Source organism: Nilaparvata lugens, chromosome 7, assembly GCF_014356525.2.
Source record: "Nilaparvata lugens isolate BPH chromosome 7, ASM1435652v1, whole genome shotgun sequence".
Classification (NCBI taxonomy): Eukaryota; Metazoa; Arthropoda; class Insecta; order Hemiptera; family Delphacidae; genus Nilaparvata; species Nilaparvata lugens.
The window spans coordinates 37,993,106-38,281,463 of NC_052510.1; the positions used below are offsets into that span (position 1 = coordinate 37,993,106).

At 34.4% G+C, this 288,358-nt stretch overlaps 3 protein-coding genes and 2 long non-coding RNA genes across 33 annotated transcripts; 3 read left to right on the forward strand and 2 right to left on the reverse strand.

Moving 5' to 3' along the window:
* The first annotated feature begins 16,025 nt into the window (after positions 1–16,025).
* Positions 16,026–21,039, forward strand: LOC111057972 (transient receptor potential channel pyrexia). Its single transcript, XM_022345460.2, has one exon. It carries the CDS (start codon positions 16,308–16,310, stop codon positions 19,062–19,064), a length of 2,757 nt encoding a protein of 918 aa, XP_022201152.2. The 5' UTR covers positions 16,026–16,307; the 3' UTR covers positions 19,065–21,039.
* A 187-nt stretch (positions 21,040–21,226) lies between these two features.
* LOC111059297 (protein unc-80 homolog) lies at positions 21,227–198,380 on the reverse strand. Of its 29 annotated transcripts, none has more exons than XM_039432677.1 (66): positions 198,070–198,380; positions 197,504–197,616; positions 196,713–196,761; positions 194,192–194,218; positions 192,769–192,789; positions 191,926–192,071; positions 190,887–191,052; positions 188,969–189,194; positions 185,011–185,162; positions 180,251–180,334; positions 179,356–179,415; positions 177,250–177,416; positions 174,512–174,682; positions 172,685–172,857; positions 168,836–169,017; positions 163,679–163,818; positions 155,888–155,920; positions 155,006–155,026; positions 151,532–151,637; positions 150,653–150,844; positions 149,473–149,666; positions 145,473–145,714; positions 141,313–141,506; positions 139,896–140,044; positions 139,418–139,532; positions 137,114–137,285; positions 135,691–135,838; positions 135,252–135,364; positions 134,773–134,963; positions 122,299–122,520; positions 121,503–121,638; positions 120,113–120,379; positions 118,595–118,729; positions 113,691–113,779; positions 111,172–111,442; positions 109,274–109,470; positions 90,115–90,234; positions 89,673–89,830; positions 89,092–89,257; positions 88,473–88,720; positions 76,758–76,965; positions 75,820–76,012; positions 74,787–74,965; positions 70,379–70,627; positions 69,611–69,743; positions 69,215–69,355; positions 68,512–68,705; positions 63,760–63,870; positions 58,851–59,080; positions 57,889–58,084; positions 56,375–56,593; positions 55,116–55,270; positions 54,397–54,571; positions 54,135–54,287; positions 52,893–53,096; positions 52,335–52,451; positions 47,221–47,370; positions 46,321–46,444; positions 44,899–45,093; positions 44,079–44,263; positions 43,163–43,325; positions 39,672–39,818; positions 35,010–35,123; positions 31,859–31,986; positions 30,510–30,802; positions 21,227–24,743 (listed from the first exon to the last, which is right to left on the reverse strand). In XM_039432677.1, exons 1-66 carry the CDS (start codon positions 198,076–198,078, stop codon positions 24,539–24,541), a joined length of 10,326 nt encoding a protein of 3,441 aa, XP_039288611.1. In that variant the 5' UTR covers positions 198,079–198,380; the 3' UTR covers positions 21,227–24,538. The 29 variants fall into 29 exon arrangements, with proteins under 29 accessions (XP_039288611.1, XP_039288616.1, XP_039288606.1 ...); XM_039432682.1 differs by having other exon boundaries at positions 172,751–172,857; positions 177,250–177,404; positions 197,830–198,380; XM_039432672.1 differs by having other exon boundaries at positions 177,250–177,404; positions 197,830–198,380.
* On the forward strand, positions 130,057–136,209 carry LOC120352400. The gene is made up of 2 exons (XR_005571822.1): positions 130,057–130,523; positions 134,767–136,209. It is a non-coding gene; the product is annotated as an uncharacterized LOC120352400 (long non-coding RNA).
* Positions 198,381–200,135: 1,755 nt separating the features above from the next.
* Positions 200,136–201,368, reverse strand: LOC111053941 (serine/arginine repetitive matrix protein 5-like). The gene has a single exon (XM_022340885.2). The coding sequence runs from the start codon at positions 201,366–201,368 to the stop codon at positions 200,136–200,138; it is 1,233 nt and encodes a 410-aa protein (XP_022196577.2).
* A 53,832-nt stretch (positions 201,369–255,200) lies between these two features.
* On the forward strand, positions 255,201–257,961 carry LOC120352401. The gene is made up of 3 exons (XR_005571823.1): positions 255,201–255,573; positions 256,234–256,347; positions 257,260–257,961. It is a non-coding gene; the product is annotated as an uncharacterized LOC120352401 (long non-coding RNA).
* The last annotated feature ends 30,397 nt before the right edge of the window (positions 257,962–288,358 follow it).

Sequence of the window (288,358 nt, forward strand, 5' to 3'; positions counted from 1 at the left end):
TCCATTGGTTGGTTCTGTGGCTCGTAACTCACCTAAAAATATTGGTACTTTAGCCATCCTATCTCATTGCTGTTGAGTGCTGATCGTTGATGGGGGGGGGGGCATCCTCTTCCTTGAGGAATTTATACAATTTGTGGAGATGGAGCATACAGCACTCGACCACTTTATTATATTATCATAATTGTCATCATCAACAAATATATTTCCATCTGCACTTTGTTCAATAATGCACAATAATTCAGACAGTTCATACAATGTAAACTTCAATAGTTTGAAATATTGCTCACTAGTAATTAACGAACAGATATTGTAAGTCACCATAAATATGTTTTAAAAATCTAACAAAACTACAAAACTAATCTAATCTATTCTTTGTCCAGCTCTTCCCCCACGAAGCGAAAATGAAAATGGAGATAATGATTATTACTTGTTGATTTATAATCAAATCCCATATAAATAAAAAAATAATTGACTGGTAGAATAAATAGCTTGATTTATCAATCAGATTTATCAAAAAGATTTATCAACAACATTTGGGGAAACAATGATTGATTTATCAAGTCGAAAAGCCAAAGCTAGTGCATAGTTCTTAGCAACTCTTTCAACGTCTCATGTTAGTAACACAAACATTTCCAAAAATAGAACAGATTACATAGTCTACTCTTGCCGTCTCATTTGTAAACGAATTGAGCAATTGAGCTTTGTTGGCTTGAACAAACATTTATGTTCCCTATATTGCGTTATCCAACAATGTATTGATTTATTCCTCCAGATATTTTACAGATTTTCATTGTGAAGCACATATCTGGCTGTCTTAGAATCTTCAATTTGGTCTTATTTGTTTATCTATCCAAAATATTATAAAGATGAATTCGCTTATACATGTACATGTACGGGATAGGAAATACACGATCATCACTCATTAACTAATGAACTGATTAATTTGCAATTTTATATTAAGATTATGAATTTACCTTGGATGGTTATAGGCCTATTTTCATTCTTATTAATCAATTAATATCAATTCAATAATTAGAACAAATTTATTCAATTTGTGATTCAAAGTCTATGCAATGATAAAAACCCAACGAAACAGAGCAGAGCTTCCTCCAAGTGATTCTGTGACATAATTGGTAGCACGCGTGACTGATGAATGAAAGGTTGTGGGTTCGTGACCGATCAAACTCATTTTTTCTTTGCTGAAAATTTTCTACTCTGATGAAGATTATCAAAGTAATTTCGATAAAATGAAAAAATGAATATTTCCTGGACATAAGGAGATTGCATTTCACAAGAAATTCTCACCAGTGCAAAGCACGGGTTGCTTGCTAGTCACTGATAATTTTAGTGTTAGATCTCATTCAAAGTATGTAATATTATTTCTATTAAGATCACAGATCACATTCGTGAATGATTTATATAATTAAATAATACTTTTTATAAATTTCAATTCAGCTCTTTAATAAAAACGAATAAATTATGATTTATGTAAATTATAAAAGATTTTTCAAAATAATATTCATTGAGTACTTATCCATGGGATTTCAAAGTGGATGTTGTTTTTTAGCCCATTTTAACCCATGCCCATAACTATTTTGATGTGTTTTTATTTCATTTTTTCAAGTTCAAACATGAGATAGACCTGTTTGTAGCCATCCAATCTCATTGAACATTGATTTTGTTGTATAATCAATGTGTGACATTATTTTTGGTGTCGCATGTGCCCTGCTGACAGCAGTCGGTAGAGCAAAAGATTTTTGAATAATATTATTATTTTTATGACTCCTGAAAGAGAAATACCACAAATTTCTTACCAGCTCTTCAAGGAGCTCAAATAATTATCTGCTTTCAACGGCTGCAAACGGTGGCTGCTTTATCAGTTTACAGCTCTTATGACTGATCTGGTCGACTCCACAAATATAGATGCAGAAGATGTAGATAGATATAAGGGTTCTGATTTTTGTACTAGACAATATGGTATCGACACAAATGCTACTTGCCACCATCTGACAAAGGGGTCAGCAGTGTGAGATGATACCGAGCGGAATCAAAGGTGATACTCTATCAGAATACCTTATGAATTCTATTAATTTATAGTGCTGCTGCAACTTAATACTATGACACTTGTATTCTTCCAAATCAGATGCGATGATTCTGAATAATTTAAGTAAATCTTTAGAACGTGATATTTCCAAAGATTCAATAATCAATGCTGTATATCGCCGATTTATCCAACTTATTCAGTGAAGAATATTGTTGGTTGATAATTTAAATAATTTGTCAATACTGGTAATAAAATAGACTATAACAAGATTGGTCATGCATGAAGATAGGATCATAAATAAAGGGTACACCATTCAACAAATAAAATATGTAATTACATGAAAATATCAATGAGCAATAATAAAAGACAGAACGATAAATAAAAAATAATATGAGAAAATATATAGTAGAAAATATCACAGATAGCTCACAAAAAGATTTTACTTTGCTTATTAGCATCAATTAATATCATGTGCTTCTTCAATCAGCATATATTCTTCCTATTTATATAGCTCAGTTGTTGACTTGCTGTTGCTTGTCGAATAAAATTTATGAATCTTGCTTCCAACAATATGAAAAATAAAATATTAAAAATATCTCAGGGCTTGGGTTTGGCCTCTGGTGGAAATCAGATAAAATAATTCATCTTATGAACATGAGCTTCATAAAAATTCTTATAATTACTAATAAAAATTATAATTATATAATTTATTATAATTACTGATAAATAGATGAATAAGTGAGCATATATAATAAATCAAATATTAATAAATAGTTAATCTGTGCATACTTAAATAATAAATTCTCATAAATTGTTCTTAATAAGACTCCCTTTACGTTTTGAATATTTGTGCAAATTTCAATATTAAGTTTGATCTTTAAATAAACCTTCGACAAGCTAGCTTTATTTGATTGTGATTTATTCATAGCACTGAGGGCCCTCTTTAATAACTTTTTTAATTGAACTCACGTGTTAATTTTTCACAATTATTGATGGCGGTCTGGATTTGTCTTGGTGTCCTAAACCTTTTCTGGTGGGCTGCTGTCGTCCTCTCCAGTGGGAATATTTAAATTTAACGACTCATGTCATACTACAACATCACTGAGTCTTATGAAATTTATTTTTTAATTACTGAATCAAACTTGAACTTTAACAAAAATTATTTAAAAGGGATTTAGTCTAGTGCTCTCATAATTGGTGGGTGTCCCTGGTGACCTCTGGCAAGCAAGTGGCTTTTGGGTCTTCCCCTATTCTTTCTCAATGATACTTCCGTATTTTTAATTTACATAAAATTTAAATTTAATATCCTCTCCCATTGGAGGATTTTAAATACTCCGCTATGACATAATTTAGTACTGTCAAATAGTCCATGACAAAACATCATATTACTATCCATTGAGTGAATATTTTAATCTTAAACTCTTATTTTACATTGATTACATATTTCCATACATTCTATAACGATTACAAATTTTTATGATTTTTATAAATACCACATGGAGATTTTGAATTAAATCGTTTTTAGCGCTGGTCAAATACTGCATTGTGATTGGTACATCCCAAGACTGTATCATGTATTATTGCGCTGAATAAAGTTGAATCCCATTTCCTTTATCTTTTTGTTTTGTTTTTTATATTTTGTTCATGCTCATTTGATATAATAAATATTTTTGTGCTTTCTTAATCGCTTCTTTGTTTACATTTATTTGGCATGCTTTGCTTACTAAACCCTCTGATCCTAGCCTTAGTGAATGCTGTTTAGACACAATTAATTTGCCACGAGGTGTCTGGCTAATTCTCAAATATACGGCTCGACCGATTACTAAGGTCGCCGACTAGCTAATGTCAAAGAACCTAACCTCAAATATTATATTATATTATTAAATAATTGCAACCAGACTTTCATTTTCATTTGGCTGTTAATAGACATAGCCTTGAGAGCCATTATTATCTAATCTCTAGACCATTGACACCGTAACTGGTGATAACAATTTCCAGCTTCTTGTGCTGAGACCTATCAATTTCTTTCAATAATAGTTTTTTGGGGAATACCCAAATTATATTGTTACAAATGAGAATATTCATTATTAACTATTTCATTATTGGACGAGCGTTAGCGAGTTCTCACTTTTCACTTACTGAAGGCCAAAGTTGTTGTCCGTCTGTTTGTATGTTCGACAGTAACTTTAGAAAGAATTGATCAATCAGCTTCAAATTTTGAACACGTATTCTTTGATCCTTTTTCAGGATATAAAACTAACATTGAAAGTGCATGAGAAAAATGGTTATGATTTATCATTTGAAGAACTCATTGCATGAAATAAATACTACAATTTTCCCATTCATTCACAACATCAGCTGAGGCTGTTTGGGAGCTATCACACACATGTAGTCAGCTGGTTAATATACAACATATTCTACAACTTTTACATGAAAAAATGATACGGGTAGGGATCAATCACACACAGAGTTAGTCCAGGCAATGAATTCTCAAACAAAGGTATAGAGGGAAATGTTTGGAAGACAATTTTTGACCCCACAGTTCTGTTTAGGGTAGTAAGGAGGTAGCCTAAACATATCAAAAGTCCCCACCCCTACCCCCTGTGCTAAGGGGGTACCATTTTTTGGTTTCTCGCATATAACTCGTAAACTATGTATCTTACAGACATAATTGTTACATACAAAATTGAAGCTTACATAATTTCTTACAATATTCATTTCTCAACTTTTTCTATATCTTCTATAGTTTTTGAGATATCCGCTCTTGAAGGTGTGACATTTTTGAAAAAAACACGTTTGCTTCTATATTTTTTTTCAATTTTTGCTCTCATAACTTTTTAAAATTCGATGGAAAAAAATCCATGCTGAATATGAGCTTATAGAGCATTGAATTCTCTCCAATTTGATGTATAATTTCACACTTACGAATTTCCTTACACCTTTTACAGCAGCTTTAGTGTTGATTGTGAAATCTCCATTTTTGCAACAATAGACCAATTGACAAAGGAATTTGGAGGGAATGTTTTAACACAATTTTTGACTTTGTAGCTTTGTTAAGACTAGTTAGGAGAAGAACATATCAAAAGTCCCCATTAGTGAAATAATAAATCATCTCAAAGAGAATATTCAATGCTCTATAAACCTACGATAAGAATCAATTTTTACGATGCATTGTTGGAGAGTTATAATCCCTGAAAGAGCAAAACATTGGATAGAAACCTGTCATTTTAACAATTACACACCTTCAAGAGCGAATATATCGGGAACTGTTGGGAATATAACAAAATTCCACAAAACAAAAAGTGTAGAGAATTTATCAAGCTTCATTTTTGAATAGTTAATTATGTCATTTGAACGCATTGTTCTCAAGATATGAGCGTGGGAGCAAAACGCTGGAAAATGCAACTTCTAAACCACCCTCATCCCCTTAGCACATGAGTTAGGAATGGGGACTTTTGATATGTTCTTCTCCTAACTAGTCTTAACAAACCTGCAAAGTTAAAAATTGTGTTAAAAACATTCCCTCCAAATTCCTTTGTCAATTGGTCTATTGTTGCAAAAATGGATGGAAACATCTCGATTTGAAATTGCTTGTAGACAATGCAGAACTATAATAAACTACCAGATATGTGTGGTTTATGCCTTTTAATTTCTCTTGGTACTCTGTATCGAAATCATGTATCACATGACCACCTTCTCATAAAAAGAAAATGAATTTGGATTAATATGAGGGTCAAAGATGTTGAAGCGACAGAGTAATTTTTCATTTCAAATAGGATCCCCAATTAAACCTACTGTCAAATTATTCTTGTAAAAAAATATTTAGCTGTTTCCATAATTCCCACCAACTCTGTATACATAATAAGAAGTTTTGTAAATTGCATGTACTGTATTTCTTATGTTTTCTTAGTAACTTGCTTAATACGATTGTAAATTGTAGTGAAGACAGTGAAGATTGTTTCGGGCTTAATGCCTGTAGTCTTCCTTGTTTTGTAATAAATAATCTCAGCTCTTTGTAAATCCACCTTGATCCTGTTTTCAAAATAAGATTAGGCAGAATGGTTGCAGGTCAACTTATTTGATCATCTCAAATTGACCATACAATTGTTTGTTCATTTTGACTGAAAATAGATTTCTGGCGGTAATCTGCAGATAAGTGTAGAATTGATTGGCTTTATCACTGGGATTTCCTGTCACAATAATTCGATTTTTCTCTTGTTAGATTTTGATTAACTACCAGAATAACTTATGATTCATTCTTCTGATTGCAAACGGCAATTCTTCTGTACGCTTGCAGGCTTCATATATTATCTATTTAGGCCTACTATTCTGCTCGATTACAACTGTACTTGTATGTTTATAAATGAAAGGAGGAGTCATATGAAAGGAGACAGTATAGATGACTGGTCAGAATAAATTGAAACAAAATTGTATAAGAGAATGTATCCTTCATTATATGGCTAGTCACACACAAGGATAGTATATAGTTATTATATACTATTAATATATAGCTACTATATACACTATTCTTTAGTCACACACACATCGATTTTTGTACGTCCAATTTTTTCGTCCTTATAAATTCTACTACCAGATTGAACAGAACTTGGCAAAAACATGATGTGTGCAGATACAGAGAAACGCATTCCAATGTGTTTCCAAAGTTATGCTCAATCTAATAGAATTTATAAGGACAGCAACCTAACAGTGTAACTAACCTAACACTTGAATAAGCCGTGACTAATATTAGGCTATTTTCTAATCGGCTCACATCAAGACATTCACATTATTAATTAATACCATGCAAATCGCAAATGAAATAAATAAGTAGCCTACATTGAAAATCTTAGTGAATATCTTCGAAATTGTTCGAGATATCGATCTGCGGTTTTCGTCATTCGTTTTTGTCTTGAAATTCCGTATCGAAATAATAATATCGCATGAACTTTTAAAAAAAAGTTACATTCAAAATGGCGAACCAGATTTTTAAAGTCATAGTGAAGTAGTATTTTCAATTTGAGTAGGATCCCCAAGCACACCCACCATCATATTACCATGGTGTATGAGATATTAAGCCGATCTCGGACATTTCACCCATCCTGTATAATTAATTCGAAAAAATAGTGCAAAATGATGATATTAGTGCTATGAACTGTTATATAATTATCATTTAGAAAACGTTTACATTTCAATGTTTACATGATTTATTGCCGGTGGCACAAAAGCTGGTTAAATTTTAATCGTGATTGAAGACTTTATCGAAAAGAAATTTTGGTTTTCGTGAAATTAATCACGTTTAAAATTCAATCGGCTTTCGTGCAACCGGGCCTAAGTGTCGTACTCAATTGGGAGTTTCCATAATGGTTATATGGTAGGCTACTTCATATTTCAATGAATGAAGTTTTTCAAATTGCAAACTTCTAATCATAAAACAGAAATTGGTTCTCATGTAAAATGGGTTAATATTCTTTGATCTGATTCTATGTCAAATTTAAAACGATGTTGATGCGAAAAATATTCCCTTTGAATACACACTGTAAGTGATGAAGTTGGGAGTAATCAATTTATCCTTGTTTCTAGCAAAATAATAGCTACCAATTGTTTCGTATTGCTTCAACCAAGCAACAACAGATCTGATGTCTATTTATCATCAGAGGGCCTCCCAATCTCATCACAGATTGCGAAATTGATTACACGCCGTATAATGTAATAATTATTACAATGTATTATATCACGTGAGCAGGGCGCGCAGTTCTCAGCCGATTATATTCAAGGCCATTGCACGGCAGGTCGGCAAACAAAGCAAGGAAAATTCCAGGCCTGTTTGTTGTTCTGGTCTTCCCCACTTGATTGCTCCAGTCCGTTTTTTAATGCAACACCTTTCTTCTAGCAGACTAGCACTACTCTTCCTCTCTCCTTCAATTCAGCTCATTCTTATTATTTTAGTTATCTGCCTTCTCTCTTCCACTTACTCTCGTCTTGTCTATTTATGACTCAAGTGATAATGTCCGCTTCCTGTGTGTGTGGTGGGGTGGGGTGAGGGATGTCACAAACACAAGTAGGTAGTAATCTTCTAAGATTTTTGTCACTCATTCCATCTGCCGGCTTTTATTATTTTCATTTTACACAGAGTAGTATAGAATAGAGTGATATAGAAGAGTATGTACAGAGTGTTTACCAACTGCCTACCAATATTCTAGGGCATCGTTCCAAGCTAACAAACATATCTTTATTTTCCAAAATATTTACTTTTGAACTTCATTTCCAAAAAAATATATATCTTAAATATAATATTTAAATTATTTAAATTGTCCGGAAGTCTTCAGTTACTCACACAGCGGCCATTTTGCTTTTTTCATGTATTATGTTTTTCTAAATAATGGTTGAACATGCGAAATTGAAACTTTGCACAATCATAATATAACAACTAGACAGAGCTAAAAAAAATTATTATAACTTTTCAAATTCATAAAACAAAATGGCGGTCATTTAAAATGTTGTTTCTTGAATAACTTAGAAAGCGTTGGCTTTACAAAAAAATACAAGAATAACTTTTTTTAGTAAATTTAATTACCTATCGACTGGTACCAAATTTTGGGTGTCAATGTTGGGTGTGAAATTTTCAACTCTGCAACAAGTGTCAACTTAGCGTTTCCACACCTTCAATAGACGGGCTAGAGATGCGTATTTTTGCTATGTTTACCTCACAACTGGTCTTCATTAAACTACAGAGTCAAAAATTGTGTACCAGATGTTCCAGACTTAAATTTCATTGTCAAGTGATCAATTTTTACAAAATTGAAATTTCACCCCCCACCTAGAATTTGCTATAACAATAGAAGGAAAACAGTAACTAGTAAAATAATACATCAAATTGAAGAGAAAACAAAGCTCTACAAATCTACGGTGAGCATTCATTTTTACGATGCATTGTTGAGGAGTTGTAGGCCCTGAAACATCAAAAAATAGGATTAAAAGCTGTTATTTTAATAATTTTACTCATTTAAGAGCGTATATCTCGAAAACTGTTGTAGATATCACAAATCACCACATAACAAACGTTGTAGAGAATTTATCATGTTTTATTTTTGATTAGTTAGTCATGTCGGTTGAACGCATTTTCCTCAAGATATGAGCGTGTGAGCAAAACATTGAAAAATTCAACTTTTAAACCACCCTCATCCCTTTAGAACAAGTGGTAGGGGTGGGTACTTTTGATATGTTTACCTCCTCACTACCCTAAACAGAACTGCGGGGTCAAAAATTGTCTTGCAAACTTTTGCCTCTTTACCCTTTTTTGAGCATTGATTGCCTGGACTTGTTGGAAAAGGACGAATATCCGTAGATATGTTTGAAAGTAGTCTCTGTTCTTTGGTATTAGAATATCACCACAGAATTGTCGATCAACAAACACAACATGTGATATATGATGATTTTTGTGCATTATGTCTAGAGCTCAAAATCGTCCATTGAAAAAAGTGCTTTCAGCATCTCTCTCTCGTCATATCATCAAATAGAATTTGTCTCGTTAGTATGATCGTTTAGTCTACTCTACTGTCTCCGTCGCAGATAGTGACTGGATTTGTTTTGGCTTGCTTGGCGTCTAAAATAACAATTTCCCTCAAAATCCTTCCAAGCAGCATCCTTCCTAGAATCGATACTAAAATCCTTATTTTGCTATGAATAGCATTATTTGTTTACATTTCTAATTTTTACGAGCAATAAAATATTGCGTCATATAGTTAAGCGATTGGCCCTGCGGTTAGCGTCCTGTCTAATCCAATCCGATCTGAAAACTGAAAAGCGATGGGCGCACATTATGCGGATGAGCGATTGAGGCAACTCCGCTAATTATTTCAATTGTAAGTTTTATGGTATGTAAAGAAATATCGGTAGTTTACAGATAAAAGGTCAGCTAAAATTTTAAAACGTGTACAACCCATGTATGGTTTCAAAATTACATAGTTCAAACCAAAAAATCACGGATTCAAAGAGGTTCTTATTTCCTAATCGTATGCGCACCTCAGTCTCTTGGCTCATGGTACGTGCTTTGAATGCTAATCCGAGAAGATATTTGAAGATTGCATTATAAGTATGATCAGAATGCTTGATCTTGCGTTCATTGGGAGAATCAAGACTTAAATCGTCAGTAATCGTGTCCACAGAGTCCCACTTTCCTTTGATTTCTTTCATTTTTACCACCCATTTTTATTTATCTTGATAATTGTTTAGAATACCTTTGCCCAATTAAGATCTGGACAACTGCTGAACCTTTTATTTGAGGAAACGTTATTGGTTTCATTCGATACAGCGATTAAGCCAATAATAAATAATTGAAAGGTTTGATGAAGAAAATGAGTAGCATAATCACTGTTATTAGCATGCATATAGTATGACTAACTATTAATTTTCATGATTCATGATTGAGCATTATGAATTTGGAAGAACAATAATTATATTGTAGCTCATACAACAGCAGCCATTCGCTACTGTTTGATCAACCCGTTTCATGAGTCATCGTTACAAATTTCTTATTCAGTTTTTTTAACTAACATCTCTATATCCGGATCAAATGTTACAGAATATCTGCCAATACTATCGTGTAGTCAATATCATTTATCACCCCAATATTGTATCATACATAATTTTCAAGAGATGTTTGAGACTAAGAAACGAGTTGACTACACTAAATCCTTAATGTAGTCATTTTGACTCTTTGTAGTATATTTTGAAAGAATATTGAGAAACATTATTCCATTCTTCAGTCAATCAATCAATAACTAGAGCTATAATCAGATTTTATTACACAAATTACCAGAATAATTTAAAGTTGATTCTTTAAAATCATCACATTCCATGTAAGAACATTATTCATGAAGAATTCAATTTATTTTAAATTCAGCAATGGAAATTGAGAGAAGATTTAGATAAATTTAGAAGATTCGGTGTTTCCAATTTAACAAATATGCACATGCATATTCTTTTTTTCAAATTAATGTTACATAATCTAGTTAGCTCCAAATATTGAGATAATATTATATTGATATCATTAGATAATTATACATTCAGGCTACTATATTATCATTATTTATTATCAAAGACTTTCAACATGTCTTGCCGTTATATTCAATAATATTGATGTTGCATCATTACATAATATCTATAGAAATGTATTTTTCCCCAATAGTTGCTAGCTTAAATTTTGTTACGTAATGGCCCACCAAACCTATTTTATCCCTCCAATTCAATACCACCTATCTTTGCAAATAAAAATGGCAACCTACATTACATAACTCACTATAAACCCTACCTGGTAGAGTTTCAATTGATAACTTAGATATCTCAAAGCTTTTTCAAACGTAGAATAAGCTACTATGTAGACTGGATTAAAATAAAATAAAGCGCAGTTTGAGCTAATTGGCAGCCTGTTCGGATTCAGCCAATCTCCACATCTTGCACGTTGGAATATGTTGCCTAACAATTGTTTTGGTTTAGATTCAAGGTTGTAGATTAGAGCTGAAAAAATTGTTGTTTCCGTTTTCTAATCCACTGAAGTTCACGAACGGGTGAGATGTTCCATGTCAATTACTAGTTTTAGAAAACTTCCTTATCGTTCTATCAATCCACACAATGCAAACTGGCTCGGTTGGTGAATTCTGATTGTTTCGCACAATTATTTATTAATATTTTCCCATCATGTCCTAATGATGAGTGCGGCGAAATCTAGGCGGTTGAACAATAATTGAAGGTGAAATTATTAGTAATTAGTGGTAGCATATGTTTCTAATGTTCCCGCAGGTTAATCTAGGCTCACTAAAGCGGAAAATCCGCCTCAAAAATGAAGCTTGGAACATTTCCAAACGAATTATTGTGGAAAACTCACTGAGTGTTGTGGAATACCAAACCATTCTCTCATGTAGAAGTAAAACCAAATTTATGCGAGTTGAACTGACGATGTTATGATACAGTAGACAGTAGGTATTTTGTTTTTTCTGCTGTTCTCTTCCAGATTCATTCTTTTCTTCTTCAATCTCCTTCATTTTGTGATGTGTCGTATTTGTATTTGTGAACGGTGTGAGATTCAGCGATGCTCTCTATTCAGATAGTCTCAGATAATATCATCTCGACATGAGCTAGAACAAGACTTATTGCATCAATTACAGAAAAACATGTCTCCTATTCTCTGTGAGGAGTAAACTAATAGAAATCCTAATAGAATTCTCGAAACAAGTCTCTGGATCATGAGAAAATAAGAAAAAAGAGCTGCTGAAAAATATTTTCATACTTCAATATTCAATTTCAACTACCAACCTTCTACTTCAATGTAAAAGTAATGAAGTAGATTTTCAATGAAGTAGTTTCATCCAACTATTCAAAAATGAAATTAATTTATTTAACCTGGCATATACATTTGCTCATTCATTCTCCCGTGTTTCGGATAGACACGTTAAGTCGTCGGTCCCGGCTGTCTAAAAAGCAGTCGTTAGGTCATGTCAGATGCCCTGAAATTGATCAGTTGCGACCTGAAATCTAGAGCCTGAGCCAGCCAGGTCACTCGATATTATTATTATTATTAATTAAAAAAAAATTACTTGTGTTGAACTGCCATTGACCTGCTTATCTCAAATGAAACTAGGTCTAGATTGTAAATTGTCTATTGATCTTTGAATTAAGGATTCACGGAAGAAATACCTGTTATTCACTATCGTACACAAGTGTAACCTTCAATGAATTTTAACCTCAGCTGATCAAAGCCACAAATGCCATATGCCCCGAAGTCATTCACGAATCCTGTATCAAACTGGGAGGATCCAGGTTCGAATCCTTTGATAGGCGGCTGAAAACTGGAAGGCTATCTATATGCCCGAAATGGCTCCATAATACGCGGTACCGTTGCCGTTGCCTTTTCATGGCAAATGATGCAGCATCACAGCAAACATTGAGCGACGGTAGTTTACATGTCGTGATGGTGATGCTCAGCATTCCAACACTCTTTCATTGTACCGAATTTCCGCCTGTCGACTAAATACAGTAATCTGTCCGTTACGTGTGAATGTGCAACTGAACATAGTATCTCATCAAGTTGAATTCCGTTACTTTTGAGTGATGAATCATCTCCACAAACAATGATCTATTGAGAGAAACGGAAATGGGGCAGTGGTTCTCTTCCTCCAATTTATTGCAAGATAACTTAGAACGAGGAGTTTTCCTCTAACTCGGAATTTCATTGTTAGTTGGGTTACAATTTTATCCATTTCAGGGTAATTTCATTATGATTTTCATGAATCTTGTAAAAATTAAAGTGTTGGCATACTTTTTTAATTGTTTTACAATATAATTATAACATGTAACAGTTTCTATAAAACCTAAAATTTTATAAAAAAATATAAATATTTTTATAATTAATTATTACATTTGAATATACCTCTTTCACGATTCTTATTCAGGATCCAAGTTGAAGTGATTTTCTTCAAGAATAGCCTTTGTGGTTCTGTTGGAACTGTTTCTTGTGAGATAATTCTAATACTTTTCGTTTTCGAGTTACTTCTTATAACAGAAAATGGCAAATTATTAGTGTTGAGCAAAAATAGATCATGTTCTTCCCAAGTAGAAAATTTTTATTCCAAGTATAAGGGATCTGTAATAAAATTGGAAAAATTTATAAATTGGAGACATTCTAGCCACATGTTATATTGATGTTCTTAGTAGTGTTCTATTCTGACTTGAGGTTCTCATCATAATTTCTACAAAATTAAACCCAGATTGAATAGTTTTTTTAATGATAAGTCCAGGATTAATGTGGTATTATCATGCTAATAGATAAACTAAAACAAAGCTCAGTTTTGGCAGTTGTCATTCAACAATTCACACTTTTCTGCATGCGTCATTATTATCATCATCATCATCATCATAATCATCATCATCATCGATATTTCTATTTCATTCCAAATACCAGCATTTGGAGAATATTTTTTCATCTTAATTGTTGAAATTAATTGTCATTAAAATTACAATTATCATGATCAATCCTTCCTTTTTGAATCAAGTGAATTTTAATCCTTCTTTTCAATTAATCAGAGCCGGTCTAAATATTGAAAACTACCTACTTTAGAAGATTATATAAGAGTTTTTCAAATTTTGTTCAAAATGGACAAGTACAAGGCCATGCTTTGTTTTGGTCGGCTTTAAAGTGGTTACAGTTTATACCTGATTAGTTATGATGTGAACGGTTTTTATACTGCTACGGTTCTAATATAATTAAATGACAACAGGATTTCATGGTTAAAAATCATGCTTATCTGCCATATTCATATCATTATTGAAGTAATGTCGTAGTACTGTAGTATGGTATTATCCGTAATAGAAGCAATCTATATTGGCATTATTGGCTTACAATAGTTCTAAAATAAATTCTCATCGATAGTTTATACTAAGTCAAAGACTTGTTCTATCCTGATTCTATTATAATTACTATATTACTATAAATATTTTAAGTAAATTATAATAAATCAATTAATCGTCTAAACCCAACACTGTATTGAAAAATAGCCTATTAATATTGTGTTTCCACACATGAAACTTGACTGAAATAAAAGTCGATTTGTTACTGAAAAAAATTCAACCTTTGATAAATATATTAAAATAAACGCGATAATAATTCAGAACTCGAAGGTAGCAACAATATTGTAGCCCAGCCCACTATTTAGTTTTTTCTTTTATAATCAGTCTTACTATTAAGTCCAAATAATATTTTTCTTCCTTTTTTTTATTATTAAAAAAATCATACTGTAGTCTATCCCTTCACTAACTTTCCTGAATCTAACCAAAATACCGTTCTCTTCTAATCTATACTGAATCGTTGTGGATATTTAATGAAGTACGATATCATATTTCTTTTGTTTTCCTTTTTTATTGTAATATTATGCTATAAGATGTGTCATTAAGGCTCGTACTGGAATTTTTCTGTGAGCTTTTCTATGTTTGTATCGAATAAATAAATACCAACTAGTTCATAATGAAACTATTTTAAGATACCGTACAGTATCTTTGAAAAAACTGGTCTAGAATTGAATGTTCAAATAAATTGAAATAGTCGAATAATTGGTTCTATTGCTTATTTTCCATCTTTAACTTGTCTCTCTAACGTTCAGTGATTAAATAATATTTCGAAATAAAACAGGAGTAAAAATCAAGAACTAATTTTTTGTCGCATGTAGACCTATAATTACTTTTATATAATATTTCAGATGAAAGTAAATGAGATATATACATTTTCAAGTGTAGGTCTAATATGAAATTAATGTTCTGTATCAGACAGAATTTTTATTCAATAAATTAGTTTCTTTCCCCCTCCACCTTAAACTCGGAACCCAAAAATAAGTAGTCAGCAGCTATTATTTTGAACACTGCTGAAACACATTACACATTACTCTTAAACACATTTCTCTTCCCCCCCCCTTTGTGGGTACTTCTATATTATTATTATTATTAAAAGCCTATTATTTTTAATCCAGTGTGATGTACGAGGAAGGGTTTAGACACTCCTTTCAGCTGCTGTAAAACCGTTAACACCAATGACTATAACGTAATCATCTTTGGAAGTATTATTTTTTGATCCATTATACTGATATAATAAAATCAAATTATAACTGATTATCGTAGATACGATATAATATGGTAGGTGGTTTCCTCGAGAAAAAATACAATACAGCCTGAGCGCACCTGACTAAAAAGTATTTATGCTCACTTCATTTTTTCTCTCACGTCTTACCTTCTTGGGGAAGTCCGTTAACTTTCTCCCGGTAATCGAGAAGTGGCTGAGATAGAGAAATGAAAGAGATTGTCAGAGAGAAAGACTGGTGAAAGGAGAAGAGAAGATAGGATGTCAAACGTTCGTTGAACTTGATGGTGCACGCTAGAAGAGATAGATTGTTGAAGTGCGATGCGATTTCTAGTTGAGAGGCTTCGAGAGGAAAGCCGTCTTGATACGGATGAACACAAATTTTGATACGCTGTGATGATCAAACCCGTTGGATATTTCTATCAGATTAGACAGTGTTGTATTCTGTGTATCAAACTGAAGCGTTCTCTATGCAGAGAAAGAGGAGCGACCTTGGAACATAGCTTGTTGCGGCTGAGTTGAATTTTTGTTTTCTTCCACTTTGGTTAGTTTCGCCAGTCGCGAGCTGGCAGTGGTGTCGTAAACAAGTGCTTAGTATGTGTTTGTGTGGGAGGCGTGCGTTGCTGTGACACACGTGTTGCGATGTCGGTGTCGGGTGCGACACTGCGGTCCACACACCGGCCGCAACTGGACCGTGCAGTCAGCATGAACATCGACGACCGCTCCTACAAGTCAAAATCGGCCAACCCGAGTCTGATCGGTCGCTGGAGGAGTTTCCGCATCAAGCAGCCTCACAACGGAATGGCGACCAGCATCCTGAACGGACGTCTCAACCTCGGAGACTCCCCGCCCGCTGAAGATGATGTCGGATTTTTTGAGAGCCTCGACGACAACAGCATCCCCGACGAACTCAGCGTCAAAATCTGCAAGGATTCCATTCGTCAAAGCATTCTCGATCAGATGAAGATCTCCTCAGGTGATGTCAAACTTCTTCTTGACATTGAAAGTGGAAAAGCTACGCCTGAAACCTTAGAATCAAGCATTGCTCATTGTTCATCCCTTGAGAGAAACTTTGCATTTTTGTGGTGCACATTCATGAAGAAACACGAAATGCTTGAAATTCTTAACCGTTATGGAATAGATCTGAACTATACACTAATCACTGAAGGATTAAGTGCCATTCACTTGAGTTCGTTTAGTGGATGTTTGAAATGTGTGCGTTGGTTGATAACTAGAGGGTGTAACGTAAATCACATGCCTGATGCACACACACCACTTCACTGTGCTGTATGGGGCAACTCACCAGAAACCGTACGTCTTCTCATATCGAATGGTGCAATAATACGTGAAACTGTGATGCATTACGCTGTGCGCGCCAACGCTCACGAGTGTTTACAAATGTTACTGGATGAGGGAGCAGAGGTGAACTGGTTGGATGTGGGTGGGAGTGCCCCGTTGCACATTGCAGCCGATCGCCGTATGTCGTTGTGCATGAAAATGCTTCTCAATTACGGCAAACTAGATGTCAACATCGCCTCCAGAGAGAAAGCAATGACCGCTCTACACTATGCAGCTGAAGGCGGCTACTTGGACTGCATTCAAATGTTACTCTCCAAGAATGCCGACTACAACAAGAAAAACAAGAAAGGTCAAACACCCCTGCATCTAGCTGCTCGGTCTCAGAGTGTTGAGTGTATTGAAGCCCTACTGAAGGCCGGGTCCAACATTAATGAAAAAGACTATGAAAATCGTACACCTCTCCATTCAGCTGTTGGAAAAGCGCTTCTAGCTTTCAATTCAGTCGAATCTCTTCTAAGGTGGGGTGCTGATGTGAATGTGAAAGACAAGTACGGGTATACTGCTCTACATATAGCAGCCCTCAACGAACTTGTCCAGTGTGTTGATATCCTGATAATGTACGGGGCAGATGTGAGCTCTCGCACCAAAGGTGGTGTGACCGCATTGAGTATCGTAGCGCGAAAAACACCGGCTTGTTTAGAGACAATTTGTAAAAAATTGGACTCGTCCATCTCATTACATGATCCTGAGGCGTCTAATAGAGAAGTGGAATTGAAGTTAGATTTCCGATACCTACTGCAGCATTCTTCAGGTGGTGAAGTAGGTTTATTAAAAACTCTAATAGATGAAGGACAGAAAAGTATGTTAGAACATCCTCTATGCGGAGCGTTTCTGTATATCAAATGGTTGAAAATCAGACGTTTTTATTTTTGCCGACTATTTCTCACAGCGATATTTGTGATTCTCTTAACAACTTACATTCTGACAGCACTAGCTCATTACTGTTATAATTCAGCAGCCAACCGAACAATCACCGATCTAGAACTATGTCGAAATAATTCCGTTTTCGGATTTGTGCTAACTGAGAACCCCGAATCAATGGAAGTGATATGGTACATATTAGTGATTTTTAGCATTTGTGAAATAACTAGAAAACTGATGTCAATAGCTGGTTACTCAACTTTGAAATACTATTTTTTCCATTTAGGTAATGTTTTTGAATGGTTCACTTTGATCAGTGTGTTTGTGATATCTTTCGAGTTCACCGGTGAAACCTACACTTGGCAAAACCATATCAGTGCATTTGCGATATTGTTTGGATGGGCGAATTTGATGTTAATGGTTGGTCAACTACCAGTATTTGGAACTTATGTAGCAATGTTCACCAAAGTGCAACAAGAATTTCTTAAATTACTTATAGCTTACCTCTGTCTATTAATCGGTTTCACAATAAGTTTTTGTGTAGTATTTCCCACCTCAGAAGTATTCAGAAACCCATTGGTCGGAATGATAAAGGTTCTAGTTATGATGACTGGTGAATTAGATATAGATATGCTAATGCAGAAAGGTAGCAATCAGAAAGCTTCCCCATTGTCGGTGAGTGCACATATAATTTATGCTTTATTTGTATTACTTGTAGCTGTAGTTCTCATGAATTTAGTTGTAGGTATTGCTGTACACGATATACAGGGCCTACACAAAACAGCTGGACTATCAAAGTTAGTGAGACAAACAGAACTGATATCATTTTTAGAACTAGCTCTTTTTCAAGGTTATCTCCCTAAAAAAGTAGTCAACATGCTGAAATGGTCTGCGTTGATTGCTCCAGCTGTATACAGAGTGGTGCTGCATGTAAAACCCTTGAATCCTAGAGAAAAGCGCCTTCCACGCCATATATTAGCGGCTGCTCATAATATCGCCAGAGATTGCACTAAAAATTGTCACGGCGGCTCAATGTCCGCAGCAACCATGCACCGATATGCTTTATCTAAGAATAATAAATCTCTAACTGAGGAATTGAAAGCACTCAGGGAACAAGTCCAAGAGCAACAATTATTGTTGAATGATATTCTCAACTTATTGAAGTCGAAAAATTTATGATATTGGAAAATTTTACCAAACTAATAATTTCAGGTTTACAATAATTGGAATGAGGACTATCAGAAGTGTTTGTTGACAGAGCAGAGTTTTATTAGTGTTAGGATTAATTTTACGCAAGGAATAATAATTTTAAATTATGACTTTCCAAAAAATACTCTGAATACTTCGATTTAATCCTTCAAGAAGAAAGAAGCTTCTTTTTAAAACTTGAAAGACATTTATGAAGATTTTATTCAACTTAGGTCAGTAATCATGAATAATTGAAACAAGAGATTTTCAGATCTCGTTACATATTCATATTTTCATTCTTGTATATTTCCCAGTTCATTTAACAAAACGCACAACGCAAGTACCTAGTCTGTTTGGAATTTATTATTATCTCAAACATAAATAATCCTTTCATTAGATCAGTACGGTACATGAAATGATTTATTTATTGTAGTGATGAAAAATCAATAAAATCTATATATTTCTCACAATGAATGGCCGCCATTCTCATATATCTCAACATGGTCATCGACAATAAATTTCAATAGTTTTTTTCTGATATTTTTGAAGAGGTATTTCTAGTAGCCTGTAGTAAAAATATCCGCCAAAAAAAGCATAAATCCAGAGCTTCTCAGACGCTTCCAGGTAACAACTTTAAAACAGAAATTTATTTGCGATCATAAATTCCATTCAGATTCTTTTCGTGCTGATGAATTTCTCCCCCGAATTCACTCAGCTATTTGTCAAATAATTTATCGCTTTTTGTGATAGCTTCGGCATGGCATTCGTTCAAGATTAAGAATAACTCAGTCTCATTTCTTGTTTTCCACTTTTACTTCTTTCACACTTTCTATCTGGAATGTCACTGATGTCACCAGAACCATATCAAAATGATAAATTGAAAGTAATCCTCATCAGGAACCTGTTAAGTAATTTACATCTCCTCTTATAAACTTTCAATCATTCAAATTCGAGTGGAGAAGTTTTTAGCGGTATATTTACTTAGACATCCATGAATCTTGTTAGTTTTTTGTTTGAATGACAGGCAACCGTTACTCTTTTCACTCTATAATTTTTGTTACAAATAGCGCAGAGCTTTGGAACAAATTAGCTTTTGTAAGTAAATGCTGTTCGACATTACATTGTGTTGAACGTACGATGTTTTTTTTTGTAATTGCACTGTATTTACATTTACATTTCATTGGACGTTGACCCTTCCTATTTTCCATCTTTGTTGGTTGTTGAATGCTGATGGTGAATTTTCAAAATGAGAACAATGTTCTAACAAAATGTTTCACCTGATAGATAGTCTTGCAGTCTTCCAGTTTTTACATATTGGATTTAGTCCAGCTAGTCCTACATTTCGTAGAACCAACAAAATATACCTTTTCTATTAATTTATTTGCCAATATTACGTCTGCTCATGCTATCAATGACAGAATAAATAATTCTAAAAACTTGCAAAGTTGATAATACCTTGATTATACATGTATTTTACCAGCACTCCAAATATTTTTGAATATTCTGTGTTTGTCATGAAATAATCTTGATAATTGAGAACGGTCTTGACCAAGTGAGGTTTATTGCCTAGCAATCAGCTACTATGATTCAGCTAGTCAACCAATGATTGCTTCCTAAAAACATCCATGATAGTATTTTACAAACACAAATCTTCAATAAATTCCTAAAAAAATAAAAATTTAAAGAAATATTTCATCTTGCAAGCCGCTGGCATTTTATTAATTAACTTACAATTCTTCCCCAAGTTCCCAATATAAGGGAACTCAACCAACAATAGGGAACTGATTTACATAACACTGAATAACTGGCATTGACAACTCATGCATCCATTAGGTTTATGAAATATTCAACTCAACTAATAAACATAGCCTACTGCCTGTAGAAAGATTTCAATTGTCCTATTACATTTTCAACATATTCATAGAGAATAATCATTATGTAAACTAGACTCTGCTCTGTTCAATGTCAGATAATAATGGTGCATTTATTTTTTACACAAAATGCTAGAATATATTTGTCTGTCAGAACCATATAGCAATGTGAAGCAATAAAAAAGGGAACAAATAAGATAGTGCGACCCTCTTTTTATCTAGTCAATCGATTTAAATAATTTTAAGAAAATTTCAATTCTATCGTAGTTATAGGCTACTGTGTTTTTTAAGCTACTTGTAATCGGTGAAGAAGTAAGAATATTCTCAAACGAATTTTTTTCTCATGACACAAATATTTTTCAACAAATAGTGATTGCTTTGATGTCTATCGTCAATAATAATTATTGTAATATCAAGCTAAAAACGAATGCCGCAATATTTTTGTATAAAATGATGTTTTATAAATGGAGAATTTGTTATTAAATATTTTATTTATTATTCGAATGTTTTGATATCATAGCAACCTTGGAGCTTATTGATACTCAACAATGGATTAATGCTGACAATCATTTTCATATATACATATCCTAGTAGGTTTTGATCTAGAGAGCAAATAAGGTCGAGGTAATCTGAAGTAATGGTTTGAGAAATGCTAGATCATCTTTGAACAGAATCTTGGTTCTGTTTTTCCGAACAATTTGTGAATCCTGGTTAGTCAAAACTGATAACATTTATCAAGATTATAGCGGTACACAGGTTATTGTTCAACCTGGCTCAGATTACATTAAAATCTACTGGATCGTCATTATGATCAACTTTTGAAGTTCTACAGAAATTTATCAACATTCATTCTCCTCTTGACATTTTTTAAAATTCTATCGATAATTACATTGAATAAGCTCTAAAGTTTTATAATTATTCACTTCTTCACTGACATTAAAATTAACCAACTTCATGAAAAACTGTCTCCAGGTTCAAGGTTCAAATTAATCGTTGGGCAATTGAATTAATTAATATTTAGTATTTAATGTACAATAATAACATAACTATCCAAATATTCTTCTAAAGTAGATGCAAGAAAGAAGATGATGAGAAATACATTAGTGTGTTCTAAAATTGTCAGTATGCCAGAGCTCATTGCGTTGATTAATTCTCTTTTATGATTTGATATAATTTCCAATTTAATCTGCAATATTCCCATCCTTGTTTGATTCTGAATCAGTTTCATTAGCAAGTGTGATCCTGAATAGATTAAAATATGAATCAATTCAAATCACTAAAATGTAGGACCCCTCTGATAATAATACTATTTCTATTGATTGTCTCAATTATTATCGAAGATCATTTGAATTAATCACTGATAAAATTTTGTGATAATTCTGTAATGAGACAACATAAGCGATTTAGCTTATGAGCTAATATTGGTTCAATATGGAATTTGAAAAAGGAACATACTAGAAAACTCTCAGTTATGTGATGGACAAACATTTAATTATTATTTCTGTTTGGAACAATAATTCACTTGAATTGGCATGTATTGTAAACATCTAAATTTATCTAACAATCAACAACATAGAACATTATTTCATCTAACTAGACCTAAAAAATAAGGTATAATGATCAATATCAGTGTGAATAAGTTGATATTAATTTATATCAATTCATTGACAGGTACCAAAAATCATCGCTGTATGTTCTTGTAAAAATAAAATTATCACTATCCATGAATAACAAACAATATCTATCAACAACATTTCCACAATTAATAGGATAACGATAACAATAAAATTTGCAAATAAAACATTCATAATAAATTATGTATCGTGTAATGAATAATTATAAATAAATAGCATTTTTAGATAAAATTATGCCGAATCAACTATAGACTATTCAATAGAAATAATGAGTATAACCAATAACAACAGAAAACTCAATCGAACTGATCTAAATGATGAATAGTATAGTGCTGTGATAAATAGGCCTACAATAATTTATTTTAAACTATCAGTACGATAAATAATATGGACTAGTGCCTGACTAGGCTAGAGTATCCAATGCACAATTAATAACAACAAATTGGCTATCAATCTAAAAATATATTCACAAAATTCGTATGTTATTAAATATTATAATCAATTCAGCTATAAGACTTATTACTACGACAATTTTATCAGTCTAAATGGTTGGTAACCAATACTAATAAATAATACTGACTAGTATGATAAATAATATAACAAATGTGAATACATTTTATTTTATACTGATGATGAATACACTTAAAAATTGTACAAAATTGTATTGAACTGCAGCCTATAGTATAACTTGTCAAAATTGTAAGTATCAATTTTTATACTTCAAGAGAATAATATTTTAATAATGCATGATAATGAAATAATTATACAAAATTAAAATGTAGTGACTAATTCAACTTTTTAGCTACTATGAAGAATATGAATCCAATTGACTTTTGAAATTAATAATAGTGACCAATGCGATTAAAAATTAAAATCAGACTTTATGAATTGAAATAAACTAGTAATAATTAGCTTGTATGTAATACTTGCAATATACAATTACATAGATGATAGACTAATAACTAGATCTTTTATCTGTGAATAAAATTGAATTATTTGATTTGTGACTGTAAACATCAATCTGAAGGGATTTTGAAATAAATAACAGTGACTAGTCTAACCACTGAAAAGAGACATTACACTAAATAAAATGAAATAAAAAAGTATGTAAAAGTATTCAAAAATGATTTTTGAAATGAACAAGCGTGAACAATTAATAACTAGTGATAACAAATATCAGTCTACTGATTCAGGACAATATTAAAGCCGTTTTTAGAGTTAAGCTCTTCCTGCGTACGACACTAAAACCCAAACATATTTGTATCAACTAACAATTACAATAAAATAAGAGCTATTAACAATCCAAATTACTTTTTTGAAACTAAGGGCCGGTTTCCGAGCTTGGCATTTATCTAAGTTCTTACTTAAAACAGCTGCAGTCAGAAAATTGGCTTTCCAAAACGGGGCGTTGTCGCAGTGTTCATGACAGTAATCTCATTTCTATAATTGGAATCGTTTTTCCTTGACGAAAATCGTTTTTCCTAAATAATTGAAAATAGCTGAAACTTTACACTATTTTCTCTTTATTTTATTTTGTGTTCAATTTTCTAGTTTTTTGAAATTTAATCCAAACGTGACTATGACAATGACTGCGACTATGCCCCGTTTCGGAAAGCCAATTTTCTGACTCTAGCTGTTCAAAGTCTAGAACTTAGCCAAATCCAGAGTTCGGAAACCGTCCCTAATTGAATTTGTGGGAACAAAATAAAGACTTTTGTAATGTCTTCTAAAGACTATTAATTTTAGAGTTGAAATTTTCCTGCGTTGGTGTGCGTACGTTTCAAATATCCAAACATATTTGTATCAAATACAATAAAATAAGAGCTACTCAACAATCTTAATTACTTTTTAAAACTAATTGAACTTGTGAGAACAAAATAAAAACGTTTATAATGACTTGTAAAGACTATGGTTATTGGTTATTATAACGTCATTATGATAATAGATGAGTGAGACGAGTCTAGATGAGGGTGTCTTCGTCCTGTGCTTCGTAGACCATGAGTGTGGAGTGGTGGTGTGGGTCAGGGGAGGGTGAGGGGGAGCTGGACGGGGGGGTGCTGCCAGAGGGGGGAGGCACGACGGTGCTGCTGCTGGTGGAGCACATGTGATGCATGTCTGGCGGACTCTCAAGGGCCATCATCAGCAGACTGCAGTTCTCGCGGTACCTGCAACAACAAACATTACAAAATAATCATTTTCTGTCCTTATGATTTGTGAAAAACCAGTGTATGAAAAATTGTCGAATTGATATAACTCATATTTTCATATGTTGATAGAAATCAAGTAGGTACTCTTGATAAGCATGGTTTTCAGGGAATCAAGGGATAAACATTAATATCGGGGCACCGAGCTTCGCTCGTTATTTTTATTTATTGAAAAAAGGGCCCTGTTTCATAAAACTTACAAGTCACATAATACAGGTGAATCACCATTCCAATCGCATGCTCAATATAGCCGATGAAATCAGCTGTTCCTGTAATACAGGACTTTCAAGTTTTTATGGAACAGGGGCCAGAAAACAATTCTCTAAAATGATCGTGTTTATATTTTACAGCTGGCTATACGTCAGCTTATGAATTTCGGGGATGCAATATTTTGATTTTCCACAGAATCACTCGCTCACTTTTTACTATCCACAGACGACGAAAAAGTCTCAGCTGTTTCAGCCGAGGATAAATTATCCTTTTAATGTCGTTCAGCGAGTTTTCCCGGGGATGAGACCTAGTGCAATCGAATTTTTATATAATAAACCTACTATGTTCCAAATTTCATGAAAATCGTTAGAGCCGTTTTCGAGATCCGTTGAACATGAATATATATACCCACATAACCATATAAATACATACAGAAATTGCTCGCTTAATATAATAGGATTAATTGTTTCCAGGAACAGTTTGAAAATAGTGTCGCTATGAGACACCAATAGACTAACATTAAAAAATATTCCCAAACATGCCCAGATTGTTTGAAATAACATGTTTGTCAATCATTTGCCAAGTTTGGAGCTAGCTTAATATCATCTAACAGTCCAATTTGCTATCTTATTTCATCACTATCAGTCTAAAAGAGATCCGTGATATGATCATAGGTGCTATGTAATTTGAGGAAATTTGAACGTCAACTTGAAACGCTCACATTCTGCGAGAAACACAGAAAACATTGGTCAAACTATCACAATAAATAATAGGTTACAGTATTTGTATCTTTGAAAGTTGAGTTTTAAAAACAGTGCAGTAGAATGCAGCATTTTAAAATGTTCGGGGATATTAATGAAAAGTGGCAACTTTAATAAAAGAATAAAGATTTTTGTTATCCCCATTTATTTTTTGTAGCATGATATGAACAGAAAGAATAATTAGAACTTAGATAATCAAGTTGTGATATAAATGATATTTTAAAAATATCATGGCTTGAATTTTGAATAATGAATGTTTGAGTGATCACTTGTAATAACGCAGTGAATCATCACATTTCTCTGACGCAATGATTGCAATGCTTAATAACCTTTGATTAAAATACTGTACATAAATAATTGAACTCTCGTTCCCCTATCAAGTTACCAGCTCTCCTTATCTAGCAGTTCTCATTTTCAAGATTTTTATGTGGTGGGATGTTCTCGACAACAACTCTCACTTTCAATCCTATCCACGCAATCATTTTATGGAGAATCGTGTCAACCCAAAAACTCGATTTACGATAATACCATGAATTATTTATCGAAACTTTAGCTGATACAATAGTAGGTACCTACCTAATATTATTTCGTGTTATTACTTCGTGGAGAAAGCAACGAAATGAGAAATCAGAACCGTTCGATGACTAAAGAGATTGAGACAACCAAAATTTTAGGATTTTATAAATTGACTCGTGCTACCAAAGCAAAATAATTCATTAATTCATCGACAATACAGAACTCCTTATGAAACACTATACACTATCTACATAGCTCTCTCTGGATAGTCTCATCACAATATCTATTCATTTGTATCAAATGAATTCATTTGTATCATTTGTCAAATGATCTTGATATTCATCAACACATACTTTTATCTATCTAATAATCCAGGAATCATAAGAATGATTGGAATTTGATATTAGAGTGAAAGGTCCTGTTCAAAACTGTTCCATTATCGACTTTCATGTAATATAAATGTTAATGTTATTTTCAATCCTATCATCGAATTAATTTTATTGAGTCAAACCAAAAACTCGATTAACGATAATAGTAAGAATTTGATTTATCGAAGCTTTAGCTGAAACCTTAGTTTAGTGAAATTGTGTTTTTATCGATTTCAGGCCGATTTTCAGTACAAAAACTTTGAATTGAGGCGGAATATAAAACTATATCCAAGCGCACTGTGATCTTTGAGCGTCTTTGTCACATTCTAATAATCTAAGTCTAATTTAATAATCCAATCAACTGATCGAAAAGATAATCAACCAATCAATTGTAAAAGTAGAAAATGACTTGATTTTATTGAATTAATTATTATTCTTAGAAATTCGATGAGCGCTACTATTCAAAAATTATTTGTCAGCGCGGGAATCGAACCCAGTACCTCCTAATTGCCGGTCAGGAATGCTTACCCTTTCGATCTAGTTTTCGAATGCTTACCATCGAATTTCCATCTAGCTGTTTACCCTGTTGTCGATATTTGCAGTAGCAGAAGTCTTTGGGGTGAATTACAGCATTTAATTAGGATTTTCGTTTAATAATAATAATAATTCATTAGCATTTAAATAATTGCAATATCTCAGTAATGTCCATCTGTTGATTTTATTATTAATGAATGGTAAGAAACTAATATTAAAATTTAGAGAAAAAAATTGCATGCGAAAAATTCTAGAATGCTGTCAACGTTAAAAAGCTATAATAGATACAGAATGTAAAGTAACAGGAATAGATTCCAAGAGGAAAGTAAACACAAATTTAGATAAATTTATTGATCTTGTCTATGGGAAGCGACGATGGATATGAGATTATGAATGAAAATTGCTTATTGCTACCTTTACAATGCTTACTGTTTTGAAAGAAAATTTTATTCCAATCTTATTTTCTAAATAGATTGATAGAAGCGTTTGAAGGCAAAGGTCTTCAGACCAAAGCCATCATTAAACTGGGACCTCTTCAGCGTACAGAGAGTGCCTTGATACGTTTTTTGAAGTACTTTAAAAAGGTAGGCTGGTGATGAAACCCAAGCCATTCAAAAAACATGATAGTCAAAAATGTTTCAATCAATAGAATTTTGCTAATCAATATTCCAAGAAAACATTGGGAGAAAATGTTATTAATAATAACGTAAAAGTTAGAAATGTTTCTCTTTCTGAAAAAAACCTGTAATTATATCATCTCATACTAAGCATATAGTCCAGTCAATATAGACATAAAAAAGGGGTTGTGCTTGCAATTTATATTGTAGTTCTGATTTTCCAATATATTTTTTGGGTACATAAGAGAAGTTCAGAACCAATTTCTTCATGCAAAATTTCCTTGTGCTAGATACAGAGTGGCCCAAAAACCTCGTATTTTCGGCTCATTTTCCAGGTTTCAGCTATATCTGCCAAATCTCGTGATCGGACAGAAAAAGTTGCTCTCGCCTTTTTTCTAGATCATGAAATTCTGAGTAAAATGAGATTATTCGAAACTCTCTATCTTCAATGAGTACTGAGTTATGATTTTTCAAAAATGAGTGAAGTTTGAAGATAAAATAAATTTTGATGAATTTTAGTTTTTGATCAACAATATCTTCCGATTGTTAACATATAGATGTATAATTCAAAATCCCTCTGGGCGTATTTTTGTGCTCTACAATCTGAGATCAGGGAGAGCGCTCTATCTCGAATAGATTTTCAGGTACACCTGACAACAATGCTCCTTGTATTGTGAAAAACACCTAATTTTCAGCTTCAACCATCATCACCAACTACATTGTCTTCACATTAATATTTCGCACAAGGACATGAGAATTGATGCACTCCATTTCAGTATTTCCTAGTGGAGAGGCCCGCTTAAGAACACCTCAAGGATCAAAATTTCAAACACCTATAACTTTTGACACAATGCTCAGATTTCATCGTACTACACTTCATTATTTTCGGCTCGTCAAGGCGGTCCAGAATCATGCAGCATATGTCAAATTCGGTCGAAAAACGGAAAATTTAATGGTTAGTGTACTTAAGCCCATATTCCAATACACAAAAAATGGCCGATTTCTTTATTCAAAGCTATGTATCTCTCCAACCCCTCATTATAAAAATCAATACTTGATCTTGAAAGGTGCAATAGCATTTTTTTTTCATCTGCTGTAAACGATTCATGGAAAAATATGTTTGTAAAGTGAGATTTGATTGTTGAAAAAAAGCCGGAAATTGTAGATATTTTTCTCATATCAACAGTTTTGGCAGTTCTATAGTATGCCAGAGTGATCCAAGATGGATTTTAGGCAGCTGAGCTCGTAGAGGATGAATTTGTCTACAATTTGGAAACAATCGTGAGTTTCTATGATTTATCAGACTCGTTTTAGAAACTCTTGATCAACAGTAAAATCACGAAAAAAAATGTAAAAACTGAAATCGCCATTTTTAAAATCTTCTGTAACTTTCGAATTATATTGGAATCGAAAGTATTATTTACTGTAGTGGGTAGAGGGGAACAATTTTCACATCCTCACTCGATTTGGAAATTTTATCAGAAGTATTTCACAAGACATGCAGATTTGAATATAGAAATTGGCCATTTTTTGTGTATTGGAATATGGGCTTAAGTACACTCAACAATATTTTTTTCATTTTTCGACCGAATTTGACTTATGATGCATGATTTTGGACCGCCTTGACGAGCCGAGAAGAATGAAGTGTATTACGATGAAATCTGAGCATTGTGTAAAAAGTTATGAGTGTTTGAAATTTTGATCCTTCAGATGTCCTTAATCGTGCCTCTCCACTAGGAAATACTGAAATGAAGTGCATCTTGCGGGTGATTCTCATAGAACATGATCTCATGAACTCATGTCATTGCGCGAAATATCGATGTGAAGACACTGTAGTTGGTGATGATGGTTGAAGCTGAAAATTAGGTGTTTTTCACAATACAAGGAGCATTGTTGTAAGGTGTACCTGGAAATCTACTTGAGATAGAGCGCTCTCCCTGATCTCAGATTGTAGAGCACAAAAATACGCCCAGAGGGATTTTGAATAATACATCTAAATGTTAACAATCGGAAGATATTGTTGGTCAAAAACAAAAATCCATCAAAATTTATTTTTCCCTCAAATTTCAGAGTTCCGAATGATCTCATTTTATTGAGAATTTTATGATCTAAAAAAAAGGCGTAGCAAATTTTTCTGTCCGATCACAAGATTTGGCAGAAATAGCTGAAAACTGGAAAATGAGCCGAAAATACGAGGTTTTTGGGCCACTCTGTATCTAGCACAAGGAAATTTTGCATGAAGAAATTGGTTCTAAACTTCTCTTATGTACCCAAATGATATATTGAAAAATCAGAACTACAATATAAATTGCATGCACCAGGATTAGTGACTGGACTAATAGTTGTATTGCATTTTGCATACGAGTATTATACTCGTATCATAAATAAACGAATAAATACATATTGTGGTGTATGGTTCAAAAGCTACTTGAATTTCGTTAACTCTGTAGTTTACTATTATTTCAGTTTATTGTTCTTCAATGGTTTAATCTTGGGTTTAGTTTCCCTTTGGTATTGCTCTCAAAGACTATTGTCTTGTAACTCTGTGCCTTCGGACTCTCAACTCCTAAACTAAATAAATAACCAAATATTAAAAAAAAAAATGAATAGAAAAGTGGTTGCAGTAGTTTAAATTGTAGAAATTGATGAAGTTAAGAGTTGAGGAATGGAAAGTTCAAAGAGAAAAGAAGAAACGGTAGGTAGGTAGAATAGTGTAGGTACTTGGTGTCTGAGTGGTAGTACCCAGAAGTGCTGGATGTCTGCGAGAGAGCGCTGTCATCCTCCCAGGAGGTGTCGGTGCGGAGCTGAGGGGGGTGCATGCGGGTGGTGACCCCCCTGCCAGCCTGCTGTGGTGGCTGAGGTGTCGGAATGGGTGCAGCCGCCGTGATCACCGTGGTGGGAGGGGTCACCACTGTTGGACTCTGAACCATAGGCGTGCTACTCTCTGATTTGCTCTCACCCTTATCCTTGTCTGAGTCTTTGGGGACACCGTGGCCCGTATGGTGACCGTGAGACTACAAAAAAATAAATTTAATTTATTAGTTACACTAGAAATTTTAAAAATACAATATTTCAACATGAAAATATAATTAAACTATTTGATATGTATTTATTTTTTGCTAAACGAAGCTCAAAGCTTGTGCAAGTGTAATGAGAAGAATTATTCTTTCCTTTTTTATTACTATCCATATACTACTTTAATAAAAATCAAATGATGATAAGGGATTAATGGAGCTACAGCTCAAGTTTAGTTCCAAACTTGATTGAACCGTGTTAGAACGACGAAATTAACAATATAAGTAAGTATTATACAACCAATCAATTTCTTCAACCATGACATAGAATATTTGTAAATTGATGTGTTTAATGAATGCGTTTGTACATGAATAATTATATTGAAAGATTAGTCAAGACATAACGCTATTTGACTAAAATACTGAAATGTCAGATTCTGGTTAATAGGTTAGGCCAGATACAAGATAGGATAAAAAAGCAAATACTTCTCGAAGAAATGTGGCATTTGAAAAACATTGTTTTATTTTTGTCACATCCATATTTATTAGATTTGTACATAGGACTGCAGTAGCAGTCGGTTTGCAGTAGCAAAAGCAGATTTTTTTATGAAATTTATTATTCTGGAGAATGCTAATTCAATAATAAAATATTCTTCATTCATATCATCATTAAAAAATATGAAAATATTGCAAAATAAGTTTTAGTAATACAAAATTATTTTGACATTCACGAAATTTGAACACAAATTCCCAATTTCCTAATTACTCATACTCTCGTTTTTTAATATTCATAAGATTTTTTCAATTTTTAGAATTAATAATTTCTATTTGACGATGATTCTTGTCATCATTAATTTCAACATTATAAAACAGCATCACATGATATATTGTGGATAAACTGATGAGTTTCAAAATTTGAAGTAATTTATATTACTATATTTAATATAGTAGGAAAAATATTATCTAGACTATTGGATCATAACTCAATAATAATTTATCTGACATACACACGTATTCTCTGAAATGAATATGTAACTTGAGAGATAGATATAACACCTCAATTCTGCTCTTGCGGAGACGGAACGTCTTACGACTCTGGGCCTTCGACCGCTGCAGCCTGGGCTTATTGGGCTTTGATCCATGCTCACCAGCACTGTCATCTGTGGCACTCAGAGCTTCCGCTGCTCAAACATTATCACAAAAATACTCTATTATTTACACAAAAACTTATCAACTTTTTGACAACAAGAAAGTAGAATTATATTCAATATCAGATGGAGCTTTCAAAAATGACTGGAGTTATTGTTAACAAATAATATGAATGAGTCGTTCAATGAAATAAATTTATCAATAAATTATGAGGAACTTATAGTTGAGTGTTGATTTCTCCATGTAACGATAGTAATGTTTGATACGATAACTCAAACGAAAATCATGAGAATATTGGAAGACTCACAATTGCTTTCTAATACAAGTACCGTACGCCAAAAATACTATAGAAGAGCAGAATAACCTACTACATCAAGTTTCGTTCAACAGAAATACTCTAATAGTTCAAGACAGGTAGTTGAAGAGTTGAATGAGGATTCATTCATGGTTGTATGTGCAACTAAACAAATAACTTACTGATAAAAAACTAACAGAGAATATACAATCAATGTAAGGGTAACATACAGAACAATATTCACCTGCAAACCTATGTTCTTCAACTAAGAGGTAGATTATTCTAAGATAAGTTTTCCTAGCAACAATCAGCAGGCAGACAGACGGACAAGTTTTCTAAGGACAGGTTTCTAAATGCAAGGTGGCCACATTCAACGTAATATACCATGGCATTAATACCATAACAAACATTGAATTCTATAATTTAGAAGCTAACTAAAATTCAACGTTTTTATGAACCTATATAAGTTCGGTTATTTTAACTGGATTTCTATTGATACATATTTGTGATTATGGGGTTCGATAATTAGGATTTGTAATTCTCTAGGTAAAACATTACAGTCAATGTAGGCACATTATTAGAGAGAAAATTACATTGGAACATTGCATCACCAAAGTACCTATTCTCTTTTATAATGTATCCATATAGGTACTTTAAAAAAACATTTTTGAGCAACATATATCATTAAAGCTTACTGTTAATATTCTCTAATTCAAAATTAATATAGTAATTTAATCAAAGAAGTTTGAATCAGCTGAAATTCATATAATATTTTATACAATTTCAACATAATTGAATTTGGACATTTGAATCTTTATTCGTTTAGATTAAATGATTCGGCTCTTATTACATTATAATATTTATGACAGGATAATAGCGATTACAGCCTATAAGCTGGTAATTACTTTCTCCAAACCTCTTCTGTAAGGGTTTATTGGAGAGCTTCTACACAAGCGAGGAAATATTAGGATGTTGGCATTCCTCACTAAAGTTGCAACAGAGTATCATGCATAAAAGAGGAAAAACCTGTTGGGTTTGGCACTAGGGTGTAAATGAGTGGGGTTTATGAAGGATAATTACGAGTATTACATTAACTCATCAATTTAAGCGATTCTTAGAATTTGTTTCTATAGTGACCTCTATGCCTACCAGTATTTTCAAGATTTGAATTTTTTCTTTAAATATGAGGCAGCTTTATAATAAAAGTTCAAAATGATTAAAATTATCAACATGAGAAAAGTGAATTACAAAATTCTGTTTGAGGAATAATGATACTGAGTTGAACTGCAAATAAATTATCAACTTGGATAAAACTCCAGCGTGAAAATTCCCCAGACTAGACTCTTTGGACTAGACCATTATATGCCTGTATTTTCAAATGGAAATAACATTTCCTTGGGAAAATGGAAGAAGGCCTTTTGTGAGATAGATATACGTTTCAAAGTAGCACTTGATAAAAATTGGTTTGCTATCATTTCCTGTCATTAGATAAAGCAGATACCTCTATATTTTTCCATCTCCGTATTGTTGGTAAATTGTCTTTAGGCTATCAAGAAATATGAACTACCATAATATTTTATCTCAATTATTAAAATGTATTCTTAAATCATGAAAAGATAAATGTATTGTATGTTCTCATGATCTAATATATTTGCGATAGAATTGATAATTAGAAACAAGAATCAAGATAAACAAGAAACAATAAATTATATAAGATATAGAGATATTACTTGAATCACAGCTATCTACTATAAAAGACGGTGAAAAAAGAAACGTGACAACTATGCCTCTCTATCATTTCCTATGACGTGAATATTAAACTGTGAAAAATAGGCTATAATCAATTTAATTGTGTGGAGGCAAGAAATTTACGGCTCTGTCCTACAATTTTGATACAATATAGAAAGCCATAATAATTCACTCGTACAACTAACTATATAAAATTGGCTGCATTGTGACTGCATACGACTCTTTTGATTGTGTGAAGTTTTGGATGGCTAAAGTGAAACGTGCAGTTTACATAAATATATTTTACTCGTATGTAGTGTGCTAGGTTTATTATCAACAAACAGACAAATATAGATGGTTCAGTCACAAGGAAAAACTCAGCTACAGTGACGTCCACGTTATAATGTCAGCATTTGATTAACATTGGTGTTGCTATCCTTGTCTATCATTCGACAAAACAGGTAGCGCTATCCTTTTATAGTTCTTCAACGCTGCCAGGTCGGTTTTCAACAATGTGGAAATATAATTAATCAACAAAAGATTCTATCTCAATTATGAAAATTTACTATCAAATCATTGACAAATATACGGTATTTTCTTGACGAATGAAATATATTTCATTATTTTAACAAGAGTGAATAGTTAATATCACATCAGATATACCGGTATCAGCTATCTTCTATAGAAGGCAGTAGCAAGGCAAATTTGAAACGGCAACGCTGTTGTCCTATAATATTATAACGCGGACCTCCCTTTAGTGAAGAGAACGTCAAAGTCAGGTTGGCTGCATTGCGGCCAAATGGCAGAGCGCATGCGCAGTACTCAATGCACCTCACGTGGCTGCGACTTGAACCTTTTTCTCTTGACTGAACCATATTATTTATTTGCATCAATTATTGCCGATCTTTGTCCTAGTCTTGTTGTGTTGGGGTGTGCAGGTTTTTGGACAACTATTGAGTGTTTGATAGGATAGATTGTGGCCACCCCGCAAACAACTAAAACACCGAACACATATTGTTGTAAAGCGTGAATTACATGTTCCTTTTCCCTGTCCGTAAGACGCGATACTGTGCTGCGAGGAGTGCTGGCTACAGCTGCCCCCGGCACTGCATGTTGGGCCTACTGGCCCCGGAGAGCTAGATACTGATTCTACACAGAACAGAACAGAAAGCACATAGCCAATCATCTTCCTTGCTTGCTTCTCCTCATCCTCTAAAACCATATCTTATAAAATATACAAAAATTATATTTCATATCAAATAAATAAATATCTTGATTGCAAATGAATAATACTAAAGTAAATATCAACTACTTATACAGAGCTGGAATATTGAAATTATTATTGCAAATGAATAAAAATAATGAACTAAAAATATTAATTAAAATATTAGATCACATTGCAGATTGATCATAATTATCAATGAATGTTGTAGGCTACTTCAGCTGAAAATGCTCATTGCAAATTTGGTGGCATTGATATATTATAATATTAGCAACTTATTTTGTATCTGTATTATGATTATTAAGTTTATATATCTGTTAATAAACTCCTCTGGTTGCAATTCATTGGCAATCAAAGAAATGATTTATTATTGATTATTGAAAAATTTGAGCTGATACAAGGCTCGAACCCATTAAAAATTTGGTGACATTCAAGTATTAAAATTACTGCAAAATTCAAATGAATACTAAAAACTTGAAATTATTCAGAATCGGAATTGATTAGAACGTAGCATTGAAACCCGAGAAAATACAATTTCACTTGTTGAAACTGAATCTCAACATGTAACAATGTTATGCAACATATGAAAGTGCCTCTCATTCAAAAATCGGTATGGTTAAACAAGTGTTGTTGTAACTATTGCTAATAAATATAATACATTGGTACTTATTGTGAATGTCAATTAGAAAAAATATTAAAACCGAAGCAAATAAGGGTTCGAGTCTGATAGAATCAATCTGAGATTGTGATTGATTCCATTTTTGGGACTGTATATTAATACGAAAATATTATAAACAATTCATATTATTTTAGAAATTGCCTGTTTAAATATCAAAAACAATTCTACTGGGGAGTGAAATTGATTTATGAATACTGAAAATGTTCCAAAATATAATAAATGAAGGTGAGGATATTCAGTACAAACGACACAACCATTTTTGCAAATTCAAAGTAGCACAACCATTCAAAGATGAGAAATGAATTAAATTTCAAGAATTTAAAAAAATAAAATTTCAAATGACTAATTTGAACAGAATGTGGGCATATGAATCAGATTTTTAGAGACTGAAAAATTTGCCATCAACTAAATAAAATGCAAAATTATTATTACCACCTAAGGTGATTTGAAGCGTTACAAAAATTCTAATTGATTACTCTATCGAAAAATAAATTGTTCTAATTGAGCTCTTGATTGGCTATATTTACAAATCTTATTCCATAACAATTGTAATAACTTAATAATAACAATACACGATTAAGTCATGAATAAATTGAAATTTACTTTTTTGCGCAAGCAAATCCTCATGAAAATTGAATAAAATGAAAATGCAAGAGAGTAAACCCTATTAACGAGAGAAATAGATTGATCTACATAATATTGATTCCAGAACCGTGAAAAATGTAAGTTATATAGAATTTAGATTATTGGTAGGTAACAAACATTGTGATTAATAGTGTACAAATACCAGTACTGAGAATGTTATTAAAGATTACAGCGAATGTTATTAAAGATTACTACATTTAATAGGGTAGTCACTATAAATTGACAAATTTAATAGCCAATGACAATAAGAAAAAGAAAAAGAAAAAGAAATAGAACATTTTTATTATTGACACTTTGAACTTATAGGACATTATAATAAATGATTGACCATAAATTTTGTTCAATTTCAGGTCTGAGGATTCTGAAAATTGTGATTTGAATAATACAGAGTGACCACGAGTTACATTTTAGAAATAAAAGTAAGTAATAGTAAATGAATAATGAGTAAGTATCGCCGCTTTCAAGTCATCTAAAGTGATTTTATTTTTATGGGAATTTGAAAGAACAAGTTTATCGACATAAACGCCAGACTTGAGATGACTTGAAAGGGGCGACGATACGTACTGAGGTGGCGTTCATCACTGAGGATACACTAGAACGAGTGTGCAAGAGCTACCAGCTAACAGAATGGAAAATTTCTTCAGGGAAAAAGCATCGCCTTCCTGAAATAATTTTTTCTCCGTAAAATAAATGACATAAACTCGCAACTATTTTCTTCTTCTTCTTCTTTATCTATCCCAATGTGCCGTTTTCACAGCGTTGGGTGGTCGCCTCGGATCCATCTTCTCCACTTCTCTCTGTCCGTAGCCATTCTCTTCAACTGATTCACGGTCTTGTCTCTTTCTGCTGCTATCCGTGAAAAAGTTGCCTCCCATGTCACCCGTGGTCTTCCTATCGGTCGTCTGCCTTGTGCCCTGGCCTCCATGTATTGGCGAGGCTTTATGTTTTCGTCCATTCTCAGGTGATGTCCATACCAGGAGAGTATCCGTTCATCGATTGTTGTTTCAACCGCTTTAATGTGTAATTCTTCCCTTCTGCGGTCATTTCTCACTCTGTCTCGTCTTGTTTTCCCAACTATTCTTCGGAGACATTTCATTCAGACCGCATTTATTTGGCTTTTCTCTTTTTTACTGACTGTCCAACTTTCACTTCCATACAATAGGAAGGGCTCAATTATTGAAACAAACTTTTGATTTTACTCTCCTACTCACCTCAGCCTTTCCAAAAATGCTTCTATTGAGTGAATAGTATGCCTGCATAGCTTTTTGAGTCCTTTGTCTAACTTCTTCTTGCAGCTTGGCAGTGCAGTTCATGTTTGTGCCTAAGTACTGGTAGTTGTCAGTCTGCTTTAATGGTTGGCCATCGCACTCAATTTCGATTTCCTCCACCTGTTGTTCAGTTCTCCTTACCATCATGACCTGGCTCTTCACTTTATTAACATGCATGCCTCTTTCCTTGAGTGTTTCATTCCATTCTGTAACCGCCGTTTGCATGTTTTCAGCCGAGTCTGTTATGAGGACTATGTCATCAGCGTATGTCAAAGCCTGACACTGAACTGGCCTGAGGTTTCTCATGCCTACGGTTGACCTCCCTGTTCTTCTTCTGCATATTTTTATCACTTCATCCATGAATATTATAAACAGGAGTGGGGATAAGCTGTCTCCTTGCCTCACTCCCTTTTCCATGAGGAATGGAGCCGACGTCTTACCATTGATTCTCACAACTCCTTGTATTTCTTCGAACATAGATTTGATGCCCTGCATAAGTTTCTGGGGCGTTCCTTTACACTCAAGAGCCCTCCATATTTGTACTCTTGGTACTTGTTCGAAAGCTGCCTGTAAATCGAGGAAAGCCAGGTATGCTGTCTTGCCTCTACTTATCCACTTCTCCAATATTGTCCTCAGTGAGAAAATCAGGTCTTGTGTGTTTGCCTGTCTGGTCGGAAACCGGCTTGCTCCTCATCTAATTCATTCTCAACATGAGTTATGAGTCTACTTTCCAGGACAGATGAATATAACTTGGCATTCACATTAATCAAACAAATAGCTCTGTAATTCTCACATTGTGAAGAGTCTCCTTTTTTGTAAATTGGGATCAGGATATTTCTTTTCCAATCGGATGGAATCCTCTCTAGCTGCCACACAACTTGGAAGAGCTTGGTTATTTCACATATTAGTGTTCAACCTCCTGCTTTCACCATTTCAGGTACTATAGCATCCTCTCCTGCAGCCTTTCTATTTCTCATCTTTCTGACGGCCATCTCTACCTCTTCAAAAAGTATACTTCCCATTGCTCCATCCTGTTCCCTTTCTACGAACTCTCTCTGTGCCTGTCTGTCTTCCTCTTCCTTAAATTTATTTTCATAGAACTCTCTCCACACCTCTAAAACTTCATCTACGTTCACTTTCAGATTATTCTGGCTATCTTTAATGCTCCTCACTCTCCTTCCATATTTACCTCTCAGGTGACGAATAAGTTTCCAGAAATTTCTGTTTCCCCCAAACTCAATTTTTCCCCCAAACTCTTCCCAGCTCGATTTCTTTGCTTTTGCTACCAGAATTTTACAAGAATTTCTTTTCCGCTCATAGACTGCTCTGTCATCGAGATCTTTTGTACTTTTCCATTTTTCCAGGCCATTTTCTTCTCAGCTCTTTGATCTCTTGGCTCCACCACTTTTTACACCCTCCTTGATTGTTTTTACTCCAGATTAAAACGGATTCAAAGTAATATAAAAATCGCAACTATTTTACTCAAGTTAAATAAATAGTATCTTTAAAAATTAATAATGTTTTTTTAATTTTCAAAATGTAAATGTTTCTCGTTGTTACTCTGTATATTGACCCAATTTGATTGATGGCCAATGAAGTATTGAATATGGAGTAGAATAATGTATCATGATTATTGTATTTCTAAAACAGTTTTAATGTGCTAAAGGTAATATCACCGACTGTGAATATTGAATTAAACAAAAAAGAAAAAAAAATGTGAATCACACAGTACCTATTCGATCTATTTTCAGCTATTCATTCGCCTGTTTGAAACGACATAGCGACAGTAAGCTTGTACGCTTTTTTGAAACTATTCAGGCTAATAAAAGCTTGTTGCTTGAGCATCTAAAAGTCTAGTTGTATTGAGTGTAGCGATTTGATACCTCGATGTCCGGCTGCTGACTGCAGAGCGCTCTGAAGGTTGCTGCTTCCGTCTCTCAGCAGATCTATGATGGAGGGTCGATGGTGTCTCTGATGCATGGGTGGGGGGTCGGCGTCGTTACACGGTTTCTTACTACTGGCTTGCTCGTCTGAAACAAATCATAGCTAATTAAATTGGAAACTTGAATAAAACATGTTTAGCAACCTATTTATAGGCAGATACTGGTATAAACACAAACCATGATATGATTAAAATAATGAAATAAAATAATAATGCCAATTAGTATTATATGTCACTACATCATCAATTTATGATCAATTCCGTTATTAAACAACAGGTTTAAACCTAAACAATAACTTCTATTTTGAATTTACAAAAATATATAATGCATTTAAATAGTAAAGAATCCTTTTATAATTAGTGGTTGGATATTCTGGAGACATACAACATATAAGGAGAGGTATTACGTATTTTAAATAAATGTAAAACGTAATGAATGATTAAATTTCTAATTTATTATTTTTCAATGTTGCTAATTACTTCTAATTGAATTGTATACAAATATTTTTGTGTCCGGGTTTATTGATGAAATGGGTAAATGGGTTTACTGCTTCTGATCTGAATAAATTCAACTTTTATTGAATATTTTCAGCTCTTGTTTCTATTTAACACTGAGCACACTGTTTTTTTTTTGATAATTTTGATCTTATTATTTCTTATAATATAGTTTCTACAACACTTTCTAATGTATTCTGTATATAAGATAGGTAGGCTAAGGTTCAATAAAAATATTAATGATCACATTAAGATGTGGAATAATAGAGAATCTTTTCTAGTGCTCATGAAACAAACAGTGAACCTAGACAATAATCTAACATGAGTGCTATTGTGCCCTATGTACGCTAAATTTCTGTAAAAGTACAATGCTCAAATAATAAAAATCGTAGAGTTGATTTTCAGTGACAACTTGTTACGGTACCCAGTTCAATCCAGAAATAACAATATTTTCCAACATGCAAATTGAGAATAAATAAAAAACAACACTTGCTAGTAAAGTGGAAGAAGGGTAGGCCTATATACAGTTGTAGGTAGTGAACATCTTCCTATGTACGCTGTACGGCATCCTCGAGTTATGTAATTTCAAAATAATAATAATAAGGGGGAATAGGAATAGAGTCAATAATTTCAAGAATAAAAACATCTTGATTGTTCTGAACTAAAAGCTGTCATCATTTCTGCAAACTGACTTCCTGTAGACTTTTTGTAGAACTTAACTAGAACGATAATCGTGATAGATGTTGGTTTGAGAAAGTACGGTACATATTATGCTTTTTGGGACGGCTAGTTACTGATGAGTTTCAAAGGGATGCATGCACTTTATTACTAATTGAATGCTGAATTATTCAATCAAAAAAATTCCTCTAGATGATTCTATTTATAGACTATACTTAATGACTGAGAATTGTTTTTTCCATGTTAGGATTTTTACAGAAAAGTAAATGACAGGGGGTTAAGATGAAGATCATAATACAAGATTCCAACACACCAAGCAGAAGAGAAAGAGCGTTTGGAAGACAGTCGAGAGAAGGAGGAGAATTTATAGAACAATAAATAAATCTTTAGGCTTTTTATTATTTACAAGTTAGATGAAAGATGCTATGAATATGGAAATACCATTAGCTGCTTTAATTATTTTTCCTTTTCAAATATGAATATTATAAAGCAATGAAGCAAGCTCATATTAATTGATAAGGGCAAAAACTAATCTGATTGACATTCAAAGAACTGAATTATTCCAGTTCATTGAAAATAATCAATTTCAATGAAACCACGGAAGTTTTTCAATTATTCTTCTGAATTTTATTTTCAAATAATTCACAATGTTACTATGTTTATTTCTGAATCAACATGAATGTTGAAAGATTCTGAATGATTTTTTGCCCACTTATCAGTTATCAAGGATTAAGATTGAAATACTGCAATGATAAATTTTACATTAGTTGAAATTATGATGTTGGGCATCCGAAACTTATTGAAATAAATTATTAATTAAAATCTTCAATTCTGAAAAGAAATGTTAATTTTCTGTTTATATGGCACAATAGGCTGCAATCAAATAAAAAAAAATGTTTCAATTTGAGGATATTAAAATAAATTTCACATATAGAATAAAGGGAGCATTTCAAGAGTTTTGTCAGGGGATTTCTCAAGTGCAAACAATTGTAACACACCACAACATCTTGCAAGATTCATTTTTGGATGTGAGTGCTTGCATTTGGGTGATCAAATATCAAATAACAATCAGGTAGCAGAAGGTTGGGCTCTCACAATAACCAATTTGGGAGAAAAGGAACACTGTTTCCACAAATATTAATTACAAAAACTCCAACAACTATTCGTAGTTCATAGCACCAGTTTGTGGATTAATAAGGTCTTTTTGGATGCTAGGTCCGAGAATACATGCCACTGATGCTAGTGTGATTTGACACAAACCAAGGCTAGACAGAACGTCGTTTGCGAAATGAGGGAATACTGCTCTTCAAGCTCGGTTCTCTAGTCTGGCTAGCGGAGGACTGTGTTGAACGGCTTTGTAGAACAGCATCGCAAGCAACTGGAACATTTTTGTCCAGAACTTAACTTAGTAATAGCCATAGAAATGTCAAATTGACTCAATTTATTTTTCTATGGCGTCATTCAATATTGTACAAGTAATTAAAACATATTTTTATATCTTGAAACAATTGTTATAAACCAAAACGTTATACAACAAAGAAAAACTAGCAAGAATGAATAAAAAAGTTCTTCACTCATTCAGAAATGTGTTTCTGAAATTATTTTGAAATCTGCAAACGTAGGTACTGTGAAATGAATACATTATGATACATTCAATCAAATAAAAATAAGCTATTATTGAATAATGAGACATGAAATAACTTAAAATCCGAATAAAGGTATCAATCGAAGGCATTTTTGATCAATCAGGTTCGAGGAAAACAAATCTGATCTGATTATTCAAGTTGGAATGTCAATATTAGCCCTACTGTTCACTCTTTCTCAAACCATTAACTTTCGAGTACATCAACTTTTCTCTAGGACTTCATTAGTCCCAGAGTAACTTATGATTTCTTGTAGTTACACACATTACGACTAATAATGATAACACTTAATATCCAAATAAATAATTGACTAATCCAGTATTAATTATTTTTCTAAGAGCTCTCATGGATCACGATTTCTGTTGAACAATATTAGGATATTACGTCTTCTGAAACTCATTGTACTGTAAATATATTCATTATAGCGTGTAAACTTATCTCAAATTTTCCAGGTTTCAAGTGGTACAATGGATATGAGGAAGTGCGACAGGATGTGCTAATATTGAACCAGACATAGTTCTGCATCATTGCCCTTGGTGACGGATGTTTATCTATAAATCTACTAAATCACGTTCATAATTTTGAGGGAATAGACCTAAGAGAAAATAGAACTCACCACTACGGAATTCCAATTCTGCTTTGAGAGTTTTCATTTGCTGCATGAGCTCAGTTAACAAAGCGCCTCTGCATTTCGGGATAGAGGGACTGAGGCCTGTCAATTTCTCTCTCAAAACAAAGTGATAGTGTCTCTCCTGATCTGTTAGTGCTGGTTGACTCAACTGCAAACCAAGTAAATAACGTTTATCCAATGAAATTTAAAATAACTTTTTGTAATCAATCACGACGCTTATCTAATAATTTGCTTGAACTTATGCAATATCACAGAGAACAAGTGCTTGAGAAGAACATGCTTTCCCTTTTCTGTGGCAATATATACATGAAAAACTAATTACAATTTTAATTGTAATCATAGCCTGTTTTATTACCACTTTATTTTAAATAATACGTGAATTAAGTAATAAAATGAATAGATAATTGGATATCATACTTGAATATCAACTATAAACATTAATTTTAATGATATTGATTATTACATAATTTTCTATTACTATCCTATAATAAAACTGAGACGGGGATTAAGTCAAGCCTTAAATTTAAAGCCATCCTAAAAGAGACTTTAAACACACAAGTGAGTTCACAAAATGTCGATAATATTCTTGAATTAAGCGTCAAAAGATATAAATATTTTACTCAATAATTTTTTTAATATAATTCTTAGGACTGTTATCAGACTTGTCAGATCATAAAATTCGTGTAGTCGCTCAGCATCAGTTTGTAAAATAAAGGAATAATGGTACTGAATGTATTCCTATTCAATTATCATGATAATTTTATTTCGACGACTGATTTAATTATTTTTTCGGCCTTAATATCTAATTGAAGAACCCAATTATTCGTCTCGGTACCTAATCATTTTTCTACAATATTATGACTAGGCATTATGTAGTGTATCATGAATTCAAGAAGCTAACCTTCTGCCTGATGAAAGACTGAAGGATCACGAACAATGGACAGCGTTGCGATACAATAAAGTCGATGAAATTCCAGAACATTGGACGGGCTTCAGCTACCTTCGATAGCTCTCTCACGGTTCTGCCGATTTTTGGCCAGTCTGAGACGAGTTCGTCCTCGAAACAGGTCAGCATTACCTTTAGAGCTGAATCAATCAATTATTCATAGCGACATTATTTCCAGAAATCAAATACATTACCTATTGACATCAATTTATTTTTATTTTTTATGAACCGTAACAGAAATAACTATAAAATCGTATTGATAATTTACTTCATCAACAACTTTAATGTTATAGATTTTTTTTAACTTGGTTAAAATGAATATATCTAAAAATTAATAAATATAAATATTGAAATAGCCTTGTGTACTTCTAATATCCTAGCGTATATTTCAATTTAGTGTGCACAGTTTTACTTCTCATGATTGATAGATTGTGTCTAAATATTTAAGGCATCAATAATTGATAGAGTAACATTGGAAAAATCATTAAAATTTCAAATACCGCTGACTGTGCTTATTTCACACTGATTAGAAAGGTTGAGCACCAGAATTTCGAATAGATTTACAACTATAGAATTGTATGATACAGTTATACAAACCACTATTTCACTTAACTTACTGATAATTATTAATGTTATATTATAACCATAAAACAATAAAATATAATGTGAAACTTTAACCTAAATAGATGAAAAACTCATCGTGGAACCAATATTTAAAATATATATATATATTATGCGCATTAATAATTAGTAATAGCATATGTATGAATCATACCTAGAAATGCGACCTGATATAGAGACTTTGGAATAACGACATTAGCTTTAGAATCGCGAGCTCCAGAAAAGGAGCCCGTTCTTAGTTCACTTCCAATCTTCAAACTTTGCGCTGCCTTGCTTGTTGGAGGATACATGGCATGTAGAACTACATTCAGAGTGAAGCGTACATCTCCCTCACGCATGCAGTGGATATCTACAAGAATACAGAAAAAATTATAATAATTTTGTTAGTAGTATTTTTGGAGTATATGGAATATAATATTGAGTGATATTTAGTAGTAGGTTACTTACTAAGATAGTTGCCCCCTGTGGGTTAGGGGAGCTTTGAGTCGAACATCGTATTCAAGAATGTGTTGAAAACCAGAACTAACCCAAACTATCCCTGCTTGTCGTAGGAGGCGACTAAAAGGGACCCCCTTTCCAAAGCCCTTCTTCTCCTTCTTAATATGCTTTGGAAATTTTCATTTCTAGAATGGCACTTTTCCCTTTGACTTAGCTTTGTGCCATTCTTTATTTATTTTTCTATCTGTCGGCCTTCCTTGGCCATATTCTTACTTCATCTTAGGCTAACCCAAGGTGTTATGTGGACCATGCTGTTGGGTGGAACTTTTATATGGTGTCTCTAACGGTGCCTGCAGGATATCAGGCGCCCTCCTGTAGTATTTTAGTCTGGCCGGGCGCCCTAGAGGTAGTTTGTCGTACCCTCCCTCAGCGGAAGGACCTAAAAAAGGCCAGGAGTGGAACTCACGTAGGTCACGAGGACCAATCAGTCTGAAGAGACTGCCAAGCATATCACACTGGATAGCGGCAGGCAACCATGTGATGAATGGGATTTCAGCATAGGGAAATACTCCTGGTTCTTGTAAAGGACACAGGTATTGGTTTGCCTAACTAACATACTACTTGGGAACACAAGAAGCTTCGGTTGATGTGTGGGGTTCTTTGAACCTTTTTTGGATCCTTAAATACTAAGATAAATACTTAGACAGTTGTGAGTTGTCAGTTAGATAGTAAGTGACTTAAATAGTTACTTACTATCAATAATAGATAATTGTTGGTCATGAAAAGTATTAAAGCTACGGGTAGCTAATCGGTAGTAATGATGAATGTATAGGCCAAGTTCCAGGCATGTTCAATGTTCCTTATTTGTTTTTTCTTTGGTTAAATTGGGTCAAATAGAAAGAAAGGCCATGAAGTGAAATTTGAAGACACTATTAATAATGAGATAAAATTGGAAGAAAGACCTCTTCATAAGTTTAACAATTTTGATGTAGCCTGTAGAATAAAGAAATTCGAGTGATTAAGATGTTAAATCTTCAGTGTCTTTACAAAACTGAACTTTTGAACACTCAATATAAAAAGCTAAACAATCATTCTTAAAAGTTTCATAGATAGGAGGAATAAATATAAAAAGCTTTACCTTTTCGACCACTGCCAACTCTCAAACAAAGTGGCATCAATAAATTCATTAGTAAGCTTTCAGTCTTTTCTTGAGTTGGCAGAATTGACGATCCACCGCATACATGCTCCAAAGTGTAAGACTCCTTTGAAAGAGAATAAATCAAAATCAATTAATAAGATAATAATATTAAACAATAAATATAATTGACCGAAAACATGATTGCATATCTAGCGCATGATCCAAGCAAGTGTTTTTTAGATTGAAAATTATTATCATGAACTAACAGAGTTATATCATAAATGATGTATTGAACAATAAAAAAGCTATCGTGCTACTGAACTTATACTAAAAAAGTGCACGTTGCTCTGAGATACTCTGCGCTTTGATGAACTTCAGAGCATCAGTCAATTCAGAATTAAAAATGTTAGCACTAGAAATAATAATGCTCTTTTCTATCATGGAGTTCTTCTCAATGTGTTTACATTGTTTCTATGCTTCCCTTCCAATCATTGGACGCCAAAAACAATCATATCACATCTTATCAACAAATAATATTATCAAGTCATCCCAGCTACAGCTACAGCTAATTTTCAGCTACAAGCCAAATATTTTCATATATTTTTTGTTACTTATTATTGTTATTTACCGTATTTAATTTTTTCCAGTTATCACTTGATAGTTTGACACCTTGTGAGACCGGACTATCACTCTTGTCATCAATATACAGCTACATTATAAGCCTACTTCAGATTATAATCCTCCATTTTTCATTTGTCTTGAAAATAACAAACTATCAGAACTTAGCAATATTGAAATTCAGCCTTGAAATCTCCAATTTTTTTTAGGATATTTCCAAGCTATACTTTAGAAAATGTGAAATAAATGGAACTTATTTCCAACAAGTAAGTGTCTACTTACTCCAACAGCCAAAATTTGAAGAGCAATGAGTCGTACCACAGTTGAGGGGAAAGGAGGAGGAGGCACCTGGCTCATGAGGGCGTTGGTAGCCGACGACAGACTCTCACCAGCAGTCACCGTCGACGAATTCGCTTCACCAATCACAAGAGACTGGAAACAAGATATAAGCTGCTAAGAAATTGCACCAATTGAAAATGAATTGCTGTAGAGCAATTGAGGTGTAAACAATGTTTAGAATTATGTTAAATTATATTTAGGAATAGAATGGAGTAGCAGAGCAGTCTGCCGTGATAGGTCGTGCTTGAATGCTCTGTGATTTTTTAAAAATATTGTGAGGATATTGATATCTTTTTCGAGTTTTGAATAGTGCGTTTTGAAGAGTTAGTGTCCGTCTACTACGAGAACTATTCCAATTCTTTTAGCATTGTATATGTTTTTGAATAATTTTGTTTTTAATGTACTTTTTGCCTTGAAATGCAGTGATTAGTTGTTCGAGTTTGCTGTTTAGCTCAGTTCTCCGATATCTTATCGTTGGCTACGGATAGCAGCAATTCTGTTTCTTGTTCCTTTTCTGTGTGTTTAGCGGCGTTCTTTTTGTTCCTAACTGAACTGTGATGAAAACTCTTGCTGTTATCTTTTCCTCCGTCCATTCCTTTCTTTGTCTCCTTCCTTTCTTCTTACCAGGAGCTTCCCAACTCTCCCGCCTTGCACGCTCTCTTGGCAATCTTATTTTTCCTTTTATCTTTCTCATCCATACTTTATTTAATCGGTACAACTGTGTTATCATTCGGACTCTACGTTCTGATCGCTGTAATTCTTCTGTTATGTCAACCTATAAATGTTTTCTATCTTTTGACGGCGTGCCAGTCTAAGGCACCACTTATGTTATGGATTATTAACTGTTTATTTCATCTCAAAATTATAAATTAGCCTATATGTAATATTATCTTCTCAAATATATAATACGTGTGGAGTAAAGTAACGATTGATAATAACAGTAATAAAATATATAATATGGCGCCAAGTAAAGAAAAATGTAACTTATGCAATAAATCAATGTATGGTCGGCAAGAGACTATTCAATGTGAGATTTGTGCATTGAAACAACATGTTTTATGTTTGGAGATCAGTGATGATGAGCTGAATTTATTTAAAGACTCAGGCTTTGAATGTCAAGCCTGTATGAGTAAAAAGTCGTTAATAGTGAACGATAATACACCAGTTCGGCCACTTCCAGCTGGGCAAGCTGTGACAAATCGGAGTCTCATCTCTGACACCAATCTCAATGTCAATGAGCTAGTAGTCACTAAGGCCGATAATTTAATTGTGAGTATGCTTAGGGAATTGGAGAATACTTTCACTAATAAATTTCTGAGAATGGAGAAAGAAAATGCTTCACTCTTTGCTAATCTCTCATCGGAAGTAGCTGCATTGAAAAAGGAGCTCATTACATTGAATGAGGAGAATTCTAGGTTGAGAAGTATCCTTCTTAAAAAGCTGGAGATATCGAATGTGACCTCTTGTCCTAAAAGTGTTGAGAGAACAGAGTGTAATCGTGTTATTTCTGCTAATAAGGTAACAGCGGCTACTCTCAAGACTGTTTATTTGGAAATTAAGGGAGCAGTTCAACAGGCCAATGAGATTGCAGTGGGTGTGAAGTCGAAAGAAACTTGGGCTGAGGTTGCTGGGAAGCCAAGGAGAATAAACCGTGGAGTACACACTACTGATAACAACAGAACTGCCAGCAATATTACATCTGTATTCAAGAAAAAACTAAACTCAGTTGAACAAAAGAAAAATAGAAGGACTGTTGAAGTCGGGTTAAGGAAGAATACAAACATTGCAATAACGTCTAAGAATAAGACGCTGTTTGCTAGCCGTTTCTCTCCTGACACTTCAACAAAAGACATAGAACACCTGATTAGGAGCACCATCTCAACTGGGTTTGTTTCCTGCACAAAACTTCGTTCAAAATTTCCTGAATCATACAGCTCCTTCCATGTATTGTTGTCGGAAAACATATTCAAGGAAGTATGCAAACCTGAGGCCTGGCCTGAAGGAGCAATTATATCCCCTTTTTATGGTAAACTATCCAGTTCCACAACTCACGCAGCTAAAACTACGAGTAAAGCGGTCCCTATTGCCAACTTGAATCCCGTGGAAGGCTGTAGTAGAGATACTCTTGAATGAAAGATTTGCATCTGTTCTACCAAAATGTCCGAGGACTACGGACAAAATCAGTTGAATTCTTTACTTCTGTTGTAAGTAATGACTTTGATTTATTATTGCTCTAACTGGAACATGGTTGGGTGATCAACACTGTAGCTCAAACTTTTTTCCTCCAAGTTATAATGTTTTTAGAGCAAATAGGCAATATGATACAGTTGGGCAGACTAGAGGAGGAGGATCATTGCTTGCTGTGAAGAAGTCTCTACCTGCATTTAGAAGATTCGACCTAGAACTATTACCTGAGGTTGTATGGATTGATATTAAACTACCAGGACACCATCTTTTAGTTTCCTGTCATTATATTTCTCCTTCTTCAGATTTACAATCCTTCAGCAGATACCTTGAGAAGCTGATCAATAGCTCCTTGAATCTAGTAATTTTAGGTGATTTCAACGCTGATGCAGTTCATTGGATTGATTATTCCCTTGTACCTAATGCTCATTATCAAGCACTGCGAAAGCAGAAGTCATACTGCAATTTATCGATGAGAACTGTCTTGATCAATATAATAGAGGTTGTAATGATGATAGAGTCCTTGACCTAGTGTTGTGCAGAATGAAGAATGTTGATATTTCTCATTCAGCTACGCCATTTGTAACACCTGACGTCTATCATCCCCCTTTTTCAGTGAAGATAAGGGGTGTCTCTCCAAGTGTACCTACTGCTCCAACCAATGCAGTTTACAACTTCAAGAATGGTGATTACTATAAACTGTATCATGAAATCCAAGATACCAGTTGGTGTACTGTTATGAATTATAGTAACCCTGATGAGGCTCCTAAAACACTGTCTGCAGTGATCAAAAGATCAATGGATAATTGCATCTCGAAAATAACACCTAAGGAGTTACCATATCCCAAATGGTTCTCTTTCAGATTGATACGGCTGATTAAGGCAAAAAAGGAAGCACATAAGTTATATAAGAGAAGTCTCCTCAACAGGGATTATGTCAAATTCGCCACCCTGCGTTCTCAAGTGAAGAGTCAACTGAAATAGGACAGACAAGTTATGATAGAAAACACAGAAACTCACTTGCAAGCTGAACCAAGAAGCTTTTGGAGATATGTGAGGCAGAACCGAACAGAAGCCAACAATTGTCCATCCTCCATTATCGTTGATGATGCTATAATATCTCAACCAGATGAAATTCGTGAGCATTTCGGTCATTACTTCTCCTCACTGTATCAGATGAACATTGCTCCAATAGATGTGGATGATGACACCAATGGGAATCTATCATTTGGCATACCTGATGTCAATGAAGAAGTTATTAGGGAGATTGACTTTTTGAATGATTCATCTTCAGGACCAGATGGAATACCTGTCTTCATAATAAAAGGGATAAGCCGAGTCATTGCTCCAGTATTGACACCAATCATCAGGAACAGTTTTCTAATGGGAATATTCCCTAGTGTCTAGAAACACTCCATTGTTGTTCCAATCCCCAAGAAGTCTAGACCCAACAATATACAAGATTTCAGACCTATTTCGATTCTAAACCCATTTGCAAAGATAATTGAAAGAGTGGTTCACAGACAGATCTTCAGGAATGTAAAAAACACCATCACAGAATGTCAACATGAATTCATTCCGGGTAAATCCACTGCAACCAATCCGTCAAACTTTCTTTCTGTAGTTGAACCTTGTGTAGAGAATCAGGAACAGATTGATGTGATCTACTCGGATTTTGAAAAAGCTTTCGATAAGATGCCTCACTCCATTCTACTCAAGAAGCACTCCAACATCGGCTTCAATCAACTGTTAGTCAACTGGATAACATCGTTATCTCTCCAATAGAACATTCCAAGTCCGATTCAGAGGAGCTACTTCTAAGAGCTTTCTAGCAACATCTGGCGTTCCTCAGGGCTCTAATCTTGGACCGTTACTATTCAGTATATTCATGAATGACATTGTAGAGAATCTTGATTGTCATGTGCTGATGTACGCTGATGATCTGAAGATATTCATGAAAATCAGCTCTAAAGAAGACTCAATGTCATTGCAGAGAAATCTTAATCAAGCTTTGAATTGGTCTATGAAAAATGGCATGCCTATCAACGTAAGCAAAACATTTTTGTAATGAGCTTTTCAAGAAAAACGAATACCTTGAGATTTCAGTATAACATTGCTGACAGACAAATTCAACGTGTGGCCTGTGTGAAGGATTTGGGTGTCATATTTGATAGTAAACTACTTTTTAACGCGCATATTGATGATATAGTAGCTAAAGCGAGAAGACAGCTTGGTGTAATAAGGTGGATTGTCAGAAACTTCAAAAATCCTCAAACATTGAAGACACTCTTTTGTTCCATAGTTCGATGTCACTTGGAGTACGCGTCTACCGTTTGGAATAGAGAGAATATGCACAACAAAGAAAATAGAATCTGTGCAAAGAAGGTTTGTACGTCTGGTGTTGAAGAGGATCATGCCGGATTTGGAGCAGCTTTCTTATAAACAGTTTTGCAACGAGGTGAAAATTGAATCATTGGAATGGCGAAGAATGAAGTTTGATGCAATATTTTTGCAAGACTGTCTGTTTACATGGACGTATAGAAGTTGGCAACCGAGGAGTTAGTGTCGTTGTACCGGCGCGGAACTTGAGACAGTACCAACAATTTCATGCCGTTCTTAGAAGCTGCACTGCTCCGTTAGAAAGATGTGTCGCAATTGGTAATAAACTGTCAAATTAAATCGATTTTTTTGAAGTGTCGAGAATTTTTAAAAGGAGAACAAGATCCTTCCAGGAACCTATCCAACAGTTATGAGTTTCAAAACACATTTTTTTATGACAGTTGCAATAAATAAAGGCCACCTGTGCCGTTCTATTGCACGCAAATTATTCTAAAAAAAAGAATGTTGGCATCAATCAACAACGATTGACTTACCTGACAAGTGTTGACAAGCGTCTTTAAGTGTTGCATGTGCACTATGTAGGGATACCTTGATAATGTTTCATAAACACCTCTTATCAGTCCACTAGCTGCATCCCAATCAGTGTGCCTCTGTTGGAAAAATATCGTTGGTTATTTTTTTCAAAATATATAAAATTTACATAGAATTGTTATTCTTAAAAAAATATATATCTCATGAGATGAACAATATATTGGAAAATGTATCCTCGAAATTCCATAAATTCATTTGTTACTAATTCGGAAATGAATCTTCCCCAAGATTTCAACTTTGGACGCTCATAATATCTCAAAAATTTAAATGATAATTATCCTCAGAAATTTGTCCCATTTTAGTAACTTGATAATATTCAAATTTATTTATTTGTCATAAAAATGTATACAAATTTATTGAATATATATCCTTATTACAATATGGCATTACCTGTGAAGAACAACTAATATCCAAATCGAAATCGAAAATGTCATTAGTAAAACCTTTCCTAAAGCGAGTTGTGCACAACCTTAATAGAACCAATTTCATTTGCCACTTACCCTAATTGATGGCTTCTTAGAAATCTTGCTGAATGTCTTATCGAGCCGCCTGAGAATGGTGATGAGCGAAGGCCTGAGTGCCTCGTTGGACCAATCAGTGGCGGGCAGCAGTTGCGTCATGTAGCGCTGCAGTCCCTTGCAGGACATTGTGTCTGGGTCGTAGGCGGATACCTTCAATAGGCTATGTGCTACGTCTGCTAACCTCTGCAAGCGAGACAAAAACAAATGCATATCATGTATTCATATAAAACATTATAAGAATCAAAGAATTGGCAATTGGGTTTATGCAAAATAACACATTAGGCTACAGTACCTTTTGAAAATTACTTGAATCTTACTAAATTCTTATTATTTATTTAATACTGTATCATTTTTTTCAAATTTAATACAGCCAGGTCACTGTATATAATTTTCTTTTATTCAATAATTCCCTACAGTATATTCAAAAATATTTCTTACTGTCTTTATAAATATAATGGAAAAAGAATATTCTGCTTATAAACAGAAATCATGTTATATTCTATTATAAAAGCAACTATGTTATTATTCGATTAATATAGCTAATATCATTATATATAATTATCCAAAAATTATACCTCAAATCGATAAGAAAATAGTAATAATGATTATTGAACTCAATTAAAAATGAATCAATATTACAGATTGAAAAAAAACTTCACTTATATTGCTCACATTGCTAGTTATACTACCATTTTTTGAATGTGAATGTAATAAAGTATAATCCATTATACTGGATGGATACTACTGGATACTAATGGATTATACTGGATCCATTATGAATGGATTATACTTTATTACACTTTATACGTTTCCGATCACTTCATTTTGAAGTCTAACTCTTCAAAATTGATCATTGTGATTACGAGTTTATGAGTAGGTGTTCAGAGGTGTTCAGAAAAATGAAAACTCGTTCATAGATTTTAGTGAAGAAGAAGAGAAGCTAGAACCTAGAAGAAGTATATAAGTACAGTATATTCATAATATACATGGCACATACAAAATATATATCTGTAAACTTCTCAGTATATATTAGGTAACCGTCTTAAGTGATAATTGAATTTTGTATGTAATGTTTCAAAAAGTATGTGCATTTGAGCTGTCATCTGGAGAAAAAAGGATGGATCAATTAAAATTTAACTCTAATTAGAAATAAGAAAATCTGAACATTCACTGAATAAATAAATGGTTCGAGATAAGAAGTATAGTTAAACTATTACTCACAATATGTGCTCTCAGGTCAAGCAATTCTATCTGTCGGCTGTCTTGTGGAAATTTTTTATTCAGCTCGATAAGTCTGGCTGTAGTTTTAGTCATGAAATCAGCAACCAACGAAAGAAGGATATCTCGAGGCCTTCTAAATTCGTTTCTCAAAACCTGGAAAGTGAAAAATCTCATGTATTAATAAACCTGAGGTTTAATGAGTATATTATATGAGAAAAAGCGAATTTCAAGAATTATGGAATCTTCTGATATGCAGGCCTACCTCAGAATCTTCCATGTCTCGCTCATAATGAATCTTGGTCCGGCTTCTTTCACTTAGAAACTTTGAGTGAGACTCGTCCTCAAAATCCAATCCAGGAGAGAAGGGTTCGCGATTGTAGTTCCTCTGACTTGAGCCCTTATGCTCAGGGCTCGCCTTTTGGGGCCCGTTGTAGTTCCTGAAAAAGATAAAAACCGTTATTGTAACTCAAGTGAGTTCGAATGTAATGTCACTTTTACAGAATACAAATTCAACTTTATTAAAGCTTGTTCATTTACTACTATTATTATTATCATCCTTGTTGTTTATTATTCATGCTCCACGAATGAATTAGCTATAACTTTGTAATAGCCAACTATTCATTCCAAATGTAAGTTCAAAATTTACTTTATAATAGCCTACTATTCATTCATTCCAAATATAAGTTAAAAATTGACCCATCAGTTGGTACCAAACAATAATGTATGTTTATAATTGTAGAAATGAATGAGAAAGAAAACTCATCTGAGCCACGACCAAATAATCATGTCACTCACAAACTATAGCTTAGTATTGATTATTTTTATGATTCCTAGACTATACTACGATTATTTAGATGATTGATGAAAAAGTTTCACGCTACCTCTCGGAGGTTCGAGCCTACGAACCAAAAATAAAAAAGTTTCAAAACCAACTTTCAAAAATAATATGAACAAGAATAAGAGAGAACCTACGGCACTCACTTTGATAGAGCTTCACAGTTGTTGACAAGAGTTTTGATGGCTACTGCCAATTGGGCAATAATATCCCTTTCAGAACGTCCCTCCTGTAACTGTTTTCTGTAGCTCGGTAACTGTATCTGTTGCAGGTAACATGGCACGATCGCTTCAAGAATTATCTGAGGAAAGAATCGTTGAATAATATTACATAGCTCCATCGAATCACATTTGGATTAAATTTTATGACTGATTTCAATAATTATGGAATGGAATGTGACTCAATAATATAAAATATTATAATTTTTATGAGGAATATGATTCATTATCCTCACTTCTAGTAAGGAAGCAAAATATATTTGCGCTTAAAATTACTTATAACTTTCTATGTTCATAGATCTACTTAATTTACCATGTGTAGCGATGGAGCATCATCGTTAATCATTTTGACATTCTAAATCACTATGAATAAGAAGTGTATTTTGGCAACAATAATATTTTTAAAGCGGTAATAAACCAATAAAATCGTTTGTTTTGGCAAAAACCTTTCGTTTTATTCAATTAAAAATAATTGAACTCAAAGAGGTCTGTAGCCTTTATAATTTATTTTTCATTGATTGATTTTAAACACATAAATAAAGACTCACATAAAACTCGATCCATGAAGAGCCTTATTGACATAGTTAATAAAAGATTACAATTCATCTCATAATGTACAATAATTGGAAGATGACAAAATCTACTGAAGGAAGAACGAAACAGTAATAATGAAAGAACTGTACAGAGAGAGATTCAGCCAGAGCTCATACACAATTTATCATTCTAACGAGGACAAGACAAGATTAATTCTCAATTATGTATCACATTATGAACCATTTTGAAAAAAAAAACTATCTAGGATCAAAAGTGAGTCATAAGCTTAATGGTAAAAGCTAAGTGAATTCCGTATTTGAGAACAATTATCATGGATTTAAGTAAAACTAGCAGGTAGCCCGTGCTCTGCAAGGGTCTAATATTAAAAACTTGACAAACTGAAAACTTGGCCTACTGAAATTTTGAAGAATTAAAAATATTCCTATAACTATCCTCGACCTAAATAATAAGTATGCAAAATTTGCAGAATCAATATGCAAAATTTCAAGATAATCAGTCCAGTAGTTCAGACGTTCATGATGCGTCATTCGATAATCTTCCTATCCCGTACATGTATAAGCCAATTCCTTCCTCTATTATATTATATAGATAAGTGAATTCCTAGATGAAAAGCAATAATATTGTTATTGTACCAGCATCTGATGTCCTCTGACAGAGTCGGCAGCATAGGCTACAACCATGACACATAGTGAGATGCAATCCAAGACTCCGACCATCTCACTCTCGTCGTGGTAGCAGAAGTCGATTGCTTGCAGTGGCTTCTCCTCCTTGACCAGTTCGCCGATGTTGAGTGGGTCGGGTGATGGCGTTTCCAGGCTCATTAGCAGCCGAAACAGGCAGCTGGATGGCACCTGTACCAATACATTCATTATTCATCTATTGGATGAGGCAACAGATACTGTAAAGTATTACCCAAAAGCTCTCCTACGTGTTACCATATAGGGAATAGATAGCATAAGTAGATATCCCACGGTATAGGTTGGTTACTGTTACAAACTTCAAGCTATTTTCAATGTCTATTATTACTGTTTTGGCCAGGTGAGGGTGTATAGTGACACAGTATGAGAGACTACCACAGCGTAAAATAGCTTCACGAAATAGAACTACTAGGACTATCGGCTTGAGTTGATAATAAACGCCCTATACTGCGGGATATCTTCTTATGCTATCTTTCCTCCATAAAGTTACTTTGTTTTGTCTCATAAATAGTACAGATATTTAGGTTATCTCCACATGTAATCATCCAATCTGAATCATTCATCTGGAGAATAAAAAATTGGGATAAAGCTTTCAACTTTTAATTTGGATGAGTTGATTAAAGGTACTCGAAAAGGTATTTCATCTCATAAATAGTACAAATGTCCAAATTATAAATTAAAAATGTTAAATTTTTGTATGTCCAAATGTATATTCACACCAAATCAAATAAAATTTATTCACCAATTTTAACAACAGAGTTACAAGAAAATCATTCATCTGGAAAATGAAAAATTGGGATAAAACTTCCAATTTTTAATAGGGATGGGTCAGGACTCTGACCTGGCGGGTGGCAACGAGGATGGTCGTCCGACCCCCCCCCCCGGACTTCTTAAAATAATGAAAAAAATCATTTAAGAGATTTATTATCTAATATGAATGAGATTTTGGGATTTGTTCATTCAAATGCCAAGGTCAGGCATACCCTTAACATTTTCTGCAGCATTAACATTTTTTTTTCAAACACTCCGATCAGCAGGGAGGTGCTGATCCGCGCCTGGGATGGGCTAATATAAGATATTACTTGAGAAAGCATAAAACAAATTTATTTATATATTTATGAAAACAAAGTTTTTAATTAAAACAAATTTAAAACTAAAAATTCTAACATAAAGAGAATACTTGGAACAGTATTAATTGGAGAGACAATATTTTCATAGATAAATTGCTGTACCATATATGAATTTAGACATTTTTTCAAGAGCTCAGGGATAGGGTATTATTAAATACACTGGAATTGAAACAAACTTGGTACTGCTAAATGATTCTTTGATTCTTCTAAAATTATTGTATTTACTATAAATTAATGAATTGATGAAATATCTGTCAAATATAACGAAAAGTATAATTTTAAATTGTAGAGCTTGAGCAATTGAATGGTGTAGCCCACCTTGTGCGCATCTCCCAATTGAGCCGTGTCGTCAATATCTAGAATAGCTGAAACGCTGCCAAACATCTGCAGAATGAACGGCTTTCTATTCATCAGATACAACTGCTTGACGACGTACTCCACAGTGCGTGTGACTAGTTTATTTGTCTGATGACTGGCATACAGTTGCAAAAGAGTAGGAATTATCAAAAGATATCTGCAACCAAAAGAACATGATTTTATGTAGCAGAAATTTAGAGATATATAAAATAAAACTTGATACGGTAAATAAATATAGCGAACAGGGTGTGAAGGAAATTATAGAATTATGAATTATGTGGATTTTTATTATCATCTTTACTGGTCAAAACTCATAACTGATTGAATTCTGGTTGGAAGAAGATGAATATTAGTCTTTTCAAATCATACTTATTATCTTCCATCATTATCAATATCTTTTTAATAATTCAATTTTTTCACTTTAAAAAGTATTTTCCGAAGAAGTAAACTATCAATGCAGGTATCAAGGTTTGCATTTCTTGCACCATAGGTCTAAAAGCAGTGCAAAACTATATTTTCAATCATAAACACTATGAAAAAATTATATTGATTTTTAACATACAAAATAGGAAAGTTTTCAATTCTGTTATGATTCAACTATTGGAGATAAGATGGATTATAAATTATAAAAATAAGTCTTTTTGATAGTACGACAAGAAGAAATGTTGAAAATAATTGAGACTGTAATGGAAGTTACTTGAGACTTCCTTGAATCGAATAAACTGACAAGAAGGCCCTCTTGCTAGTATTATCACATACCAGAAGATTGAAATGAATTCAAGAGTGAGAATACGAATACAACATTCAGAATGAAATAGCTATGTGAATTTATATTTAAATATGATAGTCCATCATCTTCAAATATTCTGAAAATGAATGATAAGCCTACTAAGAGCTAAAAATGATAAATTTTCAACACTCACCCATTAGTCGAAAAGATGTTTTTGAAATTATGTGCCGCATTGATGTAGGTGGCCATTACATAACGGAGAATACAAGCGTCTTCACTGTGCAGAATGACAGCACCATTGAGCACATTGAGGAACAAGTGGATGTCACCTGAGTAGGCAAAGTTGCCAGCCATTGCTTCGAACATACGAGCTATCAGGCGAACCCACATGAACTTGTGCAACACGTCCAAACCAAGCAGCTCCTATTACAAACAATTATCAATCATGATAATTGCTCCTCCTAATAATAAACTCCTAATAACTTAACTCCTTAACTCCTAATAATAAATCATTATAATTTGAAAATATTTTATCATTATGAGAAAAATGATGAATTCTCCTATCTTATCTACAAGGTATATTTAGTACGCTAGTTGATGAGGATTATTGACACGATTATCTCTGTTGCTACTACTTTCTGAATCTCAAGAATTGAAGGCCTTTAATATTGATAAAATAATACTTGGATTGAAAATAGATTTCCTGTTTATCATTATCCGATTAATAAGCATTGATAAAAATCAAGATAATGCATTTTTGAAACAATTTTGGTTAGCAAAATCATTTTAAAAATCTTTCGCATGGCAATCCGTATATTAAGTATGTAGGCCTGAATCTGAAAAAAATCTGATCATTCAGGAAATATTTTCTAACAATTGATTCAATTAAATTAATGCTGATTTCCACTGCTCTGTTTGTCCTTATCATCTCAGTAATATTATTTTATTTTATTCAAATGGAATTGATCACAGGTTTCTGTGCATGAACTAAATTGGTAGTTTTCAAGTCGATGTACATACATTCATTTTGTCTGGACCGGTGGGCTGGCCATGTCTTGATTCTCTCTGATTTTTATTTTTTTTCTTTTCATCGGAAAACCGATACTTTTTTCTCTCTATTTTTTCATTTTACTTTAATTTCTTAACCACTTTGAAATTTTATTTTACAAAATATACGTTTATTCACTTTTCTTACGTTTATGTCTGATTGGGATATTGACGACCTTATAGGTTTTCACGATACAATCGAAGTAAATGATGTTTTCAGTTTTTTACCTCAACAGTCTGAGAGTGTTGGCGTGGAATTAAATATTCTACACACCAACATCAGAAGCATTAATAAAAATTTTGAGGAATTGGTGCACTACATAGGTAATATAAAGTTTCGCTTCAATGTGATTGCATTAACCGAGACTTGGATCACAGACGATGCTTGCTTCAATTATAACTTAGATGGTTACAATGTTTTTCATGCTATTAGTAAACACTCGAAATGTGATGGATTATGCTTGTTCATTGAAAATAATATCAAAACTGAGCTTATTAATGTCCATATTGAAGAAGCTAACTGTATTGGTATGGCTTGCTGGATTAATGACGTGAAATATTTAATAATTACAATATATCGTTCTCCATCCCTCAACTTAAAAACTTTTATCGAAAGTCTAGACGAATTTCTGAAGAGTATGAAAGATATTTACAACATAATAGTATTGGGTGATATGAATTTAAATATTCTTGCTAATAATAGCCTTTCAAATGAATATTTGAGCACAATGCATATTAATGGTTTCAAATCTTTTATCAATAAACCAACTAGGTCTGTAAATGGCATCAGTACTTGTATCGATCACATATTTTACAAGGGAGGAGAGAATAATAATAATAATAATGTTGTTAGAGGGACTATTCTGAAAACAAATATTACGGACCATTTTATAGTGTTTCGCTGCATTTCAATAGGAATATTAATGAGGAACCAGCACATATTGATGTAGGATCAAAAAGCATAATTGATTATGTAAATCTAATCTCTGATTTACAAAAAGAATCATGGAAAGAGATATATGATTCAATGGATATTGACGAGATGGTGGACTACTTTGTTAAAAAACTAACAGACCTAACTCATGCTAGAACTAAAACCATAAAAATAAGTAACAAGAAAAAACCTATAAAAAATGGATTACTCCAGCCTTAGTCGCGTCAATACGGGAGAGAGATAAATTACATAGAAAATTATTAAAAAACCCCAATAACTTAGAATTGATAAATCAATATAAGAGATACAGAAATACACTCAATACTCTGATAAAAAAAGCAAGATTGATTATTTTAACTGTAAATTCGAGGAACACAAAAACGATTCTAAAAAAACCTGGAAATACATTAATGAACTACTCGACTTGAAAAAAAATTCAAAATCAATAAATCTAGATGCTACTACTCTTAATAAATATTTCGCTGGTGTTGGAGAATCGTTCGCTAAAAAGATAACCGATAATACAGACAATATAGAGATTCCCAAGTCAATAGCAAATCCTAATGTAAAAAGTATCTTCCTCATTCCCACAAACGATTATGAAATAGAGTTATTAATAGATCAACTCAAGAATAAATTTACACCAGGTGTTGATAAGTTTACAGGACCTTTCCTCAAAAAAATATCACCCTCTATAACCTCACCTTTAGTTCATATATTTAGCAAATGTTTAAGCGAAGGATATTTCCCTAAAAAATTCAAAGAAGCTAAAATTATACCATTACCAAAAACTGGAGACCTTGGAAACCCGGATAGTTACAGACCGATTAGTTTAATGAGTAATATTTCTAAAATACTAGAAAAAATTCTGAAAATCAGATTAATGAGTTTCCTAGATAAACATAAAATCATTGACAACAATCAATATGGTTTCCAAGCAAATAGTTCAACCAAAGATGCGGTAATCCATCTCAACAATATAATTTTTGATAACTTTAATAGAAACAAAAAAACACTGGCTATTTTTATGGACTTATCCAAGGCCTTTGATACAGTTCCTCACAACATACTCCTCTATAAACTGGACAGGGTGGGTGTAAGAGGTTCTGTGAATAAGTTATTCTCAAGTTACTTGTCGAATAGGAAACAGTATCTCACTTTAAATGGACAGACAGACATCAGTTACACCTCTCAGTTCGGTACTCCTCAAGGGACAGTACTATCCCCGATTTTGTTTCTCATCTATGTAAACGACCTGTTAAAATTAAAACTTGGAAATTGTACTATTTTATCTTTCGCCGACGATACAACTTTGATTTTTAGCGGAGACACATGGGAAGAAACGTTCAAAGTTGCAAATAATGGTTTGAAAATAGTTCAACAATGGCTTGAAGATCATATACTAACCCTAAATGCAAAGAAAACTAAATATATAACTTTCTCACCCACCGTTATTGGTCAACCATCAATAGATCTTGAACTTTCTATAAAAAAATCAAAGAAAAATAACAATGGCACCCAAATAATGAATGAGGTCGCCCACGAAAATATACCTTTGGAAAGAGTGCAATCTATAAAATATCTTGGTATTTTTGTAGATCGCCATATCAAATGGAACATTCACCTAGAGTACCTCTGCTCAAAATTGAAATATCTCATCTATATTTTCTATAAAATAAATAAAATTAAAAACAGGGAGATAATAAGAAAAGAAAAATCTATTTTGCATATGCACATTCCTTATTCCAATATATCATTGACGTGTGGGGTGGAGCTTTTGATACGCACTTGAGAAAACTGTTTGTCCTCCAAAAACATATTATAAGAGCAGCTCTAGGGAGACCACGTTTGTACCCAAGCCGAGATATTTTTACTGAACTTGATGTACCAACATTGAGGCAAACGTTCATGAAAACCGTGATACTCTACATAAACAAGAATCACTCTCTATTTTCAGCTCGCACTACCCCTTACAATATGCGAGTAAATCATTTCAATAGATACAATATGCATTTGATCAAGCTCACTACATGTAGGCATCAATTCTTTTATTACTGTAATCTTTTCATCAACTTAGTTCCGTCAAATTTCATTATAGAAAAACCAACTGGTAATATCACAAAACTGTGGAAGAGTGGATAAACAAGAATTTCTTTTTTAAATTAACGCTACAATAGATTTAGTTACTCTTAAGTATTCTTTAGTTATTCGTAAGTTTTTGATGATGTTCAATCATATATATATATATATATAATTATTTAAAAAGCCAAATAGAATCAGTATTCTACAAATTTTAGTTAAGCGCTAAACTTGTTAAATCTAATAATGTAAACTCACTGCTGGCTCTCAAGTTCTTACTTATGCCAGCAGTCGCCAAAATAAAGATAAATTAAGTTTTGATCTAATAATTAAGTTTAAGTTTTGCTTATTTGTTTGCTATTTTGCTTATGAAATAAAGCAAACAATTGGCTCAACTAATTAACTTGGAATTTTGCATATTGATTCTTAATTTATCGAGGATGGTTATTTATGCCTATTTTCAATCCTTAAAGATTTCAGTAGGTCAAGTTTTCAATCAGACCCTTGCGGATCACTGCTGGTTACCTGCTGAAAAAAATAAATATACATAAAGTATTGTATTATTCATTCATTGAATTTCTCATGATTGTTTATTTTTGAATTCATGTAAGATAGAATATTTTTATTGGGTAAAAAGTAATTTGTTGTTTTTCTTGGATTATATCCATAAATTGAATCAACTCTTGAAAAATAAATATCATGAATTGTGTTTTAAAAATTACACGGTATGAATGTAAAGCGTTAACTGTGTCTAAACACAATTGATTATTCGTCAAAAATTACATCAAACTTGAAATTTCAATTAAATTTTGCTGAATTGAGGAACTATGATAAGTTACAAGCATAATTATTATGATATTCTTGTAAAAAGGAAGCTCTTGGAAAACAGAAATGTTTGCTTTTTTCAAAGAAAAACCTGAATATTGTATAAATTAGCAGTCTAGTATAAGCAGTCTAGAAATAGACTGTTAGTCGATTTATAAAATATCAAGTGAATATAATTGCAGTTTGTAACGGAAAATTGATGAAAAAAGTGGATTACCTTTCCCATCTCTCCGCCTTTATAAAGGTCCAAATCTGCTTCCAAAGCTTTCCTTGGGAACGATGGCAACTTCATAAGCTCTTCGTGCAGAAATACAACTCTTTGCACAACCTGAAAATGCAATTTTCTAGCTCAAATTGAATATGAATTTTTAACAAGTCTATCATGACAATTAATTCGATTAGCAGAAACTAATAGACATACTGTATAAGTTAGTTTCACGAAGTATAAAATAATTGTCAAGTATTACCTTCATTTAAATCATAAATTGAGTGAAAACGCTGAGGAAAATTGGAAACTATTGTTCTAGATCATTGAAGTTTCACATGAGTTCACTCTTTAACTCGTGTTAAGTTTTGTGTCATTCAGTAAGTATGAGAAATATAGTATAAGAGTAAGAAATATTCACTCTTATTTCAAGGGCTAGGCTACTGATTGTTAAAACACAATAAAATGATCAAGTATCCTTTATTTATAAAAATAAATAATAAACTTTATTGCCAAAAACAATGCATACAAAATAATATTCAATCATCTAGAGCATAAAAAATAATAAATCTAATAATAAAAAAATACAATTATGAATATTATATACATTTAATTCTCTTGACAATGAAAAATACTCTCATGCAAGGGAAGCTTCCCTGTACGCATGGAGGAGTTGCTGTAGACCCTAGAAACTCACTTATAGTAAAAAAATCAATTTGTTTATAGAATTCCTTACATGAAGTATCCAGTAATTAGAACTAGGAAATGAATTACAAGGCTTTGAGAAACAAAAAATTAAAGTCATACAACAAATAAAGAATATAAGATGAAGGCTATCAACAGAAAAAATAGTAAGTAAAATAACTTTTAGAATTTGAGAAATGTGATCTCTTACTGAACAACAAAAAACATAGCTTCGACCGCCTCTGGAAGAAGACTGAATAGCCACTCTCTGAACAAGGGGTACGATTGGCAAGATCTTACATTGTCAGGCAAATTATTGAAGAATTTTGGACCTAAGAACAAGAAAGATTTTTGGAACATGGTGGATCTTGGTGTTGGCATTTCAGCTCTATTACCATGTCGTGATGATGATCGAATAGTATCCACAACTGCGCCAGCATTGCCACTCCTATTAAAGAACATCTGCGTAACTCTAAAAATGTACATATATCTAAGTGGCAGAATATTTAAATTCAAAAAGAGAGGAAAGGATTCATGCAATCTTGTTTTTTCATCATTATTATTACAAAAGACTTCTGTAATCCAGATAGCGGCTTCACATGAGTATGATAAGTACTACCCCAGCAAGTAATAGCATAGTTTAGTCTGGAGTGCACAAATGCAAAATAAATCTGCCTCATGACACTCAATGAGCACAGAGACCTCAAAAATATAATTTGCGCATGAACATGTATAAATAGTTTCTAAGAGATAGGATGTGCTGCTTAAAACTGAGCTTTTCATCGACCAATAAACCTAAATATCTCACAACATCCGTTTGTGGAAAACTGCTACAAGGAAAATCATTTAGCCGCCCCTGACAATCAATTGAATGATATTTAATGGGAGTGAGCATTTCAAAATCTTGAGACAGTGAAAAATTAACAATAACAGACTTTTCAATATTCAGACTCAGCTTATTACACGTGAACTACAATGACAGCATTTCAACATCGTGAGTAGCACTCTCCATCAGCAAATGGGTTGTTTTTTCACCGTAGGTTAGGGCCGTATCATCCGCAAATTCTGTAAACTCTCCTTTGAATGATGACGAGTACAGATCATTAATGAAGATAAGAAACAATATTGGTCCAAGGACCGAACCTTGTGGTACTCCACTATTAATTTTCCTCACTGAACTTTTTTGACCATTTTGACCACATATTGATGCCTTTCTTCCAGATACGATGCAAACCACTTATGTTCCAGTCCTCTTATTCCAACCCTTTCCATCTTCCTTAGGAGAATATCATGATTAACCGTGTCAAATGCCTTTCTTATATCAAGAAAGACACCTGTGACTCGGTTTTTATCATTAGAATTCAAACTATTATGAACCAGCATCATGAACCTCCGAAGTGCCATCTCAGTGCTCAGACCTTCCCTAAAACCAAATTGGACATCAGAAATCACATTCAGCTTATCCATGAAATTAATCAATCTAAATTTTACAATTTTTTCAAACATCTTTGAAAAAACTGACAACAAAGATATTGGTCGGTAATTGCCAATCGATGTAGCTTGTCCCTTCTTGAAGATGGGAATAACTCTAGCGATTTTCATATTGAATGATTTGTTGAAAATGTAAGCCAGCACAGGAGAAACAACATGTGAAATTGTCTTGACCAGAGTTGTAGAAATACCATCATCACCAGTCGCTGTACCTCCTTTCAGTCTTGAGATAAATAATTCTACTTCTTCACAAGATACTGGAGACCAAAAGAAAGAATTTTAAACGTGATTTGCATTAAAAACTCTATAGGTGCGTACAGATATACGCGCCTCCAACCCGCTCCGCGCACACTCCGCCCTCGTTCCGCCATCGCTCCGCCCTCGCACCGATCATGAACGTTACGGGAGATGTTAGTTCTTCTCGCGTTCCACTCTTGCTCCCCGGTCGATCATGCTCGAGTGACGTTCGATTGCGGAGCAGAGCGAAAGTCTGTACGCACCTTATTATATGCTTCCTTTTGATCTGTATTTGGAGACAATGAATTAGGCACATTAACAAAATATTCATTGAATTGTTCAGCAATAACTTTTGGGTCGTCAACAGTTTAACCATCAATCTGGAGACTCTTTACACCCATTTTCGCCTTATTATTGCCAGCTAAAGAGTTAATGACCCTCCACTGAGCTCTGGAATTATCCTTGACCTTCTCAAACAGCCTACTGTAGTATCTCTCCTTTGTTTCCTTAACCCAAAGATAAATTTTGCGCTTGAAATTATTATATTGAAGCCGAAGTCGAGCATCGTTAGGCGACCTTGATACTTTTTTCCTTAGTTTATCTCTATTCAATATTGCCAGACAGAGCCCATCCGTCATCCAAGGTTTCAGTTTCCTCAAGCGGCGATCACTAGGACGAGCAAGAGTTACTTTACTATCAGCAATCGAATCAGTATTTCAATAAAAGAGTGAAATGATTTATTACCTACAACAATCAGCCGAGTACACGGACGACCACGACTCCCCAGTAAGGATATTTAACAATATATTGTAATCAGCTATTACTCTCTCATCACTGACATTGTGGGTAGTATGCTCATAAGTGCATGCCAATAAACAACCAATGCTTCGATGGTCAGTTATTTGAGAATCAATTGAAAGGCCTCATTCATAAGTGGCTTATTACTTCTAACTAATAAGTGATCAATACAACTGGAAGTGGTGTCTGTCACTCTCGTATTTGAGTTAATCATATTCTCAAAACCGTTGCCACTAAAAATACTCTTATATCTTTCAACTATCTCATTATCCAAGTTCAAATCAATATTGAAATCACCTACGCATATTGCAGTACGATTAGTACCTATTCCAGCTATTACGCTCGAAAAACTATTGAGGAAGTCAGCAACAGGTTGACTATGCCACCTGTAGATACCGTAGCCAGAATAGTACAGTAAACAGACTCTCCCAACAGCATGTCGAACATTAAAGAGTCAGCTCCTTCGATAAGTACATTTGTTTGTTAACAAGTGAGAGGCTGCTTATCTTTAGAATAAACGATGCCACCAGCCCGTGTGCGGCCAGCCACCGTTGACAATTGATAGCCATCCAACTGATAAAGACTATCATCGCCCTCCTTTAACCAAGCCTCAGTCAGAACTATCACATCAGGCTTAGTATACAATGTGCTTACAAATGATATCAACGAATCAACATTCCTAATGATACTCCTAATATTCTAGCGCATTGAAAATAGCAATGGATAAGGAAAGCAGACAGATAGAACAGTTATATCATTTATCGGCAATAGACTAATCAGAAATAAAATAACTCTAATTGAATCAATGATTTTTAGTAAGCTCATATAATGAAAGTTAATATTTTCCTTGGTCTTGCCTATAGTCCTGTAAATAGTGAAAGATTTTGAAATATACATTTGCATTGACCTTTGAATTGTTAACATCATGAATCGTAAATGAGCTTTGAGATAGTAGCGTATCTAATTGTTCACTTGATTTGAGTTCAATCACTGGGCTTTTTTCCTGCTTCCTTATTAGAATTTTACAGTCTCTCACCCAAAGAAATTTAAAACGGTGTTCCTTGTGCGCTGATTTAGCCAATAAGAAAAGTTTCCTTCTTGACAGCGACAAACACTCATTGATATAGATAGGTTGATCAGTATTACAGCCAATCGCGCTTCACTCGCCTCTTCTGTAGCAGCGTGTTTTTGTCGGTTCTCCTAATGAACTTGACGACAATCGGAGCAGGCCCCTCTGACACACGTCGATGGCATCCTCCCTGATCTGGCAGTAACTCCCAGACTGGCAGTTATTTTATTGCAACATTACTAGTTTCAACTCTTCAAGAGCCATTTTCAAGTGTAAAAATTGTATTTTTGCAATAAAATAAAAATCACTCATTTCATTGTGTTTTATTAAATTAGTAAGTATGTTAAAGATGAACTAACGTTCCAGTCTTGGTAAAATAATTTTCAATTATTGTACTAGAAATAAATGAAGTTAGATTTTAACTAATCTATCAGAGACATATAGTATCATTAGTAATTTTTGAATTAAGAAAAACATGCACCTACCATGTCAACATTCTTCAAAATAGCCCAAGTAAGAAGCACTTTTCCAATCTCGACAAACTTGTGCATCAATTCTTGCCTCTGAAGAGCATTGAATGCTTCGTCTGGCTTCATGTGAACCAATTGCAGTTGAGGATATTGAGATCGCTTGAAGAAATAGTAGTCACGCACATATGAGTTCGGGTTGTGAATTTGATCTGGAAGAATTTAGAGAGTATATTAATAATTGGAATTCTCACTACTACTTGGATCTACTATGAGCTGATAAGTTGATTATAAGTTGAGTAATGGGATGAGATAGAATATGAATGAAATTGCAAGAGAAAGCTAAATGATTCCTATGTAACTCGATCATGAAATATGAACTAATAGTCTATAATCCAATAATTATTGTATGACACATCAAAGGAAATGAATTAGTTCAAACTAAAAATGGATTTTCACTTAATGAACGATTCGAAACACAGATAAAACTGGATAGAACACTTTGATAGGAACTTATGAATATCCTAAAATGCCCTATTTTCAACTTTTTAACTGCCCGATTCCAGGCACTTCAATCTTACCATTATTTTTCTTCTACAAGGTCAACTATTCACAAATCATACAAAAATAATTTGTAGAACAATTTATTGTAAACAATTCATTTCACAAAATAGTTCTCATCAAAAGATGTTGTTGCTACCGGAAAATAACTGATTCTCACGTGTTTTGTGATCGACCAAAAAGAATTCTTTGTGCTGTGACTCATCAATTGTGAAGAAGTCCAAACTTTCTCTCAAAATTTGAAGAAACTGAGTGTCTTCTTGTACAGGAAACTGAGAAGGAATACCTCCATCATCCTGATCTGTAATGGAAAACAAAGCATTGAATGAAGAAACTCATAATATTCAGAAACAAAAATCTAAGAAAATTATTAGTTGATGATTGTAAAATTGTAAATTATGAGAGTGAGTGAGCTTTGTGTAATAAAATAGTATTAGCGTAGGTATAATTCAATAACGCAACCTGCAAATAATGCTGTTTGAAACAAAACTACCTTCTTGCAAGACAACTTCTTAAAATCTTAAAATAAATTAACAAACGTAGCATATTAGCCTACCTTGTGGTCCATGAACAATAATCTTCTTTGTCGATGGCACATTAGCAGTGAGAAGAATCGATGCATCACATTGTTCTTTTCTCAATATCTGTTTCAAGTCCTTGAACATTATCCCATGCACACTGTGTACAACCTGTAAATATTATAATACAGGATCAGTGATGAAATACATTTGTCCAGATTCAACCGCTCTTCACTTGACAAACTCTATTGATAGAATACTATAGTTGTTACAATAAGAAATGCCAAAATATCTTAAAGCTCTAATTTAAAAATGATTGATTCGATTCTTCACAACAACAAAAAAGAATCATCTTCAAATTTTAAAAATAGATGAATGTGACAAAATAAAGAGATGTAACACAAAAAAGTGATAACAAAATTGTTGTTGCTTGATTGCGCTACTGTGGAATTTCAGAGAAGAATAAAATTCATTCCCATTCTAAGGCACTGATGCAATGGAAAATGTGAAGTGATATTGTAATATATAAGAGAATTCAATATATTCAGGCCAATTTAATTTAGAGCAGTTCTCAATGAAGTTTTACCATTTACTGGGTTTTTGTTAGACTAGCATTTCTTATAAGATATGCGTAAATAAACCCCAATTCCACTTTATGAAGAAATAAGGTCGGCTAATTATTGAGTAAGTCTATATTCCCTGGGAGGATGGAAATTTAATAGAATGAGAGAAAATCAAGAGACTATTGACAATGAGTAGAAGCATGAATAAAGATCAATATATATAACGAGGGATTCAACACTGACCATCCAAAGGATAGACAAAGCTGAGCCAATAAGTTGCTGGCTTCCCTCTTGTGGAGACCTGACGTAAAACATGACGTAGCCGATGATGTAGTTGTAGAGTGTGAATGCCGCCTGCTGTGGTAGCCTCGGCACGAATCTGATCAGGTGGCGTAGAATTTTGAACATTATGTCCTGTTTCTCCCGCGTCAGTCTCTCAAGAACATAACGCAAAAACAGCGCACTGTCCTCAACAAGGCAAGTCCATATTACCTGTATAAAAAGGAAATTATATTAGACAAGAGTATTACCAATACAATACTCAAAACTAAATAACACTACCATACTCTGAAGCCAGCAGAAAGAAGATATAATTATTATATCGGAATTCTAATTAAGTGTCAAATTAACTTATATCTTTCCTCTGTTGAAACATATAGTATTGTTTTTAAAATTTTGAGAATGGTTGCTAGGCGTACTGTTCATTGTAGGTGGATACGCGAGTTGTGTGCCAGTCTTGTGCTGCACTCTGATAGTGAATTGTAGCATTACTATTATTGCGATTAGATCAAATTTGTTGTTCAATTAGAAGTCAGTCGTGGTTGAGACTGGATCGGAAAAGGGTTGAATCGGGGCATATGGCGCATTGGGTATGTTTGTGGGGTTGAATCGGGGCATATGGCGCAACGGGTATGTTTGTGGGGTTGAATTGGGGCATATGGCGCATTGGGTATGTTTGTGTGGTTGAATCGGGGCATATGGCGCATTGGGTATGTTTGTGGGGTTGAATCGGGGCATATGGCGCATTGGGTATGTTTTTGGGGTTGAATCGGGGCATATGGCGCATTGGGTATGTTTGTGGGGTTGAATCGGGGCATTGGGTATGTTTGTGCAAGTCTGATAGAATAAATGTGCTTATTCAAATTCAACCAATTCTATTTGTATATGCGAACGATTGTTGAAATTGAAATTGAAATTCTTTATTCTCCAAAATTTACAATACAATAAATAGTACATATGGTAAACAATTTTGGAGGCTTCTCTTATGGGCACATGCCTGTGATAGAGAAGCGAGTTGTGAAAAATCTTATTTTAAACCAACTTAAAGAAAAGTATAAAACCGAATAAAAAGTAAAATAATACAAGTTAATTTCACATGAATAAGTAAATCTAAGTGGAAAATGAAAACTAAAAATTATATACGTATGAGAAAAGAAAAATATATTATGGGCAGCATAATGAGATTGATAAGGATGAACGATGGCTAATCATGTAAAAAAAGGCAATAAACTAACAGGCTACTAGACTGTGGTAGAAAAAACTATCCATTCCAACACTCACACGCGCGCACACACACACACAAAAGAATATCTTCATTTGTGCAGAATGTCATGAATAATAATATGTGACTCAGATTTCAATGAGAGTAAGGTGACACTAGGATTCTTTCCTGTTCTTCAATGTTCAGAGAAGACACCCAATTGTTGACCATCTTTTTATAATGGCTTATTCTCCTGTTGCCAGGTGTTTTCAAGTGCACTGGTAATTTTTGGAAGAGGAAATGCATTTTATAAAATGTGGAAGTGGAAGAGAAAGTTGAAGTGAGTCTAGGGTTACCAATACCTACGTTTGATGCTGTTCGTGTATTATAATTGTGTTGAATATATGGAAATAAAGCTGGATCTTGTTTAAAGATGTACAGGATTAGAGTTCTTATATATAATTGTTGAACGTTGAATACCTTAAATTCTTCAAATAGTGCGTCTGATGGGAATGTTCTTGGCTTGCATAGGGCACTTTTCATTATAAGTTTCTGTACTATAGATAGAGGAGATAAAATAGTTTTAAACGCACCTCCCCATGCTATGATACCGTACTGTAAGATTGATTGGATGTAGGCAAAGTATACTTGTTTTATTATATTCTGTGTGAGTATCCCACTCAAGGAAGAGAACACATAAATAAATTTTCTGAGCTTGTTTCTCGTATAATTTACATGGTTTATCCACTTTAGTCGACTATCAAATATTACACCCAGGTATTTGTACTCCTGCACCCGCTCAATATGCTCACATTGGCATTGCATTGTCCTACTAACATTCGGTGCGCCACAGGTGTGTAACCTCAGCTCTAGACCAATTGGGTCACCATTGGCTCTGATAGAAATAGGGAGGTATTTTGTTTTACTGATATTGATAGTAAGTCGGTTGAAGTCGAACCAATCCTTTACAACACCCAAACCGAGCTCAGCCGAACGGAACACGTCATCCCAGCTCTTCCCCTCTAACAACAAAGCTGTATCGTCTGCATATAGATATAGACGACCATTTTCAATATCCACCCTGCTTAGATTATTTATATAAATTAAAAACAGTATTGGGCCCAGAGTGCTTCCCTGAATCACGCCAAAGTGGTTACACCGTGGTACACTCTCCTTATCCAAGATAGAGACAACTTGGTACCTTCCACAGAAATAGTTCTCAAACCACTTCAGGGCAGTACCCCTAATACCAATATATTCCAGTTTTTTCAAAAGCAGTCCTCTGTCAAACGAGTCAAAAGCTTTGGATAAATCTATGAATGAGAGAAGTACTTTTCTGTTATCAGAAATAGAACTATGTATTTGATTAGTGAGAAGAAAGAGGTTGTCATTAAGGTTTTTGTCTTTTCTGAAGCCAAATTGGTTTTCGAACAGTATGCTATTGTTTATTAAATATTTTTCTAACTGAATTCTAACTGCTTTTTCAATAATCTTAGATATGGTACTGACTAAATTTATGGGTCTGTAACTAACGAATTCATTTTTGGGGCCAGCCTTGTATATGGGGATAACTTTTCCTACTTTTAAGGTATCAGGGAATACTCCTTGCAAAAAGCTGCAGTTGATAATATGTAGTAATGGTACTTTCAATGAATCAATATTTTCTTTTATTAGAAGAGCTGGAATTTTATCAATTCCAGGCGCGGATCCTCCCTTAAGGTCACCTGTGATACTAGTTAATTCAGCATCAGTAATTGGCAGCAGTTCAAAGTGTGAGTCCACACTGAAATCTGCATCATTAACTGGTCCTTCAGTAATATTTGGTAAAGCCCCAGCAAGGTTAGCACCTACACTCACATAATATTGATTAAATTTATCAGCCACATCCTCTACACCATCCGGCTCATGTTGAGCTTATTAAAGAAAATTAATATTTTCAATTTAGGGAATATTAAGTTATTACTGTTTAGTTAACAACCTGCAAGATACTAGATAGCTGCGTACTCGATAGTTGGGGGTACGAGTTCTGGCTACTTGTGTTAACTGGAATATCTCAGAAGTGTACAGTATATATTTAGTGATTGGATTGGAAATAATCATTTCAATTTATAATTATTCCAGATTGAGGAAATTATAAATAATTTATTTTTCCTACAGCTACATCGGAAAGTTGCTGTTTCTGTACTGATTACAATACCCAAAGATTCACTTTTCCGCTCTAGTGCGGGTTTTTTTTTTCTGCACTCCAGATTTGCAACATGGCAACACAAAATAGTTGGTGGGTTATATGGAGGATTATTGCACGAAAACAAAAATTAAGTTGGTAACAATGACTGTGGTTAGATTTAGATAGGAATCATTTCAATGGCTACCCTACATTTATGATAAAATCCAAATCTAGAAATCCAAAACAAGAATAATGTTCATCTAAATCATAATTAAATAATCACCATTTACGATTTCTCATCATTTAATAATAAATAATAGTTCTTTTCTATTGATAATAATTATTATTTCAACTGCAAGAAATGAGAAAAGTAACAAATATACATTATAAAATTCGAATTTTGAGGTTAAATGATTACCGTTCAATATTCATATAAATAAAAATAATAGAAAACATAACAATACTACAATAAATATTCTCTGTTGTCTATGTTATTTTTCAGTTTACTTTGAGCATTTTTCTCGGTAATTTGAGCAAAAGTCTAAATTTCTGAATCCTGTTTCTGTAGTTTTAAGCTGGATGAAACAAACTTAGGTACGATTCTTCCCACTAGGTCGCGCGCTTGTCGGTTCAGCCATCTTGCAGCCATCTTTAATCAGCTGTTGGCGTGTATTTTGAATGTGAATTTTTTGTTCTATCTGTATTTTTTTTTATTCTTGAATGAGTAAAAATGAGAACTTTGGCTGAGAATTTTCAACTTAAATTGGATTATTAATTCTTAAATGAATTAATTAAGGTTGTTATTAATAACAGCATCACACACACACACATTTGATGGATTTCAGGGAATTTTACCCATAATTACCCACTTTTCATATTCAATGGTAACTGTAGGAAAAATTTAATGTGGAATACTTGCGCAAAGTTCTTCTGCTGCACTCAAGAAGCCATTCCGCCCTCGCCTATGGCTGAAAAACATGGAACAAATAAGACAGCCTACTAACCTTATAGGCGACTTCATATACAGCACAGCCATCAGGGGAAACAGCAGCGTCATCCAATAGATTTATAATCTGAATGACTGCTGAACAGAGACAAGAGGGGAACAGAGAGTGAGCCGAGTGGATATGATGCGATGCATTCCTTTGAGGAGGTTCTACTTGCTCTTCATCGCCTGCTGCAACTAGCCCACAAAAATATATGAATTATCAAGTGTATAATAATATAAGCTAAATTACACTACAATCATTTAACATACGTTGAAAAACAATACCGGTGAAATCATAATCTATTCTCACGATAGAACACAACAATTTCTCATAATGCGATTTTGATATAGATTATTATTGTCAATGAAGTTGCAATTCATATAGAAATGCTTTGCAGAACACGATATTTTAAAATAATTCAATGGTATCAAGTGCAATAAGTTTCACACAAACATACTTGAGAAAACAGTCCAAGTGCTGAGTGTAAAACTACTAGCCTAACGGTAGTTGAATGTAGGTAGTGCTACATCTATTCTCTTTTCACTCGAATTAAGAGAAACATGGGAGAGAATAAAATATCATTCACATCCATTTTAATGTATGGAGAAACTCGAATTCTCGCCAGAGAAACACGGGAGAATAAAATATCATTCACATCCATTTTAATGTATGGAGAAACTCGAATTACATGTAATTACGTGATTGGATAGGTTCCATTTTGTAGAGCTATTCCATTAATGATACATTTGTATCATACTTTTGATGTAAATGAGATTTGTTTTGGCGTTAAGCTGTAAACTTCTGAGTTGTAATATTATTTTCATGAAATGTATTCTCAATAATGGATAATTGTGGATTCGCACCTTATTCATAACATTATGAGATTTTATCATTGCTTCATACCATACGCATAATAATAATATGATATGTTGTATTCTATCAAGCCAACTCAAAACTCACGGACCACTCTAACAAATGTCTTGGAAAACTATAAGTTACGAGAGAATAATACAATGGAAATAATCAAGGAGTTCATATGAATGAATACCTTCTTCATGGTCATCGCCAGCAGTAGCATGGTGAAGGCTCGGCTCATAAGCAGCTTGAACAGTGATTGGAATTGTTGTGACCAGGAAATTTTCTCTTTCGGTTCGCTTTTTATCCTCACGCTGCTGCAGTGCCAACTTGATCAATTCTGTTTGCTGTTTCTTACGTGTTTTTGTAGCTGTCACTAGAGATCTCTATAGAGCAAAAAAGGGATGCAACCGACATTATGATTAATTTTAAAATCTCATAAGAACAAAGAGATGAACTTTAGTAGCTCTGTACATGGATATTATTCAAACTGAATGATTAGAGGGTGGTGCCCTGATTGAGTTGAGCGAGTAACATTGAATAATTTAATGAAACTTTATTGAGATGAACCCACCTTGAACAATGCATTCAAATGAATGGAATTTATGGTTGGAAAATTTCGTTCTAGACAACGAGACATTGTTTTTTTACAGTCTGGTATTCAAAATATATAAATATAGAACAAACAGAATATTACTATTGATTCTAGTATTTCCTCCATTTTATCATTGATTCAATTTTGAATATTAAAATTGTTGAGTTCAGACAGAGCATAAAATTTTACTATTGAAGATTTTCTTCAAAATCTTTATGAAAAAGTACCGTAACTAAAGTAAGTAACATTACATAATAGATAACTGAACCTTTGAACACTATATTATATGGACATGTAGGATAGCATACACTACCTACACTAAAAAAGCGAGCGGGGTGTGTTTGAATGAACTTAAAATTCTACAAACTTAGTAAATTATGTTTTTGGATCTCAACTTAAGATTTCTGTGAATGTGCATAATAATGAGGATGAAAGAGACTTTTTCAATGTAGGAATAAACTACAAATTTTATAACAAAATTAATTGAAATAGTGAGTCGAGTTTATTGACGGACAAGGAAGTGGATAACTACTCACATGACTCTCCTGACTGATGGTGACTTCCTCGACTTTGGTTTTGACTTGCGGCATCCAGGGTGGATCGACGACCGGAAGCGATTCGATGCCGATCTTCGGAGAGGGCAGAGTGAACTCGATGCCAGGCGGTGGCACTTTGAACGTCACCTGAGCCCCTTCTTCCATTCGAGCCCACACCTGGTATCTCTGCTTCCACAGTACTTGAAACCTGCAATCACAATCATGTACAACATTCAACACTAGAAAACCTGACCACATTAGGTAAGTTTGATTTGTTCATATAGTACATCCAGTGGTTCTACTAGCTCATTTTGATTGCCTCTCAGCCAGGAGGTACATCCAATAATCTAATTATACACCGATTGAATTACAAACGGGCCTGTTTTACTCAGCTGGGTGATATTCTATATTCTATTATTGGGCTTGTTGATTTTTGATTAAGAATTGATTTTGTGTGTTTATTTATACATATTTTTGGTTTTTGGTTTACTATCTTTTAGTTTGTATTTTAGAATATTATCACGGCAAATGTACCAATAATTTGAAGAATATTTTCGAACTCGTGGCTGGAGCTCAAGGCTTCTTTTTCCAGCCACACCAATGTATATTAGTTGATAAGTGTTATTTTGTAAATTTCTAGTGAATTGGTAAATAAATAAAAAAAATATATATATATATATTTTCAACTACTTAATTCTTATAAACACCAGGAGCCCTAAGGCCCATATTATACGAGAGCTAATGCCGCGGCGTTAACGCGGCGTTGGCAGCGCTGAACCAAGTCATACACAGCGTTGTTAGTGCGTACTACTATGGAAGTACTATAGCCCAGTTAACGCGACGCTAAAAACGCCGATTTATGAAGTTACATCACATTATTATACTATCGTTATTCTAATTGCATTTCTATATTTATTCTCATTAATTAATTATTTATACTTTGTGAAATTCGTTGAATAACTAGCATTATTGTCATTTAATGTAAATTAGTGAATAAGCCAGTAAATATTGTAACATACATAAATAAAGAAATCTAATCTAATCTATAATTAAAGATGTTCTCTCTATAAGAAAAATATAATTTATGTTTCAAAACAGCTGATCGTCGAATCATAACTTGAAATGTGAAAATTTTCAACTCACCGATCCCTATGTTAAAGCAATGGCAAAATTGAAACTTTGATCATTCATTCCACATGTCCAGGATGCCTTTTTTTCAAAATGTAAGGAGGTGTTGTCATTACAAATAACCATGTTTGCCTATTTTATATTCTTCTTCTTTTCTTCTTCATCTTCTTTTTCTCCTTCTTCTTCCACTTCTTTTTCTTCTACCGTACTATCTTTTATTTCTCTTCATCATCTTATTTTCTTCTTCATCTTATTTTTCTTCTTGTGTGCCCTTTCTGCTGTTCCCCTTCTTCTTCTTCTTCTTCTTCTTCTTCTTCTTCTTCTTCTTCTTCTTCTTCTTCTTCTTCTTCTCTTCTTCTTCTTCTTCTTCTTCTTCTTCTTCTTCTTCTCTTCTTCTTCTTCTTCTTTTTCTCTATTTCATTCTCTTTCTCTTCTCTTTTTGTTTCTGATTCTAGTTTTCTTGTTTTCTATCTTTTTTCTCTTTTTTTTCTCTTTTTTCTTGCAAAGTGCCTGCGGCCTAGTTTTGAAAACCTCCAATGCTCCTATCGTTTTGCCTTACTTCATAATATGGTAAGCCGAGCAAATTTTCAAATTGTACACATCAGCTGTTTGAAATTGATGGAATTCGACAATGATGTTACAGCAAAGTTTAGGTTGGGTGTGTGGAATGGACGAATTATTAAATAATAATTGGATCTTACATAAACCATAAATTTTAATGCATTTGTACAAACTTACTCATAATCCCCTTTAATTTGTAATATTACATTTTTTCTCGATTGGAATCGAATCTTCAATTCGAGATCTATAAAACTTTATAGTAAATATCAGAGTCATCGATATACGGACAACTTTTTGACTGAGAATTTATCGTAAATGATTGTGTTGCATGTTCCATGGTGTCACCGAGGCTGAGTTGACAGAATTAACAGATAAATGGTTTATTTAAATAGAGATGATATATAAAATTTAAAATAAAGTTTTATTGAGAACAAATATAAAATGTGAATTCTAAACTTGTAATTTATAATTTTTTTTGGTGACGTGTCCATGACATCGACACTGTTTGAAGTTGGTTTGCTCTGTACCTTTGTGCCTGCCAGGCTTCCGTCTCTCTAAAAAATAATGGCTGGCAGCATGTGTTCTGATTTTGTGCTCTCTGAATATTTTTCTGTTTAAGTGGATTATTAATGTTTTAAATTGAGTTTTGAACAGTTTTATGGTGTTCTAAGTTTGTGTATTTTGATTTGTGTGTATACAAGCCTATAGCCATTGTTTTCAACTATATAAATTGGATAAGTATTTAGCTTGTAGTGACTTCAGATGCTTAAGCGTGTAAGATATTGTTCTTTGTGTATTTGTGTAGTATATTGCCAAAATTCTTCTGAAGATTATAAGTTGATTTGCTCTGAAAACTGGATTTCTCATTCATAGGCGATAGATCCATTCATAGTTTATCAAGAATCTATTACGTTGGAGCCGATAACTATCCTTAGGTTAATAGGTGTGAAATGCTATCCAACCGATTTAGGAGAAATTGGTAGCACGGCAAATGTTACTCCTGTGGTGGGACTGAATTACAAAATAAATATGTCCCAAATGGTACACCATGAAATCCCTGGTTATGAAAAATTATTAGTAGGATAGATATCTTGATGGGTTATGAATGGTATACTGCTGAATGGGAAATCGGTTCAAGAGAGATCAAGTCCTAATGAATATATTATCTGTACAGACTAGCAAAATGGCAAACATTAAAAATGATCTGAATCTTATAGCATTCTTAACACAAAAGTTTGATCAGCAAAATGCTAGGTTTGATGAGCTAAATGCTAGATTTGATGAGCAAAATGCTAAGTTTGATGATTTGAAACAATATCAAAGTGCTAGGTTTGATGATATGAAGCAAGAATGTACTAGTATAAGACTAGAGCAGGTTAGTATAAACCTTCTATTAAAAGATGCACATGAAACATTGAGTGATAATCATGAAGATGAAAACAAATTGAAGCAGGATAATAGTAGTGTTGAGATTCAAGATCAATTAGTTCAAGTTTCAGATAATGTAGGCCTAGTTAATGTTATTGAAAAAGTAAATCCTAGTGAGATAGTAAAATTGAGTAATGTAGTAGGTAGGGAGTTGTCTTTATTGAAAGTCAACAGTAAAGAAAGTAGTATTGCCAAATTGATAGTTAGGAAAACAGTAAGTAAAGTGAATGTTTACATGAGACAGGTTTCTGTAGAGGTTAGGAACAATGTCAACAAAATGAATCTTGCTTTGAATCAAGTTGATGAATTCAACTTTCAACTAAAAATTGAAAAGGTGTATGCAAAGCATTATCTAGTGAACATGACTGACTTTTGTGAGCAAAATGGCTTTGTTGAAACAAATGAACCCATAAATAAAATCATGTTCTTGAAGAAAACAAAGCACAAAGTCTCCATTGATGTGTTAGTATTCAAAGGTTGTTTCAAGTTACTTACTTACAAGATGATGACTGTGAATCACATGATGAAAGGGTATTCCCCAGCACACAATGATTAGGAATCCTGTGTTATGCCGGGATTCAGAATAGCATAATCGCTACACAGTGTATGGTAAGAGTCCATAATTGTGTCTTTTTTCTTTCCTGTAGCCTATTTTTCTTGGCCCTTAATCTTTTCAAATTTCGATTCTTTCCTGTCTTTGTGTAATGTTCAGTAAAATTCTTCTATGATGCATATCTTAACCAATCTTGTCCATAGTCATTTAAATTTGTATTCTTCTGAAATAATATTAGAAGTTAAAATAGTAGTTTATTTTTCTAATCTTTAAATTGTTGATAAAACTTAACTTTTCTAAAATCTATCCATTGTAGTGTAAATAATTGTTTGCTTGCGGTATATTTTTTCATCATGTATTACATATTTTAATTATGTCTATTTTTTTTCAGGTATCATATTAGGTAATTAGGTTTTTCAGAGCAAAATTATGTCCCATGTTCTTATCTTTCATTGCATATTGTGCCATAAGCCATATGTAATTAGGTTATAGTTTTCTTCTGGGCTTTTAACCCATCTTGCATTTTATTTTTTTTTGCTGTCCAATACTTTGGATTTTTGGTAGACAAGTAGGTGTGATTCTTTTAGAGGTGTGGGCGTGAACCACATATGGCTGGACTCGATTATCTGACCTACTTGTTTGCGATATAAAAACTTTAAGACTGCAACATCAAATGTTTGTAAAAACTTTTGCATACTTTTGTTTTTGTGGTCCGATACTAGAGTCTGCTATCACATTGCCTTACAGACATCTAGGAACTCTCCACCCAGTCACAATAGTCAACATTTTTTTCCCTTCACCAGTTGTTTTTGTGGGAGTGATAGCTCACAATTATAACAAATTAGAGTCATACTTGGAATTTACAAAATTCCATAGTAGTATATTTTATTAAATATACTTCCTTATGAAAGTTCAGTACTGACATGTAGGATAGGCTCTAATTAATCTTTCTCTTCTTTGTATTATTTAGGAAATTTATTTACCCAATTTTCTTTTTCTCTTGTTTGTATTTTTTAGGGAACTTATTTACCCATTATCCATCTTGATCATCTTTGTATTGTAATCTTGAAATGTTTGTATTTATTATACAGTCTTTAAATTATGAAATTATTTAAAAAATAAATGGTTCAATTTAGAACATGCTGAAATCTATTCTTATGTATAAATTCTTTTGTTATAATAAATAAACATTAAAATTTGAAAGTATTAATGAATTGTGTAGCTATATATATGAGATGTATTAATGAAAGTTAACTTGAATAATGTTTTCATTGAATAAAAACGTCTTGTTATATTATTAATTGAAATGAGTTAAAGGTTAAAATTTCTCTAAAGTTTTTGTAATTGATGTCTTTTTCTAAATTTTAAAACTGTTTATTATATAAATTTTGATATGATTGATTATCGTTTGAAATGGATGCTGGAGTGTATGTAGAAATTTTAGTGGGGTTTGTTGATTAGAATTTTGCTGGTATGTGATTGTTTTTTGAGATGGAAACCCATTATTGCCTAAAGAAGGAATAACAGAGGTTATGACTTAGAGAGGCAGTAATGAGATAATATTTTTTGTGTTGATTAATAATGTTGATTGCCATAGATGCAGATTACTTATGAATATTGATTGCCTTTGAAGCAAAATATTATTGATGTTTTGAATGATTTCTTGTTTAATGATTGATAGTAAAGTTTTGTCATGAAATGTAGTTTGTGTTTAGAACATTGAAAAGTCGAAATAAACTATAGTATCCAACAAACGATGATTAATAATATTGAATAATTTGCTTTTTATAAAATATTTGAACAATGAATAAATGGAAATGAAATTATTTTTTTTTTAGTGAAATTTTGTAATTGATGTCTCCAAATTTCACAATTTATGTATTGCTGACTGTATAATAAGATGTTAACAAATTTCAATTTTACATTGATTATATACTTCAAAATAATTTTCATGTGTATTAGATTGTATTGATAGCCTAATCAAAATTTTCCTTTTAGTTTATAAGCATTTTAAGATAACAGGTACAGCGTGGACATTAACATTGAAATAATTATCACGTGAATCTCGAAATCGACAACAAGTGAACGCCATGAAGAGTGTTAAGAACATTTGGGTGATTTTCGAACTAGTGTGACTCATCAATTGAATAACAACACCAATAACTACACCACTATCTACGCTGATGCCTACACCAATAACTACGCCAATATCTGCTCTGATGTCAATATCTACGCCAATAACTACGCCGATGCCTGTGCTGATGCCAATGCCAATATCTACGCCGATGCCTGCGCCGATGCCAATGCCTGCGCCAATGCTGATGCCAATGCCAATATCTACACTAATATCTACATCAATAACTACGCCAATATCTGCTCTGATGTCAATATCTACGCCAATAACTACACCGATGCCTGTGCTGATGCCAATGCCAATATTTACGCCGATGCCTGTGCCGATGCCAATGCCTGCGCCAATGCTGATGCCAATGCCAATATCAACGCCGATGCCAATGCCGACACCAAAGCATACGCCAATGACATGTTCACGTTCGCAACTTTGAATTCAGAATAACAGTCACAGTATCATGAAAGAATTGATTCAAAAAATCCTCTCCTAAATTATTCCTGTATGCAGAACTCTAAACCTTGAAAGCTGAAAATATCAAAAAACCAAACCTTACCTGAATTAATCCTCACCTAAATTAATCCTGTATGCAGCGTCTATCTCTTTTCCGAAAAACAAATTACATTGTCATTACAAGCCTGAAATGTACATTGTATAATTACAAATATGATACAAAATTTACATACTCTGTATCGAGTTTGGTATGCAGCCGTCTACTACAAGCATGAGGCAATGCTAATTGAGATGTCACCTGTATCGAGTTTGGTATGCAGCCGTCTACTACAAGCATGAGGCAATGCTAACTGAGATGTCACCTGTATCGAGTTTGATATGCATCAGTCGACTACAAGTATCAGCCCAACACTACGTGCATCCAGATCAGCCCAACACTACGAGTATTCGGATCAGCCCAACACTAACGTCATCACACTGGAGTCACACTTAACTGAAAATCATACTGAGTGCCTTAATGGACTGTTTTCCAAAATGTGCATCGATAAAATCAACCGCGTCAATAGTGAAAGAAATGAACATTTTTTGATTTATTGAAATTTTATGTGAAAATTAAATGTAACAATTCATCAATTCATTTAAAAAAAAAAAATAATAATAATAATAATTTTTTTATTCAACATACTAAATTTCTTTTATGCAATAAAAAATTGAATTTTTCTATCTATTAAATTTATGTGCAATTTCAAAAAACTATTCTTTATATATTAAACTTTCTGTTGAGATATTTTCCTTTAAATTATAAAGCTAAATCAAAAGTAATTTTGATATTCTATACTTTGAAATATTGTTTGGAAACCTATAACAAATGCTATTGATGAATTTTTATAATAATTTTCAATATTATAGGAAAAAATGTAATGTTTTTATAGAAAAATTGTTACTGTTCTCGAATTTACAATTCAAAAATTTCCATTTGGGTCAATGTAATTTTTTTTTCTTTAAATTTTCAAACAGTAAAATTTTTTATGTCAAGAGGGGGGTATTTGTAATATTACATTTTTTCTCGATTGGAATCGAATCTTCAATTTGAGATCTATAAAACTTTATAGTAAATATCAGAGTCATCGATATACGGACAACTTTTTGACTGAGAATTTATCGTAAATGATTGTGTTGCATGTTCCATGGTGTCACCGAGGCTGAGTTGACAGAATTAACAGATAAATGGTTTATTTAAATAGAGATGATATATAAAATTTAAAATAACAATTTCAAAATAAAGTTTTATTGAGAACAAATATAAAATGTGAATTCTAAACTTGTAATTTATAATTTTTTTTGGTGACGTGTCCATGACATCGACACTGTTTGAAGTTGGTTTGCTCTGTACCTTTGTGCCTGCCAGGCTTCCGTCTCTCTAAAAAATAATGGCTGGCAGCGTGTGTTCTGATTTTGTGCTCTCTGAATATTTTTCTGTTTAAGTGGATTATTAATGTTTTAAATTGAGTTTTGAACAGTTTTATGGTGTTCTAAGTTTGTGTATTTTGATTTGTGTGTATACAAGCCTATAGCCATTGTTTTCAACTATATAAATTGGATAAGTATTTAGCTTGTAGTGACTTTAGATGCTTAAGCGTGTAAGATATTGTTCTTTGTGTATTTGTGTAGTATATTGCCAAAATTCTTCTGAAGATTATAAGTTGATTTGCTCTGAAAACTGGATTTCTCATTCATAGGCGATAGATCCATTCATAGTTTATCAAGAATCTATTACGTTGGAGCCGATAACTATCCTTAGGTTAATAGGTGTGAAATGCTATCCAACCGATTTAGGAGAAATTGGTAGCACGGCAAATTTGAACGTATTAAACTTGAAGATTGGTTCAGTGGTGACTGAGATCTCAGGGTTGAACTGTGCATTCAATAAGTTATATAGATTTATAAGTTTATAGATTTTTTTTATTCTGACAGTTGATTATCTCAAAACAGAAGAAAATGTAATCGTAAACTTGAAATATGAGTGAGATTTACCAATAAATCTAATAAAATTCATAAGGAGTTTGTATCTTCAACGAGATTGAAAATATATATTTCACGAGATACTTCTTCCAACGAAGTTGAAAGGGGTGATGAAATTAAATTCAAAAATCTTTATTTAGTGAAGTTAGAAGTTTTTAGTCCTCTCTACCACTCAACCTCGGTGATCTTGATTAGAATATATGATTATTGAGAATAATTCATGATGCCATTCAGAATTCACACCGTCAGAAACAAAATGGCAGTGATTAATTTTACAACTTTATCACCAGTACCTACACAAATCAAATAATTTTATCGCACAAAAAACATAATATAATATTCCTATCCTTTGTTCAATGATATATTCCAATATCTATTTATTAATTTTAAATACATTATCATTAAAATTATATTGGAAAAGGGAAAACAGCCGAATCCATCAATATTCATTTTTAGATTAATATCAGTCAGGAATAAGGAACAGAGTTGAAACAATTCAAGTAACTAAAATATTGCAACTTGTCTATCTTCGTAGATCTATAAAATTATCTCACAAAAAAATTGCAATCTGAAGCTTGGATTTGGAAGTTATTGTAGAAGAGCAAGCCCGAACTGTTACTCTTTCATTTTTCACTTGTTTTGTATATTTTTACGCGCACAGAGATAAAGTCAAATCTATTACTATACTCTTCAATGTTTTTTTCCATTACGAACTGCTTATTGTTAATGATAATTTTTAAATATAGGGTGATTACTGGGAAATGAATATGTTTTTGACTTGCGTAGTATACAAGGAATGTCGATTGGCGGCGGCGGGAAGTTGTAGTGCTGTGGAGGGGGAAGCGTGCAGTTTCAGTTTCAGTTGTAGCCGAGATGTGGAACCTTGAGCATCGTACGTTCATCATGCGACGGTTTTACGCAAATGGTGAATCAGTTACTCAGACTCAGCGAGACTTTTATGCACATTTTAACGTTGCACGGCATGGTGCTATCCTTGATCATAACACGATATTGCGTTGGATAGACTACATAATGTTAACACAACTGGATCTTTTTTTTAAGAAGAAACCTCCTGGAGCTGCCAGGATATTTAGTACCCCTGAGGCTGTTGAAAGAGTGCGCCTTGCAACAGTTCAGAGTCCTAGCCGCTCCGGAAGCGGGCATCTGCACTCGGACTTCGCCCATCAACAGTGAGAAAGATTTTGGTCACAGATCTTAAATTCCAAAATTCCGAAAGATTTTGGTCACAGATCTTAAATTCCAAAATTCCATCCTTCGAAGCTGGCAGTATGTCATCAATTGAGTCAAGCAGATAAGAGACAGTGTGTCAATTTAGTAACAGAATGAGTGAAATTTTGGAAGAAAATGACAATGCAGTTATCCTTATGAAGCGCATTTCCACTTGGACAGAGCAGTAAATAAACAGAATTTACGATTTTGGTGTGCAGACAATCCTCAAATACTGGCAGAGAGCTTCATCATAGCTTACGTGTGACTGTGTGGTGAGCAGTTTGTGAAAAGGGGATCATTGGTCCTTATTTTTTTGAAGAAAACGATGGCAGAACAGTCACAGTGAATGCACAACGGTACCTGGATATGTTGGAAGAATATTTCTTGCCAGATCTGCGCCGTCAACTTATAGAGATAGATACGTAGTGTATGGTTCCAACAAGGCGGGGCAACAGCACATATGGCTTGCATAAGTTATCACGTACACCCTGAGTAGCTTCAGAGGTGGGTGATTGATACCCAGGTGTTGCTCCTGGATGACTTAGCTCGGTCGTAATGTGGGCGGGGAAAGGAGGCAAGTCGAAGTTCCTCTTCTTTCTTCTTTGTGCCTCAGCTGGCGTGGACAGTACCTCCTGGTGCTTCTGACAGCGTGAAGGTCGCTCTCTTCTCTGATGACACCACTTCGAGGTAATTTTGTATTGGTCTTACGGCCTCGGTTCCGCTCCAGTATAGTAGGAAGAGATAGGATAGACAGGAGGGACGGCAGCCAATGTGCCGCTGTACCCGGAGAGGATAGAAGAATAGGGACGGCAACCAACGGGCCGCTGTGCCCTGGGAGGATGGGAGGATAGGGACGGCAGCCAACAGGCCGCTGTGCCCTGGGAGAATGGAAGGTTAGGGACGGCAGCCAACGGGCCGCTGTGCCCTGGGAGAATGGAAGGTTAGGGACGGCAGCCAACGGGCCGCTGTGCCCTGGGGAGATGGAAGGATGGGGACGGCAGCCAACGGGCTGCTGTGCCCTTGGAGGATGGGAGGATAGGGACGGCAGCCAACGGGCCGCTGTGCCCTGGAGAGATGGAAGGATAGGGACGGCAGCCAACGGGCCGCTGTACCCTGGGAGAATGGAAGTCTAGGGACGGCAGCCAACGGGCCGCTGTGCCCTGGGAAAATGGGAGAATAGGGACGGCAGCCAACGGGCCGCTGTGCCTTGGGAGAATGGAAGGTTGGGGACAGCAGCCAACGGGCCGCTGTGCCCTGGGGAGATGAAAGGATAGGGACGGCAGCCAACGGGCCACTGTGCCCTAGGAGGATGAGAGGAGAGGGACGTACGGCAGCCAACGGGGCGCTGTACAAGGACAGGAGGTCAGGGACGTACGGCAGCAAACGGGCCGCTGTACAAGGAGCAGGAAGGTTGGGAGCGGAATGCTGTGGTCTGGGGCTCGTCCGGCGTTTATATACTCTCCCAAAGTAGAGGGGATGGAGCTGCGCCGCCGCCAGAGGCGGTAAGAATCCTCTCGATGCTCGAAAGATGGTGCGCCATCGGTACCCTCCTTATCTCCGTGGTCAGCTAGCTTGCTGATAGCCGAGCGTCTTTTAATAATATTAATATTTATTTAGCAACATTTTACCGTCACAATTTTACTTTGTGACAAAGTATGGAATTCCTTCGGTGAACATTCCCAACAAGAGTGATCTCGCGTTTTGGTGATGTCACTTGGCCTTCTCGCTCCAGCCTTCTAACAATTCCAGATTTCTTTCTGTGGGGATTTTTGAAAGCTAGAGTGTACATAAACAAACCACAAACAAGACAGGAACTTAAAGAAGCTATTCGCCAGGAAATCAATGGCATCCCTAGAGACATTTTTAGCAAAATACATAGCAAGTTTCAAAGAACGCCTTCAACAATGTATCCAAGCAGCAGGCGACCACCTTAGAAATGTAATTTTCAAATAATAAATTGTAAGTAATTTTATTTTGAAATTGCATATTGTGTACACTGTATAAATGCATTTATAATAAATATACACTATAATAAATGTTTTTTTTTCTCTGATTTGCAACAGTTCTCGTTATTTGAAAAGCATGCGTTTCCCGGTAATCACCCTAATTTAAGATTAGAAGCTAATAGCTTTCAATCATAAAAATCAGACTGCTATGTTGTAATTTAATTATTTTAAAGTGAAATTTATTATATTATTATTATTATTATTACCTGAGAATAGCGTTGATTCTATGCGCGGGCTCCTGGTGGTGGAGAGCGTGCTGCATGATGTCAGTGGCTTGTGCGGGCGCACGTACCGCCCCCACTATGAAGAGAGCAGCCGCCCCCGCCGCCACCTCCTGGTTATGCTCGAGCAGCAACTCCCACGCCACCGCCAGCGAGTCCACGAACTGGTCCTCTCCCAGCACCACCGCGCCTTTCACCAGCGTCGCGATCGGCGCGTGGAAACAATCTCTCACCTACACAAGCATTTCCTATATTCATCACTATCAATCTATCAATTGCTTTCAGATTCAGCAATTAATCTAGAAAAACTAGGCTGATCCTGTACCATTTATCTCCCAAATTTTGATAGAAAGTTAATGTTGTTCAAAATATTATTAGGTTATGAAATCACACATCACAACTTCACTAGGTACTTAATTTTCGGTCCAAGAATACTGTGATTATTTGCAAATTTTCAAGGTTGACGTGAGGATAAAATAAATGTATGTATCAAAGATTTTCGAATAATTTAAAGACAAAGGTCACAAACCATGAAATAAAATTGTTGATTAAATTAAAAGATTGTCAAAGAATACTTTTTTAATATGAAATTACTATAGCTTACTTGTGTCTTGATGTACTTTAGAATTGGAGGCGGATCTTTTTTTTCTTTTTCTTTCTTTTTAGTTGACGAGGGGTTTTGATTCTGGCCCTTGTCTGTGTCTGCCTCGGTCACATCTTTCGATGAGTCTTTGTGTCCCAATTTACTTCCAATTTGCGAATTGTCAATTCTGAAAAATAATAATGAACTCACTCCTACATCTATATTCACTCATTCTCCTTACGTGTATTAGCAATAAATTCACATTTGTCCATCCAATTTATGTCTATAAATTACAATTACCTTTTTAACTGCAGTACAACATTATTCTTCTTTTGAAGTTTTCCTTCTTTTTCTGATGTAAATAGACTCTACATTACTATCAGGCTGGATATTAGAAAGCATACTAATACAAGACCCGTGATTATTTACTGAATCCATAAAAATAATTTTATAATATTAGCCGGTAATTGACTGGCATTCTTTGTAAAACTCGTTCTATTAATTAATGCGTTGCAATGAAATTTCAACAATATGGCATTATTGAACCACAAAGTAGAAATTATTGTGTTAAGATGGTGGAGAATGAGAATAGTGGAACTTACTTATCCTTCTTGGATACACTGTCCTTCCTCTTCACTGGTGAAGCCTGGGTGCTCGCTTGTTCTGAGACCTTCCGGCTACGGAACTTTGTGTCTTTTTTCGGATCTTCCGGTTGAGATTTTTCTTCAAAATTTGGTAACCCAAATTCTTCTCCATAAACCTAAAAATAAACAGTAAAATAGAACTTGAATTTTATGTAATTTCGTACGTTACTAATAATCCAATACAAGGCTGATAAAGAAGGAATGAGGGTATTTTCGATTAGGTGCAGTAAATTATTAATAATTAACAATATTAGAAATCATTAAACCTTATAAAAATTTGACTTATACTAATACTATCAGTTCTAATATAATTAATTGAGCAGTTGTTATACATTGGATCTCATTATTTCTCCCTATTCATTTGAATTTTGTAATTATAGAAATGGATGACATTCATCACCTTTCGGACGGCCTTGATGAGACGTGACGCAGCTCTCATGTGACGCCTGTAGCAAAATGGATGGCAGAAAGTTTGGTGAGAACAATAGAAGTTGAAGGAGTTCATCACTTGCACCATGACCTGTAAAAGATTAAGTGATTAATTGAAACATTATTATGAACTATAAGTATTAACTTGCATTTAATTAAATATTAAATGGATTTCTAGCATTTAATGATGACTGAGGACATATAGCATTTACTGATGCGATATTTTTTCCCATTCATTTAACAACAATCATGTACAATCTACAAGTAATACTCAACGGAAGTTACGAAAGGTTTTTACCCAAATCAGTTTTTTTTACCAATTTATTAAAATATAAAAACAGATTTTTTGTAAAAAAAAATGTTATAACAATTATTTTACTCGAAAACAAAAACATCCAGGATAGGAATTTTGGAAATGCTGATATAAAAGTTAACTAGAAGTAGAATAATTATTAAAGCAATATAAAAGTATAAAACTATCACAATCATCTTGACAAAATCAATCGCAAGCAATCCACTTTTTCATTCTTATAATAGGAATTCTTATGAATCTGATGTCCAGTGATGTATTTACTATGAAGATGCATTAAAAGAGTCTCAGTATGAGGATTGCACAAAATACAAGTAGTATAAGAATTACGAATTTCTGTTTTTCGAATTTTAAAGGCAAAGTGAAAACAAGAAACAAAACATGAGAGTAACTCAATAGAGAACCCACAAATCTACTTCCTCATCCTTGATTCTGGAGAATTGGAATAGATGACTTGAGCATCAGTTACACTTCATCAGAGAAAGTTCTTTGACATGACTATCATGTTTATTGAAAATTTGAGTTACTATGATGCATGATATTGTATTACTTCACTATATAATATTCTGTAATTATTGATTTGATTTACTATGACATTATAGTTGATTGCTTCCAGACTAGATTAATTGATAGCTTACTCTTACTGTACGTTTGACTCTCACAGTGTTCAACTGTACTAGAATACACGTACATTTCACTGCCCCCCCCCCACCTAGCCCAATGGCGATTTGAGCATTACACATCGTTTGTGCACGCAAACTGAACAAATTATTAAAAAATTCGATTAGCGGGGCTGGGGAAACGATAGCCCCCCTACTTAGTGTAATTGCGATTTGAGCATTACACATCGTTTGTGCATCGTTTGTGCACGAATGTGCACGACCACTCTGCGTTTGTGCACGCAAACTTTTTTTTATTGTCAATACTATAGCTATCTAGTCTGGAGACTAATGAGCTAATTTTTTTACCCTAACATACTACTTGAAAATGTTAACAGCGAATATCTCATTAGATATTCTTACTGATATTGATTGTTTAATTATTATGTACACTTATGACTGTACTATAGAAGCTAGATTCACTCAATCACTGCTCTGCTCTTTCACTGGACACTAATTGAACAAGCACTACACTAGCTCATACGGTTTCCTCCTTTTGAGCCTCCGCACCAACCCTCCATTGTCTAGCAGCTGGATCGCCTCAACGTTGTCGTGTTGATGCAGTCGCCCCTCGTGCCTCTCCGCATGCCTCTGGATCTCGGTGGACACCAGGTCAACGTGCAGGTCTCTATGAAGATCGCTGTTCCTGACATACCAAGGAGCATCCACAATGTTCCTCAGCACCTTGTTCTGGAACCGTTGTATGACATTGATGTTGCTGTCTTTGGTACACCCCCAAAGTTGTATACCATATGTCCATACTGGCTTTAGTATCTGTTTGTACAGAAGTACTTTGTTTTGGATTTGTAGGTTGGAGTTTTTACCGATCAGCCAATACAGCTTCTTATATTTGATTTCAAGTTCCTCTCTCTTCTTCTTGACATGGACCTTCCAGCGAAGCTTTGCGTCCAAGGTCATACCTAGATACTTGGCATCATTGGCATATGGTACAACTTGGTTGTTAATTGTTAATGGTATGGGCAGGTCCTTCTTATTGGTGAAGTTGATGTGAATCGACTATGCTTCATTTAGTTTCATCCTCCACTTTCTAGTCCAATCTTGAATTTTGTTGATGGATATCTGTAGTTTTTCTGTTGCAATATGAATATTACTGTCTACTGATAATATGGCTGTATCGTCTGCAAATGTTGCTGTAGTATTCTCATCAAGGCTGGGAATATCGCTGGTATAGAGTAGGTAGAGAAATGGTCCTGGAACACTTCCTTGAGGAACTCCTGCTTTTATTTCCTTCAAATCAGAATATGAATTTTCATGCCTGACTCTAAAGTATCTGTCAGTCAGATAGGATTTTAATATATCTGTAAATTGTTTTGGTAGCACTTTTTTCAGTTTGAAAAGAAGACCTTCATGCCACACTATATCGAAAGCTTGCCCTATATCAAGGAAAGCTGCTGAACAAACTTTTTTCTCTTCTAGGCTTTTCTCTATTACATTCACAATCCTATGCACTTGGTCTATTGTTGAGTGTTTCACTCTGAAGCCAAATTGGTGATTTGGAATTTTGTGCTGTCCCTCAATTATTGGTGTTAGCCTACTCAGTAAAATCCTTTCAAACAACTTGGCAAGCACAGGTAGCAATGATATTGGCCTATATGATAATACTTCATGTGGCTCTTTACCTGGCTTGAGTAGCATTATAACCTCTGCTACTTTCCATATTCCTGGTACAAATTTGAGTCTGAAAGAGGCATTCAAAATGTGTGTTAATTTTACTACTGCTTTTCTTGGTAGGTGCTTGAGGACTAAGGCAGTTATCATTTCGAATCCAGGGGTCTTTTTGTTATTCAGATTTCTTATTTCTCTTTTCACCTCTTCTACTGTGACACACATTATTTCTTGATTTGGTTGTAAGATGTTCTCCTCTGCTTCTAAAGTGTCATCTTCAGTTGTGTTGTTTGGTTGAAAAACTTTCACAAGATGATCTGCAAAGGTCTGTGCCTTTTCATCACTACTCCTTGCCCATTGTCTGTTCTGCTTCCTGAGAGGAGGAGATTGATGAATGGGTTTTTTATTTTTTTTAGCTGCCTTCCAGAGTGAGTAGTCTGTACTGCGTTCTGCTGTTAAGTTTATCAAGTAATTATTGATTGATTCATTCTTGATACATTGAATCTCTCTCCTTAGTTCTTGAGTTAGATTGTTTTAAACTCTTTTGTCTTGAGGGGGACGTGATTGCTGCCATCTCCTTCTTGCTCTTCGTTTTTCCACAATCATTTCTCTGATTTCCGCAGGGTAATTATTTCCAGTGGTTCTTCTTCTGAATTGTGGAGTATTACACCATGCTGCCTGTTGGATATCAGTCACAAACTTCTCTAACTCCCGATCAATCTGTTCTTCGTTTCTTAATGGCGAGTTCAGCTCTATTCTTTCATCCAGCATATTTTGGAAACCATTCCAATCCGTGTGGCTGTTGACTAGCGCAGGACAAGCATCCTTCTGTAGAATTGAATCACTCAGAGTCAAAATGATGGGTGAGTGGTCCGAATTTAGATCGAAACTATCCTCTAAATGCAAATAATTTACCGATATATTCTTTGTCAGAAGAAAATCTAAAAGATCTGGGATTTTCCTCGTATCGGTGGGCCAGTAGGTTGGTTTACCAGTTGAAAGAGCTTCGCACCTCATCTCTCTCATTGCTTCATAGAGCTGTCTTCCCTTGTGTGTTGTTAAGCGCGATCCCCAATGCACGTGCTTTGCATTGAAATCTCCACCAAGAATGAATTTGTCTCCTAACATATCAAGCAATGATGAATATTCATCTTTTCTGATGGAATATCTGGGAGGACAGTAAATAGCTGCAACAACAAAATGATAATTGACTGCTTTCATTGCTACACTTGTCAATTGTATTCTATCACTTTCGAGTTTCACTTGTTCATGATGTTGTATATTGTTTCTGATGATGATGGCACTCCCACCCCTTGCGACATTGCTGGGATGTAAAGCATGATAGATCCTATAGACTTTGAATTTTATAAACGACTGCTTTGTAAAATGAGTCTCAGATATAAGATATATATCTATTTTTTCTATGTTTAGAACTGCTTCCAACTCCTGTTGCCGTTGTAACAATCTATTTGCGTTCCATTCCATTATTTTTAGTGAATGAATCATTTGAATTGCAGTAGTTTACTTTGTTCTAACTTCTGAAATTTAGACTGCAGTGAGGTGATTATTTGTTCTTGTCTATCCAGTTTTGCCAAGATGAGCTGCAAAATATTATTGTTATCTCCTACTTCACTTTTTGGCTCTCCCAATTTTGGTTTATTTTCTTTCGAGACAATCTGGGCGAAAGTTAATTTCTTAACCGCGCTTTCATTGTTTGGATTGTTGGTTTGTGTATTTTCTGTGATTTTTGGTGGAATATTCTTCACTGTGTTCTTCCGTAAATCTGGAATATCTTTTGTTTTATTGGAGTTACTAATCTTTTGCAATTCGATTGCGACAGTGCAGCCTCGATAGCTGGCTGGATGTGCTTCCCCGCAATGAATACATTTTGGTAAAGCATCACTGGGTTTTGTACAGTCCTTTGTTTGATGTTTACCTGCACACTTTACACACCTAGGCTCCTCGTTACAGTATTTTTGTGTGTGACCGTATGCTTGGCATCGTTTGCATTGCGGTATCAGGTTGGCCTTCTTCAGTGCTTCCACTTCCACTTTGCAACCAAGTATATTTTTAAGTTCAAAAACTTTTTTATATTTTCTTCCGCGCTGAATGAGACTATGAACATATCTAATGGCTCTCTTGTCTTCCACTTTAGCTTATTCACAACTTCTAGAACTTTCAATCCTCGTATTTTCAAATCTTTCAGTATCATGTCCATACTACAAGAGTGATGAAGTTTTTTAATCATTACTCTTATTGGTCTCGACTGCTTATCTTCATAGGAATGCCAGTTAAATCCGTCATTAATCAGTTCTCTGGTAACATTCCGATAAGTTTCGGAGTCGACTGCATTTAGTTTGAACGTTTCTCAACTCAAGAGTTTTATTCTAAATTTGCCAGCTGGATTCCATCTAGATTCTTGATACCATCCACTATGATTGGGGGTGGTGGCATTTCTTTCTTCTCTCTCTTCCCCACGTCAGTGGTTTTAGAATTCAAGTTCTATTGAATTCTTTTTGCAGACACACTTTTGACTTCTGGCGATGGAGTACTAAGCTTCCTCTTCTTGATAGCCCGCTTAGTACGAGTCCTGATCCATTCCGTTTCTTTGGCCAATTCTTCCTCATTTGTTGAGTAGTTCTCGGCTGCTGAGCTGGTAGGCTGTGAGCTGTGAATCTTCTTCTCAATATTCAGAAATCTTGCTTCCAAATCCTGCACTTTTTTTAACAGTTTCAAGTTGCTCTTCTCCAATTCCTTCCTCTTCTCATCGGTCTCTTTCCAGGCGATGAAAAGTACCTGCTCGGTTGAAGTTTCGAGTTTATTCAATTTGATATATTTATCCGGTGAACACTGGATTTCTGATGTATTTAGAATGGTGTTGGTGTCCATACTGTCGTTAGTGGCTTCCTGTTCTCCTTGCTCTTCTGTAGGAATACTAGGTGGCTTCACTAAGTTAGACATATTTCGAAAACATACCTTTCAAACAGCCCTCGTATCAACACTCACGCACACGGAAACGCGAACGCGAGCTTTAGAACGGCCGCGAAAAGCAGGTCGCTTTGCTTGCATGAATTCCGCGGTCGACGACCGATATTTGATGTAATATTTTTGTTCCACTTTTGATCGCGAACAAACTGCTGACTCACTACTTCTACACTACACTATTACTACTCCACTATACGTCCGTTCTCTACGAGTTCTAACGCAATACTATCACGCAAACTGAACAAATTATTTGAATATTCGATTAGGGGGGCTGGGGAAACGATAGCCTCCCCACTTAGTGTAATTGCGATTTGAGTATTACACATCGTTTGTGCATCGTTTGTGCACGAATGTGCACGTACATGCAACGTTTGTGCACACTTTTTAAGCAAGGTAATGGGTTATCACAGGAGTGAGGTATAGTAGAGTGGGCAAGGAAGGCTGGGGAAATGCTATCCCCCAAACAGTCAGAACACTCCAATTTTCGGCTCAATCATTTGTGCACGAATGTGCACGTACATGTAACATTCGTGCACACTTTTAAAGCAAGGAAATGGGTCATCACAGGAGTAAGGTATAGAAGAGTGGGCAAGGGGGCTGGGGAAATGCTATCCCCAAACAGTCAGAACACTCCAATTTTCGGCTCAATCGTTTGTGCACGAATGTGCACGTACATGTAACATTCGTGCAAGTAAACCTCGTCAAGCTTATACTAAAGTACTCTTTTTCAAAGAAATTACTTAACCTTATTTATACTTAACTAATATAATATTACATTATACTTTTTCCTTTACATGGTTATTGTCAATAATTTCGAAGAGGAACTTTCCAGAGAGTGTTATGATACTATTTTAGTTGAGGATATTACTACTTTCGATCCTCACGGACAAGCATGCATAAGAACTTTGAATGACTCAAATATAATACAGATGATTATTCGCAGTTTGAACAAGAATTTCGATCAATTTATTTACATGATTCAAAATTGTAAGACCATTTTTCATATAATTGTACTAATGGAGACATGGATAACAGATAATGATTTTTTTAATGGATATTCAGCTATCAATAAGCCTAGTAATTTGAATAAATGCGACGGAATTTGTATATTCGTTAGAGAGTCACTAAATGTGAATATAATCAATTATAACATATCAGAATCAAATAGTTTAATACTAAATATCTCACAGCCCTTTAAAAATGTAGATATAACTGTATTTGCAATATACAGATCCCCATCATCGGACCTAGAACTGTTCCTAACTGATCTTAATCATTCCTTAGAATATTTCAGAGAACATAAAAACTCTATATTTCTCGGAGACCTAGATATAAATTTGAACTTAAATGGGTTCAAATCTTTCATTAACAAAGATACCAGAGTACAGCTCAATTCAAGCACATGTATTGATCACATCTTCCTGAAAACCTGCGAATTGAATGATAATGTTATTCAAGGCATCATTTTCAAGACAAATGTTACCGATCACAACTCCACTTGCTTACATATGCGCTCACCTAAGCCAACACCCAATAATACAGTCCCAAATCACCGACTTGTAATAAATTTTGAAAATTATCCAAGAAGTTGGACTCAGAACTCTGGATGGATATAAATAACCCCACTACGGATGCAAACAAAGCCACCGATATTTTCATAGAAAAATTGCAAAACTTGATTGAAAACTCTTCTAGTAAACGGGCCAAACCTCACAAGCTGAAGCCATTGAAAAATTGGATCACAAAGGGTTTGATAAATTCCATTCGCCATAGAGACAAATTGCATAAAATGCTCTTAAAACAACCGTTTAATACTGAATTAAAAATAGAATATAAAAATTACAGGAACCTACTAAATAAACTCATAAAACAATGTAAGTTCAGGTACTATGAAAATAAAATTATCGATGCTAAAGGTAATAGCAAGAAAACGTGGAACTGCATCAATGAGATGATAGGCAACAATCAGAAATCACCAGCCCAAAAAATTGATCCAGACATTCTCAATAATCATTTTGCCAACGTGGGTAGAGTATATGCTGAAAAGCTGAGGTCCACAAACAGTAACAATCATGCGCCAACTTTACCCAGGCAAACCACAGACACCCTTATTAACTCACCACACTCATTCTTCCTCTATCCAACAGATGAGAATGAAATTTCAAACTGTATTGCTGCTCTAAAGAATAGTGCAGCCCCAGGTATAGATAAAATAGCAAACCAAACTATTAAAAGAATTTCTCACTCAATTTCTAAGCCTTTAGCTGTAATTATAAACAAGTGCTTCACTGAAGGTGTATTCCCAAACCACTTCAAGATATCTTCTATTGTATCATTATTCAAATCAATTTATTTTTCCACATTGCATTACAAAAAAAAATGTAAAATTCATAAAGCCAATTATAAATAGAATACATCGAATGAAATAGAAAATGATACATTATTACATTGATATGTACTAGATAGATGGCGTGGAATTCCCCCAAGAAGACTATACGTCTGTGAATGGGGGAGAGTTCTTGCATGAAAATAGAGTAACAGATGCAATTAAATAGAGAATGCATTTATTCAAATGCTAATTAATATATAATTTTAATCGAACGAAAATCCTAAATAAATGCTGAAAATCACCTCGAAGACCTCTGCTACTGCAGACATTGACAACAGGGCTAACAGCTAGATGGAAATTCGATGAGAACTACTATCCAAAGATTGTCAGTTTGGTGTAAGGGCAAGCATTCTGACTGGCAATTGGGAGGTACCGGGTTCGATTCCCGGGCTGGCAACTAATTTTTGGATAGTAGTTCTCATCGAATTTCCATCTAGCTGTTAGCCCTGTTGTCAATGTCTGCAGTAGCAGAAGTCTTCGGGGTGATTTTCAGCATTTATTTAGGATTTTCGTTCGATTAAAATTATAAAATAGAGTAACATGTATCTTTATCTGTGCTATGAACTATTAACTTCATGTTCTATACAACCTATTCAAGTAAATGTAACTGCTGTTTATAGTTTATTTAAAAAAATACGTGATCAATAGCAGAGCAGAGTTGATTATAAATTTACAAGTGGGAGAGCAAGGGAACCTAAGACCAGCAATGAAGCGAAAAAGTTATATTTTAATTAAATTGAGCTGGTGAGTTATACTACATGTTGTACGGTGAATGGAGCAGTTCCTCAGTTCCAATCCAGCCTATGCCAAAAAGCCACCCGACTAACCTACTTTTATACACCACGTCGCTGCAATTCTCAGCCTCCCTGATGACGTCCGGCAAATTCCTATAGATAATTTGAGCTAGGTAGTATGGTGATTTGAGTTCTATTCCATGCATTAATCTAGGTGTTGAATATCCATGGTTGTTCCTGAGTCGTGTTTGATAACTGTGTTGAATATTAGCAAATAGGTTTATTTTATTTTTCCTTATATATGTGTTTTTATAAATAGCTGTCTTAGATTGAGCACAGGGAAGTCCGAGAATAGCAGCAACGTGGGGTACCTGGATTCTTTTTTCAGGATAGTTTTCATTATTGTGCGTTGAGTGACGGCCAGCGGCTCCAGGCAAGCAGATGAAACACCTCCCCAAACTATTATTCCATACTGCAATATTGATTGGGCATAAATGCATGGTAGATCCTCCTACACAATCTAATGTCTAGTACCTGGCTGAGCTGAGAGAGTCCATACGACATCCTTCTAAGCCTCTGTTTGACACATTGAATATGGGGAACCCAACTCAAGTGATGGTCAAAAATAACCCCAAAATATTTGTATTGGACAACTCTCATGATTGATCCACATGTACAGACTGAGGATTCTAAATCTGTACATGTATGCATTTCCACCTGTCTTGAGCCTGGATCTGATTGGTTCCTTGTTACAATCGGCATATACTTTGTTTTAGTTATATTTACTGTTAAGCTGTTATGGTCGAACCAGTTTTTTATTTTTGATAGGTCTATAGTGGCATTTTTATATATACATCTTCCCAATCCTTGCCAACAGAAACAACAACCGTGTCATCAGCAAATAGGAATATCTTGCTTGTCGTGTTGAGCTTTGAAATGTTATTGATATATATAAGGAACAATATTGGACCCAGGGTGCTTCCCTGAATCACCCCATAGTCAACACTGTCCCTCTCACCACATTTATCATCAATTTGAACAAACTGAAGGCGTTCATAAAAGTAACTTCTGAACCACTGCAAGGCATTATTTTTTAATTCCAATAGATTCAAGCTTCTTGAAGAGCTTGCCTCTATCTATAGAGTCGAAAGCCTTGGCCAGGTCCCGGAACGTCATTAAAACTTTATTTCTAAATTTAACTGACTCAATTATATATTTGGTTACATCGAATAGAGCATCATTGGTATTTTTTGATTTTTGAAATCCATATTGGGTTTTTGCAAGTATGTTATTATTTGTCAAATATTCTGTTAACTGTAATTTGACACATTTTTCAATAATTTTAGACAATGTTGTTAGAAGAGATATGGGTCTGTAGTTTGATAATTGATTCTTAGGTCCTGATTTGTAGATTGGGATGATTTTTGCTATTTTTAGATTTTCCGGAAACTGTCCTTCACGAATGCTTAAATTTATTAAATGATGGATAGGATCAATTAGTGACTCAAGATTTTCTTTGATTAATTTAGTTGGAATGAGATCGTACCCCGGAGCACTCCTACCTTTAAGACCATGTATCACTTTCATTAGTTCATCTTTTGTGACCTCTTTAAACTCAAATACTGCATCAACTCCATACTCAGAATCATTAATTTCTGGTTCTCCAACAGGGTTCAACGATTGGGATAGGGAAGATCCAACGGACGTGAAATATTGATTAAAACTGTTGCAGATATATTTGATATTTTGGGTTTGGTTGGGGTCTCCATTTTTAAAAAATGAATTGAATGGGAATGATTGATGGCATTTTGATTTACCAGCAATCTCTTTCACTACGGTCCAAAACTTTTGAGGGTTATATGAAACCTCATCAATTTTATCCTTATAATAATTATGTGTGGCTCGTTTAATGGTTGAGTGTAATAAGTTTCTGAATCGGATGAATTCGTTTCTAAAGCAATGCAGTAGGGCTGTCTATTAAGTTTCTTCTTAAGTCTATCGCGGTAACGTATTGAATTTATTAAGCCTCTGGTAATCCATGGTTTGATTTTTGTATTTTTTGAAGTTATTTTTATTTTAGATGTCTTCTCAAGTATAATATTATGAATAGTATCTATAAATAGATTAGTTGATAGGTTGATATTATTTTCTTCGATTACACGGTCCCAACCCTGTACAGACAAGGAATTCTGAACACCATTCCAATCAATTTTAAAATAGTATTCATCTTTTTCAGGAAGTTTGTCTATTTTATGAGTTGATAAATTAAGACATATGGCATAATGATCGGTGATCGCGGTTTGTACTACAGTTGTTGAAACTTGGAAAGTGTGCGGTAATCTGACAAAGTAGTGATCGATGCAGGTGTTGCTGACCGGTCTAGTCACCTTATCTACACATGAAATAAAGCCTGCCTCGTTCATTACATCCAAGTACTTTTCTTCCAGAGTATGTGGATTAGCAGTAAAGAGGTAGCAGTTTATATCACCACTGAAGATTTTTATACATTTAGCGTCATTTCTCTGTTGGTTAGAGTAAGATTCAATGGATTCAATCAAAATGTCAAGACTTGAGTTGGGGCTACGATAGATTGCAAGCTGTTCAAAAGGAACACCGACCCAATCAAAAGTGAGGGAGAGACATGTAGCAATATTCCCTAATTGAATCTCGCGACATGAAGCAGTTATCTCATTGTCTATGTAAACAACAACTCCATCGCTTTGATTAATATTGTTATATGACCTGAATAAATTGTAGCCAGGAATCTCCATCAAATCGCTCTCATCTTTCAGCCAAGCCTCCGTTAAAATAATGCATGTGAAATGACAACCCAGGCTTTGTAATACTACAATAAATTCATCAATATTTTTTTTGTAGCTCCTAATATTTTGCTGGATTACAGTAGAGTTATGTTGATTTACAACATCGCGACTCCCAAGCTCCCCGCTCTCCAAAAATGTACTACAAAAATTCTTAATATCTGAACACTCTGCACAATTAATTGGTGAGATATCTAATAAGTCTACAGCATTCCTTATCATGAGAAGAAAGGAGAAAATGAAATAAAAAACAACGGCAAGCCGTCCGACCAGTAATGAGATGGAAATATAACAAATTAAAGAATAATGCAATTCAGTATCTGAAGGAAATTCTAATAAATGAGAGTGCCTGTAAAAATTATGAATACATAAGAAAATAGAAATGTTCAAGAGAAAAGAGGAAATTGATAAGAAAAGAATTTCACTTTTCACTGGTTAAGCTATAGACGATAACCATGACTAGTATGGAATTATCAAATTCCACCGATAAGGATTTGGTCACCTTTTAAAGGCCCCTCTCTCAGTGAAATATTTCTTCGGACAGATTAGGATACTAGTGAGATATCTTATCAAGTTGTTTTTGTACTGAAACTAACTGTAAAGAATCATATTCGACTATCACACAACACAGTTGCATGAGAAAATAATCTATCTGTAATGAAATTAATAGGCTGGAATAGAGTATATAGCAACAATCGCTTGACGTGACAATCTGCATGATTAATATCAATTAATGTTATGGCACACTTATTATCATATTGTCTCATCTTTGAAAATTTCCTTATAATATTATTTACATTATGTGAGTTCGCATATAAAATAAAATAAATTTAAAATAGTAATTGGAAATAAATCAAGAAAAACGATGCACTTGTGTTAGTTCGAAATAAAAAAGATAAGTTCACAGAAAAAAGTTAATGGAGTAACCAGGCAATAGCAAGTCCACTGCATCAAATGATTTGAATTATCTTTGAAAGTTTTAAACAAAATAAATATAGTACTCAATGTTTCTGCAAATAAAGAGTTGAGAGAATATAATATAGTCCAAATATTTTCTTACTCTCGATCATACTAACAAAAAATCACATTTCTCAAGACACTGTTATGCGGTTACTTGACTGGCGGGCGGATTATTTAGCTGTGCTGCCTTGGCTGCTGGTTGGCGGCGTTTGCATCGACGTTGCATCGCGTTGGCCACGGCTGGCAATGCTCTCCACATGTGCGAGGTCTCGCACGCGAAACGGACGCTGATCCGCTGACACCTTCACCATGATTTTGCAATCTGATGTCCATACAGCCGATAACTTATTGTTTTCCATCAGGTTTCTGGCCGCGTTGAAAATCATTCTCGTTTCAGGAGTAAGATGCTCGTTGATGAAAATTGGGTTGTCAGGAAATGTTGCTCTATGGTCCTTTGCAGTGAGTTTTCCTTTATCCCTCCTTGCTGCCAACCACACTTCTTTTGTTATTCGGGATGTGAAGTTTACGACAATGGTCGGAGGTCTATTATCTGTTTTCTTACCACCTAGCCTATGCGCAGCTGATATATCAGAGTGGTGAAAATTCAATTGTAGAACGCGAGCTATGTCCTCTAAAATCAGCGAGCTATGTCCTGATTCAAATCAGGTGATCACAATGATCCCTTAAATTACCGCCCAATAAGTCTTCTAGGTGTTTTTTTCTAAAATCATGGAAAGAGTAATAAAGAGTCGCCTTATAAATTACCTGAATCTCCATAAAATTCTTCACGATAATCAATATGGTTTCCAAGAAGGGAAATGTACAGAGGATGCAATTTTATAATTAATTAATATAATTATTTATAAAAATTTCAATACTAGAAAGAAACCTTGGCTGTATTTATTGATCTGATTAAAGCTTTCGACCCCATACCGCATAAAAGATTGCTTGCGAAATCACAGTATCTGGGCATAAGAGGTATTCCTCTGAAATTGTTCACTGATTACCTGAATGATCGTACTCAACACCTAACCCTGGATAATAGAACAAGTACTGTCATGTTATCTAATTATGGTTTGCCACAAGGCACAGTACTATCTCCAATTCTATTTCTTCTGTACATAAATGATATGCTGAAAATGGATATTGAAAATAGTGATATTATTTCCTATGCGGATGACACCACTTTAATATTTACTGCTGATACGTGGGGAGACATGAAAAGCATCAGTGAAAAAGGCCTCAAGAAACTAAAATCATACTTACATGACCATACCCTGACCCTTAATTCGAAAAAAGTATTACATTCTCTCCAAATAAGACAGGTCTCCTAAATAATTTGAATGAGCTGAGAATTCACTCATGCGGGGGCAGTTCTGTCTGTGATTGTCCAATAATAAAATCGGTTACAAACACTAGATTTCTGGGGGTCCTTCTGGATTGTCATTTAAGATGGGATGTACAAATTATGAGCTATGCCGTAGGTCAAGATGCCTCATTCACAAATTCTATAATATTGGTATGCTAAAAAATAAGGGAATCGCTCGTCTGGTATACTTTGCCTATGGACAATCAGTATTGCAATATGGACAAGTGCCAGAAACCTTCATTTCAATAAATTATTCGTTGTTCAAAAGTTTTTAATTAGGGCTATTTCATCCAAACCTAGACGTTACCCCAGTAACGATCTTTTTATTGATTTAAATGTTTTAACGTTGAGACAGTTGTACACCAAAAGCCTTCTTCACTTTATACTGAAAAATAAGAATAATTTCAACCTGCGTGAGCCCATATACCACTTAAGATGTTCTAGCATAATCTACGATAATGATCGGACCGTGCTTGATGTATGTCGTCGACAATATTCATCTATGTATCGAATAAATTGATGAACAGTCTTCCTCGAGACTTCCTGAATATTGGAAAAGGGAAAAATTTGGTTAAATATGTACTTGAATATAAGCTTAGTGAACTCCTGTTTCAATAGTCCTACTTTTGAATCAAAAGATCTTGAGTTACTTGCTCACGATTTAAAACAGTTTGAACCTATTTGATTGCTTCAGTAACTTAACATCAATTGTTTTGTTTGTTCTGTTGGTTTAGTTTCATAGTACTCCTTTTCTTTTCTCTTTTTTTCAGTTAACTTGTTCATAGTATCATAGTAGTACCGTAGTGTAAATAAATATAATTACAGTCATCGATGGTAATTGCAAAACCATTAGGTTCCTTAAGCACAACTATTAAATAGTTATGTGAGCTTTGTTGTTCAACTAGTCTAATGCTTGTTTTATTCATAATATTGCTTCTTCTTTATATACTCTCTTTCACCTAATCTCTGGAAAGTTTCCACTTTTATTTTCTTAGGTACCTACGTTAGTTATAATTATCAACTCGTTTGTAATTTTCTTTGTGTCTTTGTTTGATCTTTTTGAACCTTCCTGCGCACAGGTATCATTTTCCCTCAAATATTACCCGTAATTATTTATAATAAACATAGTAATTATTCTAGCAGCAATGTTACTTTCTTTTTAATAAACTTTGAATATATAGCTACATTTAGCATCAACTTGTAATATGCATGCTAATGCAATAAGTAAGTTCCCTTATTGTTTTTCGTTTTCTTTGTTTGTGATGTTTTTTGGAAAATAAAGTTCAAAAGATCAAAGTTCAAAGTTATTTATTAGAAGTCCAGAACCAAATTCTTCATGCAAAATTTCCTTGTGCTATATACAGAGTGGCCCAAAAACCTCGTATTTTTTGTTCATTTTCCAGTTTTCAGCTATTTCTGCAAAATCCAGTGATCGGACAGAAAAATTTACTCTCGCCTTTTTTCAAGATTATAAAATTATGAATGAAATGAGATCATTCGGAACTCTCTATCCCCAATAAGTACTGAGTTATGATTTTTCAAAAATGAGTGGAATTTAGGAAAAAACCAATTTTGATGATATTTAGTATTTGATCAACAATATATCCCGATTGTTACATTCTAGATTTGAAATTCAAAATCCCCCTGGGCGTAATTTTGTGCTCTACAACCTGAGACTAGATAGAGCGCTCTATCTCATACAGATTCCCAGGTACACCTGACAACAATGCCCCATGTATTTTGAAAAACACCAAATTTTAACCTTCAACTATTATCACCATCTATATTGTCCTCACAGTGATATTTTGCACAATGATATAAGTTGGAATGATATAAATGGAAATATTATTGTTGACTGTGCTTAAGCCCATATTTCCACACACAAAAAAAGGTCAATCTCTATATTCAAAGCTGCATATCTTGTAAAATGCTTCAGTCTAATACATCTTCGAGTCTAATACATCATAGAAACTCACGATTGATTCCAAATTGTATATAATATTATCCTCTACAAGCTCAGTTGCCTAAAATTCATCTTGAATAACGTTTTCCTATTATAGAACTGCCAAAACCGTGAATATGAGGAAAATATCTTAAATATAAAATCGCAAATACGAACATATTTTTTCATGAATCATTTACAGTAAATGAAAGAGAAGATTCTATTGTACTTTTCATGATCGAGTAATAATTTTCATAATAACTGGTTACCGAGATATATAGCTTTGAATATAGAAATATTATTTATTATTATTTATTATAATAATAGATTTATTATCTGGAAGAAAGGTGTGAATGAGTTTTGGCGGAAAAGGAACAAAGGAATCAAGGTTTTTAAGCACATGCAAGGAAATTGCAAATTAAAAAAATCGAGCCAAGCACGGTGGTCCCAACTCACTCGATTCTCACGTAACGGAGTTCTCTGCATTATTATTAAGGCTGTGAAAAGGCTAAAAATAAACTTTCTACTATTGATATTTTTCGAAGTTTTTCGATTTGTATACTATTAAGCTATCAAAATGAAGAAGTTTTCTTAGGAAAACATTTTTTCCGATCATTACTTTCTGAGATATGAGCGCCTAAAGTTTAAATTTTTGGGACAGAACATTTTAAGTTCGGTAAGAGATAAATCCATGAGATTTAGAGGATAGATATAGTAAAACGAAACTTTTCTGAAGATATCAATTTTTGAGAAAGATATAATTTACTAAAAATTAACAAAGAAAACTTTTAGTTGGGTTATTTTCGGTAATTTTGGTAAATTGAATAACTTTCTCAAAAATTGATATTTTCAGAAAAGTTTTGTTCCACTAGATCAACAATAATACCATGAAGAATCTATCCTCTAAATCTCATGGATTTATCTCTTACCGAACTTGAAATGTTCTGTCCCAAAGATTTAAACTTTAGGCGCTCATATATCAACAACTAATGATCGGAAAAAAGTTTTCCTGAGAAAACTTTTTTATTTTGATAGCTTGATAGTATACAAATCGAAAAACTTTGAAAAATATCACCAGTAGAAAGTTTATTTTTATCCTTTGCACAGCCTTAATATCGGGGCACCGGGGAGCTTCGCTCGTTATTTTTATTATTGATAAACATAACACAATTCTCTAAAATGATCGTGTTTATATTTCTCAGCTAGCTATGAATTTCGAGGATGCGATACTTTGATTTTTCACATACTCACTCGCTCACTCACTTTTTTTCTATCCACAGCTGTTTCAGCCAAGGATGAATTATCCTTTCAATGTCGTTCAGCGAGTTTTCCCAAAGACGAGACCTAGTGCAATCAAATTTTTATATCATAAACCTACTATGTTCCAAATTTCGTGAAAATTGTTAGAGCTGTTTCCGAGATCCATTGAACAAAAATAACCACTTATAAATATGAATATTAAAATATAAAAATATAATAATATAAAAATAAAAAATAAAGAAATATAGCAATATAAAAATAAAAAATATAAAAGTATAAAAATACAGAAATTGCTCACTTAATATAATAGGATTATATAATGTGACCAACGCTGTCACTGCCTCACAAAGGCATATTTTTCCACAATTCAAAATACCATTTCTGTTCATATACAGAGTGGGTGAAAAGTCCGAGAACGGCTTAATTTATCTCATAGACACAGGTAATTTGACTGTGGGTGTAATTGGGGATCCTACTCAAATTTGAAATATCACTTTAAAAATCTTTTCTGCCATCTTGGATCCACCATTTTGAATGCAACCTTATTTTTTTAAATAGGAAGGTGGTCATGCGATACATGATTTTGAAACGGAATTTCAAGAAAAAGTGAATGCCAAAAACCACATATCGATTTAGTTTTGAAAATATTCAAATTATTAATCAAAGCAGAAAGGAGAGAAGAAAGTATGAGAACGGCTTAGTATCTCATAAAAAATGTGATTCCAAGGTGGGTGTGACTGGGAATCCTTCTCAAATTGAACATACTACTTTACTATGACTTTGAAAATCTGGTCTGCCATCTTGGATCACCATTTTGAAGATATACACATTATTAATCAATACCACTCTTATGTGATTTCATTTCAGTTTTCCATGGTATTGATTAAAAATGTGAATATTTTCTTAATGGTTTGAGATATTGATGTGCGGTTTTGGTCATTCATTTTGTCTTGAAATTATGTATTGAAATCAAGTATCGCATGACAGCCTTCCTATTTAAAAAAATGAAGTTGCATTCAATATGGTGGACCAGATTTTTAAAGTAATAAAAAAGTAGTATTTTAGATTTGAGTAGGATCCCCAATTACATTTACCATCTAATTACCTTTGTGAATGAGATATTGAGCCGTTCTCGGACTTTTCACCCATTCTGTATGCATCTCTCTTACATAAAAGTTGGGTCAGTTTTTTATATTACATTCAATCAACAGATTACCAAATCAACAAACATTTTGATAAACAGATTTAAATTAATTTCTAAGCATTTTGGATGAGTATCAGAGAATCGATATTTAAAAATAGTGATAGTTTTCCATCGATATTTATAGGATTTCAATACCTATATCTGAAGCAAAAAATATCAGTAACCAATATCAGTAGAGTCAAGGAAGGGTTAAAGAGGAAAAAAATAGAAAAAAAGTTTTTAACTCACAGTTCTGTTTCGGGAAGTGAGGAGGTAAACATATCAAAAACTCACTGTCTATGAGAAAATATCTCATGATTGATAATTAACTATTATTATTGCTATTGTAGTCCTATTTTCTCATTCCTTATATATTTCTAGACATACATAGTACAATATAATGGAAGTATGACATTGCATGATAATTTTCGTGGCTGATCCAGCCACATTCGTGCACAAACGTTTGAGCCGAAAATTGAAGTGTTTTGACGGGTTGGGGGATAGCATTTCCCCAACCCCCCTTGTCCACTCTACTATACCTTACTCCTGTGATAACCCATTTCCTTGCTTGAAAAGTGTGCACAAACGTTACATGTACGTGCACAATCGTGCACAAACGATGTGTAATGTTCAAATCGCAATTACACTAAGTGGGGGGGGGGGGGCTATCGTTTCCCCAGCCTCCCTAATCGAATTTTCAAATAATTTGTTCAGTTTGCGTGCTCAAACGCAGAGTGGTCGTGCACATTTGTGCACAAACGATGCACAGACGATGAGTAATGCTCAAATCGCCATTTGGCTAGGTGGGGGGGAGGGCAGCGAAATGAACGTCTAGAATACAGTAGTAATAATTATAATTGATAGGCCTTGCTTATTGAGGGAGCCAGTTAGTACCTTGAGCCAGGGCAGGTGACTGGACGTGTCATCTGTGTCGTTGCTATCACTGGGACTTTCTGGAGGCTGATCATCGCTCAGAATTCCTGGAGATTCTTCTCCGCTCACTTCTCCAGGACCACCCTGTTCTGAGTTATCACTCCGATCCGATATAGAACTCACTTTCCTTTTCGACTGGATCGAATCGACCCGCTTAACTGGAGAAAGCAGAACATTTTTCATTCACTATTCCTATGTCCAAAAGCTGATTTTCATTATCAATATCAGTGCATTATTATCAGTGTATTTTCATGATCAATAATGGAAATTTATGAGTGATTAGAATAATAACAATAGCTGGAAATATCATGACATTAAAATTAAGAATTGTCGAATACAAGTTGATTGAGTTATGTTTCATACGGTACCTCATAAAGGATTAGGTATATTAAGTTTCACATTATGAAAATCAACAGAATCATCATACAAAAACGATTTGTAAGATGGATGCATAGAATTAAAAGAAGATCAAGTTATTTGAAGGAAATTTTCATGCAAGCATACATGGCCTACTCAACTTTTCAGTGCAACGCTTTTCTTATTATAGCTTCAAGAACATCTGTACGTCAATTCATGCAATTTGAAGAGGCAGGTAGTTTGTTTCTCACTCCATGTTAGGAAATAATGCAGGGATTGTTTTTGAATTAAAGATTGCTTCACCAGTCGATGAATGCTGCTTCTAAGTGAATAACTTATAAGTCGTGAGGTAAAAGCGACAAAAAGCGAACAACTCTCTGGATTCTTGATAACTACTTACTTATTAAAGCTTCTTGTTCAACATGCATGTTTTTATATGCTTATAGAAACATTTGAGTTGTGCTTCTACTCCATTTTGAATCATGAACAAAAAATATTGTTCACTCAGCCTGATCAATTCATTTTGTTCCGTTGTTTATTAGATTGAATCTAGATCGATGTTGCAATATTGTCAAATTGCTTGGTAACCATTGAAAAAAGTTTGCGTTTATTTAATATGTTTCATGATGAATTGTGAAGACTCAATAACACATAAAGTTTCCTCAATAGTAACTTACCAATCATTAAATAAAATAGATGTAGGCTAGGTTTTTAATGAGCATCATTGTATTATAATGTCTAGCCTATAAACGACCGTTGTCGTAATGATTCTTCAATACTTGGTATAATATATCATTAATTATAATTACTTAGTATTATACCCAACACATGTTACAAACTTGTATTCAATCATTAGGCCTAATAATAATTCTCCTGAAAGTGACGAATTATCATGTTTGTCATTATTTAACAAGTTTTGATCCATATTATACAATATCAGTTTTATGTTTTTTTAAGTTATCCAGTATGATATGTCAAGAAATTTTCAAGTTGACGTAGTTGCTACAGTACATGAATAAGTAATATGATGTAAACATACTTAGTGCCGTTTGCACAGTTTCAGTTTCAACTAAAATTCATTTTAAACTTGATTAAATCCATAACAAGTCTCGTTTGTTATAATGTGGTTCATAATGAGTTTGAGCCACCAGCTGAATTCAGTTCAAGCTTTGACTGTTCAAACGGCCTTAAATGTAGTACATGCATAAGTATGTTGCCAAGGAATAAATAAAGTTTTTCTATGCATTATAACTCAGATGATACACTTGAAAAATGAGTATTGTGTATGATGTCATCAGGCTATGAATGAAAGAGGGGATGATAAGTATGGAACTGAGATAAGAAATGACTTATGACTGGTTAACAAGCTCAAGTTTATACAACTATCGATCCAATAAAACTATACAGTAGTAAATTAATCGATTGGACAATTTTCTCACCCCTGCAGGACAATGTTAGTTTTGGACAGATTGTGGCAATGTGCGCATGCGCAATGTACTTACAGTCTGCGGCGGCCTCAGCAGTGCCGTCAAGCGCCTTCTGACCGTCTTTGGTGCCTCGGCGCAATTTCAAGCTGCGTCTTTTGAACGAACCTGTTGCATTAGCTGCGGTGGTGCCACGTCGCAGCAGGAACGGTCTGCCGCCTCCCTGTGCCGCCCCCTGGGCTGCTGCCCCAACGGCCACCGGCCTGCCTCCTCCGCGGCCTCCCTTCTTGCCACTCCCGTCTTCGCCGCCGGTTATCGCCGTCACTGCGCCTCCCTGGCCTTCTTCGCCCTAAACATAATAACAAACTGATGACAACAATATTCAAATTAACAGGCAAATTGAAGATGAGCATCCTTTTAATTCATCGTCAGCAAAATTCGAATTCAAATAGAATTGTAAGCATTCTTATTCAAGTATCATAATTAACACTATACATTTATTATTAGCAGCCTCTATGTGTATTATAATTTTATATATGTATTTTGCAATAGAATCATCTGGATACAAATCATTGGTATTCAGAGATTATTATTATGTGTGTTTGTCTCTATTTCACTGGGGAAGAAGATGGCATTGGCTATTAATCAGAATGACAACTCTATTTCTATTGTGTAATATTTAAAAAGCTTCTATCTATTGATGTTGTGGAAAGCACGATTGATTTTTGCATTATATTTTTGCATTCAACACACATGCTGACAATCCCCAACTTTTTCAATTTCTCAGCCAGATCCTTGGGTACCATCTCTGTTGCTGACATCAATAATGGCACAATTGTAACGTTTTCCTACCTTCACAGCTGCTTCATCTCATCTGTCAAACGAGGGTATTTGACAACTTCTCTCCAATTGAGAGAAATGTTTCTGATTGTGTGTATTGGAAACTCTATGTGGCAGGTGGTCTGTTTTTGCTTATGAGTATGATGTTCGGTCTATTTTGTTGGCTATTGTTTGTGAGAACTGACCGATCCCAGTACAGTTTGTGAGTAGCATTATCCAAAACTGCACTAGAAGTATATTGATAATATGGCACTGAGCTTGGCAACAGGTTGTGCAGGCATAGTAAGCTCTGATGTATGATCTTTGCCACCTTGTTGTGAGGGCGAAGATAGTCTGACAACCAAAGCCTGACATGCACTTTTCAAATGCTGACAATATATAATATTACTATTATTATTTATAATATAAGGTTAATCTATATTACCATTATAGAGAATACTTTCATTAAGTAATTATAATTTATACAAAGCATTGGTGTCACGGATGGAAACATGGGTGCTTACTGCTGGAGATATGCAAAGACTGAGAGTTTTTGAAAGAAAGGTGGTGAGAAGAATCGTGGGCCCTCTTTTTGAGAATGGTCTCTGGAGAGGAAGAAAAAATTTTGAGATAGGGGAGTTCTTAAACAATGAAGACATTGTGCGGTCGATAAAAGCAGAATAAGGTGGATGGGGCATATGTTGAGAATGGGAGATGGAAGAGTGGTGAAATGCATATAGAAGGAGAAAAAATATAACAGAAGAAGAAAAGGTCGACCGAGAAAAAGGTGGACGGATGATGTGGAATGCGATCTGTAACTGGAGGAGGCAGGCCGAGGATCGAGACAGATGGAGAGGCTATGTGAGGGAGGCCAAGGGTTGTAAAGACCTGTAGAGCTGAGGAGTAAATAAGTAATTATAATTTAAGAAAATTACTTGAGTGCCAGGTTTGATCTCCAATAGCAGGTTTTATTTGAATTCTGAAGAGCTCAACGTTAAATGGGTCAAGAATGAGTGAAAATTCTGGCTAAGACTGGCCACTAACGATAGGGCAAGTCCGAACAGAATATCTTTGAACGTAAAGACATTTAGGCAAAAGGCTTCAAACGGAGACAGCTGTTTGACAGCTGTCTCCAAACAAAGAATAAACAATCAATACCCACAGAAAAATGGAAAATTATAATGATACAAAAATAATTTAACATTAAATAGAGCAGCAAAGAAAAAAAATACAAAAACCTACCCTGGTTTAGGTTTGATTTCTAATAGCAGGTTTTATTTGAATTCTGAAGAGCTCAACGTTAAATGGGTCAAGAATGAGTGAAAATTCTGGCTAAGACTGGCCACTAACGATAGGGCAAGTCCGAACAGAATATCTTTGAACGAAAAGACATTTAGGCAAAAGGCTTCAAACGGAGACAGCTGTTTGAGAGCTGTCTCCAAACAAAGAATAAACAATCAATAAACCACAGAAAAATGGAAAATTATAATGATACAAAAATAATTTAACATTAAATAGAGCAGCAAAGAAAAAATCAAATACAAAAACCTACCCTCAAAAAATTTGTTGGAAGGCTTTTGCCGATGACACAACTTGTCTGTCAGACATGTTCGAAAGACTTGACCTGTCGTTAGTGGCCAGTCCAATCTATCCCGAGGTTTTTCAGATTTGATTGCTAGTGATGAAGTATTGTGTGAGGCGGCGACAAAAATATGGGTGCTAAGGTAATTTGATGAAACATTATTCAATTGAATGATGAATAAATATGTTGGACTTACTTGCATTGTGACCGTAGTATTGCTGCTCCCTTCAGATTCATTATCCGGCTCATGAAGTACGAAACTGATCTTCCTCTCGGACGGCAAACCTACAATTGAAGCACACTATAAATTAAATGGGCAATTTTTATTGATAGTTATTATCGATAGCTACAAGTAGTGCTATCAACTATTAAAACATTTTACAACTTCATATCCTGTAACATTTGGTATTGCATAGTGAAAAGAAGATATTAATTCGATTTTGAATGAAAATTAAAATTAAGATTTGTATATTATTATTGTTGAGCCTCTTAACTTGAGAAAATTTTTCCTTATTTCCAACTGAAATTTCCAATCACAAAAATATTTATTTTAAAGTAGGTATTTTTAATTGCTACTCAATTTATATCTTACTTAATCAAACACTGGACATTAACATTAGACTATTATGAGAATAATGTTTTTGTGAAAAAATTAAAAAGGTACCTATACAAAAAGTTTTTTATTTTATAATTTATTATATACCAGTATTTGGAAAGTGGTAATATGCTTAATCTTAAAATAAAGAAAAACTTTTTGTTTTTGTCAGTATAATACTGTTTAGTATCTAACTTGTTTTACTGTGATTGTCAAATTCTTGGTAGAGTTTGGGGAGTTGCTCTTATTAAAATCACAGTTAAATCATCAAATACACAATCACAACAATACTAATATTGTAAATCACCCTTCTAAAATGTTTTGTTCAGATCTTCAGAAACATTGGTAACTAATGCCACAATACAGTTCAAACTTTTTGATATTTGACCTCAGAATGATGTTCAGTTATCTTCAAAACTGCATGACTTATTATTCCTTATTAAGATTGACTTGAAATTTACAGGAAATCTCTATCATATCTAAATAATAAATAAAAAAATACATAATAAGAGAAAGTTATAAAAAATCCAATGCATTTACTAGAAATCACAAAACTCTATGTTTGAAAGAAATCTATATTTATAATAATTGGAAACCACAGTGGAAGAAGTGCTGTAGATGCAATCATACAATTTTAAAATACATTAGAAAAATTCCTAATTTTTTGCCGAACTATTTAGCAGAAAAATAATCGAGTTTTTGAGACTGTGCAATGTTTAAGCTGAGATAGAGCATTTTTATTCGAAGCAAATTATCCAGCAATTGCAACATTCTGTAGCTAAATTGAGAATTGATTTTTATCCAAAGCAATGTGCACTACTCGATTTTCAAAAATTAGGTCGTTTCAAGAAAAAACTTTATATGCAGTATTTGTGAATACTATCTATGAGAACAAACAACAAACTATATTACTTTATTTATTTTTATATTCTTATTTTACACCCTATCACATATTCAGTAAACTATTTAGCATCTCTCATAATACTTATTGTCGGCATGAACGCTTCAATAAGTGATGTAAGGAATGTAATGGAAAATCAATATTTAAATTCATTAAGTTCTAGTTTTTTAATCAGCATTTACTTACAAATTCATATGAATTACGTTCAAACGTTCGATAAAATTGTATTTAAGTATAGTCCAAATGGATGCAGTATTAGGCTATTGTGTTGAATGAAAAATTGTTGAAAAATGTTACTGATCATTAATCAAACTCTCTGAGCTAATGTCAAAAACGAGTCTAATAATTTAATCTATCTGTAGTTAGTTAGTATCCGTATCTATAGTAGCTGCAGTATTTACTATCTGTATCCATCTGTAGTCAGTTGTTATGTCATAAAAAATGTAATTCTAATGATTTCCTATGAATTTATAATTCTACATGCCTAATTATGTTGTATCATTTTTTTTCGAAATGTCGAAAGCTGAAAGAAAAATAGGAAATAAGAGTATATAGATCTCCTCAAGAGATAAACAAGTAGAATCCAAAGAATATGAAAAGAGATGTCAGTGTCAAAGAGTAAAATTGAGCACAAAAATAACCGATTAAAAAAGAGAGACCCTTTTACTTTTGAAATTCAGAAATTAGGAGGTAACACTATCAATGTATAATTATGAAAAATGTTGAAGTTTGGTCACCGATATTTAACAGTTTTTTTTTTTTTTTTAATTTTTATACAGCACTTCTAACAAGCCTCAAGTAGATAAGCTTTCTCGAAGTTGATTGAATGTAAGAAAAACCAGATAGCTAAGAGTCTGAAGATTCGTGCTGAAATCTCATTTACATGCAGTTGAATTTGGAAAAAAATGTCATGATAAACCTATCAAAGCAATCTCATTCCCATAGTTAAGCATTTGTACAAGATCTCGCAAGCAGAAATTATTGCTATTATTCAAACTTTATATTAGATTGGCTATATATAGAAAGATATTTTTCATAATATTTTGAATGCTGTTCCGGGTTGGGCAACTTCATTTGTGTTTTTTTCAATCTTCTAAAGACGAATTTATAGTACAAAAGATCACCGATGAATATTGTCTAAATAATACAACTGTACTGTTATCTTGCGAAATTTTTAAAAGTAAATTTAAAAAAATATATATAATGGATGTTGTAAAATGTTGCACATCATGATCCATGCACAAACAGAGATTCAGACTGTGGAACTTAACAGAAAAAACGTCAAACAGCTAATCATCATTTATGAATGATAAACTCTCCTTCGACCAGCTATGGAACTGGGATGGAGAAATTCTTCAAATTTCGACTCTAAAACTTCTGGTAATTATTGAAAAACGTGAGTTGAACATGGAAGATAAACCAATCTTAAATATAGCAAATAGCACTGGTCCTAGCCATTGTCAATCTAAGCTTACAATATATTTCTTGTTAATAGGACTGGATCTAGTACCAGGGATTATTTACAACACAAATATATAATAAGGAAAATCATGCAAGTGTAGAACAAGAGTAGTGACCACCAATTTAATTTGTAAATTAAATCAAAGGTAGTAATTGTGTCTCGAATTAATCCACTAAAATAAGTCTGAAAACAGATGTCTGGTGATGAGGTGCGTTACACACAAGTGTGCTGGAAATACTGAATACAGACTCAATTGGGACCTCATATTATAAAAGATCTACAGGGGATTTTGGTTGATGGAGTTCTAAAGGGGTGACCCAACATAGAAGGCAATTTTTGCTCATAATCATGTTATCATAACATCACGCTACTGGTATTCTGGCAATGCATACAAAACTCAATTCGATGATTTTTCTACGCATGCTCAGGTGTAATAACGTTATGATATTTTGACCATATGCAGAAACTTCCTCGACTCAATAATTATTTACTCTCTAACGGTGGGGCAGGGCATTGTTTGCATTGACAACTTGGATTACATATAAATTAATGTGACATGAGGGATCAACACATAACAATCAACAATGTAACACACTAAAATGACACACATTACAATAATGTTTGCACTGTTTTTTAACCAATAACAGTTCGATCATGAGTTATAATCAAATGTATAAATAAAAATATAAATCTACGTACCCTTTTTTAAATAAATTTGAATTTATTGATTTATATTTTTATTTATATTTAAGAGTAGCCCTAAAGAAAAAAGACAATATAATCAACTGATACGGTAAAAATGAGTGAACATTACTGATAAATTATTACTAATGGTGAGAGTAAGTTCATATTGTGATGGAATGATCTGGAGCTTTAAGATGCCATATTACAAATCTGTAAACAAATTATTCCAAGTAGGATAGGTAGTTTACTACAAATTATGACTATTGTGAGATTCCTGAAAATTTTAGCAAGTGTGTAAAATTCTTCACAATAAGATGTTTTTAAGATTCGTTGACAGATTAAATAAAAAAGAACATTTTATTTTCAATTTTAACCTGTAATAGGCCTATCCAGTAGTAAGTTTGTTTAAGAAATAAGTGTTTATCTCCTTGAATTTGATTATGAATAATGTTTTCTAGGATGATCTGCGCACAGCAATAAAATTCAATAGTCTATAAATTCTGGCTGTTTAAATATTATACCTTCCAGTGAGTAATACAGTGCTGGTGTGAAATGCAAAGCTAATTGATATGAGAAAATAATATAGAAAATATATTAAATTCATAATAATAATTTTTTTATATTTTATTTTTGATTTTTTATCATAATTTTGAAGTGTTTTCCCTCTAGGAACTGAAAATGAAAAATTATTTTTGAAAAATGTTCAATAATTAAGTTTTAAATAGGACTTTTTGTGCAGTTGAGAAGTTGATATTGTGCTAATTATTCATATGAAAAAAGACCAAGAAATTGTCAAAAACCACAGATTATTTTTAATTTTAAATAGGAGTCAAAAAATTGTATAATAATGTTTTGAATTGAGATTGCACCAACTCGTTTGTTTATGTAAGCTAAATCTTGGAAGACCCGAGTAAGATGATTTTATGAAGACATCAGGCCTACTGTAATAGAATAGATTAAATAATCTAGATTATAATAAAGCTAAAAATATTGTGTTCTTATGTATATTTTATACACTGTGTACAAAAATGTGAATCATGTTTTGGTTTTTGATAAGTATATAATATTATGTAAAATTTAGTACGTCTAATACAATAACACATGTAAATTAATTTCAGTTTTATCCATCTACGTCAGCTACTGAAAATTGGTTCGTATTAATTATTGCTTCGCATAAAATTTACACAGCTAGTATATTGGCATCCTAATACATCATGCAATAACATACCAATATGGTGCGCTTTCGACAGTGTATTTTATATAAGAAAATATTTATAGCATTTTATTGACATACATTTATGATTATATATAACAGAGGTGGATTATTACAACAGGTGAGGGTGGAATATTAATATTTTATACTTATATATATATATATAATAGTTGTAAAAATGCCAAGATGCTACTTGTAAGGAGTGAGGAATGATGATGCGACGTTGATGACAATTGATTACCAACCCGACATTGAAGGTCGGGGTGAGATGGAGGTGGAGGGGGGCAAGAGAACACTGTTCGTTCTGAGGCGTTGCTCTCTTTCGCCTGGAAGCTGCAGGAATCTACATGGCATCTGTAATGACCTGACGCTCATCAAGTCTTGGCGTCACACAACACAATACGTCAGAACACAACATAACCAGGTTAACACAAATCAATAAAATAATCCAAATGCGTTATTATTTCATGAATTTGAATACAAGGAAGTTTCAACAATAAATTAATAAGGAAACAATGAACACCGATACATAGAGTACGTACATAAAGTTCTGGGTTCATGAATAAGTGTAGGAAATCGAGTACTCAATACAATATTGTAAACAAAAATTGTAAAACATTGGTTTAGGAAAATCAATGATTCAACTACCTATTGTGATGGAATAAATTATATAAGGCTTTAGTAGGTTTATTGTACACGCTGATAATAAAGATTCATTTCATTTCACGACCTGGATTCCATTTTGTCAACAGTGATATTGAAAGACAGGATGAAAACGGTTTTTTAACAAGATTCAAATCCATAATGAAACCCTCTTTCAACAGTTAATGTGATGTATACTTCTGAGATGACTGTCACATAAATGAAGTGTGTGTGCATAACAATGATTGTGAATATGAGAAATCGCTTTCTCATTATAAATTCATTATGAAGTCAATTTCTTGAGAAAATAATAGTTGACAATACAATAAACAAGTAAATTGAATCAAGATGAATGAATAATTTTTATCTCAATGTACTCTACCACTATCAAATTGTGAGGATAAAACTTATTTTCTTCTCTTCAACTCAATATTTAAAATATAAAAACATCTTCATCAATCTGTCACCAGCCAACCCAATAAAATTGAGTTTAGTATAGTTACTAAACCAACTTGTGGTAGGCCTACGTTGTTTTTTCGGATTGGTTTCTACGGGTTCGCAGATTTGACGACTAGTGAGATCGCACTCTCCAAAGTTCTGTATTCAAACAACCACATATTCTAGAATATTCTCAATTATTAAGATTCTGGTTGAAATTATTTGAATAATGCAAAATAATGTTTTATTCTAATGAGGCAGTATACAGTTTAGGAACTCATTCTACTTCAAAACCTTATTCTTGTATTCATAATCCTCCTTTTGTAGATATATGATCTTCAGAAATTGGATAAACATTTATGTGACCATCAAAACTACAGTAATAATGAACAAAATACTTGCTATTCAGTATTGGAAATGATATTGTGTTTGTGTTACATTTGAGATATAAGCCTTCAAGTGTCACAGTCACTTATTCAAGGTAGCGAATTGTGACAATTACAAGTATTTTCATTGTAGTTTAATATCTACCACAATATTATTCTCACTAGAACACAGAAAACATGTTGTTCATTATGCTCTGCCTTAAAGAGTTGAGATGATTCTACTCTTCCCTTGAATGAACATATATTATTATGAATAATTTGCGGATAATTGAGAAGAGTTATTATGGATCGACTGACCTGGATCTCGATCGCCAGTGATTGACTGGAGGCTCTGCGCGGATGTCTGAGAATGACCCATGGAAGACAGCGCCATACTCCACCTTCGGTTGGCGTCGCGGCTGTAGATTCGCTCCCAGGGCGCGGGCCGGTCGCGGGCGGAAGTGCGGCATGACTTGGGCAGCGTTTGGTATGTCTCACGCAGGAACGATGTGATCTCCAACAGCAGCATGCAGGCGAGCAGACGTAGAGCTATCGGACACTCTGATCCGTATAAGTTCACTGTAGCTATTATAAAACAAAGTGAATTGAATAATTTCCTCTATTTATTTATTTATTTATGCAACAAACACTGATGTGAAAACATTGATGGATAAAATACTAAGGCAAATCTTGTGTTACTTTTTCTTCCAAATTCAGCTGATGACACAGTTAGAAAAGTAAGGCTTACAAAAGTAGGGTTTCTACACTTGTCCAATCTCCCATGTAAACACATATAAACATAAAATTTTGAATCTATGTAGATTAAAAACCAGATCGAATAACGACAACGCACTCAATGAGCACTAAAAAACTGTAAAATATTGAGCTTCTATGAAAATTCTTGATCCAAAAATTAAAATAAACTTATTAGGGCGGAGTTAGGACGTAGGTCCTATCTCCCATGTGAACCTAAATTTAATTTGGAAATAATTTATTTACAATGCAAATGACACTAATGTAATAACATTGGTAGATAAAATAATACGGCAGTCCTTGTGCTATTTCTCTTCCAAATTTATTGGTGACAAAGTCCAAGATAAGGTTAGAATTTCACGTGTACAATTTTTATAAAGTTTTAGTCCAAAATAAACATGAAAACTATAAATTTTGAATTTAGATGGCTTGAATTAATAAATTGATTAGAAATATTCCACTCAATTATCACTTGTAACGAATAATATTGAGTTATTTAAGAAAAATTTGAACCATTCAAGAAATGATAGATAGATGAATAAATAAATAAATGAAAAACAAGAAATAAATGTTATGATAAAAAGTGTCTATAATTTAATATTTTTGTATTGACTTTTTGAAACATAATAAATTAACTTTAAACTCATTCTCTAAATAGTGATGGTGAGGCTGTGATGCTGCTTTATGACATATAGTTATAGAATAACTATACTAAGCTATAAAATTCAAAGTACCCAATAATTAATTGAGATTTGGATTTACTATCCCTGTTTCACGAACTCAACCTTATATTAAATCTTGAATATTCGCTTCAACTTCTTTTTTAATTATTTTGAATACTCTTGTACTTTATCGTTGCAATAGAATAATTCGAGTGAAGTAACTGATTAGGATAAGAATGAAAATTGCTATATTCATATTGCTATAAAAGTATGACGATATTATGGCAAATTACATTCATCCAAGAAATCCTCTTCTTCATCCTCCATGATTAGCTCTCTCTGCTTGGACTCGTCCGACAGCATTGCTATAACCGAGGCAACGTGTGTCTTGTCTTCCAGCAGCATTTCTTCCAAACGACCTGCCAATGCCTGAAAAATGAATGGACAATTTCTCATGAAAAATATATATAGAAAGAACTAGAGGTTGATTTCAAGAAGAAGAAGAAGACAATGTAGGTTAAGGAAAAACTGGCTTCATAGCGTTACCGAAGAAATTAAATAATTCTTTATTATCTATTAATAATATAATTCTGAAATAATTGTTTGGCGAAGTTAAGACTTTCAAGTCCTCTCTGCCACTCATCCTCGGAGGAGAAAGAGAGCGAGAGAAAGATAGAGAAGAGGGAGAGAGAGGATGGAAAGCAGGGGTGGAGGATAGTGTTGATTTGTTGAAGGCCACAGTTTGTGATGGACTCTAGTGCCGGACAGTAGCCTATTATTAGTACGAATAATGTGAGTTCTTATACTTTATCATTCCAATTTGTATTATTTTATAGCATTTTCAGTCAATGATAATTATTAGAAAAGAATAATTCATTCAAAAGTGTGCAATTTTATCCTGCACTTCATGAAATTCCAATTCACCATAATTTAGACTATTGCATGAATGAATGGTCAATTATTTCTGGCACTCATATTTCCTACTGACAACTAAGTATTTACTCAAAAATTTTCAAGTCTTTAGTGGCCAGAATTATTTAGCAGTTAGAATAATTGCTGCATGAGTGAATAAAGGAAAATGTGACTTACCTCTCCCCACTGGTAGAACATTTTTCCGGCGGCGCGCTGCAGACTGTGCGTCTTGCGGGGCGGGACGGGGGGTACGCCGCGAGGGGGGAGGGGTCCCGATGGCCGGAACATGGGGAAAGTGGATGGCTTCACCCAGGCCGCCCATTGACCCTTGTTGCAGCAGTGCACCAAGTAGGTGCACTCCATTATGAAGCAAGCTCTGGCCACCACTGGTGTGTGTGGCTGCCAACACAATCAATTTATTTCCTCCCAAATTACATAATTATATAAGTAGAATTGAATAGTATATTTGGAAACTTTACTGATCTATTCAATAGAAAAGAAAATATAGGTTTTCTCTCAGCTTGGTATACTCACAATCTATGAACAATATATTTTTGATATAATAATGCAAGTTAGGAGCCACCCTGGAAAAGAGGAAATAAATTAGACTCATAGCTGTGGTACTAGATTTCGGAGGATTACAGAGAGACACAGGTTGTAGTTTTTCAAGAAAAAAACATATTACATGGGAAGAAAATACTTTCTAATGCGTCCCATAGAACTTCAATCAATGGAAAATGTTACAACAATGAGATTAAAACTCAAGGAATATTTAGTTGCATTATCCCAATACTCCATTCAAGAGTTTACAGATCTGACTGTCTAAAGTTTTATAACTATTCTCAATTATTGTATTTTTTCTATGTTTTGTTAGTCTTGATGAATATTGCAATACTATTCCTATGTATATGTACATTATTGTGAATAAATATGTTATGAATTCAATTCGTCAGTTTAATAGACTGGAATAGAGTAGGCTCTATTGTCATCCAGATGACAATATTAATTCAAATGATTACGTACCGTATTTAATTATTTTAGCAATTTTGTAGATTAATTCTATATTAATTAATGTGGATTCCAAAGCATAACCTTATTTTTTGGAGACTCTTATGTATCAAAATTTGGGTGAAAAACAGTTTTGGACTCGATCGGTTACCCCTCCAGATCATCTTGTATAGGCCTACTATGATTTGTAGGGTAGTCTAGTGACAAAGAAGTTAAAAAAGCCGTTTGGGGAATCAAGTTAATTCTGAATAAGCTGAATTTTTGTGCAATGATACTGGAGTATTGGACATCTTATATACAAAAAGTTGACCTTGTATCCTTGGAACTTTTTACAGAAAGTGAAACCGCTCTCCTGGTGACAAATGATTTTGTCGGAGAAGGCTTAGTTGTTGAAATTGTGCTAGGCCCTGAGGTCCGCCGATTTGAATCTGGTCAATAATGCGATCCTAATTCTAGTGGTTTGAGGGTCTTGGAAATAAGAACATAGATATGCGGTTGACTGACTGCTCTTATAATAATGAAAATAATATAGAAAATATTACAAAATACATATTTACATGAATAATCAAATAATCAATCTGTCTTTAAGAGACCAACACAACATGTCTTTAAGAGACCAGATACTCATGTCTTTAAGATACCAAATTTACGGGGGCACATCTGATATTGTAGTGGGGGGTATCAAGTACTTATCTAAGATCTGTCGTCCTCGAGTCCGGTGTCCAAAGATTGATGGATGAGGATGAAGGGTGATGGCTTCCAGGCATCGGGCTAGTGGCGTCAGATCGAAGATCGTCTTTCAGCCCCGCACGGCAAGGTCAGATGTGCGATATCACCGGCCATCTCGGTCGGCGAATTCGCCAGCCCTCGTTCGACAGCAAGGCATATTTACAGCTCGATCCTCCAATGAGTATTCAAGAATACAAACACACACAAAAAACCTGCAACACAAGTCACAACTAGTTAGTAATGCTAGAATAAATAACATACTTAATATTGTATTCAATGAATGATTTCTCATGAAATCATCTAATGAATACATATATACAATTTAGATAAAAAATAAAATGACAAACGAAAGAACTATTATAGGTTTTAATTGTAGAACTTGAAATCTATAATGAATGGGATTATAAATAGAAATTACAAGTTAAAAAAATGATGAACAATATAAAATCATCATGATACAATATAAGATAGAAGTTACAGAGTTGCAGTTGATGTACAACCAGTGAGTATTTCAAAGTTTACTCACAATTTTACAAAATGCCAGAGATATAAATGGCTGTACCAATAAAATAGAGAGTAGGAAGATACTCCATTTAGTATCACTTTCTTGTACATTAGGATATCGTCATACATCTCAGATGTAAGACTACAAAATTGAGTAAAATTCGATCATAAAATAATTTATTAATCCATTAAACAATAAAATAAAACGAAAAATCGTTAAATCAGGGGTTGTTACCTGATACATACAAGTAAAATTATCAAAATAAAGACAATACAAAATACTATAAAATATTCATTACTCACCCTTAAATCGGTTTTCGACTGTTACTAATTCATGTAGCCTAAGATTAATAAACTGCAGCAGTCAACCGCTCTGAATGAAGTTAAGTAAAGTATGTCATTGATGAGTGATTACAAAATTTGATGGAATACATGATTCCCAATAATAATAAATAACTTTAGTCTCCAGGAGAGTACGAAAAACTGTCTGGAAAAGACATGATTCAATCAGACAATCAAATAATATAGCTCAGAAAACATGTCTGTAGGTAGGCCTACCTACCTACGATTTTCTCTAAAATGGCTCCAACTATTCAGATCAAATTCATACCCAAAATAGTCATCGATAAGCTCTATCAACTGGCACAAGTCCCATATCTGTGAAAATTCCGGGAGCTCCGCCCCATCTATGCAAAGTTTGATTTTAGATTCCCAATTATCAGGCTTCAGATACAATTTAAACAAAAAAAAATTTAGTGGAAAACATTAAGCATGAGAATCTCTACAATTAATGTTCAGTAACATTTTCACCTAAAATTTAAAATAAGCTCGAAATTCAAGAAAATATTATTTCAATTGCAAACTGTTGGCAACTGTTGATTCTATTAAATCATTCACTATGAAGAGATAGCAGACCTCGTGTGTCTCCAGCGTTATAGTCCTGTCACCAGCTGGCTTAGATCTTTGAATAGTAGACTTTAGATGCGCGGGAACACTAGCGTCAGGTGATAAATTTTCATGACGGCAAGGAAAGTTGTGTGAGTGCGCCACACCAGATTTTTTATGATGATTTTGCGTGTACAACAATTCTAAGTACTCAAGGAAAACGTTGGAAAACAATAGAGGAAATATTGGAATTGAATTACGTAATGTGCTGAATTACATCATAAAACTACTCCAATACCGTGAGAATCACAACGTTAATCCAGCACTCTAATAAAATTTTATCTTGGAAAAGTTATAATTTTGAAAAAAAAATTTCGGCACAAATGCACAAAAAACTCTAATTTTCAGTTCTTTGCGATTTTCGCCAAATCGAGCAATTAATGAGAAAATCTCACTTCTGCCTCATTTTAGATAATAAAATGAAATAATTCGAAGTTCTTCATCTTAATTGAGTGCTGAATCACAAATTAATTTTTTTTTTAATCTGAATCTAGGGAAAATTTTGTTTTTAATACCGTTATAGACTTCAATTATATCTTGTGCTTTTTACTAATTAAATTTATGATTCAAAATCCCTCTGGACGCAATTTTTACTCTACAACCTGAGACCAGGTTAGACTATTCTATCTCAAATAGATTTCTCGGGTAAACCTATACCCAGGAATAACAATATTGTCTTGCATTTGAAGAGTTGGCTTCCACTATAAAATACTGAAACTAAAAGTGCATTCAAGGGGTGGTTCTGACCGAACATGATCTAAGAAACCTTTATTATTGTGAGAAAAATGAAATTGATGGCGATGGTTAAAGCTAATAATTGGAGGTTTTTTGGAATACATCTTAATTTGGTTACAAAGAACATTGTTATCAGGACTGGTGTAGGCCTACCTGGAAATAAATCTAAAATAAACGGTCTACGGTGTACGGTTGGGCTGTACAGCACAGAATTTCACCCAGAGGGATTTTGAATAATGCATTTTAATAGTAAATATCGGAAAATATAGTCGATTAAAAACGGGAATTCCTCTAAATTTCGTATTTTCCGAGAATTTGACAAGTAGTCTATTGGAAAAAATGTAACTCAGGACTCAATAAAGATTGAGAGCTTCAAATTATTTCAATTCATTTCTAATCTGAAAAAAGGCGATAGTGATTTTTCTGTCCGATGGCTCAATCATGAATTGGTAACACCTAATGTAAGGCTCAATAAGTTTATACATATATTTGTTTATCGTTAATCTATATATACCTAACTATATATAAGAGCGAAATGGCACTCACTGACTGACTGACTGACTGACTGACTCACTCACTCGCAGAACTAAAAATCTACCGGACCAAAAACGTTCAAATTTGGTAGGTATGTTCAGTTGGCCCTTTAGAGGCGCATAAGAACGGATTTGGAAAAATTTCCAAAGATACGCCCAAAATCTGCGTTTTTTAGCGTTTTATCAGCTTTATCGAGAACAAATGAACAGAAAATGTTCAAACTTTGTAGGCTACAGAAGCTCAGCTGGGGTGTAATAATGTTGTGTTAGAAGGAATTTGAAATAACGCCAAAGATACGCCCAAAATTAGCGGTTTATTACGTTTTCTCAGTACTTTCATCAACTAATAGACAGAAAATGTTCAAATTTGGTACAGAGGTTTAGCTAGGGTCTAAAAATTTTGTGATGAGGTGACTTTAATATTTCATCAAAGATACGCCCAAAATTAGCGTTTTTCCAACATTTTTTTCAGCTTTTCTGCGTTTTCTCACCTTTTTTAATAATTGTTGGAAATATATTAAAAAATTCAGTACACAGGTTTAGCTGAGGTGGAAGAATTTTGTTCGCCGAAGATACGCCAATATAGTAACAGGAGTTTTTACCAGCGTCTTTTAACGTTTTCCAAATTTTCGAGATCAAATTGACATAAAACGTTCAAATTCGGTACAGAGGTTCCGCTGAGATCTACAAATTTCAATATTTGAAATGAGACCTTCAATATTTCGCCTATGATAAGTTTTGATGCTAAAAACTAGCGTTTTTCAACGTTCTTCTAGATTATTAGCTTTCTCATTATCTTATCAACCCAAATTGTTAAAATTTGTTACAAAAATCCGTCTGATTTTTCAGGTTTGGAGTAAGTAATGGCGGTGAAAAATTGGATGGTTTCTTTTCTCCAGTTTTTAATTGAGTTTTCAATGCATATTTCTTCATTTCTCAGGAAAATTTCAGACTCGAGAGCGTTGAAGAATGAATGATTTGTAAGTTCTCCACTTCATTCCTATCTCAAATTTAAAAGGCTAGACTAGAGTATAATGATTCTCAAAATATCCCAACTAAGTCTAACCATAAAGTAAGGATAGTACTTTGTTCTAAATTCTCCACGTCATTCCTATCTCTAATTTTAAATGCTAGACTGGAGTACAATAATTCTCATAATATCTTAACGAAGTTTTCCACCCTGCACTAAATAGTTGAAATTAATCGGTGATTGATTCGAGCGAGGAAGTACTTTCTGATGGAATGAAACATGCTCAAATAAAAAATGCAGGCGAGCGAAGCGAGCCCACTGATCTCATTTTTGGACAATCCAGTTGGGAATCCAGCGAAGCGAGCCTGACGGCTAGTGTAGGCTATATGTGTGTCACTTATGACTTATTGAAGTATTTGTATTCAATAATCAGGCATATATTTATTTATGGTTTCATTTAATTGTAAATAAAGATCTTGTATTCTTTTAAATTTGACGAAAATTGCAGAGAAGAAAAAATGATTAAAAAATCCGTGGTTTTTGGTGCACTCTGTGAAAAGCTTCAGGGCTAGGAAGGCTAAGGGCTAGGACTATTGTGAGATCCACGTTATAATGACAGTATTTGATCATTTTTGGTTTTGCTAACCTTGTTTATCATTCGACAAAGACGGTGGTACTATCCTTTTATAGGTTCACAACGATGCCAAATATGTTTTTGACAGTGTAGAAATATAATTAATTAATGGAAAGAATCGGCATCGCTATTCTTCTATCTCTATCCACTGCCATTATAACGTGGACCTCACTATAGGAGGGCTTTTTGTACCGTATTTAATCATTTGTACGTGAATAGTACCGGTATGTTCAGAGTTTTTCCAGCAAAAAGTACCTGGTGACTGATTTAAAAGCCACAATTTTACAATCAATGAATAACTTTTTGTGTAGTTGAGAAGTTGATATTGTGGTAATTAATCATATTGAATGAAAAAGACTAAGAAATTGTCAAAAACCACTGATTTATTGATACTTAGAAATATCAATATTTCTAAGTACTTTATTTCGAAATATCAATATTTCTAAGTAGGTAATTTATTTCTAAGTATCAATAAATCTGTGGTTTTTGACAATTTCTTAGTCTCTTTCATTCAATATGAATAAATAAAGTTAGCCTATAGGTTACGATATTTCATGACTGAAGATGATAGAGTATAATGAGAAATAAAAATGAGAATACAGTAAGTTAAACGAAAAGAAATTAAAAAATTGGAGTATATATAAGGTAAGGGAGAAAATAGAAAAATTTAAACAATATTGAACAATAGAGGAACAGAGTACGCTTAGTATTAGTTGAAAATAAAAAGAAATATTTGCATTTACATGTTAACCTCGTCGACATTCTAAAAATAATACAACGCTGAAACACAACTCAAAATGCCGAAATACAAAATCAAAAAGTCAACTATTATAAAACAGTACAAGACATTATTTACAAACATAAACATGGTGAACATAACCAAGCATGATACAGAATTATTATAGCGTTCTGGGAACACGGTAAACTGAATTATTATTGAGCACGTTTTGGGAAGACGGTGAGTGGTAAATTTTTCGGGTCGTATGAATTGGGAATATCTGGAGCTCAAAATATCTTGCAGCTAGCCGGAATTGGAAATATATGGAACTCCGAATATGTTGACAGGCGGAACTCCGAATATCGTGCAGGCCGGCGGAGCTCAAAATATCTTGTCAGCTGGTGGAATTGGAAGTATGTGGAATTGGAAATATATCGAACTCACAATATCGATCGTTATTAGCAAGACTTTGTAAATGTGTGATGAAACAAATTTATCGCAAAACAAATATGAAGTATTATATATAGTTAACCTAAAATAAATTCATCAACAGTCGTCAGTCTTGTTTGAAACAGATAACAGAGTTTTGAAAACTTACATAATATGTACATGACTATTCCAATATTTCCGTCCAAAAGTAATATATAATGAGCTATGAATATTATGCTAAGTCAGCTAATTAGTCCATATCATTCCAGAAAATAAGTCAGACTTTAACCATTTCTCAATCACAAACACATTACTAGTACTCCCACTTTGACACCGATATTTTGAGTTCCAGATATTTCCAATTCCGCCATCTGACAAACAAATAATTTGAGTTCCAGATACTCCCAATTCCGCCTAGCAATATATTTGGAGTTGCAGATATTTCCAATTCCGCTGTCTGACAAATATTCGGAGTTCCACCCAGCAACAGTTTTCAAGCATAGGACATTTAACATTGATATTTTGAGCTCCAGATATTTCCAATTTTTCCAGTTTGGTGCAACATCGAAAGCATGATCCTCCTTCTTTGTATTGGCACTCACTGTGGGTAACATTCCTAACGCCGGTTACATATTGGGCGGTTTCTGCCGCGGCGGTAATTTCGCCATCGCCGCCGTTCGAGCAGTAGTCTATAGACTTGAATGGAAGCTTACACACTGGGCTGCAGATACGCCGCGCTGCCATATTGCCGTTGGCGGCAGCTGTGCAGCTGTCCACTGCCACTGCGGCTGGCGGTGTTTTTGCCGCTCTTGTCTACGCAGTGGCGTACATGACCAAATGGGCGTTTACACATTTGGCGGTTGTCTACCGTCGCCGCTGATCAGTTGTCTTTCCCAGTTGCTCCAAGTCAGAGGTCTTTGAGGATCAGCCTTTTAATTTGGGTCTTGTTGTACAGTTTGCGAGTTGTTTATAACATTTATTTATTGTTTTAAGTATTTGTGGCTGACGAGTGTGAAAAATGAGTGAGTTAATAGACAATGAGTTGTTGATATCATTTGTAGAACAGAGGCCAGTTTTGTGGGACAAAACCCTCGACATATTCAAGGATCGAGATGCAACAAGGAATGCGTGGTAGGAAGTGTGTATGGAGATTAGGGGGGATTTTGAAACTCTGGATTACAAGGAAAATTGCATTTGGTAAGTAAAAAACTGTAACATGTTGTATATTGCTATCGATTAAAAATGAGAACGTTCATTCCAATGTACAAAACAATTCCTTTTCTAAAAGTGATTTTAAATTCATCAGACAATTTTTCCTATACTTGAATAAAGAATAACCTAAAAGTTACAGCAAGCATTTCTACAGGTTGCACACAATTCCTCAGTTGTGAATTTTTCCTTTGGATTTTGTCTTTAATGTGTTCTTTAATTGAAGAATTTTTCCTCGTCATTTCTCAAGTCTTCAAACAACGTACAAAATGCTCCAACTTCTTTTCTTCTCAGGTTTATGGGATGAATCCAAACAAGGTGACTTCTCAGTTGTCTTCTTTTCCTTTGACGGTACAACAAAAGTGCTAAAAGTTGTTGCTTTTCCATTTTGAGTTGAACACTTAATAATTTATACTTTTTAAAAATGTGTAAAATACAATGAATTAACTGAACACTCATGAAACAGACGAGGTCACAACACATTTGCGATGAAGAACTACAAGAATTATTTTGGCTACTGATCATACGTGGCGGTAATTTTGCCGCTCGATGTTTGGCAGTATTTTTGCCACTGAATGTGTAAGCTCGACTTTTTTCGAGGTGACGACGGCAGTTTCGCCACCGCGGCAGAAACCGCCAAGTGTGTAACCAGTAGCCTAAGTGCTCAAATGTGCGACTATTTCAACTTTTCGTTGATTGACTCAAATTATCAACACATTTCTAATAACCTGAACATATTATTGCTACCGTATTTTAAAGCCAAACCCTAACCTCCATCCATAAAAATTCCCCTCACCTTTAATCAAACAGAGGCTCTTATGCTTTTAGAGCCGCTTTTCGAGCTCAGGATTTAGGCCCGCCGCAAAGTAGACCCACGCTAATCCACGGAAAGCATCCCACGCCGTGGGACGTTTTGTGAACCATTCCTATGGAATTATTCATAATCAATCAGCTTACAAGTGAGTTACTGCACAAAGTAGAAGAAATTTCTTCTCTGTGGTTACTGTCAACGCTAAGTGAACCCACGGTAGCGTGGAAATGGCTACCTCGACAAAAGCCGAGTATAGCCGAAAAAACTGTATTAAAGTTTATAAAAATCTTGTATGACCCTTTATTTTTTAAAAGATTTATAAGATTTTTATATTGTTTTTATTAATTAGATTTATACCTATACTAGTAGTTCTGTGAACAGTAGACCTCACGCAGTATTCTCTTCTACAAGTACCCGAAGACCTTAAAGAGATACCTTGAAGAGACCTTGCATCTTTAAGGTCTTTGCAAGTACCTGATTGAAACTACAGAGCTTATGGAAATACATCAATTAAGAGCTTCACCACACATCTGTGTAATCACTTGTCAGCTGATTTATGATGAATAATAATTCCATAGTCTGATTTTTACTCTAATATTGGCGTATGAAGGAGGCTCCTTTTTCCTCCTTGAAGAGATACCTTGAAGAGACCTTGCATCTTTAAGGTCTTTGCAAGTACCTGATTGAAACTACAGAGCTTATGGAAATACATCAATTAAGAGCTTCACCACACATCTGTGTAATCACTTGTCAGCTGATTTATGATGAATAATAATTCCATAGTCTGATTTTTACTCTAATATTGGCGTATGAGGGAGGCTCCTTTTCCTTCTATATTACTGTATCCTTGTATCCTGGAAATGCAAAAATTCCAAAAACCTTGTATATAAGTCGACGCGCAATTAAAAAAGGAATATACCTGTCAAATTTAATGAAAATCTATTACCGCGTTTCGCCGTAAATGCGCAACATATAAACATATGAACATTCAAACATTAAGAGAAAAGAGTATAAATTTATATCTTTATTTGCAATAAAGTTCATAAAACGAACTTTCATGACGGGAGTTGATTCTATCAATAATTGATCCTATTCTATCAAGACTAATTATTTTGTTTGTATATCCGACAGACAGCATCAATGCTATCCATTCAAACAATGCTGACACATTGATGTGGATCTTACTATAATTTGGTTACTTTAGATCAGATGAAGATAATAATGCTGATGATCGCTGACATTTTTGGATTTGATGCAAGCTGTTATTATTATGTGAAATAAGCTCTCATTGAATTCTATCCAATTATATTAAGCGAGCAATTTCTGTGTATATATCTGGCTATTTTTATAGCTGGTTATTTTTATATCTGGTTATCTGGATATTTATATGGTTATTTATGTTCAACGAATCTCGAAAACGGCTCTAAAGATTTTCACGAAATTTGGAACATAGTAGGTTTATGATATAAAAACTCGATTGCACTAGGTCTCATCCCTGGGAAAACTTGCTGAAGGACATGAAAAGGATAATTCATCCTTGGAAAAATAGCTGAGACTTTCGTCGTCTGTGGATAATAAAAAAGTGAGTGAGACGCACTCGGTCTGTAGAAAATCAAAATATCTCATCCCCGAAATTCATAAGCTGACATATAGTCAGCTGTAAAATATAAACACGATCATTTCAAAGAATTGTGTTTTGTTTATCAATAAATGAAAATAACGAGCGAAGCTCGGTGCCCCGATATTGAAAACATAATCATTGAAGTCAATTATACTAAGAAAGCAATTTCTGTTTGAATATGTGTGTTTGTGGATATGTATGTATGTCGGTCGGACCTCGAACGATTTTAAATAAATCAGAAATATAGTGGATTTGCGACAAAAAACATTATTCTGGAACAGGTCTCAACTCGGAAAAATTCGCTGAAGTTCCTTGAGAAAGGATTATTGGTCCCTCAAGTAGCAGCTGATCAGAAAAAAGTTTTCCATAGTCTGTTGAAAATTTAAGAGATTGTGAGCAAATGAAAAAGATTATGATAGCTGTAGTTGAGTTACCAAATTGACCGACCTTATTTTAAAGTATCCATGGAACATCTGGAAGAATAGGTTCAGAAAGTGCCCGGATGATAGCAAAATAAATTTAAAATCGATCTCTCCAATAGTTGAATGTGATATTCATTGTAAGGTGCGTGACAGAAATGCGACTAATTTCTTCAGGTTCTGTTGTATTGGTTCCTCTATCTGTTGCTCTATGTACGCAGCCATGGCCTTGAGAGAGCCAGTTGCACTGTCTGTTAATTCTTAGTCCAGACTAAATACCACGAGAACCAATCAGAGAAGCCTTCCATTAAAAAAAACCCTGCTCTGATCAATTCTCATGAAATATAATCCTGATTGAAATTGGACAGGCTTTTGTGCTACTGGGCCTGATATTTTTATGTTTCAAAATCAGCTAAAAACTAAATCGAAAAAAAAAACATTATATTCCATCAGCTGCTCCTATTTCCTTCCATGATGTCATTACATGACACAAGACAAACCTATTGATATTGATAGATCACAAGTAAAAATACTAAAGTTGTCAATTTAGATAGAAATTAAATTGAATTACATGTTAGTTAACATCCAAATTTCTATCCCTAAGCTTTTGGTTACAAGCTAAGATCAATGAGCGAAATCCTATAATGGTAGTCAATTATCAAAGTGATTGAATAAACTCTATTCAGATTTATGCAAATTCACATTAAAATGATTGTACTTTAATCTCTATGATAGTAAAGTTTAGGACATGAGAAATCAGCCACAATAAATGTTTACTAACTATTATGAATGGACTCTTGGACTCCATGGAAAAAAGAATCAGTGGATTGGCTGCTTTTACAGCCAAAAAGTAAGCGACATGCTATGCCAAAAATTCCAGAACAAGCAAGAGATCCATGGATACCAAAGTCATCGAATTCCAAATAGACTTAATTTGGAATTTAATCTTCAATTGCATCAAGCAAAAACAAAAATAGCATGATCACTGCTAATTTGATCACTGTCAACGGGAAATATTGATTGCCAATGAATAAAGTCTAGGTCGACCCTTAGGCCCCGCCCAATATTCTACAAAATTCGCTGCAATTAGACTACTATTATACACATCACTTCCAACACATCAATTAATTATTCGAATGATTTGACTCAATAATTTTCATGCCAAGTTGTTGCCTAATCTCAAAAACGATTATAACAATTTTGGTAGGATTTAGATCATAAATGTTTCACAAAAATAATTTCGTCACCTTTCAATCCCGTAGCGAAGCACGGGTGCCCTGCTAGTCTAGTATATACAAATAAAGTCATGCAGATTAATCTATAGATTTTCAATGTTACTCTCATGCTACTTTTTAATCTATTTATTATCTTCTTCATCAGGCGTACCAGATCAAGAGAGGCAGCTAGTAGGTAAGGGTCAGGAATAGACCCAGGAGAGCAGACTTCCAATAGGAACGACAGGCGACACATTCCATTCCAAACTTTCTGAGTGTCGACCAGTTTACGCTCTTTCAGCACAACAAACTCAGATTCTCGTCCGTGATCTCCCATTTCAAGCGAATTTCTCCTACTGAAATCTGGGAACACTTATGAAATTACTGACAATATATTTTATTTAAACTTAGGCCAATAGATTTAGTGTACAAATGTATGATAGAAATATATTTAGAATTCAATATGGACGAAAAATTCTGTGAATTCATGAAATTTATATTAAACGGAATGAACTAAGAGCCATTGGTAGCCATAAATTTTAATTGGTTATATCTTTATTAAAAATATGTGCTCATTCAATAATATGAGCGTTAGAGAAGTAGAATTTGCTTCATGTGAGAATTGAATTCTAATAACTTTTGAGAACTCACAACTGCCTTGAGTATCTTCGATGCTGCCGTCTTTCTTCTTTCCCCTACCGAATCCCAATTTATTGATTTGATCTTCAACGCGCCTCCTGGCTTTCTGGAGGGTATTTCCCACACTGCAAAAAACGAAAACAACTTGGAATCAATCACCTTCATAGTACAAATCATCTCATATTATGGTAATTTGAATAATATAATAATAATTTGAATCAGCTCAACAAACACATCTCATACAACAAACTTTAAACTGTGTTCTTCAGAACAAACTATCTTGTTCCAACTCCAAATCATTAAATTTGAGCTGTAACACAGTAGTTAGCAATATTGAATAAATTCCTTCAAAATGTTTCAAATACAATATGAACATTTTTGAGGGGATTGATTTAATTTTCAATACAATATTATAAAACATTATGACGATGGTTAAGGAGGAAGAAATTACCTTCCGGTACTTTTTTGAGAGGTTCTGCTGTAAGACTGATGCAGCTGGGCAGCTTGATGGATGAGTGCCCCTCCCTCCACTGGTGAATCGCTGCCATCGTGACTCTCCAGTGAATCAGATCTTCCATATTCCTTTCGGAACCAGTTCACTAAACAAATATATATATATATATAAACATCATTGTTCAAATACTCTTTCTCACCAAAAATAGTAAATGGTATCATTGAAAACGAAATTCATCACACGTTCCCAAAGATTTAAAAGTGTATTGAATAAGAATCACAGTATTCAATCTTTTTCAAGGGTGAAAAAGTATAATATGAAGTGAGAGTTATCCATAGAAATCTAATAAAATCAACTAGGATAATATAAAGATAAAGATAGAATACAAATATTAGTATAGATCAGTTTTTAGTTCAATAATCAATAATGTTTTGTTATTAATCAACAACATAATTTATTCAAGTAATGAAATTATTTAGTACTAGTATAATTAAAGTAAACTCTATTCAAAGTTAATTTTCAAAGATATCGACATTTTATTTGAAAGGGTACTGAGATTTATATTTTTATTTATATCGAAATTTGTATAGGCTAATTGATATTGCAATTAAGAAATACAAATTACCAACCACAGTAGCCTATATATTATTTTCCATCGAGAAATCTTTTTTATGGAGAAGGAAGAAATTATATAATTATTTGTAAAGACTATCATAAAAATGACGTTGTTTGTAACATTATTATGTTCCTTGACAATAGAAGATCGATTGATTGATATATGTAAGGAGAAACACCGATTGCAACAATATAGATTACAGTAATAAAGATTACTATAGTTTTTGTTAATCGAATATTTCATGGTCCGTCATCTACTTTTATAATAAAAGTGAGCTTTTAATAATTTTCAAGGATTGAAAACTGAGCTTCAGAAATTACATTAACCATTGCTCATCTCAAAAAGGCTCTTTTTGAAGTTCTGTGTGCCAATCCTTTCTACTCACTGGAGGTTTTTTTTTTGCTAACGAATTTTGAATATATTTTATAACGATCATTATAATATTCTTTTGTGTTTCTTGCCTATAACTGTAGCGAAAAATTATATCTAATGAAGTCTAATTGAGAACTCAGATGTTTGATGTTGGATTTTACGACGTGAATATAGGCCTACCTCATGCTTTGGAAGTGAATGGACTTGAATAGCTTTGACTTTTGACTAAACTAAACTTTTTAATTTCAAGATTAAACTGTTAATATAGATATAATATCGAGTAACGTGAAGTCTAGTAACATTATGTGTTTAGTGATGGAGATTTACATGAATAGGACCATTTTCAAAGCCAAAGTGATCTCAGTTCGGATAATTAAGAATATGAATTTGTATATAATTTCATGCTTACTGAATTATTTGGGGTTGAGCTACCTATTTGAAATTTGGAGGTGGCGATTGGTTTGTGAGGAGGTTGCATTGCTCCAAACACCGCTCCCAAGTTCCTCTCGCTCTGCCTCGGAGTCAAAACCGGATGCTTCTTTTTGAAGTTGGTCAATGGGCTTTGAATCACCTTGCCTTCTTCCAATTCGGTCTCTAGTAGACTCTGTGAAAGGAATTTGTATATTTGAATTACAAACAGAATATTATTTTCAACCCTTCGTAGGAAAAATTAATTTTCAATGAAAAATTGACATGTCATTTGAATCACAAAACACATTTATCTATTGAATCAACATTATAGCAAAATAACGAATTGTGAGGTTTGCAATAATTTCTCTAAAATGGATGGATTCTGTTATATCCCACAGATTCATGGTAAAATACACTGTGAATCATTTACTTGAAGCAAGAGAAAAGAGACGAAGGCCAATTTGCAGAAATTGACCCATACTTAACCCGTATGTTGCAGTTAAATTGAAAGTGACAAAATTCCAAAATACGTATGTAAAAAGTGGAATGCATGTAAATGATACTAAAATGAGACATTCAAACGCCGAAAAATATGAAGACCTACTCATAGGCCGACTTATGGATACTCTGAAAAGAAGAGGTGTGGAATGGGAGGAGAGGAGACTAATCAGGAACCTGTATGTCAACCAGACCAGCAGAGTGAGAATAGAGGGCGGAATTGGAGAAGAGAGTAGAATGGGAAGAGGAGTGAGACAGGGATGTTGTATGTCACCAATCCTTTTCAACGTTTACCTAGAGGATATATTGCAGGAGTGTTTGGATGGCAAAAGAGGAGTCAGCATTGGAGGAAGACACATAGAGTGCATAAGATTTGCAGATGATATGGCGATCCTGGCTGATAGCTGGACAATGATGAATGGAATGTTGAGAGATGTGAATGAGGCTTGTGAGAGGTATGGAATGAGGATAAACGTCAGGAAGACAAAGTGCATGAGAATTGGTGCAGGGAGAGAAAGAATGGGGAATGCTGTACTGGAGGGTGAACAGTTGGAACAGGTATCATCTTTCAAGTATTTAGGAAGCATAATGGAAGAGGATATAAAATGCAACAAAGAAATCAAAGTAAGAATTGCTATGGCAAAAACAGCATTCAATAAGAGAAAGAGAATTCTTTGTAGTCAACTGGACAAGACACTAAGGAAAAGGCTAATAAAGTGCTATGTTTGGAGTGTGGCACTGTATGGTGCAGAAACTTGGACGCTGAGAAAGGAGAATAAGAGGAGGCTTGAGGCATTGGAAATGTGGATATGGAGAAGGATGGAGGGGATCAGTTGGAGGGATAAAGTTACAAACGAGGAGGTGTTGAGGAGGGTTGGGGAGGGAAGGAGTCTGCTGGATGTAATAAAGGGAAGAAAGAGGAGATGGCTGGGACATTGGATGAGACGGCAATGCTTGTTGGTGGATGCCATGGAGGGGACCATTCAGGGAAGAAGAGGAAGAGGGAGAAGAAGATACAAAATGTTGGACGACATCAAGGAGGGGATGAGCTACTATGCAACGAAGCGACTGGCAGAGAATAGAAGAGAGTGGAGGGCTGCTGCCATATAGAAGGACCTGCTTACGAGCAGAAAACTACAGGCAGACAGACTCATAGGCCAAGGCACCGCACTTCACTCTTCACAAGGGAATCATCATTATTGGGTATGTATACCGTATGGGACGCCAATTCTCAATGATCTGCCCAGGGAGTTTAGGTTTTTTGTTTTGTTAAATAACTCAGAAACCTTTGGTTTGAAAACAATTTACTAAGAATAACTTTTCTTAGTAAATTAAATTACCTATCGATTGGTACCTGATTTTCAAGATTGGACCAATATTAAATGAAATATGGCAGCTTTAGTGATAGGATACCGTTTATGTAACATTATACATTACAATTCTTCTTAAATGCACTTTCAATGTTATTTTTATATCCTGACAAAGGACGAAGTATTGAGTCAATTGTGTCCAATTTTGTTGTCCGAGGAGCTTGACCTGTAAAAAGGTTCGAAGAATATATGTTCGAAATTAGAAGCTGATTGATCAATTCTTTCTCAAGTTACTGTCGAACATACAAACAACTTGCGCCTTCGGTAAGTCAAAAGTGAGAACTCGCCAACGCTCGTTCAAATAAAGATTGTAACAATCTGACTTGATACATGAATAACCAATCAAGAAAATAAATTAGTGGATCAAATTATTCCCGATTGAATCTAGATAAAGAAAAATTATATATGAAAGAATAGTTTGTAGAAAAATTCATTATTTGAAATGATTGTGACTTACAGCACAGGTAGATGACGTGCTTCGTTTCTTGAATAAGATTTTACGAGAATCACGGTCATCCAAGATGTAAGAGCCAGGTTCCATGTGGTCATCTTGTTCAGTGTGAGGGAAATGTCTGAAATAGAGGAATATGTTTTTGTAAAACAATTCAGTGAGTAAGCGATTGGAGCAATATAGAACATAACCAAATATTGGGTGGCATGCTCCAATTCTACTACTACCGTACTCTTTCAAATGCTATCAATAATTTGCAACCAACAAGTACTATTCGAACGGAAAGAGTTTTCAGAGAGGGATTGTGTTTTATTTTTTTGATACCTAAAGGTTATAGTCTACTTCTTTCCTGGTTAAAATGCTGAAAATAAATCAATAATAGCAAATTCTTTAGTTATGATTCATAAGTGATTGTAGAGGCTGCTCCATAGAGATATTTCGGGAAAAGTTAATGAAGAATGAGCCATAAATGACTAGAATTTACCTTATGACTCGTGTAGTTTGCACTGCAGGCTCTTTCCTGTGTGGTCTCATGGCTGTATCCAGTAGACCACTGAGAGCCACTCTGCGAAATACTCCTCCATGAGCCTCTTTCACATAGGTCATCAGTGAGCGGACATCACAATACAAACCCTACCAACAAATCAATTCATTAGAAAAAAAATTTACAGCTCCAGTTGAAATAATGACGAATTAGTTTGAATAGACATTGGAAATGATTATTAAACAGCAATAATTCTATAGGAGAACAATAATAATTGTGAATACAAGACAACGCTTTTGTGTTGAAGTTTAGAACTTAGTTGAATAATAAAAAACTCAAGACAATTCTTTAGTCATTGAAATTTTAATCACTTGAAGTAGAGACTCCAGTCGAGATTATTGAGTACACAACTCTCAGGACCTCGATCACGACAGATATAACATTTACACTATTCTCAATATTCCCTGATCCAACATACAGTTGCAACAGAGTAATCAAATAAGAGACGATAACACACTAAGAAATTCGAAATTCATCATTATAGTGCCAACTATCTATATATACTAGCTATAAAAACACTTCATTCACATGGGCTACTTTTAAAATTAATAAAACAATATAAAATCTTATAGCACTCTTTATTTAAAAAAAAAACTTTAAAACAACTAGTTGTTTAACTATTTAATTTTTTTTTAAATAAAGAGTGCTATAAGATTTCATATTGTTTTATTAATACTAACTATAGTATACTAACTATACTTAGTATATATAGATAGTTGTAAATACTAATGTTAGTATATAGATCGTTGTATAGTGCATACAAACTTTTGACTTGGAGGGATATGCAGAGCAGAGAAAAGTAGGGATAGCTGAGGCGATGTTGCCGTGCTGTAAAGCGGCCAGCGTAGTGAGTATCCAATCTCATGATACGCAAACTTGCTTTCGGAAAGCACTGAGTCGACTGAGCTAATCATAGACAGATAAATAGGTACTAAACAGTATCTTTACTCTATGGTCCAATCGAAAAATATTGGTAATTGCACTTCTTTCTATGACTATTCATCACTGTAATTGGCTGATATCCCTCCATTTCTCTGCTCCGCATATCCCTCCAAGTCAGAACTAATTTTGTAAGGACTATAAAACCCTTCCATAGCTAATATTAAAGTATAATTCCCTTTAAAATTCAAAAACTTTATCTTGTATAATTTTTTAGAGTAATGAACCCGTGATGAACTCGAACTATATCAAGGTTACTAAGAAATAAGGACATACAGTAAGCATAATATTATACTGCACATGAGAAACACTCATGTAGACAAATATAAATTCAAGATATTGTCTTCACTGTGATGACGTTAAAGCCAGGAACATATCAAGAGCTAAACGTTATCTACATTAGTGTGTGATCACTTGCCTGATTTTCTGGTGTCTTCAGATCTTTGCTAATCTTGACAAGACGAGAGACGAGAGTTTTGAAAATACTTGTCATGAGATGGCCTTCAACATTGCGACTTCCAAATCCGCTGCCGTATCCCCCTCCACCAAAGTTGGTTGAGTAGCCTCCTTGCGATATAATGTCAGGTGATTTGCTTGAGCTTCTCTTCTGGTCTGAAATTGGGAGAAATGTAAAAATAACTATAAGGGACCAAACAAAATTATGATTTCATCAGCAACAAACAACCAATCAGATTTTATCAAACTATCACCCGTTTTCTTTCTTGAATGGAAGATACATCAGAAATTGCATGTTTCTATACTATAAATTTTGATTAACATGTTGGAATAATTCAGTAGTGCAGATTTAATGCAGTAGCGCTTACTCCTCACCCTTTTTATCGACTACGTTACTCCAATAAGCCAATCTCTCTACACTTAATACTTTTCAGTAGGCTATGCAAGCCCTTCTCGAAAAATGTGAGGTCAGTTTGTGTCCTGACCTCCCTTGTAGCACTCTGTTTAATGGATTGAAGGGGATTTTCTGATTAATTATCAAGCCTTTAATCAATAGAGAGAGGGAAAGAAATGGAAATCACCTCAGAAATGTAGTTTTTATCAGAAGATAATGCTGCATCATTAACATGTTTCCATATTATTATAGAACTTTGGAATAGGATTATTTCATATGTTATATTTTTTTTTGGTGAATAAATAAATAAATTTGTTTTATTGACCAATAAATACATTTGTACAGTACATTTCAGGCCTCGTCAAAAGTTCAAGATTAAATGATGTAAGTCACTAGCAAAAGGAAAGGCCCAAGGACCGATCCTTGAGGTACACCTGTATTTATGTTCAATACATCAGAGCATTTACCTGCACACTTTACCATTTGTTTTCTGCCAACCAAATAACCTTTCAATAGCTTTAACTCTCTATCTACTATACCATAATGTTCCAGTTTTTTGAAGAGAATCACATGTGAAACTCTCTCAAATGCTCTGCTAAGGTCTAATAGGGTTGCCCCTACTGCACATTTATTTTCAAAACATTGATGTACAAAGTCTACAATTTTCTCAACAGCGTCTATTGTAGAGTGACCTGGTCTAAAGCCATATTGATGGGGATATAATAAGCCATTGAAAATGAAATATTCATAGAGTTGCATTAGCAGACAAAATTCTATTATTTTACTGATGATAGGCACAAGAGCAATTGGTCTGTAATTTTCAGGATTTTTTGGATCTCCTTTTTTCAAAACAGGTGTAACACTGGACACTTTCAAACAATCCGGAAAGTAGCCCATGACAATAATAAGATTTATAATTATATGTTAGAGGAAGCAAGGTTGAGTCAATTATTTCTTTGATCAAGTAATTAGACATTCCAAACACATCCTCACTACGAGAATTACTCATTCTATTAACGATGGATTTAACGGTTAACTTATCAATTGTCTTAAGTTTAAAATTGTGTGAAGGCTTTGGAGCATTAATCAGAAAATTTTGAAATGGCGTATCAATTTGGTCCTGTCTATCATCCAACCTTCTGGTTGGTACATTAACAAAGAGCTCATTCAATACATTCGGAGAGATTGGTATTGGTTTTTTACAAGCAGGCATGAGATTAGATTCTCTCTTGACTATTGACCAAGCAGCCTTACACCTATTATTAGCATTTGCAATAAATTCACTATTTACCTTTATTTTCGCTTGTTTCAACTTGAATCGGTAGTGCTTTCTTATATTTTTATAGACTTCTTTATCATATTCACTAAGTGTATTCTTGAATCTACTGTAAGAAATCAATAATAGAATGTGTAATTTTTCCAGTTCAGGTGAGAGCCATTTTGAAGAGGATTGTTTTTTACTTTTATTTTTTACCAAAACTCTAGGGCAGGAGCGATTTAAGGATTCAACTATGATATTTAAGAAACTATTAACTGCCATATCAACATTATTGTCAGTTTTATAAATTTTCTCCCAACAAATATTCATAAGAGACTTTCTCAAATGTAGCAATCTTTTCTTGGTAAGAAGTCTTATAGTCATGTCTCTATTTAATTCATTACATTCATTAGAGATTTTTGAAGATGACTTTCTTTCTAGATCAAACGAAACACAAACACCAGAATGGTCAGATATTAAACCTTGTTCTAAAAGCGTTACTCTAAAATAATCCGCAGATATATTTGTAATTACATTATCAAGACATGACTCATACCTAGTTGGAGAGTAATTCGTACAGTAAAGGTTGAAAGATCTCAATAAATTCAAAAATTCTTGTGTGTCTGGTTCAAAATTTTTAAGAATGTCTACGTTTAGATCACCTGCTAGTATCAAGAATTTAAAGCCATTTACCTTACTTGTTACATATTCCAGTAATTGTTCCAAATTAACCATAAAATCTCTGAAACGGGAGCCAGGAGTGCGGTAAATACTAATTACTAGAGTATTTAATCTACCAATCCTAACAGCTGTTGCCTCACAAGAACCCTCATAACAGTAAGAGGTAATGTCAATAATATTAAAATCAATTCCTTCTCTCACAAATATTAAAGAACCACCATATGGAGTCGGTCGACAGTAAAAACCAGCTAGTTTGAAGTTTTGAGGGACATAAAAATTAATCTCTTCCTCACGTAACCAGTGCTCACTCAAGCAAATGACATCAAACTCATTACGACTCAAAATAGTCTCAAGTTCAAGTAACTTATTTCTCAGAGATTGAATATTTAGAGCGCAAACCTTCAAATCAGAGCTACGGTCCTGTTTTCTAGTATATTCTAGGATCGTTGTGTTTCTACCTATATGAACAGGACCACTAATTAGTTTCCCCGATGACTCAGGTCATATTGAAGCTCTATAACTGTATTATTACCCTTTTCATCTAATATTGTTTTGATTTATCAGTCATCCTCTTCTTGCCTCTCCAGTTCAGGTGTAGCCCATGCCTAGTAAAATGCTCTCTTTTAAGATCAGTAAGATCTATTACCTTAACATTTTGCATCCTTCCACAATACTGTTTTATTCTACTGTTAGTTTTTCTAATCTCTTCGTTAACACATGACCACTCCGGTAAATCATATCTTATTGGTATTGTAGAAATTAATACATTTGTAAAATTTAGCACCTGAAGTAGAGAAAGCATGCTTTTTAGAAAACTACTAGCTTGATTACAGTATACATCATTCGCTCCTCCAACAATGACCACATGATCATTATTGGATAGATCTCTAGTACCACTCTTAATATTATTTACTATGGGGTTGAATTTGGCACTTGGCATGATAAAACCACTAGTTGTCTTTTCAAGTTCAGATCTATTCAAATTATCTACTAAATCACGACCATGACTGTCGCCAAAGATTCTGACTACGTTTTTTAATGGTTTCATGCTAGCTGACTTTTTAAGTTTAGTTCCCAGAGAAATATCACTAGTCTTGGAAATCGTTATCTGTTTAGAGCTAGGATATGATATGTTCTTACTGCATGGAGAATCATTAGAGACTAACAAATCACAAGATTTGGGTTTCAGAAAATTACAAACTTTACACAGAATCTTCCACCTATATACCGTAGCATCAAAGTTTGTATTAAGAGAGAGACCATCCTCGAGACAGGTTGAACTACTCATTTTCCTATATTTAAATACTTCTTCCAAAAAATACATTGAAAAAACACCGCAATCGTAGTTATTAGTCTGTTGAGGACATGGAAGGGTAATTATCTTCTTGTAGGTTAGGATTGAGCTAACTCTTCTTATCAGAGACATGGAAAATCTCTCATTACATTTGTTCATTGAGTCCAGAATATAAAATTTACAGTATAAAGAATCATGTATTATATATTTTACCACCACAGAAAGGTAAGTTTATTATGAGTATTAAAATATATTTGTAATAAAATGTAGAGATCAAGAAACAGACTGTGAAAGCCCAAAGCTTCTTTTGACAAGAAGCTTCTCTTCTACTAACTCAAATAATCACCCTGCCATGGAAAGCCTAGCTACGCAGAATCTGGAAGATCTGATATGTGTAGAGCAATTGAGAAAATAAAGTCGAAGGCTTTTGAAGTAACACCAATAAATAAATTGTCCATGGTGCAGAAAAATTATACTGTATTAGTAGGTACTCACTAAGAGGTGAGAGAAGTGTACTTGGATCAATGCAAAATCCAAGATAAGCATGGAAGAATTCCATCAGTTCAGTGATGGTCTGTTGCGATACGATTTGCCGCATCACTTTTGAGAAATAGGATGAGTTGGCACGCTGCAGTTTGCCGAGGATTGTTTGCCCCTGCGATCTCAGAAAGTCAGGGGGAGGATTTCTCTGTCCATCATTAGCCATGCAATGGGGACATCCAAGGTGTCGAATAACCCTGGAATTAATAATAATTATTTCATTTAATTTATTTAAATTCATAATATAATAATATTTCATTTTGCTGATTCGATATTTCAGTTTTTAAAAATACAATTTTCTTTATTCTACTGCACTCAAAATTATGCAACGTTAAATCAAATAATGAATGTTAGGTAGAGTATTCGGAAGTTGCTGCAAAGATTCAATGTGAAATTGAATAATGTAGATTTAATTGCGCTCAACTTTAATCCAGGAGACTCAAATATGTGTTAGATCGATGCTTCACTATACTGATTGAATAAGACTTTTCCAATGAGTAGTTTAGGCTACTTATTTGATCCTCTTGCTTTATTCTATTCTCATTTTTCTTTCATCGATATCTCATTAACAGATAAATATGATGATACTAACTCATTATGATTCTCAATGTGTTAGATTTCGTCTGCCGTCCATTCTTCACTTAAGTTTCTTTGTAGTAGTCGCGCTGGCAGTGTTTGAATCTTGGCGCGCTTCCGCTGCCAACTTTACTTTAATCAGCTGATTTGTCGGTCATTCTTGTTTTTCGTCATTCTTTCCTCATTTATAGCTCTAGAATACATTGCATATTTTTTAAAGATTTTCGTCGATTGTCCTAATTAGGTTGTTTTCAGGTCTAAACTTTTTTAGCTTTTTTTTTTTTTTTGGTTCTGCGTTGTACAACACAGCGTTACCCCCTGCTTCGTCTCTCGTAAACTTACTTCGTTTGGTTGCTCCAATTCGCTTTTGTTTAGAGATGATGTAGCTCTGCATTCTTCAAGTTTTGAAACCATTCTTTTGCACTCAATCTCAATCTTCAGATCACTTTTCAAATGTTATAAAGTGTCTACAATCAAGTCATCAATCAATCATAAGTTTTTAATTTTGAAGTCTTAAATTTTCACAATCTTCAATTCAGTGCATTGCAACCACACGTTCCATGTATACTCAAGTGTTTTTCCAAGTTACTTTAGACTCAGGTTTTAATGAATTTCAATCAAATTGCATCTCTCAAACATTCGTTCTGCAATTCTAACTCACTTTTTACAAATTTGAGTTGTGCTCCAAGTTCTTCACATAAGATTGTCTCGCTGTTGCATCACGTTGCACTGTGACTTTACTGCGTCGTAGCTGTTAACCACTAATAGCCACATTGTTGCCGCTTTTCTTCCCTTGGAAAGACTTTATCATTTTGGATCCTTGCTCAACTCCATGTTTCTCTTGATTCGTGAGAATATTTGCTCCTCCAGTGTCCTGCCTCTGCTGCAGCTCCCCATCGACATGTCCGGGCCTGGACATGTCCTATCTCTTGGCACTTTGAAGCTGCTAACCTTACATTGAGCTAAGTATTTTGTATTAATTTACCTTTTCTTTTACATATACATACTATCTACTGTTTTTGATTTTCAAAATAGTTAACCAAAAAATCAGATTTTATTGACCATTTATTCATTAGACCATTTTCATTGTCATTTTGAAATTTAGCAACTTGTTTCATATTGCCATTCACTGGCTCAAGCCTGAATTAACATGTATTTTGTACACCAAATTTTTGTGAATCTTTTCAATTATCTTTCACTCTAGTCAAAGTTATTACAATTTGACCTTTGATTACAATTATCAGCTTCAATTATTTTGGTTCTTAGTTCCATTCCCTCGCTTGGATTTGTAAGAATCTTTTTTTACAATTGAGGGCATTGCAGCAAGAAGGATTCAGCTCCAAATTTCTAGTTTTTGAGATAATCAATAAAAACTTTATGAAAAAAAACTCTTTGTCTATCAGTTATGAGCTACCATTATGTTATTCTATATGTCTCCACACAAATTCTAAATGAGTTTAAAGATGTTTCTATTTGTTCTTTGAAATTTAGCAACTTGTTTCATATTGCCACCAATTTCAGGTATATCAAGGGTATCTTTGCAATAAATTATAGATGGTTTTCATTGAGAAAAGTTTTTTATTTGCATATACTATAGCACAAAAAATATATTGAGGTTAGAAACGCGCCAAACTGATTTAACCAGCTGTTCACAGCCGCCAGTATTTTCAGCACTGCCTCTTGAATATGAATATTCGGTTGGGCCAAAAACGATTCAGCTCCAGGAGCTGGATCTTTTTTCCGCCAACCCAAAGAAGACACCCATGCTATCTCTGTTGTTTTTGAATGGATTTGAATCCTGATTGCATCAATCGATGCAGCTATTTTTTTGGAATCAGAAAATGTCTTAACCTGAAATTGGTCAAAAAGTGGAGCTGGATCCTTTTTGTTGCAAGGCCCTCAATTATTATCAACTTCAATTATTTTGGTTCTTAGTTCCATTCCCTTGCTTGGATTTGTAAGAATCTTTTTTACAATTTTCAGCTTCAATTATTGTGATTCTTAGTTCCATTCCCTTGTTTGGTTTTGTAAGAATTTTTATCATGAATGTTAACGTTTGGCAATTCCAAGCCTTTTTTACAAACTCTAGTTAATCAATTCAATTTTAACAGCCTCAATCAATTTGTTCTTAAGTTTATTCTCCAATCTGGGGTCACAAGAATCTTTGTAACATTACATATTATCTTTAGTATCTCAGTATTCAAATATTACATCTAATTTTGAAGATTAATTCATGTTTTACGATTAAATTTGATTCAATTATACTTTTATTAACTGCATTATAAGTCATAACTGCATTATAAGTCATTTTCAAGATTGTATTATCAGTAGGCTATTGTATTTCTCGTTGAAATTGCATTCCAGTAACATCACTTATATCAATTTTTATTAGAAGGTTTTCACAGTCAATCTTTTTTAATATTTTCTAATACTATAGTTTTCATCTATTTTATTTGAAATTTTGCTTACTTGTAACTACAACTCAGAAGTATTAAGAAACTTTAGCAACACATTGATTGTTGATTGCTCACATGTAAAAAACATCACATTTTAAAGTGTACATATTAATCTTTTGAATTTCATCAATTGAATTATTATTGTCATTCATTCTTGACTCAATATTTATTTTTACTTGCACTTCTAGAACTTTTGTATGTTCAAGTTTTATCTTGCACCAATCTTTGATTTATCAAAATATAATCTTGTATGATTATAAACCTATTGTTTTCATTTGGCATTGACCTTTCCTAGTATTCATATATTAATTAATTCTCCCTAAGATATCTAGCTACCAGTAACTTTAATGATCGTTTTGCATTCAATTTCTGATCAATTTTGAATGTACAACAATCATTTAAAACTTTATGTATGATTGGGTTAGATTCAGAAATAACACTCTTAATTGTTTCATTAATTTATTACCAAAGTCCACTGCTCTTTTCATCCAGATCATACACAATGGAATCAAAATATCGATATACATTTCAAAAATTACAATTCCATTGAAAAATGATATATTATAAAATGAATGTTATGTTCTTTTCAAAAACCTCAGAGCCCTTGGGGACGTTGATGCTGTCAATACCACTTTTTGTTCAAAATTAATTTAAAAACTAACTAATGTGGTTTGTTACAACAACATAACAGACAGCATTAGTTCAGTTGAAGATGTGGTAAGTGTTACCATGAAACCTGGTTCTGTAATGTAAATTAATTTTGAAAAAAATATATGACAACATCAACATCTTTTTCTTTCAATTACGGAGAAATACCACAACATCTTTTACCATAAAATCAGATTAATAATTTTATATAATTGCAAGTAGATAAATGGATGGAAATGACAAGGCTTTTCCACGTTTCAAGTGCCGGTACTCACCTTACTATACAGCTTATCAATAGTGCATGAGGAGAGATCATTATTTCTTCTAAGGTCTTCTTCTTCATCTCGTTTCTATTTGCATACTGTTTCAATATTCCCATTTCGACTAGCAGATCAGCAACGTTCAACAGAACTTCACAAACGCGTAGAGTGCAACTCATATTATCTCTTTGGGCCACTGAATGGATTGCCTGTTGTCAAAATTAAATTTGTCAATTTTATTCAAAATTTTAAGAATGATCATATTGAATAGAATGAATCATAGAGAAAATAAGTTTGAAATGTTTGAACTGTTTCTATCTGTATTATTCATCTTCATCAGGAACTATTATTGAACTAAGATAACAGAAAACATTTTCTCCTAATTCCAATAATTCTAAATTTATGTAACTGTCATTGATAGAATTGATTACGGTAACTTATATATTTGGAAGATGGGAATCATCTACGATGTAATTAATCTGAAAATTGGAGTGATCCGTGGTCTAGTAGATGCGTAGATGCGATTTGCGTGGCAGTTTAGAGATCCCGGGTTCAAACCCGCTCATCACCAAACGTTTTTGACCAGATCACTTCCGTGTTATCGGATGGGCACGTTAAACTGTCAATCCCGGCTGAAGTATGACAGTTGTAAGGCCCATTGACGACTGAATTATATATTCAGGAGAGGTGGAACCTTCCCACAAAGGGACTCCCCACCATCAAAAGCCTTACGAATTTAATTTTTATCCGAAAATTGTTCTCTCATACGTATATTATTATTATATATGGAGTCTAGAGAGGGAATTATTTTCAGAAAATATTTTCTAAGAACCAAGAATTCAGAATACCCACTTATTCCACAATGAGTTCCATATCACATGACAGATATTGATGCCCTTTTTATTATCAGAAAATATTTCTAAGAACCAATAATTTAGAATACTCACTTATTCCACAATGAGTTCCATATCGCATGAAAGATATTGATGCACATAAGGACCTTAATAAATACCTGGTATTCATTATGTGTTATCAACGTAGGGTTGAAGATAGAATAGAATAAAATGTCCGCCTTCATTTTTTCTAGAGAGTGAAGTTTGGGCGCAGTCGGCCCTCTCTCACGCTCACTCTTTGTTACATATGGTAACAATAAAAAAATAAAAGTACTGAAATGCAAATGATCATTTTCGCCTACCTTCAATACAACTTGCAAATCGATATCGCCTTCATTTGTTATATAGAATGTGGAACCGGGAACTTCCGGGTTGTCTCCATCCGGATAAGAAATGTTGGAGTCAGTCTGAGAGCGTGTGAGTCCGGGTTTCTTTGCTTTCTGACTTTGACCAGAGTTTGATGTTCCCAAACCCATTTGACTTTCAAGAGAACCCTGCAAAATAGAAATTAAGGCACATCAATAAAAATGAAATTCATTGTTCGAGCAAATAGAATTTCTCAATATAGAGAATTTATACCCCTAATATTGAGGAATCATCCAATTGATGATACTAAGGGTGATGCAGTTTGAATTCATTATTCTCAGACTCTGGGTGGCAGTTCCAATGAACAATATTGGTAATATCAATGTGTCAACATAATAGCTATGTTTTATTAGTAGGTACAACACGATGCTAGTAAATAGGACACCTATACGCTACCTATATGCTGTACAACATTGTGATATTGTGTAGATGCTTTTGCAGATACCAACTCTAAAACTGTTCTATTGGATACACCAGCTATTTTATCCACATCATTAGCATTTCCATACATTCAAATCAAATCCATTTATTGTCCACGACAAGTATTTCACAAGTATACATCACGTCATAAAAATCACATTGATACCTCAAACTAATAAAGCAACTACAAAATCATTGAAATCATTAAGTTGAAAAATTGAATAATAATTTGCAATTGTTTGGTAACTTGGCTTCGATGACAAATTAATATTTCCGGATCCATGTTTATAAGATCTCTATTTAAGGGGTGATGAAGCATCAAGACAGCAACATTGACGATGGGAAAAAATAAGATTTATGAGAATAGAAATGGAAAAGCAAAAAGAATAAGTGACCTTATGGTGCGCGAAATCTGGAGATGGTATTGGTGTATGCTCGGTGACGGTGATGATGGGATTCGGAGAGACGTCGGTCTGCTCTCGGCGAGTCTCCCCAATGTACCTGAACACAGCACACCAATTTCCCACTTATATCACTTCAAAACACAATACAACATTCCATTATCGTATAAATGATAGAGCATTCAAGGAAATCAGATTAGAATTTATTAACAAAAATTCAGAAATTTTCATGATTCTAATTCTTAAAAATGACAGAAGCTTGCCTCTTAGTTATAGATTATCGGAAATTGGTATAGAAACTTCACTGTATATTTTATAATAATCTAGAATTAGAAATTTAATTAAATTTATAAATATTCGAATTAAAATGTTGAGATTTGAATGGAATACTGTGATAAAGTCACCCCCTCCTGGTATTCAAAATAAGAAAATAATGAAACAAAAACCCAACAGAAATGGATCTAAGCTTCTCTGATATCTATCGTTGAATTGTATATGGACTATATTAAAATAATAAATTATACCAATATGACTTATCGGTAAAACTATGTAGTTATTTTCATGAGATTTAAATTATTTTTTCATGAATTTAATTATGTTTACGGATAATTTGGACTGCAAATAGAATCATTCAAGCCGCACTGAAAATAATAATAATAATTTTTAAATTAAATACTGTACTGCCTACCGCGAAAATTATAATACAATTTATCCAGTTAACTTATTAGTATTAAGAAATTTTATCCATATTATGAAGTAACTTATATAATACTCTTGAAATCTTACATAATTATGGAAATCTCCACAAATCATAATTTAGTATGAGATATTTTCTCCAATAGCTCATTAGAGATACCGGTCAGTGGAGTGTCACAGATTATTATTTGCAGATTAGAATATCATTCACTAATCAATTCAATTCAGTGCATATCCAGCTTTTACTCAAATATAACTTCATTCTTTATTGATTCATACAATAAGTACATCATCAAAATGATAGGGAGAGAAAAAATAAGGTACCTAACCTTGTGCTATTCCTCTCTCAAATTTAGATATATGACTACACATATAGTCCGAAATAGTTCAAGTCTTGTAGATGTTCACTTCACTAAGTTTTCAGTTCTTAATTATTATCACAAAGTGGTTTTTCAAACTCAGATGCTTCAAAACCAAGCAAAGAAGAAGTATTTCACATTATTATCACCAAAAAATAGGAAATATTCACATATTAAAGACATTTTACTGGACCAAAAAACAAAATAAACTGAAAGTCTTCTATGCACCTTTGAAAAATACTATCTGGGTGGTACTATTGAATTATGATGTGTAGAATATGTGTAATGTATGTGTGCTGCTCATATAACATGAATGTCTGTGAACCATTGTGAAGAATACGGTATAATGATGTTCAACTTTAACACAACATTGACAGTTCTACTCTATTTACACAGCTATTTCTCAATTTGCAGGGAATGAAATTCACGATGGGAGAAAGCTTGTTTGCAGGGGAATGCTGCTTTGTTCGACTTCATGCACTTAATTTGCAACACAATGAATACTGAAAGCCCTTTCAAGTTCATTACATATACCGACTCAAATTACTGTTTTCTAACTACAACACATTATGCCAAGGTGAATCTTCACAATAAGGACGGTACAAAATTAATAATTATTCCAGTTACGTTACCAAATCAATCAACTCATGATGAATAAATGCACAAGAGAGTTCTAGGTTGTAGCGGATTAAAATTGAAATAACTATGATTACGAGTAATCAATATTGTTGAAATATATTCTCATTATTGCTCAGCAGGTGTCACATAAACACCCACAAGAGTAACCTCTAAGTTACCGTACGTTGGTAATCGCATTGGACTACTAAATAAATTACCGTATCGATGAAATATGAAAAAATGAAACCAATGGAAAACATTATCATAATAATCAATTGGATGAATTCAATGAATCATGGTAATTTACAGGTGAGTATTATACAGGGAAAATGAAAATGCATATTTGAAAGAAAAACTGAAATTGAAAAATGAAAATGAAAACGCATATTTGAAAGAAAAATTGAAATCTAAATAAAATTATATTCAAAAATAAAAAAAAATCGTTCATTTATCCTTAATAATAATAACAAAAGATGAAAACTTAGAAATTAGGAATACATAATAATAATACACAGTATTGAACTAAATAATACAATAAAAATAAGGAAGGTCCCCGCAAGGTTAAAAAACCTGTGCGCAGAGGCCGGGGGAGTGTTTGAAAAATCTAGATATTTAAAATTTTCCGGAAAAAAGATGAAATAAATTAATTCATTGAAAGGAAACAACAAAAAAACTGAAAGAAAAATCACTAAATTTGAAAAGAAACTTACTAAACTTAAAAAGAAACTAAAAACCAATAAGAAAGAGTAAGAAGGAAAAGGGAGTAAGAAAGGATAGGGGAGAAGGCAGAGGGAGACCTAATAGAATTAAGTTTTGTTTCTCAAGATGAATATTGGAGAGAATAAGAGAAAATTTGCTTGGCTTTGGCAGCCACTATTTAAATTATTATGTCATTCTAAGCCAACCACTCATTTATATCTCTTACCAGCTTTTTACTCAACTTATTGGTGATGAAGTGAAGAGGGATTTTATTTATGATTTTTGATACAATGTATGAGAACTGTCTTCTGCAGATAGATAAATTAGTGTCAGCAACCTGAAAAGTGATGGATGAGGGACGAAGATTATGTAGATTCACGCAAATTGAATGGTTCTTTATGTTTGTTCATATAGGTTATGAGAATTTTAATATACAACTGCCTTACAGTTAGAACCATGAATTCAAAAAAAAAAGATTTTCACTCGGATAGCGTCTAGGCTTCCCTAGTATAGCTTTGATTAGGGGTTTTTGAATGAAAAAAATGTTATCTATATGATTGGAATAAGATCCACCCCAAATTCTAATCCCATATCCCTGATAAGATTGTATATAGGCAAAATATAAAAGCTTTGAAACCTCTTTGTCACTAAGAAAATATTGAAACAATACTTTGTTGTTTTTTTTTTTTTTCATTAATTAACCATAATTTCTTAGATTCAAGGTTATTCATCCGAAGGAGTTCTTGTTTACTAAAATATGCCAAGGCTAACATCATCTTTTTGAATTTTAAAAGGAGTTTGAGATCAAAATTACGCTCATTGCTTAAGTCTCTATAAGAAGCGACCGGCAACCAAGGAATCAATATTGATGCTTATACAAAATCGTGTCGCTTCTTATGTTCATCGTGCTATAATTAGTCATCCTTTCAGACCAATTTGAATTTTCTGTGGATTCAAAAGTCAAAATTTGCAATTTTCTGGATTATGATACTAATTACCAAATACACAATACCAAACAATAACACAAACCGTACATGACACACAACATACAGACAGAGCACACAGACCATTATCATGCAATTACATAATCACTTACCTTCTCGACAAATAATGCGTGCTACAAAATATATTTACATTAAAGAATGAATTAATACAAATAAATAAGACCCTCTTATAATAAAATTTCTTTATTTTATTTGTTTGCACATTATTATTGAAATAAAGCTATGAAATAAATAAATAAACAAATAAGAACCTCCTACAATAAAATTTCTTTATTTCATTTGTTTGCACATTATTGTTGGAATAAGCTATGAAATCATGTTCTACACACCTCCTGAGATGAGTCCAACAACATTTTATAAATAGTTACTGTTATGTAAATTATTATCGTTTTCATCTGGTGATGGATGAGATAACCGGATTGATAAATTAAAATAATTATGCAATAATTATAATAATAATGTATTTTAAAGTTAATAATTATGTCCGAATAAAATTGTGCACAGACTTATCTGTTCTTACTATACATATATGTGCTTATACTCCTAATAATATAATGATTATACGAGTACTGTATATATTATAGTTAGGACTTTCAGAATAATTATGATTTCAAATTATTTATTTGAATTTCTCCAGAGATGATTTTAAATCTTCAAAGAAAGCCAAGCAATGATGTAAAGTTTTTGGTGTAATAATTGAATGCATATAAATACTCAAAATATGATATTGAAATATTATAAATCGGTTATTTTTCAAGAGAAGAGTCTGATTTCCTATACAAAATGTGATGACGAGGAAGATTTCTTCCTGGTGTTATTTGATATCAAAAGTTATATCACATAAACTGTCTATGGGTAGACTATATTTTCAGCCCAATACCTATGACAATTACATTGCTTAATATTGTATGCGCTTTAACAAGAACTCTATCATCATTCAACTAAATCTTACACAACAGCAACATGAAACTTACCCCATGCCATTTGTCAACTCATCTAGCAAACAGCTGGTCAGAGAAAGACAGAGAAATATGAAAATGTATGTAATGAAAAGAGAAACAAACAGGAGTGTACCTGTGTTAAGAAATTCGATACAACAATAACAGTGATGCAGTTTCTAATAAAAAATGCACTTTTGAAGGTAAAAATACACAGACAGACATACACCTAGTCACACATAAAGTCACACACACATTTATGCAATGGATGTTGATGTTGAATTGAGTCTAAGATTGACTATGTTTCATACAATAGAAGGTGATCATTTACGTCAGACAATGCTAAAAGATGAAGGTACAGAAAGATGGTAAAGGATGATTGAAAAATAGGTAAGGAAGCACACACATATATCAATATGAAACAATAATTTTCACTACTAGAACATTATCTGGTCTACATTCAGCATTAAGAATTGAAAGGAGATGAAGGTGTTGAAGTTTTTAGTATGTGAAGAGTAAGAACAGAGTCATTTTTTCAGTGATTGTTGTCCTGGAAATGACACACTATTTTGAAAAGATTTACTGATAATGGTAACTATCATTGTAAATCGATAGGAAATGTCGTTTTTCAAAAACTTGGGAACTACATAACCAGTGAAATATATTATTGTATTAACCTAAATATTCACACAAAATCGAGATTTGGCTTAATGCGATTGAAGTGATATTGTAAATCCAAATGGATGAACTCAATAGAATAGATTAGTATATTATCAAAAATATCTATCTCTTTCTAACACATTGAATGCCAAGGAATTGAGGATGTAATATTTCATTGGATGCCATGTCACTCATAATTGAATGACAGTAACATTTCTGTAACGGCTCTGTCATTCATCTATGAATGACAGGTGGAGCTCCAACACAGGCCATGTCTTCCTCATTTGAAAGATTATAGATGCATTTCTAATATGGCAAGACTATAGCGTGGCCCACAGAGAACATGTATGTACTTGGTTTGGCCCGTGGTTTGAGCAAATTTGCACAGACCTTGTCTTTACCAAAGTAAATAAAAAAAATGCAGTCATTATCACAAAAAAACTATATATTCTGGAAGAATTGTCTTCAACAAATTACGGCAATATGTTAAAATTACAGCAACATTGCTTCCTCAACTTGTAAAAATCCCTCTATCTAACATGACTTTTGTTTTCCATACATTGTCGAAAACACTAAGAAAGTTGCCAACAAAATTGTCCTTCATTACAAGTCCATGCAGGCTATGCTCTCTAAGCGAAAATTCGACAGCTTTTGTTGCTCTACATTGTTTGAGAACAGCAAATTTTTAAAGATAATCAACAACTTTTCTATAGAAGAATCTTTGAAAACTTTAGTGTATAATATGCAGCTTTAAAACCCATTGCATTTTGAAAACTTAAACCAAGCTACTCCACAATTGAAAGAAGTCTGTCTTTTCAATACTGAAGAAGATACAGAGAACAACCTAGAAGACTTATAGTATAGAGAAATCTCTAAAACTATGAGACAAATAAAATGTTTAGGAAAATTTGTAACCTTTAATTTTCCATAGGATAGTCAGTATTTGATTGAATGCCAGTATTTGATTAACATTGGTGTTGCTATCCTTTTGCCTGATTTTCTACAATGTAGAAATATATTCAATAATTGCTAATTATTAGAAAAAAAATTCAATCTAATTATGCAAGTGTATTATTAATTATTGAAAAGTAAATTTACTTGATGAGTACAATAAATTGATTGTTCTAAAGAAGAATGAACAATATTGATATTACATAAGATATACTGGTATCAGCTATCCTCTATAAAAGGCAGTGACTAGGCAGAGAATCGGCAACGTTGTTCTTCTATATTACTCTACTGCCAATGTAAAGTGACCTCACTATAGACGCGTTTCTTCTATGTTAAATATGTTCATGGTTATAACATTATTTGAGCTACTCTTCCGGTGTACGGTAATTTAATCAAGCTTCTGTAAGATTTTGTAGTCAAGCTTGAAGTTTCCTTCTTGAACAACTTTAAAAAAGTGGCACTGATACAGCCTGTTTGAGAGTGATTTATATCATATTGAAAATATTAAGAACTACAATATATTTTGCAAGCACCAATTTATATAGACTGCACTACTAGTAATTATAACATAATGCTTAGTAGGCCTACCTTATGGAAGTCAATCATGTTCACTACTTAATGATGTTTTAATACCATTGTTTTCTTTATGTTACAGAAGTCACCACAGAGGGTCATGTGTGGACCACTGAGGCAACAAAAGTGAAATTTATTTGGGATTAAAAGTTAACAGGCCGTTGTGCAACCCGGTGATAATCTTGTATTAAAGGAAGTTCTTATGTAGCAAGCACAAGCTATGAAGCTAGTAAAGGCTATTATTAATTACACCAGATGACTTTTGTTGCTGCAAGAGTGTCGACCATGTTAATCTACTGAAGCTGCAATGACATCCACTATCTCATAGAATGTTCTATGAGCAGTTCTTTGAGAAAAATTATATCTGTGATCAGCAGCTAAGAATGTCTCTGGTTTGCTCAACATCCAAACTGTAAAAAGTATTTTCTCCTCAAGAGGTATTTTTATATTTGCAGGCTGATTAATTCTCCTTCCTATAACTTCTAGGAGCACCTATAAATGTTGATGTTAATCTTTGTAAATTTTGAATTTAATAAAAAAACAATCAATCTACCAATTTCTGATTTGAAATACACCATGTTTGGTTATTCGTATGGCCTATATCTTACAGTAGGCCTACCTCTATTATACGCTCATATGGCACGCCACAAAGTAGACCCACGCTAATCCACGAAAAGCAACCCACGCCGTGGGATGTTTTGTAAACCATTGTTATAGAATTATTCATAATCAATCAGCTGACAAGTGGATTATTCATTGCATGTATTAAACAGATGTCTGGAGAAGCTTAGCAATGGCTTACAAAACATCCCACGGCGTGGGTTGCTTTTCATGGACTAGCGTGGGTCTACTTTGTGGCGGGCCTATAGTTGGGTCTAGTCAACTATGACCATCCTATAACTGAAGACGCGATCGATCCATCCAGGAATGCCTGGTCATTGGAAATAAATGATAATAATTTAAAAAAGTCTACAGCACTGATTTTATTATAAAAAATGATATAGTCAATTTCGAATAAAATAACAAACCAGTTACTTGAGATGAGTAACAACTCAAGAAAAATGGTGCAACAACAGAAACTAGTCTCTCAAAATGTTTTCATAAAAATTTGGTTTAGAAAATGTAATGTTAGCTCTATTTCTAAACTCATTTTGGTTCTTTTAAAATGTTTAAAGTAAATCAGTTTTTGCTTTTATTTTTATACAATTTAAAAGCATACAAAATATATTTTTAGGGAAAATGGTATTATTTTCATTCAATGAAGACTAGTGCAGTGGTCTCTTTGATGACGCCAAAAAATATAGTCCTATAATATATTCATGATTATCAAACAAGAATCCAAAATCTACACCGCGACCCACTTGGTATGTTTTCAGTAGGTGACCTGAATAGAATGTAATGCTGCATTAACCATGTTTACAAAATTTCAGTGTAAAGATTCTGATGATAATAGTATAGAATCTTATCTGCATGAATAATTCTTATAGAATTTTATCTGCATGTTTTACTAAGACATTCTATAATGGCATCTAAACTCACTCATATTATAAAGTGATATTATTATAATTTCAAAATAACCCAAGTTGTGAGGTCTCGTATTATTACGTTCCTGTTGGAATAATTCATTGAAAACCCTTAAAGGATTTCCCAATTCCTCCACAACAACCGCAGCAACTGGCCCTACAATGTTTGGTGCATCATAATAATTATTGTTATTCTATTCCTTATTCAATTCTCCTAGAATAAAATCATTTATCACAGTTACAGCATGAGCCATATTGTTTTTTTTTTTTTGCAAAACATAACCTACTTCCATTCAAATATTCGCGCCATCCGAATATTCAAAAGTACGCGCCAAATAATAGCATCGACCGGTCGATGTCTGGTTGTCGTTCCATGGGATCACTAGTCTGCCCCGGGTCAGCCGCCATTTTGTTCGGCTCTGGGTCACCCGAGTCAGTGACTCAAAAGTATCCCTGAAGATAACCAATGAGTACTGAGTTATGATTTATCAAAAAATGAGAGAAATTTGAAGAAAAAATCAATTTTGATGAATTTTAGTTTTTGATCAACAATATCTTTCGATTGTTACCATTTAGATGTATAATTCAAAATCCCTCTGGGCGTATTTTTGTGTACTACAATCTGAGATAAGCTATAGCGCTCTATCTCATATAGATTTCCTTGTACACCTGACAACAATGCTCCTTGTATTGTGAAAAACACCCAATTTTCAGCTTCAACCATCATCACCAACTACATTGTCCTCGCATTGATATTTCGCACAATGACATAAGTTCATGAGATCATGTTCTATGAGAATCACCCGTTAGATGCACTTCATTTCAGTATTCCCTAGCGGAGAGGCGCGCTTAAGGACACCTCAAGGATCAAAATTTCAAACACATAACTTTCGACAAAATTCTCAGATTTCATCGTACTACACTTCATTCTTCTCGACTCGTCAAGATGGTCCAAAATCATGTATCATAAGTCAAATTCGGACGAAAAATGGAAAATTCATTGTTGAGTGTACTTAAGCCCATATTCCAATTGTAAGCAAGATGGTGAGAATGAGAGAGAAAAAATGCAATGACAGGTTTTGAAAAACAAACAAATTATTATTTAATACGAATATTCCAATATGAAACGGTGCGAAACGGAAAACAAATGCAATTGAGATAAAGGAAAGATTACAACTATAATCAACAATAAAAATTTCTGATTATAATAATCAGATAATAATTTAAGGGCTACTCGCTTAGCTGATCTGTGGTCGTTCAGTTTTTTTTTATTATAAAAACAAAATTATTGTTTAGAATTATGTGTCTGAAAAATAAAAAATGTACAATTAACTATTATTATCTTACTTTACCTTGAAATTGTCCCTTGGCCTGATCCTCAAGGTCCGGTTAAATCACTCCCGACTATTAAATGAAAAATATATTAAAAAAAGCTCCTGCCAGCTGACTGAATCAAAACACCAGTTTTCCCTACAAGATTCAAATCCTGAAAATACAATTATGCAGGTTTAAACTGCCCGAACTGTGACAGCCTATATAATATTGAATTCTCAAGACAGAATCCTTCAGGTAACCAATGCCTTAACTCAACAACTAACTTCACAAACGGTTCAAAGAATACGGGCCTCGAAAGAAAAACTCAAAATCTATTTATGTGAAAAAAATACATGCAGCCTTGATTCACAGACCAAAAGTCGACTCACTCTTGTTTGTATAGCATGGAGCTAAAAACCATAATATTGCCTTCACGAAACGTGATAAAACACACGTTTTATCTTTGTACATTGGAGATCTTCTCGCTTTACCAATTACATTTAATAATTATATCCGTGACCAGATTTCCAATTCACAAAATAATATTTCAAAAATTGAATGGGTTTTGATGTCATGTATGACATCACTTTTATCTTGAATCACTTTTCCCTATCATAAAACTGCCAAAACCGTTGATATGAGAAAAATATCTACAATTTCCGGATTTTTTTCAACAATCTCACTTTACGAACATATTTTCTCATGGATCGTTCACAGCAGATGAAAGAGAAAATTCTATTGTTCATTTGAAGATCAATAAAATTAATGATTTTTATAAAAATGGGTTACCGAGATACATAGCTTTGAATATGGGAATTGACCATTTTTTGTGTATTGGAACATGGGCTTGAAAGTACACTCAATAATAAATTTTCCATTTTTCGACCGAATTTGACTTATGATGCATGATTTTGGACCGCCTTGACGAGCCGAGAACAATGAAGTGTAGTACAATGAAATCTGAGCATTATGTCAAAAGTTGTAAGTGTTTGAAATTTTGATCATTGAGGTGTCCTAAAGCGCGCCTCTCCACTAGGAAATACTGAAATGAAGTTCATCTAACGGGTGACTCTCATACAACATAATCTCATGAACTTATGCCATTATGCGTAATATCAATGTGTGGACAATGTAGTTGGTGATGATGGTTGAAGCTGAAAATTGGGTGTTTTTCACAATACAAGGAGCATTGTTGTCAGGTGTACAAGGAAATCTATATGAGATAGAGCGCTATAGCTTATCTCAGATTTTAGTACACAAAAATACGCCCAGAGGGATTTTGAATTATACATCTAAATGGTGATAATCGGAAGATATTGTTGATCAAAAACTAAAATTCATCAAAATTGATTTTTTCTTCAAATTTCTCTCATTTTTGAAAAATTATAACTCAGTTCTCTTTGGAGTTAGAGCGAGTTCCGAATAATCGAATTTTATTCAGAATTCCATATAATCTAAAAAATCTGGTGTGGCGCTCTCACACAACTTTCCTTGCCGTTATGAAAATTGATCACTAGACGCTAGTGTTCCCGCGCATCTCAAGTCTACTATTCAAAGATTTGAGCCAGCTGGGTTCTGGACTTTTCTTATGTACCACCCAAATAATATATCAGTAAATCAGAACTACAATATAAATTGCATGCACCAATGTATATAGTGACTGGACTATAGTACCACCAAGGTATCTATAATACATTTTATTCTAGGTTCATTGAGCACCACAAATACTTGGATTACAAAGAACTAGTCGATTTTTCACTCCATCAATGGTTAGTGATCGATTTTGTGCAACTTGATGTTATTTCACATTCAACAGATGATTTACTGTGCCACTCATCTATGAATGACGTGGAAATAAGACGAACCAATTCAACCAGGGGCCATGTCGGTGTCATTCATATTATTTGTACGACATCTAAATATATCATATCACTACTATAATGATATTACCTAGTAATAATACCATTTTGAATGAGAAATAATGTGAATAATTTAGAAAAGCTATGTGGCCCCCAAAACATCAAGTCCTGGGCGATGGCACTCAATGAAACAATACTGTCATTAAATCATGAATGACATGGCATTCAATGTGTTCTAAAAGAGTAAGATCTAGTGGAGTGGGTGGAAAGACTTAGAAGATGTTGTGTAAAAACTCTACAATGGATGCATCCAGGAAGAATATTGAGTACAACGTCCACACACATTGAAAGTATCACATCGAACACTCAAAACCAAAGAACATAAGCCAGATAAACAGACGTAAAGCAAATGATAAACAGAAAAGAATAATCTGAAAATATTTAGATATTTGATTTATCTCCTCACTAATTGTGATTAATCAAAAATGATAAATCTCCTATCAAGAAATGACTTTTGATCTAAGATGAGAACATTGAACACAGAATTGCATGCTAAAATAATAATGTAATCAATACGCATGATACGGTGTCTTTCATGAAGATTGAAGAATTGGGAAAACTATTAGTAGAAAACTCTACTACAAGCATGTAATGATGATTTATCAGTAGAATGATATTAGACTTTGAAGATGCTGAAAAACTCGGAATGGTCGAAATACTTTCAAATATCGTAGCCTACTGCTAAGACAAACATTTAGTTAAATTAGCTCGGGTAATAATAGAAAATCAAGGAGCCTGAGAAATCTTATTTATTATAGATAACATCAGCATTAGGTTTAGAAACACAGATTATTCGGGTACAATGTAATGGTACTGTTCACTATATAGGTAGGCCTAACTAGGATGAGAAGTTGGTTTTGGAAGATTAACTAAATTTGAATAGTTACCTGAGGCTTGGCATGCTCTTTCCCTTCACGAGGTTCGTTGCTGGTCGTATTTTCGAGGATGTGGGTTCAAGAAGTTTGCTCAGTGCAGAGCCAGCTTGAGCTAGATGCACGTCGCCAGTGTCCAAACTCCTATGATATTCCTGTAAAGAAAGTGATGGAACTGTTATGTGAAACACATTTTTTTCAAACAGTATAGAATTGAAAAAGAAAAAGTTAAACAGTTAAATTATGCGATAACTAAAAGGAAAATACTCTCAAGCAATAGCGGTTCTCAGGTGTAGAGTGTGGTACAAATACAAATAAATTTCATTTCCATTAATATACAAAAATAAACAATCTTATCAATAAAATGTACATAATATTCACAAATACAGTATATTAAATTTACTACAAATATAAATAAATTGCATTTTTTCGGAAATTAACCTACTCAACTATGGGAAACCCATGTTCTAGAGCAGGTGTAGTAGTAATACAATTAAATTTAGAGTGAGGGTGCAAATACATTGGGTAAGTGAGCTCACATATTGTTCGAAACTATGTTTTCTATATTATGCCTTCCAGTTGTTGTGATCCAGTTTTTAATGGCGCATTTAAATTTTCTTGAGTTTTTTATAATCTTGATGTGTACAGGAAGTAAATTGTGGAGGTTTGGTGCTGGGTGGTTGGAGTGTCGTTGGTATGTTGCCTTCCTAGCCACGTTCGTGATAAGAAGGCTACTATTTCTTGTGTTATGACAGTGGTTTCTGTTTTGAAAGCTTTCTGGGTTCTTGTGCAGTCTGAAATAATTTCTAGGGAGTGGAGTTGTATTGCTTCCATCACACCAAACTCATTGTAGAGCTGGTCTGATGGATAACGAGGTGGCTTCTGATTGATTATGTTAATTATTAGTTTTTGCACTTTTATAAGGGGGTCGAGATGAACGTAGTTTGTTCCTCCCTATCCTACAATTCCATAGGTAAGCAAAGACTGAACTGAGGAATAGTAGACCATCTTCATGCACTTCTCGTCTATGATTGTTCTCAGCATTTTGAACTTGAATATTATTTTTCTTAACTTCTTGCAGAGACAATCTATATGATGATCCCAGCGTAGGAAAGAATCTAGTATAGTATAATGCCGAGGTATTTTATTGTTGGTTTTCTATGGATAGTGAATGCCGTGTTGTTGGAAAAGTCCTGAAAACAAAAGAGCTCTATCATCTGCAAAGGTGGGGATATTGCCTTCAATTTCCATACTGCACAAAGGATTCATATGAATCAAGAAGAGTGTTGGACCAAGTACTGTACCTTGCGGTACTCCATATTCAACTTTGAGCTTGCTGCTCCTTTGTCTATTGAATCTGACACTCTGGGTCCAGTTTGACAAGTAGCTTTTGAATAGATCCCATGCCACTCCTCTGATTCCATAGTTGTAGAGTCTCTCCAGCAGAATATCATGTGACACAGTATCAAATGCTTTTTTCAGGTCCAGGAAAATTGCCAGTGGTTTCTCCTCACAGTTGATTTTTTCTGTTATTTGTGAAATGACATTGTGGATTGCATCATTGGTACTACAGTTTGATTTAAAGCCATATTGATTTGGTGATAATATATGTTCCTTTTCAAGGAAGTTAATAAGTCTTGATTTGATACATTTCTCAAAAATTTTTGCTTATATATTTAAAAGTGATATTGGTCTATAACAGTTCAAATCTATCTTGTACCCTGCTTTAAAAATTGGGCTTATAATAGCTTCCTTCAAACACTGAGGAAAGGTACTTTCTCCTAGGATTTTATTGGCAATCAGTTTTAATGGTCTAGCAAGAGCTTTACTGTTCTGTTTGAAGAGCTCTGGTCTGAAGTTATCTGGGCCTGGTGCGCTGTCTGATTTGAGACTGCTTATTATTTTTATCATTTCTCCTTCATCTACAGGTGTAAAAAATATTGTCTCGTCTGCAGGTTGTTGATTGTTTAATATATTTTGTGCCAGTTCAGATCCAATCTGAAGAATTCGTTGAAAACTTTTGCAATGTCTTCATCATTCTCTCCCAGTTTCAATTCTCTCCCTTGTACATCCAGTTTTTTGATTTGTGTTCTTGGTCTCTGAACTTTAGCTATTTCACTTATCACCTTCCATGTCTGCTTTGCATCTCTTAAAAAGTTCCTAAAGATGTGGGAAAATATTGTTTTTTTGCTTCTTCTATAACTCTAGTTAATAGGTTTCTGAATTTCATGTAATAGTCTATTGGTGTAGTTGCAAATTTCATGTATTATTTCTACATTGTTTGTGAACTTTATCTCTTCCCCTTATCGATGTTATTATTCCCACTGATATCCATGGCTTGATTTTCTTCTTTCTATGTGGAACGAAGTAAGCTTTCTTACATTCTTTCACGTGCTTCTTCATTATAGTGACAAACTCTTTCAATGCGCCTTCAGTACATGTGATGGAGTGCAATGTGATGCAATGCGCCTGCCTGTGAATGGAGTCCCATGTTTTTTCCACAAGCAGTGATGAAAACTTGACTTTGTTGAAGACGTCTCTGTTTTGCTTCTTCTCTGCATTATCAATATCTTTGTTGCTTCTTATTCCTAGAATAGTGATGTAGTGGTCTGTTATTCAGTTTTGAAAAACTATTGGCATCAGGTATTTTTTGAAATTCACTAAAATATGATCCAAGCATGTAGAGGTGTTGTCGTGGACGCGAGTAGGCTGTTTAATACAGTGAGCAAAACCAAATTCACTGAGAAAGTTCTCATAATCATGCAGTTGACGATGCTTGTTTGGTTCTATGGTGTTAATATTGAAGTCTCCTTCAACTACATGGGAATGTTGACTTGATCCCTCGAACCGATGTCTCATACCGTTGATGAATTCTGTCAAATCTGGGTTGGAAGGTGACCTATATATTGCAGTAATGACAAATATACTTCCTCGAGTTTCGAGGCAGAGATTCAAACAGTTTGCGTGTCGAATTTCTGGCTACTCAACTTCAACATTAATATCAGTTTTAACATATAGGCTACAATTACTCCATCATTCTGTAGATGATTCTTCTCTGTTGCATATAGATTGTAGTCACTTATTATGCGTAGAGTTGTATTGCAAGAAATCCAGCATTCTGTTAATACAATTACATCAAAGTTACACTGTAAGTCCTCTAATTGGATCAGGAACTCGTCAACATTCTTGTTGTAACTTCTGATATTGAAACTAATTATTCTCAGGTTGAACTGTTCCAATCAATCAAACACAAATTTAGGATCCAGAGTTGGAATATCATTTATATCTTCTGAGTCAAGCTCTTCTATCAGATTATTCATCAATTTTACAATGTTTAGTATTGGCTTCTCCTTCTAAGTTTTTTTCGGTTCCTTACCAAAAGCACTTTTTCTGTCCTGTCCTTCACTCTATCAATAATATCCTGTACTGTACCATTGTAGCCTGTTGTAAGATATCTGAAGCTCTCTGTATGCCTGGATATTGTGACAATAGCATGTGATTCACTGTTATAAATTTAATTGTCTCTTGTGTCAATTCTCACTAACACTACATCCTTTGATGTGAGCCCCTGCGCTTCGTGAATTGTATTAATTCTTTGGGACTTATATTCCTTCATGCGATCAGTGAGAAATTTTCTTCTTCTTTTGAGTAAATGGTAGTGTAAATGGTGGAAACAAGGATTAAATGAGAGAGGGTGATCGTAGAGGGAATGCCAGATTCCTCCAACGTGGATCAGATTCCTTCAAATTCTGTCCAATGTGAATGTAATATACTCTTCAATCAATATATTGAATTGAATATCAAATAGAACATCAAGTAAATTGGAATATTTCAAACTTTTAAATGAATTTGATGAAAAGTTGGGATATTGGGATAAAAGGTATTTTTAACCTTTTGCCTAGTGAAATAAAGGATGCATTACGCTTGAATAGATTCAGACACTTGACCAAGAGTTGGCTATTGGAGAGGAATGAAGTGGAAACATTGTTTCAATAAATTTTATCTCAGTAGATTATTTTAGTAATTTTATTATGTATGTATGGCATTTCAACACTCTCAAATTACCAGATTGCATTATTTAAGCTCAAGAGTTCAATTCAGCTAAATGTATTTCTTATATTTCATAGCTTTATCTAATTACAGTTTTATTTTACATTCTCTCTCATTATTGTTCAGATTTTAACTTGATAGTTTCTAGTACTAGATCTGTTCATATTTACTATTCATATTGAAGGCATTATATTTATAGTTTATATCTACGTTTCTATTCATGCAGAGCTCTGCTGTTTTATTTTTGTTTAATTCTCATATTTGTTTAACACTGTAACCATACTATTCAAGAGAATAAAAAATGCATATGGAACATGAACGACCCCACACTGTAGTAACTCAGGGGTTGTTAAAAGCAATATTTTTCCACTATTTTCAGTTATACATTGTAATATATTGTAATTTAATGTATTTTTTGGAAGAATAAATTTCAATTTCAATTTCAATATACAAAGTGCGCCAGAGAAACTTACTCATTTGAAAAAAAATCCCGCGTGGTAAATTGGTCGTGAAGAGGGGCAGGAGGGGGCACATCTGGAGGGGGGAGATCCCAAATTAATCCTTTCTCAAGTAAGCAGCCATCATGCTCTGGTCTAGAGAGCAGCGGACCTTCGCAGTTGAGAGCTCCTTTTCTAATGGTCGGTCACTTGTTGTTGCTACGCAACATGCCTTCCGCACTCGATTGGAAATTCCTCCTTACAGACTCGTTCCTGGCCGTAATTCGATTCTGTCTCCGGTTAACTCATTTCGGGAGTGTGGAAGTGCCACTAAACCCAGAAGTGGACTACAATGAGCTATCATCAGAACTCCAGAAAATATCGAAAGAGTGAGGCAGTCAGTTGTGCGTTCTTTCCGGCGTTCGGCTTGCAAACAAGCAGCTGCTATGGCAATTTCTAACTCAACTGTTCGACGAATTTTCCTTGAAAACCTCCAATTTCATCCCTATAAATTGGCTGTTGTTCAAGAATCGACTGAACGCGATTTTGTTGCCCATCAAAATGCATGTATTATGCTGAAGTTTCTCTGGCGCACCTTGTACATACATTACATACGGAATCGGTGACTCTTACAATAATCAAGTGGAAACATTTCTTAATATGGAAATTTGAAAATTATTCTTACCTGGCCACTCAATGACTTGGTTTCATCACGACCAATTCTGTTGAGACCTTTTTCCGATTTGGAAAGTAATTTCGTTTCAACGAAAGCCCTTAAGTCAGCCATTTTCATTTTCTTCTTGACCTTTTCACTGGATCGCCTCTTCAACGCTTCCTCAGCTTTTTTTGTGACGCAATATGGTGCTTCTGGATGGATTAGAACGAATTGATGTTTGAATTTACATGTTTTGATGCAGAGAAATTTCAAAAATCATACTTTATCCCATTTAAAATATTGAAAATTCATAAGATAAATAAAATATTTATTATACAACATCAGCTATTCATTCATGTTTCAAATATAATAATTATTTAAGTCATGGTAAGGATTCTAGTTCAATTGATGTCAAATCAAAATTTTATAAGATTTTTGATGATAATTCTATCAAGAGTAGCCTACAGCTTGTTGTTTTCAAGTTGAATTGATAGTGGCATTATTCAAATTAATGATAATGTGAAGGTACTGTATAATACTTTAGAGCAAAAATCTTAGAAAATTCAGCAGGAGGTTGAACAACTTGATGATGATTATTAAGAACATAATAATTCAAGCTTTCTGATTAATTCATGTTAGTAGTAGTAAGGCGACATCATTTATGAACTACTGTAATTACTAGACATAGGTTTTTGAATAGAATTTCCAAGCAAATCGATTGATAGAGATCACAGCTACCTAATCACAAAAGAAAGTAGAATATAAATTGATGCATATATCACTCTCTCGCTCTATATCAATAATTCATTTGAATATCGTCAATTGAAATTTACAAAGGCAACATATACAAATTTATAAAGGCATAGTGAGTCATATATATGGAAACCATTCAATAAGTTGGATACTGTTGTGGATATAAAATTGTAACTTTGAGGTTTAGTTATTGGTCTAATACTCTAACTTTTGACGTACAAATGAATTTCAACCCCTTATACGGGGGTGACCTAGGGGTTGTAGCTCGAATATTCAATCTGAATTGAAGTTTCAAGTAAAAACTAAAACTTCAATCAGCCGCCATTTTGGATACAAGTATCATAAAAGCTTTTTATTGATGTAATTTTGAAAAGACACTCAAAATGATAGAATAAAGCAAAAACTAAAACTTCAATCAGACTCCATTTTGGATACAAGTATCATAGAACATTTTTATTGATGTCATCTTTCTTGTTTTGAAAAGGCATTTAGAATTATGTACCAAACAATGGGTATTTACATTTGAAATATTGGAGTTACAACCTCTAAGTCACCCCCTTAGGAGGGGTTGAAATTCAGTTGTACGTCAAAAGGTGGAGTATTCGACCAATAACTTATCCTGGAAGTTACAGTATTATATCTACAATAGTCTTCAACTTATTGAAGGGTTCCCATACATATGACTCACTCTGTATAATTTACAGTCAAGAACTATAAGAAAATACGGTAATAACACATTGTTTTTTTTCACATGCAAAGGAGGAAAATGATTTCGAGATTTGAGAGTTAGAGCTTGAAATATCAATGCAGGTAACTTATTCGACGGCTAAAGAAGCAACCTTTGATAAGAAATTATTCATTGATCATTAGCTACCGACTTCTAGTTTGTCTGATTTAATCGCCACGTGTATAATAATAAAATTCCTAGAAAAGTATGAATATCTCTAAATCATACTTTTCAGTGACTCTCATTGTTATGTGAATTAGAACTATGAGATGAACTAGAGATAGTTCAGACAATTGTTATCTTATTATTATTAAACTGTAAATTATTCAAGTAATAGCTGCTATATAACTCATAGCTCATGTAGATAACTGAAGCGCGAAAAGCAATGAAGAAAATAGAGGTTTCTAGTGTTATATTCATGATAAAGCAAATGATATATTCGTGAATAATCCTATTTGGAAACAATAGGAACACTCACATTTCAGGTGTTGCAATATTGCTTTACGCTTTACAAGTATCTATTTATCACATATCAATATTGTGGAAGAAAGTTTTCATGTTAAAACATTATATAGTAGATCATATGTATCCTATCATATTAAGCGAGCAATTCCTGTATGTATGTCCAACTGGTCTCAAAAACGGCTCTAACGATTATGATGAAATTTTCAATATAGGAGGAGAGAAGTTATAGGAGGTAGGAGGTCTTGATATGAAAATTCGATTGCACAGGGTCTCGTTCCTGAGCAAACTCGCTGAAGGATATTAAATGGATAATAATTATACATCCTTGGAGAAACAGCTGATAATTTCGTCGTCTGTCGTTAATGGAAAGTGCGATTGCCTGTGTGGGAGTGAGACAGAATTATGTTCAGCTGTTGAACTATTGCAATCAATCAGCTGATCTTACGAGAAATATTATCTGGCAAGAAATTAATCGACAGACGACGAAATATCAGCTGTTTTTCCAAAGATGGATAATTATTATACGTTTCATGTCCTTCAGCGAGTTTTCCCAGGAATGAGACCCTGTGTAATCGAATTTTCATATCAAGAGCCGTCTATATTGCAAATTTCATCAAAATCGTTAGAGCCGTTTTCTAGATCCGTTAGATATTCATGAATAAATACATACAGAAATTGCTACTACTATTGGAGAATCTGATATTTGGTTGATATGATCGTCTCAACTATGTCATCTAACTGATTGTTATATTTACATGAGAAGATGAGATATGCTTACCTAATTAAAATGTTTATATAATATTTACAGATGCGTCGAATACGATAATGATTAAAAACAGCCTTTCAAGTTATTTAGATAAAGTCGGTTTGGGAAGAACAGTCAAGAAGATATATAATGCTGACAACATCAATAGCACACAAAGGTAAGAGGTGGAATACAAATATTACATTAAGAGAGAGGGTGATAAATATGATTAAAGAGACTGGAGTTACACACTGAAAAGATAGTCATTTCAATAGAAGTCAAAAATGGAGAATATTCTCGTGAATGAAAGTACATTTTTCAAGAAATAATACATTTTTTATATTCACGTCCAAACACCGATTGAAGAGGATTTAGGTACACCAATAGTAGAGAATAGAGGGTTACACCAATAAAAGATAGTGAATGTTCATAGATGATTTAACACACATGAGAAGGTTGTAAATTCATGGATATACACATCAAGCACACGTATATTTTTCAACAGTAAGAGAAGAATATTGTACACAGGAAGAAGAGGATCAGGCCAATTTAATTTGAGGTGACAGTTGAGAAGAAGGAAGTGAGCCGTCACTGACAAGCCATTTAGAGCTGAGAAACGAAAGTGAGAAGAAGAATAATTGGTTCCATTCCATTCATCACCACAATATCATATTCATCACTATTGACAAAAACTCTGAAATTCATGTCATGTAATCTGTTGTTTAGTGGCTGAGTTGATAGAATGAAATTAGAAAAAGAAAAAAATGGTTCCCAGACATAAATATGATGTGAGCGTTGTATTCGAATGCTTTTCACCGTATTCAATAGATCCAAGGTGGAATGCGTTCTCAAAGAGTTTCAAGATACTCTGTGATGCTTGATAATATAGAAAATATATGTATCATAATAATATGTAATATATAATTCGAATGATTTCCATCTTATTCAATAGATGCAAGGTGGAATACATTCTTAAAGAGTTCTAAGATAGTCGTCTGTGATGCTTGATAATATGGGAAATATCATTCAATGAAAATATTGTGGTGATTGAATGGAAGACGGTATTATTGTAGATAGACAGCAAAACTCCAACTAGAAGCTATTGAGAGAAGCAGAGAGCCGAATCGACAGAATTCGTGCAGACAAATCCACTCCACAAACAAACTTTGATCAGAATATACTTGTCTACCTGCCAATATATTAATATGTCTAGGTTCTGGCACTTCAATGTACGCTTTGGATTGTTTCTTCTTACTTTCAGGACTCTGATGGAACGACACCTCTATTTTTGGAGTCGGGAGAGAGTTACATCTCCTGCGAGGTTGCTGCTGCAATATCGAATCTTCGTTTATATTGTGCAACCTTCAACATAAATGGAAAAAATCTTAATTAGCTATGCTCAACTGCATAACAAAATCTTCACTAAATACTGCAAATGAGATAACTGAACGAATTGTCTATTTTTTCCATGAAGAGTTTATATTTTCCTAGAGTTCTATGAACTGGAGAAATAGAAAGTCATAAACATGAACTTATTGTATTGTGATATCTCTCACAGAGAAGAGTATTCACCTGTCAAACAGAGTACTCATAAAAATAGATCAAATTTCAATTTTTAATCAATCAGAACTCTAAGCTTCCATTCTATTTGTTCACGCTAACTTGTGTACATAAATACAAACAATATTATATCATAGTACAGTATAATTGTTACAAATTGCATTCTATCCTCCATTATCCAATATTTTCCGATTCATACTTTGTTATTGAATGAACGGTAATTAAATGTGGACTGTATTTTTTACGATAAAATAATACTACAAAATCAGGGAACTCTAACATGTGACAACCGATTTTAATTGAACATGAAACATGCTTAAAAATTTAAAAACCACTCACCATCTCCTTCCGTTTTAACATACGAATGAATACCTTATTTGTGAGGTTAGTAGTGAGTAGAAGATCATTGGATACATAGGAAAGCTCCAGGATGTGAATCGCTAAATAAGTAAGTATTTGAGTGGTTTTTCAATCTGGACTTGTCATTGTGATGATTTGTAGTATTTTACAATGTTATAATCTTTCACCAGGGAACCAATTACTGGGCAACCAATTTCCAGAACTAATAATTATAAATGAAATCATATTACGCTTCCACGATCACGCATAACAATTCTAACTTGAGTAACGAAGCATGTACAACGAGCTGCTTGCAACTACTGACGGGCTGGCTCGGGCAATAAGAGCACAGAACAGGTACAGAATGGAAACTGTCAATCAAACGCCTATCTAGCCAATGTTTTCTACATATGGCACAAATACTAGACACGTCACATGACCTTAGAAAGTTCCAATCCTGGTCTTCTGATTAGCTCGCGGCAGTAAACGAGATCAATTGATCCGGATCAGTAAAGTGCTCCGAACCTCCCATCAATACTATTACAATGCGGAACTTCCTAACAAGATGGCGGATTTTTGCGCCAGAATACTAGCCAAGTTTCCATACTGAATGTATGCCAACCAGATTATTCAAATTAACCCACTGTGATAAGACCATGTAGTTTACTAGCGAAACTGTAGCGAAAAAGTGTACTAACCAACTATAAGCGCTCAAAATTCAAACGCCTATCCAGTTATTGTATTAAACTCTATTAGAAAACATTTCTATGTTGTATTTATATACATCTGCAAATAAGCCTGTATATATTGTAATCTGCATAAATAAATAAATCTCATCTTATCTTATCTGTGATCATTTCAATGCAAGCTATTTTGGATACTTAGTTCTTTTCTTCAAAGGATTACTTCTCCTTTTTTTCCTCTAAAACAAGGATAAACCCACAGGGTTTGTCAGTGTTCGGACTGATATCGAGCTGATTATTCAAATTAACTTACCTACAATATTGCAAAGATTAATATTATTGCCCCCACTTGCGTGGTCTCTTTTGTCTACTAGGATTGCTTTTCTATCACAACAGATTTCCGAATTTTGAAAATAGTGACGGCTTATCGTTACCTGTGATAGAGGAATTGAAGCGCCCAGTAGATGCCCTCTTCTTGCCAGCTGGGGATGAAGAGACACCTGAGGACTGCGACGTCCATGAAGGTGGCCGCCGCTATATCCACCACGTTGCTCGAGATCATGGCGGCTCGGGTGCTACCCAGCGACTCCTTGTCCATTGACCAACTGCCAAAAAACACATTCAACTATAATTAGAGAATTAGTTGTTGACTTGGTTCAACTGTTTTAGTTCGAATGGAAATGCTGTGCTAGATTACAGAACTTCATGGGAAATATGATTGAAAACTAGTTGGAATTAGGAAAAAGATAAAGATCTCAACAAGGAAGATGAGAAAATGACAATATAATCCTGATTCGACAAAAAAATTTTTTTCTCAGTGCTACTAGAATGTTTGTTGCAGACTGCCTTGAAAAGTTGTGAATGCATTTTCAGAAACTATAATTTCCTTACAAGTTGAATTCATGATAGAAAATAGAAGTGGATATTTCCTATGAAGTGCTGTAATACAGCACATATTTTCCATTCGGACTGTATGGATAGTATGAATAGTGCCAGGATCTCAAATTATTGTTGCTTTACTGTAAATATTAGTTCAACTGTGGAAGCCCGAATGAAAATGATGTGCTGGATCACTGCACTTCATAACAGATATATCTGAGAAATAATTGAAATAAAAAAAATGAAGATCTCCACAAGAAAGATGAGGAAATGACAATAAAACATATTTTCAAGTACTTTGCAGTTTTTCATTCATTTTAATAAATTATTGTTTTCAACCAGAATATATTGACTAATCTACACAGCTCTATTAGTTTATAATTTTGTCATATTCAACTAATGGAAGTGTGATTTAATGATAGTCATGTCACTATCAGCAGCATCAGCGGTCTAGCCGTCATTCAGCGGCTAGAATGACATCATAACTCAATAACTAATCAACATAAGAGTTTGAAATAATCGTGATTGGATCATAGAGTTACATTTCTAAGAATACTTCTACCGGAAAACGTCACTAAAATAAAATAAATGAAAAAAAGCACTCTGGAGAAAATATTCTCGAAAAAGTGCATTTTTTTTTTTTGTTAAAATGATGTTCTAGGTGAAAATGTGTAATGACAAAAGTTTTAGAACAGTTCATTTTTACTAAAAGTTCCGTTAACTAGAAGTCTCTGTCATTGATGGCCGTTCTAAGGCCATTTGAATAAAACGCTACATCCTCAATTCTGGATCGATCATTACGCGGCCCAGTCCGCAACCCCCAAATCGCGCATCAAGTGGTTCGGGTATCCTGAGGAACGAACCCTAGAATCAGAATATTTGGATCTGTTTTCATCTTTGGACTTGTCCATAAAATACGTTGAGTAAATCTACTAAAACAAATCTTTGTGTTTTTGGTCCATAATGCAAAAATCCTGCAACAGCTCTGAATACAGTGTTTAATCTATATATAAATGAATGTCTGTATGTGAGTTTGTTTGTTTGTTCGCAATGGATTAAAAAACTATTTGACAGAGCAGCATGAAACTTTGGTAATATTTTGTGTGAATAGTGGGGATGGTTTCTGACCAGAAATTTTAATGGGGGGCTAATAATAATTATTTATTAATCCATTTTACAGACCTATGTATTCGTACTTGCCGGCCAAGCGGCTACCGAAGAAAGGAAAGATGATCATGATTCAAGATCATTTTGTGATAATAATGATTTAGCATCTAAAGTTACCAGCTGCAAAAACAGGTCACCCGTGCTCAATACGATAGTTTGGAGTTGAAGTGTAGTTGATTGCTACCAGCTGTAGATAATAGTTCCTTAGAAGACCTATACAGAATTATCAGTCCCCTATCATTGAGAAACTGGAGAATGTTGGAAAAAAATGATCCACCTCATGAAAGAGAGTTATTCATATTGCATTCTTTAATTACTGAAGAACGATAGAATAATTTACAATTTTTGAATTTACCTGATATTCATCCTAAAATGGAAGATGGAAAGTATATGGAATTCTGTGTGATTCATCGTATATCGCATATTCCCTGGACTCATATATTTCCTGAATTTAATGCGTTCATAGTTGTTGATTATCTATTAATGAACGCATTAAATTCATCCTTGAAACACTGATTTAAACTATTTTTTTTAATTCAACACTTCACTAATAGATATTAATACAAATTGATTGAAATAATATGTTTTTGGAATAATAAATGCTGCATGACTAAGCACATATGAAGTCCGCATTGATATGTAAATAAAAATATTGATTGTCAGATAAATTTCATGATTTACCAAATAAAGTAAAGTATGACATGAGATACATTGACTTTTCAGCGGTACGAAGTTCGACGATCCAGCTAGTTCATTATAAATACAACTAGAGGGTATAGTTATTTACCCTATAAGGCCGTGGCCGTTGTTGATTATCTATTAATGAACGCATTAAATTCATCCTTGAAACACTGATATAAACTATTTTTTTTAATTCAACACTTCACTAATAGATATTAATACAAATTGATTGAAATAATATGTTTTTGGAATAATAAATGCTGCATGACTAAGCACATATGAAGTCCGCATTGATATGTAAATAAAAATATTGATTGTCAGATAAATTTCATGATTTACCAAATAAAGTAAAGTATGACAAGAGATACATTGACTTTTTAGCGGTACGAAGTTCGACGGTCCAGCTAGTTCATTATAAATACAACTAGAGGGTATAGCTATTTACCCTATAAGGCCGTGCATGGGAGGCAGGTGTGAGCGAGTGCTTGCCGAGTCGAGTGCCGAGTGCTGAGTATGCTGGGTGTCGATGCTGAGTGTGGCCCTCGTTGGTCCCCTCACTGGTGGCTTGCCAACCGTCACTTGGAACATGCTCGTGTCAGCCTGCACACAAAACTGAACAAATGTATATAACTTTGGAACACACTCCAACGAATGAGAATAGCTTAGGATGGCCACTAACGGCAGAACATATCATGCATGTTCATTATCAGCGAGACGCTCGTAACATTATATAAACAACCAATAACAATAAATTAACCACTCGAAAATTACACATTATAATGGTAGAAATATAATTAAACCAGAAATAGAGCAGCGAAGAAAAATAAACAAAAAATCGGAGAAACAAAAACCTTATCTCAAAAATTCTGCTCGAAGCATTTTGCTGTAATCACACATCAATGTATAACGACTGTTTATCATGCGTGTGTACGTTCCATTGTTAGTGGCCAGCCTAAGAGTTCATTATTTCTATCAGAAATGAATATAGCCTTTCGGCCTTCCTAACGGTAGAACCAATATTATTTATTTAATTTATTTTTTAATAAATTAATAAAAATCCAGTTTGAAGTTGGAAAAATCTATTCATTACTTGACACCACGGAGTAAAGAACAAGTAAATGTCTTTCCTTATTTTGATTCCATACTACCTGTCTGCTTGTACTGCCTGAATGCAAAACAGGCGCTAAGGTAATGCAACCCGCGCAAAAAATAGTGAGGCTGCGTTTAATAGTAGACATGTTAATGGGCCCATTCTGGGTAGATGAAAGGTGGTAAATTGCCCGATTCGCAATTTACCCGGTCACAAGGGAACAATTTTGACAGATTCTGTACTAGAAATTTTAGTTACCAGTAACAAATTACTGCCCCACAGTCGAAGTCTGGTAAATTGTGACAGTACCACATTTTTGAAGAGCTCTCATTGGTCGATTGAATTATAGTTTGCTTGCTTCTCTGCGCATGTGCATACAAAACATCTTTTGCTTTCTACCATACCAGTTCAACTATAATTGTCTATTGAAATATTATGAAAAATCAATCTGTTCTGACAACATAATGATGATAATAATAATAATAATAATAATAATAATAATAATAATAATTAAATGTTTCCATTTACAACATAGCCAACCTTGAACCTATAAAGTATTTTTTGATCTGTTATAGCAAACATAGAATATTTGCGTGCACCATCACCATCTACTTGATTTGAATCTGTACTATTGCTTTGAATCATTAACTTAATTAAATAATTGAAATAATTATAATGATAATACACTACAGCGGCCATTGTTAATTTACGCGTTACTCTACGACACTCTTTGGTGGGAATAATTTCGGAAGTGCTCGCCAAAAACTTGAACCGAAGATCTGAAGTGGTGATTCCATGAGAAAAAGTAGTTTTGCACCAGTCACGTGATGGAACAATTTACGATTGGAACTGGGACAATTTACTGTACACAGAACGTACACAATCAGTTTTCATCTTATTACAAAATTTATTAATATTATTACATTGCATTATCAGATATAATCATCCTCAAGTGAGATTATCTAACATCTACCCCATTTAACATTCTTTGAGAATACTATTTCATACTAAACAGGCTACAGAATTCATTGAATACAAAACAGGCGCTAAGGTATGCAACCCGCGCAACAATAATGAGGATTCGTTCACCTTCACAGACATCTCAAATCAATTTTCATCTTATTACAAATTTATTAAATAATGTAACATTGCATTATCATATGATATTACCATCCTCAAGTGACAATAATCATCATCCACAAATTTAACATTTGAGAATACTTTTTCATACAATATTGTCTGGTTAGTATCCTGAGTAATGAGTAGCCTATACTAGGAAAGTATTCAACCACAAACCATTTATTAAAAAAATACTTATACGTGGGAATCATTTTTCCAGGCATAATAGAAGAATCAGAAGGACATGAATCTTGATGTCGGTTTATATGTATTTATTTTTCAGGTATTATGAGTTACAATATGAATAATAAATTCCAGTAAATTATATAATAATGTACTTACTGTATAAATCTGCTCTTTCAATCCATCAGAGTCGGCAAGAGAAGGGAGACGAAATATTACCTGAAAGAGCAGCATTGATTAATGTCATTCAGGAGGTCAACACAGTACATAATATTATGGATTATATACATTCGACGTGTGATATCCTTGATCTATCAATTTGTCATTCCAATCAAATACAAAATGAATTTATATATGTTATTGTTATTCAAATGCATAATCATTTATGATTCAATAAGAAAGCTATGATTTATCATTGCTATTGTTATTGTAATGTATTCATCATAGATTCACCACCATAGTTCCAATAAAAAACAATAGTAATTTATTATTCTGGTATAGATTCACTGTGTAATATTGAGAAATCAATAAATTATTATAATTATTAGACAATTATTAACTGTCGTCGTGAGATGTTTCAATATCAAAATCCAACTATGGGGTTAAAAATATGTGCTACCGACACAAATAAATCACCACTAGAGTAAAGCAGCCTTCACTTTCTCATGCCAATCGAAATTTGAAGCTTAATTTGTTCTCAACTATATATATTAAAACAGGAGACATAAGACATAAATAAATTGAAAACACTTAAAAACTTACATTAGAAATGAGGGGAATTTTCGGAGACTGAGTCTCCTTCCTCAACCGAGCAGACTTAGCAGTTTAAAGCATAACTATTACAAAGCTAGATCCAACCCTTTGAGCCATTCCACAAACACATAAACTGAACACAAGGAAGAAGGATGACCAATATATTAATAGTTTATGATAATAAACTTCCTTTCAATGGAGTGCTGATATAATTTATTGATCTTATTTGAAAAAAAAATATACTTCTCAAGAATTTTTGATGTCGAGAAACTTACAGATGGAGAGAGATAATGGAACTTACCACATGTTCTTCTTCAGTACTAGAGCTTTCTTCAGGAATGGTTTCAGGGAAAACAGTGTCTTTGGGAGAGGAGACCCATGCACCCTGTAAAAAATGAAACTTTGAAGTCTCTCATTCAAAGTACGATTCTTATAGTATTACGAATTGTTATATTATTCTAAATCTCACTTCTTTGCGATTGATTCCAATAGTTCATAGACAACCCTTAAATGTAGAACATCATAACCCCTCTCATGGAAGAATAGTCTGAACTGAATGCGTCAGAATCAAGGTAATATTATCATAGCAGACTATAGGACTAGTACGGATAAGTTTGCCTCATGAAGTCTGAAACGTACTTTACAATTAATAATCAATCAATTTATTGCTGGGGAATATCAACACGGTGGATGCCGGAGGGAATCCAGCAAACATTCCTCAGAAGCTGCCAGGTCAGTTTCACCATAGAGAGAAGATCAGACAACTTGTATCAGTTGTATCTGGTTTCACGTGACTGCATTATGGCCACCATATTGTAAATGAACATAAAAAATCAAAGAATAAAGATCCTACTTAGAAAAACAACAATAGAACTATAAAATGTATTTTATTTTTCATTTTTGCGCCCGTCTATACATTTATCTTAATCAAAATGACATTCTATGAGAAGAACAACCGGCTTCTGCCCAAATATACTACTTCTCAATAATTTAGTAGCTTCCAGAATCTGGGCTGGGTGCTATTACAAGTATAAGTGAGTAGGCCTACAGTGTATGCTCGTACATATTATCCACATGAGTATAAGTAATTGAAACATATACTGGTAGTTCTGTGAACAGTAGACCTCACGAAGAATTCCCATCCACAAGTACCTGATTGGAACTATAGACCTTATGGAAATACAGCAATAGACTGGCTTCTCCGCACATCTGTGTAATCACTTGTCAGCTGAATTATGATGGATAATTCTATAGTCTGATTTTAAATCTAATATTGGCATATGAAGAAGGACCCTTTTTCCTTTTATATTATCCTTGAAATGAAAAATTCCCATTTGAACATTTAATCATCTAAACATTTATCATTTAAACATTTAAACAATTGAACATTGAACATTTAAACATTTGAAAATTTGAAAATTTGAACATGTTAACATTTAAACATTTGAACATTTAAACATTTAAACATTTAAACATTCAAACATTCAAACATTTAAACATTTAAAACATTTAAACATTAAACATTTAACATTTAAACATTTAACATTTAAACATTTAAACATTTAAACATTTAAACATTTAAACATTTAAACATTTAAACATTTAAACATTTAAACATTTAAACATTAAACATTTAAACATTTAAACATTTAAACATTTAAACATTTAAACATTTAAACATTAACATTTAAACATTTAAACATTTAAACATTTAAACATTTAAACATTTAAACATTTAACATTTAAACATTTAAACATTTAAACATTTAAACATTTAAACATTTAACATTTAAACATTTAAACATTTAAACATTTAAACATTTAACATTTAAACATTTAAACATTTAAACATTTAAACATTCAAACATTCAAACTTTCAAACATTGAAACATTTAAACATTTAAACATTTAAACATTTAAACATTTAAACATTTAAACATTAAACATTTAAACATTTAAACATTAAACATTTTAACATTTAACATTTAAACATTTAAAACATTTAAACATTTAAACATTTAAACATTTAACATTTAAACATTAAACATTTAAACATTTAAACATTTAAACATTTAAACATTTAAACATTTAAACATTTAACATTTAAACATTAAACATTTAAACATTTAAACATTTAAACATTTAAACATTTAAACATTTAAACATTTAAACATTAAACATTTAAACATTAACATTTAAACATTTAAACATTTAAACATTTAAACATTTAAACTTTAAACATTTAAACATTAAACATTTAAAATTTAAACATTAAACATTAAACATTAAACATTTAAACATTTAAACATTAAACATTTAAACATTTAAACATTAAACATTTAAACATTTAACATTGAAACATTTAAACATTTAAACATTTAAACATTTAAACATTAACATTTAAACATTTAAACATTCAAACATTTAAACATTCAAACATACAAACATTCAAACATATCAACATTTAAACATTGGAAGATTTTAACATTCAGACATTTAGACATTCAAACATTTCAACATTTAAACATTAAAACATTCCAATATTTGAACATTTGAACATTTAAACATTTGTACATTAAAACATTCAAACATCTATACATTGAATCACGTGAACATTCAAACATTTTAACATTATGCATTTAAGCATTTAAACATTGAAACTTTTAAACATTTAACTATTCAACCATTTATACATTTAAACATTTTAACATTTTAACATTTAAACATTTAAACATTTAACATTTAAACATTTAAACATTTAAACATTTAAACATTTAAACATTTAAACATTTAACATTTTAACATTTAAACATTTAAACATTTAAACATTTAAACATTTAAACATTTAAACATTTAAACATTTAGACATTTAAACATTCCAATATTTGAACATTTGAACATTTAAACATTTGTACATTAAAACATTCAAACATCTATACATTGAATCACGTGAACATTCAAACATTCAAACATTAAACATTTAAACATTTAAACATTTAAACATTTAAACATTTAAACATTTAAACATTTAAACATTTAAACATTTAAACATTTAAACATTTAAACATTCAAACATTCAAACTTTCAAACATTGAAACATTGAAGAATTGATACATTTACCATTGAAACATTCAATCATTTAAACATTGGAACATTTAAACATTGAAACATTTGAACAATGAAACATTTAAACATAAAAACATTCAAGCATTTGAACATAGCGATGTTTGAATATTTGAACATTCACACACTTGACATTTAAACATTTGAACATTGAAACATTTAAAAATTCAAACACTCAAACATTCAAACACTCAAACATCTAACATTTAAACATTTCAACATTCGAACATTCAGACATTTAAACATTTAAAAAATTGAACATTGACATTTAAACATTCAAACATTTAAACATAGCGATGTTTGTATATTTGAACATTCACACACTTGACTTTTTAACATTTGAACATTCAAACATTTGAACATTGAAACATTCAAAAATTCAAACATTCGAACACTCAAACATTCAAACATTTCAACATTCGAAAATTTGAACATTTAAACATTCAAAACATTAAACAGTTAAACATTCGAACATTCAGACATTTATACATTTAAAAAATTGAACATTGAACATTTAAACATTCAAACATTTAAACATTCAAACATACAAACATTCAAACATATCAACATTTAAACATTGGAAGATTTTAACATTCAGACATTTAGACATTCAAACATTTCAACATTTAAACATTAAAACATTCCAATATTTGAACATTTGAACATTTAAACATTTGTACATTAAAACATTCAAACATCTATACATTGAATCACGTGAACATTCAAACATTTTAACATTATGCATTTAAAACATTTAAACATTTAAACATTTGAACATTTAAACATTTAAACATTTAAACATTTAAACATTTAAACATTTAAACATTTAAACATTTAAACATTTAACATTTAAACATTTAACATTTTAACATTTAAACATTAAACATTTAAACATTTAACATTTAAACATTTAAACATTTAAACATTTAAACATTTAAACATTTAAACATTTAAACATTTAAACATTTAAACATTTAAACATTTAAACATTTAAACATTTAAACATTTAAACATTTAAACATTTAAACATTTAAACATTTAAACATAAACATTTAAACATTTAGACATTTAAACATTCAAACATTAGAAAATTAAAACATTAAACATTTTAACATTTAAACATTCAAACAGTTAAACATTGAAACATTGAATCATGTAAACATTCAAATATTTTAACATTTAAGCATTTAAACATTTGAACATTTAAACATTGAAACATTGATACATTGAAACATTCAAACATTTAAACATTGAAATATTTTAACATTTAAACATTTGAACATTCATACATTTAAACATCTAAACATTCAAAGATTTGAACATTTGAACTTTTAAACATTGACACATTTGAACCTCTAAACATTCAAACATTTAAACATTAAGAGAAATTCCAAACTGTCGACTTGAATCTTAGACCTCACTCCGTTCGTTCAATTATACATAAATAAGATCATTATGATACACATAACCTGAAATTACACTAGTGAACAATAGATAAACAGCTGTTAGTATTATTGTAATCACTAATAGAACATTGGATCGACCCACAGTTTCTGAAACTTCGTGAAACTGATCACCAGAGAGCAGAAGTGCATTATTAGTATCTACTGAGGCCTAGAGTTGATTGAGTGCAATTCCAGGAGACCGTTGTTTTGTAATCAAAATTTGAAAATGTGATGCTCGAGAATCATTCGTGGATCCTCATTGTTTTGTAATCAAAATTTGAAAATGTGATGCTCGAGAATCATTCGTGGATCCTCAAGGCATACTAGAGAAAACTGGCTGAGGATCCTCACGGCAACCAACGTGTTTGAAAACACATGTAAAACATGGTTTGGTTACACATATGTAACAAACTAAATAGCATGCTCTTTTACAATGTTAAGTACAAAATATATCTAGAGTTATTGTGCGGACTATTTGCTAGTTGTTACTGACGTCTTCATCTTGCTTAGTTGCCGGAGGTTGAGCAGTGGTCATGGTGCTGGCCGCTGAAGCGGACTGCTGATCGCCAAACGAGAAGGTGGTCGTCTGACTTGGGGGACTCTCCGCGTACACGCCACCCGTCTCTTCCGTAGCACATGGTTTTCCTTCAAGTGAATGAAAAATGTACACATTGACACATCTCTGCATACACGCATTCCATTTTACATTTTTCATTCACAGTTTCTCTCTTGCCCATTTTGCAAGACTCAATAGAAAACTATTGAGAAAACTGTATGAGAAATGAGGAATTGAAAACGTGTATGCGAGATTTGAACAATGGTAAGCATGAAATACATCCACATGGAAAAAATTCGTGAAATTAATAAGTCACAGTATCAATATTATTGGAATAGGCTACTATTATAATGATTGCAATATATTATGGGAAATGAATATGCAAAATGTATGCAATATACACACTTCTAGTCACCGGAGCTTCCAGGAGCAGCCCGTCAGCAACTCTTGAGCTGCTCTTGGCTTACTGCCATTGAACATTTTCATTATGGCAGAGGCACGGAAATCAGCCTATCGACTGAAAGTTGCAGGCCAATGGAGAGAAGGCCTGTCTGGAACAGGTTCAAGGCTCTTGACTCTAATCAAATCAAGTCCAAATTGGTGTGGGAGTGCCACAAAACGCTCAGCAGGCTTGCAACGCTCAACTCTGTGCATCTTGGTTGGGTACCTGGCCATGTAGGCATAGGAGGTAATGAACGAGCAGATGAGCTTGCTAAGCGGGGTTCTAGTATGCCATTCCTTGGCCCAGAGCCGGGCTGTGGCATAAGTAAAACAACTGCCTTCCACACAATAAGTAAATGGTCCAGGGACTTACACCACCAGCAATGGCAGGGTCACCCTGGTCAAGCACTTGGCAAAAGGCTGCTGGCAGATGCAAGCCCTCACTCCACCAGCTGGCTGGTGAGTCTGGGTAGAGGTCAGGTCAAGCAGGTGATTGCCCTGATAACTGGATATGGCCACTTCAGGAAACATCTCCACACAATTGGACTCAGAATGAAAGCCAGATGCGCTTGATGAACGAGCAGATGAGCTTGCTAAGCGGGGTTCTAGTATGCCATTCCTTGGCCCAGAGCCGGGCTGTGGCATAAGTAAAACAACTGCCTTCCACACAATAAGTAAATGGTCCAGGGACTTACACCACCAGCAATGGCAGGGTCACCCTGGTCAAGCACTTGGCAAAAGGCTGCTGGCAGATGCAAGCCCTCGCTCCACCAGCTGGCTGGTGAGTCTGGGTAGAGGTCAGGTCAAGCAGGTGATTGCCCTGATAACTGGATATGGCCACTTCAGGAAACATCTCCACACAATTGGACTCAGAATGAAAGCCAGATGCGTAGACTTTGTAATCAGTCTGAAGAGACTCCTAAGCATATCATACTGGATTGCGAAAGTCTTGGAGCTAGAAGAAGGGCTCTGTTTGGCTGTAAGCAACCAGGTGAGGAATGGGATGTTGGTATGGGGAAGAAACTCCTGGACCTTGTAAAGGACATGGGAGTTGGTTTGCTAACTAACATACTTTTGGGACACACAATATGCGTCGGTTGACATGTGAGGTTCTTTGAACCTTTGGATCTTTGAATCCGTCCCTTCAAAACATAAACATAAAACATGCAATATATGTTTATAATTATGTTTATGTACAGTATATGTATATAATTGTTTTTTCGCCACACTTGGATGTAATGAGCTGGTTTACGTGCGTCATATGGAGGCTGAAAGTGATTGTTTTCCGACCAGGCCGGTAAAACTTTACGGCCCTGGGGCTGTAAAATGACCTTGAATAACAGCTGATCGTATCCGATCTCACAAATCATAGAGAGATAATCTCATAACGACTGTAATAATCTATATAATTATGTATAGTGAATCGCGGTATTATGTCTATAATATATTTTATAAATTACTGTTTCATAATTTAATATTTATAAATAGCCTCAACAATATAATGTTGGCTGCATTATCCATTGTCAGAAAGGTACGTATCGCTAGTATTTAAAAGTGAAGAATCAAAGTACAATAATTGTATCAATATTTAAAAGTAATAATAATTATTAACAATTATTGTTTCTTTTTATTATCGAATTCCACTTCTTAATGCAATACAATCAACAATAATAATAAGAAAATACAGCAGAGTTCTGAAGTTTAAGGTAAGCCTACTGGTGAAACTCATCCTTGACTGAAAATTCCTAGTAATTTTTCCGAAATTCATTATTAAAACTGTTGGATAATATTTTTCTTCAATATTAAACCATATAGAGAAAACATTAGGCCCACTCAAGATTGAATCTTCGAATGTTTTCTCTATGATTTAACTATTTTCAGAGCAATATTTTGTTGTGAAAATGCCGGAAACCGGCTTCAAATTTGCCGCTATACACTATATTATTATAGTAGTAGCCTAGATACGTTACCTGACTTAATTCAGAGTGAAAATTTTATTGTGAGACAGATAATATATTAATTTTAATAATATAAGTCATGAGCCAAAGTATGTTGTACACTTTTTAGGAGTGAAGTAAACTTTAGAAGTCTAGTTTTTTACATTACAGTATTACGTGTCTGCTAAATCTTATGAGTCAGGCGCCTATGTTCAACAATATGCAATGGCCGAGAGCATATAGGCGTAATACATCAGTACTCATAATTTGGTGATTAACATGATCAAGGTTCGAATCTCGGTCAATGACATTTTTTTTTGTCGATGAATTTCGACTTTTATTAGCTATTTTTTATATTAGTTACCGTACTTACTTTTTTTAAAATTCCAATCAATTTTTTAGATATATTTTGAGTAATTTGAGACAAAACTGTGAAACATGCAATTATATTAATTTTTTTCATCACATTATTTCAAAATAGTAATGAAGATTCTATTCATCCATTTATCCATGAGATATTGCACTGGGCACAAAGCGCAAAGCGCCTGGTGCAATATCTCATGGATAAATGGATGAATTATTATTTATTTTGGGAGTATTATTTATAATACTGTATTATGAAGCCAGATTGCACAAAAGTCTGTTGAATATTTGAGATTAAATGTCATGAGAACCAATCAGAATAGACTGTAAATACAAACAATTTGAATGTACATTTGACCTCTCAGAAAAAAGTAGTAGAATCTGCTAGAGGATTCATGTTCTCAAACAATCATAACTGCACATTCAACTTCTATTTAAATATTAAAGAATAAAATAATATAGATTTGTTGTATAAAAAGTGTAATGATTGTATAATTTATTTTACATGAAAAACAAAGAACTGTCAATAATGCTTATTTTTTATAATTTGATATGTATTTATGTATCTAGTATAATTAAATAGGTATTTGAATTATCAATAAATGATCATTTCTATAACTTGATATGATTTGCTTTCAAAATTGCCAACTTAACATTATTATTATTTTTTTTTTGTGTGGCGAAAAATAGCGTTCGCAACACAGGCAAAAATGATTTTCCGGCTCTCAATCTTTTCTAGTCCTCGGTCTACGGCCTCGGACTTGAAAACCGATTTCGAGCCGGAAATGTCTAATTTTCGGCCCTAGGTGCAAAATATACTATTTAACAATTCACAGTTTTATTAATCTGGAAAACAAGCTTTTCTAGAAGATATTCCTACAATATCATAATATAGATTCTGGTTGAGACAGGATTTATGAGGAATCTAGAATAATCACTTCACATTTCTTCAAACTTTTATTGAAATCATTAAACTAGTATCTTTGTTTTTCGTTCCGTATGTATTTCTTGTTCTCTTCCGATTTTGAAAATGTTGTATGGATGGAGACTTTGGAAATTTTGGAGAACATTTTTACTGATAAGCTCATTGTTCAAGAGTTATTGCGTGCCTATAAGTAATTAAGTACGCATAGATATGAAGAGCTTCGACTCACTTCCAGGAATGAAGAAATCAGTGTTGTTTGTTTGCTGATTGGTTTTGAGCAAGTTGGTGCAAAACGAGCGAGGTTTGGGCTTGCAGTGGGCTGTGAAGCAGAGGCTGTCCGGGTGACGGTACTCCCACAACGCTTGCCATATTTTCAGACCATTCTCCAGTCGGAATGCTTGCAAATCTGGCTCTTTGATGTGATGGCATAGAGGTGCGAATAGATAGATGAATAGCTGTAATGAGATAAAAAATTGAATTGGAAATATGCGACTCAAAACTTTCTATAAATTAATAGATGAATTGATTACGGTATCCTAATATTATTCATTTCTCTCCAACGTACAATGCTTTATTGCACTTTAATCGAATAATCGAATGATAATCGAATAATAAATGATATCGAATAATGTGCTTTATTTATATCAGCCCCAACCTGTGATGAGATAACTCACAACCAATATAATGAAAAGGATGGAGGCTCATCAATATTTAGAAACATTATTCTCATACATATAATTCAGCTGCAGCTTTTTCCTCATGAAGGAAGAGGGCTTGATTAAAAATCAGTATTATAGAAGTAGGCGAGTATAAACTTGCTTGCCAAGGAAATGATGTATTGGAAAAAATACGCAGCTCTATCACTATAAGATAAAGTAAGGAATGAAGTAATAACAGAGCAGATGAACGTGAAAGAAACTATACTAAGTAGCATTGGTAAGAACCAGGTGAAATGGTATATGGCCCTTATGCAGGATGAATACGGAGAGAACACCAATGAGAGCATTTGAATGGACTCTTAACCATTATAGATCAAAGCAAATATGGATGGCCAATGTTCGAAAACATCTGGAATGCAGGTAAGGAGCGATGGCGAAGGGATGCAAGAAGCGACTCTAAGTTGCAAAACTTGGGGGAAAATGTACACAACATTTTTCCTCCACCTACATTAATGCAAATTGAAAATGAAATGTTTAAACCTAGGTGATAAAAACACCTTCTATAACAACACTTTTTCCAACATAACTTAGAAAGTGAAGTTTGAGTTGTGAGCTGGCAGCCTGGCACTGCCGTCAGCGCTGTGTCAGCAAAAGTTGTAAGAATAAAACAATGGTGCCGACTCCATTTACGTGATTTACTCAGCTGATGGAAAATATTCGTGGGCTGGTATTTTGAACAGCATGAAGTATTCATGAATATGTATAAATTTTTATACTAATATCAAATATGTGATAATTACAGCATACTAACATATTCTTCATAAGTTGAACAGATCTCTGGTTGACGCCTTGAACTCAGTTACAATAGTTTAATGACAACTTTGGATAGTTCCTCATCTGATCTCTGACTTCTCTGACCTATTTCAAACGTGAGCTCTTGGAATAGAGATGCTTTACGTGCTATTCAAATGGAGTCACTTTTTGTTCATAGAAAATTGTTCAGTTTTTTTAGTCTTGAGGGCAAAAAGGAAGTAGTGATTTACTATTATGTTCCAGGTAGTAAAGTAAGTACTGACTAAAAAGACTGGATGTAGTCCAACCACATATTTATTAAAAAAAAGAGATTCCGGTTTCAGTTGTTTCATCATTATAAATATTTGATAGAATTGAAACTTGAGATCAAGTTTATTGAAAAAACGTATAAATTTTAATTTCAAGTATTAAACGAGATACCGGTTTTGTTTGTTACGCCATTATTAATCTCTGGTAAACTAAAAACTTGAGTTCAAGTTTACTAAAGATCGATAATGGTGTAACAACCGAAACCGGTGTCTCGTTTTTCAATAAATATGTGGTTAGATACAATCTAGCCTCTTCATTCAGTATTGATGACAACAACAATATCACCTCCACAACCTTAAAAAGTGAGTGCAGGAGAAAGTAATTTGAACTTTAAAAGAGAATGGTTGTTTAATTGCAAAGACTCACAGTCATATCAGGTATGGTGAAAAGATAATAGTAGGGTGAATTCTGATATGTTCCTTTTTCAAAATCAGCATCAGCACATTCTTCTGCAGCGTCCAGGATTATCCAATGGAGAATATAGAGAAGTTTGGTCTCTGCAGTGCCAAGACTCTGTATACTGGTGTCTTTTCTGCAAATGACCGATAACAATAGATTACAATGTGGCAGCCAACAGTTAAATACAACCCTCTATGCATCTCAATAAATAGGTTCACAAGAGTGAGGGATGTTCCGCTACGGAAATATTGAATTTCAACAAAAGACACTTTGAAAACATTCAAACAATGAGAAACTGAGCTATAAAAAAAGGTACTGGAGGAGTATCATTTTTATTCATATACTAGAAAAAGCCTGTGATATATCACGGGTAACAGATTATTCGATTTATTCAGATAATAATATGGTGCTTTCCAAAGTAATCTCTTGCAGTTGGCGAATTAGGCAACCAAATCACTATCATTATTATTCGGCGTATGGCAGAAACAGAACACATATAAAGCTCATAAGTATCAAATGTCTATATATGCACTGTATATTTTCAATTCCATCGAGATCTTGTCTAGTGTTCGGTCAGGAAAACATAAGTTTGTCTGGCCGCCATTTGCTAGTCTATTGACCATTGAGCATCATTTGGAGGCGAACAAGCCTTACATATACCATTTTTCGCAAACCACTGATTCAACCATACTATACGAGCTATGCATTCCAGTTTGTGTGTTATCTGTTATGCGCATTTTCCGGGCTTATCTCGACATAAACCAAAGAAGACAAAACTACACCTCTAAAGGATTCTGTTTTTTATCCAGTTGGAGAAATTCTCCAAAAAAAGGATTTGACTCTATGATCTATGTAATTATTGAATAGACGAATAACGTATGAATCACTAATTACTAATTGTGAAAAAATCATTCTGAAATAAGATAGTTAATGGAACATCAACAAAAGAGAATAGTAGAAAATTTATTCAGCTCAATTTGCAGTTGAGAACTATGCGTAGACTTACCTGCTGTGAAGAAGAGTGGCAATGCTGTGCATAACGTAGGGGAAGGAAGCTTGAATCAGTCTCCATCTGGGAATAGACTGGATGGCTGTTGTCAGATTTGGAGAGAGACCGAACTGTATGTTCTGCACAAGAATCTTCTCGAATGACTGCAAAAATAAAGAATTAGGCTCGTAATCCACGACTTCTATCACTGAGGAACAAACAAGATTTAGATAGATCTGAGTTTTCTATAGTTTCTTCATATCCTTCTGGAAAAGCAGATATGAGATTGCCTCTCTATTGTTCGACAACTATTTCTACGAAATATATAGAATGATAGATAGTATAATACAAACAATGAAATATAACTCTCACATTAAAAAAATGCACTACATCAATGTATAGTATTTTTACACTAAATGGTTTTAAGAAAATATTACGAGAAATAGTAGAATTCAGAGAGAGATTGTTCATCAACTAATCATTTGTAGCTGATTTAATAATTGTAGACATTGAAGATAAGGAAACGTTTCTCATCTAGAGAAATTGTAACAGATGGATGATTTGATTATTCTCAGGGAAACACAGAATTATCTCGTGTTCTCAGTGGAAGAGAAGTTTCTTGTGAATGAAAAATACTAAACATCAATGAGATACTGAGAATACTGAAATTTGTATCAACAAGTAATTTCCAACAATAATTATTCATATGGCAAAATATTGTTCATTAGAACAATCACTTTATTAACTGACAATGAGCTACTTCAACTCTCAAGACAAGAAAAACGCTTTGAGTTCTACATTTCGCGAATCATATTATAATTATTCATACACTTTTATTGAAATGTTTGTAGAATTTCTTACCTTGCAAGCTTCTTTCAGCTCCTTTGCAGGAGAAATTGTCATGAGAGAGCAGGAAGAAAGACATTTATATTAGTGCAAGCCGCCTAACTACATCATAGCATAAGTCACTTTCATCTAAGATTTTTATTTAGGGAAGAAATCATGACTCTTGAAAAATGAATCGCTAGTGAAAGCCTATTCCGTTTTCTAAGAAGAATCTTCAAATATTGATGTTAATTCTAATACTGATAATGAGAGGATCTGAAAAACTGTGGAAATTCATTCACTTACACAAAAGAAATTTGGAAGTCAATCAAGAACTGCCTTTAATACAATAATCAAATACATATTATTCCAAAACTTCTTTTCGCATAAGAAATTTTTGACATCATCAATGAATACTAGTTCATGAGTGTGCATACAACACCTCCTCTGCCAATTAAATATTTTTAATTTCTCACATATTCCACTGTAAATGTTTCTCAATAAATGAAGAAGAACAATTATTTTCCAATAATAAAGTTTCTCTGAGAAGATTTCAGATATATTAGTTAATTCACATCCTCTTTTCGAAAAAAATGACAATTACACCAGAAAAAATCGAAAAATGGATGGATTTGAACCTAGAAATAGTTACGAATATCTGATATATAATAAAGGAATAGTTCTGAATATCTCTGATATCCGATATCTGAAATATAAAACTGTAAGTTAATTCGAAAAATGAAATTTTTGAATAAAGCTCCATTAGGAAACAGAATCAATTATTCACTTCGAGGGATGAAACAAGCAGAAAATTAATCAACCTTTTCTACGATCAAAAAAATGAAGATGATAAAATACAAAATGCAGAAAGTTAAGCTTACGGTGTACAGATGAGTTTTTCTTGAAGGTATTTTGATAAATGTGACAGTAGTATTAAAGTTTTCAAATTATATTAAAATTTGGTATTTCACATGCAAAATTGGTTTCATAAAGAATCACAAATTTTTACATTTCTTGTAAGGAAAGGGGGTTTTAGTGATATAGTTGAGAAAATTAAGGTGGAGGATGGTATGAGAGGAGGAAGAGGAGGAGGAGTAATGGTAGGAGGAGAAGGAAAGGGAGAAGGATGAAGAGAAGAATGCATTGGATTTCGATTATATTAAAGAAAAGCATACGATTAAGAATGCATGGATTGTGTAAGAGAAATGAATGGAGGAAGAATATAATATTACTATAGAAAGCAAAAATAGCTAATTCAAATAGAATAGCCTCTTGGTAATAATTCAGAATGGATAAATATGATAAGGCAAGCCTGGAAAGGAATGGATCAATTTGAACGAATTATTTTTCTAATTTGCATATGTTAAAAAATGTTCAAATGGATTGTGATGTGTGCAGGAAAAATTTAACAAAAAATGAGGAAAATTTGTACTTGAGGGTGCAGCCTTGGTGCACTTACATGGTGGCCAGGGCCATGTTGACAGAACTGTTGACAGAAAAGCATGGCCACAACAGAAGCATATCAATCCACAATCATAGACAGACAACACAACATTTAGTTATCAACAATTTACAACAATTGTATCAGTTTAGACAACACTTCCAATCTCACAATATGGAATGTTTCAAATAGCTAGTACTTTTTCCAATCACTCAACTGATTTTACCTTGATAAAAGTTTGACGGTTTTGTTATTTTGTACAACCGATTCGTAGACAGTCTCGTTTTACAAGAAAATTAAATCCAGAAATATTCATTAGTGATACATCTTTTCACGTGGTGTGTAATTTGATAATTATTCGTGAAATTGTTCAACGTTCAAATTATAAGTCATTATTAATCAGCCTAAAAATTGATAATATTTCAGTTTCTCCGGAACAGACCATGAGATTAGAACAGAAATAGTCCATAACAGAACTTTTTATATTTTTAATCCTAGGATCGTTCTTGAAGCATTCAGTCTGATCCTTTTGCCGAACCGAATATAGGTAATAAAAATACCAAATGTGAAGTTGGTATCATTTGGGCTAAGTTTGTGTTGGTCTTATGGTTTGTTCTATAACTGAGAGATCGTTCTTTAGTAGTTAAGCAACTTTAATTTGATCTCTATTTTTGTTAATCATTTATCGGTATTTGAATGACGGTCAAACCGACTTTAAATATATTTCCATCACAATAATATAGATTATCATTGTGATGAAATGAATATTATGATGTAATAATATTATTATTATGTATATCATTGTGATCACAATACTATAGTAACAACAACGGTTAACAAATCTGGAGTATGAATAACACCACATTTTCTAGTGATGTATGCAAAGGATAGAGAAATTTTATTGAAAATTCAATTCATATCAAGTCGATTTCTCAAAAAATTTTAATAGTGATAGATAAAGTACCAATTAATTGAATCATTTCATAATCACATCACAGAAGACGAACTTGTAAGCACATATATATATATTTACACATCTATTCAAAAGACATTGAACACTATTTATTCACCACATTTATTCGAATATAATGAATGTAGTCAACATCTAACATTCTCAGTTTTCATTTTCTTTCTTTGTTAATATTAGTTGAAAATCTTATTAGTTTTTAAAACTACAGAAATCGAGTTTAGTCCCATAAAAACTTGAATAATATGTTTCTATTGTTTCGAAATTATGTCTTTTTGACATTTGATTTGGTGAAAGATTTTACAAGAAATTTTATCGAAAAGTTCAAGAATTGATTCCAATTATGTAGAAGTTCAACAATAGGCTATCTGTTGATAATGATTTTACAATTAACATTACGGAGAATCCTACCAATCTTAGTATGAGAATATATATTTTTAATCAAGGTGGAGCTCATCAAAATCATGACATGTTAATTCGGCTCGACAAATATTTGAGAGCTTTCAATTTTAATGTACACAATTCCACATTCGCCGAGCAATTAAATATACAGTAAAAAATAGCCAACAATGCATGCAATTAGTCAAGACAAACTTCTGTGTTTGCTTTTTACTCTCGAACACTCATTTGCTCAACATTGACAGTAAACACAGTTAAACACAAAACATTTTTGGCAAAGCAAATAAAGCGATAAGCATACAAATAAATAATTCACACATGAAAACATTATAAATTTCACATGAAAACTGAAATAGAATTGATGAAATTTTTACACTCAGTCACGAAATAGTTTTCGAGCAAATAAAATGGAATCTTTAATATTATGGTATTGACTGTCATTGTCAATAAAGTATTGTGGTGGATAATGGGACACATTTGGTGCGAAAAGGCAGAGAGAAGCACTATTCACATAAATTAATTACATAGCAGATTGAAAAAGTGTTTATGAAATTCATGATGAATGATAAAGTAATCGTTCAGCCTATTAAGTACGAGTTAGTTAATCAAGATATGAATTACAGTACAAATTCAAGAGCTACTACTTACTTTCACGTATCAGAGTTAAGTGTCAGGTTTTTAGCTTTGTCAAATAATAATGAATTATGATCCACTGATATTAGCCTACTCTATTCTCCCATTACAACAATGTACCTCAAGAATACCGGTATAATGAGAACTTTTCAATCTGATTTTAATCAGAATTTTATCAACTTGAAAAGGTTACACAAAACAATTATCCATCAGATTGGACTCATCTTTTTCTCTTCAAGTGCATTCAATGAATTATTTCAAACTACTGGGTGGATTGTTTTTCTCTAAATAACGATATTTTTTAAAAGTATTGCAAAAACTATTGCAAAATATCACTTCGATCATGAATCATTCATGATTTATGCATTTGATCATCCATTTAAGTTATACTAATATGGAATAACTGTTCCATAACAAACGGATTATTTCCATATCAACTTCAATTTCTATTATTTTAGCAGCCTTCTTTAGAATATAAATATGAAAAAGTAGGAATATGAAAATATATGAACAGCAAAAGAATGTTCGAATATAACTCACCATACAGGAAGCCTCATGATGCTTTCCTAGTTTTGGTCGTATAAAAGGGCTGCGAGAGGAAGAAAATAAAATTATGATAGGTGATATTTCATAGAACATAAATAAATAGCATTCCAACTCACATTTTCATTCACAATCACATTGAATCTCATAGGTTTCACTTACGACAAAAAAAGTCAATGCAATCTTTCTATGTGAAAGAGATTAATAAATAAGGGGGAAAGGGGATTGTCATCAGCGTTATTTCTTTTATAAAGTTGCTTTGAAGTTTTAAGCTATTATTTCCATTTATCAAAGTAAAAACTGGATGTGAAAAATTCAGAAATGGCTGATTTTTACCTTACGTAAATATATCATATATATTATTTAGCGCACAGTCGTTGGGCTCTTTTGATCTCCTCCACCATCCACAGTTTTAAAAGGTGTAAAACATTTTTATTCAAAAATATTCTTACAGAGTGTAGAACCCATGAATAATCCAGATCCAGATTATCAGACCATTATATTACATTTGATCATTATATTATTATGATAATGGAGGTAAAGCCTAATCAGTATAATCAAACAAATGAAAGGGTAACGGAGATAGTTACCGTACTTCAATAATAGTCAATGAGTATATTTTGTCACTAGGCTACATGTTAAAAATAACTTCATAGATATAGTGGGTTAATAAACTGGATTATCAATATAGTATGCAGCCACTGCAATATTAGTTTGTTCGTTTGGTTTTTCATGCTATAATGTGAAAGAAGTTTTATGGAGAATCACGTTGATGGATAGGTACTCACCTTATCTGTTGCCAGAAAAAGACTTGAATAGGAATAGGTAGAGCTTCAAGGCTGAGCTCACTGTCACTGTCGATGGATTCTCTCCTCTCCTTCTCTTTCTCCCTCTCCATTTTCTGGGGAATAATTGAATTGATATTTTCCTTCATTTATATTAATTTTTTAAAAGCAAAATCTTCAGAAACCATCAGTTTCACATACCAGAAAAAATGTACTGAACATTACCAGTACTGCTGTACGGTAACAACTATTTTATCAATTTTATCTCCTTAGTGATAGAGAAGCGACCACAGTGAAGTGGAGCCTGATAAATAAAACAAAGAAAATACCTCGTCATTCAAGATTTGCATGAATATGGCTTCCTCCATCAGTCTCCTCCTGCGGATCAATAGTGTTGTATTGATGAGAGGTGCTCCTTATCACCCTTATCAATCCTTCTTCTTTGTTCTTTGTTCTTGTTGAACTCCACATCCAAGCAATAATACACAAGTCACCAAGTTTATACACATGTTATATCACTATTCAATCAAAATGAATGGTTCGTTGAACTTTGGAACAATGTTACTCACTTTATTCATTATACTAATGGCCGGGATGATGATCGTGTAGACGGAAATTCTTGACGGCTGAAACTAAAGTGCGCAGTTTCCGTTTGAATGTTGACAATCTACATTTCTTCTTCTTTTCAACGCAAGGACGAACTGGCTCGGTTTTAGTGTAACTAATTATTATGTAAGTTGTGTTTATTATTATACATGTTTGTTTGTACGGTTCAAACATTTGGAAAATTGATTTTCTGTCGGAGTGAGAGAAATGAGGTTATATTGTCAGGTACCTTTCTACTCATTCACTCGCACTTGTGTCATTGATCTGAGACTGCGAGTGGGAGCGCAGACTGCAGAGCAGCCAGCAGCGTCAGCAGGGGAAGAAAAGCGAGATGCTGGGAATTCAGTGTTGCCAACATGGAAAGCTCAAGTCGAAAACTCCCTCCTCTACAGGGGTGCGTAAGTTGTAAGCCTATGAGACATCTGTGGGCGTTTTTTGGGATTACCTACAAAGAAATCACCGGGCTAAATGAAGTACATGTTCCTCACGTAGAATAAGATAGTAAGATGTAATCGACAAAATTGATTATTGTTGAACAGAATAATTAATTTTGAACAAGTAGTGAAGCTACTAGAATGTGATGAGCTGTATGCTGTATAGAAAATGGTGTGTCATTGAAGTTGGCAGTCATAATTATTCTGATAGATTCATCCATTTAGTGACTCTTCTTTGTTTGCTGAGATGATGTGCACATAAACTCTAGTCATGAAGGGAAGGGAAGGATAAAGGATACGGGTGGAACATGGTGAAGTAGTGATGGTGGAGGGTATTTCAGAAGGTAGCTGAGGATGTTACACAGTAATGCAAGTATTTAAAAGTGTCAGAACATAGTGGAGTGGCGGTAGCTTCGCAGCTACCTTATCTACTACCATGGAGGAAAGATTGTATGAGCATAACTCAATATAATTAGTCTATGCTGCTACCTTCTGTGATACTCTTTACCTTCGCCGCTCCACTATGTTTCGAAGCTCGAACCAAATTCCGGGATGAAGATGAACATTGGATTGAGAGGTGTTTGAAGTTGGCCTCAAACCACCGGGAAATTATTTTTCTAAAGCAAAGCCGTCTGTTAGTGGAGCAAGCCTCAATAAACCACCATTCCAAGTTTCAAACAGAGGACAGAGAAAGCTCTATGCTTATCTGTATCATTATGGAGATTGTTCTTGTTGGGACTAAAAACTTCTTGGAATTTGATTAAAACACATTCAAAACAAGTTTCGATATTTGTCAATGGAAAAATTCAATTTGAAGAAGATTTCAACTACAATAAGAAAGTGATTGCGACAGCAATCAGAACTTTATGCATTTGTTTATATTAGGTATTACATTGGATAAGCATCGTGCTCCAAGTTCTTCCATTGGTAAGGCTGTTGTCTGACATCAGCTCTGTGAACATACAGCTACGACTTTGGAAATCATCATAAGTCAACCAAGTCTGTTACGCCATTCATCAAAATCACTTCCATTACGTACACAGAAGTCCAAATCACAAGTGGATTTGATCTAAAGTTCTAAAAAGCAGAAAAACCTGAAATTGTCTTCTAATCAAGCAAAACAGGTGGATATGAGTAATTTTCCAGTTTGAGACTCCAGTCGGAATATTCGAATAGGTCAGCAAGCATTGATAATCTGGATTTAAATAAGTAAAATTTATGTTACCTTATGTTATGTGGTGATGGGACATTGTGGTCTGTGGTTTCTATGACTGATTGCATTTGGTTGTGGTCTGTGGTTTCGATGATTGGCTGCATTTGGTTGTGGTCTGTGGTTTCGATGACTGATTGCATTTGGTTGTGGTCTGTGGCTTCGATGATTGATTGCATTTGGTTGTGGTCTGTAGTTTCGATGACTGATTGCATTTGGTTGTGGTCTGTGACTTTGATGACTGATTGCAATTGTTTGTGGTCTGTGGTTTCGATGACTGGTTGCACTTGGTTGTGCTCTGTAGCTTCGTTGATTGATTGCATTTGGTTGTGGTCTGTGGCTTTGATGATTGATTGCATTTGGTTTTGGTCTGTAGTTTTGATGACTAATTGCATTTGGATATGGTCTGTGGTTTCGATGACTGAATGCATTTGTTTGTGATCTGTGGCTTTGATGATTGATTCCATTTGATAGTGGTCTGTGGCTTTGATGATTGATTGCATTTGGTTGTGGTCTGTGGTTTTGATGACTGATTGCATTTGGTTATGGTCTGTGGCTGCAATGACTGATTGCATTTTTTGGTGGACTGTGATTTCAATGACTGATTGCATTTGGTTGTGGTCTGTATTTCGATGATTGATTGCATTTGGTTGTGGTCTGTGGCTTCGATGATTGATTGCATTTGGTTGTGGTATGTGGCTTTGATGTTTGATTGCATTTGGTTGTGGTCTGTGGTTTTGATGACTGATTGCATTTGGTTGTGGTCTGTGGTTTCAATGACTGATTGCATTTGGTTATGGTCTGTGGCTTTGATGTTTGATTGCAATTGGTTGTGGTCTGTGGTTTTGATGACTGATTGCATTTGGATGTGGTCTGTGGTTTCAATGACTGATTGCATTTGGTTGTGGTCTGTGGTTTCGATGATTGATTGCATTTGGTTGTGGTCTGTGATTTTGATGACTGATTGCATTTGGTTGTGGTCTGTGGCCTCGATGATTGGTGGCATTTGGTTGTGGTCTGTGGTTTCAATGACTGATTGCATTTCGTTGTGGTCTGTGGTTTCGATGATTGACTGCATTTGGTTGTGGTCGGTGGTTTCAATGACTGATTGCATTTGGATGTGGTCTGTGGTTTCAATGACTGATTGCATTTGGTTGTGGTCTGTGGTTTCGATGATTGATTGCATTTGGTTGTGGTCTGTGATTTTGATGACTGATTGCATTTGGTTGTGGTCTGTGGCCTCGATGATTGGTGGCATTTGGTTGTGGTCTGTGGTTTCAATGACTGATTGCATTTCGTTGTGGTCTGTGGTTTCGATGATTGACTGCATTTGGTTGTGGTCGGTGGTTTCAATGACTGATTGCATTTGGATGTGGTCTGTGGTTTCAATGACTGATTGCATTTGGTTGTGGTCTGTGGTTTCGATGATTGATTGCATTTGGTTGTGGTCTGTGATTTTGATGACTGATTGCATTTGGTTGTGGTCTGTGACCTCGATGATTGGTGGCATTTGGTTGTGGTCTGTGGTTTCAATGACTGATTGCATTTCGTTGTGGTCTGTGGTTTGGATGATTGACTGCATTTGGTTGTGGTCGGTGGTTTCAATGACTGATTGCATCTATTTGTGGTTTGTGGATTCGATGATTGATTGCATTTGGTTGTGATCTGTAGTTTCGATGACTGATTGCATTTGGTTGTGGTCTGTGGCTTTGATGACTGATTGCATTTGTTTGTGGTCTGTGGTTTCGATGACTGGTTGCATTTGGTATTGCTCTGTGGCTTCGTTGATTGATTGCATTTGGTTGTGGTCTGTAGTTTAAATGTCTGATTGCATTTGGTTATGGTCTGTGGTTTCGATGACTGATTGCATTTGTTTGTGATCTGTGGCTTTGATGATTGATTGCATTTGGTAGTGGTCTGTGGCTTTGGTGATTGATTTCATTTGGTTGTGGTCTGTGGTTTTGATGACTGATTCCATTTAGTTATGGTCTGTGGCTGCAATGACTGATTGCATTTGTTTGTGGACAGTGATTCCAATGACTGATAGCATTTGGTTGTGGTCTGTGGTTTCAATGATTGATTGCATTTGGTTGGGGTCTGTGGTTTCAATGACTGATTGCATTTGATTGTGGTCTTTGGCTTCGATGATTGATTGCATTTGGTTGTAGTCTGTAGTTTCGATGACTGATTGCATTTGGTTGTGGTCTGTGGCTTCGATGATTGATTGCATTTGGTTGTGGTATGTGGCTTTGATGTTTGATTGCATTTGGTTGTGGTCTGTGCTACGACTTTGGAAATCATCATAAGTCAACCAAGTCTGTTACGCCATTCATCAAAATCACTTCCATTACGTACACAGAAGTCCAAATCACAAGTGGATTTGATCTAAAGTTCTAAAAAGCAGAAAAACCTGAAATTGTCTTCTAATCAAGCAAAACAGGTGGATATGAGTAATTTTCCAGTTTGAGACTCCAGTTGGAATATTCGAATAGATCAGCAACCATTGATAATCTGGATTTAAATAAGTAAAATTTATGTTACCTTATGTTATGTGGTGATGGGACATTGTGGTCTGTGGTTTCTATGACAGATTGCATTTGGTTGTGATCTGTGGCTTCGATGATTGATTGCATTTGGTTGTGGTTTGTAGTTTCGATGACTGATTGCATTTGGTTGTGGTCTGTGGTTTCGATGACTGATTGCATTTGTTTGTGATCTGTGGCTTTGATGGTTGAGTGCATTTGGTAGTGTTCTATAGTTTTGATGAGTGATTGCATTTGGTTGTGGTCTGTAGTTTCGATAACTGATTGCATTTGGTTGTGGTCTGTGGCTTTGATGACTGATTGTATTTGTTTGTGATCTGTAACTTCTATGAATGATTGCGTTTGGTTGTGGTCTGTAGTTTCGATGACTGATTGCATTTGGTTGTTGTCTTTGGCTTCAATAATTGATTGCATTTGGTTGTGGTCTGTGGCTTTGATGATTGATTGCATTTGGTTGTGGTGTGTGGCTTCGATGATTGATTGCATTTGGTTTAGGTCTGTGGTTTCTATGACTGATTGCATTTTGTTGTGGTCTGTGGCTTCAATGATTGATTTCATCTGGGTGTGGTCTGTGGTTTCAATGACTGATTGCATATGGGTGTGGTCTGTGGCTCCAGTGATCGATTGCATTCGGTTGTGGTCTGTGGTTTCAATGACTTATTGCATTTGGTTGTGGTCTGTGGCTTCGATTATTGATTGCATTTGGTTGTGGTCTGTGGTTTTGATGACTGATTGCATTTGGTTGTGATGTGTGGTTTTGATGACTGATTGCATTTGGTGGTGTGTTACCTTTTCCAATGAATTTGACAAATGATGGCTTTTTACTAAAACCTCATCTCCAACTTTGTAAGAAAATATTTTGTAGGCTTGATCATGATATTGCTTTCTGCTACTGGCTGCCTTCTCCAATTTTAATTGGACTGGGTGTTGCAAATCAAAATTTCAAGGCCTATTTATTTCTGATGTTGGAAAGTCAATTGATTTTTCCATAAACGTATCATTTCTTTTTCCAAAAATAATTTCATGTGGACCAATGCTCCCATTTATACTGTTATTGAAGCATTCTTCTGAAAATTATAAATATCCAATATATTCCAATCCATTGTTGGTGTTTCATATTGCAGTATGTCCGCATAAGATGAGACATCTCCACCATACATCGCTCTACATGACTAGCACTAGGATTATATGTAGAAGTTCTAGAACACTTGATATTAGCCCTTGTGGAGTATTTCTTTCATTGCTTGCTGCAAAAATAGGTCGCATTATCGGATAGGATACGTTTAGGCTTTCCCACTTCATTAGTCCATCTTCTTTCCATATTGGGCCATAGGTAGTGAGCCGTATATATCTGCTGATATTAATTCCAATGGTGCTCGAGGTAGAATAGGGTTCATTTCGCCTCTAACGTGATATTGGGAATATTTAGCTTTTTGGCATATGTTGCAAGCTTTTACTATCTTGGCTACTTTTTTATGCATGTTTTTAAAATAGCAACTTTCTTTCAGCATGTGAAGTGTCTTCGTTGTTCCAAAATGTCTGATACGTTCATGGGCTTCTTATATTGACCGAAGCAAAGCTGAGGTGTTTGTTTTGACTCGATCAGCTTTTGTCTGTTTGCTTGTTTGTTTGTACCGCAGTTATAGTCGCAGTTATTGCTCGATTTGGATGAAATTTGGTATGCAAGTTCTTTGAAACAATGCGCAGAGACGAATGTGTAACGATTTTTCATAAAACCTCTGGTTTTTTGTAATACTTAAAAAACCGCAAACTAACCTCAATCCAGAAAGAATGTGTCTTTGAAGATACAGCAATTCATTCCTATACTTTTTCGCTTCTATTGTTATGAGCACAAGGTGGTCGACTCGGTTAGACAATGGTCTGTCACACTGTGGGACCCAGGTTCAATTCTCGTTCCTGCCAGTTTTTTTTTGCATATAATACTAATATTGTTTTATCTTATTCTAATAAAATATCATTGTAAAATAAATTATTATGATTAGATAGAATAATTGGATTGAATCATCTTATTATTATTATTATTAAATTGATTTAACAAATTTATTGGATAAATTATTTGAAAAATCTTTATTGTATTGGAGTCCAATACTGCAGTTGTAGAGAAAAATTTGTATGTAAAGGTATAAAGGTAATTTTTTTTCCTTTTTGTATAGTTGAAAAGTTGATATTGTGGTAATTATTAACATTGAATTTAAAAGACCAAGAAATTGTCAAAAAAACCACAGATTTATTGATACTTAGAAATACCGGTTTCAGTAATTACACCATTGTCAATCTCTGATAAACTCTGATAATGACTGAAGCCGGTCTTTCTGAGTACCAATAAATGTGTGGTTTTTTGACAATTTCTCAGACTTTTCCATTTGAAAGGTATGTATTTGATATAAAGGTACTCCTTGATAAGTCCGGTGTCCCTGGAAACAGTGTCTCTAGCACTTTCAATGGAGAAAATAATAGATGACAATCATGGCTAAATCTTCACAATATACTGTACTTACTGTACTGGCCTTTCTCATTAGATTGAAAGTTGTAATCATGAACAAGGTCTACTGTTCGCAGAACTACTAGTTCTATCTGTTTCAATACTCAGAGGAATCATTATGCGCGGGTCGCCGTCAACCTGTCTCCCCGACAACTAGTCTCCTCGCTATTTTGATCACAGGCATCAGTAAATCCCCTGGCAAAATATACCATTGCCGTCAACTAGTCTCCCCGACAGTAAATCCCCTACTAGAACGAAGGAGACTAGTTGTCGGCGACAACTAGTCTCCTCACACGCTCACGACAACTAGTCTCCCCGACAGTAAATCCCCTGCTGGATAGGTCTATGAGGGGTCTGGTTGTCGTGATCATATCCGACAACTAGTCTCCCCGACAGCTAGTCTCCCCGACAGCTAATACCCTATTGAACATTGGAACCAGCTTGAAGCGGGCGGGGAAGTAGTACAATCACAGATACTGTTGTACACATTCTATGAATTCAAACAGTGTAGAATTTGACAACATATTTGAGTTTTTATCCAATAATATGGAACGGTTCTACAATATTGACAATGACTCAGTCGAATTTCTATGAATTCGATTATTAGAAGAAAAGCTTGTTGAAGTTGTCACTTCTATCACTGCAAACATAAAATTAAAAAAATGAAATACTGTATAATTCTAAAATAAACTTCCGAATTCAACTGACTTGGAAATGTTCCTTATTGAATTGGCAAGCAGTTTCAGAATGAGTTTGTAAGTCTCGCAAGTGATTCCTGCATGTACGCATGGATTTCAACATATGATTATACATAAAATCATATATATATATATATATATATATATATATATATATATATATATATATATATATAAAATCATCGCTTACCTCACCTAATTTTTTTATTACCATTTTATATCACATATTTTTAACTCATATATTATGAGTTTTAATTTCATATATATTCTCAACATGTATTCACTCAATTGTCTTTTTTCTATGATTTGATACAAGCCATATAAAAATGAATTGCACCTTTTCATATAGCTGAAATTTCTGGATGTGTTGTTGTATAATATATATCAGTTTATTACTTGTACATATGTAAATAAATATTTAAATCTTATGAATTCGGCTTGAGAAGTAAATTGTTAATGAAAGTTATTGTTTGTAATTATTTGTTACCTTGAAAAAATAAATAGTTTCGAGAGCCAAAAAATTGAGACAAATTCATGGAAGATCACATTTTTAAACTCTGTACAATATGGTCACAGCTAGTTTTTTAAAACATGTCATAACCGTTTAACCGTGTAAAGTAGTTTAGAAACGTTGCATGAAAGACCTATTGATATTTGATGAAGTGTCAAACAACAGGATGATAAAATAAATAATTTCCTATTTTTTAATGTTTTAATTAAAAAAGTGAATAATTTTCAGTTGAATTTTGCATTTGAATAAAACATCATGTTGAATAAACTACTCACATCTATTCAAACAGTCGAACAGGTTGTCTGGTACACTATTTCACAGTTTTAATCCTTGCCTGTTATTTCTGAAGGCTTCTATAACTTCTTGATCTGATGCAGGGCCGGATCTACCATTTTTTCTAGGGGGGGGGGCAAGGGTTACTTTGGCGCCCCCCTCATGATCGACCATCACCAACCGATTTACAATAATGAGAGGGATTATTACTATATTAGTCATAGGCCTATACGACGTTGAAATAAAACTTAGATTGGATTAGAAGGCAGTTTTAATGATAATATAAGTCTTCTCATTGTTCATTTTCATTTACATACATAATTGAAAACAATGGTGGAAAAATCAAAGCCCCGACTTTAAAATTAACTTGTTGATGTGAGAATATTTAGAAAATATGAATATTGCTATTAATACTAGGGATTAGTTTTCAATGCATTTTTAACAATAGAATAATAAGTGGATGGATAATTTTAATGAAAAAAAATCTAATCAAAGAATATTCACAAAATGCATAATTTTCGATAATCAGAATATACAAGGAATGACAGATATGGAGTTCTTGATCATTACAGTACAGTAGCAAAAATCACTCATCACAAAAATCTTCAGTGCTAGCCAATTACTTGAATAAAAAAGTACAGAAGTAAAATTGTTAGAAAATTGTCTGATAAATAACTCAAGTGAAAATTATACTTATAATTATACTTTTTGTGTCATAAGTTTCTCTTGTGCTTACTAAAACACCTTCATGTGTTTTACACCTTCACACCAAACACCTTCATGATCCAGGTAATGCATTATCATTAAATATTCTCCAGAGGCAGAATCTGCAATTGAAGCTATGAAATCAATCAAGGATTTAAGATTAATTATTGAATGAAGTAAATCGTAAGATATAACAGACTAAGTAAAACAAAAACGTTATGCAGTGAAATGATAAGTCAGTTAATCGAGAAAATATATAGTTACAAGAAAAAAATAGATCTACAAGATAATTTGATTAAGTTCCTACAACATACACAAACTATTTGAATGAAGAACTTCTAAATAAAATCGAGAGTTATAAGTTTCTTGCCCCAACTGTAGAAGATGAACTGGAAGCCGCAAAAGCAACATCTTTCAAATGATTCTAATTTTTCGGATTTTTTTTTTTGCTGAGAATGTGTTTATTATTTCTTCAAAAGAAAGCCTTTCATGTTCAATATTTATGATGCTTAAATTTGTTAGTCTTTGCTGGGTCATGGTATTTCTTAAATAGATCTTATAATAAGTTTCAATTTACTGAAACTTCTCTCTCCAGATGCCACAGAAACTGGAAGTGCTACAAATGTTTTTAGAGCTACACATATGTTTCGATAACCCTCTAACAACTTGCTCTTACAAAATATTCTGAGCAAAGATGTTGCTGTTGCGGCTCCCAGTTCATCTTCTACAGTTAGGGCATGAAACTTAGAACACTTGTTACTCTCGATTCCATTTAGAAGTTCTTCTTCGTTCAAATAGTTTGCATAGGTTGTAGCCAATTCTGTAGTCTTACTTTTCAAAGTTTTAATGTCTAGTGCTTTAATTTGAGCCTCACACAAAAAAACTGAACTTGTCAGCAATCATTTTCAATGCATCATACCTGATCGTCAGCTCAGTAATAATTCTGTCACAAATTTGAAAAAGTGATCTTCTGAAAATCACTTCTCCCGTACCTTATCTCTTCAAATTTGTACCTTCATCTTCATGTGCGTCTTCTGCCATTTTCTTTTTCTTTCGTTTGCTTGTTTCCTTGTACTCTGCTGCTATGTCCATGTTGCAAGATAAAAAAATTGCCTCAGTAATTGCATCTGAAATAGCTACCTCCCTAGTTGATGATAATAAAGTTGAAAGACCTTGTATGTTTCTTGCAGCATTGTCTACTGTTGTCTTCTCTCATTGCAAAAACTTACTCACTCGATCAATTTTTTTAAGGACTGAATATCAGAAGCATGTAATCACAACAAATTCTGAGCTCTTCATGTTTAAATGAGAAATTTAGCTCTTGTTTCTGGAGATGATAATTCATGGGTAGCTGATTCTTTAAGAGCAGAGAGCACTTTGTCCATGTGTTTTTATAATAACTTCCACAGTTTCAATTCTTGCCGACCATCTTGTTTCAATCTCTGATTTTAATAAAAGAGGAACATGCTGTTTTAAAACTTCCCACCTTGATGTTAACCAATGAATGTAGTTGTAAAGGCTATTTACAATTTCAAAATATATTTGTGCTTCAACACATGCCTCTGCTGAATTAAGCCCAACTAATTTCAATGAGTGGGCTGAGCATGGAACAAAGTAGGCTAGTTTATACAGCGGAAGTATATTGCGGCTATAAAAATACTTCTTATTTTGTTTTGTTGGTTTTGCCAAAATATTTTAGTGGAATAAATTTAGAATGTGCACAGAGCTATATCACACTATTGAAGCATCAAATTAACAATGTCAGATAAAAACGCCTAAAGCAATTATTATTTTTTAAACCTATATATCTTTATAAGAAAATGCTGACTATAATTTGACGCCCCCTTCAACTCGGCGCCCGGGGCACATGCCCCCGCTTCCCCCCCTGGATCCGGCCCTGGTCTGACGGATTCTTCTTCTCGCTCGTCACAGTCATCATAATCATCATCATAGTCAGTTCTAAGAATTGAAATGTGTGACAAAAGCAAAAATGAGAAAGTCCAGTCGTTCACCTGCCTGGTCTATGAATGACAAGTCCTTGAAATTCTATTCCAGTAACTTCCATTCAATTTCCGACATGTGTTTCAACCTCTATTGACTGTCTACCACCCTATCTTCTTCCTACCTGAATTGCCATTATTTTCAGTCTATCGACCTTTCTGCTGAAACTAAACGATTTCTTGAGAATGACCGTCTGCTTCCTATACACACTACATTTTGTATGTTGAAGTGGAGAGAAAACTTTTTTGCTGAGAGGTCTGAAATTCGTTAGAGGTAAATAAGCAGCCAAAACTCTTAAATGTCAAGGGACAAGGTAAAAATTCGTTGTGTAGAGGATTTCGTTAAGTGAATGTTCGTTATAGAGAGGCTCGACTTATTTTGTGAAAAATCACTAGAAGGAAATTATGATTGATGTGGTATTCGGTATTAGTATAGGCCTACCAGACAACCTGTTCGACTGTTATTTGAATAGATGTGAGTCAATTATTGAACATGATGTTTTATTCAAATGCAAAATTCAACTGAAAACTACTCACTTCTTCAATTAAAACATTAAAAAATAGGAGAGTTGAGCTATTCTAGTATTTATAGTGAAGTTATTGACAAAATTACAGTATTTTGTGTACAATCCTATAGTAGTGTGAAAAGTAGTAAAATAAATTTGATGAATGAAGTTGAAAAATATTGCTACTGTACTGATTATGTAGATTGATTAAACACTACTAATAGAACAAATCAAGCTTTCTGGAAATGAATTGGTGAGCTGTTTACTTACTTATTACGGGTAAAACCTACATCAAATCAAATCAAAATCCATTTATTGCCAAAGACAAATAACAATTTGTATAGGCCACGTCATGAGAAAATTACATAAATCATTACATATATCATCATACTACATAAAAACAACAATAAATCATCACATCAACGTCTTAAAAGTTCTCCACATTGAAGGCAAAATATTCATCATTGGTATAAAAACAGTTTTTTTATAAGAAAATCCTTAATTTTAAGTTTATATTCACCCACTAGTAAGCCTCTTATATGTAACGGTAACTGATAATAAAACCCAATTGCACAAGCCCTAAAACTAATATGACTAGATTTGTACCGACAATATTCGTTTCTAAGGTTCAACCTATTTCTTGTGTTGTGCGAATGAACATCAAAATGACTAGAGAATGAGAGCAAGCTAGTCTTTACAAATAATAAACATTGAAAAATAAAAATACACGGCAAACACATAATTCTCAATCTAACAAATAGAGGTTTGCAATGCGTAAGGGGAGGAACATTACACATGGTTCTTATTGATCTTTTTTGTAGCACAAAAAGTGAATAGGAATCACTACAATTGGCCCATAATATAGCTCCATACAAAAGATGTGAATGCACATAACTATAGTAGATATTTACTAAAATTTTTTGAGGCACTATTTCCTTTGATCTTCTCAACATAAAAACACCTCTTGCTAACTTGGGGATAGTGCAGTCAATATGACACTTCCATTTCATATTATTTTGTATATTGATGCCTAGAAATTTGACAGAATGCCCTGAATTCAAGTTATTAAAAGATACAGATAAGTTTTGCGTTTTGTTCAAATTCAGAACAAGTTTATTAGCATTACACCAATCAGACATCAGTTCTAATTTTTCATTTAATTTTTTCATTTTCATTTTTTATTTAGAGGTTCTTTCACTTCAGGCACACATCATCTGCATACATGTAACAAGTTGTGCTCTCATCCTTAATATTGACTGGCAAATCATTCATATAGATAATAAACAGTAATGGTCCTCGAATTGAACCTTGGGGCACTCCATTAATAACAGGCTTGTATCCAGACATATCTTCATTAAAATACACTGCCTGAAATCTGTTCATTAAATATTACTTCATAAGTGCTACAGATCTACAATTAAAACCAAAACTTTCAAGTTTAGAAAGTAGAATGTCATGAGAGACAGTGTCAAATGCTCTTGACATATCAAATAGTCTTGCATTCACAGATTTTCTACCTCCCATTCCATTAAATATTTCCTGAATGAAAGACATAACTGCCAGACATTGTAGTGTGGTTTCTCCTGAAGCCAAATTGCCTGCAAGATAGCAAATTATTTTTCTCAATGAAATCAACCATCTGCTGAGCTATTAGTTATTAGCTATTAATCCAAAAACTTTGGAAAAAACTGGTACTATAGATATTGGCCTATATATATAGTTGCTACATAGGTTGAGGTCACCTTTTTTAAAAATTGGCACTACTTTAGACAGCTTGAGCATATCAGGAAAGGTACTGGAGACAATACAATGATTGAAGATATGACAAAGAACTTCACAAATATGCTGATTGCTAGCTTCACATATGAGGGAATTCAAATGAAAAATATCCAAACAGATACTATTACTTAGAGAGATCAATGCGAGAAACACTTCTTTTACGGCTACATGACGGGATGAGAAAGATTCACCTCTTTTTTCACTTTATTTAAATAGTGGGAGACAGTATTTAAGCTATTTGGTATTGCAGCCAGAACCTCATTTATGCTGTCATAATACACGATGAAGTTCTCAGAACTCAGGTCTACATTTTCTTGGCGTGAAGCAGATTTACTATTCAATGATAGGTTGTCTTTAATTATCTTCCACATTATTTTGGGTTTATTACATGCATTATTGACTAGATAATGGGGGCATGGGCCGGTCAAGCGAGAACAATACAATTGCGAGGTAGATTTAGCACATTCTCGACCCTTGTGCAATGAATCGTATGCCCCCATCCTGTTAAGTTTGGTGATGTTATCCCACACTTATACTTTTACTCGGAGATTCCCATTTCCGTAGTCTTTACAGGTCCATTGAAGCTATAATTTCCAACTATTAGAGATTAGACAGTCTATTCTCTGTAGCTCTTGGTGTAACATGAGTTCCTGCAAAGCTTATCAAGATGCGACATACATCTAAACCGTGAAGGCATATACCAGTTTTTATTGATATACAATCAAATTGCGAATCAAATAATATTATGCCCATCATTTGGTGAAAACCAAATCCTGCTATCAGATGGTGTGTTTTACGCAATAAATGAGTTTAGTATTATGACGATTTTATAACCCATTTTAATATTATCAAAGAACTAATTTCTTAGTGCTAATTGATATTTTTCAAACAATACATAATATTATATCGAGCTGTGAGTTGCGGACTAGAGTGTTGGATTTTGGATTAGGTTTTGAAAATATATTTTATTATTCTAAACCTATATGGATGGGGGCATTAAGAGATCTATTGTTCAATATTGATTGAGCATTGGCATGGGTTGACAGTTATTGTTTTCCATTCCACTGGCGTTGAAGAGTGGGTATTTTTCTCTCTCGATCGTTCCATGCCCCCATCCAGATAGGTTTTACCCCTTATTACATCCTACAAATATTCAAAAAAACATGTTTTTTATTTTGGAACAGCATGAATTTTCAAATTTCTTTATTAATATAGAGGTATCCTACATATATTCGCGATGATGTTTTATGTAGCATATTCATTTATTTACCGCCGTGATATGATATTACAAGATCCATAAGATCGATTACGTCCGATGAGCGACTTTGGGGGTTAGCAGTCCGTTGAGCGATCCATTTTTTCAGAATAACAATAAGGATAGGCAGACGCTAAGAATGGGAGGACTTGGGTGTCATTAATCATCAGGGACAGTGACAGAGGCAGGCCACAAGTGTATGTGTATAGGTACTCGCAATACGATATTATATTGATGATGATTGAATCAGTACCTACCCATTTTTGAAACAAATCATTTAGGAACAAAAAACAATATAAACTAAAAACTTGCAATTCCTATAATTTTGAATAATAATAATAATAATAATATGAAATAAATACAAGAAAATAGGATCAAATAGGGTAAGATTGGTATGATGACAATGCTCCAACTATTAATCAATATATGCCAATCATGTAATAGGTGAAACCAAATTCATTATTTCAATTCATTGCATATAACTACAAATAACGCGGATCAGCATTAAATATGAATCATGTTGCATGGAAAATATTCAAAGAAGTAATGGAATGAGAATGAGAGGAATAAATATTTCAACTTGAAATGAAACAATGATTTACATTTTTCGACACTGCAAATTCTTTAAACTTTCTTGAAGATAACGCTAAATTTTACGAAGCATCCTGAAAACAGAAAATCTTATAGTATTTTTCATTGTCCTACTACATCGTCCTACATTTAGCAATCTCAATTGAATTCCTATGTATCGAATATAGATTTATTCTTCAAAAATTATCATAATGAGAGTACGGATTCAAATTCTTTCTTTCCCAGAGTTTTAGAATGAAAGAAGAGTTTTTAAAAGAATAGCGATAGTACCTATTTCAGTTGATATGAGTTTCTATTCTATTGTTGAAAAATTATCAAACTTAATGATTCAATTTTTTATTAGCTTTTAACTACAAGCTGACCTTTTCAATCGATTGGTACATCGAATCATGATGGGTGGATTCAATGGGTGGTTCAAATTACGTTTTTCTCATACTCTGTAGATTGCTGACGTTTTTCTCTAAAAACTTTAAGAAGTACTGACTAGCTATTGAAACCTATCCACCCCTAGATCAACCAGCCAATGGAGGTAGCTGTGACTGAAAGGTTCAAGATTTATTGTGACTGGTCAAATGCAGAGGAGAGCCTGGCCAGTCAATTTCCTGAAAATTTATTCTGATAGAAATAAAACTTTTTTACATTAGCATGCATGTGTTGAGGCGATGATGCATGCATGGGCTGCCCCACCTCTTGCAGTATTGATACAAAAGATTTCTCGGACAGCCCTCAGAATGGGACAGGACGTTCGGCAGAAGTCATCATAGAAGTCAAATGCTATTGTAGTATAGGCAATACATTATACGGACAATAGATTATACTATGACCGTCGTCGGTTTCAGTCGGAGAGAACAGCCTTTGAAGCAGGTATCATGAAGGAATTTCATAATGAAATTTATGATTTTTTTTCTCTTGGAATTGTATTGCCGTGCTTTATTACATGCTGCAGCAATATGAGTTAACATACTACACAGATACACACTCAGCCTTCAGAATGGATTGGGGATTTTCAATGCTGATGAGTAAAACTATGATTTATAAACAATATTTTATTACACCGAATATGAATAATCATCTCTCATATTAAAATGATTCACCATGAAAATAACTAACTAAATAACAAACTACCTACATAACTACTCTAATAATTTGGCCCTATTATCGCCCTACAAACTGGACATGTTAATGGTAACTGGATATCTGTTACCTCCACGCTTCCGTCAGAGTTTGTTACTGAATAGTGAGTGGCATTCTTGTGCAATAAATGAATTGCAGCATGCCGTGCACATATTAGCATGGCCGCATGGACTGCACAGCCTAGTTACCTTGTACTCTAAGCCCTCTCCAGACAGCACTCACTCTCTTCCACATGGGCCGCACCAACCGACCTTTCTAGTTCAACTTTCTGTCGAACTATCAGTTCCAATGGCATAAACGTTTCTGTTATCAATTGGGTTGGCTCCCATCTATAATTTGAATATGGGTCCACCTCAGTAGCAGTAGCTACAACAGCAGCAGTAGCTACTACAGCGACAGTAGCTCCAACTGGAACAAAGAAATTCAAATTATCAAATTGGAATATCTTTAAACTTTCAAAAATTATTTATAAAATACGAACGTGTGCGCCATGATATTTTATGCATACTGACGACAGGTTCATCTTGTTTGTAAGTAATCAATATTGTGTAATAGCCGGTTCTTGAGCTATGAAATCAGCTAGGGTAATAAAAATAAATATAAGAACCTTTTTTCTAATGTACGAATTCAGGGATAGCCTACTTATTTTTATTTATAAAATGAACTTAAATGAATAAACTTTAAACCCTTTTTTGAAACTAATAGAATTATAGATTAAAAATACAAATTATAACAGCTAGTTTCAGTGATCCACACTATCTTCAGAAAGCTGTGCAAAGGCTGAAAATAAACTTTCTACTCGTGATATTTTTCAAAGTTTTTTAATTTGTATATCATTAAGCTATCAAAATGAAAAAGTTTTCTCAGGGAAACATTTTTTTTCGATCATTACTTTTTGAGATATGAGCGCCTAAAGTTTAAATTTTTGTTACAGAACATTTGAAATTCAGTAAGAGATAAATCCATGAGATTTAGAGGATAGATTCTTCATAGTATTGTTGATCTAGTAAAATAGAAATTTTCTAAAAATATCCATTTTTAAAATAGTTATTCAATTCACTAAAAATAACCAAAAATAACTTTTTGTTGAGTTATTTTTGGTAAATTGAATAACTTTTTCAAAAATTGACGATACTTTCAGAAAATTTTACTTCCCCATATTTTGCATACCATTTTTTTATTTCAATTTCAAATTGCTTGAAATCCTCAACGCTCCCGGGTTTTGATCTAGTATGAAATCTTTGCATCGACCACTCCATTCGTTTGAAATTCAATGCATTCCTGATTTCGACTGGTGCTCTGAAAATTATACAAGCAGAAATGAAGTTTCAATTTTTCGAAAATGGGCTATCTATAATACGTTCAATAAGGCGACGGAGGAACAAAACAAAGCTTGTGAATGTGAATTCTGATCAGAACTAGTTGGTTCGGCTCCATGCTGAATTGCATTCACTGAGATGCAACCATATTATTTTTATATCATTGTACAGTAGATGAAATATTATAAATTTTGAACAGTCTCAGACCAAAAAGGCTTTGAACAGTCCTTACTATTCCAGAAAAAACACACAAGAAAAACTCTTCTCTATCCTCTCTTCTTTTTTCAATATGTAACGTTATTTATCAATATTAAAGAATCGCATTTTCAAAAAACAATAGTATCCTTTTTATGTTCAATTAAACATGATAAAGGTTACTTAAGGATTTCATTCAATCTCAATAGCTTGTTTGTGAAAATTATCATTAATGAATTGTTAGTGGAATATTAATAATGAATGATTAGTTGATAATACATTTTATTTCCACCACGAAAACAATATAAATGTTATAATCGTTTTTTCGGAAATTAACTACCAACTACATTTTTTGAAGGTGATGTCCACATGAGCTTAAGACTTGTGCGTGAATAATGGGAAGAATGTGATTTCTGAATCATCAGAAAGCGATTATAATCACATTTTGTAAATATCCTTTTCAGTTTCAAATAATAACTCGAGTTATTTAGTATTTCGTAGAATTGATATTCTAATAAATCAAGCAGTATATTGTTCAATACAATATAACTTGAAGAATGAATCCTCGAAATTTCATGAATTTATTTGCTATCAATTATTGAAAACAGTTCATCATGCCATTTTTCAATCAGTTTTACAATATGGATTAGTCAAATGGAGTGCTGCATATGATGTACACATGGATAATCTATTCATCATTCAGAAAAATAATAAAAACTTAACTCTTTCCCTCTGTCGGTCTTTGTTTAGTGTGGGTTTCGAACTCCCTCACTCTATACGGTATTTTGCCCGGCGCAAATCAATTACTATGAATTGATAAAATAATTACTTTACTATAATTTCACTCACTGTGTGGATACTTATATTTCACTCACTGAACTAATAATAGTATTGAAGAAAAAGATAAAGATAGATAGATCAGGGTCGTGTGTAAGGGAATGTATAAAGTGAAAGGCAAAACAAAGGTTAATTATGAATTTATTAGTAAACTTCAAATTTAAGAGAATTTATAAAATTGATTTAAGTATAGTAATGATTCAAAATATACAAGATTATGGAGTTTTCGAAAATATTACAGTTCAAGTTTAATTTTATACAACAAAATTTAACAAACAGTTCTTATTACTTTTATCAGGTCACTTGAAAAATAAGTAATTAAATCAAAATATTGAACAACTCTAGTTAAAAATATGATTATAGTCAAAAATAAGAGAATTGATAAATTTTAAAGAATGAATATGATTAGGGGAGCCTTGCTTTAAAAAACTATTATTTGTGCTTAGAAGTGAATTTCAACTGTAAGCTTCAAGAAGTTTAATTAAAATTGTGTCTTTAGATATGAATTTGAAAAGAAGTAATAATTAAGTTAGCTCTTTACTATAATGCTATAAAATTTGATATACTTATTTGGGCTTTTTAGGGTGGGGTGGTGTGGATTTTAAATGAGAAAAATTGAAAATTCTAAATACAATCTTCACCTGGCTCAGTCAATTCCCTATAGGATAATTGAAGTCTGAGACCAAAAACTCACTCCTACACTGAACACTGTCCAAAATCCAAGAGACTCACAGCAACTAACAGCAACTCACAGCAACTAACTTGCAAGGCATGGTCTGCCTGTTTATATACTAGAACCACGATTTTCCACCCCTCATCACCCTTCGCCCTCTAGCTCCGCCTACCCTCAAACTCATCAGCTAATATTCTGCTTACAAATTGAATTCAAATATCAATTTGAATTCACTATAATGTTTATTATGTTATATCATTTTAAACTATGGCTCCCCTTCCTTATTAAAACAAATGATATCATACATTTTACCAATATTTAAACTCTAAAGTTTGGATACTGACAACTGAATGCATTGATTTGATTAATACAGTAATCAATCTTATAAATCTAATATGGCAAATACTTCAATAATAAATACATGAAATGAACAAAATACAATGTCATACAGTACATCATTACAATCGAGTTGAATAAATCAAATTATTAAGATACCAATCAATTACTACTTTATTAATTAAGCAGGTTTCTTATACTCATTGTCAACATGTTTCAATCAAATATACTAATTTATTCTATTTACAAATTTGTCCTTAGCCTATGAATTTGGATTCAACTAACTTAATTAGCTTATAATAATTATTAAATTATAATTTATTGTACAACATTATATTTGTTGAATACTTTATACATATAGCCTAATCTACTTCATGACCTAATTTATAAATACATTTACTCATATATCATGTTTATCGTTTTATGTGATCACCATTCAAATAACTGATCATCAAATAATTGCTTCAATAATATTCATATGCTGACCACGTGGTAAAATTATAGCATATGCTGACCACGTGGTTACATTGAAAACTACATATCTATATTTACTTCTCTCCTAACTATATATCTATATCGCTATTCACAATCTTCATTTACCTGCCATCAACTTATGCTATAGATATATACAAGGGTTGACACAAAACACAGTGGGCCATGTGGTTTCTATTGTAAACGTGTCTGTGACTGACGTTAGGAATGCTGTTAGCAAATTTCTAGGAAAGAATGATTTTGTTTCAAACTTTTTTGAAAAGAATAATGCCCCAGCGTCTGTCTAGGTAGGCTATTCAAATGCATTCTCAATAGTTTCGAGAAACGGTTCTTTTTATTATTCTAGCACTTCGAGCGTTCATATTCTTAAATACAATATGTTCAGAGCACATGTTGCAACAAATAACAAAAATCTACAATTTTTAAATTTTAGGAGAGCACATGGTCGTCATTTGTGGCTCAAAACCATCTTGAATAAACCAAAGTTATACCCATCTAATCTTTTTTCATGGATTTTGATGTTGACAACTATAATGTCAAAGCTGCGTTTACAAAATAAAATTATGGTTCATAAATAAAAAACATGGTGAAAAATACAAATATCTTGCCAAAGCTGATCAAGAACACACTTATCATTTCAGACGGGGTGTAACAGAGAAATATCAAGTTCATTCTACAAGACTTTCATTGATCAGAAGGTAGCTAATTTACTCAAGCAGTAAACTGATCAATGAAATACCTTTTGATTTGTATTTCAAAATTAGTAAAAAGAGCACATTAGTGAAAGAGTGGATTAAAGGTAGGCGCACACAGACCGTCATCGGACGGACGGCACGCATCGGACGATTAGATTTGATGCATTGTTTTCAATTGGAGTGTGGATAGGTATGCGCATTCCAATTGAAAACAATGCATCAAATCTAATCATCCAATCCGTCCGATGCGTGCCGTCCGTCCGATGACGATCTGTGTGCGTCTACCTTTAGAGAGAATTTTTCTATATCGGAGATATAGCAATTTAATATTCAATTTCAATTCTTTTATTTTTATTTTATCGTGTTTTCTCTGCACAATATTTGTTGATTTTTGATGATTCAACTGTTCTAAAGTTTCTACTGTAATATTATACTGAATTAGTTAAATTTTAACCCAAATTTTCTGCATTATTTCGAAATATTATGTTTTTCTTTTAATGTTTTGCAACTCTCACCAGCGGGCAAAGAGTTTCCTTTTGCTAGTGATGCCTAGATTTTATAATTCATTTTTTTAAGTATATGTTTGAATGATTATGTTTATTTATTTATATATTTAATGATATGTCAAATTATAAAGAATTTGTAATATGTCTTAAATATTCTAAATTGAAATTCTGAAATTACTCATTTCTAAGATTTTCCATTCTGGTTGCTCATATCTGATGCGCATATCAAATAAATGTGAACATTCTCTGTTTTATTTTCTTATCCAACAAGTACATTAGAAATAATTCTATTCAACTACTGAACTCCATTATAGGTTCTTTAAAATAGTGGGATCACTATAGGATGATTATCCATGAACGTATCACTTACTTGTTGATTCCTTCCTGGAAGATGATTAAATACGGCGTGTTTTCTGTTGCTGCCCTTTGAAGAATTGAAGACCTAAGAGCCTCAATTCTTGATTCGTTGGGCTCACTCTTGCAGGCATTCTCTGGCAAATGACTACGAGTAATTGAGCATTCACCCACGCTAGATTCCCCAGTATTGCATTCAACAGAGCAAGTCCCAGAACACTCTTTTTTAACGCAAACCATGAAAATAAAACTTTTTTTTGCTTATAAATAAACCCACTTTCATCTTCCCACCGAAACCCTTTATATCTTGATTTAAATTTTACTGCTGACATGACTAAAATCACTTGAACACTTTTTAACGACTGTCACTGGACACTACCGATTTGGACACTGCCGGGGAAGAACTGTCACCCTCACACTCCATGCAATATATGTATGTGCTATGAGCGACTGTAGGAGCGGGCCTTCGAAGAATTTCCAGGATTCCATTCAAAGCTGAATGCTTTCTCCTACCATCAACAGGTTCTTGACCTGTTTTTACTTTACACAAATGACTTACCTAGATATTTGATTCACTGTTTGATTTTGTAAGATTTTATGTAAGATTTTTATGTTTGCAGATGATATTTTGTTGATTTCCTCTCATAAATCGTTAGATGTGGCCGAAACCCGGTTACAATATGATACCAATACTCTAGCTAAATGGTCTCATAATAATTGTCTAAATATAAATGTCACCAAAAGCAAGGTGCTAAAACCTCATCCTATATGAAAAGAATTAAGGAACCCAAAATTAAGCACCGTTGCTGTGAATGTTTCCAACTGCAGGAGCAAGATATTTTCATATGTACAAGAGATTGTCAGTTTATATCGAATTGTATCAATTATAAGTATTTAGGAGTAACAGTTGACAGTAATTTTCGTTGGGATATTCATATAAAAAATAGACTCATTTCTATGTAATAGACTCAAACAGGTATTGGCCAAAATGTATTATATTAAAGATTTAATACCTAATAAAGTGAAGAGGATGATGTATATAGCCTTGGGAGAGTCTGTTATGAGATATGGATTGCAAGGGTGGGGATTTGCTAGCAATGTTTATCTTAGGAGAATATCTTCGGTACAGAGGAAGATTTTACGTTTGGTCAGTAATTCTCAGGGAGATATTTCATATGAGAACCTTTTGAATAGATGCAAGGTTTTGAATATAAAAGGTATATTTCTGTTTACTTTGATTTTAGAAAATTACTTCTGCAAAAAATATTTAGTTATGAAAGTTAATCGATATGATTTAAGGAATGAGATGTATGTTGTACCATTTACTTCGAATAATTTAGCCAGAAACACCTTAATCTACATTGTATCAAGAACTTTCAATGATTTACCCGATAATTGTGCTGAGTTTGTTAATATGCGCATGTTGAAAAGAAATTTAAAAATTTGGTTGAATAATTACACTTTAGATGTAACATAATGTAACTCATTATTAATGTATTGTATTGTTGTAATTCATTCTGTTCTATTTTTTGTATGTAAGTTCAGGTTCACTATATATTATAATACTCTTTAGATTCTTGAGAGCTGAGCCAACAATTAATTAATTAATATCATGATAATTTTAACTGTTAAGTAAATTCTGTAAGTAAATTTGACAGTGTAATAAACTGATAAGTGAATTTAACTGTTAAGTAAAAATAAAGTTCACTGATATATGTATGATTATATATTTGAATTTACATGTTTTGTATAATAGTACCTTGTCAAGCAGCATCTTTGAGGTTCGCTTAAGGTAGCTTATTTATTCAATAAACGTTTTTTCTTTTCTATTCTATTCTATTCTATTCTATTCTATTCTATTGACACCCTCCACTGAATCTTCTGTCTTTGTCCCCAATGAACAGCGTTGAAAATAATACATTTCCTCGATATTGTTCTGATTTTTCAAAGAGTTCTAAGGGCGAAAATGACGCAGATACGTTTGTTATGTCAATCACATTAGTCAAAGTCATGGATCCTCTCTACAACTTTTGAATAATCACTTTAGTGGGGATTTTGGCACAGTGTTATGGCCTGTGATGAGTAATCGCCAGACAATACAGTTGACCTGTGCAGGCGTCACAAAACAAGAGTTTATTGTTAGGGAAAACCTGATTTCTGTTAAACCCTTCAACATTTCCAAATGACGACCCTCCATTTCTTGGATCAGTCCCTTTTTCTTGGAAATATTTCTTCAAGAATGCCGATTCTATTATTAATATATTGATAAATTCCTAAAACTTCTTATTGTTTCAATGAACAAGAGAGCCTTGTAAATACGATCTATACAATTTCCAAACATTCAAGTCAATCTTGGGGCTGGTGTGAAGTTGGCTGGTAGTAATAATATTCTAACTCTCAAATCTAAAACCTAGAAATCTGAACAAACGTCACATTTTTCAAAATAACCAAAACTAATGATGTATATTATTATTTTCAGCGTTTTTTTTGCGTTTTCTCAGCTTTATCGAGAACAAATGAACAGAAAATATCCAAATTTAGTGCAGATGCTCAGCTAGGGAGTAAGAATGTAGTAATGGGAGGACTTTGGAATAAAGCAAAAGATACACCTAAAATAAGCGGGTTTTCCAGCGTTTAAGAACATTTCTGCGTTTTCTAACGTAACATAATAGAGTAACATAATTCTAACATAACGTAACATAATTCTGACATAATAGAGGCTTATAAAACAATAAATTACCTCCGGTTATTGGGTCCTCTTGCTCTCCCACTCTAGATATCAAGCTACCCAACACTATATTATGTTATCACTTATAATTCACCTACTGTTATCTGAATCTTAGTTTTGTAATTTTAATCACACATATTGTAATTTATAGTAAATATAATACCATATAACTTCTAAATAATAGCCTACTGCTTGCAGGAACTGTCCCCCAATCTCAGACGCATAGTCTTACTGGGGGAATTCCACTCAATCAATATGTTCTTTGTACTGTTTATGTAAAAATGTGATTCTTATTTTGTTGAATTTCAAATATAAATATGTACATGTATTGTATGCCAAGTGGAAATAAACGATTTGAATTGAATTGAATTTCCCGGTATTAAAAAGAAGTAATAGACAGAAAATGTTCAAATTTGGTAAACAGGTGCGTACAGATTCACGCTCCGCGAGCACGACCAATTCACTTTCCACCAGCTGATTATATCTGTATTCGTAAAGAAACGGATATAAAAAGATACAGATATAGAAAGCTTGGCATCAGCTGTTAAAAAATGAATTTCACGTGTTTGCGGCGCGTAAATCTGTACGCACCTCAAGGTCCATGTTATACGAGCGCTGATAAATTGACTTAGCAATGTTACTTTTATAGTGTGCGCTAACAACGCTGTGTATAACTTGGTTCAGCGCTGCAAGCGACGCGTTAACGCCGCGGCATTAGCGCTCGTATAACATGGGCTTTAGGCAATACCTACTATTACTATTACTAAAGTAATAGTAGGTATTGCTTCAGGTGTACAAAATGTTCCATTGGAAGAGCTGTGGTATAACGTCAAACACAAGCCCAAAATAAGTGTTTTTCTTCTTTTTCTCAGCTTTTTCAAGAACAAAAAACGTTTAAATTAGGTACAAATGTTCAGCTAGGGTCTAAAAATATTTTGTTGAGAGGTGCCCAATATTTCACTGAAGATACGCTCAAAGCTGGCGTTTATTTTCCAACATTTTTCTATATTTTTCGGTTTTTCAGTACTTTATGGACAGAAATTGTTTAAATCTGTTCCACAGGTCCGTGTAATATTTTTTTAAGTTCAGAGTAAGTTGTTTTTCCAGGGTTTTCAGGAACAACTGAATTTGAAAGTGTAAACTTGAGGTAATGGCGGTGATAAATCAGAGGGATTCTTTTCTCCAGTTTTTCATTTAGTTTTCTATGCATATTTCTCCATTTATCGGAAAATTCATACTTGAGAGTGTTTGATATGAATGTTTTGTAAGTTGACCACGTCATTCCTATAATCACGTGTAAGCCTGTGGTACTTTTCTGTAAGTTGTGTAATTCTCATTGATTAAATAAATAAATTCCTATCTCAAATTTTAAAGGCCTGATCTGAATACAATAATTTTCATAATATCTCAACAAAGTCTCTACAGAGAAATATTTATTCATACCAATAGAAACACGATTTTTTCCATCCTGCACTACATAATACGAATCAAACAGTTCCTGAAAGTCTCTTTTGACTTTTTGATGGAAAGGAGCATGCTCATATGAAAAATGCAGACGAGCGAAGCGAGCCTGCCGACTAGTCTCAAATAGTTCCATCGATAAAACCTATAATATTCTACTTTGAAATTTTTCAATTCACTCAAGTTTTTTATATTATTGCTGCTGGATCCTCCTTGATCCATCCATCCGCCACTGCCTGTAATTCCATGACCCCTGGACCCCGGCAGTGTCAATGGGACTCATTTCGCTCGCCTGCAAATCCCACTGAACCGGATCTCTCTTGTACATCATATCAGTCAAAAAGGTATTTTGAACTTGCTCCACTCGCTTGTTGTTTTGAAATGTGGCTCTTGGATAAGAACATCAAAATATGAATCAATACCTAAGCTGAACCCCTGAACCTCATTATAAAGTTTGAACTATTGGTTCTTGAAAAATGTGATCTTAAAAAAGCTATGAATGACTGGGAAAACCAGGCGTGATTTGAGGAAATCCATAGAGTGAGTGCATGAAATATATATATATATATATATATATATATATATATATATATATATATATATATATATATGTCAGTTTACTCGCGAAAACTCCGGCACTCAGAGCGAGCGAGGAGCTTGGTTGTCGGGTTCGGTGACAACAACCAAGCTCCTTGCACGCTAGCGTCAACTAGTCTCCCCGACAACTAGTCTCCCCGACAGTAAATCCCCTACTGGTTGACCATAGACGACAACTAAGCTCCTCGGTCGCTGACGACAACTAGTCTCCCTGTCAGTAAAGCTCCTCTTTCAGGAGCTTAGTTGACGCCGTCAGTAAATCCCCTCGAATGTGGTTTCAAAAGGAGCTTTACTGTCGGGGAGACTAGTTGTCAGGGAGACTAGTTGGCGCGTTCCCTTATGCGCCAGTCGTAGTTATTTTTAGCTGGTTGGTGAAACATAAATCCTTTGTAGCGGGTGTATTGTCACAGGTAGTCAAGTGGTTCCATAGCTCCTTCTTCCATCACTTCACGAATTTGGGACAGTTTGGCATCTTCATGTTGGGCGATGCAGATTTTTTTCTGGTGTCAGGGTAGTGGTGTGGTTACATGGTTTGATGTTCGGAGGGTATGGTATGCTTTCTTGATCCTTTACAGCGAAACACTTTAGATTAATATCTTGGCAGTATGTGGCATCTATTTCTCGAGATAGAGAGTCGGCAGTCTAATTCTTCTTCCCGGGTGGATGTGTTAATTCTATGTCATACTATTGGAGTGCAAGGAACCATCTAGATGAGCGGTTGTGGTATAATTTGGCAGTTTTGAAAAAGGTTGAAGCCTTGTGGTCGGTGTTAATGAATATCTTGTTGCCAAGTAACAGTGTTCGGTATTTAGTGCATACTTCAACAATACTTGAAAGTTCTTTCTCAGTTACTGAATATCGACACTGTGCTGAATTGAGTGTTTTACAGAAGAACACTAACTTTCCTTTCTCTCCCTGATCGTCCTCTTGGAAAATCTCAGCGCCCATCACATAATCAGAGGCATCGACATTTAAGAAAAAAGGTTTCTTCAGATTAGTATGTTTCAATACAATGTAATTCAAGAACGCTTCCTTGAGTTGTTGAAATATGAGTTCTTCTTTATTGGTCCATCTCCAAGGTTTAGTGGTGGATAGTATGTGGCTGAGTTTGGCAGTGAAGTGAGACATTTGTTTATCAAAACGGCGGTAGAATTGTAGAAATCCAATGAATTTCTGTAATTGTTTGTGGTTGGGCGGTGACGGGAAATGTCGGATAGCTTCTAATTTATTTGGGTCCTGGGATAAGCCGGTGGGTGTAATTATGTGGCCTAGGTATTTAACTTCACTTGCATGTCACGATGTATATCGTAACTAGTGAAAGGAATTGAGTTTAGGGCTCATTTATTTGACGCTCGGTTATCTTTGATGGAATCACAGGGATCAACGAGCAAGCCAGCCGCTGGCCTACCGCTCAGCAGTGCTGCGCATCCTCTCTCCCTTCCCTCTCGGCCACTGAGGGAGGCTCGAGAAAGGCTAGTAGGAGTCAGTCGAGTTCGGAAATCCAGTGCGAGCGGTCGACAGAGGTGAGAAGGAAGCAGCAAGCAGCTAGCAATACAGTACGACTCGTATTTGAGGGTACTCCGAATCCTTCGACGACCGGGAGTTGTGTTTGAGATTAAGGACGATTAATCTCAGACACTGTCAGCTCCACAGCTCAACATTCATTTGGACGAGTGTTGACCGACGTTTAAAACGTATTTAGATGATGGACTGCCAGTTACAACCAACAGCAACACGTCAGGTTTTGGTCGAAACCTGACTACACATCGGTACATCACCAGCGGAGCCTCGAAGTGCAAGAGGACCTCAAGAAAGGATAGGAAAAGCCTTTCCAACAACCCCGAGACCGATCCGGACCTCAGGAGGACACCCGGTGCTCGAGGACTTAGACTTCGCGTCCACGAGAGAAGTCCAGTGAGCGGGCCCCCGCAACGTGTCGATTCCATCCGGAATCGAAAGAGGACCTCAAGTAAGGCTAGGGAAAGCCTTTGGGAGAGCTCCGAGACCGATCCGGACCCCAGGAGGACACCCGGTGTCCGACGACTAGGACTTAGAGAAGTCCGATGCGCGGGCTCCCGCAACGTGTTGATTCCATCCGGAATCAAAAGAGGACCTCAAGAAAGGCTAGGGAAAGCCTTTGCGAGGACTCCGAGACCGATCCGGACCCCAGGAGGACACCCGGTGTCCGACGACTAGGACTTAGAGAAGTCCGGTGTGCGGGCTCCCGCAACATGTTGATTCCATCCTGAATCAAAAGAGGACCTCCAGAAAGGCTGGGGAAAGCCTTTGCGAGAGCTCTGAGACCGATCCGGACCCCAGGAGGACACCCGGTGCCCGACAACTAGGACTTAGAGAAGTCTGGAGCACGAGCTCCCGCAACTCACTGATTCCAGCCGGAATCGAAAGAGGACCTCCAGAAAGGCTAGGGAAAGCATTTGCGAGAGCTCCGAGACCGATCCGGACCCCGGGAAGACACCCGGTGCCCGAGGACTAGGACTTAGTCCCGACACAGAGATCTTTTTCACTGCAGACACCGCAGCGTTCCTACTCCTTTCACTCCACGCCCAACCCTGTTTGGCAGTGCGAAATCACGGCCCCTCTTACCTAAAAGAGGGAAACATTTCTCTAAAGTACTCAAGACCCTGTTTCAACCCCCAACTCGAACGAGGGTAGTTGACGGACGCCCCACCAAGACTCCCGTCCCCTGCTGCGGCCCACCCCAGTCACTGACTGAGTTTAGCCGGCCCAGAGCCACACTGGGAATTCTGGTAGAAGAAGGTGTGGGCAAAAATCTACTCAGAAGATTGGCGCCCAACGTGGGGCTAAAGGTAGGAGGAGAAGAACAGTGATGAGTGCTAGAGAGGAGAATAATTGCAGAGGCGAGGAAGGCGACAAGGAGGATACAGGAGACAACAGCAGTGATCCAAGAGTGGCCTGGATCTACAGGCTTCACAGGGATGAAGCAGTGAAATTCTCGGCTGCTGCAGGGCTGCCTACAACTGGAACCATGGCAGAGCTCAGGAGAGCTCTTGTCGAAAACCACCAGGGGACAATGGTGGAGGCCGCCGGTCTAAACAGGATTGGTGGCGGAGCTGGCACAGGTCAGGAAGAGGAAGGAGCTGCAGCTTTGTGGCCACCAGTCGCGGAGGCCACTGCATGTTCCAGACTGGAAGAAATACCCAAGGAGACGTCTCCAGAGTTTGATGGCGACTCCAGTAACTCCTGGGTGTACAGAGTGCACGATCAAGGCTTGATTGATCTACTACTCGACTCAGTGCTGACAGATAGCACAAGTACGAGCCTGAGGAGGGCTCTACTGGAGCAACGACGGCGGATTGTTGTGATGCTCCCCGTTTTGGATGATGGGGAGGAGGTGCTTCGTCGAGGAGCGCGAAGGCCAGCACCAGTTAGCAAGGAGGCGGCAGCGGAAACGCTATACCATGCAGAGCCTGCACTGGTGAGGCCGGAGATGCCGGAGGGGCATAATAACATGCCTAGGCATGTGTTGAGGTCACCTACCAGGTCAGCGGTGCCTGCCACATCCTGTATGGACCCGGGTGCTGTGTGTGACAAGGTTCGAGGGTGACGGCTCTCATATGATGGGAGTGGAGATGCTCCAAGTTTTATGGAGCGGCTCAAGGAGCTGCAACAAGCATATGGCTTGTCTGGCAGACAGTTATTTCCAGCGCTACCTGAAATGTTAGTGGGGAAATGTTCCTTATGGATGAGGAATAGGAGAGAACAGTGGAGACACTGGGACACTGAGAGACTTTCGGTCTCGTTACTATCCACCTACTTATGAGGAGGATCTTGAGAATGAAATTCTCGACAAGCGGCAGAGAGAAGGTGAGCTGATAGACGACTATGTCGAGGAGCTGCTGACGCTGATGAGAAGAAGAGGTGGTTTTCCAGAGAGGAGCCAGGTACAGAGATTGTACAAAAAAATCTTTTACCACGCTACAAGCTCTACATCAGGGAGGCTGAAGTGTACACCACCGACGAGACTTGCTACACTTAGCAAGGCAATATGAACGAATGAAATTCGAGGAGAAGAGTGCTCAACAGAGACAACGAGCTGTGAAGCAGAAGGAGGTGAGGAAGCAGACCAAGTCTCGACAGGAGACAACCACTACACAGCGCCGGAGTGAACAACCTCCAGAAGGCCCCTTGTGTTGGCAGTGCAAGAAGGTGGGACACTGGAGATTAGAGTGTCCGGAGGTTTCACTCTGCTCAAAGTGTGGGAAGCCACGACCAAATTGTTCCTGTGAGAGCGAGCAGAAGAAGACTTCTGATAAAACAGCTGTAGTTAAAACGAGGCTTCAAATCCAGCTAGGGCCGGAGCTCCAGGATGACAGCCGTCTCTTCACTACAGTGGAAATAGGAGACAGACACCGGAGCAGAGTCCAACTATATTAGCTCTAAAGCTTTTAATAGTTTGGAAGCAGTGTAACGAGAGCCTGTGCAGCGCGGCGCTGTTATGGCTAACGGAGCGGCTGCACGTCTGCGAGGTGGTGTTATAATCAACCTGAAAATCGGCAGAATATCCCTATCAACAACACTCACAATAATGGATGGGCTTTTTCCAGATATTCTGCTTGGTATGGAGTTTCTTCGTGAGCACCGGGTTAAAATAGACCCTTATTCCCGGTCAGTGGAATGGGATCCTCATCTCGTCAAACCACACATTGGAGACGATATTTCCACTCCAAAAGTGGGAAAAGGAGCTGTCAACTCGAGGCTGGCTACTGTTAAAACCGAGCCTAACATATGGAGGTCAAGGAAGCCACCTGTAATTATTCCTGTGAAGAAGCAGGAGAAGGAGAAATTTCCTCAAGTCCAGAAACACGTAGGAACCGTGTGGAAGACTGGAAAAGAGGAATTTATTTCTCAGAAAATTTCTCCAGCCCGTGGAAAGTTCATTTGCTGGCACTGTAAACGAGCTGGGCACTGGAGGTTCAACTGTCCGGAAAAGCCGTACCAGAGGCGGAAGAAGGAGGATAATTTTCAGCAAGGAGCTGGAGATAATCGTCGAGCAGTGCAGTCTAGAAGACTGCCGGTGCTGGAAACTACACTCAAAGTAGTTTCAGATATTGGAGACAAGAATTATAATGCCAACCGGTATTATAATTGGAAAAGGAGGACGATGAAGGTGAACTCTGGACAGCTAGTCTACAGGTAGGAGTGTCACCTGTCCTCGGGTGCTAACCAGCTTGTCGCGAAGTTAGCACCGGAATTTTCTGGCCCATATGAGGTCGAGGAAATGTTGAGTGCCGGTAAGAGGGTTACTGTGCACGAGAAGGGCACCAAGCTCCAGCCACACCTGCCCGAGGATGAGGAAGAGGATGGTGATGGAGCAGTTGCGGAAAAGGTGGACGGAATTCGAGCGGATGGACAGCAGGAGGCCGAGCGAGTCTATAGAGGGTCGCTGCCTATCCGGAGGATGGGATTCCAGAGAGGTGTCACGCGCCGCCAATAAGGAGGTAAGAGGCGAGAAGGGGTTAATATCATAGAGTTCAATCAAACCACAGCTGTAGAGCTATTTCTGATTAATATTTTATCCCATTTAAATTGAGGGAATTAAATTTTGTTATCAAAGACAAAATTGCATAGAAATTGAAGAAAATTAATTCAGAATTATTAGCACGAATTTATTAGCCGAATTTTGAAAATTAATAGCATTAGCACGATTCCGAAAATAATGAAAATATTAATAGACTGACATAATTTATTGTTGTTGAAAGAAATTTGTCAATAATATATTGAAAGAGAGATAAGGAAAAAGCATATTCTGTTTAATTTTTCTCATGAAATAGAGTTCTACTTAAACTAAATGGCAACTCAACCATTACAGTTTAATTATTATAATCAGTCATAAAGCACTGACTGAATTAGATGGAAAAAAATTATTATTGACAAATTAATGCATTTCTTTTGATCTGAAGGCAATCCCAATAATTTCAGTTTGAAATTTATTTACAACATTATGATGTGACCAAGCAAGGGTAATCAAGAAAGTTTTCTACAGTCTATGACTAGTTAATAACAGCCAAAGTCGATTCCAACTAGACAAAATTTTCTTGATCGGTATGTTACCGATATTGTTGTAACCAGGTACAGGTTAACAAACAAAACTTGCAGTAGCTTGTTTTCTACTTGCCATAAATAGTTGATGGCGAAATGAGTGGATAGAGAATATTTATTTATAGAGAATATATTTTAACCATGAGGTAATGGTTATAATAATTGAAATCATTTAATGAAGCTGGTGGTAATTGCTTTAATCCGTGTAAAGTGTTACAATGCAGTTGATTAACAGACGTTATTATACTGTGGGATAAAAGTGAATTACTTTGAAAAAGTAAATTAAGATTTATTTCGGGGTGAAATAAGTCTTGAAGTGACAAAGAGAGATTGAGCAATAAATGTTCACTGATTGTGAATTAATTAGCAGGTTTTGTCTGTTATAATAAACACACTGTCATTTATATCCAATGGAAGGTTACTTTGCATAAGTAAATCATGTGATTGATTTCGTTATTGAAATGAACAGTGAGAAGTGGAATATTGAGTTGAAATTTATAGTTTCGATTTTATTATTGTGATATAGTGAGAAGGCTGTGATCCTCATAACAGATCGAAAATGAATTATTATTTCGACCACATTTAATTGTGATATAAAATCGAATTAGGTGGTGTAACATCACAACTAGTGGCTTCATGTCAAACATATAATTCAGTATTCCTCATCATATTATCATCTATCATGTAGGTGAGTTGTATGCCAATAAACTAATTAATGATAACCCTATACAACATACATTTGTTGATACTACAATTCCATCGTATAGTTCCTTCTTTTTGGCTTATACAGATGATGAGGTAATATTGGCCACAATAAATTCTCTCAAAGGTAATTCTGCTCCTGGAGTGGACAATCTAACAGCTACTTGTCTAAAGAAGATTGCTCCCACAATTACAAAACCTCTCAAACGTATCATAAACAAATGTTTCGAGGTGGGTCATTTTCCAAGACAGTTCAAAGTTGCCAAAATTGTTCCTATCCATGAATCAGGTGATCCGTCCAACCCTACCAACTACCGTCCTATTAGTCTGATGAATAACTTAGCCAAAGTAATGGAGAAGATAATTAAAAAAAGATTATTGGGCTATCTGAATAAATTCAACATTATTAATGAAAACCAGTATGGATTCCAGCCCGGTAAATCTACAGAGGATGCCATCACCAGATTATTACAAATTATAACAAAAAACTTCAATAATAAGAAAAAAACGTTGACAGTATTCTTGGATTTAGCCAAGGCATTATTTGACACTATCTCTCAAAAACGACTCCTGGAAAAAATGGAACACCTGTGGATTAGGGGTATACTACTAATATTATTCAAGAGTTACCTGTCAAATCGATCTCAGATACTCAACACAAGCAATATGAAACTCACTGATTTTGGTCTGCCGCAAGGTACTGTCCTATCTCCCATTTTGTTCTTAATCTATATCAATGATCTCCTTAAATTAAATATAAGAAATTGTGATATAATATCATTTGCAGACGACACTGCTCTAACTTTCACTGAAAACTCATGGGATGATGTAAAAATTGCAGCGGAAAGTGGACTCAGATTGGCGTTCTCTTGGCTTAATCAACACATATTAACCCTCAACACAACTAAAAGCGTCTTCATGTTATTTTCACCCAATTCCCTTACTCAACCACGAACAATAGACAGTATAAAAATCCATAGATTAAACTGTAACGACCATAGACTTCTTAGCTGCTGTTCTTGTCAGAAAAATCAAAAAGAAAAAAAAGTTAAGTACTTGGGTATCTTGTTGGATCCACACTTAAGGTGGGATAATCAAATTAATAACATGTGTTCCAAACTAAAATTCCTTATCTACAAATTTTACCAAATTAGACAACTGAGCAATATAAAAATAGCTAAACTAATCTATTATTCGTATGCTCAATTTGCTTTTCAATATGGCATACGGGCTTGGGGGGGAGCTTTGAATGCGCATTTCACAAAACTTTTCATTATTCAAAAACATCTTTTAAAAACTATTCTAGGCAAACCCAGACTTTTTCCAACAAAAGATTTATTCAGGGAGTTCAAGGTTTTAACAGTTCGACAACTTTTCATAAAAAATTTGGTACTATATATTATAAAAAATAAAAATTTATTTGAGCCTCGAGAATCTCTTTTGGGCTTGCGCCCCGCGCAAGACATTTTCCAATTTGTCAGAATGGACTTGAATGTGTGTAGGAGACAGTTTTCTTATATTTCCGATAAATTAAAACAAACATAAACTAAAGGCTTAGATCAGACATAGATAAATGGATAATAGCAAATAAAATCGAGGAAAAATTGTTTCAAATAAACTAATTTTCGTCTACTCCATGGTTGCAGTTGACTTACCTACCTCTCACCGTTCTCTTCTTCTTCATTCTCCTTCTTCTTCGTCTTCTTCTTTCTTCTTGGCCTTTTCCATCTTCTCCGTCTTGGCCTTCTGTTCCTTTATTTTTAGTATCCTCTTTATTATTAAGTACTAGTTTTTATTCTGTATTTTTAAGAAATTTGTTTTGGATCATTTTTGTTGAATATTTTTGAAAAACATTTATATTGCAACTCACACCTGCACACAGGTTTTCTTTGCAAGTGTAGATTCTTATATATATATATTTTTTTGTCTTGAAAGTGTTGTATATATTTTTTTGAGAATCAATAAATTTGAATTTGTATTTTATTGTGAACAATAAGTTGCTGATACACTGAACTAACTGAGAGTATCCATCACTCTGACACTTGGTAATTTTCCTGGACTCCAATTCGCCTCTATCAACTTCTGCCTCCTGTGAAGTGTTACATTGTTGTGTATGACATTTCTTCTTGAGGATGGGGACTACAACTTGAGTCTACTTCCTAGACGAGCTCCTGGGATTATTGGAGCTGTATCTCAGCTGACTATTGCTGAGACCACTACAAGTTCCTGGTCGTGTTGGAGATTCATCCCAGCTGTCCGATGCTGGAAGTTTAGGCAGTTGCGAGAGCACGGCCGAGCAGGGCGCAAGCCCGGCAAATGCAGTGCGCAAGCACGGCGAAGTTGGGCAGTTGCGAGAGCACGGCCACGCAGGGCGCAAGCATGGCAAGCAGTGCGCAAGCACGGCATACAGGGCAAAAGCCTGGCCCACAGGGCGCAAGCCCGGCAAATGCAGTGCGCAAGCACGGCGAAGTTGGGCAGTTGCGAGAGCACGGCCACGCAGGGCGCAAGCACGGCAAGCAGTTCGCAAGCACGGCAAGCAGTGCGCAAGCACGGCACGCAGTGCGCAAGCACGGCAAGCAGTGTGAAAACACGGCATGCAGTGCGCGAGCACGGCACGCAGTGCGCAAGCACGGCATGCAGTGCGCAAGCACGGCAAGCAGTGCGCAAGCACGGCACACAGTGCGCGAGCACGGCATGCAGGGCGAAAGCCCGGCTCGCAGGGCGAAAGCCTGGCAAAGGTAGTGCGCGAGCTTGACCACAGCAGTGTGGGAACACTGCAGCCAGATTACTAGCTCGTCCGAACGTTGTGCGCAAGCATGACACATCGGTCAGTGTGTGTCTGGATTGTCATTACATGGACGCACACCTTCGTGGTGTGGAAACACCGCGGCAGTGTGAAAACACTGCACGCAGTGTGCAAGCACGGCATGCAGTGTGCAAGCACGGCACGCAGTGCACAAGCACGGCAAGCAGTGCGCAAGCACGGCACGCAGTGCGCAAGCAAGGCAAGCAGTGCGCAAGCACGGCATACAGGGCGAAAGCCTGGCCCGCAGGGTGAAAGCCCGGCAAAGGTAGTGCGCGAGCTTGACCCCAGCAGTGTGGGAACACTGCAGCCAGATTGCTAGCTCGTCCGAACGTCGTGCGCAAGCATGACACATCGGTCAGTGTGTGTCTGGATTGTCATTACGTGGACGCACACCTTCGCGGTGTGGAAACACCGCGGCAGTGTGAAAACACGGCACGCAGTGCGCAAGCACGGCACGCAGTGCGCAAGCAAGGCAAGCAGTGCGCAAGCACAGCACGCAGTGCGTAAGCACGGCATGCAGGGCGAAAGCCCGGCCCGCAGGGCGAAAGCCGGCAAAGGTAGTGCGCGAGCTTGACCACAGCAGTGTGGGAACACTGCAGCCAGATTACTAGCTCGTCCGAACGTCGTGCGCAAGCATGACACATCGGTCAGTGTGTATCTGGATTGTCATTCTGCGGACGCACACCTTCACGGTGTGGAAACACCGCGGCAGTGTGGAAACATGGCACGCAGTGCGCAGGCACGGCATGCAGTGCGCAAGCACGGCCTGCAGGGCAGAAGCACGGCTTTGTGTCTGTGTTACCCTTTATCCTGCAGTACACAAGCACGGCTTGTCCGGACGGGGTGATAATCCTCGTGCCTTGCTATGTGCAAACACAGCCCTCCAGCAGAGCACGAGCTCTGTTTCCTAGTGTAAAAGCAGGGGCCAGTTTCCCGGCAAGTCAGCGGGCGTGTACACACCGCGACGACTCGAGCTCACAGGGCCAGTCGGAAGGTGCTGTTCACCTTTTATGTTTTGTGTGTTTCTGTGTTCTGTGTTACCCGTCCATCCTTGCAGTGCGAGAGCACCGCGACTCTCACCTGCAGTGCGGAAGCATGGCGTCCTGGGCAGTGCGGAGGCACGGCGACTCTGCAGTGCGAAAGCACGGCGCCCTCTTAGCAGTACGAAAGCATGGCGTTTCCTTACAGTGCGAAAGCACGGCGTTTCCTGGCAGTGCAAAAGCACCGCGACTCTCACCTGCAGTGCGGAAGCACGGCGTCCTGGGCAGTGCGGAAGCACAGCGACTCTGCAGTGCAAAAGCACGGTGTTTCCTTGCAGTGCGAAAGCATGGCGTTTCCTTGCAATGCGACTCAAGCTCTCAGAACTGGTAGGAGGTGCTGTTCACCTTTTATTTTTTTTTTGTACTTTTCTGTATTTTGTGGTACCTGTCCATCCTGGCAGTGCGAGAGCACCGCGACTCTCACCTGCAGTGTGGAAGCACGGCGTCCTGGGCAGTGTGGAAGCACGGCGACTCTGCAGTGTGAAAGCACGGCGTCCTTTTTGCAGTGCGAAAGCACGGCGTTTCCTTGCAGTGCAAGAGCACGGCGTTTCCCTGCAGTGCGAAAACACCGCGACTCTCACCTGCAGTGCAGAAGCACGGCGTCCTGGGCAGTGCAGGAGCACAGCGACTCTGCAGTGCAAAAGCACGGCATCCTTTTTCCAGTGCGAAAACACGGCGTTTCCGTGCGGTGCGAAAGCACGGTGTCCCCGGTTGCAGTGCAAAAGCACGGCGTTTCCTTGCAGTGCAAAAGCACGGCGTTTCCTCTCAGTGCGAAAGCACCTGAGTGGTGCGAAAGCACCAGTGCGAAAGCAATTTGTCAGAATGGACTTGAATGTGTGTAGGAGACAGTTTTCTTATATTTCCGATAAATTAAAACAAACATAAACCAAAGGCTTAGATCAGACATAGATAAATGGATAATAGCAAATAAAATCGAGGAAAAATTGTTTCAAATAAACTTATTTTCATCTACTCCATGGTTGCAGTTGACTTACCTACCTCTCACTGTTCTCTTCTTCTTCATTCTCCTTCTTCTTCGTCTTCTTCTTTCTTCTTGGCCTTTTCCATCTTTTCCGTCTTGGCCTTCTGTTCCTTTATTTTTAGTATCCTCTTTATTATTAAGTACTAGTTTTTATTCTGTATTTTTAAGAAATTTGTTTTGGATCATTTTTGTTGAATATTTTTGAAAAACATTTATATTGCAACTCACACCTGCGCACAGGTTTTCTTTGCAGGTGTAGATTCTTATATATATATATTTTTTTGTCTTGAAAGTGTTGTATATATTTTTTTGAGAATCAATAAATTTGAATTTGAATTTTATTGTGAACAATAAGTTGCTGATACACTGAACTAACTGAGAGTATCCATCACTCTGACACTTGGTAATTTTCCTGGACTCCAATTCGCCTCTATCAACTTCTGCCTCCTGTGAAGTGTTACATTGTTGTGTATGACATTTCTTCTTGAGGATGGGGACTACAACTTGAGTCTACTTCCTCGACGAGCTCCTGGGATTATTGGAGCTGTATCTCAGCTGACTATTGCTGAGACCACTACAAGTTCCTGGTCGTGTTGGAGATTCATCCCAGCTGTCCGATGCTGGAAGTTTAGGCAGTTGCGAGAGCACGGCCGAGCAGGGCGCAAGCCCGGCAAATGCAGTGCGCAAGCACGGCGAAGTTGGGCAGTTGCGAGAGCACAGCCACGCAGGGCGCAAGCACGGGAAGCAGTGCGCAAGCACGGCATACAGGGCGAAAGCCTGGCCCACAGGGCGCAAGCCCGGCAAATGCAGTGCGCAAGCACGGCGAAGTTGGGCAGTTGCGAGAGCACGGCCACACAGGGCGCAAGCACGGCAAGCAGTGCGCAAGCACGGCAAGCAGTGCGCAAGCACGGCACGCAGTGCGCAAGCACGGCAAGCAGTGTGAAAACACGGCATGCAGTGCGCGAGCACGGCACGCAGTGCGCAAGCACGGCATGCAGTGCGCAAGCACGGCAAGCAGTGCGCAAGCACGGCACGCAGTGCGCGAGCACGGCATGCAGGGCGAAAGCCCGGCCCGCAGGGCGAAAGCCCGGCAAAGGTAGTGCGCGAGCTTGACCACAGCAGTGTGGGAACACTGCAGCCAGATTACTAGCTCGTCCGAACGTCGTGCGCAAGCATGACACATCGGTCAGTGTGTGTCTGGATTGTCATTACATGGACGCACACCTTCGCGGTGTGGAAACACCTCGGCAGTGTGAAAACACTGCACGCAGTGTGCAAGCACGGCATGCAGTGTGCAAGCACGGCACGCAGTGCACAAGCACGGCAAGCAGTGCGCAAGCACGGCACGCAGTGCGCAAGCACGGCATACAGGGCGAAAGCCTGGCCCGCAGGGTGAAAGCCCGGCAAAGGTAGTGCGCGAGCTTGACCCCAGCAGTGTGGGAACACTGCAGCCAGATTGCTAGCTCGTCCGAACGTCGTGTGCAAGCATGACACATCGGTCAGTGTGTGTCTGGATTGTCATTACGTGGACGCACACCTTCGCGGTGTGGAAACACCGCGGCAGTGTGAAAACACGGCACGCAGTGCGCAAGCACGGCACGCAGTGCGCAAGCAAGGCAAGCAGTGCGCAAGCACAGCACGCAGTGCGTAAGCACGGCATGCAGGGCGAAAGCCCGGCCCGCAGGGCAAAAGCCGGCAAAGGTAGTGCGCGAGCTTGACCACAGCAGTGTGGGAACACTGCAGCCAGATTACTAGCTTGTCCGAACGTCGTGCGCAAGCATGACACATCGGTCAGTGTGTATCTGGATTGTCATTCTGCGGACGCACACGCAATGTGACTCAAGCTCTCAGAACTGGTAGGAGGTGCTGTTCACCTTTTATTTTTTTTTTGTACTTTTCTGTATTTTGTGGTATCTGTGCATCCTGGCAGTGCGATAGCACCGCAACTCTCACCTGCAGTGTGGAAGCACGGCGTCCTGGGCAGTGTGGAAGCACGGCGACTCTGCAGTGTGAAAGCACGGCGTCCTTTTTGCAGTGCGAAAGCACAGCGTTTCCTTGCAGTGCAAGAGCACGGCGTTTCCCTGCAGTGCGAAAACACCGCGACTCTCACCTGCAGTGCAGAAGCACGGCGTCCTGGGCAGTGCGGAAGCACAGCGACTCTGCAGTGCAAAAGCACGGCATCCTTTTTCCAGTGCGAAAACACGGCGTTTCCGTGCAGTGCGAAAGCACGGTGTCCCCGGTTGCAGTGCAAAAGCACGGCGTTTCCTTGCAGTGCAAAAGCACGGCGTTTCCTCTCAGTGCGAAAGCACCGCGACTCTCACCTGCAGTGCGGAAGCACGGCGTCCTGGGCAGTGCGGAAGCACGGCGACTCTGCAATGTGACAGCATGGCATCCCTTTTTGCAGTGCGAAAGCACGGCGTTTCCTTGCAGTGCGGAAGCACAGCGTCTCCACGCAGTGCGGAAGCACGGCGCAGATCTTCGTTATCTCTTTCGAAAGCTTGCAGATAGCTTGCTGGTTTCTTCGGATGGTACACCGCCACTGGTTGGCAAGGAGCCAACCTGGCGCCCAGTTTGTGCTCGGTCTTCTATGACCAGCGGAGAGGCGGCAGAATGTACTCAGTTTCTTGGGACATTCTGTCAGCCATTTACCCTTTCCATCCTCACCCTCCCCCTCTCCTCCCCATTTCTTTTCCCCCCGCTTCCCTTAGTAGGAACAGTGTGTCACGATGTATATCATAACTAGTGAAAGGAATTGAGTTTAGGGCTCATTTATTTGATGCTCGGTTATCTTTGATGGAATCACAGGGATCAACGAGCAAGCCAGCCGCTGGCCTACTGCTCAGTGGTGCTGCGCATCCTCTCTCCCCTCCCTCTCGGCCACTGAGGGAGGCTCGAGAAAGGCTAGTAGGAGTCAGTTGAGTTCAGAAATCTAGTGCGAGCAGTCGACAGAGGTGAGAAGGAAGCAGCGAGCAGCTAGCAATACAGTACAACTCGTATTTGAGGGTACTCTGAATCCTTCGATGACCGGGAGTTGTGTTTGAGATTAAGGACGATTAATCTCAGACACTGTCAGCTCCACAGCTCAACATCCATTTGGACGAGTGTTGACCGACGTTTAAAACGTATTTAGACGCCGGACTACCAGTTACAACCAACAGTGACACGTCAGGTTTTGGTCGAAACCTGACTACACATCGGTACATCACCAGCGGAGCCTCGAAGTGCAAGAGGACATCAAGAAAGGATAGGAAATCCAAGGATAGGATAGCCTTTCCAACAACCCCGAGACCGATCCGGACCTCAGGAGGACACCCGGTGCTCGAGGACTTAGACTTTGCGTCCACGAGAGAAGTCCAGTGAGTGGGCCCCCGCAACGTGTCGATTCCATCCGGAATCGAAAGAGGACCTCAAGTAAGGCTAGGGAAAGCCTTTGCGAGAGCTCCGAGACCGATCCGGACCCCAGGAGGATACCCGGTGCTCGAGGACTTGGACTTCGCGTCCGCGAGAGAAGTCTAGTGAGCGGGCCTCCGCAACGTGTCGATTCCATCCGGAATCGAAAGAGGACCTCGAGTAAGGCTAGGGAAAGCCTTTGCGAGAGCTCCGAGACCGATCCGGGCCCCAGGAGGACACCCGGTGCTCGAGGACTTAGACTTTGCGTCTGCGAGAGAAGTCCAGTGAGTGGGCCCCTGCAACGTGTCGATTCCATCCGGAATCGAAAGAGGACCTCAAGTAAGGCTAGGGAAAGCCTTTGCGAGAGCTCCGAGACCAATCCGGACCCCAGGAGGACACCTGGTGCTCGAGGACTTAGACTTCGCGTCCACGAGAGAAGTCTAGTGAGCAGGCCTCCGCAACGTGTCTATTCCATCCGGAATCGAAAGAGGACCTCAAGTAAGGCTAAGTAACGCTTGCCTTTGCGAGAGCTCCGAGACCGATCCGGTCCTCAGGAGGATGCCCGGTGTCCGACGACTAGGACTTAGAGAAGTCCGGTGCGCGGGCTCCCGCAACGTGTTGGTTCCATCTGGAATCAAAAGAGGACCTCAAGAAAGGCTAGGGAAAGCCTTTGCGAGAGCTCCGAGACAGATCCGGACCCCAGGAGGACACCTAATTACACAAAGCCCAACTAAATGTAATAGAACTATAAAATTGGAAAGAAGGTTAGACCTATCCAAAGAGTAAATCAACTCGAATCAAGTATTATTAGCGATTAGGAGTAATAGCATTATCAACAACGATAAGAAAACATGTATTATTGTGATTTAATAATTATGAGAACCCATTGGTAAGATCAAAAAATTATAAAGCGGCATAATTATTATTGGCGGATTATAAAAAAAAAAAAAATAAAATGCATGAACATTGAGGTTAGAGTTACTTGTTTACATTTTGAGAAGAATTAGTCGATCTTGGATAAATCGATAATTATTAGAACCAATACTGAACGAATCAGCTGATTATTCGATCAACCCATATGACCGGTTGAATCATATAAAATTCACTCATAAAGGATATATTATGTATACTAAAGGAAGTCGATGTGTAGAAATACAAACAACTATTATTTCTGTATAAATATTTATTATAATCCAAAAAACATGATAAATCAAGAGTATACAAAACTCATATAAAAACTAAATGTATTATCTATTAAAATCGTATGTTACGATTTATTTATGAATTCAATTTAAGATAAACACTCCATATATTGTATAAAAACTTCTTTTATTTAATTTTTTCTATTATAAAGCCGAGGAAGCCTGATTCCCAAGGCAACCAATTGTATTGAGTCTATTAAATTGAGGGCCAATCAGAGAGTAGCTTACAGAATTATTCTAAGAAGAGGCAAATTTTTCTGAAAACCTCCTTCTTCTGGCTTAAGATCCCAACCCGAGAGGATGCACATGGAGTTTAGGGCTTTTTCTTCTTCCTTTTAAAAAATTTTTTTAATGAATTATTAAGCCAAACCCTTTTTTAAATGTAATGTATGTTTGTTGAATGTTAATTATTTGTGAACTCAGTGCTGTCAAGGAGTTCGTAATTGTAAAGATTCCCATAAAAATAGCTTTAATTCGAAAGAAACTTATAAAAATCTGGATCACGCGTTAGCCCAGCAGTGACGAAAAGGAGCCTACCCAATTAATTATTGGAAATAATTAATTCAATCCACGAGAACATCTAGAACTTCAGTCAGTGAGTGATAAGTCAAACCAAATGAGCTCATCATTTTTTCTACGTTCAGTGGGGGTAATTATTAAAACAAAAAGCGCTATTCCAATTAATTAGAATTAAAATAAAAAGTCACCACGTGTTGAACAATATCACATAGTCATAAGAACATTTTATAAATTTATTTAATATATGTAGGAAGCTTACTTCCATGCACAGCCCGAATTCATATAAATCCCTGAGATCTCATGTTTGAATATTAATTTATTAATTATTAAATTTGTTAATTGAACCAAGTACATCATATCAAACTTATAGACCGAACAGGTTTTTATTGGTAGAATTTTGTATTGACTGGAAGTCTAAGTACCAGTATTAAAAATAATATATTTATGAATTTGAAACTCACTATTGTGAATGTTAGCAAAGCCTGTGATAATTATTCAGATTTTAGGAATAGATTATTTAAGTGAATTATAGAGATATTGAATATTTATGCATATCTGTTTTATGGGAATATATTTTGTGTTTTATGTCAGCATACAAACTTATAGAATTTTTTATTATATCCCAACTCATCTCGTGTTATATAGTTTGAGCTGTTTTGGTACCAACAAATATTTGCAGCATTTAAAATTATTGAATCAAGTAATATTAACCTTATTCAGAGCACTCAATATTTATCATCCTTTGATGATATTCATTTTATCAGCCAGAACAAGTATATTAAGAAATTATATTAATAAGGTTCCAGTTATATCATATAAGGATCCAGAGAGCTTCAAGAACTGGCGTTGTAAGTTCTAAGGAATTTTGAAAGGGTATATTGGTGAATACTTGTATTCACGACGAGCGTTTTAAGAATCAACTAGAAACAACTATAGTTGGTCCTGATTATTCTCTAGTGGTACATGGTTACTGATAATCAGTCATCAAATATTCTTTTAATTTCCTTACTGGTATTCTTCAAGAACTTCATAGAAGCAGCGGTAAGAATTACCAATTACCGATCACTGAACCTTATGGTGATTATTTGTATTTATAAAATTCATGTTTCTACCACTGAGCTAGAGCTGAGGTTTGAACCCAGTAATTTTGCGAGCCGGAAGGCCTTAATTTTTTGTGAATTTATTCGCAAAAGAGGGAATTAGAGACTGCTCTTATAAATACCAGAAACATCGTATTATCTGTGAAGGAATTACAATCTACAACTTCTCATAATAGCTTCATAACGTGGGACTCTATCATAAGAGATAACCCCCCCAGGAGCACAACTTCACACAATGGCACCCAACCAGTGGAGCATGATGGAAAGCTTACCTACTCAATCTTACTATCAATGATTAATGGAATTATTGATAGAACTGAAAACTGCAAGAAGTATAATCTGAAGTTGATTCAACAAGATATATCTGATGATCTATTGTAAGTTTCTGGCTAAAATAATTGAGTTGCTCTACAAATTAAAATTTTTTCAAGCTGCATAAATACAGACAAACTGTATCACACGAGTTTGATAACATAATTCTCATAATAGAGAAAATTGGATGGAAATTTCCATAAAAGTCTATAGTAAAATTTTGATTTTGATCTTTGAATCTAGACATTGTATGCTGACCAGGGTTATAGGTTATTTGAGGCATTATAATACTATCGTTATTCAGGAGGATAAGACCCTAATTAGAATTTTAAGAACTATATTAGTGTAATTTGTAAGCCATATCTGTCTATGTTGATAAGCGTACCTGTAGCACTCGAAGGTCTTTTTGTAATATATGTACATGACACTTGAAACTTTAACACAACACATTTTATCCAGAATAGGCACTATCACTGAATCCATTTTAATATTCCTGAGACTTGGCAACACACTTGGCTATTTACTCGAAGTATTCCATAATAACGTCACCATGAACCAGTCACCAGCTAACTCGCAAATCTCCTACTTCAGCGACCACCCCCAAAACTATGTAGCTACGACACCGGCCAATCAACAACCACAGGACAACGTCGCGGAGACCCCACGAGAGAGAGAGGGAGGCAGCATATGCTCCATCAGTTTCGACCCGCAAAACTTAGCCCAATTGTCTTCTACGAAGATTGATAACGTCGTCGATGCGATTAATTCCGATGAGAGTCCGGCTGAGGGAGATGAGGGAGTGAGGGCGTCCAACCGGTACCGGCGTCTTCGCAGATCGCTCCAAGCATCGCCGAGGGAACGGAGAGTGCCGCCACCCAGTCGCCATCCGACGTGACCAGTCAACCGCCAGCCGCCACCAACCTGGAAAAACGCAATACAACATTAGACTCTTCAGTCGGTTATGTTACCAATCTTATGGCAAATGAGTCTACAAACGAAATACAACTCATGTTCAGTCAACACTTAGCAGGACAAGCTAAAGGAGCGGAAACAGCCCGGGAAAACAGCAAAACTATCAAAATAATCCAGGACAAATTGGAAGAAAATGCCAAAGTCCTACAAGAAGAGATCAAAACAGTCAGACAGGATGTCAAAGCTATGGATGAAAAATTTTCTAGCTTCAGGGAGGAAGTGAGAAATATAATAGATACCAAAATAGATACGCAATCTGCAGTCATCAAAAAATTAGAAACTCGTATAGATGACGTCACCTGTCAAATAAATGAACGGTTGGATGACGTACCTAAAGAAATTGAGGAGCAGGTAGACGTATTAGGTGAGGAGAGAGGTACCACTATCATAGAAGCTACAACGGAAAAGGTATTAGAAAATAAATGCGGGATAGAATCGAAGATGGGTGAAAATGTCAATAGAATGGAAATAATAACTAAAGAACAAAGTGACGTGCTGACAGGTATAGCGAACTTAATGGGGGAGGGGGCGAAATCAGGTGAGAGATGCGATGTATTAGAAAATGCCATAGTCGGACAACAACTAAAGATAACCACATTATATGGCAAAGTGAATGAGAACATAAAAACTATAGATGATAAATGGACCGCAAGTGAGGAAAGAGTCTCCAGACTAGCGACATCCATGGAAAATATTCCAGCCAGCAGAATACATTATATACCAATTGAACCAGTAAATAGCACTCAACCTTTCCAAAATCTTGGAAAATTTGATAATTCCTACCGTCACATGCAACCCAAACCATTTTGTAGACCAAATAAGAGCCGTTCAAGAACTGACACCCACCTCTTGGTTAATGTGGCGTTTCCAATTATCCAGTCTACTACTCGGCGAGCCGCTGATGTTTTTCCAGAGCCGGATGCGAGATATCAACAGCCTGGAGGACTTCATCTCCCAGTTCCTGCAACAGTATTGGAGCAAATGTAAACAGATGGACGCATTATCAGAAATTATTTTATGCACTTATGATAGCAGAAATGGACAATCCTACACTGATTTTATAACAGATTTGATGAATAGAAACTATCAGTTAGACGAATATCTAGCTGATTCATCACTGGTCCACATCTTATCAAAAAAGCTTCCTTTCAATGTTCGTATGACACTGGCAGTATCTTCGATTTCCAGTTGTGAAGAACTGATAGAACATTTACATTCTATCCAATCAGCTACTTCTGAGCCAATTATATAAATAGACAAGCAGGAAATTTTACTCAATCTAAAAACAATAATAATAGTCATTCAGAAAAAATTATAATAGTAAAAATTATATTGCAAACGCTGGAGCAAATGCGCAAAGTGCAAAGTACATTGAAAATAATTCCAGGAACAGATCCCATATTACAATAGTAAACGGTATCACAAAGAAGCACATTATGACAGCAGACGTCATTGGAAGAGAAACGATAAACAGGATATAAATTTCACAAATCAGGACGATCATAATCAAAATAGCAATAGGCTAAACACATCCTATACAGTGGCATGCACCATAATAACAGACCAACAAAAACCTACAGTAAATCAACCACCAGAACAAATCCACCACCGCACCAGCCCGCCACCAAATAAAGATATCAAACATGCATCAAATTCGGTATGCAAAAAACAACCTATATTAAGTCTGCTATTCCCTCCCAAAGAACTACCACCAAATAACCAGCCCACCACCGAAAATAATCTACAGCATCAACACAGAAATAATTAAGGAATCACCGATAGTAAAATCTGAAAATGAAATACCGCCTACATGCACCGAACCTGTATACAAGCATGCAATAACCCCACAACCTACCCGGTTTGAGCAGCCACCACCCAAGCATCGTTGGATCCACCCGCGGCACACTAGGTTCAAGGAACAAACCGCTACCAAGGCAAGCCGAAAGTGTGATCAGCAGGACGACGTCGAAGTGAACCCTAGAGTCCAACACCGGAAAGCCCACCGGAGAAAACAACAAAGAAGGCCCCCGGAAGAGAGGTTACCGTCCGCATGCCAAATTCAAACACCACAAAAAAGAGGCACAGGAACCAAGCGACCAGGAAAAGAAGGCAACAGGCAGGGAGGAATACCGGCACCAGAATGAAGTGGATAATGATACCAACATGCACCTGAAGCACACGCGGTTCAAGCAAGCCGCTTACCGTCGTGATTGCACCTACGGAATAAATAAAAGGAATATGCCAAAAGTAAATGGAGAATTAATAACGGATACGGGTTTAGAAAATGATAAAGGAAGAAATTATTATAGGAAGCTATTGGAAGATGGAATATGTGCATTAAAATTAAAGAAGGAATGAATTGTTCATTGAAGGAAAGAACATCTGTGTATTGTTCACCAAGAGGTTATGTTACAAGCTTAACAATTATGCTGATTCATTTTGTTATGACTATTAGTACGACTATGATGTCAGGTAAAAATTATGTTGCAAATATAATAATGGAGGGTAAAACGTGTGAACTAAAATCGAAAGGAATAGTACATTGTTTATCGAAAATGGAATTATACAATTGTTGTTTATGGAAAGGTTATGTTGGAAGAAATACAATAAATACATTGATTTATTTCGTGAATATTATTATTATTATGGCTGTGATAGCAATTAAAGAAAATATTATTAAAGTACTGATGAATGAGGGCGTGATATATGCTAAGAGAATCAATTCAAAAATTTTCAAAACCAATTTGAAACCCAGAAAAGTTGAGGATAGACAAAGCAAATATTCTAAATTATCCAAGATAAGAGAGCTGATGGAGAATCGGTCGTCAGAGCCGCCAAACAATTCACAGAATCAAAACAAAATATTTCTAATCTCAAGCCGTATTATCGGGACAATAAGCGATAAGGATATAAACAATAATATTTTGGTTAAACGTCATTGGCCTACCTGACAAGATATACATACCAGACGAACGCCAACAATAAACTTAATTAGCAGACGAGTATCCACTTCGAATAACAACACCTGAAAATAAAGAAATAAAAAATTTAGAAACCATTTTTAACACCTTTCTTATTAATGAAACAAGAGAATAAATAACTTCTAATGTTAAAAGCCAACTTACCTTCATGTAGCAGGAAGAGACATCAAGATGGCGACAAGTGACAAACCGAAGCCAACGTAAACCAGCTGTCCACTACGAAAACCAGAGTAGTCAATGCCTATTAAATCATCAAAATTGATACCCCGAATAAGAAGATCAAGTGTCATATAAATGTGAATTGCATGTAGAGATATTATAAAAATATTATATTATTATTATTTATGTATAAACTATTAAGAAAATCACTAAAATTATCCGCCAAATGATCAAACCGCATAGTTACCACCAAAAGCATTAATCCCAAGTCTCAATGTATTAGATGAATAAGAAGTTCTTGTTGATAAAACCTACCAAGATTATCCTTAAAAATATCCATTATATGAAAACAAAGCCCAATTTCTGCAAGAGAATGAAATGAAAATGTACAAGTCACTGTTCTATGTTGAGGGAGAAAATATGTTATACTCTGCAAGTCGGAGAATTACCAGTTTGTTAGGTTGGCAATGATTTTGCACCAACGTTCAAATGTGCTTCTGGCCTGAGGGCAGAGCGTGGATTAGAAAAAAAAATTTTATATTATGTATGGAGGAGGAGATAGTTTATATTGTGTATTGTGTGTAGAAGGAGATTGGCCGATGTAAGGCGTATGTATTTGAATTGAATTTATTTATTGTTGTATATGTTGTTGAATTGTTAGGAGGTAGGATTCTCAGTAGAGTTATTAGCAGACTTTGTAACATGTATGATTTCTGATCCAAAACCAACTGGATCATAAAATTTATATTATATTCTCGAATTGTCGTTTTAAATCAGAAATCAGAGGGTTTTGTGTCACGTGGTAATTTGAAACCACCAAATATTTTTAAATGAGCCAATGAAATGTAATAGAACTATAAAATTGGAAAGAAGGTTAGACCTATCCAAAGAGTAAATCAACTCAAATCAAGTATTATTAGCGATTAGGAGTAATAGCATTATCAACAACGATAAGAAAACATGTATTATTGTGATTTAATAATTATGAGAACCCATTGGTAAGATCAAAAAATTATAAAGCGGCATAATTATTATTGGCGGATTATAAAAAAAAAAAAAATAAAATGCATGAACATTGAGGTTAGAGTTACTTGTTTACGTTTTGAAAAGAATTAGTCGATCTTGGATAAATCGATAATTATTAGAACCAATACTGAACGAATCAGCTGATTATTCGATCAACCCATATGACCGGTTGAATCATATAAAATTCACTCATAAAGGATATATTATGTATACTAAAGGAAGTCGATGTGTAGAAATACAAACAACTATTATTTCTGTATAAATATTTATTATAATCCAAAAAAGCATGATAAATCAAGAGTATACAAAACTCATATAAAAACTAAATGTATTATCTATTAAAATCGTATGTTACGATTTATTTATGAATTCAATTTAAGATAAACACTCCATATATTGTATAAAAACTTCTTTTATTTAATTTTTTCTATTATAAAGCCGAGGAAGCCCTGATTCCCAAGGCAACCAATTGTATTGAGTCTATTAAATTGAGGGCCAATCAGAGAGTAGCTTACAGAATTATTCTAAGAAGAGGCAAATTTTTCTGAAAACCTCTTCTTCTGGCTTAAGATCCCAACCCGAGAGGATGCACATGGAGTTTAGGGCTTTTTCTTCTTCCTTTTAAAAATTTTTTAATGAATTATTAAGCCAAACCCTTTTTTAAATGTAATGTATGTTTGTTGAATGTTAATTATTTGTGAACTCAGTGCTGTCAAGGAGTTCGTAATTGTAAAGATTCCCATAAAAATAGCTTTAATTCGAAAGAAACTTATAAAAATCTGGATCACGCGTTAGCCCAGCAGTGACGAAAAGGAGCCTACCCAATTAATTATTGGAAATAATTAATTCAATCCACGAGAACATCTAGAACTTCAGTCAGTGAGTGATAAGTCAAACCAAATGAGCTCATCATTTTTTCTACGTTCAGTGGGGGTAATTATTAAAACAAAAAGCGCTATTCCAATTAATTAGAATTAAAATAAAAAGTCACCACGTGTTGAACAATATCACATAGTCCATAAGAACATTTTATAAATTTATTTAATATATGTAGGAAGCTTACTTCCATGCACAGCCCGAATTCATATAAATCCCTGAGATCTCATGTTTGAATATTAATTTATTAATTATTAAATTTGTTAATTGAACCAAGTACATCATATCAAACTTATAGACCGAACAGGTTTTTATTGGTAGAATTTTGTATTGACTGGAAGTCTAAGTACCAGTATTAAAAATAATATATTTATGAATTTGAAACTCACTATTGTGAATGTTAGCAAAGCCTGTGATAATTATTCAGATTTTAGGAATAGATTATTTAAGTGAATTATAGAGATATTGAATATTTTATGCATATCTGTTTTATGGGAATATATTTTGTGTTTTATGTCAGCATACAAACTTATAGAATTTTTTATTATATCCCAACTCATCTCGTGTTATATAGTTTGAGCTGTTTTGGTACCAACAAATATTTGCAGCATTTAAAATTATTGAATCAAGTAATATTAACCTTATTCAGAGCACTCAATATTATCATCCTTTGATGATATTCATTTTATCAGCCAGAACAAGTATATTAAGAAATTATATTAATAAGGTTCCAGTTATATCATATAAGGATCCAGAGAGCTTCAAGAACTGGCGTTGTAAGTTCTAAGGAATTTTGAAAGGGTATATTGGTGAATACTTGTATTCACGACGAGCGTTTTAAGAATCAACTAGAAACAACTATAGTTGGTCCTGATTATTCTCTAGTGGTACATGGTTACTGATAATCAGTCATCAAATATTCTTTTAATTTCCTTACTGGTATTCTTCAAGAACTTCATAGAAGCAGCGGTAAGAATTACCAATTACCGATCACTGAACCTTATGGTGATTATTTGTATTTATAAAATTCATGTTTCTACCACTGAGCTAGAGCTGAGGTTTGAACCCAGTAATTTTGCGAGCCGGAAGGCCTTAATTTTTTGTGAATTTATTCGCAAAAGAGGGAATTTAGAGACTGCTCTTATAAATACCAGAAACATCGTATTATCTGTGAAGGAATTACAATCTACAACTTCTCATAATAGCTTCATAACGTGGGACTCTATCATAAGAGATAACCCCCCCCAGGAGCACAACTTCACAATATCACATGATGATATAATTACCTTATAATCACCATATATTGGGATTTTGTTGCATTGGTTCCATTAAATGATGTAATTTTATACCGATTGAATTTGATTGGCTTTTGTGTAATTCGCCGGTATAGTTTCATATCATTGAGTTTTGTTGTAGTTTGTGCTAGACCTTTAGTGAAAATGGATGGTGACGATTTGAAAAGTGATGACATTCATGCTTTACTCAACAATGAAGAAGATCTTTCAGACTATAATTTATTCATTTATTTATTTATTAATGATCATTAAATTACATCAATTTTGGGAATAATCCCATTTGACAGGTAACTTGTCAGTACTAATACTAATCCTGATACTATAATACATACAATCAAAATAATAAAATATTTATTCAGGTATCTAGTGTCAAGTATCTTTAAGGATGGTAATGATATATATCATATATATAAAAAAAATCAATTTTCTTGTGAATAAAATTCTGAGATTGCGTATAGGCTTCTCTCTAATAACATTTTTTTGATTGCCTGTTTGAATAAAATGACTGATTCAATGTTTCGAATGTCTGTTGGCAGCCTATTATAGAGTCTCATTCCTGAATAAAATGGAGTTTTTTCAAAAGCTACATTTCTATGAATTGGAAATGCAATAATATTTCTATTTCGAGTATTATATTTATGATCATCTGTACAAAATTGGGACTTATTGATATTTACTTTAACAAAAACTACTAGCTGGTAAATGTAAATAGAAGGAAGTGTGAGTATGTTAGGTCTTTGAAAAATGCTTTACATGAGTCCCTTGATCTCAGTCTACAGATAACTCTCAATATCTTTTTCTGCATGATGAAGATTCTTCGGCTGTCTACAGAGTTACCCCAAAATATTGTACCGTAGCTCAAGTGGGAGTAAACATATGCATAATAGACAGTCAATAATGTGTTTCTGTCGAGTGAGTTGGAAAGAGTTGAAATTACAAAATAGGCCTGATTCAATTTTTTCATTAAGCTCTTAATGTGCTCCTTCCAGGAAAAATTCTGGTCCATTACAAGTCCCAAGAATTTAGTTGAGGAGGAGAGTATTAAGCTATTTCTAATGGTTGGAAGGTGAGTCTCATCTATCCTCATTTGATTGCGTATGGAACGAAATTGTATAAGGTGTGTTTTACTGCAATTTAAGGAAAGTCCATTCACTTTAAACCACTCGATGATTTCTATAAGTGTATTCTTAAATTGAGTTACCAATGTGATCTGATCAGCGTTTGATGCTATACAAGTTGTGTCATCCGCATACATAATTAACTTTGAATTGGTTGTTGCCTTGGGTAAATCATTAATGTATAACAAAAAGAGCAGAGGTCCGAGGACAGATCCTTGTGGTACTCCATTTGGGACCCTGGTAAATGAAGAACATTTTGCAGAAGATGGATCTCTCACACATTGCTTCCTGTCGGAAAGATAGGAGCGGAGCCAACTTAGAGCTGTGCCTGCTATTCCATAAAAGCTCAATTTTTCCAGCAGGATTTCATGATTTACACAGTCAAAAGCTTTTGAAAGATCGCAGAATATGCCAGCAGCATGCTGCGACCGATCAATTGCAAGTGACATATATTTGACATATAGTGACATATATTTGATATATATTTGACACATCATAGATTGCTCCAGAAATGTCCTTCTTTTTACGAAATCCAAACTGGTCTTCAACCAATAATTCATTATTCTCTAAATGAGCAGTCAACCCAGACACAACCGCCATCTCATATATCTTTGAGAACACAGACAGTATTGCAACTGGTCTATAATTACTCAGATCATTGGGATCTCCTTTTTTAAGAGAGGGTAACACATTACTGTATTTTAAAATGTCAGGGAACACACCATGCTTAAAAGATTGATTAATTAGAAAAGTTAAAGGTTTAATCATTTGGATAGAACATTTTTTTAAAAGGAAAGGAGGAAAATCATCCCAGCCAGGTGCTCTGGATGCTTTCATTTTCTTTATTAGGGTAATTATCTCATGTTCCGTCACCTGAGCAAATGAAACTAAAATGCTGTTTGTTTTTTGTTGTCTATTACAGTACTCAAAAGCAGTTTCCATGTCTGTACTTAACTTCAATGTGTCGCAAATGTTTGAAAAAATTGATTGAATGAATTTAATGTAGATTCAATTGGAGCATCACTGCTCCAACAAACATTACAGATCACAATTCAGACTCTGAAGAATCGCAAGACTGTTTTGATTCAGATCGTGATGATGTTGATGCAGATCCAGATTATAACCCAAATGGTGATAATGTACCTATTTTTCACTTTGGACACTTTGAAAATGATGACCCCCAACCAGGAAATTCTGGACCTTCAAATGAGAGTATTGGCAATGGTGACGTTGGAGAGACTGTGAGTGTTAATTCCAGACAGGATGTAATTGAAGGACAAGATGTCAGTAGTGAACGTTGTGTTAGTCAAAGATGCAGTGTCAGTCATTGACGTGTTTCTTGTTGAGGGCGTGGTGTTGGTCGTAGACGTGGTTTTGGTCGTAGAGGTGGTGTTGGTCATTGACAAGGCAGAAATGATTCACGTTTTCTTGAGGAATTTGATGGAGTACCAGTTGATTCACGAATCGCTCGAGACTTACAACCTAAGGAACCTGTTCGTGCTTGGCGCTGCCTCATTGATGAAAATATTATAGGAAAAATTGTAAAACACACAAATGAAAAAAATACTGGAATGACATCTGCTTATGGCGACAATGCTTTAGAGTGTCAGTTTACTGATCACGTAGATGAAACTGAAATTGAAGCTCTTCTGGGTCTGCTATATTTAAGTGGTGTTTTCAAGTCCAATCATGAGGATGTTTCATCTCATCTCTTTTTGCAACAGATGGCACTGGAAGATATATTTTCAGATGTGTTATGAGTTTGAAGAGATTTCTTTTCTTGATATCAGCACTACGTTTTGATGATGCCCAAACTCGCGAGGAGAGAAAAGAGAAGGATGACTTGGCACCCATATCTGAGATTTTCTCATCCTTCATAGAAAACTGTAGAAAAAACTACTCTTGTGAGGAGTATGTCACTGTAGACGAAATGTTGGTACCTTGGGATAACAATTGATAACACCTTAAGTTGGAGTCCGCACATCCAGTTGGTGGAGCAGCGACTTAGAAGGCTACTGTATGTTTTTTCCTAGTTGAGTCAAGTTTTGACTAAGAAGCAGTGTAAGACAGTCTATTACGCATACATCCAGTCTATTATACAGTATGGCATACTGGTTTGGGGAGGCCTTCCTGCTACCCTCCTTGAACCACTTGCGGTGTCGCAGAGACAAATTATCAAAACTGTTTTAAATAAGGAATGCCGATATCCAACAGCACAACTTTTCACAGAAATCACAGTTTTAAATGAAAGGCAATTGTACATTAAATCTTTATTGATCTACCTAAAAACTAATAAACTTAAAATTTTATCAGATATTTTACATACCTATCCTACACGGTATAGAGCTAACTTCGGTTTTGCGACACCGCAGGTGGTTCATGGAGTGGAGTTGGGGACACCTTTTTATTTAGCTCAAATGGTCTATTGTAATTTGCCCGCTGAGATAAGAACTGATATGGATGAATGCAGTGTGCTGCATTCAAGCATAAGGTGGAGGGGTGGCTATACCGCCTGGGCTGGGAGTCGTCAGAAAGCCTGCTTCAGTCTGTTTATTGGCACTAAGATCATCTTTATTAATTTGATAGCTTTTCTTATACATTCATAGATTTTTTTCATACTTTTCTTCTCTTTATATTTACCACACACTTTATTTAATCGCTTATAGATTTACATATCTTCATTACTATATTCTTTTAACTGGTCACTGGGGAATCGGCTGGTTTCTGTTCCTCGGTATTTTTTTCTATATGAGAGGCTACCATTATTTTTTTACAATAAGTATATACAAAATATATTTCACTCGTGCAATCTCAAGAATTTATTCATATTTCAATTCTCGAATCTGTATTTATGTTACTCTTATCAATCTTTTTCTGTTTATGAAATTTCGTCAATGAACAATGTAATAGGTAATATTCAATTTCATAATTATAATACAAACTATCTTATACTCACCTTCTTGTTAACAAAGCCAGACATTCTATTATCTATATAATATTATGAATAGACTATTGGCTACCCACTGTAACAAGAACCCACCCCCTACACTCAGACGAATAGTCTTGTAGGGGTATTCCAGTAAAACATGCTCTGTAATACAATGTAATCTGTATTTTGTATGGAATAAAGAATATTTGAATTTGAATTTGAATTTGATTCCGAGGCAGATGCAAATTTCGACCCTACATGAAAAGCAAACCTGCTAAATATGGTTTAAAAATCATGTGTCTGACTGACTCAAAAACATCTATTCAACTCTTATGTGTACACAGGTAAGAAGTGCATTCCAAATCCTGACCAGTTTCTACTGCCTACAGCAAGTGTTCTTCATTTAGCTGAACCAATATTCAAGACAAACCGAAATTTGACTGGTGACAACTGGTTCACTTCCATTCAACTTGTAACCTACCTTTCATCTCAAAATTTGACTTATGTGGGAACAATAAAAAAACAAGCGTGAAACACCTCCAGTCTTCAATCCAAAACTTAGTTGATAGGAATACTCATCATTGTTTGGTTTCACCAGAAAGATGACCTTGGTGTCCTATGTACTCAAAAGAGGGAGATGTGTTAATTTGCTATCTACAATGCACCACAACAAAGTAATCAGTGAGGATGCAAAGAAAAAACCGGAGATCATACAATTTCACAATTCAACAAAAGGTGGTGTTGATTCCCTTGATCAAAAATGTGCTAACTAGTCTGTTGGTCGCAGATGCAACCGATGGCCCCTGGTTATATGGTATGCACTCATGAACATTGCTGGAGTAAACGCTCATATCATAAGGAATGCTGCTGACCCACACTTCAACATTGACCCACAGCTACTTCGGAGATCACAGATCATAAACCTTCCTAGAGAACTTCGAAAGTCAATCTGTGAGTTTGCTGGCAATGACATTGTGGATCCGCCTCAAAACCAGCAAGCTGATGTGAAATGCCACAGATTTTTTCTCTGTACTGGTGACAACAAACACCCTACATCTTGTGTGAAATGCTTCAAGACAGTTTGCAAGCAGCACAGCATCACAACTATGACCATTGTTTGCCGAGAATGTGTAGAATAAATGAGTGAGTAATATTCCATATTATTATCATTATTATTATTATATTATTATTATTATTATTATTATTATTATCATTATTATTATTATTATTGATAATATTATTACTTCTTTCATGAAGGTAAATGATTTTTTGGCCCTAATACAATTCTACAGAAAGATAAGTTCAGAAACAAAAATAATTGTTGGCTTGGTCACATTTGACCCAGCCATACCATTAAAGGGGATTCAATCTGTGAATCTATAAATTCAATTTATCTATAAAAAATGTGTAAAAGATTTTTATAAAAAATTAAAAAATAATGTAACACAAAAAGAGAACATCAGGGATATCATATTCAATAAAAAAACTGGGATTTACACAAGTAGAGAGAACATTTACATACAAAATGTAAGACTTTTTGAAAATTTTCAGTACATAACTTTTACCTAAGTCAGTTTTTTTGTGAACTGATAAAAACTATGTTATTACAGGTTTTTTTGGAGATGAACTCATACTCTATGAGGTAAGGATACAGAAGAGACTTTTGTTCAACAGGATGTATTTTTTTTATTTTTTCAAAAATAGTACTGCACATTCTTGACATGCTTCAGATTTTTCCAACATAAATATTCTTTAAACTGTAATTTCATATTGTAAATGGTCTTGGAACAACAAGTAGACTATATTCTTATTTGATTTTAAATATAAAGATCTAATTATACATCTAAGAGTATTTTTTTTTAATTTGGGGTCATTTTTGACCCAACCATACCTTGAGTGTGACCCCAAAGACACCATACCAGTTGAGGGCTAGGGCGATCATATGGTGGTGATTCATAGAGTTGGTCTGCATATCAATTAGTGTTGGAATGATAATGATTTTGAGCATATGATTGGTCTGAACGGTGGTTAGATACTGCCATCACAGATTGTATACCATATAAGTGATTTATAAGATGTTTACAACCGGTTATCAGTTGTGTAGCTAGTGCCATTCTGACTTGGAAAGGTAGTTTTTTCAAGATAATATTTGCCAGGGCGGAATCGTTTATGGGTTCTTCCAATTGAGAAGTTTTAAATTGGAGTTCAGTGACGAAAGTAGTGTAGGCACCATCTTGAAATTGCATGATATGATATCTGCTAGTGCGTCCAACTGTTTACTTCTTCTCCAATATTGTTCTAGGAAGACTGCAATAAACTCATCCAGAAACAAAACTCATGGGCTCTACTCCGGAAAAACAGCAGGGGTTCACCGCTCAGTAAGATAGTTAGTCAGAGCTGCCACATATTCCAAGAGGTGGGTGCTAGGGTTTGAACCAGTTTTATTTGATCAATAAACGGTTTCGGCTGTAGGTGGCAATCTGTATTGTCAAATCTACCTAGTCAGTATGCCAGATCAATAGATCTACCAGTATGCCAGTTGAATTAATAGTATCATTGGAATGGATTATTTGAGTTCTTCATGGAAACTGATGGACTTGGTTTACTAATTCTATTATTTTATCCTGAGATACTTGCCATTGATTATTGTTTGAATCCCTATTGGTCTCCACTTCTTGATTTAATTTTGTTAACGTTGTGTGTTGTTCTTGAATAGCTGCCTCTAATGATTTGCAAGACTCTCCATTCTGATTAATATCGGTTTTTAATTGATTTATTTGCAAGCACATACTGTTTTGTTTACTGTTAATGGATTCAATGGTACTAGTGTTTTTGTTTATGGTGGAAGTTATATTCTGAGTTTTAATATTGCAACTTGCTCTTGAAAATCTTTTTGACAATTGGCTTTAATTTTGGTTCCTAATTCTTGTATCTGTGTGTCTTTTTGTATGGATAAGTTGTCTATCCGTTGGCTTAATTTACATGTAACTGTGTCTATCCTTGTCACTAAGCCCTTTGTAATTTTTGCCTGATCTTCCATTTTTAAATCTATCATAGCTTTAAGTTCCTCCCTATAACTTTCCACTTAGTTATTTATGTCATCACATTTACGCTCTTCTGCCTGTATTTTATGTGTAGTCTCCTTCATGCCCCACTCTACTGCATTTTTAGCTGAATCTTCAATTTCCTTATTCTCTTCTTTGATTTCTTGCATCAGGTCGCTCATTGCATTTTGTAACATAACCGTAAACATACTACTAGTTTGGTCCATTGGTACTTCTGTTAATGGGTCTAGTTCAGTGTTTGATAATATGCTCTGTTTCCCCAGATGTTGTTCTGACTCCTGAAGTGGAGTCCCTTGGAACATCTGCTACCCCGGTGTTCAGCGGTGCGTCGGTGGCTTCGATCTGAGTGGATGACAATTGCTGTAAACCTTGAGGGTCGAAAATTTTAGAACTAACACCTCCGGTTTCCCTCTCTCGTGGCATATTGACGTCGTCCATTATGGGATTCAATGTACTGGGAGTCGACAAAGTGGGATCTGGGCAACTGCCGTTTATATATGAAACATTGGAATTAGCTGGAGTGTGATTCATATTGATACTGTGTTGAAATTGGAATTTAATAAAGTGAAAAAATTTAAGCAACAAGGCCTTTATAGTGGTCCACAAGATAGAATTTACATGCATAAGTGAGTGAATAAAGTGGTGACAGTGATAAAAGTTTTCAAAAGAAGGACAAAAACGATCAGGTATTTATCAATTGCTATGTTATTTAAAGCTTATTATATCTTATTTTCTCACCAGATCTGCTAATTTGCCTAATATGCCTGTATTTATAACTATGCGGACTTCTTTTGAAAACAATGTTATGGGAAAATGATCAAATGCCAAACTCCAATTAACTTATTGCTGATTGTAGCCAATATTATTTTTAAAAGTGGCATATTTTTAAGTGACTTGTGAATGAATTGATAAAATTCAGCAAATAAGGCCCATAAAATATCATATAATAAAAGTAGTAAAATAATTACCCTCTTTCACATAAAATGCTCACTTTTTTAAAAATTATTCTTGCTTGCAGTCACAAAATGATAGTTCCTCAATGCCCATCGTTCATTCATGACAAATCCCAATCTATATTGACTTGTTCTATAGCTATCAGCGATACACAGCCCCTGATTTGTACTCAATCATGCAATTTATGAGCTCTGTTCTCATCATTAGCCCCATGTTGGATACGCCATGTTTGTGTCGTAATTTTTGATTTCTATATAGATATAAGGGCTCTGATTTTTGTACTAGACAATATGGTATCACCACCAATGCCACTCGCCACCATTCGACAAAGGGGTCAGCAATGTAAGATGATACTGAACAGAGTCAAAGGCGATACCAATCTATATTGACTTGTTCTATAGCTATCAGCAATACACAGCCCTGATTTGTACTCAATAATGCAATTTTATGAGCTCTGTTCTCATCACCAGCCCCATGTTGGATACGCCATGTTTGTGTCATAATTTTTGACGTCACATGTGCCCTGCTTGGCCGCAGTCGGTAGAGCAAAGATTTTTGAATAGATTTGATATTTTTTGTGATTCCTGAAAGAAAAGTAACACCAGTTCCTTTCCAGCTCTTCCAGGAGCTCAAACAATTCTCTGCTTTCGATGGCTGCAAACGTCAGCTGCTTTAACAGTTCACAGTTCTCATGACTGATTCGGTTGACTCCACAAATATAGATGCAGGAGAGGTAGATAGATATAAGGGCTCTAATTTTTGTACTAGACAATATGGTATCACCACCAATGCCACTTGCCACCATTTGACCAAAAGGGTCAGCAATGTAAGATGATACCGAGCAGAATCAAAGGCAATACTCTATCAGAATACCTTAAAAATTCTATTAATTTGTATTGCTGCTGCAACTTAATACTATGACCCTTGAGTTTTTTCCAAATCGGATGCAATGGTCCTGAATAATTCAAATGAATCTTGGGAACATATTATTTCCAAAGACTTAATAATCAATGCTGTATATTGCCGATTCACATCGATAATACTGATAATAAAATAGACTATAACAAGATTGGTCATGCATGAAGACAGGGTAATAAATGAAGGGTACACCATTCAACAAACATAAGAAAAAATAATTATATGAAATATCAATGAGCAATAATGAAAAATAGAGCAACAAATATATATGTATATATATCGAAAAATATCACAGATAGCTCACTAAAAGATTTTACTTTGCTTATTAGCATCAATGAATACCATGTGCTTCTCTAATCAGCATAAATATACTTTCAAATTACGCAGCTCAGTTGTCAACTTGCTGTTGCTTGTCGAATAAAACTTATGAATCTTATTTCCAAATAAATATGAAAAATATAAATATCAAAATATATATCTCTCAGGGCTTGGGTTCGGCCCATGGTGGAAATCAGATAAATCAATTTATCTTATAAACATGAGCTTCGTAAAACTTCTAATAAATTACGGATTAAAAAAAGATATATGAGTGAGCATATAATTATAATAAATCAAATATTAATAATATATTCCATCTGTGCATATTCAAATAGTTAATCTCATAAATAGTTCTTAAGAATGTTCCCTTTACGTTTTAAGACTTGAGCAAGTATTGATAATACTTTTGATATTTAAATAACCTTTCGACGAGCTAGCTTTATATAATTGTGATTTACTCGTAGCACTGAGGGCCCTCCTTAATAACTTTTTCAAACTCACATGTCGATTTTCCACAATTATGATGGCAATCCGGATTCGTTCCAATGTCCCAGGCCTTTCTGGTGGGCTGCTGTCGTCTTCTCCAAAGGGATTATTTGAATTTAATGACTCATGTCATACTATGACTTCACTGAGTCTTATCAAATTTAATTTTTAATTATTCAAGCAACTTAAAATTTTTAAACGTAAAATTATTTCAAAAGGGATCTAGTCTTGTGCTATCTAAATTGGTGGATGTCCCTGGTGACCTCTGGCAAGCAAGTGGGCTTGGATCTTCCCCTATTCTTTTACAATCACACCTCCAACTTTCCAATTTACATAAAGTTTGAATATCCACTCTCACTGGTGGTTTTAAAATACTCTGCTATGAGGTAATTCAAAACTGTCAAAAAGTCCAAACAACGTGTAACGTATAAAAATTCGATAAGCAAGCAAAATTGCTAATTGAAAAAAATTTATAGGTCTGGAGCAAAACAGCTATTCTATTATCGCCAAGTGCAATAACAACAAGTAAAAGATTAGATAATAACAGGTACTATGGCTAAAATTGGAACAGCTGAATAGAAAAGAATTTTATTTGCTATTTATTATATTATGTAAAGTATTGGAAATTTTGAGGTTAGGCTTTAATACCTACTGGTCGGTGACCTAATAATCGATCAAGCCATATAATGTGAAATCTAGCCAGACACCTTGGCAAAAAATTTATTGTAAACAAATAGTATTGAACTAGAGGATTTGAAAAGCACATGACTAATTGTTGTAGAGGGAAAAAAACTTATAACATTTAAAAATATTTATTATCTGTAATGAGCATGAACAAATACACCAAAATAAATAAATAAAATATTAAGGAAGTAGGATAGTCATAGGCGCATGGATACATTAGTGAATTTGCATGAACCAATCAAATTACAGTAATCGATGGGTGGCAATAGAGAGCCGATTCAAATTTATCTATAAATATTTTTATAAATGATAAGAATTTATAAATTATCACTACTCAGTTTATGTATGGGATATGGTCTGAGTAATTATGAAATATAATACCTAAGATATAGGTAATAATTTAGTAGATTAGCACGGGCTATTTGATCTTTTTAATGGCATAGTAGTGAAATATTTAAATGTATGCAAATTTGTAAGTTGGAAATAGGATTGTAGAAAATAAGGGTAGGACTTGCCCACTTGCCTGCCAGACACTGCCATGGAATGCCACTAAATTTTATAGAGCACAAGTCCCTTTGTTAAATTGTACGTTTGAAAGACTTAAAATATAAAATTCATTAATTTATTTGTATAAGACTTGGTGATGCTGTATTAAAGTGTAAGTCATTAGATATTTATTTATTCCCTTGGAGAGGATGACTTCAGCCACCAAAATCCAGGACGACCAGGAAATTTGAATCTCCACCATCGTCTTGTGAAAATTCTGCACGTGAGTGATAAATTATCGAAATATATAAAGTTAGGGCGCCCTCAGTGCTTCGAGTGAAACAAAAATATAAAAAGCTAGCTCATCGAAAGGTTATAAATATTGAAATTATAATAGAACTTGCGCAAGTCTTAAAAAGGTACAAAAAACATATTTTATTGGATAAGAGTTGTATCAAATTTATATGTCCAAAGATGCACACATTAAAGGAGTATTTAAATTTAATATTATAATGTACATATGCTCACTCAATCATTAATTTTATTAGCAAATTATTTATTTATTTATTTATTATTTATTTATTTACAATAATGTGTGGAAGCAACAGATCAAAAATATATTTCTACATTTATTTGTTCATTGAGATTTTCCTGTACAATATATGTATCAAATTTTTTTATGGTGTATCCTTTATTTATTTCTCCACTTCCATGCATGACCAATCTCTTATTATTATTTATCGAGTTATCAGTATTGAAATATTAAGAAAATTACCATCCGACTTTATTCTTCACTGAATAAGTTGGTTTAGTCAGCGATATTTAGCATTGATAATCAAATCTTTGAAAATAATATGTTTCAGAGATTTATATAAATTATCCAAGAGCAGTGAATTGCAGGAGCTCCTGGGCGAGCCTATAAGAATTTTGTCTAAGTTGTATTCTAATAATCACAACCAGAGTTGTATAATTTTTTACTCATGCTTTACCGACTGCAGCCAAGCCAGGCAAACCATTAGGCCTATTCACAAAAATAATGTTACAAACGATATCATATTACCACCCAAAGAGTGAATATTCTATTCTTAAATTCTAATTTTACATATGTAACATAAATCTATATGTTCTCCAAAGATAACCATTTCTTATTATTTATATAAATAATACGTGTATATTTTGAATTAATTCGCTTTTACCGCCAGTCAAATACTGCATTGTGATTGGTACATCCTAAAACTACATCATGTATCCATGCGCTGAATAAAGTTACATCCCATTTCCTTCATCTTTTTGTTTTGTTTTTTATATTTTGTTCATGCTTGTTTGATATAATGAATATTTTTGTGTTTTCTGGAACACTTTTTTGTTTACATTGATTTGAGATGCTTGCTTACTAAACCCTCTGATCATAGTCTAAGAAAATGCTATTTATACACAACTAATTTGCCACGAGGTGTCTGGCTAATTCTCAAAATATATGGCTCGACCGATTACTTAGGTCGCCGACTAGTAAATACCAAAGAACCTAACCTCAAAATATTATATATTTTATATTATTGAATAAATGGCAATAATACTTTTATTTTCATTTGGCTGTTCAAAATCATAGCATTGAGAGCCGTTATTATCTAATCTAGACTGTTGACACCGTATCTGGTTATAACAATACAGCTGCTTGCTCAAGACCTATCAATTTCCTTTAATTACCAGATTTTGGGGGATAACCAAAATTATATTCTTACAACATTTAAACATTTAAACATTTAAACATTTAAACATTTAAACATTTAAACATTTAAACATTTAAACATTTAAACATTTAAACATTTAAACATTTAACATTTAAACATTTAAACATTTAAACATTTAAACATTTAAACATTTAAACATTTAAACATTTAAACATTTAAACATTTAAACATTTAAACATTTAAACATTAAACATTTAAAATTTAAACATTTAAACTTTAAACATTTAAACATTAAACATTAAACATTTAAACATTTAAACATTTAAACATTTAAAATTTAAACATTTAAACATTTAAACATTTAAACATTTAAACATTTAAACATTTAAACATTTAAACATTTAAACATTTAAACATTTAACATTTAAACATTTAAACATTTAAACATTGAACATTTAAACATTTAAACATTCAAACATTTAAACATTTATATATTCAAACATTTAAACATTTAAGTTATACATTCAAACATTAAGAGAAATGCCAAACCGTCGACTTGTTTCTTAGACATCACTCCGATCAGTCAATTAGTTCTTCAACTTGGTGCCAACCTAATGAAGTCATCTAACCTGACAAAATTATTTATTTAGTTGCCAGTAGTCAACAACTGTTTTGAAGAGGTACTCTCTCTAGATTATAGTTCTATAGTAACATATGATATGGACAATTCAAATATAATTAAGAGATTGGGAGAAGAAGAATATACATGCTAAAAGATGAACTTTACACCCTTAAAAACCACCCTCAGAGTTGAAATATCGCCAAAAGATTTCTTAGTGAGCACCTAGGACGTATGAGGACGCTATATTCCAAGTTTTGTTGCAATCAATCTTGTAGTTCTCCAGAAATCGTGATCAATGAGTCAGTGAGTCAGTGAGATAAGAATTTTATAAGTATAGAAGATGGAAGATAATAGATAGATGGATATATCATCCATCTATGTATCATCTCCTATACTATAATGAAGGAAATGAATAAGAATGAATTTTGAAAGGTTTGAGATATCGATGTGTGGTTTTCACCATACCTTTACTCTGGTAATCCTATATCGGAATCATGTATCATAAAATGACCACCTTTCAATTGAAAAAGAAGTTGGATTAAAAATAGCGGTTACAAAATGGCAGAAAAAATTTGGGTGCGACGGAAAACCTGTTTTTATCATTTGAAAAGGATCCTCAATCATATCTATCTTCTAATTTACCTTCCAAGAGAAATGTTCTGCTGCTTCCTTACAACAACTGAAAGCATGTCAAATAATTGAAAACTTGACAAATTGAAAACTTTGTGTTATCAAATATTGAAGAATTTAAAAAAGTTTTATAACCATCCTCGGTTAAGCAAGAATCTATATGCAAAATTTCAAGTTTATCAGTCCAGTAGTTCAGACAGTAGTTTATCAGATGCATCAAACATAATTTTCCTATACTTTACATATGTATACATGTATAATCCAGTTCTTTAAATATAAAGAAAACAAAAATCTCAGTACCCTTTCTTTGAAATATTTTATCACAACATGTTTCGGACATTTATGCCATTTTCAAGTGATATGAAGTAAAAAAAGGACATTATTTCACTTGAAAATGGCATAAATGTCCTAAACATGTTGTGATAAAATAATTATTTCAAAAAAAGGGTACTGAGATTTATATTTTCTTTATATTTATATTACAAGTAGCCCTATACAGAAAAGAGATAATCCAGTTCTTTCCTTTATTATAGTATAGAAGATAATAGATGGATGGATGATCATTGTTAATTTACTAAAAGATAGAATAAGTCGAATAGTCCCCCTTTCATAGGGAGTTTTGACAACCCACAAAACTCATTTTTCATTTGGCGATAAAACGTTAACCAACGTACCGTATGTGCAACTGAGGGAAAGTTTTATTCTAAACATATGTTTGTGAGATAATTTCTTTGATGCAGCTGTTTAACATTCACCATATTATTATACAATTGTGAAAATGTGTTGAGAAAATGAAAATATTTATTAATTATCAAAACAATACTATTATTATATTTATAATAGAAATGTTATCATTATTATAAAAAATATTTATCAACTATCAAAACAATATTATTGAGGTTAAGTGGTATCAGGTAGAAAGCAATAATAGGAACAGATGTATCTTTTTCAATTTCGACCATTTGATTTGGTGATTTTCTTATGAAATCGTATGTACTATTAATGAAATTTGAACATTAATTCTGAAAAATCTAGAAGGGAGATTGAAATTTGGGTTTCCAGGTGCACGAGATTGATATTTTTAGAATCTATGTGCAAAATTTGGAGATCTAAATAATTCACGTTTTCACGGTATGCAATCCACAAGTTGACATGTTTTGATGAGAACAAACGAACACACAAACAAACAAATACACGAACAAACACAACCCTACTCTCTCTTATTATATGGATGAATTTCATTCATCTCGGTACATTTTTCCTTTGGAATACCGCTAGAAAAATCTCCAATGGCACATTTTCAACCAAAAGGGCATTATAAAGATGAACAATGGTTTATCACACTTATCTGACTCAGTGGTGAATGTCAATAAGTTTTTCATTTCTCAATGGACTCGTTTAATTTGTCACCTGACTATTCCTCTATTCCTGTATGAATGGAATCCCATGGGAGTTGAGTATCATCGAGCTACATCGGCTTATTGCTCAACTCAGTGTCATCATTGGTGAGAGAGTAACAATGCCTGGCTGGCATGAAAATCGTCCTGCTCATGGAGATGAATGAATTTATATGCTGACCATTGAAGCACTGTTGCTCTTTGAACTCGAGATTTAAACCAAATTCAGAATCAAAATCCGAAATCCATATTACCTTGTAGTTTATTTCATTGTTTGTGATTCGAAATAAGCAGAAGCATCAAGTAGCATCCCAAACTATTCCAAATGATACAAACGTTTTATATTAGTTCATAAGTTATTAGATAAGTGGAGAAGTTTACATTACATTCAACAGCTTTTGTAGAACTCTTTCAAGTATTTCTACCCCATTCCGCTTTTCTAAAACACACTTTTTATAGTGGAAAGGCAGTCTCTAGAATACTCTTGTTACCGTACTTGAATATCCTGTGGTATTTGAATTCCTTCACACTGTGGTTTTTGTTTTGAGTGAGTTTTGAACTTCCTCACTCTATACAGAATTTTGCCCGGCGCCAATCTATCACTTTGGAATGATAAAATGATAACTTTACTTCACTCACTGTGTGGATACTTAAATTTCACCATAGAGAAACAATAGCGTAAGTAGATATCCCATGGTATAGGGAATTTATGTCACAACTTTTACTGTTATCTCAAGCCGATTACTGTCAACTATTGTCAGTTTTCAATGTTTTGTTGGGGTGATAGTGTATGAACGGCACAATTTGAGAGACTACCAGCGTCACACAGCTGCATAGGAAAGAACCACATGAACTATCGGCTTGGGATAACAGTAGAAGTTGCGACATAAACACCCTATACCATGGGATATCTACCTATGCTATCGTTTCTCTATGATTTCACTCACTGAACTAATAGTATAGAAAAAAATATAAAAAGAGATAGATCAGGGTCGTGTGTGAGGGAATGTATGAAGTGAAAGGCAAAACAAAGGTTAATTATGAATTTATAAATAAACTTTTAATTGAAATGGATTTATAAAAAATTGATCAAAAATATAGTAATGATCAGAAATAAATATACAAGATTATTGAGTTTTTGAAAAAACTACAGTTCAAGTTTAATTTTATGCAATAAAATTTAACAAACAGTTCCTATTTTATCAGGTTACTTGAAGAGTGAAATATAAAATCAAAATATTGAACACCTCTAGTTAAAAATACGATTACACTCAAAAATAGAAGATTTGATAAACTTCCATGAATGAATATGATTAGGGGAGCCTGCTTTAATAAACTATTCTTTGTGCTTCAAAGAAAATTTCAACTATATGTTTCAAGAAGTTAATAAAAAATGTGAGGTTCAAAAAGTTAATTAAAACTGGATCCACAGATATGAATTTGAAAAGAAGTAATAATAAAATTTTCTCTTCACTATGATGCTATAAAATTCAATAAACTTATTTGGGCTTTTTAGGGTGGGGTGGTGTGGATTTGAGATTTAGAAAATTGAAAATTCTAAATACAAACTTCACCTGGTTCAATCAATTCCCTATAGGATAATTGAAGTCTGAAACCAAAGGAATCACTGCTACACTGAACAATGTCCAAAATCCAAGAGAATATAATATAATAGAATAGAATAGAATAGCTGCCTTTATTTTTACCTAGGAGGGCGGAGTTAGGGCGTAGCCGGCCCTCTCTTACACTCAACCCTCCAATACAACACTAAATAATTACCAGATTGAACAAATCAAATTCAGAAAAAAATATATACAATATTACAAACAAGGTGAATAAATATTATTAAAATACAAAAATAATAATCAATGGAGAAAAAAAACGAAACCTAATTTATAATTGAGATATGAATAGAAATTAAAGAATAAAAACTGAGAAATAATACAATGTAACAAAAGAAGAAGTAGAAGTAGAAAAAAAAGAAGAAGAAGAAGAAAAGGAAGAAGGAGGAGAAGAAGAAGAAGAAGAAGAAGAAGAGGAGGAAGAAAGAGAAATAATAAATATCGAATTGTTTTGAGAAAAAGAAGAAAGAAAGAAAAACTGACCAATAAACCATTCGCTAGGTCCAGCCACCCACACCACCCCTGTACCACCTGAAAACAGCCGCGCCAAACCGACGAAGACAAAGAGAGAGTAAGCTCGCAAGACATGGTCTGCCTGCTTACATACTAGCACCACTTTCCACTCCTCATCGCCCTTCGCCCTGTAGCTCCGTCTACACTCAAATTCTTCAGCCCAATATTCAACTCACAAACTGAATTCAAATATCATTTTAAACTATGGCTCCCCTTCATCATTAAAACAAAATGATATCATACATTTTAAAAATATTCAAACTCTGAAGTTTGGATACTGACAATTGAATACATCCATATTCATCGAATTTGATTAATACAGTAATCAATCTTATAAATCCAATATGGAAAATACTTCAATAATAAATACATGAAATGAAGAACAAAATACAATTTCATACAGTACATCATTACAATTGAATTGAATAAATCAAATTAATAAGATACTTATTAATTAAGCAGGTTTCTTATACTCATTGTATAACTATATTAATTGTCAACATGTTTCAATCAAACATATCTAATTCTATCTACAAATTTACCCTTAGCATAAGAATCTGGATTTAACTAACTTACTTGGCTTATAAAAATATTATTAAATTATAATTCATTGTACAACGTATATATTTTGAATAATTTATACATAGCCTAACCTACTTCATGACCTAATTTATATAGACATCTACTCGTATCATGTTTATTCAAATAAATCGATTCAGTTTATTCCCAAAAAAGAAAATACACGAATAAGAAATACAATTAAATAAATATACAACATATTTTGGAATCCCCCTACTAGACTTTCCATCTGTGACATCTGTGTGTAGGGGGGGGGGGGAGTTCCACTTTTTACATAATAAGCTTAATCTGCTCATAGAAGTAAATAATAGAGAATACACTTATATTGTGGATGTATTATTAATATTCTGATTATAAAATGGATAATACATTTTGCTGATGTATATTTAAGAATGAGTATGTAGGAATATGTATGTAGGAATAAGTGTACCTAATACATTGATTGATTAATAGAATAAAGTAAGAAGAAAAAACAATATTTTATTGAAGACCGCAGTAGCAGGGATTCCAGAAATTCTCAGAAGAGAGAATGAGGAAAAGCATAACCAACATTAATCACACCAACAATTTCAGATTTTATTAGTGATACTTTGTATTAATGATAAATCGTGTCGTTGTTCCATGTTCCAAGTTTCTGTGTAATTGTTTTTGCTTCATTTTTTTTCATTTTGGCAATAACAATGCATTTCAAATTTCAAGATTAAAAAAAAAAAATCATACCAGACATGCAAGTACATAACAAAATGTTGTAGCCTACCTACTAATTAATGAACACTTTGAATGTGTGAATGAACGTACTTGCATGTATGAGCTAATCGTATTATCATACATTATATTTCTATTTACATATTGTTCTTCAGAAATTTATTAATCAGAACTTCTCATTTGAAAATTGTTTCTGGATCTATTTATAGTTTATACATGCTCCTTATATTTAAGATATCACCATATTTGAGGCTTACATCGAATAATGATATTCTGTTTGATATAATGATACTTGATCTGTTTTGAGCAGTCTTTCATTGAGAATGGATATTGCAGAAAGCTGCTAGTTGAAAATCATCTGAGCTTATATCTATGGAATGCTGATAAACGATAGATTAACTTTGAATTTCGGATCTTATATTTTTCTGATTGTCCGTGTTATCAATTCATTGATTGTGAGTGGCTAGAACTGACTTTTTACTATAAATATAAGATATCATTAGCTTGATATCTGACAAATTATCTTAACTAAAACTTTCCATATTTTCTTCTCTCTCTTTTTTTAGTTTTTCTTTTGTATGTCTTCAAATTCTCATTATTCTATTTATTATCAGAATGTTAGAGGACTTCATACCAAATCATTGCACTTTCACACATCCTTACTGAGCACCGACTATGATGTAATTGTGTTGACTGAAACTTGGCTGCATAGTGGTATGGTGAGCTCGGAACTCTTCGATGAGCGCTATTCTGTTTATCGGAGTGACAGGGGTGGGGGTCAGAGAGGAGGTGGGGTGCTGATTGCAGTCAAAAGATCTTTACACCCTGAATTATGCGATGAATTGTCTATAGATAGATAGTGCGCACTATGATTCCGTTGCAATAAAAGTCAAGTTAGATGATAATTTCTGTTACATTAGCGCGGTTTATTTTCCCCCATCAACCCAATCAAATATTTTCCTACAATATGCAGAATATGTCGAGTCACTTAGTAGTGTGCTTGACGGTAGGCTCATGATAATTGGAGATTTTAATTTACCTGAAATCACTTCCAATGAATATGATTTTGAAGCTGGTTCAATTAAAGTAAGCTAAATAGCTTGATGTCTTTTTATGATCTTAATTCTTTCAATTCTGTAGTAAATGAACTTGGTAGGACACTTGACCTTGTTTTAAGTAATTTTCCTGTAAATGTTGTTAAGAATGACGATCCCATTCTCCCTGAAGATGGCCATCATCCCGCGTTGTGTGTTGAAGCCTCATATATTGACCATCCTTCCGAATTATTTGTAGATGATTCTCAGGAGTACCGTTACAATTTTGCAAGAGGTGATTATCTTGGGCTTTATTACCTGCTCAGAGACTGTTGTTGGGACTCCCTCTTATGCTGTACTGATGTTGATAGTGCCGTTGATGAATTTTATAGAAAACTTTACCTTTGCTTAGATGAATGTATTCCAAAAGTGAGGATTAAGAGAAAAAGTAATAAGTACCCTCCATGGTTCACTAATGATATAATTTCTGATTTAAAAATTAAAAATAAATGTGCAAGGAAAAGACGAAATTCTCCTTACCATGATAACCTATTCAAGACTTTGCGTACATCTCTTAATCTCTTAAAGCTAGAATCACCATTGCACATGACAACTATATTGCAGGGATTCAGGCGGGCATAACAAACAATGTTAAAAACTTTTGGAATTATGTTAATTCCAAGAGAAAAACATCTTTTGTAGAGTCATCAATGACATTCAATAGGCGGTTCTACAGTGGTTGTAACGTTGTTGAGGGGTTTGCAGAATATTTTCAGTCTGTATATGAGGCTGATACACCTAACATCCCTGGTGAGCAAGAGGAGAGACCGGAGACATCTGGGATGCCAGTGTTAGATGTTAAAATTGGGGTAATCTCTACCGATGAGGTTCTAACTGCAATAAGAGCTCTAAGGTCTGGGTGCTCTGAGGGCCCTGATGCTATACCAACTTTCATTGTCAAGGGTTGCGCAGAAGTTCTTATAATGCCTTTGAAGTTTATCATGAATTTAGCTGTGAAAACTGGTAAATTTCCCCAGAAGTGGAAAACTGCAAGAATTACTCCTGTTTTCAAATCTGGTAAAAGAACCGATATAATGAATTATAGGCCAATTTCAATTTTGAATTGTTTCTCAAAAATTTTTGAAAAAATACTACATTCAAATATATTTATGCAGGTCAGGAGTGTCATAGCAGAGGAGCAGCATGGCTTTTTACCATGTCGCTCAACAGTGACTAATCTTATGACCTTCAGTGATGAATTATCCCAGGTACTGGACAATGAAGGTCGTGTGGATGTTGTTTATACCGATATGTCCAAGGCTTTTGACACTATCGGCCATAGGCTATTGTTGATAAAGCTTGGACTGATGGGTTTCAGTGATAGCCTTGTCAATCTTCTGCAGAGTTATCTACAGTCCAGGACGCAATTTGTTAAAATTCTCAATTTTAAATCAAAATCATTCATATGTTCATCGGGAGTACCTCAGGGCTCCAACCTTGGGCCTCTCTTATTCCTCCTGTACATAAATGACATTCCATCAGTTATAAAGAATTCTTCCTATCTCCTTCATGCAGATGATGTGAAATTGTTCAAGGAGATCAAGAATGTTGATGATACATTTTATTTACAGGGTGATATCAATAATTTTTTTCATTGGTGTGAGACTAATGGACTCAGGTTTAATGTTTCAAAATGTAAATTCATGAGTTTCAATCGTCAACTCAACCCTCAAATAAATGTGTATCATATAAGTGACAGTCCATTGGAGCAGGTAAGATACTTCAAGGACCTTGGAGTTCAATTTGCTTCTGATTTTTCTTTCAATACACACATTGATTGGATAGCTACTAGGGAAAATCAGCAAATGGGTTTTATTCTGAGAACCTGCTCACCCTTTAATGATGTCTTGCCTCTGATAATAATTTACAAGTCACTTGTGAGAAGTCTGCTAGAATATGCTCCAGAGATATGGAGCCCATATCATGCAGACAGAGTTAGTGTACTGGAGCGATTGCAAAATAAATTTTTGAGATTCATGTTTTACAAGAAATTCAATTACTATTGTCCGTTAGATTTTCCAACTGAGTCACTGAGAAATTTATTTCACATTAAATCTTTAAAAGTAAGGTGTGATGTCAGAGCACTCATTTTCCTCTTTGGTCTCCTGAATAATGAAATAGATGCACCACATTTACTATCTAAGTTGAATATATATGTATCACCTGTGGCTCGACATTCTGATTTTTCATTCATGGTTCCCCGCTCCAGAACTCTAAGAAACTATCACTCTCCCCTGAATAGAATGCAGAGAATTTACAATAATTTAACGGGGCAACTAGATGTCTTCTGGTTTTCTCGTGCTAGATTCCGCAAAGTTTTATACGCTAGTATGGTTTAGGTGGATGTCAACAATATCTTTTGGATGCATGGGTGTGGCTGTGCACATGGTTTGGGGCGAGAGGTACGGTATTTTGTTATTATTTATATAAGAAGTTCTGATCATATTTTGATTCAATCATTGTTTTTCCAATTTTGCATTCATCAAGTTTTTTTTTCTCTTTTTCAACTAGATTACAAGTTTTTGTACTCATTGTATTTTTTTGTCATTTCCTTCTACATTAATTTTCCTATTAATATTTTTCTTATTATTATCAATAATATTATAACTATTTTTTCCTTTTTTTTAATCTCAATATTGTATTGCACAAATATGTAAAGGAGACAGATTTGGGGTGACCCCCGTTGTCTCCATTTATGAATGAATATATAAATAATAAATAAATAAACCAGAAAGGCAAAACAGTCAAACCGGTTATATCAATGATAAAATAAATACCAATCAATTGTCTGGAAACCTTGAAGTCGTGTTGGTCACCAAGCATAACGAGATTGGAGTAGTTCTTCTGAAGCTTCCCAACCAATCTGGTTGATCATAAAATAATAATCATTTCAATAGTACAGTCATATGCTAACCACGTGGTAAGATTGTAAACTACATAATATCCATATTTTTATACTCTCCTAACTACATATATATATATATATATATATATATATATATATATATATATATATATATATATTCTTAACGTTATCCACTGCCATGCTCACAATAGAAACCACATGGCCAAATGTGTTTTGTGTTACCCTTGTATATAGCTATAGCATAAGTTGATGGCAGGTATATGTAGGGCCCAATGTGTTTTGTGTTAACCCTTGTATATAGCTATAGCATAAGTTGATGGTATATATATGTAGAATTATGCTATAGCTATATACAAGGGTTAACACAAAACACATTGGGCCATGTGGTTTCTATTGTAAGCATGGCAGTGGATAACGTTAAGAATATTGTTAGCAAGTCTCTAGGAAAGAATTGATTTGTTTCAAACTATTTTGAAAAGAATACCATCGTCGTCAGGCTAGGTATTGAAATGTATCCTCAATAGTATCGAGAAACGGTTCTTTTCATTATTCTAGCTCTGGAGCGTCCATATTCTTACAATATAATAATTATGTTCAGAACAACAGAAATCTACAATTTTTCAATTTTAGGAGAGCACGTGGTCGCCATTTGTGGCTCATATTCAACTATCGGTTTCTGTGCATGGTATGGTATATGAGGTTGTGTCGATGGAAAAATTTCATTAATAGTTATTTTCCAACTCCTCTGATACTATATTGATTTCATCTTTCATTATTCTGGTCGTCTTCACAGTATAAGTTCAAGTTAAATTTAAACAGCTACTATTCACAATTCAAAACGTTAATTTCGGAATTAATTCTATGACTAGTCAGTCCTAGCTAAACAGGACTATCAGGTTAAATCTACGAGAATAAGATTCACTTTGAAGAACATTCCTTATTTATTTATCTACACATTGATAAGTACAAAATCATTCCAGACTATGAATGATTGGAGAAGGAACAAGAGGCTTATCTATCTAAAATTCGGTTACTGGAATACTGGTTGTCAGCACGTGATTCCGTGAGCGTCATCTGTAGACAACTGGCACAGAAGCCCATGTTTATATACACAGCATTGAATAGCATGCCATAACAAGTGATGGTCCCCGAGAAAATAGGAGGAGACAATCGTGAATTGTAGCAGCAGCCGGAAGTATTCTGTATTCAAGGAAGAAAGAGACGTTGCAGCCGCTTCTCACACGAAAAGGCTCTCGTGTATTTAATATTTTATAAGTTTTCTGTTTGAAAGAGCTAGTGTGGCGCTGTGGAAATATTTATCGCGACAGAATAGAATACTCCTCACCCTCTCATTCTCTCTTCATCTCTTCTCTCACTCTACAGGGGACTTGTATTATTCTGCGGTGAATGTCGTCTTCTGAATTGTATTGGCCGGGACCGCAGCATCTTTCGCTTCATGCAACAGCTTCTACAACACCTCCTCTCTCACAACGAAATGAGGTCGCGAGCAGGGGTGCCCAGCCCCCCCAAGGGCAATGGCGCATGCCCCCCCCAATCCAAGTGTAATGCCCCCCCCCCAATTACCCCAATTTCCAACCCTTTAATTTTCAACATTAGTCAGTGTATGACAATAAAATTCACATCTTACATTCTAATCTTCCAAAGGACATTATTTACCTTTGGTCTTGTGAGGAATTCTTTCTGTTTTCATAATATTGCAAAAATATATACCATCGTTTCTTATCTCTTTTAAAATAGAAATGAAGTATCTTTTTGATATTATTTTTGAGACTAGCAGTGCATCCGTTCTTGTTCGGGAGGACTAGAAAGTACTACATTACATCAGGAAAAACTACATGACAAATATTTTAATAGGATATTAAAAGATAAGTAAGGGAGGCTTCGCTTTTCAAATGTTAAGGTTACTTATAAAAAGTTGAATAATAATATCATTGATAATTCTTTATTGCAAAAGAATATTGCATAGCAATTTTGGTACCTGAACATTCATACAAATTTGGAACGATTTTATTCATACAATATATCATGTCGGCAAGTTTAGGTATTCTAAATCCTATACTATTAAACGAGCAATTTCTGTTTAGATGTTTAAATGTTTAGATGTTTCTCTCTCACCGGATCTCGAAAAAAGCTCTAACGATTCTCACGAAATTCAGAACATAGTAGATTTATAATATAAAAATTCGATTGCACTAGGTCTCATCCCTGGGGAAACTCGCTGAAGGACATTGCATGTGTGTGAGACAAAATTATGACTCAGCTGTTGAATTTTTGTACCTAATTCAATCAGGTACTTAGTGGCAGTTGTACAAAAGCCGGTTAAATTTTTATACTGATTAATTCTAGTAGAACCAATCAGATAAGCTATCTGTTTGAGATGGTCTTCTGTGATTTGGTTCACGTGAAATTAATCAGGTTTAAAATTTAACATGATTTTGTGAGAGAATTTTTTGCATTCCTCTAGGAATTAATCTCAATCCACTGTGATTAGATAGAACCTTTCTGTATGAGCTATGAATATTTATTATAATTTCTTCTTCCGTAATAATTTTATATGCTTTTGTAGGTACTCCAGAACGGAGCTCCGTGCCCCGATATTTATCATAAATTGGAACAGGTTGTCACTGATGTTGCGTTGTTGGTAGTATTTACTTTTTAACATTACAAGAGTAAATAACACAAGTCGAACAAAATGTATCTTCAAATGGTTTGTTTTTTGGAATAAAGATATCATCTGAACAAGTACATTTTGTAAATTCTATCTACCAAATATCGGGGCACCGAGCTTTGCTCGTTATTTATTCATTGATAAACAGAACTCAATTCTTTAAAATGATTGGGGAAGGACTAACAGGCACAGCCCAAAACTGTTTCTTCCCCGAATTTTGATTTATGCACTATAAAATTTATAGTTGGAATATTTAATATTCCAAAAAGTAGATTATGTTTCATACACTTGAATTCAAGTGAAATTTTCAGTCCAAATATTTGAAAACATGAAACTTCTAATTTAGATTGTTTACATACCAAATTGAATGACAATATAACACTCACTAATCACTTAGAACTGTAAAATAATGATTAACTTTGAATATTATGATATATACCATCACATGTCAACAAATCAGATTACTGTATTTTGATCGAGTCAATTAAAATTTCTAGATTTCTCGCGAGATACGGTAAGCTAATTGATTACACAGCTGATCTCCCACACAGGCACACGCATCTTCTGTTATCGACAGACGACGAAATCATCATCTGTTTTTCCAAGGATGAATTAATTATCCTTTCCATGTCCTTCAGGGAGTTTTCTCAGAGATGAGACCTAGTGCAATCGAATTTTGATATCATAAACCTACTATATTCCGAATTTCTTGAAAATCGTAAGAGCTGTTTCCGAGACCCGTTGAACATAAATAACCATTTAACAAGATAACCAGATAGCCAGATATAAAAATATAAACAGATATACAGAAATTGCTCGCTTAATATAATAGGATAACAACTTATAGTCCAGTCAATAGTCGTTTTTCAGGAAACAGCCCCGAAAGAATTTTTTTCGATGGTTCTATATGTATTTTGGGGCGCTGAATTCTAATCTGAAATCTGCTGACACGTCAGAGGGCGACTTCACCCCCAAAATTTTGGACTTTTTTTAAGTTTTCCATTTAATCTCGAGAACCTTGAATTTTTCGAGAAGAAGCATTCCCTATATAATATTAAAGATAATAAAATTTCCAATGAATTGAGTGGTCGCGCAGGACTACTTTTTGGATTTTTTATTTGAAGTGTTCCACAAGATACGCAACTTTGCATGTGCGAGAAATTTGTGATATTCCCCCCATTTTCACAGTCTCGCATATGCAACGTTGCGTATCTTGTGGAACACTTCAGATAAAAAATCCAAAAAGTAGTCGAGGTTGTGATGAATTTTCTCCTCTTTTCACTCCCATGAATTATACTCCTGTTTTCAATACCGTTCAAAAGTTACAGCCAATTGAATAATGATCTCCATTTCCTCATTTTTCTTGCGATTTTACTGTTATTAAAGAGTCTCTAAAATGAGTACAATACATGATAGAAACTTGCGATTGGTCTTAAATGAGAGAAAATTTCATGCTCTATAAGCTGAGTTGCCTTAAATTGATCTTGCATTACTGTTTATATCGAAAAACTGTCAAGACTGTGAAAATGAAAAAAAAATATCGCAAATTTCTTGATTTTTAGAAACAAACGTATCTTACTTCACGATTATATTTTTACAAAAATCATTCACCTCACTTAAAAGAGGAGATTCTTTTCTTCAAATCAAGACCAAGTATCATTTTGAGTTACCAAGACACACAGTTTTGAATATAGAAATCGGTCGTTTTTCTATGCATTGAAATATGGGCTGAAATACACTAAAGGAGAAATTTCCTATTTTTTAAACAAACTTTAGTGATATGATACATAATTTTCAACCGCCATGACGAGCTGATATGAACGAGCTGTAGTACGAGGAGATGTGATCATTCAGTCAAAAGTTATAAGTGATTAAAGTTTTGATCCTGGACGTATTCCTATGTGTGCCCCCCACTAGGAAATACTGAAATCTAACGAGAGATTCTCATATAATATAACCCTCGTAAGGTGATTTCAGCCGAAATGTTTATTTTTTGTTAGGAAGGCCATGAAGAGGTATTATAATGAGAATTTGAATTTTGGCTGTAGGACATGAATTTCTATCATGACTAGAAAAAGATCCTAGTTGTATAGGCTAGAATTGGTAGGTTTGCATAATTTTGAAAACCCCTTAAAAAATACCCCTTTTTTGAAAACTCTTAGCTACGGAAACAAAAATCGTAGAGTCCTGCGCGACCACTCAATTTATTGGAAATTTTATTATCTTTAATATTTTGGGGAATGCTTTTTCTCGAAAAGTTAAAGGTTCTCAAGATTAAATGGAAAACTTGAAAAAAGTCCGAAATTTTGGGGTTTTTTGGGAGTTTTGGTGGTGAAGCCGCCTTCTGGCGTGTCAGCGAATTTCAGATTAAAATTCAGTGCACCAAAATACATATAGAACCGACGTGAAAAATTCTTTTGGGCTGTTTCCTGAAAAACGACAATTTGACTGTACTATTATACAAAACAGAAAAAAGTAATGAAGCATTACAATAATTACTTGATTACTGTGTGGTAAATTTGAAAGATTGAAATTGGCTTCATTTGATATTTTTCACAAATTTTTGACAAGATAAGGTTTTTCTTCTGTCAAATTCACTAGAGTTTGCGATGTTGTTTATAATTGCATTCCCATTCCAGAGACATTAATATCATCATGAAACCCATTCGAAATTAAAATAATTATTAGATTAAAATGTCTTTACAATTTAACTTGTCATTGTGCTTTTAAGAAAATTAGATTGCAACAGCAAGGAAACTCAAACACAGGACCATTAAAAATTGAAATTAAGCAAAGGAAATCAGAATAATAATAGTGAATGATGAAGTTATAATTTATTTTTGTGAAAGATTCACCTTCAAACTCATAGGCTTAAAATTACTAAAATTCCTGCATACAAAATATTATCAATTGTATTTTTTATGCTTTATATTCCTTAGGAAAATATAACATTGTAAAGGTGGGAAAAAGTATTAAAATTAACTACATTAGGATATCTCTATTTAATACCTTGATTTTTTAGCCATGATTCAAAATGTTGACATAAAATATAAAAAAAATCTTGCCCCCCCAAAAATGTTGATGGCGCAAATTGCGCCATGCCCCCCCCCCCTAGTGGGCACCCCTGGGTCGCGTTATGAATTGATGGCCCATTGCTGATTCTCGTCTGTGCTGCGCTCTGTGCTGTCAGGGTGTGTGTGATTAGGCCTATACGCTGGTAAATCACCTTCACCTCTCCAATCCTATACCATTAAACGAGCAACTTCTGTTTATATGTTTGGATGTTCAGATGTTTAGATGTTTAGATGTTTAGATGTTTAGATGTTTAAATGATTGTATGTTTGTATTTCACCGTATCTCGAAAACGGCTCTAACGATTCTCACGAAATTCAGAACATTGTAGGTTTATAATATAAAGATTCGATTGCACTAGGTCTCATCCCTGAGAAAACTCGCTGAAGGACATTAAAAGGATAATTATTATTCATCCTTGGATAAATAGCTGATAATAATTATTTCGTCGTCTGTTGATGATGGAAGTGAGTGAGCGAGTTCATGTGTGTGGGACTGTGTCAAAATTATGACTCAGCTGTTGAACTTTTGTAATCATTCAATCAGGTACTTAGTGCCGGTTGCAAAAAAGCGGGCTATTTTGAATCCTGATTAATTTCAGTAGATCCATCTTTTTGAAATGGTCTTCTCTGATTTGGTTCACGTGAAGTTAATCAGGATTAAAATTTAACCGGCTTTTGTGCAACCGGGCCTTTGTGAGAGAAATTTTTGCATTCCTCTGGGAATCAATCTCAATTTACTGTGATTGGATAGAACATTTCTCTATTAATGTTATTATAATTTCTCCTTTCGTAATAACTTTTTATGCTTTTGTACTCCAGAGCGAAGCTCGGTCCCTGATATTTACTGATTAACCTTTAGCTAGGACATAATCTGATGTCATCTTGTATAATATTCTCACATATTATGTCTTCATTTGTGCGTTTATTCATTTTTTATTAATTACTCGGATTTTTCACTTCCCTACCCTAGGAGCTGTATTGATGAAAGTCAATGTCATGTTATCAACTCTCTTCCATCACTTATGAACATCGGAGTTTTAATCGATACTCATTTTAAGTTTATCCACTTCTTCTCAATCGCTTCAAAACCTTTGTCCGCCATCTTGGATCTTTTATATGAATCCAACTTCATTTAGAATCCAGCTTTATTCTGAGTCCAACTTAATTTCATACATAATTTAGTAACATAATCATAATTTCAGCACACAATTAATGGCAAAGCCTGCAAACCGACATCTCTAACCGTTTCAAATATATTCACATTCTCAAATATACTAACGAATCAAACAAAAATGGAATAAATGAGAGCATTGAACATACAAAAAATCTAAACTATCATATTTTAGTTTTTCAAGTTTTAGTGAACACTACTAGTAACTTCCACTCATGTATTAACCACTTTAAACAAACAATTTTGATCCGTCGTATGTCCTCATTCGATGCATGTCCTCATTTATTCCATTTCTGTATGATTTATCAGTATCTTGAAATGTGAATAGCTTTTAAACGGTTTGATATTATATTGATGTGCGGTTTCCACCATTTATTTTCTCTCAAAAATCTGATTTTAAATCATGTTTCAGAACCTTCCTAAATAGAAATGCTCAATTCAATATGGTGGGTCCTAGATGACGGACCAAAATGTTGAAGCTACAGAAAAATGTTTTTTTTTTCTATTTGAATAGTATTTCCAATGAAACCTTCTGTCAAATTATCTTCGGAAGGCATTACCTGGGCAGTTTCCATAATTTTCACCAACCACGTAGGCCTATGTGAATCCATACAACTTTATAGTTCACTACATATGGATAAATAATTCAGAATCAACATTCAAAATCCCTAAACTATTTAATAGGAACGACATAGCAACTGCTATCATGAGTAGTATTATTTATTAATTACGCGTATGTAACAAAGAGACAATAGACAGGCAGACAGACATTAACAAAAGCGAGTTGATGTAAAAGTTGGTGTAAATCATGCAGTAGGCTATTATCATAGCCACCTATGCTATTATCTATCTATGTGGTTATGTTATTATCAATGCTATTATCAATATATTAGCTATGCAATCAGCTGATATAATGTGTCGGTGCATAAAGATAGTATGATAGATCCCAAATCGCATCAGCTGTTATAAATGAATGAAAAAAAATGTGTGTTCAAGTAAGAACTCGCTAAAGCTCGTTCAACTATCGTCCAATAACAAGCTTCATTAAATATTGAACAATTTCTGATTACTATGGATATCAAGACGTATTCACATAGAATCCGACTGAAACCAAAGAGTTCATTCAGAATGTCAGGATTAAAAAAAAGAAGTCTCATTCCAGTGCTCATGATAATCAGTATAAAAATTGTGTGCCAGTAAGTTGCTTAGCTATAGAATTCAAAAATCGGTGATACTTAAACCACTGTAAAGTGGTAAATCTTTGCACCACTTGTTGGGTGACATTATGTAAAGGTGTGGATTGCCAACCATTCATATGTGGTGTGGTATTTTTTATACTTGTAAGAGCGGTTGCTAAAGTCCCAAGTTTGCAAGTAAATTCGCAAAAAAGTTAAGGCCGTCCGGCCCACAAAATTGCTGGGTTCAAACCGCAGCTCTAGCTCAGTGGTAGATGCATGAATTTTCCAAATATAATTAATCACCACTGGGTTCAATGACTGGTGATCATTAATTCTTACCGCTGCTTCCGTGAAGTTCTTGAAGAATACCAATAAGGAAATCAAAAAGATAGTTGATGACTGATTACCAGTAACCATGTATCCAATCGAGAATAATGAAGACCAACTATGTTTTTTTCTTGTTGATTTTTAAAACGCTTGTCATGAATACAGGTATTCACCAATTTATCCTTCTGAAATTCCTTAGAACTTACAACGCCAGTTCTTGAAGCTCTCTGGATCCTTATATGATATAACTGGAACCTTATTAATATAATTATCAATGTTTTTTCTGGCGGACTAGTATGACTATCATCAAAGGATGATAAGTACTGAATGCTCTTAATAAGATCAATATTAATTGATTCACTATTTTTATGTGCTGCGGAATATTTTTCTTTTTTGGTACCAAGACAGCTCAAACTGTATATCACGAGATGAATTAGGATATAATAAAAACTTCTATGATTTTGTATGCTGACATAAAACACAAAATATATTCCCATAAAATAATATATATATATAGAATATTCTTATATCTATAATTTTCTTTGGATAAATTCTTTTCTATAATTTGAATGATTATCACAAGGCTTAATAGCATTCACCGTTGTGAGCTTTAAAAATTATAAATTTGTATTTAATACTGATACGTGGACTTCAAGTCAATTCAGAATTCTACAACTTAAAACCTGTTCGGTCTGTAGATTTAACATGACATACTTCAATCAATGAGCAAATAATAATTAACGATACAATGATCTCAGGATATTTATGAGTTCGTGCCGTGCATGGAAGTAAGCTTCCTACATAAATCAAATAAATTCATAAAACGTTCTTATAGACTATATGATAGCACTCAACACGTTGCGAATTTTTTAAACTTGAATTAATTTATATAGCACTTTGATCAATTCCTCAATTCACTATTAAAAGGCCTTTAAAAATGAGCTCGTTTGAACTAACACTCACAGTAATGATGTTCTTGAAGGTCTTGTAGAGTGAATTAATTATTTCCAATAAATAATTATGCAGGTCCTTTTCATCTCTGCTGGGCTCGCGCGTGGTCCAGATTTCTTATAAATTTCTTTCAGTATTAAAGATATATTTATGGGAACAGATTACAATTAAGAACTCTTTAACAACACTGAGTTTACAGATGAACAAACATTAATTACAAATATTTTACATTCAAAAAAGGGATTGGCTTGATGATTTTAAAATTTAATAGGAAGAAAGAACCCTAATTTCCATGTGCGTCCTCACAGATCTGGATCACAAGCCAGAGAGAAATGATTTTTAGAAAAATTTCATCTCTTCCTTGAACGATTTGTAAGCTTCCTTCTGATTGGCTTTCTAATTTTAGTAAGACTCAATACAATTGGTTACTTCAGATTCAGGGTTTCTCCAACTTTGTTATAGAAAGATAAATAAAAAGTTTTTATATAATTAAATGGAGTGATTGTCTTAGATTATTCCAATAAATAAATCTCGATATACGATACTATCAAGTAGTGTACATTTAATTTTTTATATGAGCTTTGTGTACTTTTGGTTTTCATACTTTTTTAGATTGCAATACATACTCATGCAGCAATAATAGTTGTCCCTATTTATTTACATAAACCTTTCCTAGTATATAATACATATTTTGTGAGTAAACTTTATAATTCAATTTATACTGGTTGATCGAGCAATCAGCTGATTCGTTAGGTATTGATTCAAATAACTATCGATTTATCCTAGATCGATTGATTCATTTAAAACAAAAACAAACAATTCTAACCTCAAATGTACATGCAAACTTTTTTTTTATGATCTGCCAATAATAAATAAGCCGCTTTATAATTTTTAATTCTGCCAATGAATCCTCATTATTGTTGAATTACAATTTTGCATGATTTTCTTATCGCTTTAGATAATATGATTACTCTTTATCACTAATAACATTCGATTTTACTTGAGTGGTACTTTGACTAGGCTATCTTTCCTTTCTATTTTATAATTCTATTAAAGTTCAATAGTTCATTTCAAAACTATTTTGTGGTGCTAAAATACCACGTGACACTATGGATATCAAGACGTATTCACATAGAATCCGACTGAAACCAAAGAGTTAATTCAGAATGTCAGGATTAAAAAAAAGAAGTCTCATTTCAGTGCTCATGATAATCAGTATAAAAATTGTGTGCCAGTATTGTGTGCTTAGCTATATAATTTAAAACTCGGTGATACTCAAGATAAAATGGGAGCCTGAGTGGGAGTAAAAGAAACGGGGAGGAAGAGCCGAATGAGAAGAGACGGATCATTATTTGTCTTCATTCTGGTACGCATTACAAAGGTTCTTCCCCTCCGCCCCTTACCACTTTCTCCACCGGAGATTAATTTTGTGTTTAAAATGAGCGCAGAATCTTGTCAGGCAATTTCCTTACTCGAGGTATTTATCATTTATCATACTCAAAACCAACCAATCGTTCTTACAACGAAAAAGTGTAATGAAAAATTCATCTTTGTTACGCAACCAAGTATTGGTGGAGGAAAAAACAACTAAAGAGGGGGGGGAGGAGTAAGTTTTAAGTATGACAAATAACTTGCTAGAATAAGGAGAATATCTGGTAACCGACTCCACTTGAATTAATGAGACTCTTTCTTGTATTATATGAGTAGCAAATATCATAAGAAAAAATCATCCTTCGAACTTTACGTAAATACCTTCTTCAGAACTTTGGTCGATTCAAATATAGATCCTGTTCTCAACATCGAATACTGTGTGATGATCTGTGTACTGTGTTTGTCGCAGATGAAGGCTGATTTTAAATTCCAATCTCTCATGAAATTATAACACTACTTTGTTTACTTCTACAATAGTGATAAAAGACGATGATACGATGATAATTGATAGAAGACAGAGAATAATGAACATAGTTTATCAACCTGAAAGCTTTTCATCCTTATTCTCGTAGCGGAGATCGAGATATTCAGTTGATTCCAGTCACTGTAAATGGAATTCTTGACATTCTCCACTGAAAATACGTGAAGCCTGATCCGGCTTCTTCGAAGTACAGCATACAGCAGTTTGGTCGGAAAAAGCAACAGGTAGCTGTAATATATTCATATAAATAAAACAGGGAGTAAACAAGGAGGCACAGCTACGGTAAGGAAGTCTTTGATAGTATGGATTCTTCTCCTTGCAGGGTATCGGAGTCGTCTTTCCTGAAACTAGGGCTTGGGGAAAGTAGAGAGACTTATAAATCATTCACCGCTGCATTTGGTAGAGGAAATTTATCCACTTTCCCTTCGAAAAAGACTTATTAGAATCTCTCATTTCCACCCTTAACCAATTTTATTGGATCAACGGCTTCGATAAAGAAAAACCTTTTTTCTGAGGTTGTCAAATCACAGATTTATTTATTTCAGCTGAGGCGATGCTGATTTATTTATGTGGGGATATCGGTGGAAACTGAGTGTTTTTGCAATTATTGATTTTTTCTCATTTGAATCTTACATCATTGGAATACACTCATGAGTGTTCAAATTTGAACACTTTTTAAAATTTGATCAAGAATTTATTGAAAAACAAATAGTCCAATCCAATACCCCCATTGAAGTAATTCTATAATGCAAGTAGATATTCCATGATTTGTGTAATACTTGTTTTTCTGTCGTCTCTCACTTTCATATCATTATTATTTTCATACTTGTAAATATGGAAAACTACCATCATTCTTTCTTCTACTTGCTGTTATTATTTATAGTCAATTCAAGCATGATCTGATTTTTAAAAGAATCCTTTTTCCAAAAAGCAGAACAAGCGAAACAGCAGAAACTCTTTTATACAATGCACGTCAGTCCGACCAGATTCTATTACTGTCCTTTATCAGTATTTGCGAACATATTGAACGTTTTGTTGATGTGATCACAAGATGCCGTCTGCTAGGTGGTGATGAGGAATGGGATGGAGGGGTGAGGAAGGGGTGTAGGGGAGGAGGAAATCAGATCAATAGAACAAACCCTAGTCGTTCTTCTCGGGCTGCACGCATTTTCTCCTCTCTCCACAAAAAATGTTTTGATTTGTGAAGTACGGACTGTTGGGGAAAAGATCAACTGATTTCATTCTACTATTGTTTGGATTTTATCGATGTGAAAGACTGTATCGAGAATTCACTCTTTCCGATTACAAAATGATCTGGATACAAAATATTTCCTAGAATTATCATTATTATCTCAATACAATCATGATGAATTTACGAGGTTGAAGTAGTTTGAAATTGTTTCTAATATTGAGAAGATGTCATCTCATCTAATCTCATATTTGCGTGGTAGAGTGCCGGTATTACTGTCCAAAATTTGCTACGTCAAGTAAAGAAGTCGTCCTATCATTTTATTTGAGAAATTCTCAAATACTTGGAAATAAATCCAAGTTAATATATTTTTATAGAAAAATCAATAATTGTAATTTTTTCACTAATCTAGATTAAAAAATGAAGTACTAAATAACAAGATCAATCAATAGGAAACTAATTACATAGGCTGAACTTATGAGTTGTGAAAAGGGAATACACTTTGTCAAAAAATCCAATTCTTACTCAATTTTTGATTTTTGGTTTGGAAGCCATTGAAATGGGACTAATAGGGCGATACAATAGGTGTACGCTGCCATCAAGCACTTCAAAGACAGGTTATTTGGGGGATATTTCTTGTAAAATAACTATGTGCACAATCATTATGAAATATCGCAAGCATTTCAACAATGGATGCTGGGCAGTAGCTTCTACTCTATACCTTATTATTAGAGTTTCTAAATCTAATTTCAAATGACATTTTGGAGCTTCATCAGAAGTAGAGAATACTATACTCCGCCTATCTCTTTTATTCAAATTTGCTGCCCTGAACCTTGGCCATTTTAGGTGATCGCTTGGTTATATTGATGTTTCCAATTGAATGTTCAAACAAACTAAACTTCGATAAATCTGAATAGTAGACTGGAATTGGAAAAAATCTTGAGGATTTTTCAAAACTTTTTTATTGTGTGTGCAGCTTCGGGCTACTAGAATAGCCAAAGGGCTGATAAATTTTTCGCTCCGTCACTGGGCTACAGTTTCTTTGCGAACTTGTTGAGTGAATATTAAAGATCAAACATTAATCGTATTTTATTAGAAACGAAAACTTTATTTATTCTCTACCAAAGTTTGTACAATTCGTAGTCGGGTAGCACGAAACTCTTGATTAGTTTCCAAAGAAATGGTTAGTGGATGACTGTGTGAAATGAAGGAAGTTTTTCAAGACCACAGCTGGAAACTTGAGGAAGAATGCGGTTGGAAAACCGCCGAGAAAAAACAATAAAACGCTTTTCCTCAGCACCGAATGCCGACCGACATCTGCTGAGAATCATTTCGTTTTGATAAACTCTCTGAAACCTCATGTACCGATATTCTACTCCTCAGCAAATCATCTTTTTTCGCAGTGCTTCTCCAATCTCATAGAGTGTTGCATCTTTTTTGGAGAAAACATGTTTCCATTTGAAAACGATGTAACCATCCAACCGTATCGATTCTCCGGCGCTTGAATTAATTTTAGACAAGTACTGTTCAATTCTCTGAAATTATTATTTAATAGTTTTTGAGGTTGAAAATAATGGTACTAATATAGAACAATGGAATTAGGAAGTTAACAGACTTAGAATGAAGACATACTGCATAATATTACGTATTTCTGCTGATCTATGTGTTATTCCTGAGAATCTATATATTGAATGCACAGTTCAATCCTTAGATCTCAGGCACCACTGAACCAATCTTCAAGTTTGATACGTTCGAATGAAAGTGGATGATGAGTAAGTTTGCACAAATGCATTGAAATTTATGTTTTTTCTAAGATCCAATAAAATTATTATTCAATAAATTGTTCACTCCACACACCCAACCTAAACTTGACTGTAACGTCATTGTCGAATTCCAACAATTTTAAACAGCTGATTATGTGTACAATTTAAAAATTTGCTCGACTTACCATGAATAATGGAGCAAGGCAAAACAATAGGAGCATCACGGTTTTAATACTAGGTCACGCGCGATTTGCAAAAAGAAGAGAAAGAAAAAAGAGAAAGAGGAAAAGAGAGAAAACAAGGAAGAGAGAGAATGAGAAAAGAAAGAGAAAACAATAAAACTGAAATGAGATACAAAAAGAGAAGAGAAAGGGAATGACATAGAGAAATAGAAAGAAATAGAGAAAGGGAATACATAAAGAGAAAGAAAAATAAATCGAGAAAGATAAGGAGAATGAGAGAGAAAGTGAAAGATAAAGAGAAGAATATGGAGAAGTGAAGATAGAAGAAGAAAGAAAGAATTCGAGAAAGAAGAAGACAGAAAAGGGAGTGAAAACGAAAGGAAGAGAAAGAAAGAAAAAGAATAAGAGCAAGAAATAGAGAAAAATAAAGGAAAAGAGAAATGGAGAGAGAGAGAGAGAGAGAGAGAGAGAGAGAGAGAGAGAGAGAGAGAGAGATTAGATTAGATTAGATTAGATTTCTTAATTAATTTATAGAAATAGAAAGACAAATAAAAATCTTAGTACCCTTTTTGAAATATTTAATCACATGTTTCGGACATTGATGCCATTTTCTTTATTTATGTATGTTACAATATTTACTGGCTTTTACACTAATTTACATCAAATCAAGGTACCTAGAATAAAAGGCACTGGCCACGCGCATCTCGATCTTTTAATGATTAGTGTCAGATGATCGGTGTGACGTCATTGGTGCACTAAAAGTCTATTCTTCTTATCTTTCCAATGTTAAATTGAGCAACTTTGTGAATCTTTTTCTCAGAAAGTACATAGCTCTCAAGTCTCATCGACATCTCATACGATTCATACAATATTTATCTTCAATTTTTCAATAAGTTTGATACTTTTGGACGGCTGGATCTCTCAGAATGATCGATTTTGTACAGCCGTCCAAAATTATCAATTTTCTAGGAATTGAAGATAAATATTGTATGAATCGTAGGAGATGTTGATGAGACTTGAAAGTTATTTACTTTTTGAGAAAAAGACTTACAAAGTTGATCAATTTGAAAAGATAGGAAGAATAGACTTTTAGAGCACCAATGACGTTACACCGACCAGCTGGTTTGGATTTGTTACTGCGCATCTTTTCGTGGTCACTACCTTGTATTCTAGGTACATTGACATTAAATAACGATAATGCTAGTTATTCAACAAATTTACAAAGTATAAATGATTAATAAATGAGAATAAAGATTGGATGCAATTTGAATAACAATAATGTGATGTAACTTCATAAATCGGCGGTGTTTCAACAAATAATTGTCGATTCTCTTAGAAGGATATAAAATGTCCTTCCCATT

Coding starts and splice junctions, on each gene's coding strand:
- LOC111057972 (XM_022345460.2), top strand. CDS start 16,308: ATGTCGGTGTCGGGTGCGACACTGCGGTCCACACACCGGCCGCAACTG.
- LOC111059297 (XM_039432670.1), bottom strand. CDS start 197,868: ATGGAGGAAGCCATATTCATGCAAATCTTGAATGACGAG. Junction 89,831..90,114: donor TCATCAAGGCCGTCCGAAAG/GTGATGAATGTC, acceptor GTTTATTTTTAG/GTTTATGGAGAAGAATTTGG. Junction 54,288..54,396: donor GAGACATGGAAGATTCTGAG/GTAGGCCTGCAT, acceptor TTCACTTTCCAG/GTTTTGAGAAACGAATTTAG.
- LOC111053941 (XM_022340885.2), bottom strand. CDS start 201,368: ATGCAATCAGTCATTGAAACCACCGACCACAACCAAATGCAGTCAATC.